Here is a 274,219-nt window from a genome sequence, read left to right as displayed (position 1 = left end):
CACCCAGCCCCTCTACCATCCCCCTGCCCACCTTTGGGAAGGTCAGCCCATCTAAGTTGCGCCTCATCCCCTCCGGCCCCGTGGGGGGTTCCGAGGTATACAGCTTACTGTAAAAGTCCCTGAATACCCTGTTCAGTCCTGCCGGGTCTCCCACCCGGTTCCCTGCCCTGTCCACTACCGTCCCTATCCCCCTGGCCGCCTCCCTCTTCCTAAGTTGCTGTGCAAGCATTCTGCTGGCTTTCTCCTCATACTCATACACCGCGCCCCTTGGCCTTTCTGAGCTGCTCTACGGCCTTCGGATAGTGCTCCCAGCTCCGCTTGCAGTCTCCGTCGTTCCCTAAGTAGCTCTGCCCTCGGGGACTCCGCATATTCCCTATCCGTCCATGTCATCTCCTGCACCAGTCTGTCCCATCACTGCCCTATCCGTTCTGTCCCTATGGGCTCAGATTGAGATCAGTTCCCCTCTCACCACCGCCTTCAGCGCCTCCCAGAGCACCGCTGCCCCAAAGCACCGCTGCTGAGACTTCCCCTGTATCGTTGACCTGCAGGCAGTCCTGCATGCATTTCCCCACTCTCTCTCACACACCCTCTCCTCTGCCAACAATCCCACCTCTAACCTCCATTGTTGGCGCTGGTAACTTTCTTTGCAGACCAGCAGATCGACCCAATGTGGGGCATGGTCCGAAATAGTGATCGCCGAGTATTCAGTATCCCTCATCCCCTCCAAAAAGTCCCTACTCATAATAAAGAAGTCAATACGAGAATAAACCTTGTGAACATGTGAATAGAACGAGAACTCCTTCCCCGTCGGCCGGCTGACTCTCCAGGGGTCTCCCCCCCCCCCCCCCCCCCCCCCCCCCCCCCACCACCACCTCGCTCCCGTTGACTAGCTCAAAGCAGCTAACCTGGTGGCTCTCAACTCCGGCGCCACCATGTCTCACACCTATTGTCCCCCCCCCTCACCACCATCAACACCACCTCCGCAGAACAGCCCTGTTCGAGCAATCGCTCTGGGACCAAGACATAGAGAAAACAAACAAAGAATAAAGCAACATTCCCAGAAAGAAAAAAAGGCAAAGAGAACCTGAACAGCCCCCCAGCACCCAACAACTTAAACTTTAACTATCACTTTGGCTTTAACTTTAAAACTTTCAAACAGGCAAACACAAACACAAGAACACCCCCAATTTTAAGTAAAAGAGTATACCGAACGACATCGCTAACACGAAGGGCAATCTGTGAACAAATGCAAACATCCCTTAGTAAACTCTAACCTGAGTCCATGGGTCCTCAGTTCGGCACCAGTCCATGCCCCTTAGCGAAGTCCATCACTTCCGCCGGGTCGTCAAAATAATGTTGCTGTTCCCGGTATGTGACCCAAAGCCACACCGGGGAAAATAGCCCAAACTTGACCTTTTTAAACAGAATCTCTTTAATTTGTCTGTAGGCTGCCGTCCTTCTGGCCACCTCCTGGCTCAGATCCTGGTAGATGCGCAGGACACTGTTGTTCCATGAGCAGCTCCTTGTGCTCTTGGCCCACTGTAGAACTCGCTCCTTGTCCACGAACCTATGGAACCTGACCAGCATCGCCCCCCCCCCCCCCCCCCCCCCCCCCCCTTCGTGGCTGCCTCGCCTGCACTCTGTGTGCCCTGTCCAGCTCCAATGGACGTGGGAAGAAATCATCCCCCACCAGCTTCTGCAGCATGTCTGCCACAAACGCCGTGGCATCCACTCCCTCGGCCCCCTCCGGGAGCCCAATGATTTTCAGATTCTGCCGGCGAGACCTGTTTTCCAGGTCCTCCAGCTTGTCCATCAGCCTTGCTTGCTGCTCCTTCAACTTACTAATTTCCACATCCGCTACCATTTGGAAATCCGCCTGCTCTTCCACTGTCTTCTCCAGTGCCTGGACCTTCTTATCCTGAGCATCCAGCCTCTGGTCAAGTCGCTCCACCGCTTTCTGGAACAGTTCCAAATTATCCCGCTTCAGTGCTGCGAAGCTCTCTTTCATGACCTGCAGCATGTTGTCCAGTGCTGCCTGGACCACCCTTTCCGTGGTCTGTTCATCGGCCATCTTTCCTCCCACTTGAGCTTCCACACCACCTTTGTTCAGCCCCTTCTTCGCCTGTTTTCGCTCCCTTATACTCCTTAAGTCCATAGAACTCTGTATGGATTCAGATCTAGAGTGCTATTGCTTTTCACTCCAGCGCTCAAAAGTTCAAAAAAGACAGGGAAAAAGGTCTTAAAGTCAGACCGGAGCGAGAGCCATCAAATGTGCGACTTACTCCCTCATAGCCGCCACCGGAAGTCCCGGCTCTGTCTATTTCTGGCCAGTTGGGGAAGCTGTCCCTTCCTACCAGGTTTCCCAGTATCTGGGCCACATAGTCCGTGGGATTTCTGCCTTCGCTCCCTTCTGGCAGGCCCACTATTCTTAAGTTTGGCGCCATGACTGGTTCTCCTGGTCCAGTATTTTCCCTTCAGACTTCCCTGTGTCATGACCAACCTCGCTGTTTCTGTCTCTAGCGCGGTAACCCGGTCGCTCTGATCTGTCGAGGCTTTTTCTAATTCTTCAGTTGCCTTTCTGCCTTGTCCAGGGCGCCTGCATAGTTGCCAGGGCTTCCGTGACCACCAGCTTGACCACAGCTTTAATATCGGTCTTTATCTCTTTCTTGTGCTCCGCTAGTTTCTTGGAGAAGAATTTCCTCCATTTGCCCTCCAATGAGGGGGTGCCCTGTGTGCGGTTTGCCAGTCCTTCTCGTTTCGGTGCCACTGGCACTTCGTCGCCTCGTGTGTCTGCCGTCTCGACCGCATGTCTCTCCCGGTTTCTGCCGCTGTTTGTCTTTTTACGGCTTCTGGAGTTACTGTTGCTCAGCATCTTCTCTTGTGCTTGTGCACCTGTATTAGGCGATGTAAGGTAGGACCTGTACTACAGGCTCGCCGGTCTGGCTCCGCCCACAAGGAGCTGTATAAATATGCGTGTCCTCCTCTGACCTGCCATTTCGCCAGCTGCAGTAGGAGGCCATGCATCTGACTGCAATAAAGCCACAGTTGTACCAATCTGAGTCTTTTGTGCAATTGATCGTTCATCAATTTATTGCAGTCAGATACGTGGCCTCCTACTGCAGGTGGCGAAATTGAGGCCCAAGCTATCGTTGAAGCTGTGCGGCATTGGAGGCATTACCTGGCCGGCAGGAGATTCACTCTCTTCACTGACCAACGCTTGGTAGCCTTCATGTTCAACAACACACAACGGGGCAAGATCAAAAATGATAAAATCTTGCAGTGGAGAATCGAGCTCTCCACATATAATTACGTGATTTTGTATCGCCCCGGCAAGCTCAATGAACCCCCAGATCCCCTCTCCCGAGGTACATGTGACAGCGCACAAGTAGACTAACTCCGGGCCTGCACGACAGCCTTTGTCACCCGGGGGTCACACGACTACCACCTCGTAAAAGCTCGCAATCTGCCCTACTCTGTCGAGGAAGTACGGGCAGTCACCAGAGACTGCCAGGTCTGTGCGGTGTGCAAGCCGCACTTCTACCGGCCGGACCGCACGTGCCTGGTGAAAGCCTCCCGCCACTTTGAACGCCTCAGCGTGGATTTCAAAGGGCCCCTCCCTTCCACCGACCGAAACACGTATATTCTCAGTGTGGTCGACGAATACTCCAGAGTAAGTATCCACAGAAATAAATGTCCATTTTGATGGTCCGGTGCCCGTCAGAGGTTCAGTCGATCTGGTGCTTTGACGATTCGCTGGGAGCGACGTAACAACGTAACGCCATCCCATGCCACGATATGACGTCTGCCACCGTCATCAAGGCCCTCAACACAATCTTTGCTCTGTTCGGATTCCCCGCCTACATCCACAGTGACAGGGATTCCTCATTCATGAGTGATGAGCTGCGTCAGTTCCTGCTCAGCAGGGGTATCGCCTCCAGCAGAACGACCAGCTACAACCCCCGGGGAAACGGGCAGGTAGAGAGGGAGTTAGGGATGGTTTGGAGGGCCGTCCAACTGGCCCTACGGTCCAGGAACCTCCCAGCCTCTCGCTGGCAGGAGGTCCTCCCTGATGCACTCCACTCCATCCGGTCACTACTGTGCACCGCCACTAACAATACACCCCATGAACGTCTTTTTACCTACCCCGGGAAGTCCACATCCGGGGTGTCGCTCCCGACTTGGCTCGCAGCTCCAAGACCGGTCCTGCTCTGAAGGCACGCCCGACTCCACAAGGTGTACAGGGTACACTTGCTCCACGCCAACCCACAGTACGCCTACGTGGAGTTCCCCGGCGGCCGCCAAGATACTGTCTCCCTCAGGGACCTGGCTCCGTCAGGTTCCACTCCAACACACTTCCCCACCCATGCGCCACCCTCCCCTTCCCCGACGCTACCAACATTAACCCCACCAGGCCCATCCCTCCTTCCCCTACCCACGCAAGAGAACGAAGAAGATTTCAGCATGCTCCCGAGGTCATCCGACTACTGGCCAGCACCAGCACCGCCAGCACTGACATCGGTGACACCAGCACCGCCAGCACCGACATCGCCGCCACCGTTACGTCGCTCCCAGCGAACCGTCAAACCACCGGATCGACTGAAGATCTGACGGGCACCGGGACGTCAAAATGGACATTTTTTCCCCCTCCCCACTGTAAATAATTTGAAACACTGTATATAGTTCCACACCACCCCCGCCAGACTCATTTTTAACAGGGGGTGAATGTGGTGAACCACTGTGTGCACCTGTATTAGGGGATGTAAGGTAGGACCTGTATTACATGTTCGCAGGTAGCCCCTGCCAGATAGCTCCACCCACAAGGAGGCGTATAAATAGGCATGACTCCTCCTGATCAGCCATTCTGCCAGCTGCAGCAGGAGGCCACGCATCTGACTGTAATAAAGCCACAGTTGTACCAACCTGAGTCTTTTGTGCAATTGATCGTGCATCAGTGTTGTTGTTGGATAAGAGAGGGGATACTTTTTCCCAGTTTTAGCAGGCTATTTTGGGCAATAAAGCCTAATTTTGGGCTCTTAGGAGGAGAGCCACCTGACTTGCGGCTATTCGGTACATCCTCATAGATACATGGATACATAGAAGATAGGGGCAGGAGGAGGCCTTTTGGCCCTTCGAGCCTGCTCCACCATTCATCATGATCATGGCTAATCATCCAACTCAATAGCCTAATCCTGCTTTCTCCCCAAAGCCTTTGATCCCATTCTCCACAAGTGCTATATCCAGCCGCCTCTTGAATATATTCAAAGTTTTAGCATCAACTACTTCCTGTGGTAAGGAATTCCACAGGCTCACCACTCTTTGTGTGAAGAAATGTCTTCTTATCTCTGTCCGAAATGGTTTATCCTGAATCCTCAGGCTGTGACCCCTGGTTCTGGACACACCCATCATTGGTAACATCTTCCCTGCATCTACCCTGTCTAGTCCTGTTAGAATTTTATAAGTCTCCATGAGATCCCTCTTTATTCTTCTGAACTCCAGCGATAACAATCCCAACCTAGTCAATCTCTCCTCATATGACAGTCCCACCATCCCTTGAATCAGTCTGGTAAACCTTCTCTGCACTCCCTCGAGAGCAAGAACATCCTTCCTCAGAGAAGGAGACCAAAACTGCACACAATACTCCAAGTGTGGCCTCACCAAGGCCCTGTACAAGGCAGCAACACAACTCTGCTTCTATACTCATAACCTCTCACAATGAAGGCCGGCATACCATTAACCTTCTTTACCGCCTGCTGCACCTGAATGCTCACCTTCAGCAAATGGTGCACAAGGACACCCAAGTCCCGCTGCACACTCCCCGCTCCCAATTTACAACCATTCAGGTAGTAATCTCCCTTCCTGTTTTTGCTTCCAAAATGAATAACTTTACACTTATTCAAATTATACTGCATCTGCCATTGGTTTGCCCACTCACCCAACCTGTTCAGATCCTGCTGCAGAATCCCTGCATCCTCATCACAATTCACCCTCCCACCTAATTTGGTATCATCTACAAACTTTGAGATGTAACATTTTGTTCCCTCATCCAAATCATTAATATATATTGTGAATAGCTGGAGTCCCAGCACCGATCCCTGTGGCACCCACTGGTTACTGTGCTACCCACTGGTTACTGTGCTATCCACTGGTTACTGTGGTACCCACTGGTTACTGTGCTATCAACTGGTTACTGTGGTACCCACTGGTTACTGTGCTATCCACTGGTTACTGTGCTACCCACTGGTTACTGTGCTACCCACTGGTTACTGTGCTACCTACCTACTGGTTACTGTGCTATCCACTGGTTACTGTGGTACCCACTGGTTACTGTGCTACCCACTGGTTACTGTGCTACCCACTGGTTACTGTGCTACCTACCCACTGGTTACTGTGCTATCCACTGGTTACTGTGGTACCCACTGGTTACTGTGCTACCCACTGGTTACTGTGCTAGTTACTGTGCTATCCACTGGTTACTGTGCTATCCACTGGTTACTCTGCTATCCACTGGTTACTGTGCTACCCACTGATTACTGTGCTACCCACTAGTTACTGTGGTACCCACTAGTTACTGTGCTATCCACTGGTTACTGTGCTATCCACTGGTTACTCTGCTATCCACTGGTTACTGTGCTACCCACTGATTACTGTGCTACCCACTGGTTACTGTGCTAGTTACTGTGCTACCCACTGATTACTGTGCTACCCACTGGTTACTGTGCTACCCACTGGTTACTGTGCTAGTTACTGTGCTACCCACTGGTTACTGTGCTACCCACTAGTTACTGTGTTACCCACTAGTTACTGTGCTACCCACTGGTTACTGTGCTACCCACTGGTTACTGTGTTACCCACTAGTTACTGTGCTACCCACTGGTTACTATGCTATCCACTAGTTACTGTGCTACCCACTGGTTACTGTGCTACCCACTGGTTACTGTGGTACCCACTAGTTACTGTGGCACCAACTGGTTACTGTGCTACCCACTGGTTACTGTGCTATCCACTGGTTACTGTGCTACCCACTGGTTACTGTGCTAGTTACTGTGCTACCCACTGGTTACTGTGTTACCCACTAGTTACTGTGCTACCCACTGGCTACTGTGTTACCCACTGGTTACTGTGCTACCCACTGGTTACTGTGCTATCCACTAGTTACTGTGCTACCCACTGGTTACTGTGCTACCCACTAGTTACTGTGGCACCCACTGGTTACTGTGCTATCCACTGGTTACTGTGCTACCCACTGGTTACTGTGCTATCCACTGGTTACTGTGCTAGTTACTGTGCTACCCACTGGATACTGTGCTACCCACTAGTTACTGTGGTACCCACTGGTTACTGTGGCACCCACTGGTTATTGTGCTATCCACTGGTTACTGTGCTACCCACTAGTTACTGTGCTACCCACTGGTTACTGTGCTACCCACTAGTTACTGTGCTACCCACTGGTTACTGTGGTACCCACTGGTTACTGTGCTACCCACTAGTTACTGTGCTACCCACTGGTTACTGTGCTACCCACTGGTTACTGTGATATCCACTGGTTACTGTGCTAGTTACTGTGCTACCCAGTGGTTACTGTGCTACCCACTGGTTACTGTGTTACCCACTGGTTACTGTGCTATCCACTGGTTACTGTGCTAGTTACTGTGCTACCCACTGGTTACTGTGCTATCCACTGGTTACTGCGCTACCCACTGGTTACTGTGCTACCCACTGGTTACTGTGTCACCCACTGGTTACTGTGCTATCCACTGGTTACTGTGTTACCCACTGGTTACTGTGCTATCCACTAGTTACTGTGCTACCCGCTGGTTACTGTGCTACCCACTAGGTACTGTGCTATCCACTTGTTACTGTGATATCCACTAGTTACTGTGCTATCCACTGGTTACTGTGCTACCCACTGGTTACTCTGCTATCCACTGGTTACTGTGCTACCCACTGGTTACTGTGCTATCCACTGGTTACTGTGGTACCCACTAGTTACTGTGCTACCCACTGGTTACTGTGCTACCCACTGATTACTGTGCTATCCACTGGTTACTGTGCTAGTTACTGTGCTACCCACTAGTTACTGTGCTACCCACTGGTTACTGTGCTATCCACTCGTTACTGTGCTACCCACTGGTTACTGTGTTACCCACTGGTTACTGTGCTACCCACTGGTTACTGTGCTACCCACTGGTTACTGTGCTACCCACTAGTTACTGTGCTATCCACTAGTTACTGTGGTACCCACTGGTTACTGTGGCACCCACTGGTTACTGTGTTACCCACTGGTTACTGTGCTACCCACTGGTTACTGTGCTACCCACTGGTTACTGGTCCCCAATTTGAAAAGGACCCATTAATCCCTACTCTTTGTTTCCTCTCTGCCAACCAGTTTTCTATCCACCTCAATACATTTCCCCCAATCCCATGCGTTTTAATTTTGCCCAATAATCTCTTATGTGGGACTTTGTCAAACGCCTTCTGAAAGTCCATTACTGGATGTCTCTGGCTTCAGATACCTTTTCACGTTCCTTGTTCCATCCCTGCTATTTTTTTTTTTACAGTGTTTTCTGATACCTGTCCTTGCTTTCTCTGCCTATCACTTTGCTTATTCTCCCTGCTGTCTTTTTCTCTTGTTCTTGAATCCCTCTGCTCTGAATCCTTACATAGGTTCCCATCCCCCTGCCATATTACTTGAAACCGTCCACAGCCGCTCTAGCATGTAACCCCCTCAAGGACATGAGTCCCGGTCCTGCCCAGGTGTAACCCTTCCAGTTAGTACAGGTCCCACCTCCCCCAGAACCGGTTCCAATGTAGAGGAATCTGAAACTCTCCCCCTCACACCATCTCTTCAGCCACGTATTCATCTGATATATGATGTTATTTCTACTCTCTACTAGCATGTGACACTGGTAATAATCCTGAGATCCCTATCTTTGAGATCCAACTTCTCAACTTTATTCCTAACTCCCTATATTCTGCTTTTAGGACATCATCGCTTTTTTACCTATTTTGTTGATACCGATGTGTACCGTGACCACTGGCTGTTCACCCCACCCCCCTTCAGAATGTCCTGTAAATGTTCCGAGACATCCTTGATCCAAGCACCAGGGAGGCAACAGACCATCCTGAAGTCTCGTTTGCAGCTTCAGAAATGCTTATCCAATCTCCCTCCAATTGAAACCCCGATATCTATTGCATTCCCATAATTTTTACTCCTTCCCTTTGCAGCAGAACTAACCATGATGCAATGAATTTAGCCACTGCTGCTTTCCCCTGAGAGCTCATTTGTTTCAACAATATCCAAAGCGGTGTATCTGTTTTGCACGGAAATGGCCACAGGAGATTCCTGCATTGCCTGCCTAGCTCTCTTACTCTTCCTGTTGGTCACTCCTTCCCTGCCTGCCTGTGGAGTCTGAGCCTGAGGTGTGACCACCTCTCTTGTTATCTATGACACTCTCCGCCTCATGGATGCTCCACAGTATCCCCAGCTACCTCTCCAGCTCCGAAACCCGGCTTCCAGGAGCTGCAACTGCTGACACTTTCTGCATACATGCTGGTCTCGGGCACTAGAAATGCTCCCAGCTTCCCACATGGAGCAGGAAGTGCAAACCAAGACTTTGCTTTCTCCTATCAGACTTACCCCTTTAAATTAAAGCTTTGGAAGTGTCTTGGTATTAGATTATATCCAATTCTCTATGGCCTTTCTTGTCCTCACTACTACCAATTATAGCCCTTACAGATTATCAACTACAAAAAAGATTTTCAAACGACAACTGCTAAAAGTTGTAAAAGCTTACCAACCTTACCCACTACTTACCTATCAACTCGCTCCCTTGTGGCCTCAGCTGCAGCAGGAGATGACAACTCTCTGAAGATTTAAAATTTACAAAGCAAGCAAAAAAAGAATAAAACATCTTTTCTGAGGTTTATGTTGTACAGAATCTTGTTCACCCAGCAAAACTAGGAGGCAAGACCTTCAGTAAACGAATGAAAATCTTAGAGTGACGTTTTTCTCCTAATTCCTTATTGATTGCAGAAAGGTACCAAGTCCACTGCTGTAGTCAGGAAGAAGGTGCAACCATTTTGCAGTTGATAATGTCTTTAAGAAGATTAGCTAGATGTTGCGAATTTGGTACAACACTTGATGACACTCTTTGAAACAGGCTGGTTTGTGGGTTACGCAATGAAGTTATTCAGAGGAAGCTGCTTACTGTAAATGATTTAACTCGGAAAGCTGCTGTGGAAGTTACCGCATCTGTGGAATTTGATAGAGAGAGCCTTCACAGATAGGGACTGAAGCAAGTATTCATAAAATGGATATATCAAGGAATAAGGCTGCAAAGGTGCAACCATGTCACTGTTGTACACAGGTTCGACACTCAGCGGGGGAATGATGGAGCAAATCAAATACATGCAAGAACTGTGGAAAAAAAGGTCACATTGCCAAGGTGTGTTGGGCTCAGAAAACCTCTTCTACACCAAGAAAGTGGAAGAAGAACAATACAAGGAAACAATCTAGTCATGTCTGCAAATTAGTGGATGAAGCTCAAGATCACTCAAAAGGCAGCAAAACTGAGCTACAGCAAGAGCTAAAGCTGGTGTTTTGTCAGTGCAGAATTTGGAGGTCATGATATTAAAATAGAAGTGGATACGGCTGTAGTAGTATCGCTAATATCCAAGACAATTTATCATCAGAAGCTGAGGCATCTGCCTTTAAAAACCATCATATGCGATCCTAAGGATGTACATTGAAGAGGTTGTACCATTAAAAGGATGCATTATGGTGAAAGTAGAATCAAATGGGCATCGGCGAAGCTGCCTCTTCACGTTGTCTGTGGAAACTTTCCTGCTCTATTTTCAGAGCATGGTTGGCTAAGATTAGGCTTAACTGGGAAACAGTCAACCAATTAGTAGATTGAAAGAGCAATTTGTAACAACTTCTGAAGAAGTACAAGAAGGTATTCAAAGATACAATCAGTTTTTTGACTGGAGTTGAAGTACATCTAACAAGCAAGCCAGACAGCACAGCCAAATGTCTCAAAGCTAGAGCAATACCATACACCATAAAGCCTAAAGTTGAAGAAGAACTAGAAGGATCAGTAAAGACAGGAGTCTTTGAAATGATTGGGTGACACCAATCATTCCTGTATTAAAACAGGATGACTCAGTGAGAATTTGGGGAGATTTCAAAACTACGATTAACCCAGTTTTCTGTGCAGATTATTATTCACTGCTGCCAATTGAAGACTTATTTGTTGGACTCTCGGGAGAACAGAAATTCAGTAAAATTGATCCTTTACAGGCATACCTGCAGATGAATATGGCTGCTGGATCACAGCCACTACTCACCATAGTGATGCACAAAGGTCTGTTTCATTCCAAAGACTTCCTTTTGGAATAACATCTGCGTCTGCTCTTTTTTTAAAGACCCATGGGTTAAATTCTAAGTAGATAAAGGGAGTGCAATGTTATTTAGAAATGGTCCCAGAGCTATAACCTGAGAGTTAAGAAGGAAAAGTGTGACTTTTTCAAGCGATCCATCAATGACCTTGTTTAAATCATCGACAAAGCCGGTTGCACAAAGAACCAAAGAAAATGTCAGCAATCTTTGAAGTGCCACATCCTCAAAATGTGACACAATTAAGGTCATTTTTAGGATGAATCAATTATTATGATAAATTTGTGCTGAATTTAACAATACGATTGAAGCTTTACTCACTTTGCTATGTGTCACACACACCTGTCACTGGTCAGATGAATGCGAGAATGTGTACAATGAAATGAAAGAAACTTTACTGAAGTCAGAGCTGTCAGTTTATTATAATCCAAAAATGAAGTTGCAAATAGTTTGTGATCACTCACCCTATGGGATTGTTGCAGTTTTCTCGCATATTATGCTTTCAGAAGAGGAGCGACCAATAGCATTTTCTTCACTCACTCTTACTAGCGCAGAAATGAATTACATTCAGCCAGATAAAGAAGTTTTGAAGACCATTTTCAGTGTAAGATGGTTCCAGTATTACGTTTATGGGCCTCATTTTACTCTTTTGACAGATCATTGAGCCTTGACCACAATCTTTGGTGGTATAAAGGTCGACCTTCTTTGGCAGCTAGTAGATTGCAAGGAATGCCATTGATATTGTCGGCACACACTTACAATATCCAGTATCACAAGTCAGAGAAACATGAAAACATAGTAATTTTTGGTGGACAGGATTAGATGTTCAAGTTGAAGAGAGAGTTGGGTAATGACAATCTTGTGCAAAACTATGGAACTCTTCACCATTACATTCGTGGGAATGGCTAATTCAGCCATGGCAGAGAATACACATCAATTAAACTGATCCACTAGAGGGTCACATGTTCTTAATGATTGCAGACGCACACTCAAAATGGCCAGAAGTTGTGATAATGAAGTCAACAACAAACCAAAGTGTTTGCAAGATTCGGAACACCGGAGCCGATTGTCAGCAATAATGGTCTGCAGTTTGCTTCAAAGAGGTTTGAGGACAACTTGGAAGGGAACGGTATACATCGCATCAAGTCAGTATTATATCATCTAGCAACAAATGGATTGGCCAAACGTTTTGTGCCATCTTTAAGCATTCTATCAAAGCATTGAAGGACCAGAGAGTATTATCAAGACGTGTAGTCAAATTTATAATATCTTGGGTGCCGGAGTTGACTGGAGGGAGGGGGGGGGGGGGGGGGGGGGGGGGGAGTGGAGGTTTCAGCATCTGCAGGAGAGGGAGTATTTGTTCTTTCTTCCATATTGAAAGATAGACTCTTTTGTTATAGGAAAGGCACTGATAGCTGGTGTGAGGAAGGCAGAATATTCTGCAATTGTCATCTCGGATCATGCTCCACTTTGGGTGATGTGGTCCTGGAGAAGAGGCCAGCACAGAGGCCACCCTGGAGGCTGGACGTGAGATTGTTGGCTGACTCAAACTTTTGCACCAAAATGGGAAAGGTGACTGCGGACTATGTAGAGTTCAATAGGAATGGAGAGGTGCCGCCGTCAATGGTGTGGGAAGCGTTGAAAGCAGTGGTGAGGGGTGAGGTTATCTTGTTTAAGGCTCAGGTGGACAGGGAGGCAAGATGGAGTGATAGCAATTAGCAGAGGAATTTCTGGAGATGGATGGAAAGTGTGCGGAGGATCCGCCTCCAGATCTTCGGCGAGGAGGAAGGAACTGCAGGCGACATTTGACCTTCCGTGCACGGGAAAGGTGATTCAGCAATTAAGGCGGGTGAAGGGGGTTGTACACGAGTGTGGGGAGAAGGCTCACTGCTTGCTGGCAGGCCATCTCTTTCACCTGATGGTGAGCGAGATTGTTCGGGCCCGGGCCAGGAGAGGGAAGTCCGTGGTGGTGCCGGAGCAGGTGAATAAGGTGCTTGAAGAGTTTTATAAGAATCTGTATAAGTTAGAGCCTCTGGAAGATGAGTCAGACATGAGGGCGTTTCTGGGCCAATTGGAGTGTCCAGAGGTGGGAGAGGTGGAGAGGGCTTGTTGGAAGAGCCTGTGGAGTGGAGGAAGTGCAGGCGGCGATAGGGAAGATGCAGATGGGTAAGGCACTGGGACTGGATGGTTTCCGGTTAGAGTTTTATAAGACGTTTCTGGATGAGTTGGCACCGCTGCTGGTGGAGCTGTTTGAGGACCCGGTAGCTAAGGAGGTACTGCCGGAGTCGATGGGACTGAGATCCACTTCTCTGCTGCTGAAAAAGAAGACGGACCCAGTGGAGCGTGCATCATACAGGCCAATATCATTATTGAATGTGGATGCCAAGGTTCTGGCAAAGGTGTTGGCGCTTAGATTGGAGGATTGCTTCCCGAAGACGATGAGAAGGATCAGACGGGGTTTATGAAGGTTAGGCAGTTGTCTTCTAATGTGTGGCGTCTGTTGATTGTGGTGCTTTCTCCGGCAGGAGAGAAGGAGTTGGAAGTGGTGGCGGCGCTGGATGCAGAGAAGACATTCGAGGTGTTGGAGAGGTTTGGGATTGGATCTATATTTGTGGCTTGTATGAAACTGTTATATAAGAATCAGATGGTGTGTATGCACACAAATCAGATGAATTCAGGGTACTTTCTGTTGCATGAGAGTATCAGGCAGGGATGCCACATGTCCTCCCCTTCTGTTTGTGTATGATGATAGAGCCCTTGGTCATTTAAAAAAATAAATTTTGAGTACCCAATTATTATTTTTTCCTCAATTAAGGGCAATTTAGCGTGGCCAATCCACCTAACCTGCACATCTTTGGGTTGTGGTGGTGAAACCCACGCAGACACGGGGAGAATGTGCAAACTTCACACGAACAGTGACCCAGGGCTGGGATTCAAACCCGGGTCCTCGGCACCGTAGTCCCAGTGCCAACCACTGTGCCTTGTGCCACCCTGAGCCCTTTGTCATTGCGCTGAGGTGCTCGGATAAATGGAAGGGTATTGGGAGTGAGGTGGAGCATAGGGCGTCCCTGTATCTGATGTCTGCTGATGTAGATCTCAAATCTGGGCTTGTCAATGGGGGATATAATGGGACTGCTTAGCAGACCTGGGGCTTTTTGATGGTACAAGTTAAATTTAGGAAAAAGTGGGTGTTTTGTGGTATCTTCTTTGGGGGTGGGAAGGGGGGTTGCCATTTCGGGGGGGGGGGGGGGGGGCGGCAACAACACACTTTAGGTATCTGGGAGTGCAGGTGGCCCGAGACAGGGCTCGACTCCGGAAGTTGAACTACGTGAGTTTGGTGGGCAGGGTTAATGTGGATTTGCTGAGGTGGGATAGCCTTCCCCAATCTTTGGCAGGTCGGGTGCAGACGGCTAAGATGAACATTTTGCCATGGTTTTTATTCTTGATCCAGTGCCGGCTGGTCTTTTTGCCGAAAATGTTTTTTTATGGGGGTGCAGAGGCTGATTTTGTTGTTTGTGCGAGCAGGTAAAGGTAGCAAGGATTGAGAGGACGGTGCTCCAGAGAGAGCGAGAGTTGGGGGGCTTGGGCCTTCCAAACTTGTTCTACTATTACTGGTTGGCGAAAGCTGCGAAGGTGCATGAATGGAGTAGGGAGACAGAGGCTTGAAGGTGAAGATAGAAGCAGGTTTTGGGAAGGGGTCAGGAGTAGCGGTCAACGGCGATGATCTGGGGAGGCATCCAGGGAGTGCAGTGGCAGTGGCCGAGCTGAAAATATGGAGGCAGTTTCAGCATGGAATTTAAGTTGGGGGCAGGGTCAAAGTTGATGGCAATTCGGGGGAACCGTGGGTTTGAGCCTTCGCCTCATTGACCGTTCGCAGGCGGATCCTGTCTAGGTGGAGGTCAGCTTCTCCACCCTGAGCCTCGGCATGGCTTGGGGATTTAATGGAATTTTTGTATTTGGATAATGTGCTCTGAGGGGGATGAGTGAGGGGGTTGCACAAGAGATTGTGTTTGTTTGTATTGCATTTTGGGGAGCTGGTTGCCGCCAACTGCTAGTGTGGAGGGGTGAAAGTGGGGGGATTGGTTGGGAAGGTGTTGGGGGGTTGGTTTTGTTTTGGGTTGGTTTTATTTTGTACAAGTTATGTGATTTATATGTTTTGTTGTTAAATTTTGAAAATTTTGAAAAATACATATTTTTAAAATTTCTAATATTTTATCAGAATGCAAAGTTCACCAGCAATGCTGTTGTTCAAGAGAAATCTGCAAACGCCGGCTGATTTGTTAACTCTATCTGACACTTCAGAGATTGTCAAACGACAACAAGCACAATTTTTTGGGGGAGGAAAAATGTCTAAAAGACGAGTCTTCAACCATTGAGAGATAGTGTTAGCTCGGAGTTACACAACCAACGGGAAATAGGCACCAGTTATGATCCTGGCAAAAACAGGTCCAGTATCATACACTGCACAGACGGATGATGAAAGTGTTTGTGGCAATGTCTTGCTGATCGGCTACTTGCTATACCGAGTGAATTTCAGAAGTGCCTCAAGAGGTTCCATCCATGGAAGATCTGGAGAGCTATATCTTGGAACAGACAGTGATGAGTTCAGCTTCTGTTTCTGAGGACTTTTCAGTGCCTATAGTGACAGATACTGAAATAACTATTCAACGGGTACCATCTATGGAACGGAATGAGGACAGAGCCGAGGTCACAAGTAACCAAGTTCAAGAACGGCCAATTCTACCAAAAAGGAATAGAGGTCCACCACAGAGAGTGTCTTATTGAATTGTATATTTGTGTAGCAATAACATACCAGGGGATGTCTTGTATCAATGTTAATTACTGTCACTGCACTAATGAGGTAAAAAGGGAGGGGTGTTTGGTATCTGGAAATACATTCTTGCAGGTTCTGCATCACATGATGTGTAGTGATATCAGCAAAGTGTTTGCATGGGCTTTGGGCAGATCACTACCCAACTGTATGAGCAACACCCTGAGTAAACCTTGCATTGTGTTTTACAAGAATCCGGACTGTGGGCACCTCCACACCATTTCTCTTTGTGGCAACACCCAAGATCACCTGACTCTTGGTAGCCTCCTGAGCAGCCACTGTTTTAGTCTGTTAAAATTCAATGGTTTTCAGCCTGTAAATAGAAAGTCATTTTCAATACAATGCATTGCTTTGCAACAGCAAGTTTATTTGTTTTTGATCAAAATTGATATTGGACCAAGAGCGGTTAGTCCCACAGCACTCCTGAAAGGCACTGCCTTCTTTGTTCAGACATTTTATTAAAATGTTTCATCCATTTCCAAGTAGAGGTGTAACCCTGATGATCAGAGAGAGCCCTCTGATGCGAACGTTACCACAACTGGAGGCTGACGTAAAGGCTTGGTAAATCTGGGAAGATCACAGCCTGGTGGCAAACAGCCACAGTGGAAACTGAACAAATCATTTTTAAATCCTTGGATAAGGGAAAGTAACTTTGATTCCAGATGGCTGACATTAGCTATACATATGCCATTATTGCAAACTGGCTGGGGTTGGCTGAGCAAGTGCTGCTTAAGTGCTGCTCGGCCTTGTTAGCCGGGGGGGGGGGGGGGGGGGGGGGGGTGCGCAGTGAACGCGGTCCCAGTGAATCAGCTGACGAGCCATCATTTGCAATGTAACACCCTTGAGGCCTCGTTAAGTGAACCAATAAATGCTGAATTTTGTTGCCGGTCTCGCTGAATCAAACACCCGGATGCTCGCGGCAATTCCGCTCATTTTCACACTTAGGAATTGGATTTTGGATTCCTTCCTTCCTTCCTTCCCTTCTGTCCCTTCCTTCCTTATTTTCCATCCCTTCCTTCCCTTCCATCCCTTCCGTCCCTTCCCTTCCTTTCCTTCCTTCCCTTCCATCCCTTCCTTCCTTCCCTTTCGTCCCTTTCCTTCCATCCTTCCCTTCGTCCTTTCCTTTCTTCCATCCATTCCTTTCCTTCCTTCCCTTCCTTCATTCCCTTCCCTTCCTTCCGTCCCTTCCGTCCCTTCCTTCCCTTCCGTCCTTCCTTCCCTTCCGTCCCTTCCTTCCTTCCGCCCCTTCCCACCTTTCCAGAACGTTCTCTGGCTCCTGACCAATGAGGTCTCGGGAGGGGGTTCCAGCAGCCAATGGTCCAGTTGATGACCATTTGACAGACCGCCTGAGCCCGGCCCAAGTGTCCCATCTCTGGTGGTGTGGGCTGCACATGACCTGTTCCCATATAAGGTAACAGTAGATACTCTGGGTGATGGAACGTCTGGCTCGATCTGGGCTTCTAGCAATAGGCTGGTGCATTTCAATGGGGTACAATATTCTCCTGCTGGTCTCAATAGAGTGCGATGATCTTTGATGGGTGATTGAATGGGATGGTCCCAGACATGTCCTCGGAGCTTGTCTGTTGGTTGTGTATAATTTGACTTTGGTCAAGTCTGGATTCCAACAGCCTTCCTGAGGTTAGACTGCAGTGTGATTTTAAAATGCCCAATTCTTTAATTTAGGATATCCAAATTAATCAGCCTTAAAACTAGGTCCTGATTACATTACTGTGGTGAATGTATATTGCTTAATTCACACTGTATAGCATTGTGCCCTTGTGGGCTCTGTCTGTGAGCCGTTGCGCGGCTCTGCCCACAGGGGGAGATGAGGAGCTTGTACAGGCCTCCACCCATGGCTCCGCCCATGGCCCCTCCCACTACCAGAAGTATAAAGTGCTGCAGCCTTGTGAGTCTGCCCTCAGTTCTTCTGGTCGCAGGCAGGCTCAGTTGTAAGTCTATTAAAGCCACAGTTTACTTCCTCTCCTGTCTCGAGTGAATTGATGGTCACATCAATTTAATAGACTTAAGAAAACCATTATGGAATCAGCCCTCAAACCTGATAGACTAGAACTCGACCCGCAGGCTGCAGAAGTGAAGGAAATCTTTCTACACTGGGTTTGGTGCTTCAAGGCCTACCTGGCTGCGTTGACTACCTCCGCTACTACTGACGAGCAGAAACTCAGTCTACTGCACGCACGGGTGAGCCATCGCATCTCTACACAACTTAATAGTACCGACTCATACACCAAGGCCCTCGCTATGCTCAACCGACTATACGTGCGGCCTGTAAATGAAGTGTACGTGCGGCATATTTTCGCTACCCGCTGCCAGCACAGTCGCTAGAGGACTAACTGCGCGATCTAAAAGCCTTTGCACGGGAATGTAACTTTCAGGCTGTAACTGCCTCCCAGCAATGGAACTCGCTGTCCGTGATGTGTATGTTGCAGGGGTCCGGTCTAACTACGTGTGCCAGCGCCTCCTCAAAAAAGGGGCCCAGACCTTGGAGGACATGGTAGCGCTAGCAACCTCAATGGAGGTCGCATTTCAAAGTCTGAACTCATTCCCCACAGACCACGCGACCCCATCGTGGACCCCCAACCAGCGACTGCCCCAGGCCTGCACCGCGCGGCCACCCACACACTATGGAGCGCCGGCGTGCCATTTTTGCGGTCAGCCCCAACACCCACGGCAGCACTGCCCAGCCCGCAATGCGACCTGCAGCAGCTGCGGTCGAAAAGGACATTATGCTAAGGTATGCCTGTCTAAATCGAAACCCTCTAACTCTCCCGCTGTCCAGAGCAATCGCTCCCCCAACTCGCAGGCCTGCAGACCCTGTAATGTTGCAGCGTGTCTGCCGGCTCTGCCTCCGCCTGACATGTGCGACTCATGGGGGCCGCCATTTTGGCAATCCTCCCCCACGCGGTCGGCCATGTGCGAGTCATGGGGGCCGCCATCTTGGGCGCCATCTTCCTAGCCGCCCGCCACGTGCGATCCACGGGGGCGGCCATCTTGGATGCCATCTTCCTCATCGCCCGCCACTTGTGGTCAATGGGCACCGCCATCTTGGCCATCACCCGATGTTCATCTCAACGACTGCGACCTCCACGGACAGTCATCACGGGGCCACTCCAGCACTGCTGATCAAGCCACCCACTACCCGCAACTCAACGCAGTCACTTTGGACCAGTCACGGCCAAAGCACCTCAGGAGCTCGACGATGTCCGTTCAGGTCAACGGATACAAGACACCGTGCCTCTTCGACTCCGGGAGCACCGAGAGCTTCGTGCATCCAGATCTGGTAAGACGCCGTTCGCTCCCCGTTTTCCCTGCACGGCAAACTATCTCCCTCACCTCGGGTTCGCACTCGGTCCAAATACAAGGACGCACCTTTGCGACCCCAACGATACAGGGCACCAGCTACTCTAATTTCCAGCTGTACGTACTCCCAGACCTATGCGCCCCACTCTTACTCGGGCTCGATTTTCAATGCAATTTTAGAAGCCTCACACTCAGCTTCGGCGGACCCCTACCTCCTCTCACTATATGCATCTTAGCGACTCTAAAAATCGACCCCCCCTCCACTCTTTGCTAATCTCACGGCTAACTGCAAACCAGTAGCCACTCGCAGCAGGCGGTACAGCCTGCAGGATAGAGTATTCATTAGAGCCGAAGTCCAGCGCTCCTACGTGAGGGAGTCATAGAGGCCAGTAACAGCCCCTGGAGAGCTCAGGTGGTGGTCGTCAAGACCGGGGAAAAGTTGCGGATGGTGGTTGATTACAGCCAAACCATTAACCGGTTCACGCACCTCGATGCGTACCCCCTCCCCAGAATTGCAGATGTGGTCAACCAGATCGCCCAGTACCACATCTTCTCCATGGTGAATCTGAAGTCTGCATACCACCAGCTCCCAATCCGCCCGGAGGACCGCTATGTCGTGGAAAACGGAGTCCTGGGCCATCTTACAACTGCCTCTCGCTCATTGTTCCAGGGCCTTCACGAGGTGTCTTGGATTCTTCTCCTATTACGCCCAGTGGGTCCCCCAGTATGCGGACAAAGCCCACCCACTATTTAAGACCACACTCTTCCCACTGTCAGCTGAGGCCTGCCAGGCCTTCAACTGCATCAAGGAGGACATTGCCAAAGCTGCCATACGGGTGGTGGATGAATCCGTCCCCTTTCAGGTGGAGAGCGACCCCTCAGAAGTCGCTCTCGCCGCCACTCTGAACCAGGCTGGGAGACCAGTAGCTTTCTTCTCCTGAACCCAGTCCGCTTCGGAACTTCGACACTCCTCAGTCGAAAAAGAAGCTCAAGCCATTGTGGAAGCCGTACGGCACTGGAGGTACTACCTCGCAAGTAGGAGGCTTAACCTCATCACCAACCAGAGATCGGTTGCCTTCATGTTCGACAACTCGCAACGGGGCAAAATAAAAAACGATAAAATCTTGAGGTGGAGGATCGAACTCTCCACCTATAATTATGACATCATATATCGGCCGGGGAAGCTCAACAAGCCCCCAGATGCCCTGTCCCGCGGCACATGCACCAGCGCGTAAGACGACCGATTACAGGCTATCCACAATGACCTCTGCCACCCGGGGGTCACCCGGCTCGCCCACTACATCAAAGCCCGAAATCTGCCTATCTCCACCGAACGCCTGAGCATCAATTTCAAAGGGCCACTCCCCTCGACCAATCGAAATGTGTACTTCCTCAACGTCATAGACAAATTCTTCCATTTTCCGTTTGCTATCCCGTGCCCCGATATGACCTCCCACACAGTCATCAGAGCCCTGCACAGTGTCTTCACCCTGTTCGGCTTCCCCAGCTACGTACACAGCGACAGGGGTTCGTCCTTCATGAGTGACGAGCTGCGTCAGTACCTGCTCGACAAGGGCATCGCCTCGAGCAGGACTACCAGCTACAACCCCAGGGGGTACGGGCAGGTGGAGAGGGAGAACGTGACAGTCTGGAAGACCGTCCTACTGACCCTACGGTCCAGGAATCACCCGATCTCCCACTGGCAGGAGGTCCTCCCGACGCGCTCCATGCAATTAGGTCCCTCCTGTGCACGGCCACTAACCAGACCCCTCACGAGCGATTATTTGTTTTCCCTAAGAACACTACCACGGGGGCTTCGCTCCCATTTTGGTTGAGGACACCGGGCTCGGTTCTCCTCCGGAAGCACGTCCGGACACATAAAACGGACCCACTAGTAGAGAGGGTACTATTGCTACATTTGAACCCACACTACGCCTTTATTGAATACCCTGACAGCCGTCAGGACACCGTTTCCCTCCGGGACCTGCCGCCTGCAGGATCCACCACCACCACCACCACCGCCGAGGTACCCCTCACACTACACCCCACCCGACCACCCACGCCCTGTGCCCTCATGCCTACAGGGTTCCTGCGCCCCCTTCGCCCGTCGCACCGGTCAGGAACAAAGCTCTGAAAGAACCACCCCCAGAGTCCACCCTCAGATCCACACCGCGCATCATCACATAGCCACCCAAAGAGGCTGCAACCCCAGTGCTCCGCCGATCGCAACGGACGACTCGGCCACCGGACCGGCTCAATCTGTAGACCCGTCTCCCCGGCCGGACTTCATTTTTTTACAGGGGGTGAATGTGGTGAATGTATATTGCTTAATTCATACTGTATAGCATTGTGTCCTTGTGGGCTCTGTCTGTGAGCCATTGCGTGGTTCTGCCCACAGGGGAGATGAGGAGCTTGTACAGGGCTCCACCCTTGGCTCCGCCCATGGCTCCACCCATGGCCCCTCCCACTACCAGAAGTATAAAGTGCTGCTGCCTTGTGAGTCTGCCCTCAGTTCTTCTGATCGCAGGCAGGCTCAGTTGTAAGTCTATTAAGCCACAGTTTACTTCCTCTCTTGTCTCGAGTGAATTGATGGTCACATCAATTACCACAGCTGCATTCGCCTTCAATCTCATTATTGAGATTGAAATGAATGAAAATTAAGCTTAATTACCTCGTCATTTTTGGTTGAAATCTGGAACATCGGGAATGGGCCGAGGGAATCTCAAAATGGTCCGCATCGAATTTGGCCTTTCCTGTGATTCACTGAGTGCGCCTAAATCCACACTGGGTGGAACAAAGTGGCCGAATCGCACCCTAAGCATGGTATATTTCAGTGAGAATCTCTCCAAGTTCCAAAAAAAATGATTAAGTGTGGGTGAATACAGATCTGGATCACACCCAAACACCTGGTGGAAATCACCCCGCTATTCCTGCCCGAAATGATACTTTGTAATTTTTTCAGGAGAATCACGCCCCAAATGTCTTTCCCTTTAATTAGTATTGAGCTCAACCCTGCCATTTCATGTGGTAAAGTTTATTATGGCAATAATGTATATTGCGGCAAGTAGTATTTTTGAACAGTTGTCAGAAGTTTGTTTTGAAAAATAATTTCATTACAAAGTTAGGATATAAATTATATGTTCAATTTGTGCTGTGAAATGTAATATCATGGGTCTTATCTGGCACCTCCATGAAATTTGCACACAAGGCACATAGTTGAGACTTTGTACCAGTGATTCCATTTTATATGTACACTGTGATGTTATTGAATTAAGCAAAATCTTTTTCCCAATATGTTAAAATTCTTTCCATAATTATATGAAGTAATTGAGAAATTTAAACATCATACTCCTTAACATCTTCACACAGTCATTTGAAAAAAAGTGGAGCTTATTTAAGGAACACATTTCTCTGTGTTTGCCACAAATTTATGGCAAATTTTACAATAGGTTTCCACAGCCGACTTTTCAAATAGATAGTTGCAGTAAGCGATTGAAATATTTAAAACTAAAACTAAACAGCAATCAACCAAAGTTGCTAAATATTTAAAGAAGGTTTTTAACATAATATACACAACTGATAAGTAAACTCTCTAGCTGCTCGTCCAGCTGTCATTTTACATTTAAGTGAGTATATTAATCCTAACCCAGTGTGGGAGGGCACTCAGGATTATAGTTGTACAGTCATTATGGATGGAATTTTTCCATTCCTTGCAGGCAGGAGTGGAAAATTCAGAGTGAGGCAAAAGGGGAAAACAGGTAGGAATTTTCCCCTCAGCACTTTGATGAAGGGCTAATGGCAGGTCGATTTTCCCACTGATCCATGTCAGGAGCACCGCTTACTCATTAAAACACCAGTCAATGGAATCATGCTCTCCCTCCTATTTCTGTGCCCTGCCACTGAGACCGTTCTGAATCATGGCTGGATGGGAGTGCCATTCTGATGCCCGCCTTCATTTCACTTGTGACTTTGAGGCAACATTCAAAGCCAACCGGCATCAGTGCAGCTCAGGCGATGCCAATGCTGCTGTGCAAGGCGAGACTGATGGGGGTCTCAAACCTGCCTGCATTACTCCACCAACCAGCACAGGGGCAATGGCGGGGGTTGACTGATGCACGAGGGTGAGGGGAACAGGGGAGGGTTGTGGATGGGAAAAGATGGTAAGCAGAGGGATGATTGGCAGTGGGGGAGTTGGAGCCCAACATGGAAGGGGTGCACGCAGACATAGCAGGATTTGGGGGGGGGGGGGGGGGTGTTCGTTATACACTAGTGGGAGGGGGTGCAGACAGATTCAAGAACAGAGAATGAGGGGACTAGTGTCGCATAAGAGGGAAGGTTGCATGCACGCTCACATGACTGGGGGCTAAGGCGTGTACAAGAGGGATGGGTTACACAGATTCATGGAAGGGGAGGGAGAGGAACAGTGTTGTGTTAAGTCCTGAAAGAGACAGGGGTCTGAATGACATACAATCATAGTTCCTGTAGTCCAGGGACTGAAGTTAGAAAGTTAGTGTGAGTGATTAAAGGCCATCCTGGGGCTTTGCAGGCCATGCTACAGAGCTGTGCATGGCACACATGTTATAGTACCACTCCAGGAAGAACCAAGGCCTGGACTACAGGGGCTGGCGCAGAAGAAAGGAGGCCGCTAGCCAGAGAGGCCAGCCTGCTGATCGGTGGGCCCCGATTGCGGGCCAGGCCACATCGGAGGCCCCCCCCCCAGGGTCGGACCCCCCCTCCCCCAACCCAGCCGCCCCCTGACCCTTCCACACCGAGTTCCCATCGGCTGGGAGCAGGTGTGGATGGTGCCGGCGGACTTGGCGGTTTTCCGGCCCATCCCGTGCCGAGAATCGGAGGGCCAGCTGCGTAGAGCGGCCCCTGACCAGCACCGCGCCAACCACGCCGGTGCCAATGGCGTGATTCTCCGATCTGTAGAGAATCGCGTGCCGGAGTCGGGGCGGGGTGGTGGTGGTGCGATTCGCGCCGGTCGTGGGGATTCTCCGACCGGACCCTGAGCTGAGAGAATCCAGCCTAGGGTTAATCTCCAATTCAAAGCAGGCATCGCACGATTGCCTTTTGTGAGGGTCAATATGGCATGGCTCTTCTCCAGCCTCTTCCATCTTCTTATGGATTTGTGAGGTCATGTTACTGCAATGTCTTCTTTGGCACTTATGATCTGTGAGTGAGCGCCTGAGCTACAAGACTGTAACGGGGAAAGGCGAGTTGTGCACAGCACGAGGTATTAATAGTGGCTGTCCAGCTGAAAGTAGAGGTCTGTCATAGTTGGTCAATCTACAGTCAACTTTGCCCACAGGATTGCAGAATGGAGGTTGCGTTTAGTGCTGCCTTCTTGCGGCAGAGCTCAGATTGAGGAGGAGAAGAAGGGCCTGCAGCCATCCTGCACAACTTAGAGAGGAATCCTGGCCTGAGGTGTGTGGTCTAAGAGTGTCCCAGGAAGACTCAGAGGCTGAGGACGTCAAACCCACCTCATAGAGGTGACTGGTACGACCAAGTCTATACTGAAAATGTCTTTCCTATTTGGAGATGAATGAGGGACAGTGGCACGAACATGTACATTTGTCAAGAGATATGGTCGCTCATAGCGGCCACATTCTGCAGGATGATCTGATGTCACATGGATTGGGAAGAGATTCCTTGCTACTGCCTCTGGAGGTCACCGCCACACTCAATTTCTTTGCAAGCAGCTCATCCAAAGGATCCACAGGGGACTTATGCGACATCTCTATCCTCAACACGCAAATGTATGAAAGAAGTGAGAGATGCTCTCCACAATAAGGTTCATCATTATGCAAAGTTCACAAAGGAAGAAGCTAGCCAGGCCCCTAAATTTCTAGGATTAGTGGCAATCTCAGAATTCCCTGGAGTACAGGATATGATCGATTGCACATATGTCATTTTAAGAGCTCCATGGCAGGAAAAGGTGCCACCCACTCAATGTTCAGCAGGTGTGTGATCATCAGAAACAGATTATGCCAGGTACCCAGGGATTTCCCATGACACCTACATCCTGGGCCATTCCCAAGGATCACAGAGATTTGAAGGGCTGCTTCGCTTACAGGACTGGTTGCTAGGTGATAAGGGGTGCCCATTGAAGAGATGGCTCATGACATCTGTGCATTGTCCTTTGCCCCGGAGGTAAGATACAACTCAACGTACTCCGAGATACGATCCATAAATGAGAAAACCATTGGCATCCTGAAGATGCACTTCCGATGTTTGGACTATCCCAGGTTGGGGTTTGCAGTACTCTCCAGAGAGGGTGTCCAGCAACATGGTGGACTGTTGCGCCCTGCACAAGTTGGCACTTTCAACAGGGAGATTACTTGCTGCAGGGGGAGATGGAGGAGGCTGAGAACTCCTCGGATGAAGGAGACCTGGAAGGGGAGGTACCTGAAGAGGACACCGAAGGTTGACTTTCACGTGAGTATGCCCTCGTAGCGGCACGGCACAGAGACATGTCCATGACACAGATAGCCACAAGGTTCCAGGAGTAAGGTCCCTTGCTGGGGTCCCGAGTACCTTTCTCCTGTCCCTTAACCCCATGCCAGTGATCAGACGGTCCTCGACAAGCAATGACACAAGCAAGGTCAGTATTCGACCTTGGGCCTGCGACACTCAGGGATCACAAGGATGCTCGTTCTTTGGAAAGGGCAGCAGTCAAAATTGTAAATAGCCACCATAAGAAGTGAAAGGCAGCACTCCACCACAAACCCTGCATCAACTCCACACATCATTGCCACTGGAAGGGGACACCTTGTGCAGCCATAGAGATGCACACATAGTTGTTCAGACCATAATGGCTGCAGGTCATGGGCTTTCGCAAATACTATGACGACAGCTCAGTGTTGATGAAACATTACTTTTAACCCTCCAAGACAGTTAATCTATGGTGTGTTGCAAGCCTGAAGATCCCAAGTTCAATGAGCAGTCACTTTCAGGAAAGAGCTTGACACATCTCTTTGACATTACACAAGGACCAAGTAACGAACAAGAGTTTGTTCAACATCACGTGGACCTGAGGCTCACAAAGGGAGGAAATCACAGAGTGGGAGCTTGAGTCACCCTTGTGATGACACAATCAAACAATGAGACAATGAACAGGAATTGTATTTACAAAGGTGCATGATATATACCGGGAGTTAACACCTGTGCCAGAAGTGATCTCAGAATACATTTATCTTTCTGGTGCTGCTATGTCTGGGTACATCCCTGACTTCACAGCAAAGGTGGAGATAGCGTGCTGGCAGCCCTGTTGTCTGTGATGACTTTGGCGAGCAGTCTCTGGAAGGCCCAAGCCTGCTTTGGGTCTCTACCTGTGGGGCAGGTTCACTCTCCTCAGCCTGTGCAGCTGGGGCTGATGGGGTCACAGGCAGAGGTGGTTGCTATCACTCTCGGAGCGATCTGGGTAGATGGCCCTGGGGTATGCAACTGATGATCCTCCTCCTACTGAGTGCCCTTGACCCTCTCATTGAGGAAAAGGGGCACTGGAGTGAGGTAAGGGTGCCCCATTCTCCTCTCGCCTAACCTGTGATGGGTTCCCCCCCTATGCCTAGAGCTATGGAGTGCAGGTCTGTGTGCAAATCCGGCAGAACCTGTTGGACCAAGGTGGCCACCACCCGTCCCATGGTAACTCTGAGGCCCTCACATGTCGGATCCACCGACACCAAACATAACATGGATGGACTCCTCCATCCTTCAATCTAGTCTGTTGACTGCCTCTTGCAACTCTGCCTGATATCCCTCCACTGTGTGTCACCAGCACATGTGCTGCAGACATTTTCAGAATCTTATCATCTGACTTGAAGTCAGCAGGTGGCTGTTTTTCCATGGTATCCCGACAGTGCAGAAGGAGGCCATTCGGCTGATCGAGTCTGGATCGACCGTCTGAAAGAGCACTCTACCTTGGCCCACTCCCCCACCCTATTCCCCATAAACCCGCACATTGATCATGGCCAATCCATCTAACCTGTACATATTTGGAAACTAAGGGGCAATTTAGCACGGCCAACCCATCCAACCAGCACATCTTTGGAATGTGGGAGGAAACCCGGATTAAACCCAAGTAGACACGGGGAGAACGTGCAAAATCCACACATAAGTTACTTAAGGCTGGAATCTAACCTGGGTCCCTAGTGCTGTGAGGCAGCAGTGCTAACCACTGTGCCACTCCAACTGTCCTCTGAGTGCCAGAGGGCTGGTCTATCACTGCCTCTGACTGCTGTGGAGACACGTCTGTGAGGTGTTCTCCAGAATGTGACTCTGAGACTGATCTAGATCTGTGACCGCTGGGGCATGTGTCTCTGCACTGGTGGAGGGTGCAGGTGAATGCAGTGACAGGCCTTCCTCAGATGTATCCTCAGCATCCTCCTCTGAGGTGGCCTGGGGCTGATGGTTTGGCTGGGCCTCTGTTCAGGTCTTCTGGTATCTGATAGGTTTAATTCATGGGCAATCAGACTACAACATTGCATGTCACTCACTGTGAATGTCAGGGTCTGATCAACTTACGGAGGACTTATCCGTACTGGCTTACTGGGAGAAGCCACTTTCGTCTTCGGTGCAGGAGTGATCTGTGCCCTCCCCTGCCAACTCAGTGGCATTATCCTCAAATTTAGTTAGCTCCAGGAGATCAGCTGTCCCTTCCCTGGTCTGGGATCTCTCCCACCCCCCGTTATGTACAAGCTTGGCCTGCATGAAGACAAATGGATGGACCGTGATGAGAAGGGTGGAACAATGCTGAGGGGCGTGGATTCCTATACTGTGCGTGCTGAGCCCTCCCCAGTAAGAGCTGAAGATGCTGTTTGCAAATGATGGTAGATGGAATGCGGATAGTGTTTAAATGTCGGTTAGACATTCAGTGCTAATGTCTCCCCCGCTATTATTGTGTGAGATCGATGGGCAGTGTAACCGTTTGAGTGCTTGATGCCATTATGAGAGTGAGAGTTTAGAAGGAGCTGTTGGTTGACTTACCCTGGCGGTCCGGATGAGATCATTCATCCTCTTCCTGCACTGCAGGGCATTTTGTTGGTGTGTGTCCAATGCACAGACCTCCTCTACAACTGCCTTCCAGGCCAGCAAGGTGAGGTGGATGGACCTCCTGGGATAATCCCTTGGAAGAAGGTCATTCCAGTGTTGGACCGGCATCTCAGATCAGAGCCTCAGGGGAGTAGTGGCTGAACCAGAGGGCTACACTCTTATTTGTCCTGAGGGCTATCTCAGGATTACTCAAGAAACCAGCTGGGTTGTAAAGAGTGAATGTGTGCGTTTGGGTGGTGCTTAAATATGGCGCCAGGGCCTTCAAGCCCATTAGCTGACAGCAGACGGCCGCCATGTAATTCAATGAGCGGCTCATCGATGCATAATTAATGAGCTTCCAAATGTAAAAAACGGATACAATAATCCACCCCACCGTCCAGAGAGATACGCACTGCTTATCCTACCCGACACCATACTTAGGCCATAATTTTGCCATTTTTTGGCGAAGTGTCATCTTGGGTTTAAGAATGCCCCAATATAATGGAATGACATTTCAAACACCCCCACCCTTGGAACTTGGGCAGCACGGTAGCATTGTGGATAGCACAATGGCTTCACAGCTCCAGGGTCCCAGGTTCGATTCCGGCTTGGGTCACTGTCTGTGCGGAGTCTGCACATCCTCCCCGTGTGTGCGTGGGTTTCCTCCGGGTGCTCCGGTTTCCTCCCACAGTCCAAAGATGTGCAGGTTAGGTGGATTGGCCATGATAAATTGCCCTTGTGTTGGGTGGGGTTACTGGGTTATTGGGATAGGGTGGAGGTGTTGAACTTGGGTAGGGTGCTCTTTCCAAGAGCCGGTGCAGACTCGATGGGCCGAATGGCCTCCTTCTGCACTGTACATTTCTATTTTCTTTTTAAAACTCCATCCCCCATCCCACCATGCAACACACTGCCTGGGGGGAGGGGGGGGGGGGGGGCAGTGCCCAGGCTTGACCCTCTTTGATCTGCCACTCTAGGCTTGTCTGATAAGCCTTCCTGAACACTTCTTCTCATCTCTGCTGCACAAAATAAATTACAATTTCAAATCTAAAACGTTTGATGATACATTCATCTTACAGGTCATTCATGACCTCAAGGCATCTCAAAGTGCTTCACAGCCAATTTGAAGCTTTTGAAGTCTAGTCAATATTGTGTGGAACATGTCCATACACTAAGCTTCTATAAAAAGAAATTAGATCCATGAACAGCAAATCTATTACCGTAATGTTGGTTGAAAGTAAAATGCTAGCCAGAACATTGACTTGCTTTAAATTGTGCTTGGAACCTCTTATTCCCACTTAATAGAACTTCAGTTTAATGCCTGATCTGAAAGTTATAAACTTGGACAGTGCACACTTCCTTAATTTCTCAGCCGAGATTAAGTGTTTAAATTTATAGAATGGGGCTTGAAGCCACAATTTACTGACTCAGATGTGAAACGGAGGCAAGGTAATCCTTGGGTATGGCTGCAACTCTCATTTATATGTGGACGTAAGTAGGATCATAAAATGCTGATCTAAAGAGTAAGTTATCATTCTGTTTTTCTGCAATGGTCTTACACAATTTGCATTTCTCTATTCTCCGCTATGTTCTGTAATAGTGAGTGGGGGAAGGGGGGTGGGGGGGTAAAAGAGAACAAAAACTGACAATTCTTGTAATTCAGCATTCTAAATTCTCAGAATGAGCATCATCTGTCAGCAGACAATTGTTTCAGCATGCTCGATGTTGGCACCTAATTCTCCTCCTTTAATTCCAAGAGTATTTGTGTCTGATGTTTACAGAAAATATAAATATAAAGTGTGGAACAGACAAAATTTCTTTCAATTCAATTTTAGCAAAACTGAAACCATTCATTTTGATTCTTACCAGAAGCTTTATGTTCCCAGATCGAACACTATTCTCTCCACTTGTGTGGCTAAATTCAGAGAAATGCTATTTGACACATTGTTCAATCTCAAGGTGAACTTCTAGTGCGTTGTCATGATTGTTTCCTTCTGCTAGGACATTACACATTAATGTTCTTACATCTCAACATTACGTCTAATTATCCTGCTCAATGCCTTTGTTTCCTTGAGAATGAACTTCAGACCCCTTCCTTCTCCACAATCCTCTCCACAAACTTTAATTTATAACTCTGTAATTTTACAATCTACTCCATATTCTCAGGACACATGACTATGTCAAGCTCAGCCTCCCTCAAATCAATTTCAAACATCTAACTAATCTCTGAAGCCCTATATCATATCAACCACTTCCAGTTCCCTGGCACTACCCCCTCCTCTTACCCATGTGTGGTGATTGTAGATATGAGTAGATGCAATTCAACTGAGCAAGCACTAGAGGGAGCATGGGAGAGCTATAAATACACCGGACAGGAAGTGAGGACACACTTCACGGAAGGCAGAACTCGTAGCAGGACACAGACACAAGCAGGCAGCATTTGAGGTAGCCGTAAGTTAAGCTCTGAAGAGAGAACAAATTCACAATAAAGCATCTTCTCCACCTTTAAGACTACGAGCTTTATTAAGACACGAGGAACAACACACCATGGATGCCCAATCCCCACTTAGATGGTCTGAGGGGTCTCTGATTCTTCCTCGAACAAAGGCTTGACAAATGCCATCCAATGCCACTCTCCTCTGTCTGGTGGAACATGTCCTCTCACTGTACAATTTCCCCTTTAACTTGCCTCACTTCCTCCAAACCACAAGTGTGGCTATGGGTACCCATACGAGTCCCAGTTTTGCCTGTCTCTTTGTGGGATATGCGGAACATTCCTTGTTCCAGTCCTACTCCGACTCCCTCCCACAGCTCTCTATCAGTACATTAATGACTGTTTCAGTGTTGCTTCATGTTCCCATCTGGACCTGGAAAGATTGATCAATTTTGCTTCCAATTTCCACCCGTGTATGATCTTCACATGGTCCATCTCCGACACTTCCCTTCCGTGACCTTTCTACCTCAATTTCTGGGGATAGACTGTCCACTGGTCTCAATTACAAACCCACCGACTCGCACAGCTACCTCGACTTCAGCTCTTCACACCCCACATCCTGTAAGGACTCCATCCCACTCTTCTTCTGATTGGGCACATTAAAGCCTTCCGGCCTTAACATTGAGTTCAACAACTTCAGACTGTGACCTCTCTGCCACCTTCACCCCATTTCTATTTCTATCAATTTATTTTCATTTTTTCTATTGACTAATTTTTCCCTCACCATTGTTCCCCCTCCCCACCCAACTTTGGCCATCTCTTCCCTGTTCCGAGTTGCCCATTGACACACTTCTTACCTTTTGTTCTGCCATTAACACATTCAAATCTCTTAATCTGCCACCATCAGCTCCTTTCTTAGAGTTGATCACCCCCATTTACAATCCCGGTCTTTCTGACCACGACATCTTTGTCAATCTCCACCTATTGATGACCCTCTATCCAGTCCCATGCTCCATGTCCCCGCCACAAGTGTAAATCTGACCCTATTTCCAGTTCGCTCCAGCTTCGACAAAGAGTCATCCAGACTTGAAACGTTAGCTCCCTTCTCTCTCCACAGACGCTGTCAGACCTGCTGAGATTGTCCAGTATTTTTTGTTTTTAGTGCAGATTCCAGCATCCGCAGTAATTTGCTTTTACCTAACTGCCAGTTACTTTTCTCCCCCTACTTGAGGTGATATTTCTCAATTATAATTCTCTACAGAGACTTCTCTACTATTGGATTGATGCTGCATTCTTCACCATTTCATATATTACATTCTCACTTTCTACAAAATTCCCAAAATAACTTTGTAGAGCGATTCTGGAATGGAGTGGCATCTGAACAGAGTGACTTAATTGGGAATTTGGAGACAGTGGGAAGTTCGGCTAGGTACTGATCAGTGGAATCTGTAAACACTGAAGCCTAGTTTAGCAGCTTGACCGTAAACATAGAACTTTCGAAGTTCTGGTTAATAGAACTTGCCTGTCAGTGGAACTGTCAATCAGTTACATACATAGAGGAGGGCAGCACGGTAGCACAGTAGTTAGCACAGTTGCTTCAGAGCTCTTAGGTCTCAAGTTTGATTCCCGGCTTGGGTCACTGCCTGATTGGAGTCTGCACGTTCTCCCCGTGTGTGCGTGGGTTTCCTTCAGGTGCTCCGGTTTCCTCCCAGAGTCCAAAGATGGGCAGGTTAGGTGGATTGGCCATGCTAAATTGCCCTTCGTGTCCAAAAAGGTTAGGTGGGGTTACTGACTTACGGGATAAAGGGGATAGGGTGGAGGCATGGGGCTTGGGTAGGGTACTCTTTCCAAGGGCCAGTGCAGACTCGATGGGCTGAATGGCCTCCTTCTGCACTGTAAATTCTATGATACATAGAAGATAGGAGCAGGAGGAGTCCTTTTGGCCCTTCGAGCCTGCTCCATCATTCATCACGATCATAGCTGATCATCCAACTCCATAGCCTAATCCTGCCTACTCCCCATACCCTTTGAGCCCATTCTCCCCAAGTGCTATATCCAGTCGCCTCTTGAATATATTCAATGTTTTAGCATCAACTACTCCTGTGGTAATGAATTCCACAGGCTCACCACTCTTTGGGTGAAATGGTTTACCCTGAATCCTCAGACTGTGACTCCTGGTTCTGGACACACCCATCATTGGTAACATCTTCCCTGCATCTACCCTGTCTAGTCCCGTTAAAATGTTATAAGTCTCTATGAGATCCTCCCTCATTCTTCTGAACTCCAGCGATAACAATCCCAACGTAGTCAATCTCTCCTCATATGACAGTCCTTCCATCCCTGGAATCAGTCTGGTAAACCTTCTCTGCACTCCCTCGAGAGCAAGAACATCCTTCCTCAGAGAAGGAGACCAAAACTGCACACAATACTCCAGGTGTGGCCTCACCAAGGCCCTGAATAATTGCAGCAACACAATCCTGCTTCTATACTCATAACCTCTCACAATGAAGGCGAACACTCCATTAGCCTTCTTTACCGCCTGCTGCACCTGCATGCTCATCTTCAGCAAATGGTGCACAAGGACACCCAGGTCCTGCTGCACACTCCCCTCTCCCAATTTACAGTTGGAAGCATTTGTTTTTGTATAGGTGCAAATCACCAGGTGTAGGCCAGTTGAGACATCACTGGGAGCTTGGGGATAGTATAAAAGCAAGGGCGCCTCAGCAGAGTGGCATCTGAACAGAGTGGCTTAATTGGGGATTTGGAGCCAGTGGAAATTCAGAGAAGAGGGGGAAGGACCTAATATATCTTTATAAATGGCTGAGGAATATGGGTAGCAAAAGCACTCACAACACTCGACGAGGAGTACATGCCAATTTCTGAGATGTGAAGTCTGCATAAGGGAGAGGGAGCGGATTGCTCGTGAGTCAGTTGTTTTTCTCTTCTTTAAAGGTAAGAGTTCTAGCTTTTTATAAAAAAGACCTGAATAAATTTCTACTGGGCATTAATTTCAGATAAGATTCTTTTAACTAGAATTATGACAGGGGAGCTCAATCCTGTGTGTTGCACCGCCTACAGAATATGGGAATTCGTAGACGGCCTTTCAGTCTAGATGACCACATGTGCGGAAATGTCAACGGTTTGACCAACCTAAGCTCTGGGTTTCGGAGCTTGAGCATCGACTGGAAGCACCGAGACAGAGATGCTCGTGGCGAGCACGCCCAGATGAAATGTAACCCAGGCTAATGTCGGAGGCAAGGGAGGAGATTGCAGAGGCTCTGACGATAACTTTTCAATCTTCTCTGGCCACAGGAGAGATGCCAGAGGACGGGAGGACAGCTAATGTAGTACCATTGTTCAAGAAGGATGGTAGGGATAAACCAAGAAAGTACAGGCCAGTGTGTCTAACTTCAGTGGTAGGGAAACTATTGGAAAAAATTCTGAGGGGCAGAATTAATCTCCACTTGGGGAGGCAAGGATTAATCAAGGATAGTCAGCATGGCTTTGTCAATGGGAGATATGTCTTGCAAATTTTATGAGGAGGTGACTGTATGTGTGTAGATGAGGGTGGTGCAGTTACTGTAGTTTCCATGGACTTTAGTAAGGCTTTGACCTTGCATGGGAGACCAGTCAAGAAGTTAAAAGCCCATTGGATCCAGGGAAATTTGGCAAACTGGATCCAAAATTAGCTTAATGGCAGGAGGCAGAGGAGGATGGTCGAAGATTGTTTTTGTGACTGAAGGTCTGTGTTCAGTGGTGTTCTGCAGGGGTCGGTGCTGGATTCCTTGTTGTTTGTAGTGTACGTTAATGATCTGGAGGTGAATGTAGGAGGTATGATCAGTAAGTTCGCAGATGACATAAAAATTGGTGGCGTGGTAAATAGTGAGGAGGCCTTATAAGACAGGACGATATAGATGGGCAGAACAGTGGTTAATGGAATTTAACCATGGAAAGTGTGAGGTAAAACATTTTTGGGTGACTAACAAGGCAAGGGAATGCACAATGAATGGTAGGATCCTAGGAGGTATAGAGGATCAGAGGGACCTTGGTGTATTTTATAGATGCCTGAAGTCAGCAGGACAGGTAGATATGAAGGTTAAGAAGGGTTACTTGGATTACTTGCCTTTATCAGCCGAGATATTGAATACAAGACCAAGAAGGTTATGATGGAGCTGTGTGAAACAGTGTTTTGGCGACAGTTGGAGTAGTGTGTAGCTCTGGTAACCACACTATAGGAAGGAAATGGTTGCACTAGAGGGGGTGCAGAGGAGATTCACAAGGATGTTTCCTGAGCTGGAGCATTTTAGCTATCAGGAGAGACTGGATAGGCTGGAGATGTTTTCCATGGAGCAGAGAGAGTTGAGGGGAAACCTGGTTGAGGGGCAGCATGGTAACACAGTGGTTAGCAGAGTTGCTTCACAGCTCCAGGATCCCAGGTTCGATTCCCGGCTTGGGTCACTGTCTGTGCGGAGTCTGCATGTTCTCCCGTGCCTGCGTGGGTTTCCTCCGGGTGCTCCAGTTTCCTCCCACAGCCCAAAGATGGGCAGCTTTGATGGATTGACCATGCTAAATTGCCCTTAGTGTCCAAAAAGATTGGGTGGGGCTACAGGGATAGGGTGGACGTGTGGGCTTGGGTAGGGTGCTCATTCCAAGGGGTGGTGCAGACTCGATGGGCCGAATGGCCTCCTTTTGCACTGTAAATTCCATATGGTGTATAAAAGTATGAGGGGCATAGATACGGTGGATAGGATGGAACCTTTCCCCTCAGTTGAAGGGTCAGTAACCAGGGGGCATAAATTTAACATTAGGGACAGGAGGTTTAGAGGTGGTTTGAGGAAAAACTTATTCACTTGGAGTGTGGTTGGAATAACTCACTGCCTGTAAGGGTGGTAGAAGTGGGAACACTCACAACATTTAAGGAGTATTTAGGTGAACACTTGAAATGCCATAGCATACAAGGCTATGGGCCAAGTGCTGGATAATGGGATTAGATAGATGCTTGATGACCATGCTGTAAAACCTCTGTGACTCGATGATGACCTCTCCACCATTTAAAAATCTCTCTTTGGTTGTGCTTTTAGTTTATTCTCCCTTTTCCTGGATAGCGTTTCTGTTTCTCGTACAGAAACACTTTGTAAACAATGATGCTAATAAACCTGCGGTAATTTTATAAAATGCAGCACTTAATATAAAAAGGATTCAGGGGATTTTTAACTTTACTGATAATTTCCGGCACGCAATCACAAACTTTGGTGGTTCCGAAAGGATTTATATTTTATTCAGTATTCAAATGTTCGGGACAGGTTGGTTTATATTGGAATCAAAAGAACCTGAGCAATTTGAAGATGTGTGAATTCCAAGTGAAATGCTGTGTACTACACAAGCTTAAATGAACAGTGTGTAATATTTGGTACTTCATTCTTTATTGAGGCAAGTCTATCAATCAGTGTCAGATTTAAAACTGCGAGCATGTGTGAAATGATTGGTTTGCATGCCAGATGAGAAATTCCAAGGAGTCCAGTCAGAAAAGTCTGTCAGGAAATCCTGACAACATGACACTCAAAGCAAATCTAGAAATTGGTAACGTATTCTGGTGGTTTTAGGTTTTTTAAAAAACAATTTAAAAATAGAAACTGCGCAGTCGTAGAAACAGTTTGGCTAAGTTGATGGATCTTGTGCTTTTGATATGTTTATGAGCCTGGTAACACTAAACAACTGTTTACCCAAGGCAAGTTGGCAACAATGGAGACTGGAACAAGGGTTTGAAAAATAAATTAGAGGTTCTAAGGAGGATACGAGGTGCGAATTTCACAATTACGGTCTAACAGGTGGCCTCAGAAGATTAAAGTAATTAGAATGACTTCTGAGGAGGCCAGTTCAGATCAGGGTACATCAAAAGGGAAAACGGTACATCAGGAGCAATTTCAATTTATACAAGAGAGCCATTTTGAGAACTCAGCCCACAGCAAGATTAGCTGTGTGAACTACCAGAAAGCTGTGTATGTAAAAAAAAAAGGCCTGTTCGAACAACCAATTGTTCTGCTGTACATTGGAAGTAATCCTGAGACGTACAAGTGCCTAGTGTGGTAACTATTATAGGATGTTGTTTGGAGATCATTAGCTCTGAAGTTAGGGAGGAGGGAGGGGGGAGGGGGTTGGGGTTGATTAGGGGCCGACCGTGAGCTGGGCATGTTGAGCGGCTTTGCATCTATTTTTTGTTTTTTATAAATAATTTTTATTGAATTTTTCAAAATACAAACATTTTAACCCCCCCTACATTTACATTTAAATTATAACAAAACAAAGTCAAACCCCCCTACTTAACAAGAAAAAGAAAAAAAAGTCCCCCCCCCCCTACCCGCGCGTCCCCCCCCCCCGCCGGCGAACCGACAGTCAGACCAACTTATCATTTCTAGCAGCGTCCTCGGGCAGGCCTTGCCCGTGCCACCACCGCTACCGTACTTCCTTCGCCTTTGTCCCCCCTCCCCCCCCCCCCTCCTCCCCGCCCTCCCCTCCCCTCCCGGGTTGCTGCTGTCACGGCCTCAGTTTCTATCTCTGATCCAAGAGGTCTAGGAAGGGTTGCCATCGCCTGGAAAACCCCTGCACCGACCCTCTCAGGGCGAATTTGATCCTTTCCAATTGGATGAAGTTTGCCATGTCGTTTAACCAGGTGTTAACACTCGGAGGCCTTTCGTCCCTCCACTGAATCAGGATCCTCCTCCGAGCCACCAAGGACGCAAAGGCTAATATTCCAGCCTCCCTCGCCTCCTGTACCCCCGGTTCCACCCCATCCCCGAAGATCGCAAGTCCCCATCCTGGCTTGACCCTGGACCCCACCACTCTCGACACCGTCCCTGCCACCCCCTTCCAGAACTCCTCCAGTGCCGGACATGCCCAAAACATATGTGCATGATTCGCAGGGCTTCCCGAACATCTAATACACCTGTCTTCACCCCCGAAAAACCGACTCATCCTTGTCCCCGTCATGTGGGCTCTATGCAGTACCTTAAATTGAATGAGACTTAGTCTCGCACATGACGACGACGAGTTGACCCTCTCCAGGGCGTCTGCCCATGTTCCGTCCTCTATCTGTTCCCCCAGCTCTAACTCCCACTTATCTTTCAGCTCCTCTACTGGTACCTCCTCCACCTCCTGCATAATCTTATAGATGTCCGAGATCTTCCCCTCCCCGACCCAGACCCCTGATAGCACCCTATCACTCACCCCCCTGTCGGGGAGCGCGGGGAACCCCGCTACCTGTCGTCTGGCAAATGCCTTCACTTGGACGTACCTGAACGTGTTCCCCGGGGGGAGCCCAAATTTCTCCTCCAGCTCTCCCAGGCTCGCAAACCTCCCCTCTATAAACAAGTCCCTCAGTTGTCTAATACCCGCCCTCTGCCAGCTCTGGAATCCCCCTCCTGTGTTTCCCGGCGCAAATCTGTGGTTCCCTCTTAGTGGTGCCCCTATCAGACCTCCCACTTCCCCCCTGTGTCGCCTCCACTGCCCCCAGATCTTGAGGGTGGCCGCCACCACCGGGCTCGTGGTATACCTCGTGGGAGGGAGCGGCCATGGTGCCGTTACCAGTGCCCCTAAGCTTATGTTGCCTCAGGACGCCCTCTCCATGCGCTTCCAGGCTGCCCCCTCCCCTTCCATCATCCACTTTCGTACCATCGATGTATTTGCCGCCCAGTAATATCCTGAAAGGTTGGGTAACGCCAGCCCTCCACTATCCCTACTCCGCTCCAAAAAGACCCTTCTAACTCTCGGGGTGCCATGTGCCCACACATACCCCATGATACTACTCGTTACCTTCTTGAAAAAGGCCCTGGGGAGGAAGATGGACAGACACTGGAACAAAAACAAGAACCTCGGGAGGACCGTCATTTTAACTGACTGCACCCTCCCTGCCAGCGACAGCGGCACCATGTCCCACCTCTTAAACTCCTCCTCCATCTGTTCCACCAGTCTGGAAAAGTTCAACTTGTGGAGGGTCCCCCAGTTCTTTGCCACCTGCACCCCCAAATACCTAAAACTTTTAACTGCTCTTTTGAAGGGGAGCCTCCCAATTCCCTCCCCTTGGTCTCCCGGGTGTATTACAAAGACCTCACTTTTCCCCAGATTTAATTTATATCCCGAAAAGTCCCCGAACTCCGCTAGTATCCCCATTACCTCCGGCATTCCCCCCTCCGGGTCTGCCACATACAACAACAAATCATCCGCATAGAGCGAGACCCGATGTTCCTCCCCTCCTCTTGTCAGTCCTCTCCACCCCCCTGAACCCCTCAGTGCCATCGCCAACGGCTCAATCGCTAATGCAAAGAGTAAGGGAGATAGGGGACATCCCTGCCTAGTACCTCGATGGAGCCCAAAATATTCTGACCTCCTCCCGTTTGTTACCACACTTGCCATCGGAGCTGAATAGAGCAGTTTTACCCACTTGATAAATCCCTCCCCAAACCCAAACCTTTCCAACGTCTCCCACAAGTATTCCCACTCCACCCTGTCAAATGCCTTCTCCGCGTCCAGCGCTACCACTATCTCCGCCTCCCCTTCCACTGCTGGCATCATAATCACATTTAACAATCTCCGGACATTTGTGTTAAGTTGGCGTCCCTTCACGAACCCTGTCTGGTCTTCATGGACTACCCCTGGCACACAGTCCTCTATCCTGGTTGCCAGGACCTTTGCTAACAGCTTGGCGTCAACATTCAGGAGGGAGATGGGCCTGTAGGACCCGCACTGGACCGGGTCCTTGTCCCGCTTCAAAATCAAGGAGATCAGGGCCTGCGACATTGTTGGGGGCAGAACCCCCCCCTCGCGCGCCTCATTGAAGGCTCGCACCAGCACTGGACCCACCAAGTCCACAAATTTCCTGTAAAACTCCACCGGGAACCCATCCGGCCCGGGCGCCTTCCCCGCCTGCATCTGGCCTATCCCTTTAATTAGCTCCTGCAGCTCTATCGGCGCCCCCAACCCTTCCACCAGCTCCTCCTGTACCTTTGGGAACCCCAATTTGTCGAGAAAGTTCTTCATTCCCCCTCTCCTCTTCGGCGGTTCAGACCTATACAATTCCCTATAGAAGTCCCTAAAGACCCTATTCACCTCTTGCCCCTTCTGCACTACATCCCCACCCCTCTCTCTCACTCCCCCAATCTCTCTGGCTGCATCTCGCTTACAAAGCTGGTGTGCCAGCATCCTGCTCGCCTTTTCCCCGTACTCATACGCCGCACCCTGCGCCCTTCTCCACTGCATTTCCGCCTTCCTAGTGGTCAGTAGGTCGAACCTGGCCTGCAAGCTACGCCGCTCCCTTAATAGCCCCTCCTCTGGCGCCGCCGCATATTTCCTATCTACTTCTAGGAGCTCCCCCACCAGCCTCTCCCTTTCCTGCCTCTCCTTCCTCTCTCTGTGTGCCCTTATGGAGATCAGCTCTCCTCTAATCACTGCTTTCAAGGCCTCCCAGACCGTCCCCACCTGCACCTCACCTGTGTCATTCGTACCCAGATAGTTCTCAATGCCCGTTCTCACCCTTCTGCACACCTCTTCGTCCGCCAGCAGCCCTACATCCAGGCGCCACAACGGGCGTTGGTCCCGCGCCTCCCCCATGTCCACGTCCACCCAATGTGGTGCATGGTCCGATATCGCAATGGCCGAGTACTCCGTGTCCTGTACTCTCGGTATCAGCCCCCTGTTCAATACGAAAAAATCGATCCTAGAGTACACTCTGTGGACGTGGGAGAAAAAAGAATACTCCCTCGCCCTAGGCCTACCAAATCTCCATGGGTCTACCCCTCCCATCTGCTCCATGAACCCCCTTAACACCTCTGCCGCTGCCGGCCTCCTATTCGTCCTGGAACTCGATCTATCCAGCCCAGGGTCTAACACCGTATTAAAGTCCCCTCCCATGATCAGGCCCCCTGCCTCCAGTCCCGGGATGAGGCCCAGCAGGCGCCTCATAAAACCCGCGTCGTCCCAGTTCGGGGCATACACATTTACCAGTACCACATTCTCTCCCTGCAGCCTACCCCTCACCATCACGTACCTGCCCTCCTTGTCTGCCACCACCTCTGCCGCCACAAACGACACCCTCTTTCCCACCAAAATCGCCACCCCCCGGTTCTTGATATCCAAGCCTGAGTGGAACACCTGTCCCACCCACCCCCTTCTCAGGCGGACCTGATCTGCTACCCTCAAATGAGTCTCCTGCAGCATTGCTACATCAGCCTTCAGTCCCTTCAGGTGTGAGAAGACCCTTGATCTTTTGACCGGCCCATTCAGCCCCCTTACGTTCCACGTGATCAATCGGGTCGCAGAGCGACCCGTCCCTACTCCCTGTCGATTAGCCATGTCTTGTCCCTTGCTCGCCCCGGGTCATCCCTTCTTTTCTGACCCGCTTCCCATAGCGATGGCCCCCCCCCCCCACCCCCCCGGCTCTCCCCTTCTCGTCCCTGGTCTTTCCAGCAGCAATCCGGTGTCCCCCCCCAGCCCCCCCCCCCCCCCCCCCCCCCCCCCCCCCCCGGCTAGGACCCCTCCTAGCCGCGATGTACCCCACATCGTACTCCCGAGAGTCAGCTGGTCTCCGCTGACCCGGCTGCTCCTGCCACATTCCGACTCCTCCCGGTTCACCCATCTGCGCCCGTGAAAGATCCCCTTAAAACCCCCGAGAAAGACCCGCATAATCAACCCGCTCCCCCCGTCCCGTCTCCCCAACTTAACGATATAAATACAAATACCCAATGGCAACTAAATACATAAATACTTAACTACATACTTAAATAACAAAATAATTAACTAACTATCAACTAACAGTGTGCCCAACCATCACCCTCCATCAAACAGTATAAATAACCGCAGATAACCATAACCCGAAAAGAAAAAAAAGAACAAAAAACCCCCCCAAGCACCCAAAGAAAAAGGGTAAGAGGGGTAAATAACCAAGGGAAATTGGAAACGGGAAAAAACACCCCATAAGAAGCCAACGACCCACAATAGAGATTTCAACAGTACAAATATACAGAAACACCCAACAACTCGAAACCTTCAAAATATTCAGAAAAGTCAACCGTTCGAGAAAAAAAAACACCCCAAACAATCCACGAAACTGTTACCCAGTTCCGACCTGGCCTGAAAAAGAAGAGGGCCACTTGCTCAATCAAGAGTCCCCCGGCGGCTACGACAACGGTGCTCCCAGGTTTTAGTTCGTGTCCAACTTTTCCTCTTGTACAAAGGTCCAGGCCTCCTCTGGGGACTCGAAATAATGATGTTGGTCCTTGTAGGTGACCCACAAGCGCGCCGGTTGCAGCATTCCAAATTTGATCTTTTTCGCGTGTAGCACCGCCTTTGTCCGGTTGTACCGGGCCCGCCGCTTTGCCACCTCCGCACTCCAGTCCTGGTACACCCTTACCGTCGAGTTCTGCCACTTGCTGCTTTTCTCCCTTTTAGCCCACCTCAGGACTTTCTCTCGATCACTTAGCCGCTGGAACCGCACCAGCACCGCCCTCGGGGGCTCGTTTGCCCTAGGCCTCCTGGCCATGACCCGGTATGCCTCTTCCAATTCCAGGGGCGCCGGACCGGCCCCTTCCCCCATCAGGGAGCTCAACATCTCCGCCACATACCCCGGGAGATCCGACCCCTCCAGGCCTTCTTCCAGGCCCAGGATCCTCAAATTTCTCCTCCTCATCCGAGTGTCCAGCTCCTCGAAGCGGCTCTGCCACTTCATGTGGAGTGCCTCGTGCACCTCCACCTTTGCCCCGATGACTGTGGCCTCCTCCTCCCTCGCGGTCATCTCCTGCTGCAGATCTTTAATCGGCGCCTCTTGGATCGCCTGGGCTCCCACCAACCTGGTGGCCGTCGCGTTCATGGACTCTAAGAGTTCCACTTTCATCTCCGTGAAAAAACGGAGGAGAGCGGCCTGCTGCTCCTCCGCCCATTTCTTCCACTCCTCCGATGCACCGCCGGCCGCCATTTTGATTTTCTTCCCCCGCTTTTTTTGGGGAGCTGCTGCCGTTTTTCTTGCCGCTCCACTCCGGGTACCGACCATAAAATCGGTCTAGTTCTCCTTAGGGGACCTTCCCCCACCGGGATTCGTTTTTTCAGCGCCGTTGGGGCCCTCCAATTGGCCCAAAAACACCTTTGTTGCAGGAGCTTCCAAATGTGCGGCTTAGCTAGTCATAGCCGCAACCGGAAGTCGGCTTTGCATCTATGAGGTCATTAAGCAATCTTAAAAATTTGTAAAAACTCAAAAGCGGGGCAACCACAGCTGCAGTCCGTCTGTCCGACCAACACTTCCAGGGCACAGCCCTGCAGCAGTGTCTCTCACAAAAGTCAACTTCACCCCCTTTGACAGTGAGCAGCCTCTAGCTTCACAGCTGAAGGTTATTCCAAATGAGGAATTAGCACTTCATGCTTCTGAATTCTCAAGTGCCTCCTCAAAGGAACATGTGCCATGTCTGAGAGAATGATTAGTGGACTGGATGTCCTGCAATCATGCCTGAATAGTGTGCCTGAACTCAAGGAGCATCAGCACCATCGAGGCAGCTGTCAACAATCAAACACTAAAGGGGCTTCACCACTGAGGATCTTCTAGCGGCCAAAGGGTAAATGTGTGGATGAGCGGAGGACAGCTGAGCATGGTCTCCCCAATATTGCTGGCAGAGATCTGGGCCAGGATTGCTGGCCATTTCCGTGCCAGCACATGCGCGTGGTGGCCGTTTCCACACCGGCGCATGTGCGTAGTGGCCGGCACTGCACAACATGGCTTGGCGACACAGCGGGCCCGTGCAGAAGGAGGTAGGCCTCCTCCAGATTGTGCGCACCCCGATCGCGGGCCTGGTCGATGTGCAGGCCCCTCCCGGAGCCTGATCCGTTGAAAACGGCCAGACTGGTGCCGCGTTGACCGCGCGTGACTGGAGAACCGTGGTTGCTGGAGAATCGTGTCCCGGCGTAGTGGGAATTTCCAGCGCCATCACCGATTCTCCGACCCGGCGCGGGCTTGGAGAATCCCGACCCCGGGGTATAGGGGTTCCTGATCTGGCTGAGAGTGATGCGTGCAGAGCAAGCTTTTCCAGCACAGCTCGCTCGCTGGATGGCAGTCTGAGAGAAGGCAGGACAGTCATGGTAATAGTGGGGGAGGCTTGGGGGATTCGAAGGTACCTGGATTGAAACCCTAACTGATTGTTGGTCTCTCTCCTTCTCCAATTAATTCCAGAAACAAAGCTGTTTGCTGATGTAGATCCCACTGACCCTGCCCTCGCTGTGCTTACAGCAACTAAGGTGGGCAGATGCTGAAGACGGCAGCAAGGCCATTGCAGGCTGGAGGCTGCACCACATGTGCAGGGGGCCACCACACACCATGAAGACCCAGCCGCCCATCAGACTGAGGAGGGAGCCAGAAGGGGAGACATGACACCCCATGGAGGAGGAGGATGAAGGCTCCCAGTTGCCATGAAGGTCACTGCAGCACAAAACTTTTAAACCATTTGCTCATGCCAGGGCTTGAGCAGGGGCCTGTGTGGCATATTGCAATCTTCAGCCCAGAGGTGCATCTGGGAGGTGATGGATGCTCTGTATGCCTGGGCATCAGATTATACCACCACAATGCCCGGGCTGAGGGATACGCCGCCATTGCAGTGATGCCTCAGGTCCAGGGGGCAATTGATGGCACGCATGTTTCCCTGGGAGCACTGGGGCATCAAGGAGTGCCCTATATTAACAGAAAGGGGTTCTACTCCCTGAATGTTCAGATCATGTGTGACCACTGCCTCAGGATCATGCCCTTTCCCCCTCTACTCTGGGAGCGTGCATCACAGCTACAGCGTAGGTCACTTAGATCACTGGTGTCTTCAAGGGCCACTCCAGGATGACAGGTTGGCTCATGGGGGATAAGGGATACCCATTGAGGTTATAGCTGATAATGAGTGAGTGGAGGCCTGAGACTGAGGCAGAGACACCACCTGTGCTGTCATTGAGCGGTGCATCGGGTTGCTGAAAATGCGGTTCCAATGCCTGGACCACTCTGTCAGGGCTCTACAGTACACCCCTCAGAAGGCCTATCTCTTTGTGCTGGTCTGCTGGGCCCTCCACAATCTGGCACAGCAAAGGGTCGACATGCTGGACAAGGAGGAGGCAGAGGGACCTGTGGCCTCGTCTGGAGGTGGACCAGGAGGGGCTGGAGGACGAGCCTGAGGAGCTGGGGTATGGAGGACAGGCCTCAACAAGGGTCCGACATGCCAGGACCAGGAAGGCCCTCATCATCTCCAGATTCTCCTAAGCCGAGGCTGTGTCCATCAGCTGAACACCCCCCCCCCCCCCCTTTCCAACGGTCTGTGTAACATCACTCCAGGGTGATGGACCTGTGTTAGCACTGTCAGCGGATTACTATACAGGACAGGAGAATGATAACTACCCGCTGTGAGGAAAGCTCTGGTGCTCCTCAGGATCTGATTCAGTCCGACTCATTTCTTTCTGCTGACAGCAAGCTCACACCCATCCTCATTATGGAGTCTGCATCGGGGCTTCTAATCTTGGAGCACTGGGGGTAGGAAGCTGGCTTTGAAGATGAAAGTGGCAGAGGCTTCATATGTACCAGGTGTGAAATGTATTAATGGTGAATTTCTAATTTGATAGATTGCCATTCCTCCGAACTATGGATAGTGACCTCACCAGTACCCACTCGGTGCGCCTCACCCTTCTTGAAATTCCATGGTCTAGTGCTATGTCTTAGAACATAGAACAGTACAGCACAGAACAGGCCCTTCGGCCCTCGATGTTGTGCCGAGCAATGATCACCCTACTCAAACCCACATATCCACCCTATACCCGTAACCCCCCCTTAACCTTACTTTTTTTTAGGACACTACGGGCAATTTAGCATGGCCAATCCACTTAACCCACACATCTTGATGCATATAAGTGGAGGTGAGTGGCACGTAGCACAGCGGTTAGCACTGCTGCCTCACAGTGCCAGGGACACGGGTTCAATTCTGACCTTGGGTAACTGTGTGGAGTTTGCACGTTCTCCCAGCGTCTGTGTGGGTTTCCTCCGGGTGCTCCGATTTACTTGCAGTCCAAATATGTGCAGGTTAGGTTGGCCTGATAAATTGCCCCTCAGTGTCCAAAGAAAATGTATAGGTTAGGTTGAAGGGTTAATGGGACAGGGCAGGAGAGTGGACTTGGTTGGAGTGCTCTTTCAGGGGTTCAGTGCTCAATGGGCTCTTTCTGCACTCGAGGGATTCTATGGAATTTAACCCTGAAAAGTATAAAGTGATGAATTTTGGGAGGACTAACAAGGCAAGGGAATGTACAATGAGTGGTATGACCCTAGAAAGCACAGAGGATCAGAGTGTGCATGACCATAGATCACGGAAGACAGGACAGGTGGTTAGGAAAGCATATTGGATAGTTGCCTTTATTAGCAGAGGCATAGTGTACATGGGCAATAGGGTATGACGGAGCTGTATAAAATGCTGGTTAATCCACAGCTGGAGGACTGTGTGCAGTTCTGGTTGCCACACTACATGAAGGAAGTGATTACACTAGAGAGGGTGCAGAGGAGATTCACCAGGATGTTGCCTGGGCGGGAGCGTTTCAGCTACGAAGAAACTGAATAAACTGAGATTATTTTCCTTGGAGCAGAGAAGGCTGAGCCGGGGTGGGGGGGTTACTTGATTGAAGTGTATAAAACTATGAGGGGCATAGACAGGGCAGATAGGAAGGAACTTTTTTGCTTAGCGGAGGGGTCAATAACAAAGCGGCATAGATTTAAGGTAAGGGACATGAGGTTTGGGATGGGGGAGCGGATGTGTGGAAAAGCTTTTTTACCCAGAATGTGGTTGCCTGAAAGGGTGGTAGAAGCTGAAACCCTCACAAAATTTCAGTAGTATTTAGAAAAGCACTTGAAATACCATAGCATGTAAGGCTGAAATACCATAGCATATAAGGCGATGGGCCAAATGCTGGAAAATGGGATTTGAGTACAGAAAATATAAATATAATCTTTATTATTGTCACTAGTAGGCTTACATTAACACTGCAATGAAGTTACTGTGAAAATGCCCCAGTCGCCACGCTCCGGTGCCTGTTTGGATGCACTGAGGGAGAATTCAGAATGTCCAAATTACCTAACAGCACGTCTTTCGGGACTTTGGGAGGACACCGGAGCACCCGGAGGAAACCCAATCAGACACAGGAGAACAAGCACACTCCGTACAGACAGTGACCCAGCCGGGAATCGAACCTGGGACCCTGGCAATGTGAAGCAACAGTGCTAACCATTGTGCTACCGTAGGAAGAATGATAGCAGTTGAGGGTATTCTACTCATTGTATTGAGCAGCATTGTTTAAGGGGTAATTGTAATTTATTGTGTGATGTTAAAGATATTTTAATACTGTATTAGTAATAAAGTTTGTTTTAATATACCTAATCCTTATTTCTTTATGAAATCACTCCTGGAACGAGGTATTCTTTCCTCACAGCCATACAAAATTCAAATAAAATATTGGGGTTTTTGTCCATTATCCTAGACACTGTTGGGTTCTGGTTTGGGATCGTAATGGTGGAGTATAATTACCAACCCGGTTCCGTGGTGGTACACTCGAGCTACTCCAGGTGATGGACTTTGAAGTCTCCCACCCAGAGTACATTGTGCCCTTGCGACCCTCAAAGCTTCTGGGTCTGGAGTCACATATAGGCCAGACCAGGAAAGCATAGCAGGTTTCCTTCCATACTTTTAATCCCTATTTGGTGTTTTTCTGTGATCAAGCTATCTTGCTATTCATTCTCCTACTTGTCCCCTGACTCCACGTTTTGATTCATATGTTTACAGTGCGGCATCCTATTGAAGCTTTTTGGGAATCCAAATAAATTACCCTTTATTTATTATGTCTAACACTTCCTCAAAGGATTCAATAAGGTTGGTGAAGCGTGATCTTCCTTTTTGAAATCCATGTTGACTATTATAGTTGCCAGATGGTTATCTAGGTATCGTTGCTAGATTTCCAAAATGTCACTGTAGGGCTTTAAAGGAAAATCAAGTGTGTTTAATTGCATCCCTCAGGGAATGTAATTAAATAGTGCATAAGACCAGTGCTTGATGGCTGGCATGATGGCTGAAGGGCTTCTAAATGTGCTGTAAAAATCAATGACTCCATAAGAAGCATGAAAAATCTCTCAATTGTCAAATTATCAAAAGCATTGGAGGTAATTATAGGAAAGGTTCACTAAATTGGTCCCTGGTATCACGAGATTGTTGTCTGAGAGGCTAAGAAGACTGGGCTGGTTTAGCTCAGTTGGCTGGACAGTTGGTTTGTGATGCAGAGCAAGGCCAACAGCATGAATTCAATTTCAGTACATGCTCAGGTTATTCATGAAAGCCCCGCCTTCTCAGGCTTGTCCCTCGCCTGAGGTATGATGATCCTCAGGTTAAATTTCCCCCCTCAAAGGGGAAAGCAGCCTATGGTCATCTGGGACTGGTGACTTTATTTACTTTTAGACTGGCCCTATATTTTCTGCTGTTTGAAAGAATGAGACACAATTGTATTGAAACTTACAAGATTCTCTTGGGGCTTCCCACAACAGACACTCAGAGATTGTTTTCAGTGGTCAGGAAATTTCAATCAGGAGGGACACAATTTCAGGCTCCCTGAACAGGTGCCGGAATGTGGCAACTAGGGGCTTTTCACAGTAATTTCATTGAAGCCTACTTGTGACAATAAGCGATTATTATTATTAATCCATCCAATTATAGGCACAAGTTCTATTACAAAAACAAAATATAGCAAATGCTAACAATCTAGAGCAACATCATGCTGGAAACATTCAGCAACTCAGGCTGCTTAATGGATATAAATAGAGCTAATGTTAAGGTGGATAACCTTTTGTCATAAAGGAGGTCTAAAACGTCATCGATACAGCAGGTTCTGTATTTAGGCAGATATCTTGGGCATGGCTCATCCGCTTTTAAACTTTAGCTGTGCTTGTTTCCTTTTCTATCAGTGATGATTCAACCCAGAACTTTGAACTACAAATAAAATCTGTTTTTTAAACATAGTTTTCATCTGTTAAAATTAATTAAGGGAAAAAAAGATTAGGTAACAAATCTGTGAACTAGCAACCTTAAGATCACTGCAATCAAACAAAATTTAATGTTTTAAAAAAAGCATAATGGAAAAATGGGAATTTATGTTTGATCATATTTCAGCAACTTACAAAGGTTGGTACATTCCGAAAGAGATTGGAGTCTGTAGATCAGGCATTGTCAAACTCGGGGGCGCGACCCGCAGGTGGGTCGCGGGCGGGTGTCAGGAGGGTCGCGGAGCCGTCCGTCGCGGCGTTCCCGATGGCGCAAATCTGCGCTCAACAGCTGCAGCAGACGGCTGTCAAGAACGCTGGCTGCAAGCGGCCTTCAAAATGGACACAAAATGTAAAAAAAAATGCGGCCGCACTGCGCATGCGTACCAGATGTGCGCCGATGATCAGGGACGCATGCGCAGTGCTACCGCTTTTTTTATTTAAACGGTCACAGCTTTTCATTTCACAAGCTCGGGGGGGATTTATTTGTTTTATTCATTTATTTTATTCATTTAAATTTTTTTACATTTATATTATTCATTTTATTTTTTTTACAAGTTCGGGGGGGTTTATTTGACAAACCTTTACAGGACAAAAATGCAGAACTTTGGACAGTTGGAGACACCATACTTTCCGACACCGGAAGGCTTCACCTTCATCCAACAGGGTCCATTGGAGGAGCCTGTACGAGGGCCAAAGGGACCCATTTACTCCATTTTTGTCAGCAGCAAACAAGGCAAGAGAAAATGGTGGGTCACGCAGGTCGACCGGCGTGGGTCGCAAAGATCGGCCGGCGTGGGTCCCGAAGGTTGGCCTGTTGGTAAAAATGGGTCCCCGGAAACAAAGTTTGAAGATCATTGCTGTAGATAGCCCTGCATTTCACCCTGTACAACTTCTCTTTTCTAATAGTAGTTTCTTTGTATTTAAAAGGAACATTTGCGATTGTACCTCTTCCCGAAAGTCAAGTCCTAAATTTTGCAGAACTGACTATTCATTATTTTTAACCTCTTTGCAATCTTCATTTGTACTTATTTCTGAATTTCAAAGATTACCATATGGTATAAGCGTGAAGTGAACATGCTGTAGATACATCTGGCAGCTAGGGATGAGGTGGAAAGGAGAGAATCCTGGTCCTTCTACCTTCAAGGAAATGAAGATTTCCTGTCACTTGGTCATCGAAATTGACCTTGACCAGAGCTTTCTCAGTTCTCCCTCTCCATGTCACAGCTGAAACATTATTTTTTTTTTTGGAGGGGAAAAGGCTAAATGAGAAATACCACTCATCATCTTTATCTGCAAAAAAAGACAAATTGCTTTATTTTAATTGCTTGTTACTTTATGATCAAAGCAGTTGCATCTGTTTTTAGCAGTTCCCCAACAGCTTTTGCCACAAAAATAATCCTTCAACATTGTCCTCCCAGCTCCAACTGCAGGTGATGCGTCAGATGAAAGACAACCCAGTATAGTTATCGTTTTTCAATGATGAGAGATAGGGCACTCAAAAGTTTTACTGAAAATAAAATACATATACGTCCACCAAGTTTCCAATAGAGCTGCCAAGCACTGATGATGCAGACATCATCTTGTCTGGACCATATTTCAAACCCTCCTGGAGTATTAGATTAATAGTTATGTTTCACCGTAGGACTTGGGGTTACAATAGTGGGCGCAATTCTCCCAAAATATTTTGAAGTGTGGGCTCTGTCGGGAAACAAGTTCAGATTCCCGCCAGGTGGATTGGCGTGATCCAGATTGCAATCCACCCACACTTAGAAATTCTTTGCAGCTCCAGTGAATCGTGCCGAAGGACCCGAAGACGTCAGCAAGGTCGGATCAAGATCGGGGAGCCCTCTCAGATAACCCGACAGCCTACCCTTCCTCCGTCCTGCCGGAACCCCCCCCCTTTATCGCTAGGAAAGACCCCGCCCCAAGTGTGCAACACTATGCCATGAGGTGATCAGAGGCCCTTTCAGGCCCCACTTATTGGTAATGCCAATCTGGATTTTTTGTTCTGAACTGCTTCCTAGAAATAACAGGTGCTCTGTCTGAGAGCTTTGTTTCTCTGTTTGTTTTTATAGTGGGTTATTTTAAAAACTGAAGTGCTTCCTCGAAAGAGCAGGTGTCTGTAGTCCCAAGGTGGCACTGCCAGGTTGGCACTTCCAGGGAGCCAGGGCCCAGCCATGTCCCTGATCACTCAGGAGCTACAAAAACTTCAGAGCCCCCCTTGTGATCATCATGTCTATCCAGTGAATTCAACAGTGGCTGTAAGAAGGTCCTCATTGAAGAACCCTTGCACTTCAATGTTTGAGTGCAGACAGCTGCTTCCATTGTGGAAAAATAGGGTCAGACAGGACACCTGATCAAAATAGGAAGCACTTCAGAGTTAATGGAATGGGTGTGAAATTCAATATAAACAACCAAGCACAAAGGAATAAAAGGCATACTGCAACATTGAAACTTCAAGTGGTGGGAAATGGAATGCAAATAACCAAGCAAAAGGGATTAAGGAAGGCATGCTGCAACATTAAAACCACAGAGCCTATTGAAATTCCAAGGGGAACGAAATAGAATGTAAACAAGTAGCATCATGGCTCTTTCCTGAAAGTATTTTAGGAATGAGAGGCTGCAGCTGTGCATTGCCCTGTTATGGGGTGTCAACAAAAAGAAAGCAGGCTTCAAGACTTCACAGACCCAAAATGTTCCCCATCCAAGTGGAGACCGCCCCCTTCCAGCCCAGCCCGAACCTCCAACCCCCAGATTCCTTGAAGAACTCCCCCACGGCATCTGCTATGCCCTTGTTCTCCTTGGGAGTTAAGTGGAGAGGGATACTCATCTCCTTGCACCCCCTCGGAGTCCATAGCGCGTGGCCCCCTGCTCTTAAGGACCAGTAGTGATTTGTGTCTGGGTGACGAGCTCCTGGGGGCAGGAGAATACTGGGAGCCCTTTTTGGGCAGGATCCTGATGATACCAGCTGGAGCAGACCAAGAGCATCAGAAACTATTTTGCTCCGGGTGCAAATTCCATTCCGGGCCTCTCCTGTAATTTTCCTAACATTTCGGGATTTGCGCTGGGCGCATCGCAGCTGGAGAATCACCCCCCAGTGTAAATGACCATGCTCCACCGATGCAATGAAAAAGACAATAGGACACACGACTAATTCATTTTTCTGAATTGGTTTGCACTCAACTGCTTTATCCAAGATTATAAACCTATCATATGGCTTGTGAATTTTAAAATTACGTGATACCAGAACTCAAAACACATGACCAATGCCACTTGGCTAACAAGAAACGGTTTTGATATGGAAACAAAGTCAGGTTTGAGAAACCTTATACAGTGCTTTATTGAGAAAAATAACATTTTGTTTGACTTTGAATATGGTAAACAAAAGCACATTATGGTAAAGGAAAAGCTCCAAACTAGTAGAATAATTTAACAGCTGACAATAGTTTTGCACAAATGTTCAATCGAACATATAGCAGCTCCTTTTCTTGTGCAATTACAAGCTTACTGTGGCTGCATGAGGCTGCAGTACATTTATTAAAAAATGTGGTCCACAAATTGATGGTCCAAATTGTTTTCAGTAATACTACAAGAAAAGCCATATAGTGTTTTTTATTCTGGACAACATGGAAAATAATAAATATCAAAATAAATACTTTTTTTTTGCCAATTACACAATCACAAGCCTTGGGAGATACAGCGAGACAGTTAGGATCCCACTATTTTCATAATTAGTGTCTACTGTGAAAAACACTGTTAAAAGCTATCCAAACAGTCAAAACCTACCATGTATCTTAAAATCCATATTCTGCAAAGCAGTGGATGTAGTGTCGGAGACAGCACATGTTGTGTCCTTATATATAATAGTATATGGCTGTATTACAATTGAGCTGCCACAGCAGCTCATTTCAATTAATGTATTCTTAACTGACCATAAAAAGCAGTGCAAAGCTCAATACTGATTCTCCAGGCATGGATTCCAAACCCAAAATCCAAGCTTATTCTAGGGTAAGACTAGTGTACTTTTCACAAAATCTTTCTTCTGCGTTTCCATCTGTAACAAATGTTACATCTTATTAGTGTTTGCATATACTGCAGATACATGTGCTGAAACAGCATTTAATGCCTTACGAGCACTGGGCTTGGATGATGAGCCATGGGAATCTTTGTCTGAATGATTGACCAACAAAAGGAGTGCTTATTAGCACACAAGTGTTTGGAATGTCTTCTGCGGTCAGGTTTCCACCACATACGTCTTCAGAAGGGAGTCATGTTCAAGAGTAAATTGTGATGACTTCACAACCACCACCTCGTACCAGCAGTACCCTCTCCAGACCTTCCGTAAGTACCTCCAGAAATTCCATATCTGTAAACAATGTGTCAAGGATAATTGATAACAGTCCATTGGAAATCACTGTCCATTATATTAATGTATTTTGGCAGTGTGCTTTAACGTGCAGATAATTTGGCATTTTTGTATTTCTAGACAACCTCATGTAAGAAGGTAGGAAGGATATTAGCATTCATGATCTAAAGAGGATGACTCTTAGTGTAACTTGCCTATCTTGTGCACTCAGGAGATTCCTGCAGGAGTTCCTCATGACAGTATTCCAGGCACAACCATTGTCAGATCTTTCATCAACGACCTCTTCTGCATCATAGGGTCAAACATGTTCGCTGATGATTATGCAGCGCTTAATTCTATTTGCAACTCCTCAGATAATGAAGGAGTCAACACCCACATGACCAAGACCTGGACAAAGTTCAGGCTTGGACTGATAAGGTGTAAGTAACATTGTGTTACATAAGTGCCAGGCAAAGCCCATCTCCAACAACAGAGTCTATAAACTCCCCCTTGCATTCAATAACATTACTCACACTGTATCCCTCACGATCGACATTCTGGGGGAGGGATCTTCACCATTGACCAGAAATTTACCAGGAACAGCCATATAAATACGACAGTCACAAGAGGAGGTCATAAGATGTTAATTCTGTGGTTAGTGGCTCATCGCCTAATTCTTCAAAACCTTTCTATCTGCGACAAGGCAGGCCTGTGATAGAATACTCTCCATTCACCTGGATGACTGCACATCTGAAACCCCCAATCTCCACAGCCTGGATTGACAAGGGCAGGAATTACATGGGAACACTACTACATCTACTTTCCCTCTCCAAATATATTGTTGTTCCTTCAATGTCAGGGAGTCAAAACCCTGGATCTAAGTGACAACAGTGTTGAGAAGTTGGTTCAGCACCACCTTCTGAAGGGGGATTAGGGATGGGCAATAATGTAATACTGTTCTTTCAGTGAAGTCTGTATCCCATGAAATAATGGAAAAAAAGTACTGGGGAGAATTGGGACGATAAACCAGAGACATGGAAAGAGAATTTGGTGGAAATGGGGAATTGTAGGCCTGAAGGAGATTTTAGAAACAGGAAGTGGAGAGAATATGAATAGATTTAAATAAAAGGAAGTGTGTTTTAAATTCAAGGTGTTAGGGAACTGAATGCCATTGGGAGTCAGCGAGCCAAGGGCCAATAGGCAAGTGGGACTTGGAGCAGAGTAGATTACTGGCAGGAAATGCTTGGTGAGATTAATTTCCATAGTATGAAGGATGGGAGACCAGCAAGGAAAACACTGGAATAGTCAAATCTGCATGTTGGTTTCAGGTGCAGGTGAAGGGAGATAACGATGGATGAGGTTGAAGGAGGAGGCCATCTTTGCACAGAGAGATTATTGGCTTTTTCAGCTCAGAGTCAAATTGCAACTGAATCAGGACCAAGACAACAGAGCTTGCAATGGAAGCCAAAGATGATTGTTTTGATCTGCTCCATATTCAACTTAATCAAACTGGGTTTAATCTAAGACTGGATATTATGTAACTGTCCAACATCACATTAGCCAGATTGACAGAGATACGGCTGATCTCTGTCAGCGTTCATGTAGATGCTGACTCGTGTAAGGACCAAGGATAGATCCTCAGTGGACCCTACTGTAATGTATATGTGTTTTGAGTGGGGAGTGGTGGTGGAGGAAGAGAGAGAGAAGTTGTTTCTGGAAATGTTCTGGCCACTGAAATAGGCATTGGAACATACTGATTTAGTTGACTAGAGAGAAGTTAGGGCTAGTGGGGAAGGATTATGTATCACAGTCAATGATTATGTAAGGTATCACTTTGACCAGGTTGAAGAGATTTAAACAGAGTTGCAGGAAAGATGTGACTGTAAAGCAAAACATGTGAAAAATAATTGCCGGAACACAGGCAAAGAGAAGAGGAATGGGACCAATTGGATAGCACAAAGAATTGCACAGAAAAGATGGTTCACATGGCACGCATGAATGGCCAATACATAGTGATGGCTAAGATTATGTCCTAGATGTAAACAGTGGGCACTCCTTACTGCATTGAATGGATTACTATATGAAATAGATCAGCAGAATAGGGGCACAATGTAATACAGTAAAGCAATTAAGTCAGGAGGAATACAGCTATTTTAAGTTTCAAAGGAGTAAGGCAAAGTTGGATGGCTTCTACTTTAATGCCATGGCTATTACAGGTAAAACGGATACATTAAGGGTGAGGATGGACATGTGAAATTATGATATAGTAGCCATCATGGAGTGGTTGAGGGAGGGGCAGGATTGGTAGCTCAACATCCCAGGATACAGAATCTTCAGGCGAAACAGAGAAGGGGGTACTGCCGTGCCTATCGGGCCCCCAGATGCCCCAAACGGGCATCTGGCGCCCGTTTCACGGCGGCAGCGAGCAGGTGTGTTTGCTGCCGTGTTGAAACGGGCGTGAAGGCCCGGCCGCTCAGCCCATCGGCCTCGGAGAATCGCCGCTTGCCGTAAAAAATGGCGAGCGGCGATTCGTGGCGTGGGTCGGGTGGGAGAATAGAGGGAGGGCGTGAAAAATGTCGAGAGGCCCTCCCGCAATTCTCCCACCCGGCGTGGGGGGGCGGAGAATCGCGCCCAAAGTATTCCCACTATTTAAGAAGTGTTGTAGAGTTAGCCAGGGAACTGCAGACCAGTGAGTCTCACGTCAATGGAAGAGAAACTATTGGAGAAAATTCTGAAGGAGAGAATCTGGGCGGGCTTCTCCCTTTTGGGGACTAAGCCCCACCCCCGCCCAAAAAAGGGCGGGAAATCACTCCGGACTTTTTCCTCGAAAGTCCGGAGTGATTCTCCCGTTTTCCAGGGGGCTAGCAGGGCCTCGGCATGCGTCCCGCAGCTCTGGCTGCTGGCGGGGCCCTGCTGTCCAGACTGCGCGGCCGCGCATGCGCACGGCGGCTGTGAGCAGCTCTTGGAAAGAGCACCATACCCAAGGTCCACATCTCCACGCATGTGCGTGGCGGCCCCCCTCGGTGTGGGCGCCGCAGACATGGCGGAGGCACACAGTGGGTCCACATAGAGTAAGGTAGATCCCTCCCAGATCGCGATAGCCCGCTGATCGGTGGCCCCTAATCGGTGGCCTGGCCATCGCTGAGGCTCCCTCTGGAGTCAGATTCCCTGCTACCCCCACCAGTGCCGCCAAAGCGGCCTCGGGTCCGAGCTCCTGCCGGGTGGTACCAGATGTAAACCACGCCGGCGGGAGTTCGGCCGGTCGACCGCGGAGAATCACCGTGGGGGCCTGTTCCAATGGCCCCCGACCGGCGCTGTGTTGACCACGCGTGGCGAGTCCATGGAGAATTGCGGAAGGGCCGGATTTCCGGTGTGAACTGCTATTCTCTGCCCCCGCGCCTGGCGTGATTCTGGCGCGGAGGGTCGGAGAATCCTGCCCTCTATCTCCACTTGGGGAGACAAGGTTTGATCAGGGATAGTCAACATGGCTTTTCAGGAGGGAGTTCATGCCCAACAAATTTGACTAAATGTAGAGGTGACCAGGTACGTTAGAAGAGGCTCATGTAGTTGCTGTAGTTTATATGGATTTTAGCAAAGCCTTTGGCAAGGTCCCACATGGGAGACTTATAAAGTAGGAAGATGCACATGAGATACAGGGTAACTTGATAAGGTGGATTCAAAGAACATTACAGCACAGGAACAGGCCCCTCGGCCCACCAAGCCTACGCTGATCCTGATTTCTTATTTAGACCTATTATTTATTGCCCAAATAATCTGTATCCCTCCAGTCCCTGCCCATTCATGTGTCTGTCAAGATACATCATAAACGTTACTATCGTGCCTGCCTCCACCACCTCCACGGGCAATGCGTTCCTGGCACCCACCACCCTCTGCGTGATAAACTTTCTCCGCATATCTTCCCCAAACTTTTCCCCTCTCACCTTCAACCTGTTCAGCCTTGGAATCGAGTCTTCCACCCTGGGAAAAAGCTTCTGACTATTCACCCTGTCTATATCTCTCGTAATTTTGTAGATCTCAATCAGGTCTCCCCTCAGTCTCTGTCTTTCCAACAAAAACAATCCGAGTTTATTCAACCTCTCCTCATAGCGAACATCCTCCAGACCAGGCAACATCAAGGTAAACCTTCTAGCATTCACATCCTTCTGGTAGTGTAGTGACCAGAACTGCGTGCAATATTCCAAATGTGGCCTAATGAAAGTTTTATACAACTGTAACATGACCTGCCAACTCTTGTACTCAATGCTCTGGCCAATGAAGACGAGCATGCAGTATGCCTTCTTGACCACCTTATTCACCTGCCTTGCCACTTTTATGGAACTATGGACCTGAACGCCCAGATCCCTCTGTTCTGCCATTTACTATATTCACACCTGAATTTGATCTTCCAAAATGCAATACCTCACATTTGTCCGGATTGAACTCCATCTGCCTATTTCTGCCCAACTCTCCAATCTATCTATATTCTGCTGTATTCTCTAACAGTTCCTTCACTGTCTGCAACTCCACCTATCTTAGTATCATCTGCAAACTTGCTAATCAGACCATCTACATTTTCCTCCAGATGACTTATATATATTACAAACAACAATGGTCCCAGCAATAATTCCTGTGGAACACCATTAGTTATAGATCTCTATTCTGAAAAACTCCCTTCCACTGTTACTCTCTGTCCCTGTTTGCCAGCCAGTTCTTTATCCACCTAGCTAGTACAGGGGTTTTCAAATTCAGGGTTGGGCCGCACGGGTGGGTTGCGGGCAGGTTTCGGGAGGGTCCCGGCACTCGGTCGCGGCGTTCCTGATCGCAGGAGGAACGGTAACTGCTACGACTGGCTTTTTAAAATGCTGGTGGCGATGGACTTTTGGGATTGCCGGCCATCCCGTGCATGTGTGCCGCATCAAGCAATGCGCAGGCCGAGAGCCCGGGGGGGTGGAACATCTCCTCCTGACGTCAGTGCGCTGACCAGGGTCAGTTTTTTTCCAGCAATCAAGGGAGCCCTCCCGCAGGAAGCGGCGACAGAGTGCAGGTCATATGCCCTGTACGCTGACGTCATTTGTTCTGGGCGCGAAAGAGATTCCTGCATTTTACAGCTGCCAGCAGTGCTGGTGTAAACTCCTGGGAGTCTAATGAACAATGCATGAAGGAGCTGAAAACAGGAAGAAAGCAGCATAAAAATGATTACTTGAGTTATGGGTTATTAATTGTTTCTATTAGGATTAGGATTCAGAGTTCATCTGTGTTCTATGCAGTGATGTACTGGCAAATGAAAGTTTAAAACCCTCAAAACTTCAAAGACAGCTGAAGACTAAACATGACGGGTATGAGGACAAACATCTCAATTTTTTTGAACCAATGCAGTGAGATCTTAAATCATAAGTGGAAGTCATTATCAGAAACGTACATTGAATAACAAAGCAAGTAAGATCATGAGGACCAAGCATGCTCATCTGTCACATTAAAGGTAAGTGAAAATAATGGGTCGCAAAGGTCAGCCGGTGTAGGTCGCATAGGTCAGCCAGCACGGGTCACAACGGTCAGCCAGGGTGGGTCCCGAAGGATGGTCGGTTGGCAAAAACGGGTCCCGGGCAAAAACGTTTGAAAAAACACTGATCTAGCACACCCGAATCCCATACAACTTTAGGTTTTGTACCAGTCTGCCATGAGGGATCTTGTCAAATGCCTTATGTCAAATGTCCATGTAGACGACATCCACAGTCTTTCTCTCATCAATTAATTTTGTCACCTCAGTTAAGGCCCCAGCTATTTCCTCTCTTGCCTCCCACAGTAACCTGGGATATATCCCATCCGGCCCAAGGGACTTGTCCACCTTAATGCATTTTAAGATATTCAACATTTCCTCCTTCATTATGTTCGCATGTCCTAGAGTATTTACACACTCACCCCTAATCTCAACATCCCTCTCCCAGGTGAATACTGATGCAAAGTACTCATTAAGGATCTCTCCTACTTCCTCTGACTCAACGTATAACTTCTCTCCTTTGTCCTTGATGAGGCCTACTCTTTCCCTAGCTACCCTCTTGTTTCTTATGGATAAAAGGCCTTGGGATTTTCTTTGCTGCCATTGACATTTCATGGCCTCTTTTAGCCCTCCTAACTTCCCATTTGAGTTTGTTCATATTTTCCCTATATTCTTCAAAAGCTTGTCTGTTTTTAGTTGCCTCGCCTTATGTATGCTTTCTTTTTGACTAGTTTCACAATTTCTGTCATCAATGGTTCCCTAATTCAAAATTGTCTTAGTTGTAGGAGACAGAGGGTGATGACAGACGGCTGTTTTAGTGACTGGGAGCCAATGTCCAGTGGTGTACCACCGGAATCTGTGTTAACTATTATTCGTCATTTATATAAACATAGATTTTAAAACGATGGATCTCCGCATCAAGCCTGATCGCCTGCAGCTGCACACTCAAGCAGACAACGCCAAGTCGGCCTTCGCACATTGGCTAGCTTGCTTCGAGGCATACATCGGATCTGCGACTGAACCACCCTCAGAGGCACAGAAGCTCCAGATCCTTTACACGCGGCTGAGCTCAGACATCTTTCCCCTCATCCGGGACGCGCCGACCTACGCTGAGGCCATGGCGCTACTGAAGGAGAACTACGGTCAGCAGACCAACAAAATCTACGCCAGGCACCTCCTCTCCACACAGTATCAACTCCCCGGTTAGTCTGTGGAAGATTTCTGGAGTGCCCTGCAACTCCTAGTGAGAGACTGCGATTGTCAGGCCGTTTCGGCCTCTGAACATTCTGACCTGCTACTTAGAGACGCGATTGTTACAGGCATAGGGTCGGCCTATATCCACCAGCGACTCTTTGGAAGGGGCTACCCTTGACCTCGCGGCGACCAAGAAACTAGCGCTCTCGCTCACAGTCGCGTCACGCAATATACAGGCGTATGCCCCCGACCGCACGGCCCAGCCCTCCTGGGTATCGTGGATCCCGCCACCGTGCACCCCACCAGCGACCTCTCCCAGCCAACCCCAGGCTAGCGCCGCGCGGCAGCCAAATAACCCCGGGGCAGCCAAACAACCCCGGGGGACCCAAGTGCTACTTCTGCGGACAGTCAAAACACGCCCGACAACGCTGCCCGGCACAGAGCGCGCTCTGCAAGGCCTGCGGTAAGAAAGGACATTTTGCTGCTGCGTGCCAGGCCCGCTCAGTTGCCGCTGTTGCCCCGACACCCCCCATGTGCGACCCACGGGCGCCGCCATCTTCCTCGTCTCAGACCTCGTGCAGCCCGTGGGTGCTGCCATCTTCCTCGCTCAGACCACGTGCGGCCCGTGGGCGCCGCTATCTTGCTCCCCTCACAACACGTACGGCCCATGGGCGCCGCCATCTTGCTCGCCTCACATGTGTAGCCCGTCGGCGCTGCCATCTTGCCTACCTCAGGACCCCTGCTCGTCAGGTACCTCATTGGGCCGCTCATCGCCTGCAACCACTGCCGACCAGCCACGTCTGGCTTCCGTCACAATCGACCAGTCCCGACCACGCAACTTCGCGATTGCGTCGACGACAGAGAAGGTCGATGGTTTCAAGACATCCTGCCTTCTGGACTCCGGGAGCACTGAGAGCTTCATCGACCCTGATACGGTAAGGCGCTGCTCCCTCGCGGTACACCCCACCAACCACAGAATCTCCCTGGCCTCCGGATCCCACTCCGTGGCGATCTGGGGTACTGCACCGCCACCCTCACCATCCAGGGCATAGAATTCAGCGGGTTCCGGCTCTACGACCTCCCCAACCTCTGCGCTGCCTTGCTACTCGGCCTGGACTTCCAGTGCAACCTCCAGAGCCTACCCTGAAATTTGGCGGGCCCCTGCCACCCCTTACTGTATAGTGCCCAGGACAGGAACTTCATCAGGTCTGAGGTCCAGCGGCTGCTGCGGGAAGGTATTATCGAGGCCAGCAACAGCCCCTGGAGAGCCCAAGTGGTAGCGGTGAAAACTAAGGAGAAAAACAGGATGGTCGTTGAGTACAGTCAGACCATCAACCGGTACACGCAGCTCGACAAGTACCTCCTCCCCTCCTTCGCATATCTGATATGGTCAATCAGATTGCACAGTACCAGGTCCGCACACTCATTCAATCCACCGTTTTCCCACTGATGGCCGAGCTCACCAGGCCTTCAACCGTATCAAGGCCGACATCGCCAAGGCCGCGATGCACGCGGTTAACGAGACGCTTCCCTTCCAAGTCAAGAGCGATGCATCAGACGCCGCTCCGGCCGCCACCATGAACCAGGCAGGCAGGCCCATGGCATTCTTTTCCCGCACCCTCCACGGCTCCAAAATTCGGCACACCTCTGTTGAAAAGGAGGCCCAAGCTATCGTTGAAGCTGTGCGGCATTGGAGGCCGGCAGGAGATTCACTCTCCTCACTGACCAACGGTCGGTTTCCGTCATGTTTAACAACACGCAGCGGGGTAAGATCAAAAATGATAAGACCTTGAGGTGGAGGATCGAGCTCTCCACCTACAATTACGAGATTTTGTATCGCCCCGGTAAGCTCAATGAGCCCCCCGATGCCCTATCCCGAGGTACATGTGCCAGCACACAAGTGGACCGACTCCACACCCTGCACGATGATCTGTCACCCAGGGGTCATTCGCTTTTATCACTTCATAAAGGCCCGCAATCTGCCCTACTCCATCGAGGAAGTCAGGGCTATCACCAGAGACTGCCAGGTCTGCGCAGAGTGTAAACCGCACTTCTACCGGCCAGACCGTGCGCGCCAGGTGAAGGCCTCCCGCCTCTTTGAACGCCTCAGCGTGGACTTCAAAGGGCCCCTCCCCTCCACCGACCGCAACACGTACTTTCTCAATGTGGTCGACGAGTACTCAAGATTCCCCTTCGCCACCTCATGCCCCGACATGACATCTGCCACCGTCATCAAAGCCCTCAACACCATCGTCGCTCTGTTCGGTTTCCCAGCCTACGTCCACAGCGACCGGGGATCCTCATTTATGAGCGATGAGCTGCGTCAGTACCTGCTCAACAGGGGCATTGCCTCGAGCAGAACGACCAGCTACAATCCCCGGGGAAACGGGCAGGTGGACGGGAGAATGGGACGGTCTGGAATGCCGTCCAGCTGGCCCTACGGTCCAGAAATCTCCCGGCTTCCCGCTGGCAGGAGGTCCTCCCCGACACTCTTCACTCCATTCGGTCGCTCTGTGCACTGCGACTAACGAAACTCCCCATGAATGTCTCTTTGCCTTCCCTAGGAAGTCTACAGCCGGGGTTTCGCTCCCAACATGGCTAGCAGCACCAGGACCCGTTTTCCTCTGCAAGCACGTGCGGCTCCACAAGGCAGACCCGTTTGTTGAGCGGGTACAGCTTCTCCACGCAAACCCGCAGTAGGCCTACGTAGTGTGCCCCAACGGCTGCCAAGACACAGTCTCCCTCAGGGACCTGGCACCAGCAGGGTCACCCCCCCCCCCCCCCCCCCATCTCTGCCCTGGCGCCACCCTCCCTCCCCCCAGCGCACTCCAACACAGCCCCGCTCCAGGACGATCCGCCCTCCCCTTGGTCCTACCCATGGATGAAGATGAGGTCGACGCGCTCCCGGAGTCACCGACGACCGAACCGACGCCTGAATCGCCACCACAACTGCGGCGCTCGCAACGCCGGATCAAGGCGCCTGTCTAAATTTGTAACCTCTTTCTTAAGTTTAAGCAACCTGTATATAAATAGTTTCCACCACTCCGCTGGACTCTTTTTTTTAAACAGCGGATGAATGTGGTAGTCACCACTGTTGTATTGTGTATATTGCACACGAGGGTATTACGGTAGGGCCCCTGTACTACAGGTAGATCCCTGCCTGCTGGCTCCGTCCTGTAGGCGGAGTATAAGTGTGTGGGCTCTCCGAGCTGCAGCCATTTCGGCAGCAGCTGCGGGAGGCTCCACAACTCTGCGTAATAAAGCCTAGATTACTCTCTACTCTTGTCTCGTCATAATTGATAGTGCATCAATTTATTACGCAGAGATGTGGAGCCTCCCGCAGCTGCTGCCGAAATGGCTGCAGCTCAGAGAGCCAACACATTTATATTCTGCCTACTGGATGGAGCTAGTACAGGGGCCTTTCCGTAATACCCTCGTATGCAGTATACATAATACAACAGCGGTGACTACCACAATTATGTGATAGGATCAGTAAGTCTGCAGATGACACAAAGATTAGTTGGGTGGTTAACAGTGACGTTGAGTATCTTAGGTTACAGATATAGAGGGGATGAATGGGCAGATAAGTGCAGATGGAATTTAACCTTGAATTTAACCTTGAAAAGTGTGAGCTGATCAAGGAGAAATTGGGAAAGAATGCATTCAATGAATGGCAAGATACTGGGAAGTTCCGAGGAACAATGGGACCTTGACATATTTGTCCATAGATCTCTGATGACTGGAGGGCAGATTAATAGGGTGGTGAAAAAGGCATACGGGACACTTGCTTATTTCAATCGAGACACAGATTACAAAAGCAAGGAGGTCTTATTTGGAGTTGTATGGAACTTGTACTCCAGCCACAGCTGGAGTAGTAGGTGCAGTTCTGGTCACCACATTATAGGAAGGATGCGATTGCACTATCGGGAGTGCAGAGGATATTCACCAGGAAGTTGCCTGGAATGGAACTTTTAAGATACGAAGAGAGGTTGTATAGGCTTGGGTTATTTTCATTGGAGCAGAGAAGACTGAGGGGTGACCTGATTGAGGTGTACGGGCAAAATCAGAGGCTGGGTAGGGAGCAGTTGTTCCCCTTGTTGAAGGGTCAGTCACAAGGAGACACAAGTTTAAGGTGAGCGGTAGGAGGTTTGGGGGGATGTGAGGAAAAACCTTTTTTTACCCAGAGTGTGGTAGAGGCGGGTTGCATCACATCCTTTAAAAAGTTTCTGGATGATACTCGGCAAGTCATAACATTCAAGGCTATGGGCCAAGTGTTGGTAAATGGGATTAGGTAGGTTAGGGGCAGCAGGGTAGCATGGTGGTTAGCATAAATGCTTCACAGCTCCAGGGTCCCAGGTTCGATTCCCGGCTGGGTCACTGTCTGTGTGGAGTCTGCACGTCCTCCCCCTGTGTGCGTGGGTTTCCTCCGGGTGCTCCGGTTTCCTCCCACAGTCCAAAGATGTGCGGGTTAGGTGGATTGGCCATGCTAAAATTGCCCGTAGTGTCCTAATAAAAGTAAGGTTAAGGGGGGGGGGGGGGTTGTTGGGTTACGGGTATGGGGTGGATACGTGGGTTTGAGTAGGGTGATCATGGCTCGGCACAACATTGAGGGCCGAAGGGCCTGTTCTGTGCTGTACTGTTCTATGTTCTATGTTCTATCTGTTGGTATAGACTCAATGGGCCTCTTCTGCACTGTATTTTCTGTGATTCTGTGAAAACTGTTACACATGCACCATCTAATTTACCAACTGTCAGCCACCGATGCAAAACTTCACTGGATCAACAACCCCACCAAACAAAGCATTCCACAATGAAAGATCCATAAACCCAAGAGAAGTTGTCATTTATGTTGTGACTCTTCTGGAGCTTCCAACACTAATCCCTGGTTTATTTTGCTTCCTTAATTGAACTTCAAAGCACACATTTGCTGTTTGAAAAAAAAAGCAAAGCTTCAATGAAGCTACTCCACGAGAAATATTGGGAGAGTTCAAGGTGAAAATACTAAAACAACAGACAGATGTTTTCAACAGGTAGAAGCTCTGAAACCATAGCACACAATTTCAGAGATTTTACTTGAGACACTGAAAGATGTAGTGGACTAACGTTGCTTTGACAACTGGTATTTAGATTTAAGGCAAATTAAAAGGATGAAAGTATCCTTTTGTGAAAAACATTGCATGGAATGAATATTGGCATCCTAACTCAATGTTCATACCAAAACACTGCCACAGATCAACGCAAGTTGACACGTAAAAGTGAACCTGTGCTGTTGACACAATGGTATATGTGGACTGCAATGTGCAATTGGTAGACAGTTTATCATGCAGACTACATCGGATTGATCTTAGCAATGAAGGTACCCAAATACTGATATAGGAAGAGAGCAGCAGGAAATTTCATTTTCCTCACAGGAGCAAAACTATTCCGTAGAAATTTTAAAATTTCCCCAGGTACCCTAATATGATTTTACATCCAGAGTTATACTACAACCAATGTGAATAATGTGCTCTGTGATAATAACCATCTGGTCTCACAGTTTGGAAATTCACTACCCCATAGTGCGGTGGATGCTGGGACAGTGAGTAAACTTAAGAAGGCGTTAGACAGACTTTTAATTGGAAATGGGGTGAAGGGTTATGGAGAACGGACAGGACAATGGAGTTGAGGTCACTATGGGATCAGCCATGATCACATTGAAGGTGTTTAGGCTTGGGAGGCTAAATTGCCTACTCCTGGCTCCTAGCTCATATGTTCTACGGAGGAGTTGCTCTGGCTGATTTCGCCATCCAGCTCTTGGTCTGTAGCATTGTAGGTAACAGATGAGGAACATTTCAGCCATGATCGAATGACAGGGCAGCCCGATGGGCCGGATGGCCTAATTCTGCTCCTATATCTTATGAACACCACTTGCCTTGAGTTATGTCAAGATATCACTCCTGAATTAAAGTACAATTTTAAAGATCGCATCTAAATCTACTTTAAATAAACCCATGGATAGAAGTATAAATGGCATGGTCAGGAACTGAAAAGATAGCTGTGTAATCAGTAAAATTGTTTTAACTAGTAGCAGTGTATGATGTCCTACTGAAGTTGATCTGATTACAGGTTGTTGAATTGAGTACAAGAAGTTTCACTTTTGATTTCTTGAGTTGAGAAAAGTGAATAAAAGTGGACACTGAATGCTCGGAGTTAGATTCCCTGGCACCGACATCAGCAGTTCTGATGAGCATAAATTTTAGTTAAACTAAAAACAAACATTCTTGAAAACAAGTTTGGCATACTTTATCTGGATGAGCAGCCAGAATGGAACAAAGGTTAAATATCTAGTGCCTATTTCGATGTCCTGAATTTAAAATTGTGGACCTAGCTTCGTGAGGGGGAGAGAAAATGTGAAAAGGTCAATTCAAGCTGGAAAAACATGTCAATATAATTTTTTAGAAAATCTTCTGACATCTAAATAAGTACTAAAAATTATTCTGATTTTATAAGTTACAAGTATGGGGTAAGCTTTGATTGTCATTAAAAGTTATTGTCGTGCACTTTACTGGAATATTGTCATTCTTCCTCTTTTGACTAACTATTCTAGCAAGGCTATTTGCAGAAAAAGCGTTTGGTAAAGGATACAGTTTTCATCTCCATCTTGGTTTTTTGGTGGTCCAGGCATGTTTAGCAAAACCAGTTTAGCATCATGGGACCTATTTACAATAACTTCGTTCAGCTTTACTGCTGTGTGCATTCTCCTTACATTGGACTGGTCTCTGAAAAAGGTAACCAACACATTACAAATAGTGGGCAAAGGCACAATATCAAGTTAAGATAAAGTTAAGAAATTATTTCAGATAAGAGCAACAATAGTTCTGAAGGGTGCAGTGAAAGCTTACTTTCTGACAGCTACCATGCCTTGTAGATGTCCCAAACCATTTCACGGGGGCATCATAAAGCAAAGTATAATACAAAGCCCCATAAGCAAGTCTTATACAGGGCACCAAGGTAGCACAGTGGTTAGCACTGCTGCTTCACAGCACCAGGGAGCCGGGTTCGATTCCTGGCTTGGGTCACTATCTGTGCAGAGTCTGCACGTTCTCCCCATGTCTGTGTGAGTTTCTTCCGGGTGCTCCTGTTTCCTCCCACAAGTCCTGAAAGACCTGCTTGTTAGGTGAATTGGATATTCTGAATTCCCCCTCAGTGAGCCATAACAGGTGCCTGAGTGTGGTGACTAGGGGATTTTCACAGTAACTTCATTGAAGTGTTAATGTAAGCCTACATGTGACAATAATAAAGATTATTATTAGTTATTCGGTTAGATGACCATAAAGGCAGGTTTTAAGGCATGTCTTAAAGGAGAAAGGGGGGGTAGAGAGGCAGTAAGGTGGATGTGATTTCAAGAGTTAGGGAGGGACGAGGACATGGAAGGGTTTGAAAATGAGAATGAGCACTTTTAAAATCAAGACGTTGCTCCACAGGAGCCAATGTCGGTCAGCGAGTGCATGGATGTGAGGGGAACTGTACTTGGTGAGAGAAAATACATAGGCAGCAGAATTTTGGAAGATCTCAAGTTTACGGACTAGAGAATGAAGGAGACCAACTAGGAGCATATTGGAATAGTCAAGTCTCGAGGTAACAAATTAATGCACATGAGCTGAGATGAAGGTGAAGTCAGATTATGGAGTTTAGATAGGTGCACTTGGTGATAACGTGAATATGAGATCAGAGACTCAGTCTGTTCACACCAAGGTTGTGGACAGACTGGATGAAACTCCGGCTATTGCTAGGGAGAGGGGTGGAGTCAGCAGGTAGGGAACAGAGTTTGGAGCAGTGCCCAAAATCAATGGCTTCAGTCTTCCAAATATTTAATTGGACGCAATTCCTGTCTATCCAGTACAAGATGTCAGATAAGCAATCTAATAATTTAGAAACAGTGGAGGAGTCATGAGAGGAGGCGGTGAGGTGATAATAATAATCTTTATTATTGTCACAAGTAGGCTTACATTAACACTGCAATGAAGTTACTGTGAAAATCCCCTAGTTGCCACTCTGGCGCTTGATCGGGTACACCAAGGGAGAATTCAGAATGTCCAATTCACCTAAACAAGCATGTTTTTCGGGACTTGCGAGAGGAAACCGGCACACCCGGAAGAGACCCACACAAACACGGGGAGAATGTGTAGACTCCACACAGGCAGTGACGCAAGTGGGAATCAAACCTGGGAGTTGGCACTGTGAAGCAACAGAGTTAACCACTGTGTTACTGTGCTGCCCAAGTGGCATTAGCATACATATGAAAACCACCCTGTGCCTTCAGGCTTCTAATTAATAATGATGGAACGGAAAGTTGAATGATTACATTGAATTCTTTATTTGGGTGGGGTAAATTTTGCATGTAAGGAAATAGTTAACATAACAAAAGACTGTGGAACAGATGAGCTCTTTTGCATAATTAAGTTACCATCAGTCATCAAGAAATAAAAGAAAAACACAAGAGGCACAAGGGCATTAAATTAAAGCAATGTGTCGAGAAGCTCAGCGAACCACCCTACTTTGTAAGAGGCAGTAAAAAGAGTTCAATGGAGTTGTCTAATGACCTTTATAAAAACTAAATTGTTTCATTGCTATTCAGAAACTAAGTACAATTATGCCAATTTCCATCTAGAGGCAACGGGAGGAAACCAGAGCACCCGGAGAAAGCCCACGCAGACCCAGAGAAAATGTGTAGACTCTGCACACAGTAACCCAAGCGGGAATCGAACCTGGGACCCTGGTGCTGTGAACCAACAGTGCTAAACCCTGTGCTACCGTGCCGTTGATCAGCAGATGATAAATAGAAACCACAAATTGAAAGATTCAAACAATAAATTAGAGGAGATTATAGATGACCTCTTTAGACATTATGACTGTTGTAAATGCAATTTACAGATTAAAAAAAAGAGTTGTTGAAATGGAGTTCAGAAATATTATTTGCCAAGAGATTTTGATAATTGATTATAAATGGGATTGGATGAACTGACTCATATGGAAAAAAGGCAATCCCAGACTTGATAAACTGGATGGCCTGCCTCTGTGCTATTTAACTATCTCCTATGATTGTATCTCCCAGCGAAAAAATTACCTGATGAGAATCTGTTCCTATGTTGCTCAGCTTTGCAATTTCACAAGCTGACCAAACACCACTCACTAAAACAGGGCCCTGGTCTAGAACTTTATATTCAATAATTGAAAGATCAATTCAATGAAGAAAATGTTTAAAATCAAAGTGTTGCATCATGGCGAATGTGACATAATTCCTCAATCTCCATCTGCCCCACTTTAGCAATTACCGATAATTTATAACTGACCTACGAGTCAAAATGACTATTAAGAAATATACTTGTAAGTTTTAAGGAGCATAATTTGACACACTTCTTCCCCCCCCCCTTACTTTTATGGTCAAATGCAATTACGCTGAACTATAGTAACCAAACCTAATACAACAATTAGTCTATGAAATTTGGTCTCACTGTTGAATAATATGCCTATTTTGTTAATAACTTTTAGCCTACTGAAAGTTAACATGTATAATGGTGGGGGGATTTTGTTTCTCTCAATTCTAAAACTGTCAGAAAAAAGTAATTTGCTAATAACAGTAAGCAATGGTTAAATAATACAGCAGGAGGAAACATAACATTTATTATTCGCAGAATGTGGTCCCTCAATAGAGAGGGCTGGCACTTACGGTTTAATACTGATTAATTCTCTGAAACTGTTCGGGGTGGTGGCTCTATTGCGGTGTCTTTCAGATTCACATTTTTCTTTTGTCCACGTCATCTGTATTTTGTCAGGGTAAACATGTACCTCTTCCTCTTCATCAGAGTACACATTTCCTTGATGAATTATTGAATTCCTGTCTTTTACTAACTGAGCCTGGAAGAAAGCAAACGGGATTTCTGAGTAACTGACCAGAAAGTTGGCATATATTGCCTATTCCTAAATGCCTTTGAGAAGGTGGTGGTGAGCTGCCTCTTGAACTGCCGTCGATACACCCACAGTGCCATTTGGGAGGAAGCATCAAGTTCTTGAACCAGCGACAGTGAAAGATCAATGATACAGTAGACTCAGGATGGTATGTGGCTTGGAGGCACATTTGTAGGTGGTAGTATTCCTATGTGCCTGCTTACCTTGTTACTTTAGGTGATAGATTCCATGGGTTTTGGAAAAACTCTTGAAGAAGCTTTGGTGATATGCTCAGTCAGCTTGTAGATGCACGTACTGCAGCCACAGGAGTTAACATTTTAAAAATTTAACAGTGTTGTAAAAAACTATTATGTTCTTTACAGGTGAGGTGCCAATCAAGCATGTTAATTTTGTATTAATTGGATGTTTCATTATATTCAGTTGGTGAGCATTAACTGGGGATTCACTTGTGCTCCTATATATGCAGCAACATAAAACTGTGGTTGCTGGGTTAAGAGGTGTATATTTGCAATGCTGTTGTCTGTAAATAAAAGTCTGTCGAGTGTGTAAAGATTAGGTTCTAGTTTTATCTTTCACTGCCTGTCTTTCTGGAATAGAACATGGAAAGCTTCTTTGTGCTGGATGCTGCCAAACATCTTCAGTGTCATCCAGACATGTGGAGAATGTGCCATCACTCCTGACCTGTGGCTTGTAGATGGTGGAAAGTCCTCAGGGAGTCAGGAGCTGAATCACATGCTGCAGAATTCCCAACCTCTGACATATTCTTGTCGCCATGTATTTTGGTCAATGGAGACTCCCGAAATGGTGATGCCATTGAGTGTTAAGGTGAGATGGCGATACTCTCTCTTACTGGGAATGGTCATTGCTTGGCAATTGTGGAACTTGAACGTTAGTTGCCACTTATCAGTCCAACCCTGAAATTTGCTAAGTGTCTTGTTGCATGTTGGCACAAATAGCTGCAGTCAAGGGAAGGTCACTGATGAAGCAGATGAGTATAGTTGGACATTGCTGCAGTTGTTCCTCGGGGCAATGTCCTGGGCAGAGATGATTGGTCTCCAACAAGTACAACCATTTTTGTGCTGTGAATGATTTTAACCAGTGGATGCCTTCCAGCCTTCCATCACATTGTCGATGGGATGGTAATTAGCTGGATGAGACTTGTCTTGCTTTTTATGGACTAGATATAACTGGACAATTTTTCATTTTGTAGATCTCAAGTGTTTCAGCTATACTGGAAAGGTTAATCTAAAGTGCGCCCAGTTTACCAGCACAAATCACAAGCTGAGAAATTGCTGGAGCCCATAACCGTTGCTGTATCTAGAGAGTGCAGCCGTTCCTCGATATAATTTGGAATGAACTGAATCGGTTGAAGACTGGCATCTATGATGCTGCAGTTCTCAGGAAGAGGTCACAATTCTGCCTGAAGCACTGTGAACTGCAAGGAAGATAGAGTGACATAGGCAAGTTGGGAGAATAGGCGGACAGGTGGAAGATGAAGTTCAATGTGGAGAAATGTGATATGATTCACTTTGGCAGAAAGAACATGGAGACAGCAGAAAACAATGGGTACAATTCTATAGGGGACGAAGGAGCAGAGGGACCTGGATGTATATGAGCATAATTCTGAAGGTAGCAGGGCAACTAGAGAGAATGGCTAATAAAGCATACAGTATCCTCGGGTTTATTAATAGGGGTATACAAGAATGTAATATTGAACTTCTATAACTCACAATTTCTCAGCTGGAGTGTTGCATCCAGTTCTGGGGTCTACACTTTGGAAGGATGTGAAGCCATTGGAAAGAGTGCAGAAAATATACAGGAGAATGGTTCTAGGGATTGGGATCTTCCATTATGAAATTAGATTGGAAAAGTTAGGACTGCTTTCCTTAGAGAAAATAAGTCTGAGAGGAGATACGATAGAGGTATTCAAAACAATAGAACATACAGTGCAGAAGGAGGTCATTCGGCCCATCGAGTCTGCACCGACCCACTTAAGCCCTCACTTCCATCCTATCCTCATAACCCAATAACTTCTCCTAACCTTTTTGGTCACTAAGAGCAAATTATCATGGCCAATCCATCTAACCTGCACGTCTTTGGACTGTGGGAGGAAACCGGAGCACCCGGAGAAAACCCACGTTCAGACAGGGAGAACGTGCAGACTCCGCACAGGCAGTGACCCTGCGGGGTACCGAACCTGGGACTCCGGTGCTATGAAGCCACAGTGCTAGCCATTTGTGCTACCATGCTGCCCCAAAATAATACAAACAGAATTCCTTTATCCCAATTCTCTGGATAATCCTGACCCTCAACATTTAATTCCAGATTTTTATTAGATTCCAGTTTCACCATCTGCCGTACAGGGATGAGGGGTCTGGACAGAGTAAATAAGGAGAAACTGTTCGCCTTTTGTGAAAGGATCAAGGATGTGAGGGAACAGATTTAAAGTAATAACTATAAGAAGCAATAGTGATAAGAGGAAAAACCTTTTCACACACGTGAGCGGTTAGGGTGTGGAATGCTCTGCCTCAGTGTGTGGTGGAGGCAGGTTCAATTCAAGTAGGGAATTGGACTCTTATCTGAAAGGGAAGAATGTGTAGGGTTCCAGGGAGGTGGCAGGAGAATGGTACTAGGTGAGTTGCTCATTCGGAAAGCCGGTGCACACACGATGGGCCAAATGGCCTTGTTTAGCATCGTACAAATTCTGTAATTGTGAATGTGGTTGAAACCAGTTGGGCAGAGTCACAGAGGGCGTGTGTAGCGGGGTGTTTCTTGGCACTGCTATGCAGAGAACAACCCCGCTATCTAAAGGGACTCTGACTTTTTGTTGCCTCGCAAGTAACACCCTGTCAAGGCCACAATTACCTCATGTACTGCATTGACAAGCTTAGCTAGCCAGTGTAGGAAGAGCATTTGTGGATTGGGGGCCATTTTTAAACAGCACCCCGATCTTTTGATTCCCCTCTGCTCCCCCACCGTGGCTTTCAGATCCACAACTGCCCCAACATACTAGTTAGGGGGTCTTTGAGCTTCCCCCCTCACCCCACCTCAAGGCAGAGTACCCCTTGGCCCGATCCCTGACATGGGCAACCTGGCACCTGGGCATTGTCAGCCTCAGTGTCACAAGGGGAAAATGGCACGGCCAGGGTGGCATTTCCAGGTTATTTGGGCAGCAGTGCCAAGGTGCCAGGCTGGCAGTGCCCAGAGTCCGAACACCCGGGGGCCTCCAAAGCCTGGGCGACTCCCCCAAGTGCCATTACGCCTGGTCACATTTGTGTGGACCAGTGCTAATTGACGGCATGATGATGTTTCCCAGGTGAGGCAGTTAGTTCCCGGGCCTCGGGAGAATACGGCACCGACATATTAAATGAGCTTAATGGCTCACTTAGATATGTTAATCTGGATATCGCCCAGCGATGGCTAGATCCAGATCGTGACATCTCCCGAGATTTCATTAAACCTCACGAGGCATGCAGAGTTCCATGAATCTTGCGAGAAGCCTTACATGAGATTAACTGGCCTCGCCGCATCACCAAGTCTGGCGCACTAGTTCAATAAATTGTGCCTCTTGTCTTTTATACACATATGTTGGGCTCCTTCACCATTGAGGATGAGAACTGTCATGAAGCTGTCCCCCCCCGCACCCTTTACATATTTAATTGTCCACCACCATTCACGACTGAATTGGCAGGGCTGCAGCGCTTTGATCTGACCCCATGGTTGTGGGATTGCTGAGCTCTCTCTACAGCAGGTTGCTTCTGCTGTTGGTCATGCACTTAGTCCTGTTGTAGTTCACCAGGTTGGCACCTCATTTTCAGGACTGTCTGGCACTGCTTTTGATGTGCTTTTCCACATTCCATCAACCAAGGTTAGTGCCCTGGGTTGGGCATAATGGTAGAATGTGAGATATACCTGGCCATGAGGTTACAGATTTTGATAGATTAAAATTATGCCGATGATGTCTGTGCAATCATTAATCCTAACAATATTGTTATGGGCATATGCATTATGCAGATTGATGATACGGATATCAAGAAGCTGGTTCCTTCGCCACCTGCCTCAGGCCCAGTGTGGCAGCTATGTACCTCAGGTCAGTTGTGGTGTTACCAATTTACTCTTGGTGATGAACATTGAAGTCCCTCACCCAGAGTACATCCTGGTTTCTTGCTATCCTCAGTGCTTCTTGAATGGAAGTTTCAAGATACTTTTTTAAAAGTTTTTTTAAAAAGCTGGTTTGAAAACCTGACTCGTGGAACAAAACGGTATTTAATAAACACAGTTTGAGAATACTTATTTCTAATTTAGGTTAGTCTGCTGGAACAACTAATTTGATGATCATAAAATCTGTGGAGATTTAGCGTGATTAATAAAGTTATTGCAGCTCACCTCTCTCTCTCTCTCAGTCTTGGATAGTCTCATTTGTCTTAACATCTGTGACCGTTGCTCCATCATGAGAGTCCTTTCATATGTATAGGCTGAAATATCACTGCCATGCTGAGGACAGAATTTGATGCTTTTATTGTAAGAAAGTATTTAAAAAAAAATGAAAACCATGTGTGTTGCTCCAAACCTATCCTACTAAGCTCACTTCTCACCATTTCAACGACTTCAACTTCTGCTTCAATGCGCAGGTGATAAAGAAAAGTTGCAAGATCCTTTTTCATTTGAATACTGTTGTCATCCATTTGGGCTACAGTAAAAATGCGCATCTTGCATTTTTTCCAGACCTGTACAGAATTTCAATCAAGATAGCTTTTATTTTTGTGTTGCTATTGAAACAAAAATCCAGTATAAAATAAGACATCACGGACACTACGTCCATCAACTGGCCTAAATTCTGACAGAAAGGAGGACACAAATTTCATTTCCCATCAATCCAGCACCCTATGTATCAACCATTCCTGACCTTTGCAACTGTACAATTAAATTAAACATCAATTCCTTATATCATAAATACATATCTGATATAATTTTAAAAATAAAGTAACGATGATTGGTTGTCTTGTTATAGAGTCTGGATTTTGTTTATTGTCACGTGTCCCAAGGTACAGTGAAAAGTTTTTTTCTGCGAGCAGCTCAACAGATCATTAAGTACTTGAAAAGAAAAGGAAACAAAAGAAAATAAATAATAGGGCAACACAAGGTCGAACGATTGTAAGATAAGTAAAAAGGGGATCTGTTAGGGAGAGCTCGCAGAGAGTCGCCATGTTCCGGCGCCATCTTGTAATCTGTATGCAAGTCTGTTGCAATGTGCCCTAATTTCAATATTTTTCTTCATGAAACAACTTCATGTTGTTTTATAAACCTCAGATTTACTGTGTTTACGCTAGGAGGGAAGAAATAAAAAATGAGGCACTATATATTCCAAATTGGCATGCATATTATTACATTTCTCAGAGAAAGTGGCAGCTTTCTGAATCAGTGAATTACAACTTGGACACCATCAGAAGCTAGGAAAAGTTCATAATTGCAGATTTTATATAATCTATTGGGTCTTTTTCTAGCTGTAGTCTTTTATATTTCCTTTATCTGTATATGCACTACAAGATCTTTATATTTCATGGATGTGGTTCATACCTTGTGTTGCCGAAGAAGAAATGGAAGCAGCATCAACATGCCGCCATCATGCACAATCCACCAAACATCAATGTGGCCTTCAGTGAAGCGTTCGTGGTTACTTGGGTAGAAAGAAACATTTTTTGGCACCAATAGAGCGAGGTGACCAGCTGTGGTGACTCTCACAGTATCTGCAAAGTAAACATCAGTGTTACTAATGTTGAGATTGCTTAGGTTACCGAACAAACCTGAGGGCTGAATTAGCGATAGAAATCTATTGAGTTACATAGGCACTCCTATATCAGATGTCTGGAATATACAGTCATACTAAAATATGCTTGTAATCCAAAAAAAAAAATCTCACAGAACATTATGAGATCAGCTGACTTGGATTAGCAACACAGGAAATCCTTAAAATATGAATTTGTTTTGGTGAATAATCTTTTAACTACCATATTCTTTCTATTTAACTGCGAAGGGGACAATAGCCATACTTAGTTGGCCATGCAGTGGTTATAGATAGAAAGCAGACTGTGGTTGTCATCAATTGGCTAGCACAAATACACTGTATACATCACAGCCATTTCTGTGATACATAATTCATATTTTCCATTAACTTGATATTGTACACAACCCAATCTTTCAACGACATTTGTGATCCTCCCTTCTCCAGTTGATACACTTACTGAAAATTGCTTGTTGACAAATGTTGCGTGGAATGATCTCGTCTAGAAATGAATCAACGGAACTGCTGATGACTTAGCCAGAACTAGGATTTATTAATGTACACATGGTAAGGTAACGCTCAAATACAGACCAAGTTATCATAGAGTTACACTAGACTCTCCTGGAACTACCCTTATGCACAACTGTTTTCACATGCACCTTAAACCTTCTGGCAGTAGCTAGGTGTCCTCCGACTTCGGGACTGGTTTAGCATAGTGGGCTAAATAGCTGGCTTGTAATACAGAGCAATGACAGCAGTGCGGGTTCAATTCCCGTACCAGCCTCCCCGAGCAGGTGCCGGAATGTGGCGACTAGCTTTTCACAGTAACTTCATTGAAGCCAACTTGTGACAATAAGCAATTATTATTATATCTGATGCCACCTGCTGGTGGGGGGTCACACTGCTGAGTATATGGCCACCTGCTGGTGGGAGGTCACACTGCTGAGTACATGTAATATCTATAGGCATACCACCACAACAAAGATCAAGACAATTGCTGTTGGCCTATATGAGGAAAGGCTTTTAGATATTTTAAAGGTTGCTTCATATTTCTAAGTGTAGTTACAGACAAAATGATCCTTCCCTCTCACTGACTGCATGTCCGCCTCCTCCTCATACGAGGTCGCATGTCCCCCCCACTGCTGTGCCAGGTTGTGGGACGGCACACCAGACCATCACAAAGCACGATATCCTATGGGGGGTGCATTTCAGTGCACTACCAGAGGGTCCAGGCATCGGAATCACATTTTGAGCAGACCAATGCATCACTCAATGACAGCATTGATGGCAATATGGGCCTCGTTATATCGGGTCTCCGCCTTGGTCTCCGGCATCCGTGCTGGCGCCATCAGCCAGGACCACAGCAGGTACCTTTTATTCCCCAAGAGCCAACCCGTCAGCCTCGGATGGACCATGAAGACGGCGTTCAGAGTGTTCCAGGATTTAGCTATCATGCATGCTTCCTGGGAAATGTGCACACATGTGAATGATCCCGATGCGGTGGTCACACACGAGATGAACATTCAGGGAGTGGAACTCTTCCTGTTAATGAAGGGCACTCCATGATGCCTCAGTGCGCGAAGGGCAACATCCGTGCCACCAATTACCTCCCGGACCTGGGGCATCCCAGCAGTGTCAGACAAGCCTGCAGCCCGCCCATCTTTGTGAGCTTGGTCCAGCTCAAAGTTGATCTAGTCAGCTGCCCAGTTTACAGGGAATCCATGACCTCATGGATGCACTTGTGGGCTGTTGCTTGTGATACAAATCCTTCCTTGAGCCCTGGAAAGAACAGGTGCCATATAACTTCAAGGCTGCGGTGACCTTCACAGCCACCGACAGCGGGTGTCCTCTTCCTCCACGGAGTGCCAAGTCTGCGAGGCATGGCACAGGCGCCACATTGTCTTTTTGTGGAGACAGAATCCCCTGCGACACATGCTGTCTGACATCTCCTCAAAAGATCAACGACGCCTGTGCGCCTTGGCCCATTGCAGGCAACTCGTCTGGGTTCCTGCATGGCCTGATGGGCGGCTGGATCTTCAGGGTGTGCGACGGACCCTTGCACATGGGGTGCTGCCTGCAGCCTGCATTGACGCTGCTGCCTTATCCAGCTTCTGGACCTGGGCTGCCACCATCACCGCGAAGGGCATCCTCTGCGGGATTGAAACCACTATCCATTTTGGTATCTGTAAAGAATAAGAGGAGTAAAACCGACAATCATTTAGGGCTTCCATCCCAGGACCCAAAAATTACCCAAGCCTCCCCCACCCTGGAGTGTCCCGCCTTCTTTCAGCGTGCCATCCACCAAGCCAGTTGTGCTGGAAAATCTCATTCGCCCCTGGCCACAGCAGGAGTCCCTAGACAGAAGACCCCTGCCAGGAACATTAGGGCTCAGGCGCCCTCCCCTGACCCACATATTTACCCCTATGGTCACGGGGATATCCCCAGTGCTGAAGCCCAGCTCTTGAGTGTTTGACTGCTGGTTGATGCCTCTATGGTGCTGACGCTTCTAAAAGTTAGACAAATTGTTCAGGGTTCAAAGTTTGATTGAAATGCGATGCAATAATCATCGTGAGAGACATGGCACTTGTACCCATGAGGGTGCACTTGAGAGCTGTGAAGTGCTCTCACAACTAACAAGGCCAACTGTTTATTAGCAATATCCTTCAGCTGTGAAGTTAGAGGCTGCTCTCAGCCAAGGGATGACCTTTAGCATAAACTAAGAACAGGGCCCTGTCCAGGAAGTGTTTGGTAGGATAGACAGGCAGTAGCTGTAGTTACCCGTTATGGGTAGCCACAATATTTAAAGAGGGCTTGAAGGCATCACAAACAATACCCCCCCCCCCCCCCCCCCCCCCACGGGTAACCGCCGATTTTGAACACTTCAGCCCAACCCCGAGGGGTCCCTTGAGCTGCATGCCGGAAAATGGAAATGACTACTCACCTCCTCAGTTCCCCTCAGCAGCCACTGCGCCAGCTTCATGTTTTTAAAAAGGAATACTAAATGATGCCAGCGAGATTTCTTGCTGGGGAGCCAGTTAATTCCTGGGAAGCTGTTACATTCGATTCCAGTCTTGCGAATGAGATGGAAATTGTTGCTAATGGTGGCCAATGATATGCACACCATGGGCGGGATTCTCCGTTGCCCGTCGTAACGCGGGTTTCCAGCAAGAAAAATCAGTGTTAATCAATCTCCATTCCCAGAGGGGCCAGCAGCTGACTGACGCGATACGCGTCAGTTTCACCAGCTGCGGAAGTGGTGAGACCCAGCGTATTTTGGAGGAGGAGGAGGAGAGAGACAGACCCGGCATTGGGGGGGGGGGGGGGGGGGGGGGGCGACGACAGACCCGGCATTGGGGCGGGGGGGGGGGACAGACCCGGCATTGGGGGGGGGGGGGGGGAACAGGACAGACCCAGCATTGGGGGGGGGGGCAGACCCGGCATTGGGGGGGGGGGGGGGGGGGGACAGACGGGGGGGGGGACGGACAGACCCGGCATTTGGGGGGGAGGGGGGGACAGACCCGGCATTGGGGGGGGGGGGGGGACAGACCCGGCATTGGGGGGGGGGGGACAGATCCGGCATTGGGGGGGGGGGACAGACCCGGCATTGGGGGGACGGGGGACAGACCCGGCATTGGGGGGGGGGGGGGACAGACCCGGCATTGGGGGGGGGGGACAGACCCGGCATTGTGGGGGGGGGGACAGACCCGGCATTGGGGGGGGGACAGACCCGGCATTGGGGGGGGGGGGACAGACCCGGCATTGGGGGGGGGGGGGGACACAGACCCGGCATTGGGGGGGGGGACACAGACCCGGCATTGGGGGGGGGGGACCAGACCCGGCATTGGGGGGGGGGGGACAGACCCGGCATTGGGGGGGGGGGGACAGACCCGGCATTGGGGGGGGGGGGACGACAGACCCGGCATTGCGGGGGGACAGACCCGGCATTGGAGGGGGGGGAAGACAGACCCGGCATTGGGGGGGGGGGGGGGACAGACCCGGCATTGGGGGGGGGGGGGGGGGGGGACAGACCAGCATTGGGGGGGGGGGGAACAGACCCGGCATTGGGGGGGGGGGGGGGACAGACCCGGCATTGGGGGGGCGGGGGGGGACAGACCCGGCATTGGGGGGGGGGGGGGGGACAGACCGGCATTTGGGGGGGGGGGCAGACCCGCATTTGGGGGGGGGGGAGGGGAACAGACCCGGCATTTGGGGGGGGGGGGGAGCAGACCCGGCATGGGGGGGGGGGGAACAGACCCGGCATTGGGGGAGGCGGGGGGACAGACCCGGCATTGGGGGGGGGGGGCAGCCGCATCCCCCCCCACCTCAACGGCGGGTCTCCCCCCCCCTCAACGCCGGGTCTCCCCCCCCCTCAACGCCGGGTCTCCCCCCCCCCCCTCAACGCCGGGTCTCCCCCCCCCCTCAACGCCGGTCTCCCCCCCCCCCCCTCAACGCCGGGTCTCCCCCCCCCCCCTCAACGCTGGGTCTCCCCCCCCCCCAACGCCGGGTCTCTCCCCCCCCCTCAACGCCGGGTCTCTCCCCCCCCCCTCCTCAACGCCGGGTCCCCCCCCCTCAACGCCGGGTCCCCCCCCCCTCAACGCCGGGTCCCCCCCCCCCTCAACGCCGGGTCCCCCCCCCCACCGCCGGGTCCCCCCCCCCTCAACGCCGGGTCTCCCCCCCCCCCCCCTCAACGCCGGTACCCACACCCCGTCCCCCTCCCTCTGAAGGCCGGTACCCACACACCCCCCCCCCTCTCCTCCTCCCCCCCCTCTCCTCCTCCTCCCCCCCTTCCTTCCTCCCCCCCTTCCTTCCTCCCCCCCTTCCTTCCTCCCCCCCCTTCCTGCCTCCCCCCCCCTTCCTTCCTTCCCCCCTTCCTTCCTCCGTTAGTGGGGGGGGGGGGGTGCGGCGTTGGAGGGGGGTAGGGGTGGTGAAGGGGGTAGGGGTGGTGAGGGGGGGTTGGGGTAGGGGCAGCGGCGTGCAGAGAGGGGGGCGACTGATGCCCGGGGCCAACGCACCGTCGCCCCCCCTCTGCACGCAGCTGCCCCTACCCCAACCCCCTCCCCTCACCACCCCTACCCCCTTCACCACCCCTACCCCCCTCCAACGCCGCACCCCCCCCACCCACGCCGCACCCCCCCACCCCCCACTAACGCCGCACCCCCCCCCCACTAACGGAGGAAGGAAGGGGGGGGGGGACGGAGGAAGGAAGGGGGGGGGAACGGAGGAAGGAAGGGGGGGGACGGAGGAAGGAAGGGGGGGGACGGAGGAAGGAAGGGGGGGAGGAAGGAAGGGGGGGAGGAAGGAAGGGGGGGAGGAAGGAAGGGGGGGACGGAGGAAGGAAGGGGGGGGGACGGAGGAAGGAAGGGGGGGGGGACGGAGGAAGGAAGGGGGGGAGGAAGGAAGGGGGGGGACGGAGGAAGGAAGGGGGGGGACGGAGGAAGGAAGGGGGGGACGGAGGAAGGAAGGGGGGGAGGAGGAAGGAAGGGGGGGGAGGAGGAGAGGGGGGGGGGTTGTGGGTACCGGCCTTCAGAGGGAGGGGGACGGGGTGTGGGTACCGGCGTTGAGGGGGGGGGGAGGAAGCCCGGCGTTGAGGGGGGGGGGGGGGGACCGGCGTTGAGGGGGGGGGGGGGGGAGACCCGGCATTGAGGGGGGGGGAGACCCGGCGTTGAGGGGGGGGGGGACCCGGCGTTGAGGGGGGGGGGACCCGGCGTTAAGGGGGGGGGTTGCGGCGTTGCGAGAGATGGGGGGCGGCGTTGGAGGGGGGTAGGGGTGGTGGGGAGGGGGGTAGGGGTGGTGGGGAGGGGGGGTAGGGGTGGTGGGGAGGGGGGTAGGGGTGGTGGGGAGGGGGGTAGGGGTGGTGGGGAGGGGGTGGTTGGGGTAGGGGGCAGCGGCGTACAGAGGGGGGGGCGACGGTGCGTTGGCCCCGGGCATCCGTAGCCCCCCCTCTCTGCACGCCGCTGCCCCCAAACCCCCCCCCCGATGCCGCAACCCCCCGATGGCCGCAACCCCCCCGATGGCCGCACCCCACCCCCCCGATGGCCGCACCCCACCCCCCCGATGGCCGCACCCCACCCCCCCGATGGCCGCACCCCACCCCCCCGATGGCCGCAACCCCCCGATGGCCGCACCCCACCCCCCCGATGGCCGCAACCCCCCGATGGCCGCACCCCACCCCCCCGATGGCCGCACCCCACCCCCCCGATTGCCGCAACCCCCCGATGGCCGCAACCCACCCCCCCGATGGCCGCAACCCACCCCCCCGATGGGCGCAACCCACCCCCCCGATGGGCGCAACCCCCCGATGGCCGCAACCCACCCCCCCGATGGCCGCAACCCCCCGATGGCCGCAACCCCCCCGATGGCCGCAACCCACCCCCCCGATGCCGCAACCCACCCCCCCGATGGCCGCAACCCCCCGATGGCCGCAACCCGATGGCCGCAACCCACCCCCCCGATGCCGCAACACACCCCCCCATGCCGCAACCCACCCCCCCCGATGCCGCAACCCACCCCCCCGATGCCGCAACCCACCCCCCCCCATGTCGCAACCCCCCCCCCCCCATGCCGCAACCCACCCCCCGACACTGAACGGCGTCAACCATCATCAATGGTTGACGCCGTATTAAAGCAACTGTGATTCACGTCGGCGGGACTTCGGCCCATCCGGGCCGGAGATTTGTGGACTCTAAAAATATAATGAAATCCCGCCGGCGCCAGCTGTTTTCAGAGGCTGCCGGCGGGATTTGCACAACGTCGGTTTTTGGCCGGTGGGAGATTTAAAAACCCTGCGGGAGCGGGATTAACGCCGCTGCCCGCCGATTCTCCGACCCTGCGTGGGGTCGGAGAATCCCGCCCCATATTTGGGTGTGATCCAGAAATCGCCATCGAGAGTGGGCCAGTTAGATAGCAAATGGATTCTCGCCCGGCGTGATTCTCAATTTTGCCCATTCCCACTATTTATCCAGCGAGCCCGGATCTGCGCCGGGCGTAACGCGGTGGTTAAAGTGCGCCTCATATTTAAGAGGGTGGACATTTACCCGTAGCCAGTTCTCTCCGGTTTTGGGGCAAATTCATCCTCAAATTTATACCTGCCTTCTCCCTCGGGGAAGTCTTTCATATTTATTTCATAACATTGCTCTCCTCCAAAACCAACAAATTTTGGGAATTCTCTGTACTGGGTTATAGCTGTTGGAGAAAACACTCTCTGCACCATAGAATTATAGAATTTCTATAGTGTGGAAGGAGGCCATCGGACCAATCGAGTCTGTACCAACCCGCCAAAAGAGCACCCCACCCGAGGCCCACTCCACCGCCCCATCCCCACAATCCCACCTCACCTTTGGACACCTTTGGGCAATTGAGCATGGCCAATCCACCTAACCTGTACATCTTTGGACCATCTGACAACAAGTTCAAGGGGATAACTTGACATGTTTGGCAATAGGACAAAGTGGAAATTTGGGCATGTGCGATTTCATTTTTGTGGTAAGAATTGAAGAGTGAAAAACAGGCACACTTTCCAACTAGTGCTGCAAAATGATATTCAACAGTTACAAATTATTTTTTAGCATCCATTACATTTTATTATCAAGTTTCATAAGGATATTTCTTTCACTTTTCGGTCACCATGTCCTAATAGTAGCCATAAAATATGGATTACTAGTTACCCAGTAAGTGGCCGAGGTCCCAATTTAGGGATTATTAGGAATCTGAGTGTAGATTCCAATAGTTTTATTGTTCAAGTTTCTATTTGAACTAATTTGCATAAACATTCAAAATTTAGCAGGATCCAATACAAATGTGCAGTGCTTTTGAAAATATTTTTTATTTTAATATTGCTAGGTATACACAAGGATGGTAACCCGGTGCAGGTTTAAAAAAAAAAGAAATAAGGAAACAACTTTGAGAAACGATAAAGAACCTAGTTTAAGAATATTAAAAATCGGAGAAGGCCAGTCAGCCCCTCGAGCCTGCACTGCCATTCAATAAGATTGTGGGTGATCTGATCAAGGCTGCGACTTCACTTTCCTACCTGTTTCCCACAAAACCTCAAGATGAAAAACTGTCAAAATCAGCCTTGAACATATTTAATGATCCAGCCTCCATTGCCTTCTAAGATAGAGAATTCCATAGACTAGTGACCTGCAGAGATTATAGAACAAAGTGATCTAGGGGAACAGGTTCATAGCTCCTTGAAAGTAGAGTCACAGATGGACAGGGTCGTGAAGAAGGCATTTGACATGCTTGGTTTCTTTGGTCAGAACACTGAATACAGGAGTTTGGACGTCTTGCTGAAGTTGTACAAGACATTGATAAGGCAACACTTGGAATACCGTGTACAGTTCTGATCACCTACTATAGAAAGGATATTGTTAAACTAGAGAGAGTGCAGAAGAGATTTACGAGGATGCTACCAGGACTTGATAGTATAGTTATAAGGAGAGGCTGGATAGACTGGGACTTTTCCCCCCGGAGCTTAGGAGGCTTAGGGGTGATCTTATAGAAATCTATAAAATAATGAGGAGCATAGATAAGGTAGATAGTTAACATCTTTTCCCAAAGGTCGGGGAGTCTAAAATTAGAGGGCATAGGTTTAAGTTGAGAGGGGAGAGACACAAAAGGATCCAGGGGGCAATTGTTTCACACAAGAGGGTGGTGAGTGTCTGGAACAAGCTGCCAGAGGCAATAGTAGAGGCAGGTACTATTTTTGTTTTCAAAAAGCATTTAGACAGTTATATGGGAAAGATGGGCATAGAGGGATATGGGCACGATGCGGGCAATTGGGATTAACTTAGTAGTGAAAACTGGACGGCACGGACAACTTGGGCGTAGGGCCTGTTTTCACGCTGTAAACCTCTATGACTCTATAATAAATTCCTACTGCATCTCAATGGGAGGTCCCTTATCTGAAACTACGTGACCTAGTTCTCGATTCTCCCACATAGGGAAACGTCCTTTTAGCATTTATCCTGTCAAGTTCCCCAAGAATCTTGTGTTTGAATTATTTGACTTTTTTAGCAAATCAAATACTTTTAAATATTTAAACTTTTAGAAGATAAATTTCCTTGCACTTAAAAAACGAAATTTTTGCAGCCTCTTCGCAGAGCTGCAAAGGGGTGCAGTAAGCAGAAACTTGCCATGCTAATTCATTCTATTTTTGTGGGAAGTGTCAGCTTCCCCACAAAATGTTTGTACTCCGGAGCATAAGATGGCAGAAATGGAATCTGGGAAATATATAATTTCCATTTTGAAATCTCTCCATCCTTTGAACGGAGTTGAAACTCTACCCTTTTCTGTCAAAGAATGCAGAATATTCAAATAGGTGAAATTATTATTACAAATCAAAGGGAAAATTCTATAATTTGGATGATATTTAAATATATTGCATCAAGAAAATTAAGAGGCTACTAATCTTACCTATGAATGTTTTCCAAGCCCTGGGATCTTCACTCTGTCTCCAGCCATAAGGCCAACCCATAACAACCGAGTTATGCTTCATTCCACCAAGTCCACATGATTGAATTAAATGTGCAATGCCCTCTCGCACCTTTGAAGAAACTACAATCTGGCAAAATCCTTTGACCTTTTCAATTGCCATCATATTTTTGATTGTCTAGATTGAGAAGTGAATGATAATTGAGAAGGATAATTGATTTCAATGGTCAAATAATTCATATAAACCTCGTTATAAATGTTAATTGTTGCTTCGATATTCTATTGAGCTCTGAATGAACTTTGTTACGACACCCTGGGCTAGCGCACGGTCAATTCCAGTCCCACTTGACCCGGATCGCATCACAATTGAAATTAATTAACTCTTAGAAAATACCCAAAGTCTTTGGTCTCTGACTGCCCAATAATTACAGTCACTAGGTTTGTAAATTTAAACACGATTATTTTTTATTAATAACAATAACTGTGAGTAAAAAGGCAGCAAATACAACTACTATCTAGTTTCTAAACCCCCTCTTTAACTCGCCCTACCCTCTATACATGCACACACACACACAAGACTAACATACAGAGGGGAAAGAGGGGTGTAAAGAAAAATAATAATAAAGAAAAATAATACTCTGCAACAGGAGAGCCTAATCAACTTTCCATGGCATTCAACGGCATTAATATCACCAAATTGCTCATCCATCAGCATCCTGGGAATTACCACTGACCAGCCAAATAAACACTGTGGCTACGAGAACAGGTCAGAGGATAGGCACTCTGCAGCAATTGATCCTTGTTGCCCCAAAGCCTATCATCTACGAGGCACAAGTAACTTATTTTTAAAAAAGTTATGTTCCAAAGCATCTTGTTCTATGAAAATTCAAATTCTGTTGAAAGCCTAAAACATTTTTATTCTTTTCACTAATTGTCTTTGCAATTGTGATATGAGATCTCTGTGACACCATTATTCATTTTGCCATTTAATGCAACATGCAATTTATCTTAGCTTCAGCACATGATCAAATAAATGTTTGAAGATGACACTGAGTGCCAACAACGAAAAGCCTTCAATTTTCCAGTGTAAAAACTTTTCTCTTTAATCAGCACAGAAAGTTAAGCAAAAACACAAAAACCAGAAAACTTTCAGTCATACCTGCTCAGCAGCCTGTGCTTCACCATAATTTTCCAGGAAGTTCCCTTGGATAACAGAACCAACAATAGTAAGACCTTTTCCAGCTTTTAACTGAGAGGCAAATGTTAGCAATCTGGGAAGCTTCACATGTAGATCTTCATCTAGTTTCAGCATTACTAATAATTGAGGCCTAGTAAAGAAAGCATTGTATAATTACCGGAATAATTCAATATAACTTTAGCTTATACCAATGCTGTGCATTATCAGGGCTAAAACAGGCAAAGCTGAGGAAGAACAGAACAATATTGGCAAAGAAGAATAAAAGTGCATTTCAATCTTCAATAAAGGGCTTGAACCAAACTGAACAATAAAATAGCAGACTTTAGTTAGTTGGCAATTAATAACCAAAGGACATAACAAACTGCGTTCCCAAAATTATCGAAACAAATGTGGCCCAATAGGAATTTCTGCAGTTAATAAATTAAACAAAGCTCAGCACACTGGTAGGCAATCCTAGAATGAATTAAATAAACATCAATGTTAATCATGCCAAAGAAAGCCAAAGCAAGAGGGAAGGAAGAAAGAAGCTAAGTGCATTGGGCTAGTAGGCATGCCCAAATGTGATTAGATCAATGAAATTGAAACCAAATAGCCCAGTGTAAATTTATGTTTGAATCTTTTTTTCAAAATAATCCCAACTTTTGAAGCTAAATAAGTATTTATTTTTTAATTCTGACAACTTCAGACGGCAGTGGATGGAGGTGAGAGCAGTAGTTTTGAGGTTCCATGCACACCTAGTATGGGAGGCTTGCAAGCCAAATACAGAAAGCAACCGTCTGTTTAAAACTATTTTCTAGGCCTCACAGCGCCAGGGACCTGGGTTCAATTCCGGCCTTGGATGACTGCATGGAGTTTGTACTTTCTCCCCGTGTCTGTGCAGGTTTCCTCCGGGTGCTCCAGTTTCCTCCCACAGCCCAAAGACGTAAAGATTAGGTGGATTGACCATGCTAAATTGCTCCTTCGTGTGCAAAAGGATAGGTTTGGCTACTGGGTATGGGGATAGGGTGGGGGTGTGGGTCTAGGTAGGGTGCTCTTTCAGAGGGTTGATGCAGACCTGATCAGCTGAATGGCCTCCTTCTGCACTCTAGGGATTCTATTCTATGATTCTACTATTTGGGCAAGTTTATAATGTGACATGGAAAGAAAGTGTGACAAGATGAACAGGTTACAGATCAAATACTTACAACATTTTTTTTAAAAGCTAATAAGGGCGGCACGGTGGTGCAGTGGTTAGCACTCCTGCCTCACGGTGCCGAGGACCCGGGTTCGATCCCGGCCCCTGGTCACTGTCTGTGTCGAGTTTGCACATTTTCCCCGTGTCTGTGTGGGTCTCACCCCCACAACCCAAAAACGTGCAGGGTAGGTGAATTGGCCATGCTAAAATTTCTCCTTAATTGGAAAAAAAAGTATTGGGTATTCTAAATTTAAAAAAGCCAATAAGTCCATTAAAGATGATCTAAATTTAAACAAAGAAAACAGGGTAAGTTATTGAGTGGCCCCCTCCCTTCAACTTCTCTCCCTCAGTTTGTTCCACTATTCAATGAGATCATGGATAATATGTGACCTAAATCCACATACCCATTTTTGCCCAATATCCCACAAAATGTTTGTTAACCAATAAGTTTACAACGCCCTTCCACAGATGATGTCAGATTTATAATTAGCAATTTATCTAACATCAATTTCCATTTGTGGAATAGATTTCTAAACTTCTACCACCCTTTGTGTGTAGCAGAGTTTCCTACTTATACTCCTGAATAGGCTGGCTCTATTTTTTTTAATAGCATGTCTAAGTAAGAAATTGACAAAATGTAAAAAGACCACTGGCTCATTTACTAAAAGTATGAATAGTCTTAAGTAGTAGGTCAGAATAACTATAACTTTGTCTTAACTTACTAAGTAATTAGAATTACTAAGAAGTGGTTAAGCAGCTACGTATTTATTTTGAATATAGCAGAATACGTGAGAAATAGAGAATGACATGAAATGTACCAAGAGCTTAAAGGCATGCACAATTATTACAATTTAAAATTGATTTGCCCATGCAGCACGGCGGCACAGTGGTTAGCACTGCTGTCTCTCAGTGCCAGGGACACGGGTTCAATTCCAGCCTCAAGTGACTGTGTGGAGTTTGCATTTTCTCTGCGTGTCTGCATGGGTTTCCACCGGGTGCTCCGGTTTCCTCCCGCAGTGCAAAAATGTGCAGGCTAGGTGGATTGGCCATGATAAATTGTCCCTTAGTGTCCAGGGTCTACATGTTAAATTGCCGGATTATGGGTATAGGGTGGGGCGGATTGGTTCAGACTCGATGGGCCAAATGGTCTCCTTCTGCACTGCAGAGATTCTATGTTTATATAATGCTATTATACAATCAAGCTTCATACCATCCTATTAGTTCCTCTGTGGTTGCATAATGCAAGGTTGAAATTAACTGCATTATTTTACCTCCAGTTCTTTGTGTGAGGAGGACCTTCTTCCAATCTCAGCAATGCATAACGAGCTGCGCTTAGGGACAGACCTCGAATACCATCACCCCATTCCTTCTCTGCACTGTAAAAAAAATACATGATTAATCTGGTTTGTCATACTATCTAATATCATTGAAATACCCAAACAAAGATGCACACAGCAAAATATCTGCCACCAGCAGAACTTGAATCTAGCTGTGACCATTATACTCTGGTTGCTGGTCTAAGCAAAGGCATTGAGGCAGTCTCAAATTTGTTTCTCATGGTGCAGGTTTTGTGGGAAGAAGTTGACTTTAATTCAGCTGGTAATCTCTTTTTTTTTAATATAAATTTAGAGTACACAATTCATTTTTTTCCAATTAAGGGGCAATTTAGCGTGGCCAATCCACCTACGCTGCACATCTTTGGGTTGTGGGGGCGAAACCCACGCAAACACAGGGAGAATGCAAACTCCACACGGACAGTGACCCAGAGCCAGTATTGAACCTGGGACCTCGGCGCCATGAGGCTACAGGGCTAACCCACTGAGCCACCGTGCTGCCCCTTCAGCTGGTACTCTCATGGATACAGCTCCAGAAAAGGTCCACTTAAAACATTTGGTTTTCCAACTGAGAAACCAGCTATATGTTAATGGGGCAGGACCAGAATGTTATGGTCACTTTAGCCACAGGAAGTGACAACTAGCAAAATCTATTTCTCTCCTTCAGGTCGTCAACTCCTTGACACCATATTCCAGCCTCGAATGACTGTCTTGGCACCATAAATAGGTAAATAGCCTCATCCAGGGAAACAAATGCAGTCAATTTAGAGCGACTGACAATAAAATCATTGACTCATATGGAGGAGCTTGGAGCCTCCAGTGTATGTACTCTTGGGGCAGGTGAAGTTCTGTTCAGCTCCAGATCTCTCTTAAAATGTTTCGTCTCGGGGCAGCACAGTGGCGCAGTGGTTAGCATTGCTGCCTCACGCGCCGAGGACCCGGGTTCGATCCCGGGTCACTGTTCGTGTGGAGTATGCGCATTCTCCCTGTGTCTGCGTGGGTCTCACCCTCATAAGGTGTGCAGGGTTGGCAGATTGGCCATGCTAAATTGCCCCTTCATTGGAAAAAAAAATTGGGTACTCTAAATTTAAAAAAAAAATGTTTCTTCTAGAAGTTGAGATATTCTCGGTTGACCTTATATTTAAGAAGCATTTGCTGCCATGACTTGCACAGTTCTACCGATTCACTCCAAGCCCTGATTAGGAACAACAGAGATCAGGGGCGGGATTATCTGACCCGTCGCACCAGTTTTCTGGTGCAGCACACCTCCTGCTGGCAGCGGGATCCTCCGTCCAAGCAGCTGGCCAATGTGGCTTCCCATTGTAGGCACTCCCATGCGGTCGGGAAATCCGTGGGCATGAATGCGCTGCTGGCGGAGGATCCCACCGACGGAGAATCCAGCCCCTGAACGCGACACATTTCCCCAACCTCAGTGTGATACTTATCGTCTCCATTTAGTTTCCCATTTGTTTTAGAATTTTGGCATCAGTAAGGGCTATTTTATTCAGAACAGAATACAATACCTATTCTCATCTCAATAATTTCCTTTAGCTTTTCCAATGACATGCACCCATTTCAAACAAACAAGCATGTACACAGAGCTAAAATGCAATTCAGCAGATTTACATGTTACAGTTTCTGAAGCTCCTGAAACACCTGGACACAGCCACAAAGATTAAAAATGGATCGGGAAATTGGGCAAAGCCCTCTCCCCCACACAAGCACCAGGGCAACCCCCACACAAGCAGGGAGTTGAACTGCACCCCCCCCCCCGCCCCCCACCACCACATACAAGGGGAACAACCCCCGGCAATGCTCCCAGGTTGGCACTGCCCTGGGCACGACCCTCTTGCCCCAGGGGCTATGCATACCTTTGAGCCCCCGGCGGGTTCCCCTTGACAGCTTCCCATTTTTCGACAGCTGTTGTAAACTTTGCCAAAACTGAGCTCTTCAGTGCAGGAAATGAATCTACGTGCGGCCTCAGCGGGGCAAAAAACAAGTCTCATTTAATGATAGCAGGGTCGTTCTTGCCGACAAACATACCGCTATTCGCTCCCAAAATGAGACCATGTTTTCCCCCGTCAAATCGCGCCCATTGTCCTCAAATTACCAGTAGGTTATGGTAGCATAGAGGATAGGTTTCTGCACTGTAATCCAGAGGCCTGAACTAATAATCACATGTGTTTATTGGATTGAATTGGGTTTTGTTTATTACGTTTACTAACCAAAGTTTTATACAATTCCAGCATAACCTTCTTGCTCTTAAACTCTTATGCCTCGGCTAATAAAGGCAAGTATACCATGGGTGTGATTATTAGGCCAGGGGGGAGTGCGAATCCCGCCAAGCTGCTCCAACGCCGGGCCGCCGATTCTCCGCCGATGGTGCCAGCGCGGTCGCTGCCGGTCGGATCCGCTAAACATGCCATCCCGGCGATCCTCCGCCCTCGACAGGCCAGTTGCCCGCTGAGTCCCGTCAGCGCGCTCGCGTGTGGTCCTACCCGCTGGGACCTCGGGGTTCTGGCTGCGGGGGCCGTCCTGGTGGGTGGGTGGGGGGGGGGGGGAGGGGGGGGGAGGGAGGTCCGATTCTGGGGGTGGCCTCCAAGGTGGCCAGGCCTGCGATCGGGGTCTACCGATCGGCCGGCAGGTTAATTCCGGGGGTGGGAGGGCTATGTTCCTACAGGGGTCAGCGCGGAGACGGCAACCCATGCGCATGCGCAGACCTGCACCTGCCGTGCTGGGGCCCGTATCAGCAGCTGAAGCTGCGGTAAGTGCTCCAGTGCCGTGCTGGCTCCCCTGTGGGTTGGGGGATCGCTGCTCCTAGTGGCCACATGACGCCATCGTAAAACGATCTACCGTTTACGACGGCGTCAACACTCTGCCGCTAAAACGGAGAATCCCGCCCCATGTGCCTCAACCTGCTGAGATTGTTCAGTGTATTCCGTTTGTGTTTCAGATTCCAGCATCCGCAGGAATTTGATTTTCTACCATTTGCCGCCTTTTCTTTGGGCTTTATTAAATTTGAAAGTGCCCAATTCTTTTTTATCCCAAATAAGGGACAAATTTAGCATGACCAATCCACCTACCCAGCACATCTTTAACGTTCGGGGGGGGGACCCACGCAGACACGGGGAGAATGTGCAAACTACACACAGACAGTGACCCAGGGCCGGGATTGAACTACGGTCCTCAGCGCCGTGAGGCACCACTGCACCACAGTGCCGCCCTACCATACGCCTTCTTAACCACTGTATCCACCTGCTCTGCGACCTTAAGTGACTGGTGTCCCTCTGATCCTCGGTGCTTCCCAAGATCCTGCTTTATTGTCATGTATTCCCTTGCCATGTTTGCCCTGCCCAAGTGCATCACCTCACACTTATCTGGATTGAAGTCTATTTGCCATTGATCAGCCCATCTATATCCCCCTGTAATCCAAGGCTATCCTCCTCAATATTTACCACGCCACCAATATTCAGATCATCTACAAACTTACTTTCTTTTTAAAAAGGTATTTTATTCCAAACATGTTCGACATCGTTAACTTTCAACAAACTAAAATAATAATCTTTATTATTGTCACAAGTAGGCTTACATTAATACTTCAATGAGGTTACTGTGAAAATTCCCTGTTCTGGTACACAAAGGGAGAATTCAGAATGTCCAATTCACCTAACAAGCAAGTCTTTCACGACTTAGGGAGGAAACCGGAGCACCTGGAGAACGTGCAGACTCCGCACAGACAGTGACGCAAGCGGGAAGTGAACCCAGGACCCTGGTGCTGCAAAGCAACAGTGCTAACCACCATGTTACCATGCCGTCCATACAGTTTGTACATTTTCCATATTTATTACCTCCCCCCCATGACAAACAGCTCCTCAAATATAGTCAGAAACGGCCTCCATCATACCTCAAAGCCCTCCTCTGACCCCCTTCGGGCAGATTTGATTTTCTCCAACCTGAGAAACTCATACAAGTCTCTCAGCCATGCTGCAACCCCCAGTGGCGTAGCCGACGTCCAATTCAAAAGTATCCATTGTCGGGCAATCAGAGAGGCGAAGATCTCGACATTGGCCCCCTTTCCCTCCAGCAGCTCAGGCACCTCTGACATCCCAACGATCGCACCATAGGGTTCGGGCTTCATCTCAAACCTTACAATCCTAGATAAGTTCCTAAACACTGCCTCCCAAAAGGTATCCAACTCCACACCCCGCCAGAATATACGGGGATGATTTGCTGGCTCCGTCCCACACCTCTTGCATCCACCCTGGAAAACCTACTCATCCGGGTCAAAGTCACATGGACCCTTTGCACCCCCTTAAACTTTATAAAACTCATCCTTGCGCAGGAGGAGGACGAGTTCATTCGGTGCATTACTTTGCACAAAAGCAAATTCTATCTCCCTCCCCAACTCCTCCTCCCACTTCCGGTTGATCCTTTTCACTAAGGTTGTGCCCTGCTCTCCCAACCACCCATACATGTCCTGAATTCTACCAAATCACCTTTATCCAGGAGCAATATTTTCTCCAAAAGCGTATTCTGGTACTTGAGGGAATGAGGGCAGCACCTTGCACGCAAAGTCCCGCACCTGCCAGTATCTGAACTCACTCCCCCACGGTAATTTGAACTTCTCCCGCAGTTCCTCTAGCCCAGCAAATTTGCCATCCACAAACATGTCCCTGACCTGCACGAGCCCTTCCTCCCACCATCTTCTGTACATCCAATCCTCTGACCAAGGCGCTGTGAAGCAACAGTGCTAATCACTGTGCTACCTTAACCAGCCTGTTTAGCCCGCAGAAATTCCATATTACGACTCTCACCAGAGGCTTTCACCTGCCCTCCCCACTGCAGTTCGCCATCATCGCCCTTGGGCTTCACCCCCCCACCCCATCCCCTCTCTGAATTGGGCCTCCGCAAGATGGCGCCCTCATCCTGTCTTTGCCCAAACATACCCTACAAGTCGCCCGCTTTGCCTCCACTCCCCCCTCCCCCCCCCCCCCCCCCCCTCTCCCCTCTCCCTACCCCCTCCCAAGCTAACCACCGCAGCCGCCCCATTTTACTTCTGTTCACTAGCATTTCTTGCTAGCGTGGCAACTCTCACCTGAAGGCCCTAATCCAAAGACCCACCTTCACCACCCCTCTACCCATCGCACCTCTCTTGGGCACTGCTCTGCTGCTGCTCTCCAACACAAGAGCAGCATGGTAGCATGGTGGTTCGCATAAATGCTTCACAGTTCCAGGGTCCCAGGTTCGATTCCCGGCTGGGTCACTGTCTGTGCGGAGTCTGCACGTCCTCCCCGTGTGTGCGTGGGTTTCCTCCGGGTGCTCAGGATTCCTCTCACAGTCCAAAGATGTGCGGGTTAGGTGGATTGGCCAGGCTAAATTGCCCTTAGTGTCCTAAAAAATAAGGTTAATGGGGGTTGTTGGGTTACTGGTATAGGGTGGATATGTGGGCTTGAGTAGGGTGATCATTGCTCGGCACAACATCGAGGGCCGAAGGGCCTGTTCTGTGCTGTACTGTTCTATGTAACAATGCAAGAAACACCACCCCAAAATGGACCCCAAACAGAACATTCTTAAATAACAAGCAGGGTGCAATACAATTATACATTATATTCCCAGCAAAGAAGGATCTCCCTCTGAAAAAAGCAGCAATTTAACTTTAATACAAAAAAAGGGGATGCAACCCCCCCCCCTCATAACAACCTTTTTCAATCGGCAAACAAAAACATGTTAAAATTTAACAGAGACAGAACTTCCACCCACATTCCCCCAGCTTATATTCCTTAATAAAGTTATTTGCATTCCTGGCCCAAAGTTTGGCTGGGTAGAGCACCCCAAATTGAATCTGGCGCCGGTAGAACACTGCCTTGGCTTTCTTGAACTCTGCCGGTCTCTTCGCCAGCCAAGCACCAATGTCCTGATAAATCCGTATTCGGATTCTTTCCCAATCGCGATCCCCCTGCACTCTGGCTCACTTCAGTATCTTTTCTTTGTCCTGGAAAGTGTGCATACACACAATCAATGTCCACGGCGACTCCCCCTCTCTTGACCTCTGCCTCATGGACCCAAAGGCCCGATCCACCCCAGGGGCCTTGTCCAGTACCTTCTTGTTCACCAACCTGGCCAGCATCCTTTTTTTTAATAAACAATTTTATTGAGGTATTTTTGGCATGTAAAACAATGACATTGTACTGTACCGTACAAAAGGAAAAGCAAATAACGCATAGTGCAAACCACAACTCCATTCGCGCAAGGACCTGCCTAAACCCTAAACCACCCCCGACTCTACACTATTCTAGCACCCCCCCGCTAACGATTAATTCTCCGCAAAGAAGTCAATGGATATAGCTGCCACCTCCGGGCGAACCCCAATGCTGAACCTCTCAAGGCGAACTTAACCTTTTCTACACCAAGAAAGCTCGCCATGTCCGATAGCCATACTTCGGTCTTCGGGGGCTTTGAGTCCCTCCATGCCAACACTATTCATCGCCGGGCTACCAGGGAAGCAAAGGCCAAGACATCGGCCTCCTTCTCCTCCTGGACGCCCGGGTCTGCCGATACCCCAAAGATTGCCACCTCAGGACTCATTACCACCCCAGTTTTCAAAACCCGGGACATGATGTCCGCGAAACCCTGCCAGTACCCCAAGTCGAGGGCACACCCAGAACATGTGCACGTGATTAGCCGTCCCACCGGCGTATCTGGCACACTTGTCCTCCAGCCCGAACAATTTACTCATCCGGGCCACCGTCATGTGGGCCCGGTGCACGACCTTAAAACTGGATCAGACTGAGCCTGGCCCACGTTGCGGTCGTGTTTACTCTGCCCCGAGCTTCTGCCCAAATACCGTCCTCCATCTCCCCCCCGAGCTCCTCTTCCCACTTAAGCTTCTGGTCATCATTCTGTGTATCCTCTGCTCCCATTAGTTCTTTGTAAATATCTGAGACTCTACCCTCACCTACCTGTCCCTTCGATATCACCCTGTCCTGCCTCCCCTTTGGCGGGAGGCGTGGGAACGAAGGCGCCAGTCTGCGCACGAAATCCCGCACCTGTATCTCACAATCCCCGCCCTCCGCCACAGTCGATACCCACCGTCCATGTTCCCCGGGACAAATCGGTGATTGCCGCAGATTGGGGTCCATTGAGGTTCGGCAATGCTAGCCCCCTTTCCCCTCAGTTCCTTTCGAGCATCACCTTGCTCACCCGCGGGGACTTTCCCGCCCAGACAAATCCCAGGATAATTTTATTCAGCCTTGTAAAAAAGGACCTCGGGATGAAAATGGGGAGACACTGAAATATGAACAAGAATCTCTGGAGAATCATCATCCCGCTAGTGAGAGCGGGAGCGCATCCCAACTCCAAACCTCTTCCCTCAATCGTTCCACCAGTCGGGACAGAATGAGCTTATGCAACCTGCCCCAATCCTGCGCCACCTGTATCCCCAAGTAGCTAAAGCTTTCTCCTGCCAGCCTGAAAGGCAACCCCTTCAGTCTACTCTCCTGCCCCCTCGCCTGAATTACGAACAACTCGCTCTTAGCCATGTTCAGTTTATATCCTGAAAACTGGCCAAATTCCCTCAGGATTTCCATGATGCCGTCCTTCCCCGCCATTGGGTCCACTACATATAGCAACAGGTTATCCGCGTATTACGAGACTTTATGTTCCCCCCCCCCCCCCCCCCCCCCCCCCTCACCAGCCCTTTCCAGTCCTTTGAAGCTCTCAGAGCAACTGCCAGCGGCTCTATGGCCAGCGCGAACAGCAGTGGGCAGGGAGGGCAGTCCTGTCTTGTCCCGCGGTGTACTCACCAGCATCCTTGCGACATAGCCCGCTGCACTCGTTCCCTCCACTCCCTCTGGTAGGCTCACGGTCCGAAGAGTTTGCTGCTTGGACATATTCTCCTGGTCCTCCACCTTTGCTCACAATATCTTGTACATGTTCCCCCGGATCACCACCTCCACTTCCGGCGACACAATCCTGTCGCTCTGGTCGGTTATCACCTTCTCCACCTTTTGGACATTGCCCCCTGCGCCTCCAGGCACTTCTCCACCCGATCCAAAGTCCCGTGGAGAGGTGCTACTGCCCCCTCAATCCTTCAATCAGTATCCGCGCACTTACTGATCAACCCTCCTGCATTCACGTCTAAATGATTTATAGAAATCACAAAAAGGGCCTCAACACTGATCTCTGCATGGCCTCAGTGGACACAGGCGTCTAGTCAGAAAAATACCTCTCGACCATCACACTCTGCTTCCTGCCACTCAGCCAATTCTGGATCCAATTTGACAAATTTCCTAGGACCCCATGGGCTCTTATCTTCGCTATCAGTCTCCCATGTGCGACCTTATCAAAGTCCAAGTGGAATATGCCAAACGCATTTCTCTCATCTACACAGCGGGTCATCTCTTCGAAAAATTCAATCAAGGGGTCCTCGATTAATCCCTGCCTCTCCAAACGCAGATTAATCCTGTCTCTCAGAATTGCTTCCAATAGTTTCTCCACCACTTGCCTGTAGTTTATCCCTTTCCCCACTTCTTGAAAAATGGTTATGATGTGGAGATGCTGGCGTTGGACTGGGTGGGCACAGTAAGAAGTCTTACACCAGGTTAAAATCTAATAAGTTTATTTGGAGTTACAAGCTTTCTGATTCACCAGATGAAGAAGCTGCGCTCCGAAAGCTAGTGACTCCAAACAAATCTGTTGGACTTTAACCTGGTATTGTAAGAACTTCTTATTGAATAATGGTACCACACTGACTATCCTCTAGTTTGCCGCCACTTCTCCTGTAGCCAGAGAGGATTTTAAAATTCTTGCCAGCACACCTTCTATTTCCTCTCTTGCCTCACTCAACAGCCTGGGATACATTTCATCTGGCCCTGGAGATTTGTCTACTTTTAAGCCTGCCAGACAATTCAGAATTTTTCTCTGCTTATATTAATTTCTTTAATTCTAATCATAAAGTGCAATTTCATGATGTTTCAAGGATTATCCTATTTTCCTCGATTTAGTGCGAGAAATAAATACAAACAATTGTATTAGCATTACATTTAGCCTCGAGGCATATCAGTTCTGTTTTGTTCAAACTGATCAAGATTATGTAGAATTTAGATAGTAACGGTATTAAAATTCTTAAAAACAATGTTGCCTCTTCAAATCACATTTCTGTTATTATTCACATATACTCAGTCCGCCGCCTGCAATAATCTGATTGGCAGTGGTGATTTCTGTGGATTTACTTCAGCAGATCTGATCTTGCATCAATTTTAATGGAGGCTGAGCCTTAGCTCAGAAATGTTATGGTTAGAATCAAAACTAATTCAGCAAAGGAAAAGGAGCAACTCAAAATTATCAAGACATTTTGGTGTGGCATTGGAATGGTTCTCATTAGCAATGTCACACACCATAGTTTCCTGGAAATAGATACAGCAGGCGTTCTTTGTGAAGCATTAAAATGGTGCCAATCTAAAGAGTAAAAGCTCCTGAATTAAATTGTTTCCTCCTTAAAGTTACCCGTCTCTTTAACTCTACAATTATTCAAAAATAAGACCAGTGAAATTAAACATGAGGAATTTAGAAAGTTGCAAGCAACATGTGGTCAAGAAAAACCTGTAAACATTATAGTACTTACCCTTGGTATTCAATATATTTGTATATCATTCCTGCAATTACCATAGCCACAAGAGCATAATACCACGAAGAAATGAACATTAGTGCGATGCACATGCTCATACCTAAAAATGACAAAGCCCTGCAAGAAAGAACAGCAAATTAGAATTTACCTTTATAAAATTGTGCATTTTACATGACTTAGGTTTAACAGTTGATCCTAAGCAGGAGGAATTAATGATCCAAGGAGAATTTTAAAATTACTTCTATTAAGCGTCCATGTGCTGTGATCAATTGATGAAAATAAATCAAACCCATTTGCATCCATGTGCATTCATACCCAACTGCATCAAACTGTCTCGATTCCTATCTGTATGTACCTGAACGGTGTATTACTTCACAGCTACCACAAATCATTATGATCTGAAACCCAGAGGTTAACAAATTCAAAGGATATTGATTGAAGGGTAAAAGATAATAAAATGCTCTAATAAAATGCTCATCTGGCTTCATATTTTGAAAAACAATGTCAACATGTATGGCAAGAGTTTCCTTCCCCCACACCCCCGCGGCATATTTTCCGGCGGTGGCTAACATGTGCCGACAGTGGGACTGGAAGATCGTCGGCAGGAAGGGCCAGAAAATTCCCCTGTAGAGTAAAAGATCGTAGTCTGTTCTTACCAATGGTAGTATTTAAATCTCGGACGCCAGTTGGGAGTTTGAAGAAGTGTTTGCACCGCACAGGCCAAGTTAACAAACAAATAGCACATTAAGAAAAACCTGAAAAGTATGAATAGGAACATGGTTTGTACAATTATAAGATCAAGCACAAAGCCAGATACTGTGACCGTGGTCACCTCCTTCAGCATGAAAACTTTTTCCCATTTAACAATGAACAATTTTATAAAAATGACCAGAAAAATGTGATACATAAATGTTGTTAACTTAGAATCATAGAAATGGCTACAGCATTGAAAGAAGGCACATGGCCTGTTTGAGTTTCTGCTGCCGGGTATCTGCAAGAGCAACTCAGCTTGTCCCACTCACCTGCCCTTTCCCTGCAAATTTCTTCTTTAGGATAATTATCCAATTCTCTTTGAAAGGCACAACTGAATCTGCCTCCACCACATTCTCAGGCAGCACATTCCAGATTATAACTACTTGCTGCATAAGGAAAGTTTTCTTCATGTTGCCTTTGGTTCTTTAGTTATTCAGCTTAACTCGGCATCTTCTGAATTGCAACCCTCCGTCAATGGAAACAGTTTCTTGCAACCTGGTCCCTCATAATTCTGAGTACCTCCATCAAATTTCCTTCCAACTATCACTTCTCCAAGGAGAACAGCCCCAGCCTCTCCAATCAATCCAAGTCCCTTATCCCTGGAATGACTTCTAAAACTTGATGCCCAGAATTAGACTTAATACTCCAGATGAGGTTGAAGCAGAGTTTTCTAAAGTTTCATCATAACGTCCTTGCTTTTGTACGCTACGCCGGTTTAAAACTCCCAGGATCCTGTATGTCTTATTAACCACTTTATCAACCTATCTTGCCTCCTTTAATGATTCGTGGATATATATACCCAGGTCCCTCTGCTCCTGCAATCCCTTTAGATCTGTATTTTATATTTCATATTGCCTCTCCTCATTCTTCCTACCAACTCATGTCACTTTAAACTGCTCTGCTTTAATTTTAATCTGTCGTCCCATTCTACCAGTCTGTCAACATCCTTTTGAAGTCCATCAGCAACCTCCTCAAAGTCCACAAAACATCCATGTTTTTTTTAATAAACATTTTTTATTGGGTTTTTGAACAAAGTATATTTACAGTTATGTACACAAAATAATATATATAAATATATAATAGAAGAGAAGAAAACTAAAAAAAAAACCTGGTAGGATATTGTGCACTAGCTCAACAACAGCAACTCTGTAGTTAGCAATATTATTTTTAACACACAAGTAGGAACCTGTTTGTGGGGGGGGGGGGAAGAAACTGGGGAGGAACATATACATTTGGGTGCCAGAGAAACAACTATATTAGTTATGTCCAATACAGAGAGGGCAATATGAGAATGGATCTGGTGTTGGTGTTGTTCCTTGCTTCTCCCGGACAGTTTTCGCTGCCGTTGTCGTCTCGCGTTCAACTCCGCTTCGGCCGTTCGTCCCGTCTTTCGCCTGCATTTTCCTTGCTCTCTGTTCCTCTGTTTGCCAAGTTTGTTATCATTTCCCATGCTCTCCTTCCGGCTATCATTCCCTTGCCTCCCGCCACCCCTCTCTGGTTTCCCTCTATTGTTCCCTAACTCTTCACTTTTTCCTCCCCACCCCCTCCCCCATCCCCTTCTCCTATGGTTCGCCTTTCTTTTCTCTTAGGTTTAGGTCCACCCCCCCCCCCCCCTCCCCCCCCGGGCCCGGTTTATTCCCTCCCTCTCACACCTTGGCTATTTTCCCCTGATTCTTGGCTACCTGGCTATTCTTCTGCTTGTTCGTTGGCCACAAACAGGTCCTGGAACAATTGCATGAATGGCTCCCGTGTTCTGTGGAAGCCGTCGTCTGACCCTCGGATGGTGAATTTGATTTTCTCCATTTGGAGAGATTCTGAGAGGTCGGACAGCCAGTCTGCAGCTTTGGGTGGTGCTGCTGACCACTAACCGAACAGGATTCTACGGCAGACGATCAGGGAGGCAAAGGCATGGTGTCCGCCCTCCTCCCCAGGAATAGGTCTGGCTGGTCTGATATCCTGAAGACCGCCACTTCCGGGCATGGCTCCACCCTCATCCCCACCACTTTGGACATTGCCTCAAAGAAGGCTGTCCAGTACCCCGCAAGTCTGGGGCAAGACTAGAACATGTGGGCCTCCTTGGCACCGTTCACATCTATCCTCCACCTCTGGGAAGAACCTACTCATTCAGGTTCTTGTTAAGTGGGCTCTGTGTACCACTTTTAGTTGCGTCAGGTTGGGTCTTGTGCACATGGAGGTGGAATTGCCATCCATATATAGGTCCCTAACTGTCAGTGTCCTTCCGTCCTGTCCCCACTTTTTGAAGGTGGCGTCAGTCAGCGCTGGTGTGAACCTATCGTTGTTGTAGATGGGAGCTTTGTCCGACATTTCGGTCAGGCCAAATTTCTGCCGTAGTTGGTTCCAGGACTGGAGGGTGGCTATCACCACCGGGCTGCTGGAGTGTATTTTGGATGGGGATGGGAGTGTCGCCGTGGCGAGGGTTCAGAGGAGTTCTCCTTGCAGGAGGCCTCCTCCGTGCGCACCCACTCGGCTTCTGGCTCTTTGATCCATCCCCTTATTTCCTTGGTGTCGCCGCCCAGTGGTAGAATTGTAGATTTGGGAGGGCTAGCCCCACCCTGGATTTTGTTTTTTGTAGGACCTTCTTTGAGATCCTAGCATTCTTCTCCCCCCCCGCCCCAATACGCACACATGATTAGATTGTCTAGTGCTTTGAAAAAGGCCTTGGGGTTGTAGATTATGATAGATCTAAGTCGGAAGAAGTACCTGGGCAGTACATTCATTTTGATCGCCTGGACTCTCCCCGCGAGGGAGAGTGGGAGTGTGTTCCATCTTTTTTTTTTAAAATTTAGATTACCCAATTATTTTTTCCAATTAAGGGGCAATTTAGCGTGGCCAATCCACCTACTCTGCACATTTTTGGGTTGTGGGGGCAAAACCCACGCAGACACGGGGAGAATGTGCAAACTCCACACAGACAGTGACCCAGAGCCGGGATCGAACCTGGGACCTCAGCGCCGTGAGGCGGTTGTGCTAACCACTTGGCCACCGTGCTGCCCTGTGTGTTCCATCTTTGCAGGTCCTTTTTTACTTCCACTGTCAGACTGGTGAGGTTCCATTTGTGGATTCCTTTCCAGTCATGGGTTATTTGGATCCCCAGTTAGCGGAATTTGTGTCGGGCTTGTTTAAACGGCAGTTCCATTAGTGCTGCCCCCCCTACTTGTGGGTGTACAGGGAAGATCTCGCTTTTGCTCATGTTGAGTTTGTAGCCCGAGAAGGCGCCAAACACTTTCAGGAACGCGATGATTCCGTCCATGCTGCTTGGTGGGTCCGAAATGTGGAGGAGCAGGTCATCTACATAGAGTGAAACTCTGTGCTCTTTGCCGCCCCTTCCGATCCCCCTCCAGCTTTTTGCTGCTCTGAGAGCAATTGCTAATGGCTAGACTGAACAGCAGCGGGGACAGTGGGCAACAATACATCCAAGTTGAATGTCATCTGCAAACCTCTTAGTTGCTCAAGCTGTACCTTACAAGCTATAATTGTTAGTTTAAAATTGCTTCAATTTGAATATGTTTTAATTATCCAGCCTTGGCGCTCGATTGCTTTTCCATACATTTATTCTGTATAAATGATTCAATCGTCACTTTCTTCACAGCCATTGTCCTATCAATTCAGAAGTTGTAATTTTTAAATTTTTTTTGTACCATATGATTTTTTTAAAGCACAAACACCATCCAAAAATTGTCCATAGCATCAGGAACAAAAAGAGAAGTTAATATACAAAAAAACCCAGCTGAAACCACTGCTCAAAGAACATAGCCCAAGCACAATAGGTCATTCAGAGAGTTTCTCAAGCCCAGAGACCTTCAAACATAAAACTTAAGTGAAAAGAACACGATAAAGAGATTGTGACGGAGTAGTGAGGATAAAGTAGCCATTAGAAGGACAATGTATAGTCTTCTGTGAAGTGCAATGCACAAATGCGCGATATAGGGGCTAAATTTGTACTGCATGTTTTTGTCTCCCAAGCTTCACCATTAAACTATTTTGCCATTCATTCATGTTAGCCTGAAGGGTGTAAAAAAAAAAGTCCATGTTTGCAATCTGAATTCCCAGTATATTGCAGGGGATGCCAGAAAATAAATGTTTTAATCTAAGTAAAGTTGGACTTTTTCCCTTCTAATAGGGATTTAACAGTCTAGCACTCTTAGTATTGGGCTCCGTTTCCATGAAGCTCCATTCACTTTCGCCGTTTTGGTCACTTATTCAGATCAACAAAAATAATTATTTAATTTCACTTCTTTCCTGCATTTCTCTGCTTGCTCAATTCTATAGTTTCATTTTGTAGCTTAACTTCAATTCTATACTCGTCTGGTTTTTGACAAGAAATGTCCAAGGAAGAAATCGCCCACAAAGCGAGAGCTGAAGTAAAGGAATTCAAAGCTGAGAATATTGAAATCACTCCCAAAACAGAATCAAAATCTACGAAACAATTTTTAAATATACAGTTAAACTTGGTGTGAACTTGTAAGTTGACTGATTGCAGAAAGATCCGAGTGCAATAACACTAAAGCGATTACAGTTGTAAGATTAGTTACAATGCATCGATCCTGTCACTCAACTTAATTTGATGCGGATCAAAAATTGTAATATTACATGGGAACATAGGAACAGGTGTGGGCCATTTGGCCCATCGAGCCTGCTCGGCAATTCAATTATATCATGGCTGATCATCTACCTCAATGCCACTTTCCTACATTATCGTCATATCCCTTGCCATTGGTCTCCAGAAACCTATCGGTTACTGTCTTGAAATGCTCAATGATTGAGCTTTCACACCCCTCTGGGGTAGAAAATTCAATACATTCAACCTCAGTGAAGGAATTCCTCATCTCAATTTTAAACTGCCAAAGTCTAAATATCTAAAGCACAGAATGGAAAACTGAAAGAGTTTCTCCTGTTATCATTTGTGTATCTATTGAGTACTCAGACCAAATTGACCAAGAGAAAAAATGTGAACAAGCAAACCTTACACTGGAGAAACGTATATGCAGCCTTTTATTTACTCACATAATGGCCCGTAACTTCCTCAGAATGCCAATCTCCGTTGGGGGCAGGAGCAAGGGTGTGTCCCACCTGATGCTGGATCTGGGTTTTTAAATAGTTACTCTGAGGACGACACGGTGGCAAGCGCTGCTGCCTCAGGCGCTGAGGACCTGGGTTTGATCCTGGGTCACTGACTGTGTGGAGTTTTCACATTCTCCCTGTGACTGTGTGGATCTCGCCCCCACAACCCAAAAATGTGCAGGGTAGGTGGATTGGCCACTCTAAATTGCCCCTTAATTGGGAAAAAAAATTGGGTATTTTAAATTTATAAGAAAAAAAGTTACTCTGGAGCTAGAATTAATTTTTTGCTCTATCTCTTCCAGAGCAACTAGCAGAGTTGCTAGTTGTAAAACTGTAAAACTGGCAGAACCTTTCGTAGTTGGCGATTTAAGTCGCTTCTGTCAATGGTTACCAGCATAGCGCAATTGTCCAGAGTAAGTTAGCACTTTTGGATAATTGCTGGGTAAATCCATATGTGGGAAAATCCTGGAGCGATTCTCCAGTACATCATTGAGGTACCCTTTAAATGCGACGCTAGGGAACCAGGAAGTTATGGACCAATGATGTACATGTTCTGCCTAGTGCTCAAGGCTAGGGTTTGGATATCTCACAATTAAACTTGAAATTGCGAGATACTTTATTAAATTAAAATCTGAAAAAATAGTGGGAAGGGAAGTAAAATATTTCTAATAATGGATGTGGTGAGATGCAGAAGACAGTGAAGCTGAAGACTTTTGAGAAATTCAAATTGAAAACAGTGATCAATTCAAATGGTAGCAAAATCTTGTATAAGAAATTTTACTTACATTGAGAGAATGGGAGCCACCATATCAAGAGATGCTATTAGAATTCCAAGTTCAGCTATAATAGCTGTTAAAAGAAGGGCCCAGGTCGGTTCACCATTGACTTTTCCATTGCCAAACACCTGCAATATTAGAGATACCAACAAACTCTTTAAAATTCAAAATCATGAATGTAAAGTCATGTTAATATTTCTGATTCATTTCAAAATCTTATTAAAAAAAGTTCTGAATTCAGAAGCAGGGGAACTGACACTGTGGATAAAAGAAATTGTTACCAAAATAGTAGATGTAAAATATTTTGAGGTATTGAGATGTGAAAATCATTAGTTAAATGCATCTGATTTCTTTACTGAAGCTATATATTCTGAGATCCACTTTCTGTAGTGCAAACAGGGTATTAAAGAGAGATACTGTTGTGTTTTGAAAATTCTTTGACGAGATACTATAAATCTCTAATATCCTGCAGAGAAACAAAAACGACAGTGAGGAGGAGAAATACTTTTAAAATAGCATTCAAAGGAATGCTCTGCTTGGAACTGCTCTGCATCAAGGTTTGTTTTTACCAGTATGGAGATACCTGCTGAGCCAAACCCATTATTGACAGTGGTTCATTCCTTTGATAAAGTTAAATAAAAATGGGAAATTAGTTCTGAAGTAGGGAAGCTGAAACTTGCGAGATTGACTTATTACTATAATGATGCCTGATCTGCTGAGCATTTTCTGCTATATCTAAATTCTAAAAAAATTAGACCATGAGGCTTAAATTTCGACCGTCACAAATTATAGCGAAAGAGCAGCTGCGAGTTGAAACATTATGATATACTGCTTTTCACATGGCATGTATTCTTATTAAATTGTGATGCCAGTTAATGAGCACTCTCTACTCCTACTCAGTCATCAGTTATACAGACAAGGACCAACAATTAACAGTGGGAAATAGAGCTGGCTATCTTTCTCTATTTAATTTTATTGGGAATGAGTCAAAGGTTTACTTTTATTTGGTTTTTTAATTTTTTTTATTTAAAAAACTGGGTTTTTTTTTGTAATGATCAATCCTTCAATTGTTTGAACTTGTGGAATAAAGTGTAAATGTCCCATTGCTTGAAGATCTGCCAGGAAGAGGCAGCTGAAAAAGATATTCCCCACAATTTACAGAAACTTCAAAATACTTTAATTATTAAAAAGATATTTGGAAGTTGCTACTCAGCACAAACAACTGCAAAATCATTTGCACAAACATGGACTTAAAAGTATACATTCCACAAATTGTTGCTGTATGAAGACTTAGTCAAACAAGTATATAGCTATACTAACCCGGAGGAAAGGAATGATATTGTCTTTAGCTATGGCTTGCAACAACCGTGGAGCTCCAGTTAAGCTTTGCAAACCAGCTCCGCAAGTAGAGAAAAAGGAACCTATCACAATAACCCAAGGAGAGGGCCAGGCCAGCGTACCAACAACAAGATTATTATTCACTGCATCACCATACCTGGAGAAGAAAAAGAATTACAAAACATAATTATATATATATATACTGAAAATTTTTAATAACAGAAAAAGAAAATATTCTTGAGAGCTGAGAGCAAGTAAGTGAACGTGAGGTCAAGAGTGAGTGAGTGCACGAGAGCTTATAACAGGGGGAGAGATACAAGTTGGGTCGGTCGGGCCGGGCAAAGCGCGAGCGGCCATTGGATAGCGAGTGAACGGCCGGCCCGGGGAGATCGAGCAGGCAGTTGGGAGAGCGCGGGTGGGACGTTGGGGGAGAGAAGGCAGTTGGGGAGGGACAGAAAGGGAGTGGGCAGAAGGGGGAAATAGGGAAAGCAGACAGGCAGCGGAGAGGGGGAGAGTGGCTGGGCGGGGCGGAGACTGAGAGAAAGAGAGAGAGAGAGTATGAGTGCACAAGGGAGAAAGAGAGAAAATAAACTTGTGCAAGTGGGCGAGTGGGTGGCCCGGAGGGAGCGAGCAGGCAGCGCAGAGGAAGCGAGGAGACGGAGGGAGAGAGTGGGCGATCCGGAAAAGGGAAGGGCAGCATGGTAGCATGGTGGTTAGCATCAATGCTTCACAGCTCCAGGGTCCCAGGTTCGATTCCTGGCTGGGTCACTGTCTGTGTGGAGTCTGCACGTCCTCCACCTGTGTGCGTGGGTTTCCTCCGGGTGCTCCGGTTTCCTCCCACAGTCCAAAAGATGTGCGGGTTAGGTGGATTGGCCATGCTAAATTGCCCATAGTGTCCTAATAGCAAGGTTAAGGGGGGGAGTTGTTGGGTTACGGGTAAAGGGTGGATACGTGGATTTGAGTCGGGTGATCATTGCTCGGCACAACATCGAGGGCCGAAGGGCCTGTTCTGTGCTGTACTGTTCTATGTTCTATGTTCTATGAGTGGGCGATCTGGAAAAGGGAAGGAGTGGGCTATCTGGAAAAGGGAAAGGGGCGGGCGATCCGGAGAAGGGAAGGAGCAGGCGATCCGGAGAAGGGAAGGAGCGCGGGCGATCCGGAGAAGGGAAGGAGCGGGCGATCTGGAGAAGGGAAGGAGCGGGCGATCTGGAGAAGGGAAGGAGCGGTAGATCCGGAAAAGGGGAGTGGGCGATCCGTAGAAGGGAAGGAATGGGCGATCCGGGGAAGGGAATGAGCAGCCAATCCAGAGAAGAGAAGAAGCAGGCAATCCAGAGAAGGGAATGAGCGAGCTATCCAGAGAAGGAGCGGATGATCCAGAGAAGAGAAGGTTTGTGCGATCTGGAGAGAGAGAGAGAGAGAGAGAGAGAGAGAGAGACAGAGCGAGCAAGCAAACCGGAGAGAGCGAACAGGCAGCAGGGAGCCCGGGAGTATCAGCGGTCCAGAGTTAGCCAGTGGTTGCCAGTGGTCCAGAGGGAGCCCACGGTCCAGAGAGCCTGAAACTTGTTTTTCCATTTTGAAAATATTCAACAACTAATACCAAGTATTTAGGTTCCATTCTGGCAATAATTATTTTTCAGTGTCAGGGTGGTGTATTGGCAATAATTAAAGTTTCAGAAAATTGTTAAACAGACTCTGACATCAAACCAGGTTTAATTGGATCAAAAAAAGATCTCTGCAACATCAGTGCATCATTTTGAGGAGATTTTAGTTTAATTTACTATCCCGAAAGGGAAGAATATCTGCCATCTTTACCCAGTCTGGCCTAAATATGAGTCCAGGCCCACTGCAATGTTGTTGACTCTTACCTGCTCTCTGAAATGGCTGAGCAAGCAACTCAGTTCAAGGATAATTATGGATGGGCAACAAATGCTAGTCTTGTCAGCAACACCCCACATTCCCTGAGAGAATTTAAAATCCTGTCTATCCTTTTAATGTCCCTATTCCGATCACAACATTCCGGTTTTAAAATTGGTTTACTTGCAAAATATTTTAAAAATATTTGTTTTGCATTCCTTGACTGTGGGACCAGGCAACCAATGAGAACGCACAGAGGTTTTTGAAGTTCTGAAACAGTTATTAATTACTTTAAAAGATACTTAAAGGGGGAAGGCTGCTAAATAACCATGAATACTTTATTGGATGATCTAAAGAGATGCAATAAAATTATCTAAACCAAATACATTTTCATCAAGAGATTTTAATTATTTTCAAAATGATTTAGTACTTACTTATCTCTAAGTACAACACCTTCAATGCAGGCTCCAAATAACACCACACTACTCAAGTCTGAATTTTAGTCAAGTGAAACGGACGTCAATTCAATTGAACTTATAGACTGCTGAAAGTATAATTCATTAACAACAGAATCAGTTTTACAAGTAACCACTGGATTTGTGACAACCTTATGATGTGTTATTTTGTCAAAATGCTGTAAATTAGAAATAAACATACAACTTTTTCATAAGCAGTTCCCCTCGCTCTCCAGTTAATTTATGCACAGTTTTCACATGACAAAACTTTCCTTTTCAGCGAAGAAAATAGATGAGGCAGAATAAGGGCATAGCCCAGGATCAATAGTGATTTTAGTTCAGATGTTTTGGTTTTGAACTTTAACAAACGGCATTCTAAAACAAAGAAGTAGGTGGAAAAACATTTTTACAATGTCTAAACACCAGATCCAAAACCGACTGACGGGAACTCTAACAGAGTTCTCCACCAATGCGGCTCTGTAACCAATAGAAAATTAACATGTTAAGAAAACCCATCTCCTCTTGAAGTTAGAGTATTCTACTGGGAAATCAAACTAATATCCAGTTTAAGGCATTAGAGTTCCAATAAATGAATAAACTGCCTCGGCACATTTCCCCTGAAGATAACATTTAAAATTCTTGAGAGAATAAATAAATTAAACCCAATAGAATCTTGAAAACTACAAACTCAAATTTGAGCATGTGTCCTCCGATTTAAAAAGGCAACAAGCAATCATGGCCTAGATCTTCCAATGAGCATTAGAGAGGGCATGCCGACCACTGACTGCAGTTTAGTCTACCCACTCACCATTTTAAGTTGGAGCTTTTGCACCTTCCAGTCCAGCTCCAGCGGGGAGGAATAGGGTCAGGAGACGAAGTGGCAATTCCAGTGAATCCACGCCGTCTTTCTGCATCATGAGCTGAAGACTCACCCACTAACGTCTGACCTCAGTTGATTGACTTGCAGTTTTAAATGGAGTGTCATCCTTAACACTGTATGGACTCCCCTCACTGACTGCATTTAACCCCTCCCTTCACCACCAGATAATGCTACCCTCCTCTTGCCTGCCAATTATGCTCAAGCCCTCAAGCCCCTCCCTCGCCCCACAAAAATACTCAATCTTTTTTTTGCCCCCTTCCCCCACTGCCAAAAATGCTCAAGCCCTTTCCCCTCAACCCCCTGAGGTGCATCATCAACTTAAGTCGAATCATTTGCCATTCCCCATATTGGAAGCTTTGGGCCAAAGAAAATAATGACTTGCATTATGACCTCCAGCTATCCCAACGTGATTTACAGCCAATGAAGTAGTTTTCAAATGTAGGCACTGTTATGTTGTAGAAAACACCAATTTGCATGAAGATCAATCCCACAAACTGCAATGTGAAATCACCAGTTAATCTGTTTTAGTTACATTGGTTGAGGAATAGATACTGGCCAGGATATTAAAGTGATTCCCTGCTATTCTTCAGAATAATGTCACCTGACAAGGCAGAATGATTGCAGAATTCCCTCAACATTGCATTTGAGTCAGCCTACAAGTTTCAAGTTTCTTCCAAACCTGCTACAATCTGAGTGATAATTGGCAAAACCTGAGAAAGACACACACATTACACCTAAAACGCCTGACAGGCATCCCAACAGGGAACCACAGGAATTTATTACACTGCCATCTACTTCGATCTTCAGCTTAGTATGTTTTGTACTTATCATCATTTGCAATGAAATAAAAAGGATACAAATTATTGAGGTTGTAGCAATAGCCAAGATTGTGCCAATCGGAATTGATTTTTGTGCATCCTTCAGGTCTCCTGATCTATTAGAACCAGCCATGATACCTAACAGAAAAAAACAGAAATTATATTACATGTAAAGTTATCTAACTTGTTTATTTTAACTGACATAATTATTACTCTCATTTTTCTACTATATTATGTGAAGCACAATGCTGAATATGGCATTAAATTTATTTTGTAATATATAATGGTTTCAGACGACTAATAAAAGTTTAAAATTTATTTTGTGAGATATATATATATATATATATATATACACACACACAAGATATATATAAAATGATGTAAGGAAGTGTTGGTTTAACAGGTCTCTCATATCACTCCACATAGAATTAGCAAGCATATGACTGGCAAGTGAAACTTCCTACTCTGTTTTTGGGAACCAATTTTCAGCAGCTTAGCAGAGGCCTAGGTAAAGGCCTTTCAGCAGTTTCACAAGGTTTATGATTGTTTTCCCTTGTCTGCTCTAAATAGGTTAGATCACAAAAGGGAAGGGGTGATACAATTCTGAGCATGAAGAAAATCAGTAGATGGAATGGACCAACGACATTCTGCAACAAGCACAGAAGAGGCAAAACCATTGTGTTTTTTTCTAATCCATCAAAGATCTTCCTTGAAAATATCAGCCTACGGCTGCTGAAGACAGAAAGCATTGAAACAATGGGCCTGGAAGACGAACCGTTAACTGGAGGTTCCAGACTCCATCTGGACGTAAAGCGGAGGTCTGACTTTTGTCTGCCAACAATTTCCATGAGGCTCAATCACCTGAAAAGCTATGCAGTAAATCCTGCTGCAGATTTGGCTCAGCAGTAGAACAGGATCAAATGAGTATCAAATTGTTTGTGCACGACATCCATTTTTCAGGCACTATTCAGTTGCTGAACCCAGGAAGAAACTATGCTTTTGGTCACCATGCTGAAACTTTTCAATACTATAAAACGGAACACTTTGTGCATTTTGTATCAGCATCAAACACTCTGTTCCAACATATCTCAACTCTAGCCTCAGAAAGGCATTCTCTCTTATCCAAATTAAAATTTTCATTAACCACTTCTGCAAATTATAGGTGCGATTTAATGGCCACATTGCGCTTAAATGAGAGCATGATGAGGTCATTAGATTGTGGGAGAGGCCAAGAACGAGAACCGCTCCAAGCACCAATCAGTTTACGAACTAACTGGCCCGCTTCCGTTGGCGGAATCAGGAACCCGCCGTAGCGTGGCAAGAAACCAACAATCACCACTTAGACAATTTCCATAGAATTAACAGCGGCGACCCCTATCTAACAGACTCTTGTGATCTAACCGCCTCCCCAGCAAGTGGCCAAACGGGCGCCAATAAGTACACCATTTTAAAAGCGTGAAGCTGGCAGAATGGCTGCTATGGGGATCAGAGGAGGTGAGCAGCCATCATTGTTCCCTGGCAAAGAGCCCAGGGACCATGGCATTGCTGACCCGGTCCTCAGAGGGTGAGGCGGCGAGCCCCCGGGGAACCAGTCTCAGTCAGGGTGGCCCACCATCTGTAGTTTGGGGAGTGGGGGCGCCCATGGCCTGGGGATGGGCGGGGGGGGGGGATGGGTGGCTCAACACTCATTGGCCCGCCATACCACCCTAGATCATGTGTTCCCATTCAGGGGCAGCCCCAGCCCCTGCCTGTCTGCCCCACCAACCACCCACACTCCCACTGACCGCGGAGGCCTCTGGCTCCGTGGCTGAAGGCTATTGCTAATTGGGAATTGGCAATCGTACTTAAATGAGCACTTCAGAGCTCCCAAGTGGATTCCTGTGGGCAGGCGTGCTATGTAGCATGTGGGAGTTATTGCCTAGCATTCCAATCAGACCGTGATGCCTGGACACTGTGGGAGGCAACACCATCGATGTGACAGTTGACATCCGAACACCCAGGAGCTGGGCCCCAGCACCGGGGACTTCCACAACCTGAGGGTTGGTGTGTGCACTAGGGAGGGGATTAGTGACCGTTCCAGGCAACATTGTGTGGGGTTCAGGGTGTGGTGTTTGGTGCAGGGGCCCCTGCCATGGCGGGGGTGCATGGTCAGGGCGTGTTGGACGGCAGGGGATGTGGATAGGGGTGGTGGTGAGCACAAAGGGGAATTGGAGGTCCCAGGGTGGAAGACACCGCTGGTCATCAGTCTCACACCCGTTGAAACTCCTTACAGACATTACACAGAATGGATGATATCTTAAATCCCGTGGAAGCTGCCCTCGTGGTTTCAGCAGCAGCGGCGCTGGAAGGTTCTCGAGGCAGCAGCCCATGCGCAGGGCCCCGCTGCACACCCGAAAGACCTGGCAGGCTATCAGGCCAGGATGAGACCCAGAGGAGGCAGCTGCGATGGCTCAAGGTGTACAGGCGTCGCTGGTCTTGCGAACAGATGACGGCCAGCATGTGCCGCAGGCGGCTCCGCTTCAACAAGGAAACAATGCGGCACCTGTGCCATGTCCTCATAGACCATGCACCATGTGGAGGAGGAGGATACCGGCTATCAGTGGCTGTCAAGGTCCTGGCAGCCCTTAACCTCTTCACCTCAGGATCATTCCAGGGCTCGAGTGGGCACTTGTGTGACATCTCACAAGCTACAAGTCACAAATGCTCTGTTTACCCGTGCAGCCAACTGTATAAACTTTGACATGGACCAGGCCCAATAAGACGTCCAGGCAGAAGAATTCTCCGTCACCTCCTGGATGCCTCAGTTCCGGGGGTAATGGATGGCATGCATGTAGCCTTGCACTCACCAGGCTGTCAGGAGTGCGCTACATCAACAGGAAGGGGTTCCACTCTCTGAATGTCCAACTCATGTGTGACCACCACATGAAGATCATGCAAGCTTCCCAGGAGCTACATCCTGGGGCAGTCGGACATCCCCGGACTCTTCAAATACCACCCCAGGATGGCCGGTTGGCCTTGGGAGATAAGAGGTACCTGCTGAGGACTTGGCTAATGACCCAGTACAGAGGACGGTGATCGATGCAGAGACCCGATACAACGAGCCCCATGTGGCCACCCAGGCTGTCATTGAGTGGTGCAACAAACTCCTCAAAATGCGGTTCCGATGCTTCGACTGCTCTGCTGGTACACTACATTACAAACCCCAGAGGGGCCCCCACTTTGTGATGGTATACTGTGCCCTCCACAACCTGGCACAGCAGCAGAGCGACATGCTGGAGGTAGAAGAACATGCTGCCACCTCAGAGGAAGAGGAGGATGAGGAGGCGCCAGACCAGGAAGGGCTGGAGGACAAGCCCAGGAAGGACTCACAGGACCAGTCGGAGAACAGAGGACAGGCAGCAGAGGCGAGGATCTGGCAAGCCCGGACGGCCAGGGAATCCCTCATGCTCACTCGCTTCATGTAGAATGTAACCTCATCTGTCATTCTGCCCTCCCCACTCCTTTTCCCCCATCCCTCAGCCTCCCCCCCCCTCCCTTCCCCAAGTGTTCCATCCTCCAAGGGTCTGTGTAACATCACTCTTGGACGATGGGACTGTGTCGGCGCTGTCAGTGGGTCTGAGGGCAGGGAGTGATAAGCCGCTGGGAGCTGAGAGCTGGTCCTCCTTAATCCAAGACAATGTCTGACTCCTGCCTGCCCGCCGGGTGCTCTCTCACACACATCGCCTGCACATGGTGCCGGAGAGGGGGGACCCTCATAGCGTTCTACCCCCCCTAACCCAACCCCTCTCTCTCCCATGCCTTCTCAGTGATCCTCGACCTTCCGTGCTCTAGGTGTATCCCTAGGATGCACATCAGAGGTGGAGGCAGCCTGCTGCCTATCCCGTCCCGTAGCCTTTGATGTCCCAGCGGACATCCACTGGAGCCACTGGGACCCACATGCCGGCTGCACATGCCTCGCTGTGCCACCCTGCTCCTGGTATTGATTTTGAGATGCATCGTTGTCAGAGGGTTGGGTTTCAGGGGGCCTGGTGGCCGCCGTCGGATAGCTCCATAGGATAGCTCTGGGTTGGCACACAGTCGGTGCCATAAGGTCCCTGGGCTTCACCTCGGCACGGAGGGGAACTGGATCAAGCCCTGGCTGCCCCTGCATCATCTGCCTCCTCAGTGACTGGGATATGCACTGGAGCACCCCAGCAATGCCCACCTGTGACCGGGACAAGTCGAAGAGCTCGCCCATGGCCGTCACCGCCCAAGCCACTCCTTGGACACCGCCACTCTTGCTGCCGACGTCATGCACTAGGTTCGCCACTGTGATCACCACCCTGGCATTGTTGGCCTCGGTATCATGCCTTGCTGGCGCATCTCCTGCACCCGTAGCCTCTGGGACTCCTCCAACTGGCTATGGACTTGCTGGAATGTCGCTGACATTCCTCTCTTAATTATACAGTCACACCCTAGCGTCTGTACCAGCTCTGGATAAACCTGGCCCAGAGGTTCAGCATCTGACTGGGATCCAGCTGGGTCCTGAGATCCAGCAAACCTCCCACAGCTGTCTTGCCTGGATGTTACTGCTACTGCCTGGAGTGCATCTGCAAATGTGTGGTTTGTCGACTATTGTCGCCCACCGATGTGTGCACCTCTGCGCTGGTGGAGCATAGGGGTTACCACCCCGGAAGGGTCAGCACTGTCAGATGAGGATCCTGTGGTAAATGGATATGTGGTCCATGGGAGGGATTGGTCATTATCAACTCATTTGTGACAGGTCATCTGGGTGGGGGTTGGTGGAACGTCACCTCTGCGCCATAAGCCAACCACTGCACCGTACCCCACCTCTGCATCGGTGACAAATCTGTCTTCTGCCACCCCCAGAACCTCCAGGGCACTTTCCTGGTAGGGGACGAGGACTCTGATGTCTGGCACCCCGTTGCATATCTGGGCCCTCTGTTGTGGGCCAACTTTCCCTGCGGGACACAGGTGGGCATTTTGAGCTGCATGCATCGTACATCATAGCGTGGGCGGCACTGCACACATCGTGCTAAACGGTGCTGGGCAGGGGCAGTGCCAGGCGCATGCTGCCAGGGTGTGGGGTTGTCGATAGGGAGATGCCGGTAACAACCCACCCATGCGGCCCGGTGGAGGTCGTTGACCTTCTTACAGCATTGGGTTCCAGACATCTTGCTGACGCTCCCCAAGCTGACAGCAGCTGCCACTTCCTGCCTGGCGGAACTGGCTACACCATGGCTGATCCTTCGAGACCCTCAAGCAAACAAGACATCCTGTCTGATTTTGACCGTGTCCAACAGTCTGCCAGGTTGACATCCCCGAATTATGGGGCTTGTCTCCTCAGTGGCATGGCTGCGAGCTGTGTGGGGTAAACTGTGCAGTAGTGGTTTATGTGCTGCTCTTGTTAGTAGGGGGCTGGCGAGCTTAAATCAATTAACATTGTGACGGCCTCGCCAGGCCGAGCATTGGGGAGCTCGCGGCAGTTCCTGCTCGCTACTACACTCGTATCCTATATTTAAAATTTTGTGGCAAACCATGTTGTTTTTGTTGTAGTGCTATGCTGTTTAGAAACTGAGCTTTGCCAATCTAATCTAGTTTCCCCACAGAGCTTTATAGTCAGCAGGGGAGCAAAATCTTCATCTCGTCAGTCTCAACAGGATTTACTTCTCGATATGAAACTGTATTGTGTGTTGTGCTGTATTGTGTCCACACATTGTCTGTGTGGAGTCTGCACGTCCTCCCAGTGTGTGCGTGGGTTTCCTCTGGGTGCTCAGGATTCCTCCCACAGTCCAAAGATGTGCGGGTTAGGTAGATTGGCCATGCTAAATTGCCCGTAATGTCCTTAAAAGTAAGGTTAATGGGGGGGTTGTTGGGTTACGGGTATAGGGTGGATACGTGGGTTTGAGTAGGGTGATCATTGCTCGGCACAACATCGAGGGCCGAAGGGCCTGTTCTGTGCTGTGCTGTTCTATATGTATTAATTCACTCTTCTATATCAGTTTTTTCAAGCACATCATTGTAAGTTCTTTATTGTAATAATTCAAGTTTCCTCACCAGTTACTGAAGGGAAGAAGATGCCAACCAACAACGTAAAGGTAGTAGTAATGTCTGCAAACACATAGACTGGCAGATTTCGTTTTGATCCAGAGGCTTCAACTGATGATAAAGCATGCTTTTGGAGCATTTCCCCTTTGGTCATGTAGCTGCTCCATAGATTTTCTACATGAAAATTGAACAAGATTAAATTGTGAAATCTCAACTGCAGTAGATTGAAAGGAAGTAAAACCACCATGTGCAACACCTAAAAATTAAACTTTGCCCAACATATTAGTAAAAGGTTAAGATTTAAACAAATGAAAGTCTGTGCAATTCAGGATATTTGAATGGTAATTTTATACAAAAAGCACATTGAATATTGCTGGGTTAAATGTTCAAATCTAGATTTAAAGATTCAAATCTAGATTTTTAGAATTTCTTTTAGTAATTAATACAATATTTAGCACTCCCTGCAAAAAGTACAGTTGCTATATTAAATATGCACAAAGTGGGACTTGTAAAGAAATTATACAGTATGATGCATTGTACGTAAACATTATTTATGACAACTACAATGCATCAATAAATTATCCAAAGTACAGTATTTGAGAGTTACTTATGTCTGACAATTATTTCCAGACACATTAAGCAAGAACAGAAACAATATGAAACCAGATCTGCAACCCGCTATGCCCACCCAAAACAGAGTTCGGGACTCTTTTTTTTCTGGCCTTGGTCGGGAACGCCCTGGCGAGGATGCACTTACTGCATGTGCATAATCACAGAAGTTACATTTTTCATCAACCAACTAGTTACAATAGAACATATAATTATTTCTTTTAAAAAATAGACCTTGCTTTATTAAAGAATGCTAACATGATGTGCTTTTATAATCACAAAAAGGCACTTTAAGCATTTCTTGTTACTTGACTTTAAATCACTGAAAATGAAATTTAAAAACACTACAAAAAACATTTATGAGTCTCATTTGTGTGCACTATTCAGTTTCATGCCAATTTGAAGAGTCTCCTTGAAAGGTCACAAACAGGCATAATGTCGACATGCTCATTATTTTGAACGGAGGCGTAATCAGTTTCGCGGGTGGGGTCAATTTCCAGAATGACGCTTTTTAATCCAGTTTTAAGATTCTGGAATTATGCACGCTGCGACATACATTCAATCTTTCGCAATCTTATGTGTTGATTTGGCTGCTATCAGATGAATTGTGCAGCAGCAGTGCCAACTAGCAGGTAGTCAAGGCTGTGGAGTGAATTACATCTAGGTTTCAAGTATTACCATATCAGAAACACTAAATGTACAAAATTATTTTAGATAATTTCATGTTAATTATTTAAACTTCAAAATTGCCTGGTATAATAAATTCAATGTGTCATAATTTGCTGCACTAGTAAATCTAATTATGCCATTAGTTAGACTTGGCTTTACCTGTTTAATCTTCATTATAACTTGCATCAAAAATGGATGAGTGTGAGAACTAAAAAATAACTGGTCAATGGAGTCCAGGACCAGGCAAGTGTGGAGGTTTGAATGAAATTAAATGAAACTTCCTTATTGTCACGAGTAGGCTTCAAATGAAGTTACTGTGAAAAGCCCCTAGTCGCCACATTCCGGCGCCTGTTCGGGCAGGCTGTTACGGGAATCGAACCGTGCTGCTGGCCTGCGTGGTCTGCTTTCAAAGCCAGCGATTTAGCCCTATGCTAAACAGCCCCTGGGTCCCACTGTGAAATTTCACAGAGGTCAGGTTGGGTGAGAGCCCATTGGGAAGGGCATCCAGGGAGTATTATGGCCTCCCTCCAGGGAGTATTATGGCCTCCCCAAGTCCATTGGCAGGCAATGTAAAATTTTGTCCCTGGAACCAGAGTGATCAAGGCATGCCAATCAGATTGTGAAATCAACAGCTCAAGGACTGAGAAAGAAGTGTAAATTAAAGTGAATGAATTCAGCAGCAAATCAGATACAGAAAGGGAAGCAATGAGACAAAGAAGGATTGGACTGAAAGGTGAGAGACAGAAAAGGAATGGTAACCTTTTTCACATTTTTAAAATATTCAATAATCAGACATTAAGGAAGAGACTACATAGAACATTACAGCGCAGTACAGGCCCTTCGACCCTCAATGTTGTGCCGACCTGTGAAATCACTCTAAAGCCCATCTACACTATTTCCTTATTATCCAATGGCCATTTAAATGTCCTTAATGTTGGCAAGTCCATGACTGTTACAGGCAGGGTAAAGAACCTACCTCTGACATCTGTCATATATCTATCTCCCCTCAATTTAAAGCTATGTCCCCTTGTGCTAGACATCACCATCCGAGGAAAAAGGCTCTCACTGTCCATCCTATCTAATCCTCTGATCATCTTGTTTGCCTCAATTAAGTCACCTCTTAACCTTCTTCTCTCTAACGAAAACAGCCTCAAGTCCCTCAGCCTTTCCTCATAGGATCTTCCCTCCATACCAAGCAATATCCTGGTAAATCTCCTCTGCACCCCTTTCCAAAGCTTCCACATCCTTCCTATAATGCGGCGACCAGAACTGCACGCAATACTCCATGTGGCCGCACCAGAGTTTTGTATAGCTGCAACATGGCCTCATGGCTCCGAAACTCAATCCCTCTACCAATAATAGCTAACACACCGTACACCTTCTTAACAACCCTATCAACCTGGGTGGCAACTTTCAGGGATCTATGTACATGGACACCGAGAACTCTCTGCTCATCCACACTACCAAGAATCTTACCATTAGCCCAGTACTCTGTCTTCCTGTTATTCCTACCAAAATGAATCACCTCACACTTTTCTGCATTAAACTCCATTTGCCACCTCTCATCCCAGCTCTACAGCTTATCTATGCCCCTCTGTAACCTGCAACATCCTTCCGCACTGTCCACAACTCCACTGACTTTAGTGCCATCTGCAAATTTACTCACCCATCCTTCTACGCCCTCCTCCAGGTCATTTATAAAAATGACAAACAGCAGTGGCTCCAAAACAGATCCTTGTGGTACACCATTAGTAACTGAACTCCAGGCTGAACATTTCCCATCAACCACCACCCTTTGTCTTCTTCCAGCTAGCCAATTTCTGATCCAAACTGCTAAATCACCCTGAATCCCATGCCTCTGTATTTTCTGCAATAGCCTACCATGGGGAACCTTATCAAATGCTTTACTGAAATCCATATACACCACATCAACTGCTTTACCCTCGTCCACCTGTTTGGTCACCTTCTCAACGAACTCAATAAAGTTTGTGAGGCACGACCTACCCTTCACAAAACCGTGTTGACTATCGCTAATCAAATTATTCCTTTTCAGATGATTATAAATCCTATCTCTTATAAACCTTTCCAAGGCTTTTCCCACAACAGAAGTAAGGCTCACTGGTCTATAGTTACCGGGTTTGTCTCTACTCCCCTTCTTGAACAAGGGGACAACATTTGCTATCCTCCAGTCTTCTGGCACTATTCCTGTAGACAATGATGACATAAAGATCAAAGCCAAAGGCTTAGCAATCTCTTCGCTAGCTTCCCAGAAAATCCTAGGATAAATCCCATCTGGCCCAGGCGACTTATCTATTTTCACACTTTCCAGAATTACTAACACCTCCTCCTTATGAACCTCAAGCCCTTCTAATCTAGTAGCCTGGATCTCAGTATTCTCCTCGACAACATTGTATTTTTCCTGTGTGAATACTTAAGAAAAATATTCACTTTGCACCTCTCCTATCTCCTCGGACTCCACGCACAACTTCCCACTACTGTCCATGAGTGGCCCTACTCTTACCCTAGTCATTCTTTTATTCCTGACATACCTATAGAAAGATTTAGGGTTATCCTTAATCCTACCTGCCAAAGACTTCTCATGTCCCCTCCTGTCTCTTCTTAGCTCTCTCTTTAGGTCCTTCCTAGTTAACTTGTAACTCTCGAGCGCCCTAACTGAACCTTCACGTCTCATCTTACAAATGCCTCCTTCTTCTTCTTGACAAGTGATTTAACTACTTTAGTAAACCACGGTTCCCTCGCTCGACCACTTCCTTGCTGCCTGACAGGTACATACTTATCAAGGACACACAGTAGCTGTTCCTTGAACAAGCTCTACATTTCAATTGTACCCATCCCCTGCAGTTTCCCTCCCCATACTATGCATCCCAAGTCTTGCCTCATCGCATCATAATTGCCTTTCCCCCAGCTATAACTCTTGCTATGCGGTATATACCTATCCCTTTCCATCGCTAATGTAAATGCAACCGAAATGTAACCGGTCACTATCACGAAAGTGCTCACCTACCTCCAAATCTAACACCTGTCCTGGTTCATTACCCAGTACCAAATCCAATGCGGCCTCGCCTCTCGTTGGCCTACCTACATACTGTGTCAGGAAACCCTCCTGCACACATTGGACAAAAACGGACCCATCTAAAGTACTCAAACTATAGCGTTTCCTGTCAATATTTGGAAAGTTAAAGTCCCCCATAACAACTACCCTGCTACTTTCGCTCCTATCCAGAATCACCGTTGCAATCCTTTCCTCTACATCTCTGGAACTTTTCAGAGGCCTATAGAAAGCTCCCAACAGGGTGACCTCTCTTTCCTGTTTCTAACCTCATACCATACTACCTCTGTAGACGAGTCCTCATCAAACGTCATTTCTGCCACCGTAATACTGTCCTTGACTAACAATGCCACCCCTCCCCTTCTTTTACCACCTTCCCTGAGCTTACTGAAATATCTAAACACCGGAACCTGCAACAACCATTCCTGTCCCTGCTCTATCCATGTCTCCGAAATGGCCACAACATTGAAGTCCCTGGTACCAACCCATGCCGCAAGTTCACCCACCTTATTCCGGATGCTCCTGGCGTTGAAGTAGACACACTTTAAACCACCTTCCTGCCTGCCGGTACACTCCTGTAACCTTGAAACCTTACTCATGACCTCACTACTCTCAACCTCCTGTGTACTGGAGCTACAATTCAGGTTCCCAACCCCTTGCTGAATTAGTTTAAACCCTCCCGAAGAGCATGAGCAAATCCCCCCCCCCCCCCCCCCCCCCCCCCCCCCCCCCCCCCCCCCCCCCCCCCCCCCGCCAAGATATTGGTACCCCTCTGGTCCAGGTGTAGACCATCCCATTTGTAGAGGTCCCACCTACCCCAGAATGAGCCCCAATTATCCAGGTATCTGAAACCCTCCCTCCTGCACCATCCCTGTAGCCACATGTTCAACTGCTCTCTCTCCCTATTCCTCATCTCGCTATCACGTGGCATGGGTAACAACCCAGAGATAATAACTCTGTTCTAGATCTAAAGTTCCACTTTAGCTCCCTGAATTCCTGTCTAACATCCCTATCCCTTTTCCTACCTATGTCGTTGGTGCTTATGTGGACCACGACTGGGGCTGCTCCCCCTTAAGGATCTCGAAAACACGATCTGAGACATCGAGGACCCTGGCACCTGGGAGGCAACACACCAACCGCGAGTCTCTCTCGTTCCCACAGAATCTCCTATCTATCCCCCTAACTATGGAGTCTCCAATGACTAATGCTCTACTCCTCTCCCTCCTTCCCTTCTGAGCAACAGGGACAGACTCTGTGCCAGAGACCTGTACCCCATGGCTTACCCCTGGTAACTCGTCCCCCCCACCAGTATCCAAAGCGGTATACTTGTTACTAAGGGGAACAACCACAGGGGATCCCTGTACTGACTGCTTCCTCCCAGCCCCTCTCGCCGTCACCCAGCTAGCTTCATCTCAGGAGTAACTACACCCCTCTACACCCCTGAAGCTTCAATCTATGACCACCTCTGCCTCCCGAATGATCTGAAGTTCATCAAACTCCAGCTCCAGTTCCCTAACACGGTTTCTGAAGAGCTGGAGATGGGTACACTTCCCACAGGTGAAATCAGCGAGAGTCCCTCACCTCAAACATTCTGCAGGAGGAACATTGCCCTGCCTTCCCTGCCATCCCGTCTAGATAAAACAAGAAAAAGAAAGGAAGAGCTTACCTGATATTCACTCAACCCCTTAGGTTACAGGAGGTGGAAGGGTGGGGGACACTACAAGTCTGGTGTCTCGGGTTTAGCAACCGCCCAACTTATATACAGGTACTAACAAGGCCGCTTCTCCTGCAAGTTAAGTTTTTAAATAGGGAAACGTACCTTCCCGACAGACCCCTGGCCACTGCTCCCGCCGAAAATCTGAAGGCCGCTTCCCGTGCAAGGTAAGTTTTAAACAGGGAAACTTACCTTCCCGACAGACCCCTGGCCACTGCTCCGGCCGAAAATCCAATAGTTCATACTTGGTGCAATAGAGTTCGTTGGCACGAACTAATACTTAACACAATATTAAACGAATGCCAGAAGGCCATACATGGCTCCAAAACAGGCTCCATACGTCACTTCAGACCAACCCCATACCTTCTAAACCACAGTTTAAATTACAGAAATTACAGAACCTGGAAGCCAATCCTCAAGATGCTATTTTTGCAAACAGTAGAGTGTCCTAGAACAATAATTTTCAAACCCAGGGTTGCGACCCATGGATGGGTCGTGAGCGGGTGTTGGGAGGGTTGCGGATCGATTGGTCGCAGCTTTCCCAATCGCGGGAAGAAGTGCCCAATGGCTGCAACTGGCTTTTAAAAATGCCGGCCGCGACCGGCTTTCAAGAATGTCGGCTGTGATGTGCACGCGTGCCCCGTCAGCCGGATGGAGCAGATTTATTTTTTAAATATCAAAGTCTGCCTGCCAAAAGTGGCGGCAGAAAGCCGGTCACGCGGCTGGTGCACTGATATCATGTACTACGCAGCTGGTACGCTGATATCACTTACTACACGGCCGGTACACTGATATCACGCACTAAGCGGCGAGTACACTGCTATCACGTACTCTGGGCGCCAAATTAGTGAGGCAGCTTCCTCTGTTTTGCAGCTGCCAGCAAGCAACCAAAGAACTGTACGAAGAACTGAAGATAGATCTTTTTGGACTAAGGAAGAGTGGGCCAGATACACAAAGAAGCCAGGATCTGTTTGAATTTGCTGGGGAGAGCTTCACAGGAGAGTCCACGGCATGACAAAGCAGTGCTGGTGAGAGCTCCAGGACCTCTGATGAACAACCCATACAGAAATGTACAGTCTGCACTGTAAATTATATATATATGATTGTGAGGACCAAGCAAGCTCACCAGTTGCATTAAAGGTAAGCAAAAATGGTGGGTCACAAAGGTCAACTGGCCGGTAAAAATGGGTCTCTGGAAAAAAAGTTTTAAAATCCACTGTCCTAGACAACAGCTTTTAGATGTAATCGTGCATCTGCCTTGGCCTGAATTTCCTACAGCTTTTGTGCATAAATAACAATCAATCAGTGCTATTAACCTAGCCATTATTCTGACAATGGATGATGGGCAATTGTGGCAATTTTAAAAAACACAGAATTATCCAAATAGTAGCTCAAATTTGGTACAGGATTAGTGTGTAAATAAAAACAGAAAATTGAAAAACTCAGCAGGTTTGGCAGCATCTGCGGAGAGAGAAACAGAGTTAACTTTTTGAGTCGGGACTTCCAGGTGACGTCATTTAAGGCTGGATGCACTTAAAGTAGCTCCCGGCAAGGTCTCGCATTTGATCTCTTTTTACCCGTTTTAAAAAAAATGTTTTTGGTGCCCAAACCAGATGAGGTAAGTAAATTCCTTCTGACAGGAATATAAAATCGTCAACACAAAAGCCCAATACCTAAAAGGCTCAGGAGGAAAGCCCGAAGGAAGGTGAAGGAGGGAAGATGGACACTGCTGCACCCAACACATTAGGCATGTTGTGCGCCGTAATGGTGCGCGAGTTTGAAAAGTTCGGCAAGCAAATAGATAGGCAGTTTGAATGACAGGGCCAGGAAATTAAACAATCTTTCAGAGCCACGATTGAAGAAGCTTTGGCTCCGATCCGTGTAAAATTGGTGCGAATGTCGGACGCAGTGCACAAGACAAGACGCTAAAGGGGTAGAGGAGGTCTTGTCAAGACACGAGGATTGGTTTGCCTTGACGGAGGCAGAATTATTTATGGTGGCGGAAAACAAGAAAAGTCAGAGACCTAAAGTGGAGGAGCTCGAAAACAGGTCACGGCAGCTAAACCTCAGGTTGGTGGGACTGCCAGAGGGAGCAGATGGTTCGAAGTCAACCCAGTAGGGTAAAGAGGACTCGGAACATCGACTGGGATAGGTATGCGATCTGAATATACCAGGATACTGGAGCTGAGTTGGCGAGGAGATGAGTTGCCTTCAACAGGGTACGAGGGGCGCGATTCTCCGATCACACACGGCATCGGGAAAGCCGTCGTGAACTCGGCCGAGTTTCACGACGGCGTCGGAGGCCCTCCTCGCACCCTATTCTCCCCCCCCCCATGGGGCTAGGAGCGGCGTTGCGAGAAACTCGGCTGCCGGGCCTTGACGCTTGCGTCAAAGCGGCGCGCCGAGAGTGACGCGACGGCGGCGCCTAAGTGACGTCAGCCGCGCACGCACAGGTTGGCCGGCTCCAACCCGTGCATGCGCGGTTGCCGTCTTCCCCTCCGCTGCCCCGCAAGACATGGCGGCTTGATCTTGCGGGGCGGCGGAGGGGAAAGAGTGCGTCTCTTAGAGACGCCGGCCCGACGATCGGTGGGCACCGATCGCGGGCCAGTCACCTCCTGAGCACACCCATGGTGCTCGATCCTCCCTCCGCGCCCCCACAGGCTCCACACTTACCTGTCGCGCGATGTTCACGCCGGCAGCGACCAGGTGTGGTTGGCGCTGGCGTGAACCGGTTGGGTTCGCCAGGCCGCTTGGCCCATCCGGGCTGGAGAATCGGCGGTCGCCGTGAAAATCGGCGAGCGGCGATTCCGCGACACGCCATTTTTGGCGGGGTGGGAGAAACGCGGGGGGTGTTAGGGCGGCGTGTCGTGATTTGTCTGGCCCTCCCCTCCCAGTGGGGAGCGGAGAATCGCGCCAGAGGTTTGGAGTGGTGTACCCGAAATGTTTACAGGTTATAATTAACTCGAAGGACTACTTTTCTGACAAACCGGAGCAAGCAGACGCCTTTATCCAAGAGAGGAAGTTGGGACCGCTGTGACAAGGTCTATTTTTGGACTCTGTGTATGAAGGGGGATGTTTGTATGCTGTAGATATGTTCCTGTTATTTACCGCTGTTTCACATTTGCTCTGTTGGGGGAAGGGGTCGATTGTAAAAAGTGGATTGGTACCGGTTGCTTGTTTTGTTTTCTTGAAGGGGAGAGGAGAGTTTTGTTGGTCTTGTTAGGGCGTGAATATGGTTGGGGGGAAAGTGGATATATTGGTTGATGTTAGAGTGGATTTGTTAAAGGGACCCTGTTTGGGAGCTGCTTTGTCAGCTATGAGGAGAGGGGAAGCTAGGAGTGGTTTGGGGAGAGCGGCTGCCGCCTGTTGGGCCAGGTTGGAGAGGATTATTTGTAGTTTTGTGTCGGTGCGGTAGCTGGTGGGGGATATGGCACCAGGCAGTCTGTGGGCCTGGAGAGGGGAGCAATAGAGTGGGGGTGAACTAACAGTGACCAGAGACTCCTACTTATCTCACCCTGTGGGTAAGGCTGGATGCCATCTTAGATGGGCCTGGAACCCAGGAGTTTGGGTAGGAGCACAGTGCAAATAGCTGACTCGAGGGGGAGGGTAGGGAGAGACCCACAACAAGACTGATCACCTGGAACGGCGGGGCTGAGGGTGCCTGTGAAGACAGCAAGATTTTTTTTCCCGCTTAAAAGGATTGGATGCTGATGTGCTGTTCCTACAAGAAAATCATCTGTGGGTGTGGGACCAGTTCAGGTTGCAGAAGGTCTGGGAGAGCCAACTTTTTCTCTCAAAGTTTGACAGTAGGGCACAGGGGTTGGAGTTTCTGATTAGCAGGAGTGTTCGTTTTCAGGCAGGAACGATGATAGTTGACATGGGGGGGCCGACATTTGATGGTCACAGGTACGTTGAAGAGGAGGGCTGTGGTGATGGTGAATGTACATGTCTGAATTGGGATGTCAATTTTATGAAGCGGCTGTTGACTGCCATTCCAGAGCTGGAGACACGGCAGTTCATTTTAGGGGGGGATTTCAATTGTGATTTGAATCCAAGGTGGAACGCTCCAGGCCCAGATCACTGGTCCTTCAAGTGTGGCAAAGGTGCCAACAGCATTTATGGAAGAGACAGGAGGGGCAGATCAGTGACGGTTTATGCACCCAGGGAATAATGAGTTTTCATTTTCTTCGTCAGTACACAAGGTGCATTCATGTATCGATTTTCCCATTATGGGTAAGACCTTGTTAACTGGTGTGAAGAGCGCAGAGTATTCGGCAGTGGTAATTTCTGACCATTTGCCACATTTGGTGGATTTAAAGTTGGAGGGGGCCCAAACTTAACGCGCATGTTGGAGGCTGGTCATGGGTCTGTTATCGGATACAAAGTTCTGTTTGAATATTTCAAGGGCCATTAAGAACTGTATTGAATGGAATGGGAACGGGATGGTCTCATCGTCTACAGTGTGGGTGGCATTAAAAGCTGTGATTAAGGGGGAGATCATCTCTTTTAACTCACTTATGGACAGGGTGTACAGGCGGAAGTGTCATGAGGTTGTGGATGAAATTCTAGGGGTGGATAGGGAGTATGTGAGTGACCTAAAGCCAGATCATTTATCGCGTAGGAAGAAGCTGCAAATACAGTTTGACCTACTGTCCACGCGTTGGGCGGTGTGACAGTGCGGCACTTAAAGGTGACTGTCTATGAGTATGGGGAAAAGGCCAACTGACTCTTTGTTCATTAGCTCAAGCAGCAAGAGACTGCCAGAGAGATTGCTCAGATATGGGATTTGGAGGGTGGGTTGCTCTTTACCCTGCACAAAATTAATAGGATGTTTTGTTCCCTTTACGAGGGGCTTTACAGGTCAGAGACGCCAGAGGTTGAGCAGGAGGTGAGCCTGGAGTTTCCTCAGGTGAGGTAGGAGTTGCAGAAGACACTGGAGGTGCCGTTGGGGCTGGAGGAGGTCTATAGGGCTTTGCGTAAGATGCAGGCAGGGAAGATACCGGGGTCTGATGGGTTCCTGGTAGAATTTTACAAGAAGTTCGTGGACCAGCTGACCCCATTGGTTCTGTGGATGTTCAATGACTCAATGTCGCAAGGTTCCCTTCTAGAGATCTTGAGGCTTTCATCTCCTTCCTTCTGACGCCACAGAGTGTGGGTTGTACTGCCTAATCTCTCTGCTTAACATATGCAAAGCTATTGGCTAAATTCCTAGTGCTGAGGCTGGAGCCCTGCTTTTCGGAGGTAGTGGGGAAAGATCAGATGGAGTTTGTAAGGGGTAGAAAACTGTCTTCTAATGCGAGACATCTACTTGATGTGGTTCTTACGAGGGCGGAGGGACGAGAATCACAGATTATTGTGTGTCTAGGCACTGAAAAGGCTTTTGATACAGTCGAATGGAGCTACTTGTTACCGGTTAGTGGCCCTGGAGAAGTTTGTGATTGGCCCCGGGGTTTCATCGTGGGTCCAGCTACTAGAAGAAGCGCAGGCTGCTGGTGTTCGAACAAAGAGTTCAGGCTACACTGGGGGATGAGACAGGGATGCCCCGTTCCCTGCTGTTGTCCGCGTTGGCAATTAAAACATAGCTTTGAGGGCCTCGGAGAAGTGGAAGGGAATTGTGAGGGATTCAGTAGAGCACAAGGTGTCCTTAAAAGCAGATGACCTACTATTGTATGCTAGAAATCCAGAGCCAGGTTTGGGAGAGATAATGCAATATTGCAGTGTTTTGGTTCCTTTTGAGGATACAAGTCAAATGGGAACAGTGAATATTTTGTGGTCAGCTCTCTTGAGGGGAGGTGAGGCCTTGAGGGGAGTCTCATTTCGTCTGGCAGAGGCCAGTTTTCGCTATTTAGGGGTTCAGATGGCCCAGGATTGGAACTGATTCTGCAAACTGAATTTCACAAGCCTGGTGAGCAGAGTCAGAGCGGACTTACAGAGATGGGACAGCCTTCCACTGTGGCTGGTGGGTCGAGTTCAATCTATTAAAATGAACATTTTGTCATGGTTTGTATTCTTATTTCAATGCCTCCCAGTTTTTCTGGCAAAGTCGTTTTTCTGGGAAGTGTCTCATAATGGGCTTCCTATGGGGGTAGAAAACACCTCTGTTTGGAGAGGAGTCCTACAGAGAGAGGGGGGAGGGGTGGGCGGCAGTGTCAAATTTGTTACATTATTACTGGGCAGCCAATGCAGAGCCAGTGCTGGGGGGTGGGGGTGTTTTGGAATGAGCAAGCTAGATGGGTACAGATGGGAGTTTGGGTCATGTAGAGGGGACCGGATCTGGAAGCCCTGGTGACGGTTTATATGCCTTTTTCGCCTGCAAAATATTCTGTGAATCTGGTCGCGTTAAAAATGTGGCAGTAACTACGTCAGCATTTCAAGCTGAGGGCGATGTCAAGTTGGGCCCCAATCTGTAGGAGTCACTTATTTGAGCTGGCGAGGTTGGATGCTGCATTCAGGGGGTAGAAAGATAAGCGACTGGAGAGGTGGAGGGATTTTTCTTTTTGGAGAGGCAGTTTGCGAGTAGGGAGGAGTTGAAGAAGCAAGCAGACTTGGGAGATTGGATAGGTTCATATATTTTCAGGTGCGGGACTTTGTTAGGCGAGCATTTCCGACAATCCCAGAGCCGCCACCGTCCACCTTGCTGGAAAGGATGCTCTTGTGGGTGGGGTCGGAGGAGGGAGCACATCTGGGATTTATCAGCAGATTATGGAAGAAAAGCGTGTTTTGGAGGATGAGCTGAAGGCCAGGTGGGAGTAGAAGCTAGGACCCATTTTGGAGGAGGGGGTATGGAGTGCGACCCACTGCAGGGTTAAATGCAATATCATTCTGTCTGAGGCTGAGCTTAATACAACTAAAGGTTGTGTTTAGGACACACTTGACCAGGGCAGGATGAGTCGATTTTGTGAGGGAGTTGAGGATAAGTGTGAGCGATGCTCAAAAGGGCCTGCTCCCCATACACACACGTTTGGGTCCTAACCCAAATTGGTGGGCTATTGGAGGTCCTTTTCCCACGGCATTTCGGCAATCCAGAATACTGGCTTAGAGCCCTGCCCATTAGTCGCTATATTTGGACTGTTGGACCAACCAGAGCTGAGGATGTGGGTGGATGCTCTGGCATTTGCATCGCTGGTGGCATGGTGATGAATACTGCCGAGCTGGAGGCAGGCAAAACCACCCAGTGCCAAAGCATGGCTGGGTGATTTAATGGAATTCTTGTACTGCAAGAAGGTCGTGTTCCCGGTAAGGGGGTCGATTGACAGGTTCTATCCTAGATGGCAGCCATTCAATTTTCATTTTAAAGAGCTGGTGGTTTTTTGGGCGGCGGCGGGGGGGGGGGGGGGGGGGGGGGGGGGGGGAAGAGAGGAGAGGGAGATCAGTGAGTTGAGTGATTATTCTGGGTACTATTATGGTTGTTGGGGTTCAAGTTGTTGGTTGTTTTTACTGATAAATGAAATGAAATGAAAAATGAATATGTGTTGGTATTGTTGTGCTGTGTAATTTTTTCTCGTTTGATATATGTTACAAGTTCAATAAAAATATTGTTTTAAAAAAACTTGAGTCCGTATGACTCTTCTTCAGAGCTTTTATTTTAACATGTAAATGTTTGGTTCACATTTGCCTCATCTGAATTTGGACATAGCTCAGAACAATAGTTGTTTCCTTCATTCGAACGGTAAAATGTGTTGATGTTTTGCACGCATGTCCACCAGACTGCTCACAGTTAATTTAAAACAAGTATTTAATTAGGTAATTTGCCCAATGAAGAGTGGGTGTGCTCGTGCATGAGTTGCAAAAAGTTGGTTTACAGGTGAAACAGGTGATTAAGAAAGCGAATGGAATTTTGTCCTTCATTGCCAGAGGGATGGAATTTAAGACTAGGGAGGTTATGCTGCAATTGTATAATAGTGAGGCCACACCTGGAGTATTGTGTTCAGTTTTGGTCTCCTTACCTGAGAAAGGACATACTGGCACTGGAGGGTGTGCAGAGGAGATTCACTAGGTTAATCCCAGAGCTGAAGGGGTTGGATTACGAGGAGAGGTTGAGTAGACTGGGACTGTACTCGTTGGAATTTAGAAGGATGAGGGGGGGGGATCTTATAGAAACATATAGAATTATGAAGGGAATAGATAGGGTAGATGTGGGCAGGTTGTTTCCACTGGCGGGTGAAAGCAGAACTAGGGGGCACAGCCTCAAAATAAGGGCAAGTAGATTTAGGACTGAGTTCAGGAGGAACTTCTTCACCCAAAGGGTTGTGAATCTATGGAATTCCTTGCCCAGTGAAGCAGTTGAGGCTCCTTCATTAAATGTTTTAAGATAAAGATAGATAGGTTTTTGAAGAATAAAGGGATTAAGGGTTATGGTGTTCGGGCCGGAAAGTGGAGCTGAGTCCACAAAAGATCAGCCATGATCTAATGAATGGCGGACAGGCTCGAGGGGCCATATGGCCTACTCCTGCTCCTAGTTCTTATAAAAGTGGACGATACTATAATTGCCATCTGATGAGATTTATGCATCAAACGTCCTCCCCCTGTGTGCGTGGGTTTCCTCCGGGTGCTCCGGTTTCCTCCCACAGTCCAAAGATGTGCGGGTTAGGTGGATTGGCCATGCTAAATTGCCCATAGTGTCCTAATAAAAGTAAGGTTAGGGGGGGGGGGGGGTTGTTGGGTTATGGGTATAGGGTGGATACGTGGGTTTGAGTAGGGTGATCATGGCTCGGCACAACATTGAGGGCCGAAGGGCCTGTTCTGTGCTGTACTGTTCTATGTTCTAAGTAAAGTTTTCAAGGTAAAAGAGGGCCCTCTAGTGGATCAAGTTAAAATAAACAAGGCAACTATTGTGCAAGCAATTGTTCTTCCTACTGCAAGAATTTAACTTTGAAAATAAAACATTCTTCAGCATTTCATGCTTACATAAATCATTTCCATCAGTCATAAAAATGCTACATGAGCAGCATTATTAATATAACCAGTTTTATACAAACCTTTTATTATGCCACTTGCTACACCTGGAATTCCTTGGATTTCAGTGACATTATTTTGAATGAAGTACTCATCGCAAGTTTGTGTTTGATTTTTAGAGTTGCAGAATAGGTCCCACAATTTAGTTGTCACTGTCAAATTGTTTTCAACTGTGGTTTTGGCACAAACATCAAACAGATTTCTGGAAAGAGTTCGATTTCCCAACATGCATATCCTAAAAAACAAGATAACATTTTCTCATGTTACAATACAATTATCATAACATTTTCACAATGTTGCAATTTTCATTAAAATTTCTCTTACAGGTAAATAGTATCAAGAACTATGTTGCAACAAAATCACGCCCACAAATATTTCTACAAATTCAAAGCTCATTGTTCTTCTATCAAATACAAATATTATTTATTTTCTTTAAACTGGTTTCAATAAGGGAATCATAACGCAGCACCTAAAGGAGGCTATCTGGCTTATCATGCTTCTTCAAACTAGCTGTCCAATGTTTCCACACTGCCTTACACCTCCGCATAGCCCTGTCATCTTTGTTCTCATCAATATGTATCCAATTCCTTTTTGATAGCTAATACTCAATATCTGCTTCCACCATCCTTGCAGACAGTGCATTCCAGATCATAAGTCACTTGTGTAAATCTCTTCCCCCACCTTTATGCTGCCTCTTTTCCTTATAGCCTGCAGTTACAGGTCTCCTCTTACTGACTGTTCTGCCACTGGAAACGGCTTCTTATTCCTGCTTATCCAAATGGATCAGGATTTTGAACGCCTCTAACAAATCTATCTCGACTCCAAGGAGAAAGGCTTCTCAATTCAACCACGTAATTAATCCTTTATCTTTGGAACTATTCTGGTAAATGGCTGGATGAGTGCAGAAGAAGGTAGCCTGCTTGATTGGAACGGCAAACTGGCTACTACCTTGAATATTCACTCCTTCCACGATCGCTGCACTATGGCTATGGTGCGGGGGTTGGGCCCAGGTAGAGTGCTCTTTTGGAGGATCGGTGCAGAATCGATGGGCCAAATGGCCTCCTGCATTGTAGGGATTCTGTGATAATAAATGGTGCAATTTTAAATGGGATACAAGAACAGACATGGGGGTGTTTGTGCACAAATATTTGAAGGCACCATTACAAGATGCAGTACAGCAACTGATCAAGACTTCAACAGCACCTTCAAAACCTGCACCTCCACTGTTTACAAGAACAAGAACAGCAGACAAAGAGATCACCACCTGCAAAGTTCTTTTCCAGTCACATAAAATCCAGACTTGGAAACTGTGAGGCAGCAGTGCTAACCACTGTGCCATCAAGCTGCCCTTTTTCACATTGCTATGCATTGTTTCTCTTATTGCTTCCGACCAAAATATATCACCTCACACCTTGTTGCATTGATTTCATTTACTTGTGTTCACTTACTCCATCAGCTCACCTATGTCCTCTAAAAGGTCTATTACTACCTTCTCCATTGTTTATTACATTTCCAAGGTTCAAGTGAACTGCAAATTTGTATCCTAAACCAGCAATGATCCTGGTACAGAAGCGTGAGGAACTCCACTACACCTCCCTTCAGTCCAGAACAGTTATTCACCACAACTCTGTCTTCTATCCCATAGGCAATTATCCAGGTTTCCTCTGCCCCTCTTATCGTGTGCTTCAGTTTTGCAAACAAGCCTAAGATATGGCACTTTATCAACTTTTAAAAAAAAGTCCATATAAACAATAACTTTAAAAATATCCATTCTATGGGATATGAGCACCGCCAGCAAGGCCAAGATTAATGTCCATCCCTAATTGACTCTGAGAATGTAATGGCAGGGTGCCTTCTTGACAACCCAATAGCTTGCTAGGCCATTCCAGCAAGGAATTTAGAATCCACATATAGCTATGGATCAACAGTCACGTGCAGGTCAGACCAAGACAGAGATAGGAAAATTCCTTCCCTAAAGGACATCAGTGAACCAGCTAGGTTTTTTACTATTGTCCGTTAGTCTGAATTTATTTAACGAACGATAAACACCCCAGCTATTGTGGTAGGATTTGAACTCATGCTTCCAGGTCATTAGTCCCACCTTCTGCATTCTACTCCAGTAACATAATGATTATCCTACTGTTTCTAATTCCATTGCCTTCATCTAGCTTGTCATTTCATCAAAGTTAGTCAAACATTTGCCTTTAATAAATCTGTTGCAATTTTTGTTTAAAAATTCATTAAAAAATGCATAATTTTTCCAAAACAAAACCTGTGTACACAGAGAATAGCATAAAGCAAATATTCTGCGATAAATTTAGTTTCACAATCCAAGGATTATTAAAGTGACTGAGGTAAATCAAGTCACATCTGTAATTGGTTCCTAATACAGTAGTAATATATTAAGAAATCTGTCATACATACACAATTAGTTTGAAATAGGTAAAGAAATGGATTAGTGTTTAAAGTTAATTTTTACTGTTTCACCAGGCTAGAGAAATCATATTTAGGGCAGCACAGTAGTTAATACAGGTGCTTCACAACTCCAGGATCCCAGGTTCGCTTCCAGGCTTGGGTCACTGTCTGTGCGGAGTCTGCATGTTCTCCCCATGCCTGCGTGGGTTTCCTCCGGGTGCTCCGGTTTCCTCCCTCAGTCCAAAAATGTGCAGGTTAGGTGGATTGGCCATGAAATATTGCTCTTAGTGTCCAAAAAGATTAGGTGGGGTGACAGGGATAGGGTGGAGGCGTGGGCTGAAGTAGGATGCTGTTCTGAAGAGCCGTTGCAGACTCGATGGGCCGAATGGCCTCCTTCTGCACTGTAATTCTGTGATATTCTTAGATAAAGTTGGCTGGTTTGAATAAAGAGCCATAGTTGGAAGAGATAACAAGTGATATGAAGACGTGAACTTTTCATTTAATCTAGCTTGCTAAAGCACAAATATTCAGTAGTGTGTGGGAACATTAAACTGACTGCAGTGAACTGTACCAGGCTGGTGAACCAGGCTAAGAACAATTGCACTGAAAGGCCATTGAGAATGCTTGTTAGCAGGTCCCATAAACAGTCTTAGTCACTTATAATTGATATTGTCATGATTGAAACCTTTTGGGGAGTTAGTGTGGTACTGGAGATGGAATGTTATGAGAGGATAGAACCAGTCTGGGAAAGACAGCTTGAGGGCTGATAAAGAGCTGAGGTAAGAATGACCAGATAAGGTCAGAATGCGTATGAAAGGTCTAAGGGACTAATGGAGAGTAGTCCGACAAAGTTTAACCCGAAGTTTAGATAAAGAGCCCAATGCTGGATAGGATATTTTGAAATAAAGTAAATCTTTATCGGACCAAAAGGCTGTGTCAATTCTTGCATGCATTCCTCCTGGAAAAAGGGTTTAAAGCCAGACACTTTGAGAAGGTTCATTGCAGTGGAGAAACACTCTGAAAGGAAGACTCCAGTCAGACATTCCTGAAGGCTCCAGAAGCTGAGAAGACCAGCGCACTGAGAAAAAAAGAGGAGGAAGAAAGGAAGAGCTGTTGGTGCATGTCAGCCATCTTGCTACCTGTCAGGGCCGTATGTTTTTGTTGTATAGTTTAGAAATGTTCTATCTAATCTTAAATGCTCAATAGAGGCCATGGCAACAGAAATAAAAACAGAAAATGTTGGAAAAACTCAGCAGGTCTGACAGCATCTGTAAAGGGGAAGAGATAGTTAACGCGTTTTGACTCTTATGTCAATATATATGTCAGTACATAGGTTGTACTCAAATTGAGTGGATAGTGATTGGATAGTGATAACTCTCAAGTTGAAATCAGAGGGCACGAATGGGGACGCGTGAGATCAGCCGGGTGTTTCCCTGCGCTCCGAGCAACAGCCCGCTATCTAACGTCCATCTGGGTAAATCAGGGGCTGCCTGACGAGGCCACACTTAGCCTTGTTTTCTGCACTGAGGAGCTCCGCTCGCAGAAACTCCTCAGTGTAGCCAGCCGCATACATCCTATAATTGGCATCTCCCAGCATCTACTGGTCGTGTTGCGCCATGCTGCTTTTCGGACACATCCCACCCAGACTATCTTTCAAAGATTAAATCTTTCATAATATACAATATCAAACTACTGCTTTGAACTTGATTGATCTATTTATACTTTCAAAAAAAATGCAACCATGCTTGACAATGTTTGTTAACAAAAGACATTGTGATAGGGCTTTGATTGGTTTCCATCGATCTTAAATACCATAATATTTGAAGGGACATGATAGTTTAGAAACATCGTTGCTTTGTCAGTAATCAAAACTGAAGCATTTACTGCAGTTTTTCTTTTACATCTGGTACTTGGAAAACTCCATTTATCCTTACAATAATCTTGCTTGAATTATTAAAAATCTGCACCAGATGGAATTATGTAACTCTAGTACAAGTTGGGGCTTGGGGGTGGTTCAGGAGTCGTGTGGGGGCCCCGAGAGATAGGGACGCGATTTGAAAATGGCGTCCCAATCTCTCGCTACACTGAGGAGTTTTGGTGAGTGAGGCTAAGTGTGGCCCCGTCAGGCAGCCCCTGATCTACCCAGATGGGCGTTAGATAGCGGGGTGTTTCTCGGCACTTGGAGCGCCTCGAAACACCCGGCTAATCTCGCGCTACAGGATTCTGTCCCCATTCATGCCCTCTGCAAGTTTCTGTTATGTTTTCATGCTTTCATTTCACTAGTACATATATGGATATTAAATAATACTTCACATACTGTTATAAATTACATCTCACGATCCAAGGATGATAATTAAAGTGAATTAGGTAATTCAAGTCACGCCTGTAACTGGTTCCTAATAGTGCGGATGAATAGTTAAGAAATTAGTTACGTTCCTTGCGTATGCACATAATATATGTGGATAATATGTAATGCCTCCCATATATTATGACATTATGCATTTTATATATATATAATATATAAATAATGGCTGTCAGCAATGTTAATACTTACTTGAATTCTGGAGGAAGAACGGCTGATTTGATAACCCCCACATAAATGGACAAGATGGATAGTATCACACAGACCAAAAATAAAGAGGCAAACTTATTAACATATTTGACGCCAATGAAAACAACCAGACACATCAAAGTAAGGAAAATTGTCCCATAGATTCTCATGCTGTTGAGCATAGCACTGGTTTCTTCGTGTGGTTCAGCTGGCGTAAATATAGCTGCTGAAGGAAAAATGTAGGCCTGAAAAACAAAGTGAACCAGTAGAAGAGCTTGGAGACAATAGAATAAAACAAATAAACTAAAACATACACAAACTAAAAAATAAATATACTTTATTTGATAAACATATAATTGATAGGTTAAGATGGAAAACTGGACTTGCATTTACACCTGGCAAAGACCGGGTTCAATCACAGAAAAAAGCCTCAGGAAATTAATGGGCAGAATAGGGCTAACGGAGATGTTAGCCCTATTCACCGTTATCTGCTTCTTTGCTATCACAGAATGTAGATTCTCGATGCATGTCGAGGAGCAAAATCTACCCTCACAGGTACTTCCCAAGAATCTGCAGCTACTCATTTAAAAAAAAAGAATCGCCTGGCGCAGATGGGAATAACATTGGTTATGCCAACTTCCAGTTTCATGTTTGCAGAAACAGAAAGGAACAGACAGCAATACTACAGCATTTACACTGTAGATTCCAGGGCACTGTGACCTCTGAACAGATCAACAAAATTAACTCAATATATCCAAGTAAAATTCAATACAAATGGATCAACGAGACCAATTCTAAGTCAAAACTTCAATATAATGAAATTTGACATATAAAACTATATTGTTAACATCCCTGGGGATAATGGTTCTCTACCCTTAGGTAGAGAAATGGAGGTTTTATTTTACAGGTGTCTATTCCTTTTCCCTTTTCGCAGACAGCAAATTCTCCAGACAGAAAGAGGGAGAATGTTACCCACGGATGTTGCCCATGCTTTTAAACGTGGTTTTAAAAATACCAGATAGGAATAGCAACTGAACCCATCTCCAACCGCTGACACCCTCCACCTCACCACCCAGCCAATGTTGCATTTATCTCAGCTGAGTTTGATCTGAAATGAAAGTAGTCATTCTTAAAGTACAAGCTTAGACAGTGAATGTTCTCAGCTGTCCAACCAAGGACATCAAAGCTGTGCTCAATCTTATTATTATCCAAAAAGCACTCACGGACGCACAATTCCAACAGGAGTATTGGGAAGATCCTACCCCACCTTGAGGCCAGCTGCAGTATCCATAAGGTCTGAGCTTAGCCATTGGTTTCATAATACGTGATATCCCTCCTGAGAAGCAATGTTTCAGGAATTGTCTGTTATTCGCTATGCACCTAATAGAAATGCGCTAATGAGATCTGCTGAGAAAGTTCACCGTCAATGAAGCATAGGGGCATTTTTAAAAGCACAAATAAGCAATTGTCTTAATGCAAATCTTATTTTAACTGAGGTCACTGAAAAGTTGTAGCTTAAAGGGTTGCACACAACCACTGGACATGTCAAAAATATATTGATCACTGTAAAAGTAACTTCAACAACATTTCAGCATTAAATGTTCGGAAAAATCCAATCATGGGAGTACTGAAGTAAATAAATCATTATCAACTTCAACTTGACATTAAGACTTAAACTTATTAACCTCAAATGTGACTAGGGGGTGTGATCTACCGGCAGCCAGTATGCCTCGCGTGATCTATCCAAATCTTACAAGGTATTGAGATCAGGATCCTGCCCACGATGGGCATGATCAAGACATGCTGGCTCAAGTAGGTTTTAAACCTACTTAGGCAAGTTCACCCAGGATCTAACGGCCTCCCGGGATCTATTGGATTCCCCAGAGAGGCCCCCGCTAGGTGCTGTTCGGTACTAGTCCCAGGCAGAATGAAGGTGGGGGAGGGGGGGAAAACGACGACGACGACAATGCAGAGTGGCTCCCTGGCACTCCCCTGGAACATGAGCACCTTGGCACTGCCACCCTGACACTGCCAAGATGCCCAGGTGGCACTGCAAAACCAGCAGTAACACTGCCAAAGTGGCAGTGCCAAGGTGCCCAGGTGTTGGGGTGGCAGTGCCAAGGGTCAGGGCCTGAGGGGGGCCATGAAAGGAGGGTGGGGGGTGCAGGGAAGGTGTGAAGGGGTGACTGGGAGGTTTGGGAGGTTGAAGGGTGGAGATGGAGGCGGGAGAAAGTGACCATGGGCTGGGAGAGAGATGGGTGTCTCAGCGCCCACGGATCCACCATGCCAGCCCCTGGATCGTTTGGTCCTGTTCTGGTGGCAACCCCCAGCTCCTGCCCACCTGTCCCACTGACCACCCATTACACCCACTGACTGCGCGGCTGAAGGCTGTTGCTAATAGAAATTGACAATCGTGAGCACTTCACACCTCCCAAGTGGATCCCTGTGGGTAGGCGTTGCATGTAGTATGTGGAGGTTATTGCCTAGGAATCAGGCAGTGATGCCAGAACACTGCGGGAGGCAACACCAAGGACACAGTGGCCAACATCCGAGGCATCCAGGATCTCTGTGTCCGGGGAGATGGTGCATAGGATTGGTGCTCAGCCCGGATTGCGGAAGAAAGGCCAGAGGCGTCAAATTGGTCGAGGTCAACAATTTTAATTATTTAACAAATGTGTCCCCAACATTGGGACACACTGTTGCGGCATCCACCCATGGCCATCACTGACTGAGCCACGACTTGGACACCTCCACTCATGCTGCCGGTGTTGTGCACCAGGCTCTCCACTCTAGGACTCCTCCAATTAGCTACGGACTTGACATCCGCTTCTGAATCTCATGGCCGCACCCTAGCATCAGTTCCAGGTAAACCTGGTCCAGAGGCTCTGCATCTGACTGGGGTCCAGCTGGGTCCTGTGATCCAGCAGGCCTCCGAATACTATCTCATCTGGGTGTTCCTGCCTCCACCTGATGTGCATCAGTAACTGTGCTCACCAGAAAGTGCCCCAGAAGTCTGACTACTACCGTTGCCCACTGAGGTGTGTCTCTCTGCGCTGGTGGAGGGTGCGGGTGATAGTTGTGATGCTTCGACAGTGGTCTCGCCTGAGGTTCTCTCATGGGATGTGGAGAGGGGTGGGGGCCACCACGGATGGGCTGGCACTGTCTAATGGAGATCCTGCGGGAGGATGAATTTGTGATCAGTGGGGAGGATGGGGCAGTCAGTGTGGCATTAACAACTCATGTGTGACAGGTCATCTGGGTGGGGGTAGCTGGAACTTCACCTCTGTGCTGTATGCTGACCTCTACGTTGGTTACTGATCTATCCTTGGCCACCTCCGTGACCTCCAGGGTCCGTTCCTAGTACGGGGTGAGGACGCTGATGTCCGGCACCCCGCCTCCCACCTGGGCCCTCTCCTGCTGGTTTTGGGACAACTTCTCCTGCAGAGGCACAGAGGAGCAACGTTCGCCACCTGTGTTGATCATTGCGGGGGTGGGGGAAGGGTCGAGGGGAGGGGGTTCAATGGGGTTGGGGGTCCAGAGCCAACTCAGCCATGTGCACATTGGAGGTCATTGATCTTCTTGCGGTACTGGGTGCCGATCCTCCTGGATACACTTCCCGAGCTGATGACTGCTGCCACTTCCTCCCAGGTGGCACTGACTGCCCTGTCACTGACCCTCCGAGACCCTCAGGGGAACAGGGTATCCTGTACTGCATCGTAGTCTGCCCAGGCCGGCATCACCTAATCGGGGCTGGTCCTCTCGGTGGCATGGCTGCGAGCTGTGTGCGGTTAACTGTGCAGGATCAGTTTAAGAGCTGGTCTCCCTTGTGAGTGGTGGCTGGCGAGCATGGGCCCAGCGAATCAGCTGGCAGGACCATCATTTGCTGTGTGAAGCCCTTGGGGCCTTGTTAAATGGATCCATTAATGTTTTATAGCGGTGACTGCCTCCCCAGGCCGAGTGTTGGAAGCTTGTGGCAAGTTGGGAAGCAGTTCCTGCTCGCTACCACATTTAGAAACTCTTTGGTTAAATCGCGCCCTAAGTGTGGTTAGACTGCGGTGGGGAACTCACAGCAGAGCCAGTGGGAAACCCCCAGCAAAACCCAGCACAAATGACACTTAGGATCCTTTCTATTAGATCGCACGCAAGAGCTGGGCTTTTCCATTTTCATAGAACTGCACCTTTAGGTTTCTTAGCATGGTAATTAAAACAAAGAGAAACTTCAGAGGATTGTCAAAACTACAGTTTACAGTCTACTAACCAGCAGAATTTCAATGGCACCGAGTATATACATGGCTCCAGCAAAGGTCGTTCCAAGATAGAAACACAGGCCAACAGCACCCCCAAATTCTGGACCAAGGGACCTTGAGATCATGAAGTAAGAGCCTCCAGCTGCAAAATAGATGCACAAAGAGGGAGAAAAAAAAACATTATTACAGGGATCAGGTGAAGCTGAAGAATTCTCAAAAGTGGATCCACGATTGGATGAAACAACAAGTTGTACAGTCAAATATTATCCCGGTCTTTCGGTGGAATTCTCCTAAGCCAATGCTGGCGGGTTTGATGACAGACTTGGGGGAAGAATATGGTGAGAGTCCCAGAAATTACTTTCGGAGGCGTGCATTTACAATAGGATCTAATGCTGGTGCCTGCCATGGTGTAGCCATCTAAGATGGACACTGGGCTACAAAATGGAGAACTGCTAAGGCTGCAGGGAAAAACAGTCTTAGTGAGGATAAACAGCTTGCAGAAGACTGTTTTGCATTTTGCACGTACAGAAACCAGTTTCTAGCCAGGTGCCGAGTTTCAGCCAAAGGTGCAAATGGGAAACAGATCTGCATAGTAATGAGGTGATCCAGATCCAGACCCCGGACAATAGAAACATTTAAGTATCGATGGATACTTTTCCATAGAGGCCCAGACAGAATTGCGCCAAAGCAACCAACACAGAGCCGTAGGGACCGCCCCACCCATCGAGGAACGACCCTAGGATTGGGGAGTTCGAAAGATATCGATTGGGAAAGACCCAATCGATACCTAGCAGGTGAAAGAACCCGCTCCAAGGGGCACGGACTTCTAGGACCTATAAGAGTAGGTCCCGCACATGGTTCGGTCTGTTGTTTGCTCCGGCCCAGGTCTGTTGTTTTGCTCCGGCCCAGACCTGTTACATCGCATCCTGACTCCAGTTTCATCACCGGCCGTTGAGCCTCAGCCATCGAACTGTAAGTGCCAACACAACGATCGCTACGTGATCCAGACCTTGCTAGCCCTTGACAACTTTGCGAATCAGAAAGTTACAGACCAAGAACAGGACGAAGGCCTTGCTCCCTGACCTTGCCTGTTCCTGTCTAGATAAGTATTTAGTTGTTTAGTATTAGAAGTAAGTTAGTCTCTTTAGCGTATGCATGTGTATTTATTATATTTGTTATAATAAACACCAATCGTTTGGACTTACTAATCGGTGTATGGATTTACTACTTTAAACCTGACCTTGATATATTTGTGACGGTGTCTCAATACGGCACCTGGCGACTCCGAGCATAATTACACATACAGAGCCATAGTAGTGTTAAGCACACGGCCTTTAAACGGAGGCGTGTTAATCACACTCCAGTAAAACGAGCAACAATGGTGAGTTGGAAAACCCGTTGCATTCTGTCAATGGGATGTCGATGAAAGCCCAAGCCACCTCCTCCCCACATCATATTCACTGCGATGCCAGAAGGAAAACATGCTAGCATTAAACACGTTTGCAACAATGTGGCATGCAGACATCGGGACTCAGCTGAACAATGCCTGGCACTGCCTCCAGAGTTCAGGATGGAATCCACCCACAACCCTGGATCCTCACGTCATCGCTCGGGGCTGTATCTGCAGGTGGACCTCCCAGATTCAGTGTTCTGCAGCAGGTCCACCTTCCAGCCTCAGAATGTTCCTAGAGATCCAGCTGCATTCTCAGGATGTCTATCTTCTGGTCTTAGAATGCTCTCAAAGATCTACCTTCGTTTTCAGTAGGTCCACAATCTTTCTTCAACAGTGGGTCAGTGCTGTTGGATGCCTTCTCAATATAGCACCCTTACACGATATGGCAGGCCATGCGCTATCTGCCACCGACTATGATGTAAAACACCCAGGTGCATGATTAATGAGGTCGATGAGAAAGATTTGGCATACTTTCCCTCCAGCCGCTGTAATGGCAAACATTACACATTCTCGACCCCGTCATGGCATTTAGTCTCACCATGGGAGAATTCCACCCTTTATGTCCACACAAAGCTCCAACTAAAATAGTTTCAGATAGAAACTACACTCAAGGAGATAGAACTAAATGCTGCTCGTTTTAAAAATATTCATTTTCATTAAAATAAGGAGAAACATATCAAAGTGGATGGTACATGCATAGCTAAATTAAATTATAATCTCTCTCTACAGAACATGCTTGAAAAGTAACTACTTCAAAAATGAAAACCATGCACCGAAAGTGTAGACCATTTATTTTTGCCAATAGACTTTTCAAAACAAGTTCATTACCTGGTACAACTCCATTTGTTGCTATCGCACTCATTGATATGGCTGTTAACATTGTCTGAAAAACATAAATTCTAAATTTTGAAACATGTATTTTCAAGCAATCCACTCTGAACTCTTGGCCTAAAAAAAAGTTCATCCACAATTTTTTATTTTTATTGGATGTTGTTTTAGCTATGTGTACAATGCTAAAATAACCTTAGAGAAATAAGTAATTCCCTACTTTACCAGCTGGGGGCACCAAATAATCCTTCCTGCGAAGTTTAAAATCCCAATTTTCTCCCTTACAAATGTTAATGATTTAATGATAGTAGTCTAGGATTCAACTGCTCTGTCACTGATTTCAAACATCTGGGACGGTCAAGCCTATTAAGATGTTAGATGGAGTTATTGAACACAGTGCTGGGTCTGGTATTCTCTGCAACTTCAGATCACCAAACTAAAAATCTACCTTTGTCTGCAGTCAGGTCAAAAAAGGAAATCCTACGTCAAACAGGGAAACATTCCAGCATCACAAACTACGGAATACACAGTCACTAGCTTGTATCACATCCAACACCAGCTGGTATTGTGTATTCAAATGTTGGCACTTTAAAGGCAGTGTAGGAGTCCTTGCATGTGTGCTGAGGGTAGTTACTGTAACTCGGTCAAGTAAAAGCCATTATTTATAGAACAGTACAGCACAGAACAGGCCCTTCGGCCCTCGATGTTGTGCCGAGCAATGATCACCCCACTCAAACCCACGTATCCACCCTATACCCAACAACCTTAACCTTACTTTTTAGGACACTACGGGCAACTTAGCATGGCCAATCCACCTAACCCGCACATCTTTGGACTGTGGGAGGAAACCGGAGCACCCGGAGGAAACCCACGCACACACGGGGAGGACGTGCAGACTCCGCACAGACAGTGTCCCAGCCGGGAACCGAACCTGGGACCCTGGAGCTGTGAAGCATTTATGCTAACCACCATGCTACCGTGTTTTGTCTAGTGCTGATTAACCATCCTCTGCTATTTATGTTCTTGGGTGTCAGTCATTATTCAGTTGGTCGCACTTTAACCCCAGAAGGTTGTGGCTTCAAGTTCCACTCGAGGTTTGAGTACAAAAAAATCTAAGCTGACACTCCAGTGCAGTGCTTTTTAAAAAAATTTAGAGTACCCAATTGTTTTTCCAATTAAGGGGCAATTTAGCATGGCCAATCCACATACCCTGCACATCTTTGGGTTGTGGGGGTGAAACCCACGGAGACACGGGGAGAATGTGCAAACTCCACATGGACAGTGACCCAGGGCTGGGATTCGAACCCGGGTCCTCAGCGCCGTAGGCAGCATCCAATGCAGTACTAAAGGTGTGCTGCACCATTGGAGGTGCCCTCTTTCAGAAGACACATTAATCCAAGGTTGCATCTGCTTTCTCAGGTGGAAGTAAAAGATCCCATGGCACTACTTCAAAGAAAAAAAGGAAGGTTAATGCCGAGTGCCCTGGTCAATATTTATCCCCCAAATCAACATCACAAAAACACTGATCACATTTCATATCACATTGCTGTTTATGGGAACTGACTGTGCACAAGCTGGACGCTACGTTTCCTAGGTGGATTACAAAAGTAATCTAATAGGCTTCATACTTATTAGCTGCAAAGTGCTTGGAGATGTCCCATGGTCATGAAAGATAGCTTATAAATGCAAGTCTTACTTTTTAAACAGCACAGTGGAAAAGTGAACCAGAATTCATGGTGCAAAAGAAGTGAGCTGATACAACTGAATGTATATCCCACAAATCAAGCTCGAGTACATGAGCAGTTAAAATAGATTAAAAGGTACATGTATATTGAGACAGAAAAGGTGGTGTAATTGGTGAGGTTCACAGTGACATTTGAGTGAGAAGATGGTGAAATAGTTTGTCTACTTGGAACAGGTACTATTGAGGCAAATTATAAGACCATAAGATATCATATAATAATCTTTATTGTCACAAGTAGGCTTACATTAGCACTGCAATGAAGTTACTGTGAAAAGCCCCGAGTCGCCACATTATGGCGTCTGTTGGGCACACAGAGGGAGAATTCAGAATAAGCAAATTACCTAATAGCATGTCTTTCGGGACTTGTGGGAGGAAATCGGAGCACCCGGAGGAAACTCACGCAGACACAGGGAGAACGTGCACACTCCGCACAAACAGTGACCCAAGCCGGGAATCGAACCTGGGACCCTGGTGCTGTGAAGCGACAGTGGTAACCACTGTGCTACCACGCAGCCCAGATGTAGGAGCAGAAGTAAGCATTTCAGCCCATTGACTCTGCTCCGCCATTCAATGAGATGTGATAACCTTCAACTCCACTTTCCTGCCTTATCCCCATAGCTCTGGATTCCCTTGCCGATTAAAAATCTGTCTATCTCAGCCTTAAACATACTTAATTACCCAGCCTTTACAGCCCTCTGTGGTAATGAATTGAACAGATTCACTAACCTCAGAGAAGAAATTCCTTCTCATCTCTGTCTTAAATTTTTATGATGTGGAGATGCCGGCGTTGGACTGGGGTGAGCACAGTAAGAAGTCTTACAACACCAGGTTAAAGTCCAACAGGTTTGTGACAAACCTGTTGGACTTTAACCTGGTGTTGTAAGACTTCTTATTAAATTTTTATGAGTGAAGGACCAGTTTTAAAAACCTTTGCATGAAAATGGCAGGCATTAAACCAGACTCGTAGAAGAATTAGGATTCTAGAAAAGTTTACATTCAACCAAGAGATGTACTTAGGTGAGCTCCACTGCACTTGTTAAGTGTGCTCTTTTATGCTCATTCCTTTTTTTCTGCTGAGGAAATGTTGCTACAGTTATTCTCGATTGGACACTGAAGTAGAAGGGCATTTCATGTTGGATAATAGAGAACTGAAATTGTATGAAGGAACCAGAAATATTAAAAATGCAGTTTTATGTTGGTGCGATCAAGAGTGGTGCCCTTGTACAAACCCCTTGGATTTCAATTGTTGATACATTTTGCTGATTATAATTCTGCTGCAATATGAGGAAACTGGGTTTTAGCAAACACAGGAAACCAACACAATGATACCAAGCACCCATACAGAATTATGCACTCTGGCTACTACAGATATTCCCAGGACTGCTTCTATTAGCTATTACATCAACATCTGCCACACAAAGAATCATGATAAAATGAAGGTTGGTTAATTATTTTAGATGGCGCAGTGGCACTTTGATTACACACGTGACTTTTGAATTGTCATCAAAAGCTACATATATATTTTGACCATAGAACACCCAATTCATTTTTTCCAATTGAGGGGCAATTTAGCGTGTTCAATCCACCTACCTTGCACATCTTTGAGTTGTGGGGGGGTGAAACCCAGGCAATCACAGGGAGAATGTGCAAACTCCACACGGACAGTGACCCAGAGCCGGGATCGAACCTGGGACCTCAGCACCGTGAGACTGCAGTGCTACCACTGTGCCACCGTGCTGCCCCTTACATGTTAAGGAATGTTCAAGGAAAGGAGACTCTCGAGTGTTCTTGGCAACAATGGTAAAATAAGTGAACAATTCAAATTTTGAGAAAAAAATCACAAGAAATTACTTAAGGTTGCTGTACAATCACAGGAAACTGTGTTCACATTTTATCCCCCGTTCTTTAGCCTGGAAATTCAGGCACTGCCTCTCCATTGGTATCCCAAGAGATCAGGGAATAAAGCGCAGATTTAACCCAATCTTGAGAACAGCCTTGGCTGTATAATTTTGTACTAAAACAGGTGGCACACAAATAAATATTTAAAGGCAATCAAACAACTTTGTAATTTGTGAATCAAGCCAGTAAATAGAACTAAAAGCATGAACAAAGTCATTCTCAAAGTTTTCTAGCACAAAAGTTATGGATATTTTTATGGTTTTAACATAATAAAATAGCACTAAAATATATAGAAAACCATTCAGAATGATTAACACCGCATGCATCCCAATTGAATTGGGATCATACTATCATATGTTGTACCCTAAAATATTTTGGAAATTAGCTAGGAATAATTACAGCTCCTGTTAAATTATTATGTATCTCCCTCTGCAAATACCAGCTTGCTGGCATATGCAGAGGAAGGTACATAATAATGTACTTTAATGTTCCACAGAAATGAGGAATTTAAGGTAATTCAGTTTTAATAACGTTCAGTTTAGTCTTGGACAAGCCACTCTAATGAAGTATGAACAGCTGGAACTTACACAGCAGCAACACATGAAGACAATACAGAAGGACTGCAAGACCCCTGCAATTCCAACAAGCCACGTCAAACGTAGGAAAAGAATCACTCCAAAGATATTCTGTAGGCAGGGTAAGTAAACTCCCATCAGGGTTCCCATACTGGGTGACTAAGGAGAGAGAAAAAAAAATTACAGTTCAAAATGGTTTGAAATCACAAACTGTATATTTTAATAATTGTTTACTTATTAATTTTGAAGACTTTCATAAATCTTATTGAACGATTAAAAAATACTTGTATAATGCCTTTCACAACTTCAGGACATCCTAAAGGTGCTTGAGAACTAACAAAATATTTTTGGAATTGTTATAACCTGCCTGCTTACCACTGGCTGGGGACTAATGACAATCCCACAATCCTGTGGGAGTATGAGCTTCCCCAATGAGGTGAGGGGGGGGAGACGGAGAAATCATTAGCAAATTCCCTGCATAAATAAAGCTGACCAGTTTGGAACCGGCTAGAGGAGAGTGAGCAGCAAGGGAAGTTGCTGCTGCTGTATATATATTTTGTTGTAAATAAATGTTATTTCTTTGTATCCTTAAAACTCGTGCTGGATTCTTCGCGGCCCTCACAAAACTGGCGACGAGGATTAAAGTGAATATCTGTCTACACTGCTGAAGCCACCTCCCTGAATTTTGTTGGATACAGGTTGGAAGTTGTTTTCTATTTCACCATGCCTCTGTATGGACGTTTGGATGTTTTTAATGCTGCGCTGGAAAGCTGGAACCAGTACGCACAACGGATGCGTTACTATTTACGGGCAAACAACATCACCGAAAATGAGTGGCAGGTGGTCATATTGCTCACCGCCTGCGGCCCACATACGTTTGGGGTGATTAGGAGCCTTACGTACCCAGCTGCGCCGGACACCAAAACATTTGATTAACTTGTGAACTTAGTGGGGCAACATTTTAACCCAACCCCATCCACGATAGTCCAAACCAACGTTACCGGTTTAATACCTCTGAGAGGACCCCAGGAGAATCCCTTGCCGACTTTCTATCCAGGCTACGCAGGATTGCGGAGTACTGTGACTATGGTGAGACCGTGTCAGAAATGTTACGCGACCGTTTGGTTTGCGGTATTAACAATGCGGCCACCCAGAGAAAGTTGTTAGCCGAGCCAACATTGACTTCTCAACAGGCCATTCAAATAGTATTGTCACGAGAGAGCGCAGAACGAGGAGTGCAGGAGCTGCAGGGAAAGGAGGTGCATGCCTTGGGGCGCAACCCCTTCCATCCGAAAGCGTCCCCCTGCGGTACCTTAGGCGAGGCGACGTCCGGATCCGCACCAGTGGCCGTCGGACATTCCTCCCCGAAGGGAGCCTTCTCCAGAACCAATGGATGAGGAGCCATGTCCGTGTCAGACTTATAGGCGCCGACCCTGTCGCGGACGCCGGTCCTGGGGGGCACCAGAGGCGCTGTTGTTCCGACCGAAACTGGGGCCAGCCCAGGGGCTGTACCTTCTATTTGGATGAACCTGCGGTGACTACTCCCGAGGACGTGGAGACGGAGGACGACTGCCTGCAGCTCCATTGTGTGGCAGCTCCCCATGTGGCCCCCATCAAGGTGACAGTACGGGTCAATGGTCACCTTCTTGAGATGGAATTGGACACTGGCGCAGCGGTCTCCGTGATCTCCCAGAGGCCATTCGACTGCATCAAACAGAGTATACAGACCCTTACATTAACTGACACACAGGCCAGGTTGGCTCCCTACATGGGGGAACCATTGGACATTGCAATGGATTTTGTTGGATACAGGTTGGAAGTTTTTTCTATTTAACCATGCCTCTGTATGAACGTTTGGATGTTTTTGATGATGATTTCAGGAATGTCCAGGAACTATGATGACCCCTGGTGTTTATGGACGCCAGGAGGGGCGTTTCCCACTTATCATGGTGCGCGGCCATGGGCCCAGCCTGTTGGGTCGGGACTGGTTGCGCCATTTGCGGCTGCAGTGGCAGTACATCCTCCAAACAGTTTCTGGAGGATTGACTGAGGTGCTAGGGCGATACCCAGATGTATTCCAGACCGGTCTGGGGAAAATAAAAGGGGTTGTAGCCCGTATCCAAGTCGAACCAGGAGCCACGCCACACTATTTCCAGGCACGCCCGGTGCCTTATGCCTTGCTCAAGAAGGTAGAAGGGGAGCTCACTCGTTTGGAGACTTTGGGTATTATCAGGCCCGTCCGTTTCGCTGACTGGGCAGCACCAATTGTACCTGTAATGAAGCCAGATGCCACAGTTCTCTAGTGCGGCGACTATAAACTTAGTGAATACGGCTTCCCGACTCGACCGATACCCAATGCCTCGCATGGAGGATCTCTACGCGAAGCTTGCAGGCGGACTCTCATTCACAAAATTAGATACGAGTCACGCCTACCTACAGTTGGAGCTGGACCCTGCCTCCCAGCCATATGTAACGATTAATACACACCAGGGCCTGTATGAATATACACGTTTGCCCTTTGGGGTATCCTCTGCCTGCGCTATTTTTCAACGCATTGTGGAGGGCATTTTGAGAGGTTTACCGTGTGTTGCTGTCTACTTAGATGACGTTTTGATCACAGTGACGTCGGAGCAGGAACATTTGGAAAATTTGGAGGCTGTCCTTAGACGCTTTTCGGAGGCTGGAGTCCGTTTACGTCGCACAAAGTGCGTCTTTCAGGTGAAGGAAGTAGTCTACCTGGGTTATCGGGTGGACCGCGAAGGTTTGCACCCCGTCGCAGAGACGGTGCGCGCGATTCAACAGGCCCCGCCCCGACTGACATTTCGCATCTTTGTTCGTTTCTCGGCCTCGTAAACTATTACGGGAAGTTCCTCCCCAATCTGGCAACTACACTGGCCCAGTTGCACCTTCTGCTAAAGAAGAATCACACCTGGGTTTGGGGTCAGCCGCAAGAAACCGCTTTCCGGCGGGTTAAACAACAATTGTCGTCGTCTGGGTTACTAACCCACTATGATCCTGGAAAGCCTTCGCTTGTCACATGTGATGCATCCCCGTATGGTATTGGGGCCGTCCTGTCCCACAAGATGGAAAACGGGGACGAGCGGCCGATAGCTTTCGCCTCCCGCACATTGACTGCAGCGGAAAAAAAGTACGCGCAGATCGAGAAGGCTGGCCTGGCAGTGGTCTTTGCAGTGAAACGTTTCCACCAGTACGTGTATGGCCACCACTTCACTATAGTGACTGATCATAAGCCTCTCCTGGGACTTTTCAGAGAGGATAAGCCAATACCGCCCATTGCTTCCGCACGGATCCAGCGCTGGGCTTTGTTGTTCGCTGCATACGAGTATTCTCTGGAGCACAAACCAGGAACCCAGATAGGGAATGCCGACGCATTGAGGCGATTGCCTTTATCGACTGGCCCCATGTTGACTCCCATGACCGGTGAGGTGGTTGCAACCCTAAATTTTATGGACACCTTGCCTGTCACGGCATCACAGATCCGTGAGTGGACCCAGACGGAGCCAGTCCTGTCAAAGGTTCGGCACATAGTCCTGTACGGTGGGCAGCATAGACATCTCCCAGGCGATTTGCGGGCATTTTCTCCAAGCTGTCAGAATTCAGCGTGGAAGATGGCATCCTCTTGTGGGATTGTCCCGGAAAGAGGACAGGAGCTTATACTGAGAGACTTGCACAATGGGCATCCAGGTGTGACCAAAATGAAAATATTGGCCCGGAGTTATGTCTGGTGGCCAGGCCTTGACACCGACATTGAGAAGGCGGCCCAAAACTGCTCCATTTGCCAGGAGCATCAGAAGCTTCCACCAGCCGCGCCCCTACATCACTGGGAATGGCCAGGGCGGCCTTGGGCACGCTTGCATATGGATTCCGCTGGCCCTTTTCAAGGATCCATGTTCCTTCTATTAATCGACGCCCAGTCTAAATGGCTAGAGGTGCATAAGATGGTAGGCACAACGTCCTGCGCAACAATCGAGAGATGCGTTTGTCTTTCAGTACGCTTGGCCTCCCCGAGGTGCTGGTCACGGACAACGGCGCTCCGTTCACAAGTGAGGAGTTTGCGAGGTTCAAAAAGATGAACGGCATACGCCATATCTGCACTGCCCCTTACCACCCGGCTTGAAAGGGTTGGCGGAGCGTGCAGTGCAGACATTCAAACGAGGCCGAAAGAAGCAGTCTTCCGAGTCGATGGATACAAGACTGGCTCGTTTTTTGTTTTCATATAGGACCACCCCCCATGTGGTGACTGGGACAGCTCCCGCAGAACTCCTAATGGGTCGGAGATTCGCACTCACCTTAGCATGGTTTTCCCGGACATTGGCGCAAAAGTACGCTGCACACAAGAACGGCAGGAACATGTTTTTTCTCGGCATCGCCCGGTGACCCAGTGTTCTTTCGGAATTTTGCTGGTGGTGCCCAGTGGGTCCCTGGCGTAATCTTTCGCCAAACGGGCCCTATCTCTTACCAGGTGCAAGCCCAGGGTCGTCTCCAGCGCAAATATGTAGACCACATTCGGTCCAGAAGACTATCCCTTCCAAAGATTCCCCGCCCCCGGAGCTCATTTCTACAGCCACAGAGACCAGACACAATGGAAAGTATTCCTCAAAATCTTCCTCTGGTGCCTCACTCAAAACCTGCGCAGGTCATGACAGAACCGCGTGGAGATAGAGACGCCAAGATGACGGAGGCAGCAGACTCCGGCTGCGAGATGGAGACACAGGACGCCTCAGAGCGGGAATCCTCGGGCCCACGGGCCGTGGATGTACAACCGTTATGCCGTTCATCACAGAAGCGCCGGTCTCCGTCTCGTTACACGCCGCCCGTTCCAGCGCCTTGTGCAAAATGAGTCTGACGACCTCCTTCCCCACGGTCTTCGGTGGTTTCCTTCAACATTGGGGGGGGGGGGGGGGGGGGGGGGGTGTTATAACCTGCCTGCTTACCACTTGCTGGGGTCTAATGACAATCTCACAATCCTGTGGGAGTATGAGGTTCCCCAATGAGGGGGGCGGAGAAATCATTAGCAGACTCTCTGCATAAATAGAGCTGCCCAGTTTGGAACCAGCAGAGAGAGGAGTGAGCAGCTAGGGAAGTTGCTGCGGCTGTTGTGTATATATATATATATATATATATATATGTTATTGTAAATAAATGTTATTTCTTTGTATCCTTAAAAGTCGTGCTGGATTCTCCGTGGCCCTCACAAAAGGAATGTAGTCACTATTGTCTTGATTTGTTAGTGAATTGAAACAAAAGCAAGTGTGTGCACCTGGATATATTTTATGCGTTCTCTTTGAACAGTTCAGCAGGCTGGAGTTCCACATTAATTCTTGCTGTGCTATAATTGAACTTGGCTGAGTTAATGCATAACTGTGGATTGACCAAGCATAGGAGGAGGATATGAAGGAGAAATAGAAAAGAAACAATTATCACCAATGTATGCAACAGCTTTGTTTAAAATTGCCTGCTTATCTTTTATTTATTGTGTTAACATTATTCTGGACATATCAGAGGAAGTCTGAGTTACTCCACACAAGGTGGAAAAGGAAATTTTTTAAATGACTAATGTTGCTACCGTGAACAGAAGCTGCTCTCCCTGCTTCTTACAGTTGTCACTCTGGTGCTGTCCTTCACTCCGCATACAATCTTAAGCATATTTTTCTTCATGTTTCACTTATTTCTGAAATATGACGTATCAAATATCTTGTAGTTTTCACCAAAGCTTCTGACAATGCCAAATCTGATCAGTTAATGGCCAGTTTACTTATCTTCAGATACACCAAAACACCTCCACTTCAGGTTATGTTGAAGATGTTTAGCCTTTCCCATGTCTACTGAATATGCAATTATTTTGGCAGCAATTGGTCCAGAAACCATGCCTTGATCACTTTTGTAGCTTTACCCAGCCTGGGCTTTCTGTGTAGTAGTTAGCTCCTTTAAGGGGGCAGGCATTGGAAGGGTCACGGAATATGAGCGCAGGGATCTAGGTGCAGAGCGCTTGCCTTTCCAGCCAGTTCGGATCCCAGTGCGTTTTTTAATAAATGTTTTTTATTGGGTTTTTGAACAAAGTATATTTACTGTTATGTACACAGAATAAAATATAAATTATATATAAATAAAGGGAACACGCACAAAAAAGAAAACAAAAAAATTAGAATAAAATAACTGGTAGGGTATTATGCGCTAGCTCAACAACAGCAACTCTGTACAATTGGCAATATGATTTTTAACACAAGGGGCAGCACGGTGGCCTAGTGGTTAGCACAACCGCCTCACGGCGCTGAGGTCCCAGGTTCGAATCCCGGCCCTGGGTCACTGTCCGTGTGGAGTTTGCACATTCTCCCCGTGTCTGCGTGGGTTTCGCCCCCACAACCCAAAAAATGTGCAGAGTAGGTGGATTGGCCATGCTAAATTGCCCCTTAATTGGAAAAAATAATTGGGTAATCTAAATTTAAAAAAAAAAAAAATGATTTTTAACACATAAGTAGGCTTTTGTGGGGTGGGGGGAACTGGGGAGGGACATATACATTTGGGTGCTGGAGAAACAATTACAGAACAATTATAGAGGGAAACACGCAAATGGATCTGGTGTTGGAGTTGTCATTGGCGTCTCGCGTTCACCTCCGCTTCAGCTGTTCGTCCCGTCTTTCGCCTGTATTTTCCTTGCTCTCTGCTCCTGTAGATGCCAAGTTTGTTATCGTTTCCTGTACCCTCCTTCCGACTGTCAGTCCCTTGCCTCCCCTCACCTCTCTGGTTCTCCTCTATTGTTCCCTGTCTCCTCCCACTTTCCCCACCCCCTGTCCTGCCCCCTTCCCCTTCTCCTGTGGTTCACCTTTCTTTTCTCTTAGTTTTAGCTGCCCCCCCCCCCCCCCCCCCCCCCCCCCCCCCCCCCGCGCACTATCTCTCCCTCTCCTGCCTCGGCTACTTTCCCTTGATTCTTGGCTATCTGGCTATTCTTCTGCTTGTTCATTGGCCACGCACAGGTCCCGGAATTGGGTGAATGGCTCCCACGTTCTGTGGAAGCCGTTGTCTGACCCTCGGATGGTCAATTTGATTTTCTCCATTTGGAGAGATTCTGAGAGGTCGGACAGCCAGTCTGCAGCTCTAGGTAGTGCTGCTGATTGCCAGCCAAACAGGATTCTACAGCCGATCAGGGAGGCAAAGGCAAGGGCGTCCGCCCTCCTCCCCAGGAGTAGATCTGGCTGGTCTGATACCCCAAAGATCGCCATTTTTGGGCATGGCTCCACCCTCATCCCCACCACTTTGGACATTGCCTTGAAGAAGGCTGTCCAGTACCCTGCAAGTCTGGGGCAAACCAGAACATGTGGGCGTGGTTGGCCGGGTCTCCTTGGCACCGTTCACATCTATCCTCCACCTCCGGAAAGAACCTACTCATACGAGTTCTTGTTAAGTGGGCTCTATGTACCGCTTTTAGTTGCGTCAGGCTGAGCCTTATGCAGTTGTTGGTGGAGTTGACCCTATGCAGTGCTTTGCTCCAGATTCCCCACCCTATTTCAATCTCCAGGTCTTCCTCCCATTTATTTCTTGTTGCGCCCCGTACGGTGTCGGCCCTTTCTACCAGTCGCTCATACATGTCGCTCAGGTTCCCTTTATCTAGGATGCTTGCGTCCAGTAACTCTTCCAGTTATGTCTGTCATGGCGGTTGTGGGTGAGTCCTTGTCTCCTTTCATAGGAAGTTTTTGTGTTGCAGGTACCTTAACTCAGTCCTCCTGGCTAGCTGGAATTTCTCTGTCAGTTCGTCCAGTGTTGCGATCCTGCCGCCCGTATATAGGTCCCGGACTGGCAGCGTCCCTCCATCCTGTCCCCACTTTTTAAAAAGGTGGCGTCAGTCAGCGCTGGTGTCAACCTATGGTTGTTGTAGATGGGAGCTTTGTCCGACATTTTGGTTAGGCCAAATTGCTGCTGTAGTTGGTTCAAGGACTGGAGGGTGGCTATCACCAACGGGCTGCTAGAGTGTTTTTTGGGTGGGAATGGGAGTGTCGCCGTGGAGAAGGCCCAGAAAGAGGTCCCCTTGTAGGAGGCTATTCTGCACGCACCCACTCGGCTTCTGGCTCCTTGATCCATCCCCTTATTCGCTCGGCTATCGCCGCCCAGTGGTAGAATTGTAGGGTTGGGATGGCTAGCCCCCCAGCCCCCCTTGGATTTTGTTCTTTGTAGGACTTTCTAAGGATCCTGGCATTCTCCACACACCCCCTCCCCCCCTCCAGACGAATGCCAAGATTAATTTGTCTAGTGCTTTGAAAAATGTCTTGGGGATGTAGATCGGGATAGATCTAAGTAGGAAGAGGTTCGTAGGCAGTGCGTTCATTTTGATTGTCTGGACACTCCCCTCGAGGGAGAGTGGGAGTGTGTTCCATCTTTGCAGGTCCTTTTTTACTTCCTCTGTCAGACTGGTGAGGTTCCATTTGTGATCTCTTTCCAGTCATGGGCTATTTGGATCCCCAGGTAGCGGAATTTGTATCAGGCCTGTTTAAACAGGAGTCCCATTAGTGATGCCCCCCCCCCCCCCCCCCCCCCCCCCCCCGCCTCCTTGTGGGTGTACCGGGAAGATCTCGCTTTTGCTCATGTTGAGTTTGTAGCCCGAGAAGACGCCAAACTCTCAGGAGCGCGATGATTCCGTCCATGCTGCTTTGTGGGTCCGAAATGTAGAGCAGCAGCTCATCTGCATAGAGTGAGACTCTGTGCTCTCTGCTGCCCCTTTGGATCCCCTCCAGCATTTTGCTGCTCTGAGAGCAATTGCTAATGGCTCGATTGCTAGAGCGAACAGCAGCAGGGACAGTGGGCATCCATGTCTGGTGCCCCTGTGCAGCTGGAAGTATCGGGAGTTGGTGTTGTTGGTCCGTAAGCTCGCCATGGCAGCGTTGTACAGGAGTTTTACCCAGGAGGTGAACCCTGTTCCAAGCCCAAACCGCTCCAGTGCCTCTATGAGGTATTTCCATTCGACCCTGTCAAAGGCCTTTTCTGCATCAAGGGAGACGATCACCTCTGGCGTTCTTTCCCCAGATGGGGTTATTATCACTTTCAGCAGGCGCCTGATGTTCGAGGTTAGCTGCCTACCTTTGACAAAGCCCGTCTGGTCCTCTGCGACCACCTGTGATACATCGTCTTCTAGCCTTTTGGCTAGGATTTTGGCCAGTATTTTTACATCTGCATTCATCAGTGAGATAACAGTGTGATCCAGGGGCCCACTGCTCCCATCTGTTCCATAAAGTGACCGTGTTCCCTTGCCATGCTAGAGGTTTCTCCCGTTTTGGGGCTTGATCTGTCAGTCGTTGGATCCTGTACACAGTTGAATTCCCCCCCGCCCTCCTACCCCCCCATTATTAGTCGGTGCGTCACTATGTCGGGGATTTCTGCCATGGTCTTTTTGATGAAGCTTGTGTCGTCCCAGTTGGGCGCGTACATGTCAACTAGTATGACCCACATTCAGTTGGGTCTTTGTCTTCTTTAGGTATCAGTGAGATTGAGGCCTGTGCCAGCGTGGGTGGCAGTGTGCCCCTAGCTAGCGAGTCTGTGAACATCTCACACAGGTGCAGGGCCAGTGCTGTCGCAAGTTTTGTGTAGAAGTCCGCCGGCAACTCATCTGGTCCCATCATGGAGCGAATGCTGTCCATGGGGGCTCTGAGGTGTACAACCCTTGGTAAAAGGCCTTGAAGGTTTTGTTGATCTTTTCTGGTTCTGTTTCTAATGTGCCTCTGGTATCCCTGATTTGTGCAATTTCTCTGGTGGCTGCCTGCTTTCTCAGCAGGTGTGCCAACAGGCGGCTGGCTTTGTCTCTGTGTTTGTATAGCGTCCCAAGTGCCTGGTGGAGTTGGTGCTCTGCTTTCCTGGTGGAGAGCAAATCAAAGTTCCTTTGTAGCTCTTTCCTCTCTGCCAGAAGCTCTACGGTCGGGGCCTCGGAGTATTTACGGTCTACCTCCAGTATGGAGTCGACCAGCTGCTGCCTAGCCGCCCTTTCCTCTCTATCTCTTCGTGCTTTGAAAGCGATAATTTCCCCTCTTACTACCGCCTTTAGCGCTTCCCAGAACGTAGAGGGTGAGACCTCCCTGTTATGGTTGTTCTTCGTGTACTCTGCTATGGCCTACAATACCTTTTCGTTGAAAGCCTTGTCTGCTAGTCGGGCAATGTGCAACCGCCATGTGGGGTGTTTGGCCCTGCCCATCTCCAGCCTCACGTCCATGTAGTGTGGAGCGTGGTCGGATATCACAATTGTGGAGTATTCTATATTCTACTTTGTCTATCCCTGGAAGCACCGTTTTCTCCACCACAAAGTGCACTGGGGAGAAAAAGGAGAACCCCTTCTCTCCTGGGTGGGTGAACCTCCAGGGTGAACTGCTCCCATCTGTTCCATAAAGTGACCGTGTTCCCTTGCCATGCTTGAGGTTTCTCCCGTTTTGGGGCTTGATCTGTCAGTCATTGGATCCTGTACACAGTTGAATCCCCTCCCCCCCATGATTAGTCGGTGCGTCACTATGTCGGGGATTTCTGCCATGGTCTTTTTGATGAAGCTTGTGCCGTCTCAGTTGGGTACATACACGTTAACTAGTACTACCGGTGCCCCATCCAGGGCCCCGCTGACCATGACGTACCATCCCCCTGGGTCCGTAACCATCTTTGTTGCCCTAAACATAATCTTTTTGCTGATCAGTATTGCCACCCCCGGATCCTCGTCCCACAGCAGGAATGGTATACCAGTCTGCCCCACCCAGCCCTTTCTTACCCGCAGTCAGTCCTGCTCTCTCAGGTGTGTCTCTTGGAGTAAGACTATGTTGGCTTTCATATTTCTTTGGTGGGTGAGGACTCTGGATCTTTTCATTGGGCCGTTGAGTCCCCTTACATTCCAGATGACTGTCCTGGTGGGGAGGCTTCTGTCACCCCGCTCCTGTGGGATTAACCATACTTACCTGATGGACGTGCCCCTGCCATCCGGGGTTTCCCTTTGTTAGGGGGCCGTCCAGGATGGCCGCTGTCACTGCTCTCTCCATGCAGTCAGGTCCCTGCGCTCCATGGTTTCCCTTTGTTCAGGGGGCACCTGATATGGCCGCTCACTGTGCATCCGCCACATAGGTAGTTCCCTGCACTCTGGAATCTCCCTTCGCCCAGGGACCGTACTGGGTGGATGCTTGCTGCGATTCCTTGTCCCAAGCCCTTGGTCATGACACTTTGTAGCCCTATTGTTATTCTCTTTCTAGCCTTGTTTGTCCTTCCTTTCCTGTGCCCCCCCCCCCACCCCCCCGTCCTTCCCTTTCCTGTACACCTCTCTCTTGTCCCTCTTTTCCCTGTTCCTATCCCCGTTTGCTCTCCTACCTCTGTTGAATAGTCCCATCCTGCCTGGAGCCGTTCCCCTGCTTTGTTGCATTTTGTTGCATGCCTCCAGCGCTAGCTGTCCTGCTAGTGCGGTGGCCCCCCTCTTGGGGGTTACTGTCTCGTTTCTCCCTCACCCTACCTCTGCGGTTTTCTGCCCGCTCTTTCCCCATCCTACCCTGCACTCCTCTTGCTTGCTCTCCCTTCTCAGCTACGCTCGTTCCCTCGTGCTGGGGCCTGGTCTCCCATCTGAAGTGGTCCCTCGGGTAGTGGTTTGCTTTTTGTTCAGTGTGTGCTTGTCGGGGGGGGAGAATGATCCTAGTGCTGAGAATGAGGACATTGATTATTGTGCTTGGTATATAGTCCTTATTTATAATAAAACTGTTGTTATTAGCCAACTGGTGGTTGCCAATCATTACATTTACTACATTGGCGGCAAGGAAAAACAACAGTGACTCAGATCGCACTGAAGAAAGAACTTGAAGGCAAGTTCGGTTGCAAGAGTTGCAGAACAAGTCCAATCGAGTCCAGCCTGCAAGTCAGTATAAAGTAGTTATGCCTCTCTTTGGATAATCAGAAGCTTCTGACACTGCTACAGAAGACTGGGGACAGTATATAGAGCATTTGGAATATATTTTCTGGGATAATGAAATAGAGGGAGGATAGGAAGAAAAGTTATATTGCTGACTGCATGTGGGACCTAGATACATAACTTGATCTGAAGTTTAACATCCCCGATGCTCCCGACACAAAGACATTTGCAGAGCTCTGAGCTAGTAAACGGGCATTACCACCCCAAGTCCTCAGTAATATTACAACGGTACAAATTTAACTCCATGGGAAGTAGTCCAAGGGAGACCATCGTGGGTTTTGTAGCAAGGCGAAGACAAATCGCAGAGCATTGCGATTTTAGTTCAGTGTTGAATGATAGGTTAAGAGACCGATTGGTATGTGGTGTAAACAATGCAGAAATACAGAGAACATTGTTCGCTGAATCAGAGTTAACTTTTAAAAAGGCGTCCGAAATGGGGTTAGCAATAGAGAGCGCCGAGAATGGTGCCAGGAGCTGCAAAGTGCACAAGTCGATGAAGTCCACCAATTAGGGCAGAAAGCTGAGCAGCAATGGAGCCAGGAGTGGAGATGCTGGTTTTGAAGTCAAGAGAACAACTCAGAAGCTGGAAGAGCTACAAAGTATCGAAGATTTAAACAACAGCCAAGGAATATTAGAGTGCGATTGGTACAGGTGAAGTCACTTCCAGAAATGTGTAGCTTTAGAGAAGCAGAATTCTTGGTGTATGGAAGAAAAGGATACTTGAGACACAGATGTAAAACCAAGCAAGGCCTGCCCAGTACCAGCAGAGTAAATAATCCAGCCCCTGTGCATAGTACGGAGGATGGGTGAACGGAGAGTTTTGTCGCTTAATAATATGAAAATGGGCATGGTAGCCCCATCACAATGGTGTTGTTAGTGAACAGCCAGCCACCGAAGATGGAAGTGGACATGGGGGCAGCAGCTACTGTTGTGAACGAACAGTCCTACTGGTATCTTCAAGAAGTGGTTCAAGCCCAGAAGTTTAAGAATACTGCAGCTAGACTGGTTACATATACCAGAGAATCCATAAAAATAGTAGAGGTGACCAGGACTCTGGTGAGTTATAGACAGCAGTCTGAACAGCTACAAATGATAGTATCCAGCTGGTGTCCAGCTAAGGACTGTGTTGAATGGGGCATGACTGGCTCCAGTAGAATGAGTTGAACTGACTGGAACTTTAAACCGAAAGAGGGGGGCCTGCACAAAGTCATAAAAAGAAAACCAAGATGCGTTCCAGGAGGAATTGGGAAAAGATAGAAGGGTTGCAGCCAAAAATCCATGCAGATTCAGAAGCCACCCAGAGATTTTTTTTCGTGCAAAACCTGTGGCCTACGTATTAGTATAACAGGTAGAGACAGAACTAAAATAACTGGAAAACTTGGACATCCTCAGGCCCATACAATTCACCAAGTGGGCAGCACCCATTGTATTGGTAGTCAAACCAGACAAGACCATCTGTATCAGCGGAGATTACAAGTTGACGGTAAATCAGGCTGCAAAACTAGATGCTTCCTCCCACAAGTCCTGAAACACGTGCTGTTAGGTGAATTGGACAATCTGAATTCTCTGTGTGTACCCGAACAGGTGCCGGAATGTGACGACGAGGAGATTTTATCAGTAACTTCATTGCAGTGTAATGTAAGCCTACTTGTGACAATAATAAAGATTATTATTATTATTAGATTGGTACCCATCCCAAAATAGAGAATCTATATGTTAAGTTGGCTATGGGTTTGACATATACCAGGTTGGATATGAGCCACACTTACAAACAGTTAGAACTGGATGATGTCATCCGAAATACTTATTTAAAAAAAATAAATTTAGAGTACCTAATTAATTTCTTCCAATTAAGGGGCAATTTAGTGTGGCCAATCCACGTAGCCTGCACATCTTTGGGTTGTGGGGCGAAACCCACGCAAACACGGGGAGAATCTGCAAACTCCACACAGACAGTGACCCAGAGGCGGGATCGAACCTGGGACCTCAGCGCCATAAGGCAGCAGGGCTAACCCACTGCGCCACCGTGCTGCCCATCCTAAATACTTTTAAGGGGTTATACCAATACACACGTCTACCGTTTTGGGGTTTTGCTGGCTTGCCACGAACCATGGAGAGTATGCTGCAGAGTTTGCCAAAGGTTGTTGTTTATTTGGACGATGTTTGAATAACAGGTTCCACTGGGGAGGAACATCTGGCCAATTTGGACAACGTTTTGAAGAGATTTTAAGAGACGGCAGTGCATTTAAAAAGAGAGAAGTGCACGTTCCAAGCATTAAGGTGGTTTTTATTTGTTATCGGTGGATGCTCAGGGTCACAGCACCCAATGGCAGACAAAGCAAGAGAAATTAAAGGGGCACCGGCCCCTAGGAACACTTCAGAACTCAGGTCTTTCCTGGGGTTGGTCAGCTATTATGGGCGATTCCTCCCAAATCTTCAGCATTGTTAGCACCATTGTATGTGTTGTTAAAGAAGCGTCAGAGATGGCATTGGAAAGCACCACAGGAAGAGGCTTTTACCCAAGTTCAGCAAGTACTCCAGTCTTCATGCTTATTAGTACATTTCGCCCCTCGAGTAGATAGTACTTACATGCGATGCTTCACCATATGGGTAATGGTTGTGTTATTCCATACAATGGAGGATAAGTCGGAGACCCCATTGGGTATGTATCAAGAACCCTAACAGACATGGAAAGAGGATGCTTCCAAATAAAAAAAGTCTTGGCTATTATACATGCATCACGAAGTTTCATCAATACACCTATAGGAAGCATGGTACTATCACCAGGGGCTGGTTTAGCTCACTCGGCAAAATCGCTGGCTTTTAAAGCAGGCCAGCAGCGCGGTTCGATTCCCGTACCAGCCTCCCCGGACAGGCGCGGAATGTGGCGACTAGGGGCTTTTCACAGTAACTTAATTGAAGCCTACTCGTGACAATAAGCGATTTTCATTTCAGTTCATCTCAGACCACAAGCCACTTTTAGGGCTCTTCAAAAAAGACAAAGTGATTCCAGCAATTGATTCTGCTAGGATACATTGGGTGCTGTTCTTATTGGTTTTCGGATATACCTTTGAACACTGGCCAGGGTCTCACACAAACAATGCAGACCCCTTAAATTGTCTGCAATTGCCAGAAAGCACACCACTTTCTCTAGTACCACAAGAGATGGTTTCAAACTTTCTGCACTCAGTATCTATGACAATGCAGCAAATTAAGTACTGGACTAATAGAGACTTTTTGTCATCGAAGGTTAAACACAGAATACTGCATGGATGGAAGAATGAGAAAGTTTTGGAGGAAATGAAGCCTCATCAGCTGAGGAAAGATGAGCTTAGCTGCAAGGATGCTGCCATTCTTTGAGGAAACAAGAGTGTTTGTCCGCATACTAGGAAGAGAACCACTGCTTGAAGAATTGCACTGTGCCCATTCGGGCATGTGCCCAAGGTGAAAATGCTAGTAAGTAGCTAAGTTTGGTGACTCATAGACTTATCATAGAATTTACAGTGCAGAAGGAGGCCATTCGGCCCATCGAGTCTGCACCGGCTCTTGGAAAGAGCACCCGAAGGTCAACACCTCCACCATATCTCCATAACCCAGTAACCCCATCCAACACTAAGGGCAATTTATCATGGCCAATCCACCTAACCTGCACGTCTTTGGACTGTGAGAGGAAATCGGAGCACCCGGAGGAAACCCACGCACACACGGGGAGAATGTGCAGACTCCGCACAGACAGTGACCCAAGCCGGAATCGAACCTGGGACCCTGGAGCTGTGAAGCAATTGTGCTATCCACAATGCTACCGAGCTGACTCACATTGATACGGATAGATAAAGGGTTGTGAAACAATATCACCAATGCCAATTCTACCAGAAGTTGCCAGCTGCAGCTCCTTGGCACCCTGGGAATGGCCAGGTTGACCATGGGTGTAGGTTCACATAGATTATGTTGCCATATTTATGGAAGTTATGTTCAGAATGGATAGAGGCTTTTGAAATGAAGTTTATAACATCAGACGCCACAGTGGAGAAGAAAATGCACCAATATTCTTCCACCCACGACAAGCTACAGGTATTTATCTCAGACAAGGGAACAATGTTCATAAGTGCGGAATTCCAGAAGCTCATGACATTTAATGGAATAAACTATATTCGAACCGGACCATATCATCCCTCGTTAAATGGATTGGCTGAACACGTAGTTCAGGCGTTCAAGACTGGTCTCAAGCAGCAACCACCTGCGTCACTAGGAAACAGGTTAGCGCAGTTCCTGTAGCCTACCGAACCACCCCGCAAAACACTACTAGCATAGCTCTAGCTGGGCTGCTGATGGGTCAACGCATGAGAATCAGGTTGAGCCTGGTAGTTTCAAATTTGGCTGGGAAAGTAGAGACAAGGCAGAGTTGCCAGAGAAAGAACCATAATTCGGCAAACGTGGAAAGGGCATTTGAGATAGACGAAGCAGGTTTTGTAAAGAATTTTGGAAGTGGACCAAGTTGGATACGACGAGTTGTTGTGGACAAGATGGGGCCACTGTCCTATTAAGTGAAAGTGTAGGACAAATTTTTGAAGAAACATCTGCGGAGACAGGAGCCCTACCAAGGGCCAGTGATACCGCATGATCCCATCGTGCCAGCAAGTAGTCTTGTTATTTGTCCAAGGAGTGAAGCCACTGATCAGCCAGTGGCAGGCTGAAGTGCTGCGAAATAGTGGAAAGTGATGTACTGCTACGAAGAGGGAGTTCCAATGAAGCACATCAATTAAGCTACCTCTCCAGGAGACCCTCAACCAGTTGAGCTATCTCTCCATCCATTAATTTCTAGGTGGGAATTCTTTCTTTCAAGGAATGCAGGCTTCACAGTCTATCCTGAATTGCCTCTTTGAACCACTGCAGTCCATGTGCTGTAAATATACCCACAGCGTTATTAGGGAAAGAGTTCCAGGATTTTGACACACGACTGTGAAGAACTGTGTGTGGCTTGGAGGGGAACTTCCAGGTGGTGGTGTCCTTGTCCTAGATGGTAGCGGTCGTGGGTTTGGAAGATGCTATCTAAGGAGCTTTGGTGAGTTCTGGCAGAGAATTGAGCAGGGATCACATCGTGACCTCTTCACCTTTGTTATGTCTGCCTGATTTCTTACCATCAACAATGAATATGCCCACCTATATATGGATAGACGTTTTCACGTCAATTTCAGATTACCATGGCACATTATAGATTTTCTGTCATTTCACCAATAGCAACAGTCATTTCACCAATAGCAACAGTGAGCGCGGTTCTCCCAAAAGGGAACAAAGTCCTCAAGTGAGCACGTTTGCCATGTGTTTCTAGACACTCGCAGTGCAGAGAAACACATGGCTATTCAACACGACTTGCGTTGTATATGGGGCCTGAATAGGGAACACGTATCCAAGGTCGCACATTATCCCGCTTTGTACTGCAGGGAGCTCTGCTCGCCGGAACTCCCCAGTTTAATAAGAGGTCGGAACGCCATTTTTAAAGGCGCGTCGAGCCAGGTAGATCCCGAGAGTGGGGTCTCCTGGCTTTTATGGGCCACGCTTTGCTGCGGTGAACTGCTTTCCCGATGCAGCATGGCCACTGGATCGTGCCCAGTGGATGAAAAGAACAATTGACCATCCATGGCATCAAACATTTTTATAGTATTGAGGGAAGGAGGGTTGATTTCTTTTTAAATATAGAAACCCTGCAGAGCCGAAGCACCAGAATTTAGAAACAATTTTGAGATTCAGTTTCCCTAGTAAGATGAGACTGTTCTTAATGCTATCCTGTGGCAGGTTACAAAGGCTTACTGCACCACATATTGTTGATGGACTTGACAGAATAAAATACATAAATAACTCTAAACTTTGTGATGGGCACGTGTTTCACTGAAAAAGGTATGCCTAATTCTGAAACTGAGAGATCCAAAATAAATTAATATATCCACACATCAGCAAAGAGCAGCACAATTAACATTCCTTATTTATAATAGTGTGAAATATGAATATTGTTGGCAATATCTGTAATGCTGAACATTAAAAAAATTACATTTGTGTTTTGTGAAGTAACACTATGAAACATGTTAACCATTCAGCTCATTCTTAGCATACTATGGCAGAAGTCTCAAAATCAAAGATTGGCTACAATATTCATATTTATATTACTTCAGTAAGAATGTTTCAAGTCAACGAAATAACATTAATGGAGGCATCATTCCTTACCTTTGGTCGTCTTTTCTTGGAAACTTCTGCACTTTCCGCTTCCTCATGTTCCTTTGCTCCCTGAGTGATATTTGTGTAATTAGCCAATCTGCTAAGGAGCGATGATACCTTTGGTCGAATGTCCAGTTCCTCCTGCAGAAGATTTAGACCATGGGTGTTTATACCACAATAAAATCCAGGGGATAAGTTGCACCGTCTCAATTACATTTCTAAACAACCTAAAGAACTGTGGAGGGGGCAGTGGTGGGGGATAATTTTCGGCATTAGTACAAGTGATGCATTGTCATTGCCTTTCTAGGCCTGATTTTTAGGTTAGTGCTGTTGATGTTCATTACAATTTTGCCCCATATTTTCTGGTGATTCCTTGACAATAGATAAACTACACTGGTGTGAAATGAGCTTAAATCTTTCTCGTACCAGCCTCCCCGAACAGGTGCTTGTGACGACTAGGGGCTTTTCACAATAACTTCATTGAAGCCTACTTGTGACAATAAGTGATTATTATTTACACTCAAAATCAAACACCAGAAATGAAATCAAAATTTCTCACATTATGTAATCAGATTCAACTATCTCCATTTCTATTAAAAAAAAGTGCTTCTTTATGGGAAAATGGGAAATGATTCTCCCGCTCTCTGAGTTGTTTGCTGGCCAACATTTCAATGACTGTAATCATAAAGAGAGTAGTCAGAACACCAACTTTGGTTCATTGGAAAAGATTTATAGGATGCTATTAGAATAATAACCAAAGAAATGATCAGCTGTTCCCTTGCTATTGAACATCAGGGAAAAGTTTGATAATTATGGATAGTGGCTCAAATCTGATAACTTTGGTAGCATACACTTATTGCAATAGAGTCATTTCATATTACTACTGAATAATGCTTGGATGTTACGAAAAAATACAGCTTCTCAGGACAATATGGACTCACCCAAAGCTTTTCTTAAGTCTCTGAGAATTAGAGTAAAAAGAAATCCATATTCTAAAGAACGGGCAGTGATCTCAGGGTGCACGTTCATAGACCTTTGAAGGTGGCATGATATCGAGAGTATGATTAACAAAGCATATCGGATCATGGGTTTCACATGTGGAGGTATTGAAGGCAAAGGCAAGGAAGTTTTACTGAAGCTCTGGTTAGACCACAACTAACATACAGAATCACAATTGTTACAGCACAGGCTATTTGGCATGTTGCGTAGACTTGGGTTCTGCACTCCGTTCTGGTCACCATATTTTAGGAAGGATGTGAAGGCCCTTGAGAGGGTGAAGAGAGAACATACCATAATGGTTCCAGGAATGAGGGGATTCAGTTACAAGGATGGGTTGAAATAGCTAGGATTGGTCTCTGCGGAACAGAGGTTGGGGGTAGACTTCATCGAGTTGTATGATACTATGACAGATTCAGATAAGATAGACAAAGAAAAGCTGTTGTCATTAGCTGATAGTACAAGGCCTAGGAGTTCAGATGAAGATCTTGGCCAAATATTTTACGCATTAAGTGGTAATGGCCTAGAACTCACTGCCTATGAAGATGGATGGTGGAAGTGGACATTATCAATTATCTCAAAAGGAACTTGGATAGGCACTGGAGAGAAATAAACCTGGCAGGGCTACAGTGATAGAGCAGAGAAAGGTGATGAGCTGGATTATTCCACAGAGTTTGGACTCGATGGGGTAAATGGCCTCCTTCTGTGCTGTAGTATTGCTATAACTCTATGTGTAAATATCAGACTAAAATACAGCATTTTAAATATTAAGCAAAATTCCCCATTCAAAATCATTACCTCAAATAAGGCCAAATTTCTGTCATAATATTCATTTCCTTTTAAAGTGTCAGTTTTGTTTAGGAAAGGACTGTCTTCTTTGTGATATCCATGACCTGGGGAAAAAAAGCACTTTGTTATGCTCATCATGGAAGGAAAGTTAAAATGTAGATTGACCATGTTAAAAATGCTCCATGTGGTAAAATTTTAATGTACAGCAATCAAATATTTCACAAACAAAATGTTATTTATAACAGGCCTTGAACCTATTTTGATTGCAGTTTTTTTGTCTTCAACATGTGGGAAAGGAAGGGAAAGTGAATAATAAAGATAAACCAAGTAGGAGCACACCTCATTTGGCTGTAACACTGAAAGATGCACAGTAAAGTACTTGTTGTTCTGCCCAACACATAAGCTATAGATGTCAGGGTTCTGACATGCATGACATCCATTTGAGCTCATAGTGCACATTTCAAACTTACTGGATATACCCATATGAAAGTTGAGATTCATTTTTACAATAAAGCATTATAGGATCAATTTTTAAAGAGAGAATTTTTGAAGGGATTACTTTCAACTAAAACACAACCACCCAGCACACCCATAATTGCTCTCAAAAAAATCCACAATGTACTGACGGAAGTGGTGCCCACACCAGTCATTTATTGTCTCTCTCCCAGTTGGTATTTTTAATTCAGGAACCCCCATCCCAGGGAGGGTCAGACAGGCATTGGTTGTGCCTACATTTTCAATGATGTTCTGGGTCCGGGAGTAAGGAAGGAAAGGGAAATGCCACGCCTTTAGAAAACATTACACTGTTAGACCCAGCCCTTGACTTAAGTCTTGATGCACAGACCAGGGCCCGATTAGCAAGGACTGAGCCTCCACTTAAAAGGAAGACTGAAGATGATGGTTCAAGACAAGGTCTGGACCTTCAATTCTTTAATATTTGCTCTGGAAGTTTGCACCTGCATACCATTTCAATGTGCGCTGCTTATTTCTTCTCAGATCAGTCAGGTTCTCCTCCATAAAAGTCAAAAATCGATCCATATCTTTCCTATTTTAATTGACAAGTAGAAACTGGAGGAAATGCAACTAGTATTTTTTTAAAATATATTTTGTTAGAGTGTCGGCTCAGATGAAAACCCGGGATGTGGCTCTCCAGCTGTGCAGCTGAGTTTTTAGTCTAGATTTTGAACCTCTCTGAAAATAAGATTCAGGCGGCATGGTTTACTACACCGTATGGCATTGTGGCAGGGCGGGGTCTAATAGAAGCAGAGAGGCCGGAGTTGCATGCCACAATCAGCACAGAAATTAAACCCAGCAAACATCCCCCACCATAAGATTCGGGGACTTTCCCTCTACCAACATCAGCATTGGGCTCTCACCCTGCCCACCACCATCAGCAGCATTGGGCTCTCACCCCCCACCACCACCATCATCAGCATTGGGCTCTCCCCCCCCCCCCCCCCCGCCCGCACCATCATCAGCATTGGGCTCTCACCCTCCCCACCACCATCATCAGCAGCATTGGGCTCTCCCCCCGCCCGCACCATCATCAGCATTCGGCTCTCACCCTCCCCACCACCATCATCAGCATTGGGCTCTCATCCTCCCCACCACCATCATCAGCAGCATTGGGCTCTCACCCCCCCCCCCCCCCCCCCCCCGCCCGCACCATCATCAGCATTCGGCTCTCACCCCCCCGCCCGCACCATCATCAGCATTCGGCTCTCACCCTCCCCACCACCATCATCAGCATTGGGCTCTCACCCTCCCCACCACCATCATCAGCATTGGGCTCTCACCCTGCCCACCACCATCATCAGCATTGAGCTCTCACCCTCCCCACCACCATCATCAGCATTGGGCTCTCACCCTCCCCACCACCATCATCAGCATTGGGCTCTCACCCTCCCCATCACCATCATTGGGCTCTCACCCTCCCCACCACCATCATCAGCATTGGGCTCTCACCCCCCCATCACCACCATCATCAGCATTGGGCTCTCACCCTGCCCACCACCATCATCAGCATTGGGCTCTCACCCTCCCCACCACCATCATCAGCATTGGGGCACTCACCCCCCACCACCACCATCACCATCAGCATTGGGCTCTCACCCCCCCCCACCACCATCATCAGCATTGGGCTCTCACCCTGCCCACCACCATCACCAGCATTGGGCTCTCACCCTCCCCACCACCATCATTGGGCTCTCACCCCCCCGCCCCCCACCACCATCATCAGCATTGGGCTCTCACCCTCCCCACCACCATCATCAGCATTGGGGCACTCAACCAGCCCCCCAACAAATATCAGCATCAGGGGCTCCTCCCTACTCCCTAAACAAACATTTTCCCACCCACCCCGCTAACAAACATAACCCGAAATATGCCACCTGTGGGTCTCACCAGAGAGTCTGCCTCTGGCAATGCCCCAGCACGGTACTGCCAGGTTGGTACTGTCAACCCGATAGTGCCAACCTGTGCCAGAGCACTGCTGTCCCTCTCCCCCAGGGGCTATACTTACTTTTGCGCCCCCGGGGAGGGGAATCCCCTCAACTGATGAACTTTTTTCAGAACCTATTCTAAACCTTGCCGATGTGACATCACGTCGACGAGTTATCAATATTCAGTGAAGGAAAGATCATGTGGCGGGGGAGGGGCTGCACTTCGCTAAGTATAGTAAAATATATTTAAATGAGGTTACCGCCCTTACTGGGCTGAACCCACAATGACACTACCATTTTCGGATTCTCACGGGATTTTCCACCACATCGTCGTTCTCGCTGACAGCTAACTTGGGTTGAAAATCACCCGCATCACTTTAGTTCTCACATTTTTGGGGTTTCCTCCCTTAAAAGCTAGGGTCCCCTTTTATACAAAGTATATGAAAAATTTCAGGTCACAAATCATGTGGTCAACTTTCACACAAGATCAACGTTTACAGGCGTATCTATACTAATTGCAACTCTGGAGAGTTATGTACTGTGCAAGCACCCTTAGTAGTACTGAATTGAAAATGGACAAACTGGTTTCACATAGGATGCCAAAGCCAGCAGATCAGAATTTTGCTGCCAGTTTGCAGTGGATTAGGATCCAGATCAAAGGCGATCAAGCCAAACACCTCAATTCTTTAAAAAATTTGTAAAGTCAAAACATGCATCATCTTTTCTGCATTTGTGTTGTCCTCAAGTCTTTTTAATGTGCGAGTACAGTGTACAAAATTGATGAATGTGAAATTGAACATTTGTTTAAACAAGAATCGATAGAAAAATGTTTAGTATGAGTAATTATATGAAGAAAATATATTCATGCTGATATTAACTTGGTTCCGAATGGTATGATTGATTGATAGTGAGGCCCAACTAGTTCAACAATCAATCTTCATTTAAATTGATGCATATTGACATCGAGGCCAGTGGACAACTGCAGAAAATGGAGTGGCAACAAGCCTCTTCTGGGACTCAAAAAAGGTCCCCGATAAAGTAAATGAGATGGGGTCTAACACAATCGCAATTGGTGGAGGAGACGCTGGGGCAAGATGAGGCCCAAGGTTTCCTTGAGGGGTAGGATAGTTGATGGTATGGCTAACCATGGTGGTGTGATCGACCATGTAGGATGTTATAGAGGAGGCAAACGGACCAAGTGGAAGGTTGGAGTGAATGTTTGGTATGGTGGTATGGTAGCAAAGGGGGAAAGGTGGTTGGGGGGGGGGGGTTTGCATAAAGGTAGCTGACACAACTGAATAGATGGACCTCATCATGGATGCAGAAAAATCAACTGTTGTAAGCGATGTCCTTGTGATATTCAAAGACAAAATTAATAAAAACACGTTATTGGAGAATCTGTGCATTTTACATCACTCATTAGATTTTAATTCTTGGTAAAGATGGGCAATCTTGTTGGTTTCTACTAGATTAGATCCCCTCTTGACGGGTTATGGGGTGAAGGTAAATGATCCCAGTAAGCATGAAAGCAACAGATCACAAATCACCAGGACCAGACTGCCCAGGATTCTAAGAGATGCATTAAATGCACAGATTATGATTTTCCAAAATTCCCATGATCCTAGAACAGTCCCAAGTGGTTTGGAAGTTAGCAAATGTAATTATGCTATTTGAGAAAGAAGGGGAAGAAAAAAACAGGGAACTACAGGCCAGTTGGCCTGATAGTCATTGGTAAAGCTCTGGAATATATTATTCAGGAAATCTTAACAATGAATCTAGAAAAGTATACTGTAGTATGATCAGACAACGTCAACATGACAAATTTAGAGTTTTTTTGAGGATGTGATCAGTAGGGTAGATTAAGGAGAATCAGTAAGCATAGTATATTCAGATTTCAAAAAACCATTTCTAAGGCGCCACACTTATTCGCAATGAATAGAGAATTGGTTGATGGACAGGAAGCAGTTAGTTGGCATACACGAGGCATTTTCAAGTTGACAGGGACTTAGGTACTTGTTCAAGGAACACAGTTAGCATGCAAACACAGGAAGCAATTAGGAATACAAATGGCATACTTGTCTTCATTGCAAGAGGATTGGAGAACAGGAATGCTGTATATTCATAGTTTTTTTTTAAAGTGTTTCCTCACAGGCAGCCTCATTGGCGAACAGGGGCACTTTAAGAGAACGATTGTGTGACGATCAACCATTTGTGCAGGCAAACGGGCTGTCTAACATCGCAGCCTGTAGTATTAACATCTTCTAAATAAAGCTCTACATTTTGGTTGAATCTCCAAGGCCTGCAGACTCAATCTTGAATCCACCACATAAAAACTGGCAACGAGTTAGGTGAACAGCGTTTGTAGGGATCAGAAGAAATAATTAATAATTCAAATGATCGCTACATGAAAGCTGGCACTGGGGGAGCCAAACAACCGTTGCAAGCACCAAAGGAATGGAAAAATTACAGAAAAATCCGATGAAAACAACTTTGGGAAGAGGTCTGCCACATGCTCCGCCCAAACCACACTCGGTAGCTGTAAGTACCAAGAACCCTGCAACAATAAATTTAGAGCTGGGGGTGTTGCAAAACACAAAGGGGAAAAAGGCTGAGCTCGGGTTGTGCCTTGTTTTGGGGAGAAAGGAAGCAAGGTAGTGCTAAACATTCATGGCATATTGTGTACACGTAGGTCCTTCCGTGGAATTGTTTGGTGAGATTATAGAGCGATGGAGCTCATACACAGAACGATTTAACCATTTTGTCCTAGCTAACAAGATAGCAACAGATATAAAAGTCCCAAGATTCCAGAGCATAATGGAGGGAAAACGTTGAACCTTCTTAGGAGTGTGGTACAGCCGGAAAAGCCAGGCACAAAAACATACAAAGAAATAGTGGAAATTTTGCAGGGCCACTATTCACCAAAGTATTTAGTCATCACAGAAAGGTTGAGGTTTCATAAGCGCAACCAAGAAGGTGGTGAATTGATTGCAGAAGTTTGTAGCTACCCTGACTGGCTGAACACTGCAAATTCGGGTATGCCAAACACTTTGAATGTATTAAATGATACCAGCAGAAATCAATTAGTCTGTGGTTTAAGGAGCGAAGCCATTCAAAAGCAGTTGTTAAGCGAAAACAACCTGACCTTAAAGAAAGCTTTGGAAGCTGCTGTATCGATGGAATTAGCAGCCAACAAAGCTCAATAGATGAGGACAAGCGCAAGAATTCACAAGATGTTAGCTAAAACGCGAACATAAACACAGACATAGGTGTGCAAAAATTGGGCACTCAGCAGCAGATTGTTGGTGCAAAGATATCATGCGTAGAAATTGTGGCAGAAAGGGCCACATTGCACATGCTTTTTGGAAAAAGAAATAAGCTTCAGGTAAAGTTGCAAGAAGCAGGAGCATAATAAAATAAAAGGCAAGCTGAATAAAGGAAAAAGTGTCCACGTGGCACAAAAGGCAAGTGAGAAAGAATTCATTTCACGGCCTGAAGATGAACTTTGTCATTCAAGGTACTGGCTATTACTGGTGCAACAAACCTCTATTAGGTCACTCCATTACTGGTTGGCCAGCCGGTGAAGGGGGCGGACATTGGGGCAGCCATCTCTGTGGTGCCAGAGACACTTGATCAAGAAAAGCTCTGATGAATTGCTCGGCAACCGTCAAAGATAGTGTTAAAAACCTACACTGGAGAAGTGGATCCAAGAGGGGCCATATTGATGTAACAGTGCAATTAAATGGACAGATGGCAGGTTTGTCCTTGCACATAGTCAAAGTAAATGATCCGGCACTAATTGGAAAAACTTGGTTGGAAAAGATCAGGTTAAATTGGGCAGGTAATCTCATGACAGATTCCGAATCAGGCCTACCCAAAATATTGAAGAAACATGCCATTGTCTTCAAAGGTGAGCTGAGCAGCACAAAGGATATCTTAGTAAAGCTGAAAATCAAGGGAGAAAGACAAGCAAGATGCTTAAAGGCTAGATCAGTGCCGTACGCAATCAGACTTGAGGTAGAGGCAGAATTCAAATGGCTGGTCAGAATGGGAGTCCTGGAACCTGTTAACGTGAATGATTGTGCTGTGCCGATCATAACACTGATGAGAAAAAGAGGGTTCTGTACGTATTTATGGTGATTTTAAAGTCACTATTAATCCTGCACTGTGTGCAGAGCAGTACCCTCCAGCCCTATTGACAACCTATTTGCTGGGTATCTGGAGGCCAACACTTCAGTAAAATCGATCTCAGTCAAGCATATCTCAAATGAACATGGATCAGGATTCACAACAGTTATTGACGATTGTGACACAAAGGATTATTTCTATAAATAAGATGACCATTTGGCATCACTTCAGCTCCAGCGTTGCTCCAAGGAGCTTTGGACCAAACCTTAAGAGGATTAGACAGAATCCATCCAGTGTTACCTGGATGACATCTTGATTACTGGGAAGAATGAGGAAGAACATCTCGGAATCTAGATGCCACATTCCAGAGATCTGAAGATTGTGAATGAAGAGGCAGAAAAGACAAAACACAAATTTTTCCAATCTTAAATCAAATATCTTGGTCATGTCATCGACGCCAAGGGACTGCATATGTCACCTTAGAATGTCAAAGCCATTACCAAGGCACCCACAACTTCGATCTTTCTTCGGCTTACTAAATTATTGCAGAAGATTTGTCCCTAATCTGGTGACTATTCAAAAACACTTGCACATTCTACTGTGTCAAAATAAAATGTGGAAATGGGGGGAAATCAATGTGAGAGAGCATTCATGCAAGCCAAAGAGGTATTACTCAAGTCTGAAGTCCTGACACATTTTGATCCAAATTTACCCTTGCAACTGGCATCACCTTATGAGGTTGGGGCAGTGGTTTCCCACATAATGCCCACAGATGAAGAGAAGGCGATAGCCTTCATATCAAAAACCTTGAATAAAGCCGTAAGCAATTATGCGCTGATAGAGAAAGAAGCCCGAGGAATCATTTTTGGAATAAAACAGTTCTACCAGTTCTTGTATTGGAGGAAATTCATTTTATTGATGGACCCTCATCTACTAAAAACAATTTTCGGATCTCACCGGGATTTCATCGTTGGTAGCAAGCAGAAAGCAGAGGTAGGTATTGCTCTTGTCAGCACACACATGCATAATCAAGTATCGTCTGTCAAGCCTTTATTTCATGGCAACACAGATGGACTCTCCCGACTATCCTTGCCAAATACTTCATTGATAAGGAGCTTATGTGGAAAAATTTTCTACTTTGAGCGAATAGATAACACTCCTGTAAATGCAAGACAAGTGAAGAAGCATACCAGAAGTGATCCAGCATGGTCGGAGGTTATGGACATGGTGCTTAGAGTCAAGACTTCAGCAGCAAAACTCAGAGTTAAAGCTATATTCCACCCAAAGACTTGAGTTATTCGTACAGGCAGATTGTCTCCTCTGGAGAATGGGAGTCTTCATTCCACCATTATTAAGAAAACATATATTAAACCGATTACAAGAAGGCCATGGTGGTATTGTACGGTTGAAGGAGATAGCCAGCAGCTATTTTTAGTGGCCAAGGCTAGATGCTGAAATAGAGGAGAATGCGGGAATGTGTTTGTCTTGCGCAAATGTGCGGAACCTGCTGCCATTAGTCTGTTGCACCCGTGGAATAAAGAACAAAGAAAATTACAGCACAGGAACAGGCCCTTCGGCCCTCCCAGCCTGCACCAATCCAGATCCTTTATCTAAACCTGTCTCCTATTTTCCAAGGTCTACTTCCCTCTGTTCCCGCCCATTCATATACCTGTCTAGATGCTTCTTAAATGATGCTATCGTGCCCGCCTCTACCACCTCCGCTGGTAAAGCGTTCCAGGCACCCACCACCCTCTGCGTAAAAAACTTTCCACGCACATCTCCCTTAAACTTTCCCCCTCTCACCTTGAAATCGTGACCCCTTGTAACTGACACCCCCACTCTTGGGAAAAGCTTGTTGCTATCCACCCTGTCCATACCTCTCATAATTTTGTAGACCTCAATCAGGTCCCCCCTCAACCTCCGTCTTTCCAACAAAAACAATCCTAATCTACTCAACCTTTCTTCATAGCTAGCACCCTCCATACCAGGCAACATCCTGGTGAACCTCCTCTGCACCCTCGCCAAGGCATCCACATCCTTCTGGTAATGTGGCGACCAGAACTGCACGCAGTATTCCAAATGTGGCCGAACCAAAGTCCTATACAACCGTAACATGACCTGCCAACTCTTGTACTCAATACCCCGTCCGATGAAGGCAAGCATGCTGTATGCCTTCTTGACCACTCTATCAACCTGCGTTGCCACCTTCAGGGTACAATGGACCTGAACTCCCAGATCTCTCTGCACATCAATTTTCCCCAAGACCCTTCCATTGACCATATAGTCCGCTCTTGAATTTGATCTTTCAAAATGCATCACCTCACATTGCCTGGATTGAACTCCATCTGTCATTTCTCCGCCCAACTCTCCAATCTATCTATATTTTGTTGTATTCTCTGACAGTCCTCCTCGCTATCTGCAACTCCACCAATCTTAGTATCATCTGCAAACGTGCTAACCAGACCACCTATACCTTCCTCCAGGTCATTTATGTAGATCACAAACATCAGTGGTCCGAGCATGGATCCCTGTGGAACACCACTAGTCACCCTTCTCCATTTTGAGACACTCCCTTCCACCACTACTCTCTGTCTCCTGTTGCCCAGCCAGTTCTTTATCCATCTAGCTAGTACACCCTGAACCCCATACGACTTCACTTTTTCCATCAACCTGCCATGGGAAACCTTATCAAATGCCTTACTAAAGTCCATGTATACGACATCTACAGCCCTTCCCTCATCAATTAACTTTGTCACTTCCTCAAAGAATTCTATTAGGTTTGTAAGACATGACCTTCCCTGACAAAACCATGCTGCCTATCACTGATAAGTCTATTTTCTTCCAGATGTGAATAGATCCTATCCCTCAGTATCTTCTCTAACAGTTTGCCTACCACTGATGTCAAGCTCACAGGTCTATAATTCCCTGGATTATCCCTGCTACCCTTCTTAAACAAAGGGACAACATTAGCAATTCTCCAGTCCTCCGGGACCTCACCCATGCTCAAGGATGCTGCAAAGATATATGTTAAGGCCCCAGCTATTTCGACCCTCACTTCCCTCAGTAACCTGGGATAGATCCCATCCGGTCCTGGGGACTTGTCCACCTTAACATCTTCTAGAATACCCAAAACTTCCCCCTTCCGTATGACAACTTGACCGAAAGTATTTAAACATCCATCCCTAGCCTCAACATCCGTCTTGTCCCTCTCCTTTGTGAATACCGATGCAAAGTACTCATTAAGAATCTCACCCATTTCCTCTGAGTCCACGCATAAATTTCCTCTTTTGTCTTTAAGTGGGCCAATCCTTTCTCTAGTTACCCTCTTGCTCCTTACATACGAATAAAATGCTTTGGGATTTTCCTTAACCCTGTTAGCCAAAGATATTTCATGACCCCTTTTAGCCCTCTTCATTGCGCGTTTGAGATTCGTCCTACTTTCCCGATATTCCTCCAAAGCTTCATCAGTTTTGAGTTGCCTCGATCCTATGTATGCTTCCTTTTTCATCTTAGCTAGTCTTACAATTTCACCCGTCATCCATGGTTCCCTAATCTTGCCATTTCTATCTTTCATTTTCATAGGAACATGTCTGTCCTGCACTCTAATCAACCTTTCCTTAAAAGACTTCCACATTTCAAATGTGGATTTACCCTTAAACAGCTACTCCCAATCCACATTCCCTAGCTCCTGCCGAATTTTGTTATACTCTGCCTTTCCCCAATTTAGTGCTCTTCCTTTCAGACCCCTCTTGTCCTTGTCCATGAGTATTCTAAAACTTATGGAATTGTGATCGCTAAATCCAAAGTAATCACCGACTGATGTTTCATGGGGGGGGCTGTTGGGTTACTTACTGGTATAGGGTGGATACGTTGACTTGAGTAGGGTGATCATTGCTCGGCACAACGTCGAGGGTCGAAGGGCCTGTTCTGTGCTGTACTGCTCTATGTTCTATATGAGGCGCCCAGAATCATAACCGGGTGAAGTAATTATTTTACTTAATATACTATGCGGCCCTTTAAAATTGTGAATTTCTGAATGTGGGCCTTGCATGGAAAAGTTTGCCCACCCCTGATTTACATACTGCTCTAAAAAAAACTCTCCTGGATGCTCCTTACAAACTCTGCTCCATCTACGCCTCCAACACTACACGAATCCCATTCAATGTTGGGGAAGTTAAAATCTCCCATCACAACCACCCTATTGCTCCTACATTTTTCTATAATCTGTCTGCATATTTGTACCTCTACTTTATGCTCGCTTTTGGGAGGCCTATAGTAAAGTCCCAACAATGTTACTGCACCCTTCCTATTTCTCAGCTCCACCCATATTGCCTCAGTGCTCAAATCCTCCATTGTGCCCTCCTTAATCCGAGCTGTAATATCATCTCTGACGAGTAATGCAACTCCTCCACCCCTTCTACCTCCCTCTCAGAAGAGGCCTAGTAATGGGTACATGTTGATTATGCCAAACCATTGGAAGGGCGCATGTTTCACATTCTAGTCTATGTTCACTCAGAATGGCCTGAAGTTGCCATCATGAAGTCAATGTCATCGGAGGAAGCAATTGAGACATCAGGTGAAACCTTCAGCAGATTTGGTTACCCTGAACAACTGGTGAACGATAATGGGCCACAGTTCATATCTCAAGAATTCATAAACTACTTGAAGGAGAATGAAATTCAACACATCCGGTCTGTCCTGATCACCCTGCCACAAATAGGCTGGCAGAACATTTTGTACAGGCAGTGAAATATTTGTTAAAGGTAACCAGAGAACAAGGTTCATTGTCTAACCGTTTGAGTCTATTCCTGCTCACGTACAGGAATACTGTGCACTCAACAACCCAAGTTTCTCTGGCATTGCTAATGATTAAAAGTCAAATACGTGCAACATTTGATTTTTGAAAACCACTCAAGACAAAAGAAATTGTTGAAAAAAAACATCAGGTTCAGATCATATGGTGGGAGGACAAGGTGAACCATTGTGTTTTCTGCCATCGTCAAGATGTTCTGGCAAGAAATTATACCACAAGTGAATAGTGGATTCCTGCCACCATATCAGCAGACAGAACCGGTCTCCTACACCGTACAAACATGAGAGGATGTAATATGGTGAAGGTATGCAGATCAACTTTTGGCGACAAGAATCAATCCGCCAGAGGCAGAACCGATAGGATTCAAATCCAGCTGTGCCAAGGGACGACCTGGACCTTCAAGAGAACTTGACACTAATCGAACCAATTGGGGAAACAGCACCTCAATTGCGAATCAAACACCGAGTCAACCTCAGATCACTACGTTGACTCTGGTTAAAATAACCACTGATGACACTCAACCAAGCCAAAGACACCAGAGGCTGCAGCAAATACTAAAAAGCAGAAGCCTGAGGTTCGCTGACAACCATACAGAGAATGCCGACCTCCGGAACATCCAATGTATTGACTGCTGTTGTTGATTGATTGTTCATGTTGCTAATTGATGTTAACGTTATACTATTTATGGTGTCAGGCCTTTGATTTAAAGAGGGAGGAAATGTTGTGTATTCATAGTGTTTCCTCACAAGCAGCCTTGAGCAGGGCACTTTAGGATGATTGCGTGACATCATCGGAGCTGACGTCACGACCGTTTGAACGGGCAAACAGGCAGTCTAACATTGCAGCCTGTATGTTAACATCTTCTAAATAAAGCTCTTAAGTTTTGGTTGATTGTCCTAAGTCTGCAGACTCAATCCTGAATCCACCACAAGGAATAAAAAGGCAAGCTGCAAATGTGCAAGGCTTTGGTGAGACCACACCTGGAGTGCTGTGTGCTGTACTGGGCGCCATATTTAAGGAATGATATACATGCCTTGGAGACAGTAGAGCAAAGGTTCACAAGATTGATATCTGGGATCAAAGGTTATGCCAGGTAAATGACAGGTAAATTAAGTCTATATTCTCCGGAGTCTAATAAAATTAGAAGTCGGCACAATGAAACATACAAAATTCTGAAGGGGCTTGAAAGGATAGAGGTTGTGAGAGAAACATCTTCAAGGTAAGGAGCCAATGATTTAGGGCCGAGATTAGGAGAACATATTCAAAGGCATGGTAGCAGAATGGTTAGCACTGCTGCCTTAAAACCCCCGGGGTCAATTATGGCCTCGGGTGACTGTCTGTTTGGAGTTACACTTTCTCCCCGTGTCTGCGTTTGTTTCCTCCGGGTGCTCCGGTTTCCTCCCACAGTCCAAAGATGTGCAGGTTAGGCGGATTGGCTATGCTTAATTGCCCCTTAGTGTGCAAAAGGTAAGATGGAGTTACTGGGTTACGGAGATGGAGGCGTGGGCTTAAGTATGATGCTCTTTCCAAGGGCCGGTGCACACTCGATAGGCTGAATGGCCTCTTCTGCACTGTAAATTCTTTGATCTATGATATTTAAGGCTGAGATCAGTCAGGTTTTTGGTCCCTCAAGAAACCAAGGGAATGGAAGCCAAAGATCAGATGTGATTGTATTGAATGCAGAACAGGCTCGGTGGGCTGTATCATCTATTTCTGCTCCTCTTTCTTGTTCTATGTTAACGCAGTTTCAGAGATTAGACCAAATCCATGCTTTTGTCCCCCCAATTCTCCTGCGAGAAAGTAGTGAAGATTTATGACAGATTCCCAACTCATTTTATGTACACAAAAATGCTGTACATAAACAATATATTATGTGTGCATGTATATGTAAATAAATCTATACATATTCCAATTAAATATTAGCAGCTACTGGACCTTGTTGTCTAAAGCCTAAATAAAAGGATGGCAATTTGGATGAATAAAAACTTATTTTTGCTGAAGCTATTTCTGCTGCCTGTGAAAAATATTTGCTGCTAGCTGGAAAAAGAAGTGACCAGGCTTCCATAGCCATAATTTCTTTCACATTGGCTCACAAAAATAAAGAGGTGTTGGGGATGATCGCAGGCCAAAAATTAACAGACATATGTCTAGTTACAGGAGATTTGTTCAGCTATCATTGGAGGTTAGGAATGTTCCTAAATAGCTATAGCTTGAACTAGGGATAATGACAGGAACTATATTAAGATCAAATACATGCACGACATTGCAAGTTATTAACATACACTATGCTGTGTTACTGCATGCTGGCACATCTAACATTGCTGAAATAAGCAACTACTTTAAGCCAGCATCTAGCTGATTAACATTGGCTACATTATTCAAATAATGTCTTTGGTCCTCTCTCTGTTGTATTATTCTTTAATAGAAGCTGACTTACATGAAACAGAGTGCATATCTATGGCTTGTGTTCCCTTCAGCATTTTTTCCACATTTAGCAAAGTGGAGGATTTCAGTGTTGTGGGACGGATTACTTTAGTTTTGCCACATCTATGCACCAGTGCTAAATCTCACATTCCCGAAGTCAACCGTATCAATGACATTAAAATTGCTGTTGAATTTTGAGCCTTTTTAAGCCATTGCACCAGCAAGAACTAGGTGGGGTAATTCATTGCCCGCATGCCTGTCATGGCATCTTTGGTCTTTCCCTGTTTCTCAAGTAATGCACCTCATATTCTTGAGAGTATAGACGAATGATGAGTCAGGAGGGTTGTTTGCCGAATATTAATTCCGCATCCCTTTCGCTGTAGGGTGAAGTGTTCATCTTTGCAATGAGTATGTATATTCAGCTCAATTATGCCGCTCACCCGTTGGCTGATGATCAGCACTGCAGAGTTAGTTAATCTTTTCCTAGTGTAAACGTGGTTTTCGAATGGTGCTCTTTGCGGTCTGGGGTCTTCACCAATGTCTTGACAATATGAATGGTGATCAAGTACAGGTTCTTGCATGCTGGCAGGCCTGCGATCACTGTATTTGTGGTGTAGACAAACATAACATATCAGGGCGGCATGTGGGGCAGTGGTTAGCACTGGGACTGCAGTGCTGAGGACCCGGGTTTGAATCCCGGCCCTGGGTCACTGTGGCGCAGTGGTTAGCACTGGCACTGCAGCACTGAGGACCCGGGTTTGAATCCCGGCCCTGAATCACTGTGTGGCGCAGTGGTTAGCACTAGGACTGCGGTGCTGAGGATCCGGGTTTGAATCCCGGCCCTGGGTCACTGTCCGCGTGGAGTTTGCACAATCTCCCCATGTCTGCGTGGGTTTCACCCACATAACCCAAAGATGTGCAGGTTGGGCTGGTTTAGCACAGTGGGCTAAACAGCTAGCGTGTAATGCCGAACAATGCCAGCAGCGCTGGTTCAATTCCCATACCAGCCTCCCCGAACAGGCGCCGGAATATGGTGACGAGGGGCTTTTCAGTAACTTCATTGAAGCCTACTTGTGACAATAAGCGATTATTATTATTATTAGGTTGTTTGGCCACGCTAAATTGCCCCTTAATGGGAAAAGAAAAATAATTGGGTACTCTAAATTTATAATAAAAAACATAACACATCTAGGGTCACCAAGGTATCTTTTTGTAGCAACACTTGTGTAATGGATCACAGGGATTGAGTCGACTCATCACTTGCCTCATCTGTGGGTACATACATTTCAGTGTGCAAAGTAGAAGAATGTTTGCACCGGCCTACAGTTTTCCGTATACGTTATGACGAACCTGCATCTGTGGGCATATAATCTGGACAGATTTATTATTTGATGTTCACTGTGCAGAATGTCAACTCACTTTGTATGTCAATGATCCGGTCCTCCTCATGATCTGATTGTGAAGCTTTTTGGTATGCACTCTTGTTTGGTTATAATGCTGTTCATGTCTGGCCCTTAAGTTGTAGCTTCTCATGATGTTGAACAACTTGTTCTGATCTTCGCTTTCTGCATTGGCACCTCTGGTGTTACATGCTTTGCATACATGGTTAAATGCTGAGCAATGTCTGGGTGCATGCATGAAGCCGCAACATCTGCAGTGCTTATTCGGCTTACCTGCACTGGCTATCGTGCCAATGATGAATGAGTTACACATTGCCTGTAAACGATCTATCTTGAAGCATCGTGTTGTACTTGCATCTGCCAAGTAGTAGTGCTTCTATGATGTAACCTTTGGATTGGTCAAAGAGTCCTTTTTGGAACACTAGTACCAAAGTAAATGCTTATGAATTGTTCAATGGTCTCTGTTGGTTGTCTGAAAGAAATGGAGATGGATTTTCCATTCTGGAGAACACGTGCTCCCACCAGAGGAGAATCACTCCTGGTCTCTGCTGATGGCAGAAGCAGCATACAGGAGTGATTTCCTCTCCTTCTCCAAGGTAAATTTATGCATGGAAGGGAGGTCGCAGGATTCTGTCCGAATCCCGGATTGGGCCTCCTTTTTGAGCAGAAAACTCAATAGTGAGGTCGGGCTGCTAGTCCCACACCCCGAACAATGCAAATCCTGCCCCTCCTTCCGCTGACAAGTAGGGGCACCTCCCCCCCACCCCCCAAACCGGAATTAAAAGGTCACCCTCCCCCTCCACAGCATGCATGCATGGCGGAGACCCGACTCAGCCCCCCAGTGCTCTCCATCCCCAACAGAGTCCCCCATCAAACCCTCCCCACTAAGTCTCAAAGGAAGCTTTTAGGAAAGCTTCTCACACTTGTAACAGATGCTGCCGTGCCTAGACAGATCTTCAGCTTTCAGGCAGGGGTCTCTGTTGTTGGCTTGGGGGGGGGGGGGGTCTGGATGCGGGTGTTCTGATGGGGGAGGGCAGGACCAGTGCACAGTGATGGAGCCTTCCGATGGACTTTGTGAGGGCACCCAAGTTGTACACTTACCCTTTTCACCCACCGTGGGGTGCACTGATTCAGGATCACACTTGAAAATACCTGTACCGATCGATGCCTGCGTGAATCCTGGCTGAGAGGCCTGGAGCATCACGGGGGCCTGGAGAATCAAAGAATCCCTGCAGTGCAGAAGAAGGCTATTCAGCCCATTGGGTCTGCATCGGCCCTCTGAAAGAGCACTCCACCCAAGCCCACTTCACTGCCCTATCTCAATAACCCCTCAAACTAACCTGCACATCTTTGGACTCTGGGAGGAAACCGCAGCACATGAAGGACACCCTCGCAGACAGAGGAGAAATGTGCAAACTCCATACAGGCAGTCACCCAAGACCGGTATTGAACCCGTTCCCTGGCGCTTTGAGGCAGCAGTGCTAACCACCTGCACCACCATGCCCCGGGCTTCTAGCCTGTTAATCAGATGCAGGTGGGTGCAAATGACCCATTTGCATCCTCCTTCTGGCTCAGGGAATGTAGGTCGCTGCCACCGCCATCGGGGGACCGGAGAATCAGAATGGGTTCAGCGTCCGGCGTCAATCCTGTTTTTAACCTGATGCTCGATCCTCCGCCGGATCAGGAACCCTGCGACCGGCGCGGAGAATCCATCCCCATGAATTCGGGACAGTGTATTGGAAGGTGAGTTTTACTCGTAATTGATCTTCCAGTGTTTACAATATTTTATCTGGATTTTTATGATTGCCATCAGACAGACCAGACGCATTCAGCCTGTGGCAGTCTTCATTGTCTATAGTAAGTTTGCTTGTCTATCTGGCTCAGAAATATCGCAGTCCAGAAAGCACAGATTTTGCATGTTTATGGCTCAGAGTAAACTTAAAAAGGAAGCCAGCTGCTTTCCAATTGAGTGTTGCAAATCTGTGGCCATCCTTTAGCCTATTGCAGGGTTATTAATGCTATCTGGACTATTGACAGATATTCAGGCTGTTACAGTAGATTGTACATGGTTTCTGAAAGGAAAAAACACAATAGGTCAAGTGGACTTTGTGCTCTTGAAAAACAACTGGTTTACAACTTTTTCCCAATCTGATTGCTGTTATGTTCCATAGGATCATTCTACAAAGGACTATGAACAAATCAACACTAAAATATGGCTGATATAAAAAAAACTGATGCAATTTAAAAAGATGTGTTCAGACAGAGCAGCACATTTATGACAGAGGCAATATAAGCCTGTAAAAATTCAGCTGTTGTGATGCAACATTTCTTTCTATGGTATCGTGATACTGAAACAATATGGCAAGAGTCAGGTTGGCAGGGCTGTGTCACATGACATAAATTCTTTGCTAAAGTACAAACTCGTGCATAACCATACAAGTTTCCTCAAGATTAAAACAATTAGCGCAATACATATAAATCTATTCAAGCGGGCATCAAACAGCAACGGTCATGGTTCATCCGGTTTCACGTCGGGCAATAAACAAAGAATTTGTTCAGGATTCAAGCCAGGATGGGTTCAGATATGCAACTCTTCCACTGTTCTCTCTAACATTGTGTTAAGAGGCTGGAGTGCTATTTCAATAGATCAGAAAATGGCAGGAAATGGGGAAGTGAGGAATAAAGTATTGCAGCTGGAGGGATGTGTCATCATGTTGCTAGCATAGGAGAAAATTGGTTACAACCTCGGGGAGGAAAATCGTAAGGATGGAATCTAACAAGTGCTTAAGACAAATAATAGTTAAACAAGTGGTATCTTTATACCTCACCATGGCTTTTAAGCTTAATTACAGCAGGAATGTCTAACTGAACAGCTTTATTTCCCTGCCATAAACCCTTTCACCCCTTTATCTTCCTCTCTTAATTTAATACCAAAACTGAGCTTTTAATTAAATTTTAGGTCACCCATCCATCTCCTTCTATCTATTATTTCCGTTTATTGCCACAGTGCAGCATTTTACTGTTAGTTTTTGTACTGGAATTTAATCAATTTCCTCCTCTGGTAGGGACATGACTGCTTACACCTCCAGTTCCAATATTTTATTTCTCTTTTCCTTCCATTTTCTATTCCTTTCTAGCATTTTAGGGGCATGCTTTATTGAGGTGATGCGTACAAAGCCTTTCTCTACCTCATGATTATTACAGAACCATTGACAATACCATTCCAGATGAGGCCATTCTGTCCATCTTAACTCTCTCCATCCAGAGGCATCCCATAGTTCACCAGTACAGCATCCAATCATCTCTAATAATTCCAGGGTACCACCTCCAGCACTATATCAGGAAGCCCATTCCACGTGTGGATCACATTGAAGAATTCTCGGATGCCAGCTTTAAATTTGCCTTTTCCTGGTTTGAACCTGCATCTTCCTTGTCCAGCATACATTTTATCTTCACTACACCTATAACTTCAACCTTAAGAATCAGGTTATCCAGCCTTAATGACTCAATGAGAAACAATGCAGAGATTTGTTAGTTTTTATAAAAATTGGATCCATAAATACTGAACCTCATTTTGAAATCTGACAAAATTTATTAGTTTACATACCAAGCTAGTTAAAAATAGTTAAAATAACTAACTGGGTAGCACAGTAGCACTGTGGTTAGCACAGTTGCTTCACAGTTCCAGGGTCCCAGGTTCGACTCCCGGCTTGGGTCACTGGCTGTGTGGAGTCTGCACGTTCTTCCAGTGTCTGCGTGGGTTTCCTTCGGGTGCTCCGGTTTCCTCCCACAGTCCAAAGATGTGCAGGTTAGGCAGATTGGCCATGATAAATTGCCCTCGTGTCCAAATAAAAGGTTAGGTGGGGTTACTAGATTACGGGGACAGAGTGGAGGCGTGGTCTTAAGTAGGGTGCTCTTTCAAACAGCCGGTGCAGACTCGAAGAGCTGAACGGCCTCCTTATGCACTGTAAATTCTAAGATTCTAAGAAATATATTACTCATGTATTTTTACACTCCAATTTCCATGTTTTAAATTAGCATTGAGAAGACTAGACAATTTGCAGTCTATGGGTGTAAATGTACCCTTTATAAATTTTGCTATCTAATTTGCGATTTGATGTCCATTGTGCTTATATTTAAATAAGCAATCTGATTTTCACATCCTTTTGCATTATGTATTGTTTTCCAGACAAAATGTATCAGTAATCCAGTATACATGACTGGCTTCTACTTGGCCTTTCCACAAGGGACTGGTCATGAAAAGACATTAATCTTGGAAGTCTTGTAGAACATTAATAAAACTTGCACTCTCGGTAAAATGAACAGCAATAAATAACGGCAAGGAATTGGCACAGCAAGAAATTCGAAGCAATGGTGTAAGTGGTATTGTCACTGAACCAGTAATCCAGAGTAAAACAAACATAGTTAATTGCAAGAGTCCTGCTCCCAAACTCCAGAACCACCTTTCCACATGGGCAACTCAAGCCCCCATGACTTTTAAAACCCACTTCACAATGCTCTCCGAGAAGTTAAAGTTAGCCACATAGAGTGGTAATGAAGTTTATGGATCTACTGTTCCTGTACTACTACAATTAGGTGAAGGGAAGAGTAATGAATTCCCTCTTTCCACTCTGCGTTTGATCATAGCAGGTTTTTAAAAAGGTGGGCTTGCCAATTCGGTAAGTTTTTAACTGGTTTAAGTGTTGTGTCTCCAAATGACACACAAAGAACAGAGAAAAGTCCAGCACAGGAACAGGCCCTTCAGCCCTCCAAGCCTGCGTCGACCATGCTGCTCATCTAAACTAAAATCTTGTACACTTCTGGGGTCCGTATCCCTCTATTCCCATCCTATTCATGTATTTGTCAAGATGCCCCTTAAACGTCACTATTGTCTCTGCTTCCACCATCTCCTCCGGCAGCGAGTTCCAGGCACCCACCACCCTCTAAACCTTGCCCCTCGCACCATAAGGTGCGAGTTTCAGGTCGGTTATTCAAGTCTTTTTTTTTTAAACAAAATTATTTTTATTGTACTGTCTCATTAAAATAATAAATATGCTCCCACATTCATGCACAGGGGCTGGTTTAGCACAGTGGGCTAAAAAGCTGGCTTGTAATGCAGAATTCCCGCACCGGCCTTCCCGAACAGGCGCCGAATATGGCGACTAGGGGCTTTTCACAGTAACTTCATTGAAGCCTACTTGTGACAATAAGCTATTATTATTACATATGCACAGATTTGTGCAAGAAAAATTACCGAGAGGACAGATTAAATGATACCTTAAAGTTCAATGAAGATCAAAAGTTATACTGTTCTCATGGGTTGATAACTTGGGTGGCCCAGGTGGTCATTCTGGTTTCAGGGTCAAGACGGTTTAAAGGTGTGGATGGACAATTTACCAGTTCTTCTCGAGACAACAGTTGCTGGGTTGAGTTCTAGACTGGCTTGTTTCTCTCTGGTTCTTGGAGTAAATAAGATGTTATTTGAAGTCAGTTTCGATCAGATGACCCAGATGACCAAATGACCAATTCTTTGACCAAATTATTGTCCCCATCAATGATTTGAAGTACGAAACTATTGCAAACAATTGGGGAATGTGTGGTCACTGTTCACACCTTCTTATAATGGGCCAGTTTTTCTACAACTCTCTAAGCATCAGGCTCAGAGAGTGAAACTCTGCGAGTCTATTGATTTTGAGTTATGGTACGCACACACACATACACACACACACACACACACACACGGACAACAGAAGATGCAAATTCCACAAATGGCTTCATCTCAGCATGTCCATTCAAGGGAAGGCACCATCCTAAATCTTTCAGTGCATAGATAAATTCCCCCAGAAAAAGAAAAAACATGTAATTAGCATAAGAGTGTTCCCTCAATAGCCCTAAAAGTGAACCAGCATGACCCAACAATTTTACAACTTTGTAGCATGAACCGTGTTATAAACCACAGCACATCAACAAAAGAATACTACATGGTGTAACTGAATGCTATCGCAGTTAGACTATCTGCTGAAAGCAGGAGCACCGCTCAAAAATATCCTTTAGAAAAAGGATGATTCAGTAGAAGAAGTGAACAAATATTTTAAGAACTGTTCACCATGAAATGTACCTATTCCATGACATGTACCTATTCCAAGAACCCTTCTTTGTAACTACATGGCCAGAAATCTGCTGTTCAGGGCGGGCAACCAGGCTGGATACATACCATGCATCTGTTTTAACCAAGTAAAATACTTATCTCCTCTACTGCACAGCCAAATGACCTTACTACTCCAGAATTGCCCTGGAGAGCAATGGAATCCTTAATTCCTTTCTCCACTCTGAGCTCTTTTCCATAGCTCCATCATCCTCAAATTTGACACCAAGACTTGATTTTTCCTGTGAGCTTCAAGACTCAGATGTTAGGACTAAGTGGGAGTCCTAAGCCGGGTCTTTTTTATTCTTCCATTTGTTTAAGCATTGCTGGCAAGGTCAGTATTTATTGCTCATCTCTAATTGCCCTGGAGAGGGCACGTGTGCCACCATTGTGAATCTCTGCGGTCCATCTTGTGCAGGACACAAATAGTGCTGTTAGGAAAGGAGTTCCTGGATTTTGACTCTGTGACTGTGAAGGAACAGCAATATAATTCCAAGTCAGGATGGTATATGGCTTGCAGGTAGACTTTCCATGCTTTTGCTAACCTTGTCCTTCCAGGTGCTGGAGGTTGCAGGTTTGGAAGGTTCTGTCCAAGGAGCCTTGGCAAGTTGCTCCAATTAATCTCGAGTAGGTAACATCTTGCTGTCACAATAGATCAGTGATGGAAGGAGTGAATGTTTAAGGTGATAGATGTGATGCCGTTTAAGTCAGCTGCTTTGGCCAGAATGGTGCCAAGTTGTGTGCGTGTGTGTTGTTGAAGTTGCACTCATCCAGGTGAGCGAAGAGTATTCCATCGCACTCCGACCTCGTGCTTTGTAGATGTACTGTATGCAAAGTATTTCACAGTGATTGCTGGACACCGGTCTCCTGTAAGGTCTTCTGGTGCCGCAGTGTTGAAATGGTCAGACATCATCTTGTGTTTTCCTTGGGTATTATTTTCTTTGCTCTGGTGTCTCCTTACCCTTCTGTTGCTTTATGAGCTGGATTGTGGAGTTACTCTGTACCACCATTTAACACAAAATAGTTTTTTTCTGGCAGACTTCCGATTGTCATTTGGATGGCTTTTTCCAAAGTCAGATCATCTTTAAATTGGAGAATATGCAAAAGTGTATCATTGACCACTACCACTACTATACACTCTTACAAGCACCAAGTATAGCGCCAACATAGCCACAGCCTTCAGCCAATCTGGATAACTAAGTACAAAAGTGTTTTCAGGTTCCTCGGGCTTTTGGACTACCTTGCCAAACTTTGCTCACTCCATAATTGTACTGCTTCTTAGCCTTCTTATGTTAAAGTAGGTGTCAAATTACTTCATTGCCTCCAAGTTATTTGAAGATTAACTTATTCTTTGTCTGGAAGTTGTCCTTAGCTATAAAAGCTACTGAATATAATCATGCATTCACTTGTTCAGCTTGTTTCCTTATTTAAGCCTGATGCCATCATATTTCTTAAAAATCTTCTCCACCGAGCGGCACAGTGGTTAGCATTGCTGCCTCATGGTGCTTAGGACCCAGGTTCGACCCTGGCCCCAGGGTCACTGGCCATGTGGGGTTTTCAGATTCTCCCCTTGTCTGCTTGGGTCTCACCTACACAACCCAAAGATGTGCAGGATAGGTGGATTAACCACACTAAATTGCCCCTTCATTGGAAAAAAATATATTTTTGAAAATCTTCTCCATAACACCCAATTTTACATTTGGTCTGGCCCTTTCCTCTGCCATAATTGGCGTGGTTGATTTTCTATCCCTGGTTGTTTTCAGCACAGGGGCGAACAGCTTTAACATATTTTTTTTCTTCCTGCTAAAAATAAAAGCTCATGGTGTAGGGGGCAACATATTAGTATGAATAGAAGATTGGCTGGCTTGCAGAAGACTGAGTTTGCATAAATAATTGCTGATTGACAGGATGTGACAAGTAGAATCTCACAGGGTTCTGTGCTTGGGCCTCAATATTTTACAATTGATATCGATAACTTATTTTTCGATTCCACTTTACCCAACTCATTCTTCATACCCTTCCATGCCTTATACACTAGCTTCTGATGCAAATTTCGTATCCTCAAACTGAATGTAAAATTCTAGCATGTTATGATCACTGTTACTTAGAGCATCCTTTATGTGGAGAGCAAAGTAGCCCAGTGGTTAGCACTGTTGATTCACATGTCCAGGGTCCCAGTTCGATTCCCGGCTTGGGTCACTGTCTGTGTGGGGTCTGTAGGTTCTCCCCATGTGTTCCCTCCGGGTGCTCCGGTTTCCTCACACAATTCCCAAAAAACGTGCAGTTAGGTGAATTCGATATTCTAAATTTTCCCTCTGTGTACCCTAACAGGCACCAGAATGTGGCGACTAAAGGCGTTTCACAGTAACTTAATTACAGTGTTAATGTAAGCCTACTTGTGACAATAAAGATTATTATTATTACAAGGTCATTTATTAATTCGTTCTCATCATAAATTACCGGGTCTAAAATAGACTGGCTGGTTCTGGAACATATATATTGTAAGAAAATGTCCCATATACACTACGAACCTAGCTTCCAGACTACCATTGCCAAATTGATTCATCCAATCTATAAGAAGATTAAAATCTCCGATGATTATTGCGGTATCTTCTTGATTTATATTCTGTCCTACAGAATAGCAACTGTGTGGGAGCCTATAAACCACTCCCCCTTCCCCCCAGTGATTTATTGGGTCCAACTAGGTCTGGCAATGAATGACTAAATTAATTAGGTGCCTGAGATGTTTAAATTTGCACCACTTGGACTAAAAGGGAGCAAAGCTGGTGGCCTTATTGCAAACTTAACTTCTCCAAAATAGTTCCTGAATAAAAATTGAGCCTCTAGTATGCCTTTCATTACTTTCCTCAAATCTGGCATAACCTCTGTAAGAAGTGCACAATGTTTCCTACCATTTAGCTAGTTTCTTATACAATCCTTAGATTGATCCCGAATTCCCAGAACATTGAGTTTAATTCCTTTTAATTTTATAAGCTTCAGAAGCAATCCAGTCATTATTAAAATATGTTGGTGTGTTCAAAGACTCACCAAGAAACTTATGTTCTTCCCTTTACTTATCTATAGAAGACTAACAAATTGGGTATTGTGGAAAGTTGTTTACTTTAGTTGCAGTAAACCATGGCGTCAATGATTCTGCTGTTTTCCAGTTACAGCTGCATGATCGCATCCCATTTTGGACGTGCACACAGTTAAAAAGAGTGATGAGTGTTAGAAAACCAGATAGCAAAAACAAAAGTAATATAATAAAACTAAAAATATAAAAGAACTGTTCATTGTTTTGAAAATGAATTGCAGTGGCCTCTCAAAACTAACATTAAAAGCTCATGGCTCTCATCATTTTTGAAAGGAAGTTAACGCCCGATGACTAGTTTTCAAAGTTTCTACAACTATATAAGTTTGTAGAACTTGAAGTTTTACTACTAAAATGAAAATTGTAGTGTAAGGGCCCTTCCTGTTGACTCCCTTATTTCCCCTTTCTTTATTTTTTGCTGTTATCATTTTTGATCTATGGATGCTTAAAGACCTAAATCTTTAAGTCAAGCAGCAGAGAGAATGAGAAATTCAAGAAGTTGCAACATAGTATATGGTGCTATCTTTGGACAACTAAAACCAGTTGTGGCACCCGAGAGATGGGGTGAGACTCAGTTTGATTGATTGGATGGTGGCCAATGAATTGTCCAAAAGGCCGTACCCTGCCCGGCAACAAATGGTGATTGGATCCGACTCGAGTGGAATGATTTTCAGAGACCCAAGGTAAGCAGATTCAAGACCTGGACACACAGGGACAATGACCTTCTCCCTCTCTTCTCTCGCTCCAGAATGGCTTTGAGTTGATGTATTTCTGAACCTACAGAGAACCTGAATGAATCTACAGTGAAACCATTACAGGCTTTTAAAAAATTTGTTCATGAGATGTGGGCGATTCAAACTATACCAGCATTTATTGCCCATCCCCAATTGCTCGAGGGGGCAGTTAAGAGTCAACCACATTGCTCTGGATCTGGAGTCACATGTAGGCCAGACCAGGTTAGACCACAAGACCATAAGACATAGGGGCAGAATTAGGCCACTTGGCCCATCGAGTCTGCTCCGCCATTCAATCATGGCTGATATTTTTCTCATCTCCATTCTTCCGCCTTCTCCCCATACCCCCTGATCCCCTAACTGATCAAGAACCTATCTATCACTGTCTTAAGACACTCAGTGATTTGGCCTCCACAGCCAACTGCGGCAAAAAGTTCTACAGATTCACCACCCCCTGGCCGAAGAAATTCCACCTCATCCCTTTTTAAAGGATCGTCCCTTAAGTCTGAGATTGTGTCCTCTGCTACTAGTTTTCCCTACAAGTGGAAACATCCTCTCCACGACCACTCTATCCAGGCCTTGCAGTATCCTGTAAGTTTCAATCAGATCCCCCCGTCATCCTTCTAAATTCCAACGAGTACAGACCCAGAGTCCTCAACCATTCCTCATACAACAAGTTCTTCATTCCAGGGATCATTCTTGTGAACCTCTGGACTCTTTCCAAGGCCAGCACATCCTTCCTTAGTTACCGAGCCCAAAACTTCTCAAAATATTCCAAATGGGGTCTGAACAGAGCCTTATCTAGCCTCAGAGGTACATCCCTGTTCTTGTATTCTAGCCCTCTCGACATGAATGCTAACATTGTATTTGCCTTCCTAACTGCTGACTGAACCTGCACGGTAACCTTAAGAGAATCGTGAACAAGGACTCCCAAGACCCTTTGTGCTTCTGATTTCCTAAGCATCTTCCCATTTAGAAAATAGTCTATGCCTCCATTTCTCCTTCCAAAGTGCATAACCTCACACTTTTCCACATTGTATTCCATCTGCCACTTATTTGCCAACTCTCCTCGCCTGTCCAAGTCCTTCTGCAGCCCGCCTGCTTCCTCAATACTACTTGCCCCACTATAGATCTTTGTACTATCTGCAAACTTAGCAACATGCCTTCCGTTCCTTCTTCCAGATCATTGATGTATATTGTGAAAAGTGGTCCCAGCACCAACCCCTGAGGCACACCACTAGTGACAGGCTGCCATCCTGAAAAAGACTCCTTTATCCCCACTCTCTGCTTTCTGCCAGTCAGCCAATCCTCTATCCATGCCAGCAGGATGACAGATTTCCTTCCCTGAAGGATATTAGTGAACCAGATGGATTTTTACGACAATCGACAATGGTTTCATGGTCATCATTAGACTTTTAATTCCAGATTTTTAGTAAATTCAAATTTCACCAGCTGTAGTGGCGGGATTTGAACCTGGATTCCCAGAACATTAGTCTGGGTCTCCAGCTTACTAGTCCAGTGACAATACCATAATGCCATCATCTCCTGCCTCCCCTTAGGCTGCAAAAAGAGACAGAGAGCGGGAGAGGGAGAGATAGAGAGCGATAGAGAGTGCGAGGGAGCGAGCGAGAGAGAGAGCGCGAGAGAGCGGTGTTTAACTGTGTTTAAACTTACAAACCTGGTGACTGTAATTATTTACCAGCCAAGGGCCAAAGACTTTGGGTATTTTTCGAAGAATTATTGGTTACTTCAATTGTGTTGCGACTCCGGGTCAAGGGGGTCTGGAATTGACTGCGCCCTAGCCCAGTGTTTTGTAACAGTGTCCAAGTTGGTATTAAATAAATGTAAATACATCACAGAATAAATCCAATTACTCGATAAAAGCAAATTACTGCGGATGCTGGAATGACAGCATCTGTAGGGAGAGAAATGAGCTAACGTTTCGAGTCCGATGACTCTTTGTCAAATCAAAAATCCAGCTACTCCTTGGTTACAAATCTACCAGACTTTTAAAATATTAAACCATTACCTCCATTACAAGGACACTTGCAAATGAGAATGAAGATGGCTGGACATTGACATAGACAACTGGGAGATTGATGCAGACTGCCAGGACCTCTGGAGGCTGATATAGTCTGTGGAAGGATTGGAAGAGATAAGGAGAAACATACTTCAGTTGGTTGAAAAGAGGACTTGGGCAAGCAGAAGCCAGCAAATCCTGCCCCTTCCAAGGCCATTACCTTCACTTGCAGCAAGTGCAACTTGGATGATAATACCAGAGTGGGGCTCCTGAGCTGCACTAGGAAATCTTCAGCAGAGTTGACCACCAAGGCGCAAACCATTGTTTCACGAGGTGGAAGTCTGCCAACAAACTCTCCAGACAAAAATTTATTTTAATTTACTTTTCTTTCCTTCTAGCAATGTTAAAATGTGAGAACAAAATACTCTAAGGAAGCGAATATTTCTGCAGACATTTGCGCTCAATTATTAAAAGTAATTACAGTATAGGTTAGTCTGCAGAAAGAGGTTTTGCCTCAACTTCAACATCATTTCTCCAGTCAGTACACATTGCTGCAGTTTTGTGCCTCTAATTCTAAACCCATGAAAGGTCAATTCATTCACAAACCAATCTCCCAAGTCAGAATACATCAAATTCAGTGGTAATCAGGTTTCCTTGAAAGAATAGAAGAAAAGCTTGGTTGACAACAGACAAAGACTTGTGAGCCCCACATTCAGAACATGTATATTCCACAGAGCTCTGAATTTACATATGACTTGTAACTAAGCAAGTGCTGTAAAACGCACAATGTCTTTATAATTACTACTGGCTACATATCAAGCATGTTTTGTATTCAGATCTAAAAATGAAACAAAACAAAAAATCTGTACTTTAAAAAAAAAGCACAGAAAAGAAAACTCATTCTACAGCGCAAATGAACCATTTGTTCCTTTAAAGGGGTAGTAAACTTAAGTATTGGTGAGACCAAAACCGTTTAGCACTCATTTGACACAGGGAATCAGGAAAGCTAGGCAATTCGATTGTGTAAGTTACAAAAACTAGCAGGGAATATTAGAGACACTTTGAGCAACATAAAACACATGGAAGGCAATATATAGAAGGCTTTTCTAAAGGCACATTCATAGGAAGACATGGTTGAGGAAGAACCCCTAAGAAATGACGGAGGCAAGCTCCTAGTTGAGGGCGAGGGAACTGCAGAGACTTAATATTAATTACCTTTTTTGCTTCAGTTTGCATGGATATTTGTTTGGAAAATGGGTTAATTACTAATATAATAATGGGATTTCACAAAAATGATCCAAATGTAGGTCATTACAAGGAAGTAATATATTTTGGAATTAATAATGAAGAAAAGGATACACACATTAATGTAACATTTTAAGTGAGGTCAAGGAGCAAAGGGACTTTATGTTAAAAACGTGTCAGAACAATAAAGAAAAACTGATTCCTTAGTTTTGTGTAGACCAGCATATAACACAAACGTAAGGCGGTAATGTTCATCTTGTGCAGGATATGAAGTAGGCCACAACTGCAGTAGTGTATGCAGTCAACTGAGCTAGACAGCTCGTTCGTGATGCAGAGCGAGGCCAGCAGCGCGGGTTCAATTCCTGTACCGGCTGAGGTTATTCATGCCTTAGAAATTCGACATGTCTCCAATGACTCTCTCAAACTTCTACAGATGTGCCATGGAGAGCATCCTACCTAGCTGCATCACAGCTTGGTATGGCAACTGCTCGGCCCAAGTTTGCAATAAACTGCAGACTGTGGTGAACTCAGCCCAACACATCACACATTGGAGCAGAACATCGCACCCTACTGAAAAGGGAAAACGGGGAAGTATATAGCATTGACCCCTTTCAAACCATTAACTTAGCTTTACCCCCATTGCCCATCAAATCATGACGGTCCGACGGAGATGCACAATTTCCTAAAGTGCTCTTCTTCATTGTGCTGGGTGCACACTATTGCCCCTAAAAAACACTAATTTCCATAAAACAAAAAAAGAAAACACTCAACTGATGTTGATATGAACACTTTTATCTCTATCAGTGGAATTAGGGCTGCTTCTGATATGGGGAATTTATCCGAAAAGAAAGCATAAATTCCTTCCATCCCTGAAAAATATGCTTTAGGAATTCTATCTGCAGTTTCTCTTAAACTCTTATCAACAGGAAGAGAGGGGCGCACCCTTAAACTGTGTACAGATTACAAACTGGAAAATGTTGCTTACTGCCCAACTTTTTAAAAATCATTGACAGGATGTGGGCAAGACCAGCATTTATTGTCATACTGTAAATTGCTCGAGATGGTGATGGGCTAACAGCCTTCATGAAACATTGCAGTCCTTGTTGTAAAGTTATTCCCACAGCTTCACCAGGATTTGACCCAGTGGCAATGTAGCAACAGCGATACACTTTCAATTCAGGTTGCTGTGTGACTTAGAGAGAAACTTGCAGGTGGGAGTTAGCACCTGCTGTCGTGCTCCTCTGGGTAGTAGACCACTGACTGAGGAGATGCTGTCAAGGAAGCCCTGGTGATTTGCTGCAGTGCATCTTGTAACTATTGCAAACTGCAACCATGCAGTGCCAGTGGTTAAAGTGAGTGAATGTTTAATGCTGCAGATGGGGTGTCATTCAAAGGATTGTTGCAATTTGGATAGTATCGGGTTTTGAGTCTTGTTAGAGCTTCATCCAGGAAAATGGTGAATATCTCTCACAGTCCTGGCTATGGATTGTAGATGGTGAGTAGGCTTTAGAGGTTGAGGCAAATTACTCACTGTAGAATATTCAGTCTCTGACCTGCTGTTATAGCCACAGTATTTGTGTGGTTGGTTCAGTTTCTGATCAATGATAACACACCCCCAACCCCAAGTGTTGATACAGTAAACTCCTGCCGTTCTCAGGGGTTCCATTCCATGCAATGTGTGAAATCACAAACGGTGAACTTGTGCATCTGCAGAGTCAGCACACACACGCACCGTCCGCTCTTTCTCCGTGACAATGGCATGGGAAATGTGAGAATTCACCATTTAAAATCGTGGATAAGCGAACCGTGATTACATGCCTAACTATATCTGCACGGGTAAACAAATTCACAATAGATGGGTCTCAAACGATGGGTATTGACTATGTTGGGAAATTTGACAATGGTAATGTGGTTCACTGTCGTGCAGGTATGGACGGAAATGGTCATTGCCTGGAATTTGTATGACAATTGTACTTGCCACTCTCCTTCGCAAGCTTGGAAGTTGACCAGGTCTTGCTGCATGCAGGTACAGAATGCCTCATTATCAAAAGAGTTGTGAATACTGCAACTATCAGCAAGCATCCCAGTTTCTGTCATTCTGAAGGAGGGAAGGCCATGGATGAAGCAGCTGAAGATATCTGAGCTCAGCACACTACCTTGAGGAACTCTTGCAGGAATGCCCGGGTGCTGAAATGATTGGCCTGCAACAACACAACCATCTTCCTTTGTGCTAGGTACGACTGCAACCAGTGGATAGTTTTCCCTAATTCCTATTCATTCCAGCTTTTTTAGAGTTCTTTGTTACCACACTGTCAAAGGCTACCTTGAAGTCAGGATAACTCGTGTCTCGAATTCAGTTCTTTCGACCATGATTGGACTAAGGCTGTAAGGAGGTCTGCAGTCAAGTGTTTTTGGCGGAACTCAAATGGAGTATTGCTGATAGGAGATCGGTGAATGCATGCTGCTGATAACAGTAGGCTGATAGGGTGGCATTCGTCCCATCTTTTGTGCACATCACATCGCTGGGCAATATTCCATTTTGTTGAGCTGAAGCAAGTACAGTGTTGCTGTACTGAAAGGTTTGGCGGGATTGTATCCTCAATTTGAAGACAAGACTTTATCTCAACAAGGACTCTGTGAAGGTCACTCTTACCGTTACTGTCCAATATATATTCATCTCCAACAGGTAGATTGGTGAGGACAAGGCCAAGTCAGATTTTACCTCATGATGGTCCTCTCGCCACCTGCCACTGACCCAGTTTTCTATCTATTTCTTTTAGGACTCAGCGAGCTTTATTATTAGTGGTGCTACTCTTAGGTGATTGACATTGAATGTTTTCTGCTCTTCTACAGCCAGTGTTTAAGTGTTTTCCAACGTAGAAGGGTATAGATTTATCAGGAAGGGCAGGTGGTGGTTATCAGCAGGTTTTCTTGCCCATATTTGACCTGATGTACAAGACCTCATAGGGTCTGGAGTCAATATTAAGAACTCCCTGAGCCATGCCCTTATGAGGAGTTGGGATGTTGCCTGACGCATATCATTCCGTCGGTATTACGGTGAAGCCTGTTGCTCGACTAGATGGTGACATTTCTCCCACTTTTGGCACAAGTTCCCAGATGCTGCTGAGGAGGACTTTGCAAGGTTGATTGAGTTGGGTGTGTCTTTGTCTTGTCAAGTGCCACTTCAGAGGGCAGCTAAGATTCAACTGTGGGTCATTTGTGGGTCAGACCAGATAAAGACAGTACACTTTAATTCCCAAAACATTAGCAAATCAGATAGGTTCTTAATAACAGTGTGTGTGTCTCTGGATTACTCACCCAGTAACATAATCACCATGCTACTGCACTCCATAACTCAAAGCTCTCTCAACTGTGGCAGGATAAAACTATTCAGGACAAGTCCTGGCTTTGAGATAGACTGAGGTGTTCAAGTAAAGATTTTAATTTAATAAGACTTTAAAAAGCACAACAGCAAACTCAAGGAATGTCAGTGTCTCTGAGAAACATGCAATGTCTGAATTGTTAACTTTGTTCAGGCCTTAATTTGAATATCCATTCTATTGGATAAAAAGATTGAAGCTGAAAATAAATTTCCCAAAGAATTCTGAGTGCACATTTGACCGGCAGCTTTAATCTCAGGACAATATACCTTAGATGCCGAGTAAAACACAATGAAACACCTTTAATGCTGAAGATACCTATGACAGCTCTACCTTCAAGATTAACAGATTTTTAGTCCACCACATACAAATTTAATATACAACAGAAAGAGTTCAACTCTCAGCTAAGACCATTAAACTAAAAGGTTCATGTGCTTCAGTAAAAAATATTCAAAGAATCAACTGTTTTGTGTCATGTACTTCAACTTCAAATATTGATGAAAAGTTGACACATAGTTGACTCCTTTTACCACATTGTGCTATAAATATAACTTATTTGAATAAGTGTTCTCTCCTTGTGCTGTAGTTCACTTCTACTTGGGATAAATTGTACCATTGAAAATTCAGCCACCTAACAGTTTGTCTTGTTGCATAATTATGGATCTCACGGGGCTGGGGCATGGAGAAGAGATGTACTTATTCACACATTTTTGATTGTTAAAATACCTCAGTTTGTGACATGTGATACTGCAAGAAAAATAGAAAAGACAATAAAATTAAGTCATATTGCCACAACGTATTGAATAGGAGTAGAATTGTGCCATACAACTGTGACTTAACTAACTTCAAATACAATTTTAAACCAGCAGCTGCACAAACCACACAACTCTGTTTAAATGCAAAGTCTCACAGTTGTTAAAGGAACACCATGGGGCTGGATTCTCCCTTACCCGGCGGGGTGGGAGGTCCCGGCGTAGCGGAGTGGCGCCAACCACTCCGGCGTCGGGCCTCCCCAAAGGTGTGGAATTCTCCGCACCTTTAGGGGCCAAGCCCTCACATTGAGGGGCTAGGCCCACGCCGGAGTGGTTGACACCACGCCGACTGGCACCAAAACCAGCCCCCAAGGCCTTTGACGCCCGCCGCCCGGGCTGGCTGAAAGGCGTTCGCCGGTTCGCGCTTGCCGCTGAAGTCACCACCGGCGCATGCGCGCTGGGGGATTCTCTTCCGCCTCCGCCATGGTGGAGGCCGTGGCGTCGGCGGAAGAAAAAGAGTGCCCCCCACAGCACTGGCCTACCCGCCGATCGGTGGGCCCAGATCGCGGGCCTGATCACCGTGGGGGCACCCCCCGGGGGCCTGCTCACGCCGCCGTTCCCGCCGCCACCAGAGGTGGTTCAAACCGCGGCGGCGGGAGAGGCCCCTCAGCGGCGGGACTTCGGCCCATCGCGGGCCGGAGAATCGCCGCAGGGGGTTCACCGATCGGCGCGGAGGGCACGCCGATCGGCGGGGCGTGATTCCCACCCCCGCCAATTCCCAGGTGGCGGAGAATTTCTGCCACGGCGGGGGCGGGAGTTCCGCCGGCCCCGGGCGATTCTCCGTCCCTCCGGGGGGTCGGAGAATTTCGCCCATGTTTTTTGATAGCATGGTATAAAATATAATAAAATGAACTTTTCAGACAAACTTAGCATGAGTTTGTAAAAGGCAAGTTATATTTAATGAACTTCGATGAATAAGATAACCAAGGTGGGGTAACCACATTTCTCCTGCTGAACACAGGACATATTTAAACAAAAACAACAGTCAGAACTCTGATGTACAAATATTCAAATTAACATCAAGTTCACTGACCCCGCTAAATATAATATATTGCCTTATTTTTTACTTATCTTTACTTATCAATGTTACAGTGCGAGGTGAGAATGACAGCCTTTGACACCAAGGCAGCATATGGCTGAGTATGGCATCAAGGACTCCTAGCAAAACTGGAAACAATGTGAATCAGGGGGAAACTCTCCGCTGGTTGGAATCATACCTGGCACAAAGGAAGTTGGTTGTCGTGGTTGGAGGTCAATCACCTGATCTCGAGGACAACACTGCAGGAATTCCTCAGGGGAGTATACTAGGCCCAACTATCTTCACCTCCTTAATCAATGACCTCCCTTCCATCATCAGGTCAGAGTGGGGATGTTTGCGGATGACTGCAGAATGTTCAGCGCCATTCACGGCTCCTCAGATAACGAAGCAGTCCATGGCCGAATGGAAAGACCTGGACAATATCCTGCCTTGGGCTGACAAGTGGCAACTTACATTTGTGTCACACAAGTGCCAGGCAATGACCATCTCCTACAAGAGAGAATCTAACCATCGTCCCTTGACATTCATATGGCATTACTGAATCCCCCACCATCAAGATCCTGAGGGTTACTATTGATCAGGAACTGAACTGGACTAGCCATATTAATACTGTGGCTACCAGAGCAAGTCAAAGGCTAGGAATCCTACGATGAGCATGTCTGAGGGTTCAAGTCAGGCTACCCTGACCTATACAAGAAATCCAGGTACGACTTCCGCAAAGCCATCCTAGATGCCAAGAGAGAATACCAGACCAAGCTAGAGTCACAGACTAGCATTAGAGACTCTCGCCGGTTGTGGCAAGGCCTAAACAACATAACGGGCTACAAAGCGAAGCCGAGCAGTATCTCCAGCAGCAGCGCACCCCTCCCTGATGAACTCGATGCATTCTATGCTCGGTTCGAGCAGGAAACCAATGATTCGCTGTCATTACCCCAGCAGCCCTAACACACCATTACAGCTTCTGAAGTCAGATCGGCTTTCCTGAAAGTGAACCTTTGGAAGGCGACGGGTCCGGCGAGATCCCTGGTCGTGTACTAAGAGCCTACACGGACCAGCTGGCAGATAGTGTTTGAGGATATCTTTAACCTGTCCCTATTCCGCTCCGAGGTCCCCACCTGCTTCAAGAAGACCACCATCATACCGATGCCAAAGGAAAAACAGGCAACGTGATCAATGACTACCGTCCAGTGGCCCTGACTTCAGTCGTAATGAAGTGCTTCGAGAGGTTGGTCATGAAGCGCATCACCTCCATACTCCCAGAACGCCTTGATCCACTGCAATTCGCATACCGCCGCAACCGGTCCCTAGCAAACGCCATCTCCCTGGTCCCCCACTCATCCCTAGAGCATCTCGACAACAAGAATACCTACATCAGACTCCTATTTATTGACTACAGCTCCGCCTTCAACACCATAATCCCAAACTGATATCAAAGCTCCAAAATCTAGGACTTGGCTCCTCACTCTGCAACTGGATCCTCGACTTTCTAACCCACAGATGACAATCAGTAAGAATAAACAACAACACCTCCTCCACAATAGTACTCAATACCGGGACCTGCAAGGCTGCGTACTTAGCCCCCTACTACACTCCCTGTACACACATGACTGCGTGGCAAAATCTGGTTCCAACTCCATCTACAAGTTTGCTGACAATACGACCATAGTGGGCCGGATCTTGAATAACGACGAGTCAGAATACATGAGGGAGATAGAGAATGTAGTAGAGTGGTGCAGTGATAACAATCTATCCTTCAATTACCAACAGCTGGTCATTGACTTCAGAAAGCAAAGTACTGTACACACTCCTGTCAGCATCCACCGGGCCGAGGTGGAGATGGTTAGCAGTTTCAAATTCCTAGGGGTACACATCTCCAAAAATCTGTCCTGGTCCACCCACGTCGACGCTACCACCAAGAAAGCAGAACAGCGCCTATACTTCCTCAGGAAATTAAAGAAATTTGGCATGTCCACATTAACTCTTACCAACTTTTACAGATGCACATAGAAAGCATCCTATTTGACTGCATCACAGCCTGGTATGGCAACTGCTCAGCCCAAGACCGCAAGAAACTTCAGAGAGTCGTGGGCATAGCCCAGTCCATCACACAAACTTGCCTTTCATCCATTGACTCCATCTACACCTCCCACTGCCTGGGGAAAGCATAATCAAAGACCCCTCCCACCCGGCTTACTCACTCTTCCATCTTCCTCTATCGGGCAGGAGCTACAGAAGTCTGAGAACATGCACGAACAGACTCAAAAGCAGCTTCTTCCCCCCGTTACCAGACTCCTAAACGGCCCTTTTATGGACTGACCTCATTAACACACCCCTGTATGCTTCACCCAATGCAGGTGTTATCTATTTACATTGTGTTCTTTGTGTTGCCCTATTATGTATTTTATTTTATTTCCTTTTCTTTTCATGTACCCAATGATCTGTTGAGCTTCTCGCAGAAAAATACTTTTCACTGTTCCTTGGTACGCGTGACAGTAAACAAATCCAATGCATGTAGCTCAACTCCTGACACCCCCCCCAAAGTCTGTCCCATCTGCAAGGCACAAGTTAGGAGTGTAATGAAATACTTTGAACTTGCCTGGATGATTGCAGCTCCAACAACACTCAAGAAGCTCGACACAATCCAGGACAAAGCAGCTAGCTACCCCTTCCACAAACATTCAATTGCTCCGTCACCGATGAACAGTGGCAGCTATGTGCACCATTCATGGATGCACTGTTGGAACTTGCCAAGGTTCCTTAGGCAGCACCTTCCAAACTCACGGCCACTACCAGAGATGGATAAGGGCAGCAGTTACCTTGCAACCCTCCAACCTGGAGGTTTCCCTCCATGTCACTCAACACTGCGACTTGGAAATATGTCGCCGTTCCTTCATTGTCACTGGGTCAAAATCCTGAAATTCACTCCCTAACAGCACCATGGATGTACCTACACCTCAGAGATTGCAGCAGTTCAAGAAGGTAACCCACCACCACCTTTTGAAGGGCAACTAGGGATGAGCAATGAATGCTGATCTAACCAGTGACGCACACATCCCGTAAATGGATAAACAAATAAATAAATTAGTGAAAAGAAAGTGAAAGTCGCCATCATCACTTGAGGACCATAGGCTGCTCTTTCCTTTTCAGAGAGAGCTGACTGGTGGTGATTTATTCTGAGAGTCACCACACCTCAGGCAAGGGGCAAGGTTGAGAAGACAGGCCCTTCGGAATAACCTCAGCCTATAGGGGATGTAAGCCGTGCTGTTGGTGTCGTCCCGCATAACGAACTAGCTGTCTAGCCAACTGAGCTCACTAAACCCCAATATATTAAGCATATACTGACAATTGAGTGGTTGCTGTTCTCTAGGAATGACTGCCATGTCCTCATCTTGCAGTATTGTGAACTTTATTTCTTCGCTTGAAACACATTTTTCAGTTGTAAAATGTAGTACAGTCCAAGTCAAAATTCACTCAAACAAAACAACCTTCAGGTATAAACACGTGGAGGGGGGTCAAACAGTCTTCATTACTGAAAAGACACAATCAACAGGGGGTGTGGTGCAAAACCAGAGTGCCTTGAAAGACAATAGATATCATTAGGAAGAAAAAGGTTGGCCACCTACTGTAGACTTAACTACAGGACTTTCCCTTTAAAAACAGGCAGCGTCTAGGATGCTATTTATATGGACTCCGTGACGACATTCAACCAAGTTTCACAAAAGACTAACAATAAAAAATGAGTGCTTGAAATTGGAGACAACCCATTTGCTCGTAGGAAACAGACAGTTGGGATATTGAGTATGTACATAATTTGGTAGGATGTGACTAGTGATGTTTCTTAGGGATCTGTAGAATATTGATTTTCACTATACTAATAAAAGACTTGGCTCAAGTAATAGAGAGCCCTACATCCATGTTTGCTCACAATAACAAATTATGTGACATTATAAATAGTGTAGATGGGAGCAAAAGGACATCACTGGATTAAGGGAGTGGGCAAATTGTGGCAGATGTTCAATGTGGAATCTGGATCTAAAATAAATAGGTTGGAGTATTTTCTAAATAATGAAAAGCTAGGGACTGTGAAGCAATCTAAGGGTCCAAGTAAAGAAATCATCAAAATGTTTGTGGGCAGGCATAACAAATATTTAAAGCTGCAAATGGAATGTTGGCCTTTATTACGAGGCAGCTGAAATCTAACATGACAGACATTATGTTACAGCTGTACAGAGCTCTGCTTAAACTTCGCCTGAAATAATGCACAGCAAAAGGAAATACTGGCCATGGAGGCAGTACAATACAGATTCACCAGAATGTAACCAGAGCTAAATTTTGAGGATAATTGTATACATCAGCCTTGTAATCACTTGAATATAGAACAGTAAGGGGCAATGTTTAAGACATGGGAGGGATTTTATAGGGTTGTATAATAACTCGAAGCGACTCAATGTGGCAAGTAATGAACTAAAGGATATATTGACTGAGAAGAACTATGGACACCAACGGTTTTAACAGCACAAATATACAAGTCTACTGCTAACACCCTGGCTCCAACTGCCACCCTCCAGCCCCGGGTTGGCACACTTGTGCTCTAACGTCACCAGCCCGGCCATGTGGCCACGAAGAATTGCCCAAAGGGGCCATGCCACTACACTTCCCCCCCCCCCCTCCCCCTCCCCTCCCCCCCCCAGTCCCTCTCCTGAGACCACCTCTAACCTATAATTAAAGAAAAATAATTGCAAACAGCAATATTACAGAAGGGACACCAGGGATAAACAATTCTTATCAACCTGTCTGGAAACATTCGGACCCTTGTGGAACCCTGAATCTCTGTTTGGGTTTCTTCAGCAGCCGACGACACAGGTTCCCTTAATGCAGCTCACCTGCTGACCACCTCTGGAGCTAGACCTTTGACGGCCCCATCTTCTACCAATGCCACTGAAGCCAGCAGCTGCCTTGGCTCCACCGAGGGTATAGAAATCTCTCTTTCAGGATCTGGTAAGTAAGAGCTTGCTATGTGACATGTTTGCTTGTCTCCCAGAGTTGGCTCTAGTCTCTTGTATAAGTGGTCGACATGCTTCTTTATTCGACAGGCTCGTGTCTCCACCACATACGAGACTGGCCTGTCTGCTCCAAATCTCCCTCGCACCCAGGCAGGTGCGCCACTAAAAGTTCTTTGCAAAACGAGGTTGTCAACATTAAACAATCTGTCCCTTTTATGAGACTCATGATACACTTTCTGAGAGGCTTGCCTAGCCTCCACCCATTCCAACAAACTTTCCAATCACAATGGTAATGCCCTATGGGCTTGCTTCTTCATGGAAACCTTGAAGGTCTGCACAGCTTGCTCCGCCAACCCAAAGGTGGAAGGCAGGCACGAATGCCATGAGGCTTGACAAAAGTCTGAAATCCGTGAGTCGTGAATGCCATTACTTTCTTGGATAGTAACACTTCGGGAAAACCAGGGATCGCAAAGATCTGCCTCAGTTTGTCACTAGTAGATGTAGCTGTGGTGGATCGCATGAGCAGAACATCGAGCCATTTGGGATGGGCATCTACTATGATGAGGAACGTGTCCCAAAAAAGGCCCAGCAGAATCTATGTGAAGCCATGACCATAGATGGCCCGGCCACTTCCAAGGGTGCATGTTCACTGTTGGTGGCAATGCCTACTGGGTTTAATACTTCTCACTCTCCCCAACCATTTGTTCAATTTCTCTATCAATGCCAGGCCACCAGACATGGGCCGGGATTCTCCGAGCCTGCGACAGGTCGGAGAATCGGCAGGGAGCACGGGAAATTCCCGCTACGCCGCTCCAACGCTGGGCTGCCAATTCTCTGGGGTCGGGGGTCGCTGAAATAGGCCCCGCAGCAATTCTCCGCGGGCGATGGGCCGAACTCTGGCCGAGTCCCACTGCCGTGATTCAAACCTGGTACCACCAGGCGGGAGCTCGGACCCACGGCTGCTGTGGACGTCCTGGTGGGGTGGGAATCTGACTCCGGGGGGGGAAAGAGGGTCTCCACAGGGTCCAGGCCCGCGATCGGGGGCTTCCAATCCAGAGGCGGTCGCGATCTGGAGGGGGCCTACCTTCTTCCGCACAGGCCCGCTGTTAGGTCCCCAACATGTTGCTCCGTGATGGCGCGGAGACAGCAACCACGCGTGCGCCGGCCATGGCTCGCATGCGCGGACCCACGCCGGCTGTGTAGGGCCGCCTTTCGCCGCTGGAACAGCCACAGCACTCCACTGCCGTGCTAGCCCCTAAAAACTGGAGAATTGTTGGGCCAGGAGGCCCATTGACGCTGGCGTACACCACTCCGGTGTTTATGCCTGCGTCAACACTTGGCCGGGATTTCGGAGAATCCCGGCCATGGTTTCTGGCCACATTTTATCTTGCTCTGGCTAGGATGGGCATCATGCAACTCTTGGAGCAGTGGCTATTTCCCCGGGTGTTGTGTGGTATGATGATATGGGCCCTTCACAAAAACATCCCATCTTCATATCGTTCTGTCATATTTTGAATGATTGAACTTTTACCATACAAGGTAACTGGAGTAAGAATTACTTTCAAAGCAATGTATATTTTCATAAATTTAAAATGGCGACACCAGACAAGATATGCTCATCAATTTCTTCACTAAGTTACTAACACAATTTGCAATTCATTAGCTCTTCAGGATTTTCTATGTAATTAGAGGGTACTGTACCACATTAGCCAGGTTACTGGATTAATAGTTCAGAGGCCTGGACTAATGATCTGAAGACAAAGTTCAAATCCCACCATGGCAAACATACGAGCACTAGTAGGTTATTTGGCCGCACATGCATGCTCAGTCATTCAATAAGATTATGGCTCATCTGATTTTGGATTTAACTCCACTTTCCTGCCTGGCCCCATAACTCTAAACCCCATTGCAGGTCAAAAATCTGATAAACTCAGCCTCGAATATGTTCAATGACCCAGCCTCCAGTGTTCTCTGGGCTAAAGAATTCCAAAGAATAAAGACTCTGAAGAAATTCTTCCTTATCTCCATCTTAAATGAGATATTCCATATTTTAAAGATTTCCTTCATGAAGGGAAACATCCTTTTACTATCTAGCCTGCCAAATCCCCTCAGAATCCTAAATGTTTCAATAAGATCACCTTTCATTCTTTTAAATTCAGTTGAGAATAGGCATGGCCGACTCAACGATTCCTCCTCCTAAGGCAAACTTTCACCCCAGGAATCTATCGAGGGGAATTTAAATTTAATTAAATAAAGGTGGAAAAAAGGTAGTTTTAGCAATGGTGACCGTGAAACTATTGAATTTCTGTAAAAATCTGTCTGGCGTACTAATGTCCTTCAGGGAAGAAAACCTGACATCCCTATCTGATCTGTACATGTGACTTCAGACCCAAATAATGTGGTTGACTCTTAACTGTCTTCTGAAGTGGCCGAGCAAACCAGTCAATTATTTTCAAGAAAGTGGCTACTATCACCTTTAAGGGAAATTAAGGATGAGCAAGAAATGCTAGGCTTGCCAGTGATAGCCTCATTCTATGAATGAATTTTTTAAAAGTCTGTGAAAGTGGCTGACTTTATGACAGAGTGGGAATTTTTTTTCCAAGAACAGAGACCAAGAAAGACTGCAAGACTTTTGGAGGAAGTCAGATAGACACCAAAAAAGAGAATGAAAGCGACTGGATCTTCCCTGGGGTGAATGACACAATACAAATCATACAAATCATTCTGCTTCAAAGTAAGTAAACCAACCCATTGAAATAGTCTTCTTTTTCATTATCTAAATACAAGTTATACCAGAGGGTCTTTCCCCCCACGTTTTTGCCCACTTACCTAACCTGTCTATGTCTCTCTGTAGACTCTTTGTGTCGTCAGCACCACTTGCCTTCCCGCCTATATTTGTTATCATCTGCAAACTTGGAAATAGTCCATTCACTTCCCTCGTTCATGTCATTAATATACATTGTAAATAATTATGGCCCCAGCATGGATTCCTGTGGGACCCCACTAGTTATTGGTTGCCATCCTGAAAATGCTCCTCTGATCCCAACTTTCTAGCCAATCAGTTAGCCAATCCTCTATCGATGCTAAACTCCAACCCCAACATGATAGGCTCTTATCTTATTAATCAGCCTTTTGTGTGGTACCTTATTGCATCAATTGGTCCCCCTCCATCTAGCCTGCTTATTACCACCTTAAAATAATTCTAATATATTTGTCTGGTATGATTTATCCTTCATGAAGCCATGCTGACTCTGCTCGATCATATTATGCATTTCTAAACGCTCTGCTATTACATTCTTTATGATGGACTCTAACATTTTCCCAATGACAGAAGTTCAGCTAACTGGCCTATAGCTACCTGTTTTTTGTCTCCCTCCCTTTTGGAATAAGGGTGTTACATTGGCAGCTTTCTAATTTTCTGGGACTTTGCCAGAATTTAAGGATGCTTGGAACATTACTACCAGTGCATCCACCATATCTGTAGCTACTTTCTTTAGTATCCTGGGATGCAACCCATCAGGTCCAGGGTACTTATCTGCATTTAGCCCAATTAGTCTCCCTGGTACTTTTTCTCTAGTGATAGCTATTGTATTTATTTCCTCCCCCACTTCTGCCCCTTGATTTTTGGAATGTTATTTGTGTTGTATACCGTGATGACTGACACAAAATAGTTGTTTAACTCCTCTGCCATTTCCTGGTTCCCGATTATTATTTCCCCAGTCTTTACGGGGCCTATGCTCACTTTGGCCTCTCTCTTCCTTTCTATATATTTAAAGAATCTCTTGTTTGTTCTTATATTGCTATTTAGCCTCATAGTTTATCTTCTCCTACTCCATTATATTTTTGATCATCCTTTGTTGGTTTCTAAAACTTTCCCAATCCTCTGGTTTACTACATTATACGTTTTTTATTTCAGTTTAAGATTATTCTTCACTTTCTTGGTTAACCATAATTTATTTATCCTCTTCCTAGAATCCTTCTCCCCCCACTGGGATATACTTTTGCTGTGAGTCATGAACTATTTTCATAAACGTTTGCCATTGCTGATTAACCATCTTTCCTGCTAAAACTTTCCCAGTCCGCTCCCGTCAACTCGGTCCTCTTTCCTTTATAATTACCCTTATTTAAATGTAGCAGTTGTTTCTAACCCAGGTATCTCATACAAACTGATTGCTAAATTCCATCATGTTATGGTCACTGCTTCCAAGGAAACCTTTGACTGAGATTGTTTATTAAATCTGCCCCATTACACATTAACAGATGTAAAATAGCCTGATTCTTGGTTGGATCCACAACACATTGTTCTTGGAAACTGTCCTGAATACACCATGAATTCTTCACGGCTACCTCTGCCAATTTGGTTTTCCCAATGCACATGAAAATTAAAGTCATGTTTTTTTACATACTCTTATTATCTCCTGATATATTCTTCATCCGACAGTACAGCTACTGTTAGGGGGCCTAAAGACTACTCACTCCAACCAGTGTTGTCTTGTCCTTGTTATTTTTTTTTAAACCTCCACCCATATGGATTCTACAATCTCTGATCCAATATTCCATATTATACGAACAAAGCTACCCCACCACCCTTTCCTTCCTGTTTGTCCTTCCAAAAAAAATCTCATACCCCTAAATATTTAGCTCCCAGTTGTGATCTCTTTGTAATCACATTTCTGTATTGGCTATAAGATCAAACCCATTAACCTCAATTTGTGCTGTTAATTCATTTATTTTGTGCCGTATATTTAAGTAAAGAGCCATTCATTTAGCATTGTTACCATTTTTTCCCTTTTTGACCCTTTTTGTTGCTATTTAAAAAATGTTTTTACATTCTGTCCCTTCCTGTGACACTCTGGTATCATTACTTAAGTAGCTGCCTTGTAATGCTGCCATAGCCTTTTGCTTTGTAAGCCTACATATCCTCTCTCTAGAACCATCCCCTTCCCCCCACCCCATTTAGTTTAAAACTCTCTACTTTCCTAGTGCAGTTTGCAAGAACACTGGCCCCAGCATGGTTCCAATGTAGATCATTCCAATGGCAGTGTTCCCACTTTTCCCAGGGCTGATGTCAGTGCATCACAAGCCAAAACAATTCCTCTCACACCAGTCTCTAAGCCATGTATTTATCTCTCTAGTTTTATGTACCCTGTGCCAATTTGCACACGGCTGAGGTAATAATCCAGAGACTATAGCCTTGGAGCTTCTGTTGTTTAATTTAGTGCCTAGTTCCTCAAACTCTCTATGCAAAACCTCTTTTCTTGTTCTACCCGTGTTGCTGGTGCCTACATGGATCACAGCAACAGAATCCCTCACCCCCCCCACCCTCCATTGCAAATCATTTTCCTCCCCTGTGGTAGTATGACTAGAGGTACTACGGTACCTGGGAATGTGAGCTACTATTGGTGGAGAAGGCTCGCTGCTCATTGGCCCAAGTGTTGCTTTTTCATTGGTCAAGACGAAGGTAGCTCCGCCCAATGAGGTGGGGTATAAGAACCCGTGTTTCCCAGCAGCCATCGTTCTTTCTGTACTCAAGCTGCTGGGGAAACATCTTGTAGATTAAAACCTTCAATTCGGACTACTCCTTCGTTTCAGTGGTTATTGATCGCGCATCATCCCCCTCCCACTGCAAATTGTTTTCCAGCCTGGAGAAGACGTCCCTGGCACTGGGCAAATGACACAGCCGCCTGGACTCACTCCTTGCTACAGAGAACAGTGACAATCCCCCCTCACTATACTGTCCCCTACTATCACTACCTTCTTATGTGTTCTCCCCACTTGAATGGCTTCCTGCAGCTGAATGCCATGGTCAGTCAGCTCATCCACCTTGCAGCCCCCACTCTCATCCAAGCAAGCTGAAAGCACCTCAACCTGTTGGGCAATTGCAGTGGCCGGCACTCCTGCCCTCAGATTCTCCTTACCTACCTCAGGGACAGGAGGGTGTGACTGTAACTGAGTAAAAGGGCGCTGTGTGCACATGAGAGTGAGAGGGCGGCATGTGTGTGCATGCGCACGCGAGTGAGAGATGGCGATGTGTGGGTGTGTGTGAGAGAGAGTTGGGGTGAGGTGTTTGTGGCTGTGTGAGAGAGAGTGCGTGAGTGTGTGAGAGAGAATGAGTGAGAGTGAGAGACAGAGATCGAGTGCACGAAAGAGTGTGAGAGAGTGACTGTGAGAGAGTGTGAGAGTGCAACGTGTGATTGCGTGTGAGAGTGAGAAGTGAGAGTGATGGCAACGTGTGAGTGTGTGAGCGAGAGGGTGTGTGTGAGAGGGTGTGAGTGAGCGTGAGAGTGTGACTGAGTGACAATGACCTATGTGCAAGAGTGAGCGTGAGAAAGAGTGAGAGAGCGAGAGAGAAATGTCTGTGAGCGTGTGTACGAGTGTGAGAGTGAATGGGCGACGTGTGTGTGTGTGTGTGTGTGTGTGTGTGTATGTGAAACGCACCCACCTTTCTCGCCTTCACATGCACACATCTCTCCCCCTCCTGAGTGAGAGCGATGTATGTATGCGACTGAGTGCATATGTGTGCGAGTGTAATGAGAGAAAGGGCAACGTGTGTGTGTGTCAGAGAGAGAGACAGGGTAACATGTATGTGTGTGAGAGAGGGGGGACGGCGTGCGGCTGAGAGAGAGAGAGAGAGAGAGAGAGAGAGAGTGGACACGACGTGTGTGTGTGTGTGAGGGGGCAACGTGCGTGTGTCAGAGATGTGCGACAATTGTGTGCGCGCGCGAGAGGGGGGGGCGACGTGTGTGTTGGTGTGAGAGAGGGGACAACGTGCATGTGTGAGAGATGTGCGACAATTGTGTGTGCGAGAGAGGGGGCAACGTATGTGTGCGCGAGAGGGCCAACATGTGGGTGTGAGAGAGGAAGACGAGTGTCAGAGCGATGGAATGATTGCATGCATGTAAGGAGAGGGAGGCGTGTGCGTGTGACGTAGAGAGGGAGATGTGCGTGCGGTCAGGAGGGGGAAGACGTGTGTGCATGTGAAAGCGAGAAAGGTGGGTGTGTCCGACATGTTTAGCAGCTTTCCAGGATTGCCTTTTCCATTAAAAATTACAAAAAGAGGAGACTTAAAAATATTTTTTCATAAGAAAATCTTTTGGATTACCCACCCTTAAAATGGGTGCTACCTCCAGCGCTCAATGTTAAATAGCCATGGGAGGGTGGCTTAGCCAGGGGTTAACGTAGCTTGTGAATATATTTATGTCTGTGTGCATCTTCCAAATTCCTAATATACGTATAGATATAACTGGGATACACTTTTTTGCAACCCCTTCCCCCGGCAGGTTTTCCGCTTTCAAAGTCAATGGACTTTTGCACGGCCCCTCGCATTTTACACCCCGACCCCTGCCATGAGTGGGCTGGAAAATTCCACCCCAAAAATCTGTCTATCCCAACCTTAAACATATTCAACAATGGAGAATCACAACCCTGTGGGATAGAGAATTCCAAAGATTCACAACAGTGAAGAAATTTCTCCTCATCTCAGTTCTAAATGATTGGCCCCTTATCCTGAGACTGTGCCTCTTATTTTAGATTTCCAATGCAGCAGAAACAACCCTTAAATGTCCACGCCATCAAGCCCATTCAGAATTTGTAGGTTTCAATGAGATTGCCTCTCGTATGAGCCTAATTTATTCAGCCTTTTATTATAGGGCAAACCAGTCATCCAGGGATCACTTTCCTGCCATATCTCGTAACCCTTAGTTCCCCTACTGATTAAAAATCTCAGCCTTTAAAATATTCAAGCTTCCTGAGGTAAAGAATTCCAAAGATTCACCACTTCTTAAGAGAAGTAATTCTTCCCCAATGAGCACCCCTTATTCTGCAACTATTCCCTCTGGTCCTACACTCACCCACAGTGGAAACAGTCTCCCAATGTTTACCTTGTCTAACCCCAAAGAATCTTGTATGTTTCAATCATGAGATCTCTCATTCTTCTGAACTTCAATGAGTACAGACCCAACTGGATTAATCTTTCCTCAAATAGAAGTCCCTCCGTACTCGGGATCATCCTGGTAAACCTCCTCCGTACTGACTCCAATAATAATATATAAATAAGGAGACTAAAACTGTACACAGTATTCTAAATGTGGCACAACTAATATCTTGTACAGTTGCAGCAACACCTCTTTACCTATATACACCAACCCTCTTGAAATAAAAGCTGGCATTCTGTTGGCAGCACAGTGGTTAGCACTGCTGCCTCACAGCACCTGGGACCCAGGTTCAATTCTCAGCATTGGCTGACTGTCTGTGTGGTAATTGCATGTTCTCCCTGTGTCTGTATGGGTTTCCTCTGGGTGCTCCGGTTTCCTCCCACAGTCCAAAGTTGTGGTTAGGTGGCTTGGCCATGCTAAATTTTCCCTTAGTGTCTAAAAGGTTAGGTTAAGGGGTTGTTGGGATAGGGCGGGGGAGTGGGCATGCGCGGTGTGCTCTTCCAGAGGATTGGTGCAGAGTCATTGTGCCAATTGGCCTCCTTCTGCACTATAGGGATTCTGTGATTCCATTTGCCTCCCCTATTACTTCATGCACCTGTATGCCAGCTTTCTGGGTTTCATAAACACAGTCCCTTTGTGCTCCAGCTTTCTGCAGTGTCTCTCCATTTAAATAATAATCCACCATCTCATTATTTCTTCCAAATTAACAAATCTTACATTTTCCTATATTGAACTCCATTTGCCAATTTTTAGATCACTCACTTAACTTGTCAATATCTCTATAAACTATTTATATCCTCCTTCCATCCCACCTTTATATCAGAAAATTTAGCTAGAGTACACTGTTCCTTCCTCCAAATCATTACTATATGTTGCAAAGAGTTACAGTCCCAGCACCGAACCCTTTGGCACTCTACTGGTTACTGACCTCGAAAGACCCCCTTATCGCTACTCGTTGCTTCATGTTAGTCAATCCTCTATCCATGCCAAAATAGTACCTCCAACACTAAGTGCTCTGATCTTGCATCTTATCAAAGGCCTTTTGAAAATCCAAACATACATTGACTGGTTCTCTTCTATCTACTCTTGCTGATACCTCCTCAAAGTACTCTAGTAAATTTGACAGATATGATTTCCCTTTCATGAAACATGCAGACTTTTCTTGATCCGATTAAGACTTTCCAAATGCAATGCAATTCTCTACAATAATACATTCTAATATTTTTCCAATAATTGAAGACAGAATAACTTGCCTGTAGTTCCCTGCATTTTGTCTCCATCCCTCTCTGCACTAGTGTACCACATTGGCAGGTTTCCAATCCTTTGCACAGTTCCAGAATCCAAGGATTTTTGGAAAATGACTACCAATGTATCCATGATCTCTGTACCTACCACATTTAAGTTCCTGGGTTCAAAAAATCAGCTCCAGGTGTGACGACTTGAAGAATATTGAGTTCCAAGTATTGGACAATTTAAGGGTTAAAAGCCTGGGGTTAGCATGTGTTTGACTGCAATGGTCATGCTTTTTTTAAGAATTCGGTTTTGCAGGCCTGGGTATTTTTAGCAGACATAACCTGAAATTGACAAAGGAATGTGTTTTTCAGTCTCGGGTAATGGACTGTGGTTTGACTGGGAAAGTCTCTGGGGAGTTAAAGTGCTTTGCAGCCTGACAGATCATTTACTTTTCAACTTGGGGAGATGTGGTAATTGATGGGTGGAACCAAGAAAGGCAGAGAGGTACAAATGGAGGAGGCATCCTGTAAAGTTACAAACCTCCGAGCCCTGGCGACAGCAGCTCTCCCATCTTCCTCAACAAGGTAAACAACGAGTCCAGTGTTAACGGCCACGCTGAGAACATGGATCCAGTTGAGACAGCACGTCAGGATAACCAAAATGTCCTCCATGGCCCCGATCTGCAGCAATCACAGATTCCCCCCAGCCATGCCAGATACCACCTTCAAAAGATGGAGGCGGGACGGGGGCACACTGACAGTCGGGGACTTCTACGAAGAGCATAGACTGGCGACATTGGACGAACTGACGAGGAAGTGGAAATTAGCAAAAGGACAGGAATTGAGACACCTCGAAATAAAGCACTTCCGCCGCAAAGAGACAGTAGGGTACCTCAGGGCCCCAGAAAGCATACTATTAGATGACCGGATAGGCACAGGCAGCGAGTGGGGAGGGGGGGGGGGGGGGGGGGGGCTATGTGCGAAAATATACAAACAGCTACTGGACAGAGCTCGAACACCACTGGATGGGACCAGACAAAAATGGGAGGATGAACTGGGGACAGAGGTAGGATGGGGACTCTGGAGCGAAGCACTGAGCAGGGTGAACACCCTCTCTTCCTGCGCAAGGCTAAGCCTAATGCAGCTCAAGGTGATGCACAGAGCACACCTGATCAGAACCCGAATGAGCAGGTTCATCCCGGAAGTGGAGGACAAATGTGAGCACTGCCAGAGGGCCCCGGCCAACCACACCCACATGTTTTGGGCTTGCCCCAAGTTTGCTGGGTTCTGGACAGCCTTCTCCGAGAAAATGTCCATGGTTATGGGGTGAGGGAGGAAAATGGGGAAACCACAAGAGAAGAGGAAGGGTGCTGAACCCAATGGGGGGGTGGGGGGGACGAAGGGGGATATCATAGACTGATACAGAGGGTAACAAAATGTGCATACAGTTAGTTGAATGAAGGACAAACCAAATCTCTCTGTAAAATAAAGCAAAGTAGCGTGGGCAAGAAAAAAGTAATGTATATAAGCATCAACTGTTTATAAATATGAGAAAAGCCAACAAAAATATTTTCAAAAAAAAAGTAAGGCAGAGACACATTTTGAGAAGCTGTGCAGAGAAGCAATTTTTGGAGAAAGCTGTGGAGAGAGGCAGTTTTTGAAGAAAGTTGTGGAGAGGGGCAGATGTTTTTGGAGAAAGCCTTGGAGAGAGGAGTTGAATTTTGATCTGCCTGATGCTGAGTCCACAATTCTCCCACAGTAAGATAGATTAAGATCTGTTATGTTTCTTATCTTGCTGTTTAATGGGAAATGGAGTAGTAGTGTTTAAGGTGTAGATTGTAAGATGTTCTTTTCGGGTGTGAGGTTAACAAAGTTTAATATTGTATTCATAATAAAGTTTTGTTTTAAAAATAACCAAGCTCTATTTCTTCATGCAATCACCCTCGAGCGAATCATTCTTTCTGAAGTCTTTCAAATAAACTAAAATATTGCGGTTTCGGACCAGTATCCTAGCCACTGTTGAGGTCTGGTCCGAAATTGTAATATAGGGCACAAGCCAGATTTTAACCCCATTAGTTTGCCTAAAATTAATTCTTGTGTGATGATGACTGTATTTAATTCCTTCCCATTTTTGTTTTACTATTTCTGGGATGCTTGTAGTATCCTCTACAGTGAAGACGGATGCAAAATATCTATTCAACTCCTGTGCGATTTCCTTCTTCTTCCCCAGTAACTATCCAGGTAAGTAAGTCAGAACTATCCAAAGTTGCCAACTCTAACACAGTGACCAGGGGAATTGCCCAAAACGTTCTGGCCAATTCTCATGGAGTCATTGCAATGGGAATTCCGAGGGGTCCTGTAGTGCATCTTGGGGATCTCCAACTAATCAGACTGATTATGATTAAGATCTGGGTATGATGCCTAGCTTGAGTCACAAGGGGATTATATAATGACTCTACCGGATCTCTCTAGTAAACAAGTAGATATTGGGTCAATATTAGTCTGCTCAAGATACAAGAATGAGTAACGTCACTAGAATAAGAGGATGCATTGTTACAAACCCAGCTGATGTCATGGACGGGAAAACTCCAGAATGGAACTCTGGCTCAAAGGACCATAATGTTTGCTTTTTTTTTAATGAACCGTGGAGGAACAGAGTCACAGGACCGCTAATTTGTTTTAAACAAGAAGAAGCATTAAACATGGTCAAATGGGATTATAATACAATACTCCTTTACTCCCCCTTCGCTTAAAAATTAGACACAGATTTTAAGATTAACATGAATTACAAAGTACATCTTAAGATACAATGATCTCATTAACATAAAGTCCCTTTTAAACACACAAGATGATTGTGGTCAATACACGCACTCCAGTCTGAATCCAAGTTAGTATCTGTGGATTTCTTCTCAGAATACCCCAGATGATTGTCACATAAGTTTCAAACTTCCACTTGCAAAAACACGCTTTAAAATCTTTGTTCACAAGAAAACCTTGCATTTCAAAATCAAGTCTAGGTTTTACAAAGCTTCTGCTTGACTTTTAACAGCGAATCCAATCCAGGTTTTACAACAACCCTTTTAGGATTTCTTTGTCTTGACAGTTGTACAAACATTTTACAATTCCTCTGACTCTCAATTCCCAGACTCTAGTAAACCATTGGCATCAAACCATTTGATGTACCTCTGAAGTCTATGCCACTTTAAATCTAGGCGCTGTGATTGTCTTGTTAACTCAGAAGACTTTGTTTACTCTTCCTTGAATTCTTCTGAACAATACCTTAGTTCTCTTTATCTTATGACATTCTTTCTGTCCCAATTCCGTGGTTATCTGGGCAGTAACTTGTTCCTGAGGAAGCCTGCACCTTTGTAACTCCCTTGACCTGTCCAGCTTCTCCTGGCAGAGTTGAGAGATGTGCACATCCCCAATTGTAATATATGCAGCTAAAACAAGCTTTTTACCTTACAAAGCCTCCAGTTGCTAAGCAAACACTGATACTACTATTTATCCATCACAGAGTAACCCTCATTAAGCATAATAGAATCACAGTTAGAAATGAAATTAACTCCCACACACCTAAAAACACCTCTGTCCAGCATGAATCTAACTTTAGATTTTACCCTTCCAGGCACAGAAACCACTTTATTTCAAATGTTTACCAATACAAATATAAATGCATTCAAACAACCTTTGCTTTCCTAACAGTATCTACAGCAAACAAGAATTTGTAATTTTTCACATCTGCCCACGTATTTCAATTTCTGATGTATTAGCATTACATGAAAACAGATATCACTATCAAATTTGCAAATGCAACAAGCACTTGTATAACCAAAAGTAGTCTTTCAGTACATAAACCAAAGATAAAGCTTACATCTCTTCACAGTGAAAATATTTAAGCTCAGCCACAAATGTTTTTTTTAAATAAACATTCATTATAGTTACTGTATATAGACTAAAGACATGTAGTTCACAAGAAATAAACCTCGCATCGTAACGGATCTCAACCCAATCTGCTTAATTTATATACAGCAACAATGCTTTTCCTGTAAACCAATTGCACCCATTGTGCACATGATTTGCCTGGCTAAAATACTGTGTACTTTTGTCATAAGGAGGGAATAGAGTTTTAACCAACATCCATACGCCATTAGTTTCTGAACAAAAAATAATTTATTCTGCTTCATGTTTGAAGAATGTGAGTAACCTTTTCTCTATGTATAACACCATAAACTTGTTTGTACTGTTTGCATATAAAGCTTAACCCACACAAGGGACATATTGTACAAAACAAATCACTACTTGATTAACTTAAAGACTGATTCTAGCTCATATTATTGTTTCACATTCCACTTACATTAGAAAGAAGCTAGTCATGATCTCCCTTGAATTAACCCTTGCATCATTCCCACAGTTAGCACAGACTGCATAAAAGAAGATTGTTGAATACTGTGAAATTACATTCAGCACACTTCCAAAATTATAGGTAACAAAGAAACAACCATGAAAGAAGAAAGAAGGTATGCAACTCTGGATATCTATTTTGTTAATTTATCAAAACGCAGCTTGTAGACAGTCTGGGAGACTTGTGGGATGGGGAGGGGACGGCAAGACAAGTTGGCAGAACAGAGAAGCAGCTGAAAAGAGATTCAAGTTTTCACAATTTACCGTCGGAGCTCACTGTATCATTTGGGTCTCCTGAACAATGTCCAGCTTCTCTGTAATCAACCAAGGTCACTCCTTCCAAGCTATCATAATCCGATTTGTTCTGGTCTTTTACTGGGACTACAGTAAACTGATGCATTTTTCACAGCCTAGTCTGGCTCTGCTCTTTTTACCGAGCTGAACAGAAAGAACTCCGTTGCTCAGATTGCATACCAACACTGTGTGGTCACTTCCTCTGGAAGGAAATTACTCTAATCTGAACTCCTCCCAAAGCCTGAGCTGCAAACCTCAGTGAATTGCCTGAAATTCTGGTAAATGACTCTTAGACTTTGTCCTTAGTTGCCAATGACTTCTGGAAGTATACAGAATAGGTACGGTGAAAGGAACAAGAATTCCAGCATTGTTCTTTTGGAAATTAAATATTTGACACTGAGATCTAACTACTTTCCTAAAAACTAAACAAGCCCAGATTTGAAACAAAGAAACTTTCTAAAGCAGCTTATGCTTCCAAACTAAAATAAATGTAACATTCTGTGCACCAAATGATTTTGCTAAAAAGACAAGTGCATTTTAAAATTATGGTTTACAGGAAATATGATCATTTTCTTTGCAACCTCGTTTGCAATAGCAGTTTGCTATCAACCAAATTCCTCAATTGAGTAGAAACTCTTAATGTAAAACTCTGGTGTACAAGTACAGCTTCCATATACCATTCTGACACCCAAGTACGTTGGTGACATGCACAAAATGTTCTTCACATGTTCATGCAATTTCATCATTGTAGCTGAGATGCAATCGCCAGCTTGCCAAAACAGAATTCCAAATAGTGACATATAGCAGAGGCAGTCTTTACTCTGAAAGCTGCAACTGTAATCGCATAAAAACCTGATGGTTTGACAAACGCAGATTGCAACAGGCTTCTTCTGTGTTAAATGGCACTAGCCAAGACTTAAGTTCAGAGATACCTGGCAGTCCAATTTCTGAAAAATCGCTCTGTGTACAGAGGGCAGCAGGTTTCAGCCAGTATCAGTGTCAAATTATTTTGTTATTGATAATACTGACAGAATAATGTGCTCTTGTCCTTATGGACCAAATCTTCAACAATAAACAGAGATTGTTGTCCAGACCAGCAGCTCCTGTACGCCTGTCGACTTTAGGCCAAAAAAGAATAGAGAAGAGTACTTACTAAATGGAAAAAGGTTAAGTCCAGTGAATGTCCAAAGAGATTTGGGGATTCAGGTGCATAGATCCTTAAAATGCCACGAACAAATGCAGAAAATAATCAAAAAGGCTATGGAATGCTATCATTTATATCTAGGAGGTTTGGAGTATAAAGACACAGAAGTTATGCTGCAGCTATACAAAACCTGGTTAGACCCCAGGAATACTGTGATCAGTTATGGTCAACACACCTTAGGAAGGATATTTTGACCTTGGAGGCTATGCAATTTAGGTCTACTAAAATGATACCTGGACTACAGGAATTAAGTTATGAGTGGAGATTACACAAATTAGGCCTGTTTTCGCTCGAATTTAGAAGGTTAAGGGGGTGATCTGATCGAAGTATTCAAGATATTAAGGTATTAACAGGAAAGATCAACAGTGTAGATAAAGATCAGGTTGGAGATTCTAAAACTAGGAGACGGAGTGTGGCGACGAGGGGATTTTCACATTAACTTCATTGCAGTGTTACTTGTGGCAATAATAAAGATTATTATTAGTCTAAAAATTAGGGCTAGACTGTTCAGGAGAGATGTTAGAAAACACTTCTTCACGCAAAGGATGGTTGAGGTTTGGAACTCTCACAATCAGCTAGATCAGTTGTTAATTTTAAATCTGAGATAGAAGCATAGATATCAAGAGGTACGGGCCCAAGGGCACAGATCAGCCATGATCTCATTAAATGGCGAGGCAGGCTTGAGGGGCTGAACGGCCTATTCCTGTTCCTATGTTGTGCTCTTATTATGTACCTCTGTGATCTGTAATACTGCGCTTCAAATGGTATGTATGTTGGCCTGCTGGATTAAATTATTTATTCAATACCACCTCCTACAGAACGTTCCTCTGCACCTCAAGTCATCTAGCAATAGGGTGAAATCCAGCAACAATTTTCTTGCATTATGCCTCTGTGTATATTATTAAACTGTTCAGAGTGATCTCATCTACATCTAATATGAAATCTGGTCCTATATAAACTCCTCAACTCCACATTGGCAGGCATCCCCTGTGACCTTACCATCGCATCTGGTCTCGCTCTTGTCTCAATTAGATAAAGCCAGCTCTGATCACTTCCCTGCATTACTCTACACCCACATATCCTTTCTTGTCCCAATCCCTCACTTGGCCAGGACATTGATAAACTCACCTTTCTCTGGGATGAAGATGAGACAAAGATCGATTGTCTCATTGTAGGAAAAGGATTTTGACATGCTTGTTCGGTAGACATGGTGTGTAAATCCAACTGAGCATAATTTCCACTGTACATAAAGTGCACTTTGTACTGTCCTGCCTAGAAGGCCCATAACTTAATACACTGAAAGTAGAATCAAGGCATCCTGAACTTTCTGAAATGATGTGGGCAAAGGCTGATGCCGGGCATGAAAAGCAACGTTAAGGCCGCCGATGGCAATGGTGTTTTTTCTGCCATATAGTATGGGATGCAGAACAAAAAATTGCAGTCATGTGTTCCACAAAGTATTGCTGGCGGGTGGCCTGTGATTCGTCCGCCAAGCTATTAAATCAGTGACTCAATGGTCTGAGCGGTATTATAAAAGGCCATCCGAATGCACAGCTAGAAACTCAAGAAACAATCTTCACCCAGGTGCACCCCCCCCCGCATCAGGGTGGCACAACCCTCTCCCCCAAGCGCTGCATTCACTTCCGAGCTCCCCTGGGAGTAGTACTTGCCAGGTGCAGAATTTCCGAGACCAGTTGTGCTTCACGCCATTCTGACATTACACTGCCGTGGATGGAATTTGTGACATGGGGGTATGATTCCAGCATATAGGCCCGATTATTATGCGTTAATTTATTAAAATGAGGAACCTTTTTAGGACTGGGACCTTCTTGTGATATTTTCCACTATCATCGCTGAACCATCCCAACATAAATGGGAGCAAAAAATCCTGGTTTCATAGAAAATTTGTAGAATTTACAGTGCGGAAGGAGGCCATTCAGCCCATCAAGTCCACACCGGCCCTTCGAAAGAGCACCCTACTTAAACCCTCATCTCCACCCTATCCCCGTAACCCTACCCAACATTGTTGGACACCAAGGGCAATTTATCATGGCCAATCCACCTAACCTGTACAACTTTGGACTGTGGGAGGAAACCGGAGCACCCGGAGGAAACCCACGCAGACACAGGGAGAACGTGCAGACTCCACAGACAGTGACCCAAGGCAGGAATCGAACATGGGACCCTGGAGCTGTGAAGCAACAGTGCTAATCACTGTGCTACTGTGCCGGCCTTGATGTGGGTCTAGCTTTTGTGGTGGCCCTGTACATGCTTAAGATTCTCTTATGCATGTTTGACCAACATAGATCAGCCCGTACTAAATATACAATAAATGACATTTCTGTTCTTGTCACTGCTCTTCGGTTACCATGTATCTCAGATTACAAACTGGAAATTCAGCCTCTGGACAGTAATGGAAATGGTCAGAATCCTGCAGATGCTTGGGGGCACTTCCCTGCGAGCAAACATAAACTGCAAAGTTTTAGTACTGTCCTAGGAACCAGGGGGGGGGGGGATCAAAATAATAGATTTTCAGTGACTCCTTTTTCTTTTTTTATTATTCATTCATGGGACATCAGCTGGCGAGGTCAGCATTTATTGTCCATCCTTAATTTCCCTTGAACCACTGTAGTCCATGTAGTGTAGGTTCATCCACAGTGCTGTTAGGGAGGAAGTTCCAGGATTTTGGCTCAGAAACAGTGAAGAACTGCGATATATTTCCAAGACTGGATGGTGTGGGGTTTGGAAATGACCTTCCAGCTGGTGGAATACCCACGGGTCTACTGCCTTTGTCCTTCTAGATGGCAGTGCTCGTGGGTTTGAAAGATTGTGTCGAAGGAGCCTTGATGAGTTCCTGCAGTGCATATTTTAGATGGTACACACTGTTGCTACTGTATGTCAGTGGTAGAGTGAGTGAATGTTTGTGGATGATGTGCCGATCAAGAGGACTGCTTTGGCCTGGATAGCGTTGAACTTCTTCAGTGCGACTGAAGCTGAATGCATCTAGGAAAGTGGAGCGTATTTCATCACACTCCTGACTTGTGCCTTGTAGATGGTCGACAGGCTTTGAGGAGTCAGGAGATGATTTATTCTCCGCAGGACTTCTAGCCTCTGACTTTCTCTTATAGCGACAGTATTTATATGGCTAGTTTAGTTCAATGGCAACCCACAGGATGTTGATTGTGGGGGACTTAGCAATGGTCATGCCATTGAATGTAAAGGGGCAATGATTGAGATTCTCTCTTGTTGGAGTCAGTCATTGCCAGCATTTGTGCGACACAAATGTCACTTGGCACTTGTCAGCCCAAGCCTGGATAGTGCTCAGGTTTTTGTGGTATTTTAACATGGACTACTCATGTATCCAAGGATTCAGGAAAGGTGCTGAATCATCAGTGAACACCCCACTTCTGATGCGGGGGGAGGGGTTATTGATGAAGAAGTTGCAAAAGGTTGGGCTTGGGCCACTACTCTCAGGAGCACTGGCAGTGATGGCTCACGGATTGAGATGATTGACCTCTAACAATCACACCCATCTTCCTTTGTGCTAGGTATGCCTTCAACCATTGACTCCAGTTTTGCCAGGGATCCATGTTGCCACACTCGGTTAAATGCTGCCTTGATATCAAGGGCAGTCACTCTCACCTCACCACTGGAGTTCAGCTCATTTGTCCATGTTTGAGCCAAGGCTGTAATGAGTCAGGAGCCGAGTGATCCCGGTGGAACTCAAACTGAGTGTCAGAGATAATTCCCATTACTCCTTTATTAAAAGATGTAGTCACGTAGTAATATTAATCTTCTGTATTTGTGTGGACATAAAGACCCCAATATTGTCTCCAGATCATTAAAGACCTACATGGGAATTGGCCAGGAGATTTCAACTTCCGGTGTGCAATTCCCCTACTCCTGGGTCCCACCACGACTGTCTCAGACTCTCAGCTAGAGTCCAAGACTTCGGACAGTTCCAATGCGCTTAGGCGAATAGTTACCCAGGAGAATTTAGCCAGACTAAAACCTAGTCTAACTCTTGGGTAGCGACAGAATTGACACCCCTAATCACTCACACTGACCAACTCCCCCACTAACCCTTGCCCCAATTTCCCACTGCACCCTCCCCCCCTTCTCCGACGACTAACTCCCCAAACCTGAACAATCCAACCAAACCCAACCAGACTGTCACCTTACCAGCTACCTCACTCTCCCTACCCACTATATCTATTCACTCATTCATCCACTCGCCCATTCACAAATCTCAAACTAAACCTTTGAACTTACCATATGGCAGCTAATGCTGTGAACAGGGAATGTTGTCCTTCCTTTCCCCGACTCTACCAGGCTTGGAAGTTCCCAGAAGAAATGTGGAGCAGTGCTGGGGAATATTCATACAGAATGACATTCCAATGTTTTCTGTTCCTCAGAAAATCTGGGCCATGGAGTGTTTGGCGTTGCACAGAATCAGAGTTAGAAGTATTATCGATATTCTCAATAATCAATTGCTCCTTCATTAGTCTTAAAGCCACTATACCCAAAGCAATTTCCTAGACACCACAGTTTTATAATTAGTAAAACGAAACAACAGGCAAAAGCTTTTGTGAAAGTGAACCACACTTAAACACACAAAAAGCAATCACCATAGACATGCCTTCTGCGGACTGGTAATGTCACGCTAATGCGCTTTCATCACAAATGTACACCAAGCTGGAGGATCTTAACCAGTCTGTTACTCCCTTTTTTTTTACTGCATCTTCTATCTCAGTCTCAGATTTAAACTTAACAACTGATCTAGCATTGATATTGACCTGGCATCAAATGCTGTTAGTGGAAAAGAGCTCCAAACCTCTACCACCCTTCTGTGTGTAATGGCTTTTCTTAATTTCACTCTGGAAAGATCAGGGCCGGGATTCTCCCCTACCCGGCGGGGCGGGTGGTCTCGGTGGGATGGAGTGGCGTGAACCACTTCGGCATCGGGCCGCAAAGGTGTGGAATTCTCCTCACCTTTAGGGGCCAAGCCATAACCTTAAGGGGCGAGGCCTGCGCCGGAGTGGTTGGCGCCCCGCCGGCCGGAACGGCCTATGACGCCATGCCAGCCGGGGCCGAAGGGACTTCACTGGCCGGCGGAAGTCCACGCATGCGCCGGAGCGCCAGCGGCTGCTGACGTCATCCCCACGCATGCGCAGGGGAGGGGGTCACTTCCACGTCCGCCATCGTGAAGACTATGGCGAACGCGGAAGGAAAAGAGTGCCCCCACGGCACAGGCCCGCCTGCCAATCGGTGGGCTCCGATCGCTGACCACCCCCCCCCCCCAGGACCCCGGAGCCCGCCCGCGCCTCCTGGTCCCGCCGGTAAGGTAGGTGGTTTGATTCCCGCTGGCGGGACCGGCATGACTTCGGCCCATTGCGGGCCGGAGAATCGCCGGGGGGGGGGGCGACAGGCGCGACGCGATTCCTGCCCCCACCGAATCTCTGGTGCCAGAGACTTCGGGAGACGGCGGGGGTGGGATTCACGCCGGCCCCCGGCGATTCTTCGACTCGATGGGGGGGGGGGGTCGGAGAATCCCGCCCCAGGTTCTAATTTTTAGATGATGCTCCCTGGTCCTTGACTCCCCTAAAAATTCCTTAATTTCAATAGTGAATGCACTTCCAAGTATTTCATTGATTCTAAAGCACTTTGGGATGTCCTAAGCACCATAAAAATGCAAGTTATTCATTACGGTTTTGGATCTTAGTAAAGGTAAAGTCGCCATAGTCCCAGATGACCACAGGCTCCCCCCTTTTGAGGGGAGAGCTGACTAGTGGTGTTTTAATCTGAGGATCACCACACCTCAGGCGAGGGACCACGTTGATAAGGCAGGTAAAATGTTTTCATATTTGTCTCTAACACATTCAAGTAATTTATAGTATGTGAAATGCTTTGAAATGTGACAACACATAAACTTTTATGAACTAAAACTGTGCAGTATTAAATAATTGAATTAACAGTGTTTATCACAACAGCATCTGTTCAATTTCAAAACACACAACACACATCATGAGCTCCTGGATGATGCCGCCTGAAGCTGGAGACTGCACACGTTCATTTGCAAATAATTCATTAGCTCAGTGACTTCAAGTTTTCCTGGCTCCCAGTTAGCTGAGTAGTTCTTTGACAGGTTTTAAATTGCCTTGGAGATTAGTTATTGTGGAAATACTGTTGGCTCCTACCAGTTTCTTGTTCACTCACAGTTACTTGCTTTTTTCAGATATTTGTGCTGTTAGCCTTGTCAAAACAAAGATGGAAGAATCTGATTCTTTAGAATGGCTATTCTTTGGTTAGTTAAAAATAAAAGTTATTATAACTGGAAATAAAGCCTGGGCATATATGTTATTTAAATGGTTAAAAGAGCAAATACCCCATTTTCAGAACCAGTCCTTAGAGAAACGGGCAAGTGGCAGATTTTGGTATAGATTGTATTTCCTGACCCGTGTTGAAGATAACACTTCTCTGCTAAAGCAGCAGAAAGAGGAACTTTGATTTAATGCATTCCCCACCTGTATTATTGGAATTTCACACGCACGCATCAGTCGCTAAAGACTGACCACGACCTTTGACTTGGTGGCAGTGAGCAGAACTCAAATTTATCTGTTGTATGCTACTCATGATCTGTGCAGGAAAAGCACTTCTGACAGTTTGCGGGTCTCAAACGGAATAATTTTATTCGGAACCTTATGCTCTTGGGGGCACCCTACTCGAAAACGTTTGACCAGAGAGTAAAATTGGTTAAAGAACATTTCAACCCAAAGCCCTCTACTATCCTCCCAACATTATAATTTTAACTTTGCAGTGAGGGACCATGAAGAGTTTGTCCCAGCCTTCATAGCCAGACTTCACTAGCTTGCTGAGCACTGTGAATTCAGGACCATGCTTAGTGGCATGTAGTACAATCGGCTGGTTTGTAGAATCCATAACCTCAATATCCAAAAGAAACTCCTGGGAAGATTAACCAAGTTTGGGGCAATATGGTCATGAGGTCCGCGGTGGGATCAGCGCAGAACCAGTACTCAGGACCATGCCGGAACCCAAGGAGTGTGAAGACGTAAGGTGGCAAACAGAGTCCAAAGATTGACTGTTATTGTTGTAGGGGAGGCCATTCCCAAAAAACCTGTCACATTCAGGAATTTGCGTACTTCCCATGCAACCGTACATTCCAACACCAAAGCGCACCAATGCAAAAAAAATATGGAATGCTATCATTTATATCTAGGAGGTTTGGAGTATAAAGACACAGAAGTTATGCTGCAGCTATACAAAACCTGGTTAGACCCCAGGAATACTGTGATCAGTTATGGTCAACACACCTTAGGAAGGATATTTTGACCTTGGAGGCTATGCAATTTAGGTCTACTAAAATGATACCTGGACTACAGGAATTAAGTTATGAGTGGAGATTACACAAATTAGGCCTGTTTTCGCTCGAATTTAGAAGGTTAAGGGGGTGATCTGATCGAAGTATTCAAGATATTAAGGTATTAACAGGAAAGATCAACAGTGTAGATAAAGATCAGGTTGGAGATTCTAAAACTAGGAGACGGAGTGTGGCGACGAGGAGATTTTCACATTAACTTCATTGCAGTGTTACTTGTGGCAATAATAAAGATTATTATTAGTCTAAAAATTAGGGCTAGACTGTTCAGGAGAGATGTTAGAAAACACTTCTTCACGCAAAGGATGGTTGAGGTTTGGAACTCTCACAATCAGCTAGATCAGTTGTTAATTTTAAATCTGAGATAGAAGCATAGATATCAAGAGGTACGGGCCCAAGGGGAGGCCATTCCCAAAAAACCTGTCACATTCAGGAATTTGCGTACTTCCCATGCAACCGTACATTCCAACACCAAATCGCACCAATGCAAAAAAAATAAAAACAGCAGCACTGTCCACATCGCCACTAAATATAGTGAGGAGCAGTTGTGAAGGAGAGCATGCAATTTATCAGTTGAATACAATCCAACTGAATAAGATGGCTCCGATTGAAATTTTCTTAAGCTCCTTAAGAAAACCCCTTAAAGTGGAAATCAACACTGGGGCTTTGGTAACGTTAGTGAGTGAGCAGGCTTTCTAATATCTTTGTGCAGGAATGTTGTCATAAGGCCTGAAGAGTACTACAGCCAAGCTTTCAACATACACTGGAATTTTGAAGATCCTTGGAAGAACCAATATCCCAGTAGCCTATAAAGGGCAGGACGCCAATCTGCCTTTGGTTGTGACAGAAGGACATAGTCCTAGTTTGTTGGGAAGAGACTAGTTACAGAAGATTAGGCTCAACTGCCCGTAAATCTTCAAAATATCCAATGGCTTCCTCCATAATGTCTTAAGGAGGTACAAAGGCTTTTTCCACAAGAAACTTGGCTGAATTAAGGGCATAAAAGCCAAGATGCATATCAATCCTGATTTGACACCCAAGTTCTTAAGAGCCAGACCAGTGCCAAACTGCATCAGAAGGTTTAAGCAGAGCTAGAGACTGGAAGAGCGGAATATAATCAAGCGTGTCCAGTTTTCAGAATGGGCAGCGCTGCTGGTCTTTGTCCATAAACCGGATTGTTCGACAAGGATTTGTGGGGACTTTAAGCTGACCATAATTCAGGCGGCCAAGTCGGTAGGTATCCAATGTCCCGAATCCAGGACTTCTACGGCAAGCTGGCAGGGGGCCTCACCTATTCAAAACTGGACTGCAGGCATGCCTACATGCAACTAGAGGTGGATGCGGAGTTTCAGAAGTTTGCTACAATAAATACCCATAAAAGCCTCTTCCAGTACACCAGGCTGCTGTTCAGCATTGCGGGCTGAAACACTATCGTTCAGCAGACAATGGAAAATCATTTCCAAGGAATTCCCACGGTGATGGTTTACCTTAATGATGTGTTAGTTTGTGATGCAAGGGTCCACCTAAAATGCAGAAAATGTACTTTTCAGGCCCCAGCAAATTATTACCTAGGATTTTGTGTTGATGCGATATCTACTTGAAATTGGTATGGGTGGATTGAAATGATTTGATATTACTCTATTGGTATGATTAATTGATTAGGTAGGACATAGGTGAGGGATGGCACAATGGTTGACACTGCTGCCTCACAGTGCCAGGGACCCAGGTTCAATGGGTGGCTGTCTATGTGGAGTTTTCACGTTCTCCCAGTGTCTGCTCAGAGTGCTCCTGTTTCCTCCCACACTCCAGAAGATATGCAGGTTTGGTGGATTGGCCATGCTAAATTACCGCTCAGTATCCAGTTGTGTGGGTTAGGTGGGGTTCTGGAGTTGCAGGGATAGGGCGAGAGGCTGGTTGGGGTGCCCTTGCACTCCTTCTGCACTGTAGGGATTCTATAAAGTAAGCAGCTTCATCAGACAAAACCTCTTCTACAAACCCTACCAACTCAAGTGAATAGAAGGGCATCAATAACTGCAGCCACAGATGAAAGAGCTACCACATATGGATATCTGGACATCATTTACAATGGTTAATCACTACCATTTTCCTGACCAACTTCTGTTAGGGCAAGCGACCACTCTTTTGAAAGGTCTGTTAATAACGGGTAGGGGTCACAGTGGAGTTTTCTGATCTGATTTAGTCATACATGGTTACTAGTTATACAGTCTATAAAACTCAGCTATGCCCTTGGAAACTAGCGTAATGCAATTTGTTTGATGCACATTTTATCCCCTAACATTCTGCTGGAAAAATTTCATAGGCTACCTTAATTATCATTGTAGTATACTTGTTCAGGACCTTTCTCAAACCCACCCACCCTTCAACAAATTTGAATTTATGCGAGACCTCAAAGTTCAACATCACAACTATTTGTTGAATTTATACATGTAAATTTTTTTAAATTAATAAATTCAAATGATTACTATTTAAATCTGTTCTTCGTTTTTGTTTCCCAGCAATTTTTTCAAAAATGTGATGTTCTCAAGTAATGTTGTACCATTAAACATGAAAGGAATTCAAACCAGTTATAACTCGTACACCAAAGAAAAGATTGACTGGAATTTTGCAAGTTTGAACAATACCAATTGGTACATCAAGTCTCGAAGAGAACAAAAACAAGTTTTAAAAAAAAGAAATCTCTAAGAAAAGAAGATCAAACATTGATGGACTGTCAACAATTCAAATGTGAAATGTGAACAATTACAGCAGCCTTGGAAATTGTGTTTTACTAAAACAAAATGCATCATTCAAGGTTTACAATTTTTGGAAGAATTTATATTTCCAAAAGGCATGGCAACTTTGCCCATTAGCAAACTATTCCAGACAGAAGTCATACGTTTAGGTAGCAAATTTCCCGTTACGTATTCCCTCCACCCATCAAATTACTTGTGCACTGAATATCATTCTGACAGTTGCAATATGACAATAAATGGTTCTCAATAAATGACAATGATAAAATGTAAACGAGCTAATAAACGTCACCATTATATAGCGCATCATATTACTCAAATTATTTTAGGGCTGTAACTTTCGAGCTCCAGGGCAGTATAACTGAGGGGTACCCCAAAGAGGTGTTTGGGAATACCCCCCAGAAGTTCTCAGGCAATTGCCTGGGAAGTGCAAACTTCAAACAGGTCATTTCCCTGCACTGGGAACCATCCAAATACTGAGATTTAAAATTGCACACTTGTGATTGTTCCGACTGTGTTACATCGATAGTTACTCAAGAAATGCAAGAATAATTAAAATCACAGTGTAAGGGTGCTTATTGTACAGAGCCATACCAACCCCTCTCACAGAACTTCCCACCCAATAACGACTACCCCACCCTCATCCTTCTCCCCCCCCCCCCCCCCCCCCCCCCCCCGCTGCAACTTCCCCAATCCCCGTGACATCCCCCTGGCAGGCCCAGCTCCCCATCCACCCATAACTGGCCAACAGCAACCCCCCTCTTCCTCCCCACCGTCAACTGGCCGATACCCCTCCTCCCCCACCCTGCCCCTCCCCCCCCAAACTGGTCGAACCCCTAACACCCACCCCATTCTCAACTGGCTGACGTTCCCTTCCCATACACCCCACTGCCAGTCCCACCCTTCCCGGTTCCCCAACTGGCCTACAGACCCCGTCCACCTTTTGTCCAATTCAGCAGAACTTGACCGTAAACTTCAAGAGCGAGCTGCCCTGTACAGTCTCACTGGCCGGAGTCAGAAGTTCGGGCAAGACAGGCTCTAAAGAGTTTCAAGGCAAAGAGGTAGGAGTGGAGTGGCAATCTGTACTGTAAACTCAGTAATCATGAATCTGACTTAATTGATTAATCAGAATTAGATTAAAATGAGAGAACATGATGAGATCATATTTTACAAATCTGAACTTAGTTTTAAAATTAAATTTTGCAAAAGAACTTTTGCATAGGGCCGCTTTTCCTTGAATACATTAGGTGCTATAAAAGCTTCCAATATGCCCAAGATAGGATCTTATGCAAAATTAGTGATTCAGCTCAAGTTTAGCACAAGTCACCACCAAATGATTGCACTTGGAAAGACCACCCAGAGGATCATTAAGCAGTTGACTGCTAGTGCTCTTTAAGGGAGGTTGAACAGCATTTTGGTGCTAATGCTGAAGCCAACAACCTCCTGATACAAAAACCACTGGATTTGGAGTAAACTACTCATTGCAGAGGAGCAGTATCACTCAAAAAGTTACAATATTTTACTGTCCATTTGTTGTTGCATGTTTGAAGAGGATTTTTGAAACACATTTTGAGGCGCTGTGGGACTTGTCAAGACTTCACCAAAATTCTAACAGTGGTTTGGGAAATTCTCTGAGATTTCACCTATGATGTGCTACACCATTTTATAGAAGTTGCCTAGAGATAGGGAGCGATTGGCATCTTGCTATAGGTCCTTCTTGATCTGCAGGAGGAATGTAAGGGGGTAATGAGGCCAGGCAGACAAACACTAACAGCTGCAGGAGAGAGGGACAGGTGGGCAAAGTGGACTTCCTATTGGACATTCCCCACCTCTGGAACTCCTTCGCTGCATTGCAGAGCCTGTGCTCCTCTCACTTGGTCCTGGAACCATTGAAATGTAATGTGTATAACAGTGCATTCCACACCGACAGTGCTCTATATGAACTTACTATGGATGAATGCATCAGCATCCTGTCCTTGATGGAAACCTGGCTGGAATGGATGACATTCTCCCCCTAAATGAAGTTTCCCCATTTGGCGACCACTTGCTTTGCTAAGACTATCACAGTGTGGCTGTTATCACTTTTCTCCCTATTCTCAAGAGTATTTTCTCCTTTGAACATCTCACCTTGTTCCATCTCTCTTGCCTCTCACATTACATCTAACGCCCACCCAAATATCATTTTTTTTTTTCCTCACAAAAATATTTTTCCTGTTTCCTCCCTTACCCTCTGCAGCAAGCAACTTCTCATTCTTGGTGATTCCAACCACCATCTTAATTTATCATGCTCTTACTGCAGAGCTCAAGGCCCTTTTAGCCTCATTTAATCTCTCCCTTTCTGTAAACTCCCCATCCTGTATCCATGCTCACCTTGCCATCTCACCTGTTCTTGCGACTATATGGCCACCATCCTTGTATTGGATTTGCATCTAGGTCCACCTTCCTCATGTCAACCCTACTCCCTGTGACCATCTGTAGAATAAAACTATGCCCAAATGCAGTTACAACTGCACTTTCAAAATCCCAACTGTCTAGCCTCTGGCACCTCAGTCACCCCAACATTTATTTTTAAAAAGCTAACGATTAGCTCAATCCCTCCCTCACCTGCACTTTTGATGCCATATTCCCCAATAAAACCATTAGTCCCTCTCATCTTCTGGACTCCTTTGTATGGCCCTAATCCCCGCTTCCTAAAATCCAAGAGATACAAGGTGCGATTTAATAGCCGCTTTGCACTTGAGCAAGAGTGCAACAAGGCCGTTAGATTGTGGGAGAGGGCAAAATCAACAACCACACCGGGCGGCAATTGGTTTGTGATCTAACCGGCCCACTCTCGTTGGCGAAATCAGCATCCCGCCGTGGCGTGGCAAGAAAGCAATAATCACCACTTAAGGCCAATCTGCCATTCTGCTTTCTTTCACCTGGAATGAGGCATGGGGTGATTTCGGCTGGCCTACTACCAGGCTGAAGATGGAGGAGGGTTTGCTCTTTCAGTTTGTTGATATCTTCACTGGAATATTTTGTTTATTGACTTTTAATAGTTTATTGACTTATGTCTGGAACGGTGTGTTACTTGTTAACGAGACCAGATGCCGAGACAGAAGAAGAGGAGGGACGGCGGCCCAGTGTGACTGTGCAACTCACAGGTTGTGTCAGGATTGCTTTAAGACCTACTGGTGACTTTTTATGTTGATGACTATCTGCTGCTGCTCTGTTTGGGAGCCGTGCAGGTTGCTTGTGGTTTTCGTTTTCCTTTTGTATTCTTGTTGGTGTTTGTTTAACGGGTGGGAATTATATGCTTGATATCATACTGTTGTTGTTTATTGTTTTTCGCCTAGCAGCTTTGCGCCCGCCATGTGTAGCTCCCCCTGCTTTTGTGGCCCGGGGTTTCGGAGTTTACCGTGCAGGTGAAGAGGAGGAGTTCCTGCAGAACTCACTGTCCGTCATCTATTCAAAAGACTAGAGATGCCCGTACACCTTGCGGAAGAGATGCGGGCCTCCTCCTCTGGGTCCCTCCCTGGTCTGATAGGCAGCCGTGTCCTTGGGAGTGTGGGGTGGGGCCCATGGGCTGCTGCCTCGTGCCTCTGTTGATGCTGCTGCTGCCGCCGCCCTCTCTGACGTCTGCCCGCCAGGCCTGTCAGCAGCACCGCAAGGACAGCCTCCGCGGGGTCCAAGATATCGTCCATCCCGTGTAATATCGATAAGGAATTGGCGAGGGCAAGAGGCTGGTGACCAGCGGTGTCTTCCACCCCAGGATGCTTCATTCCACCATTACTCCCCCTCTTTTGGCCCCCCACATCCCCTGCGACCCGACATGCCCAGACCATGCACCCCTGGTCACCCGACCCCACACTCTGTACCCCAGACATCTGAGCGTAACATTATCAGGACCGGGCACTGGTTCCACTGGTCCGTCCCCCCCACCCCACCCCCCAAGTGCACACACCCACCCTTCGGTCGCAGAGATGTCCCCAGTGCTGGGGCCCAGCCCATGGGTGTTCAGATGTTTGCTGTTGCGTCTGTGATGACTTCCTGCAGTATTCGGGCAGCATCACGGTCTGATCGGAATGCTAGGCAATAACTCCCACATGTACATGGCATGCCTCACCACGGGAATCCACTTGGATATATTTTTGTTTAATAATAGTACCATGGTACAAAACTATAACAAATTACAGAGCAAACAGCGAGACACTGAATTACCCAGTATACATAACAGACAAAAAAGAATCAATAACCAATCAACAAGAAACAAACCCATCAGCATCTAAGCCAGGGTGCATAGTGGAAGGGAGAGGGAAAACACCCCTCCCCTCCCAAGAGGGGGCACACTTCAGTCCAAGAATAGGTTCATTGTACATAAATCAAGGATTCACCAGAGGAAGGAGCAGTGCTCTGAAAGCTAGTGATTTGAAACAAACCTGTGGACTTTAAACCTGGTGTTGTAAGACTTCTTACTGTGCTCACCCCAGTCCAACGCCGGCATCTCCACATCATAAATCAAGGGAATATACATGGCAAACACAGAAACCACAAAACAGGCAATAGTACAATGAAAATACCAACTTTGCACCATAAACAAAACTGATAAATGATCAATAAGAAAACAAAGCCACCAGCACCCCCTCCCTCCCCGGCCCCAGCAGCAGTCCAACTGCAGTGGAAAGGTGTCCAAAGGTGACACTTAGCAACTCTGCGAGCGCCGGGAAACGGAAGGCTAAGTAATAATAATCTTTGTCACAAGTAGGCTTACATTAACACTGCAATGAAGTGACTGTGAATGCGCCCGCTATGGGACTTTCTTCCCATTTAGGTAAATCGCGCCCCTAGAAACTTTTCCATTAAATCATGCCCATAGGTTTGAACAGATAGCTGGTTGAGTGATTGATCAGTTTTGGCTGGATCATATCAAACACTTTGGAGTTCTTCTCCTATGTGCTGAACTGTTTATTATTCAAGGACAATCCACAAGTTTTGCTTTATAAAGCTCCTATGAAGTTTTATTATGTTCAAGGCACCAGATAAATACAAGTTATTATTGAGTACAACCCACTAATCAGCACTTGCATACTACAGATCTATCTATTTTGGCGCCTTCAAGCAATTTATGGTAATCAGTAATCAGGATCAAAATTACATACCCAAACCTGACTTTCAAAACAGACGTGTCTTATTAGCACAGCCTCCACATAACAGCCATTTTACTCTTGCAGCCAAATAGCCCTTGGTGATTTTTGCTCCCAATTTAAGCTTCCCCTACATTCCCTCTACATACGTGAATTATTTTCAGAGAAAGAAACTAGCATTCAAGCTTCATCCAAGGAATAAGACAATTCATGCTATTATTTTTGGTCATTTGGAAATGGGCAAAATTGCGGCACAGTACCTCAGTTTTTACTGGTGATAAAATCTTGCGGGTAGAAATTCATCCCCGGTGGGATCGGATCATTTCTCCATTATATGCATGCCTGTTATGCATTTCCATTACATAGACCAGGCGGCAGATCCAGTACTGCCCAAGATGAATTTCCAGCCCCTGGATCCCTATTCCGCACCTTCCCCTAAACAATCCTCAAATTAGACATTCACTGCATGCATGATCAATGGAACAAACTGATTGTGGTACATGCTGAGGCTTTATGAACAGTGAGATAAACATTTCTATAACTGAATTGATTGAACCTTTTGTTGTATTTTGCTTCTAATTTCAAATCACTGATACAGAATTAATTTACATTTGAAAGACCTTTAATTCACAGACCTCAAGAAAAGACCTCAAAATTGGATTCAAGTTCAACATTTTTCAGTGTACTCTGCCTAATTATCTCACACCAAAAAGAAACAACTTTTTGCAATTTAAATTAACATAACTATGATGTGTCACTGTCCATCCCAATCACGACCAAGAAACAAAGAAGGCAAAGATGGAAAAGAAATGAATACAACTTAATGAGAATTTAAATGGGACCAAGAAGCAGGAAAGTACAATGGCAGCAGATGTGAAACAGCGTTGGTGGAAATCAACCTAGACATTCAAAAGATTGAGAATTAACTGGTGACTTTAGAGAGAACCTGTGAGTTTCTGTGAGAACAGAGAAAAGGTGGTTGCATAGAGGATATGCGCTGGCTTAGATGCTGGTGGGTTCGTTTCTTGTTGATTGGTTATTGATTTGTTTTTTGTCTGTGGCGTATACTGGGTTATTCAGTATCTCTGTTGAAGCAGGCAGAACAATATTGAAGCTCTCCCAGGAACAGGTCTCGGGTGCAGAAGGAAAAATAGCAGAATTAGAGCAATGCAGCAAACTGCAGCCATTTTGGCAGCAGCTGCGGGAGGCTCCACATCTCTGCATAATAAAGCCTCGATTACTCCGTACTCTCGTCTCATCGTAATTGATAGTGCATCAATTTATTACGCAGAGATTTTAAAACGATGGATCTCCGCATCGAGCCTGATCGCCTGCAGCTGCACCCTCATGCAGACAACGCCAAGTCGGCCTTCGCACATTGGCTAGCTTGCTTCGAGGCATACATAGGATCTGCGACTGAATCACCCTCAGAGGCACAGAAGCTCCAGAACCTTTACACGCAGCTGAGCTCAGACATCTTCCCCCTCATCTGGGACGTGCCGACATACGCTGAGGCCAGGACGCTACCGAAGGAGAACTACGCTCAGCAGACCAACAAGATCTACGCCAGGCACCTCCTCTCCACGCGGCATCAACTCCCCGGTGAGTCTGTGGAAGATTTCTGGCGTGCCCTGCAACTCCGAGTGAGAGACTGCGATTGCCAGGCCGTTTCAGCTGCTGAACATTCTGACCTGCTACTTAGGGACGCGTTCATTACAGGCATAGGGTCGGCCTACATCCGGCAACGACTCTTAGAAGGGGCTACCTCGACCTCGTGGCACCAAGAAACTAGCGCTCTCGCTCACAGTTGCCTCACGCAATATCCAGGCGTATGCCCCCGACCGCGCGGCCCACCCCTCCTGGACATCATGGACCCCACCAGCGAACACCCTACAGTGCACACCACCAGCGTCCTCCCCCAGCCAACCCCAGGCCTGCGCCGCATGCAGACACAACCCCAGGGGACCCAAGTGCTACTTCTGCGGACAGTCAAAACACCCCCGACAATGCTGCCCGGCACAGGGCGCGCTCTGCAAGGCCTGCGGTAAGAAAGGACATGTTGCTGCTGTATGCCAGTCCCGTTTGGTCGCTGCTGTTGCCCCGGCACCCCAACCATGTGCGATCCGCGGGCGCCGCCATCTTCCTCGCCTCACAACACGTGCAGCCCGTGGGCGCCACCATCTTGCTCGCCTCACACGTGCAGCCCATGGGCACCGCCATCTTCCCCACCTCAGGATCCCTGCTCATCGGACACCTCATCAGGCTGCTCATCGCCTGCAACCGCCGCCGACCTGCTACGTCTGGCCTCCGTCACGATCGACCAGACACGACTGCGCAACCTTGCGACCTCTCCAATCTTTTCATCTGTTCACTCATATTGCCGAATCCAGAAAACCTCATACCTTACAATTAGCAGTTACAATTGAAAATGGAGGTCGACGGGCACAAGGTTTCCTGCTTTCTGGACTCCGGGAGCACAGAGCTTCATCCACCTCGATCGGGTAAGGCGCTGCTCCCTCACGGTCCACCCCACTAACCAGAGAATCTCCTTGGCCTCCGGATCCCACTCCGTGGCGATACGGGGGTACTGCACCGCCACCCTCACCATCCAGGGCTGTAGAGTTCAGTGGCTTCCGGCTCTACGTCCTCCCCAAACTCTGCGCTGCCTTGCAACTCGGCCTGGACTTCCAGTGCCACCTCCAGAGCCTAACCCTGAAATTTGGCGGGCCCTTACCACCAACCCCAGGCCTGCGCCGCATGCGAACGCCGTTCCGAAGGGACGGGCGATGGCCTCCGTTGCCCTCAGCCAATAAGACAAAAAAAGAGTGGCTAAGGTAAATATTGGTCCTTTAGAGGATGAGAAGGGAGTTTTAATAATGGGAAATGAGGAAATGGCTGAGGAACTGAAAAGTTTTTTTGGGTCGGTCTTCACAGTGGAAGACACAAATAACATGCCAGCGACTGATAGAAATGAGGCTATGACAGGTGAGGACCTTGAGAGGATTGTTATCACTAAGGAGGGAGTGATGGGCAAGCTAATGGGGCTAAAGGTAGACAAGTCTCCTGGCCCTGATGGAATGCATCCCAGAGTGCTAAAAGAGATGGCTAGGGAAATTGCAGATGCACTAGTGATAATTTACCGAAATTCACTACACTCTGGGGTGGTCCCGGTGGATTGGAAATTAGCAAACGTGACGCCACTGTTTAAAAAAGGAGGTAGGCAGAAAGCAGGAAATTATAGGCCAGTGAGCTTAACTTCGGTAGTCGGGAAGATGCTGGAATCTATCATCAAGGAAGAAAGTGCGAGGCATCTGGATAGAAATTGTCCCATTGGGCAGACGCAGCATGGGTTCGTAAAGGGCAGGTCATGCCTAACTAATTTAGTGGAATTTTTTGAGGACATTACCAGTGCAATAGATAACGGGGAGCCGATGGATGTGGTATATCTGGATTTCCAGAAAGCCTTTGACAAGGTGCCACACAAAAGGTTGCTGCATAAGATAAAGATGCATGGCATTAAGGGTAAAGTAGTAGCATGGATAGAGGATTGGTTAATTAATAGAAAGCAAAGAGTTGGGATAAATGGGTGTTTCTCTGGTTGGCAATCAGTAGCTAGTGGTGTCCCTCAGGGATCCGTGTTGGGCCCACAATTTACATAGATGATTTGGAGTTGGGGACCAAGGGCAATGTGTCCAAGTTTGCAGATGACACTAAGATGAGTGGTAAAGCGAAAAGTGCAGAGGATACTGGAAGTCTGCAGAGGGATTTGGATAGGTTAAGTGAATGGGGTAGGGTCTGGCAGATGGAATACGATGTTGACAAATGTGAGGTTATCCATTTTGGTAGGAATAACAGCAAACGGGATTATTATTTAAACGATAAAATATTAAAGCATGCCGCTGTTCAGAGAGACTTGGGTGTGCTAGTGCATGAGTCACAGAAGGTTGGTTTACAAGTGCAACAAGTGATTAGGAAGGCAAATGGAATTTTGTCCTTCATTGCTAGAGGGATGGAGTTTAAGACTAGGGAGTTTATGTTGCAATTGTATAGTGCGGCCACACCTGGAGTATTGTGTTCAGTTTTGGTCTCCTTACTTGAGAAAGGACGTACTGGCGCTGGAGGGTGTGCAGAGGAGATTCACTAGGTTAATCCCAGAGCTGAAGGGGCTGGATTATGAGGAGAGGTTGAGTAGACTGGGACTGTACTCGTTGGAATTTAGAAGGATGAGGGGGGGATCTTATAGAAACATTTAAAATTATGAAGGGAATAGATAGGATAGATGCGGGCAGGTTGTTTCCACTGGCGGGTGACAGCAGAACTAGGGGACATAGCCTCAAAATAAGGGGAAGTAGATTTAGGACTGAGTTTAGGAGGAACTTCTTCACCCAAAGGGTTGTGAATCTATGGAATTCCTTGCCCAGTGAAGCAGTTGAGGCTCCTTCATTACATGTTTTTAAGGTAAAGATAGATAGTTTTTTGAAGAATAAAGGGATTAAGGGTTATGGTGTTCGGGCCGGAAAGTGGAGCCGAGTCCACAAAAGATCAGCCATGATCTAATTGAATGGTGGAGCAGGCTCGAGGGGCCAGATGGCCTACTCCTGCTCCTAATTCTTATGTTATGTCCTTTACTGTATGTGGCCTCACGACCCTCAAGGTCGACCTGCCTTCCCTGTTTGCGAACCTCACCCCGGATTGCAGACCCGTCGCCACCAGGAGCAAATGGTACAGTGCCCAGGACAGGACCTTCATCAGGTCTGAGGTCCGGCGGCTGCTGCGGGAAGGTTTTATCGAGGCCAGCAACAGCCCCTGGAGAGCCCAAGTGGCAGTGGTGAAAACTGTGAAGAAAAACAGGATGGTCGTTGACTACAGTCAGACCATCAATCGGTACACGCAGCTCGACGCGTACTCCTTCGCACGCATGTCTGATATGGTCAATCAGATTGCACAGTACCGGGTCTTCGCGACAGTGGACCTGAAATCTGCCTACCACCAGCTTCCCATTCGCAAGGCGGACCGCCAGTACACCACGTTTGAAGCGGACGGACGCCTTTACCATTTCTTTAGGGTTCCCTTCGGCATCACTAACGGGGTCTCGGTGTTCCAACGGAAGATGGACCGAACGTTGACCGGTACGGACTGCGTGCCACTTTCCCGTACCTGGATAATGTCACCATCTGCGGCCACAACCAGCAGGACCACGACGCTAACCTTTCTTTCCAAATTCCTCCACACCGCCAAACTCCTCAACCTAACCTACAACAAGAAGAAGTGTGTGGTCAGCACGGACCGATTAGCCATCTTTGACTATGTGGTCTAGAATGGAGTGCTAGGGCCCGACCCCGATCGCATGCGCCCCTCATGGAACTCCCCCTCCCCCACTGCCCTAAGGCCCTCAAACGATGCCTGGGGTTCTTCTCGTACTACGCTCAGTGGGTCCCTAACTATGCGGACAAGGCCCGCCCACTCATTTACTCCACCGTTTTCCCACTGACGGCCGAGGCTCACCAGGCCTTCAACTGTATCAAGGCCATCATCGCCAAGGCCGCGATGCACGCGACCGACGAGATGCTCCCCTTCCAAGTCGAGAGCGATGCATCAGACGTCGCTCTGGCCGTCACCCTCAACCAGGAAGGCAGGCCCATGGCATTCTTTTCCAGCACCCTCCATGCCTCTGAAATTCAACACTTCTCCATCGAGAAGGAGGCCCAAGCCATTGTAGAAGTTGTGTGGCACTGGAGGCATTGCTTGGCCGGCAGGAGATTCACTCTCCTCACTGACACTGCGGGGTAAGATCAAAAATGATAAAATCTTGAGGTGGAGGATCAAGCTCTCAACCTACAATTATGAGATTTTGTATCGCCCCGGTGAGCTCAACAAGCCCCCCAGATGCCCTATCCCGAGGTACACGTGCCAGCACACAAGTGGACCAACTCCGCACCCTGCACGACGAACTCTGTCACCCAAGAGTCACCCTCTTTTATCACCTCATAAAAGGCCCGCAATCTGCCCTACTCCATCGAGTAAGTCAGGGCTATCACCAGAGACTCCCAGGTCTGCGCGGAGTGTAAACCGCTGTGGTAATCCACCACCGTATAAATATGTATGAGTTCTCCTGAGCTGCCATTCTACCAGCTGCAGTCGAAGGATAAACATCTCATGTAATAAAGCCTCTCTTGTACCGATTCGAGTCTTTAAGTGCAATTGATAGCGAATCAATTTATTACCGTGAGATTTTCCGCATCATGGACATCAGGATAAAACCCGATCGCTTGCAGCTGGATCCGCAATCACCAAACGCCAGAAAGGACTGTAATCACTGGCTGGCTTGCTTCGAGGCCTACATCACCTCAGCGGACCCCGCACCGTCGGAGGCTCAGAAAATTCAACTCCTCTACTCAAGGTTGAGCTCCAGCGTGTTCCCGCTGATACAGGACGCGCCGAACTACGCATGCGCCATGGAACTTCTCAAAGAAAATTACGTCCAGTCGATGAACACTCTGTTTGCGAGGCATGTACTCGCCACTCGCGTCCAACTACCGGGTGAGTCGATTGAGGACTTCTGGCGGGCCCTTATCCCACTAGTACGGGACTGCGAGTGCCAAGCTGTCACGGCCACGGAAAATTCCAATCTTCTCATGTGGGATGCATTTGTGACGGGGATTGCATCGGACCCCATCCAGCAATTACTGCTGGAGGGGGCTGCGCTCGGTCTAGCGGCGACAAAGACTTTAGCGCTCTCCATGACGGTCGCCTCCCGTAACATGCAGTCCTACCCCACCCGCCGCACGGCCCACCCATCCTACCCCGACTGGGGTCGCTTCCATGCAATATGCCTGCGCTGCTCGCCACACCGTGCACTCTGGGGGTCCCCGCTGCTACTTCTGCGGCCAACAGAAACACCCCCGCTAGCTCGGCCCGCGCCGCGACCTGTAAATCCTGTGGCAAGAAAGGCCACTTTGCAGCGCTGTGTCAGGCCCGCGCTGTTGCCGCTATCGCGCCCGACCTCTCCCCCTTTCCTCAGCCGATCGCGCAAAGGGCGCCGCCGTCCTCTGCTCCCGGGGCCAGGTGCGACCAGTGGGCGCCGCCATCTTCTCCCCCCAGGTCAACGTGCGGCCCGTGGGCGCCGCCATCGTGCACCGCCCCCGCAATGTGCGCACCATGGGTGCCGCCATCTCCCCCCCCAGGTCCACGTGCAGCCAGTGGACTCCGCCATCTTGTCCCGCCCTCACAACGTGCACTCCATAGTCGCCGCCATCTTGCGCCATCCCCGCAATATGCACTGCATGGGCGCCGCCATCTTCTCCCCCACAGGTACTTCGGACACCGCCATTTTGTCCTCCTCTCGGGACTGGACCACAGGACCCGGGGCACTGCTGCTCCTCGTCTGACTCCTCGGACGATCGCCTGCTACTCACCTCCATGACGCTCGACCAATCCCGTCCTCACAACCTGGCTACCGCTTCAACGACGGTGCTCATCAACGGCCACGCGACCTACTGCCTACTTGACTCCTGGAGCACCGATAGCTTCATCCATCCGGACACGGTAAGGCACTGCTCCCTTGCGGTCCATCCCGCCAACCAGCGGATCTCCCTGGCCTCCGGATCCTACTCTGTACCGATCCGGGGTGTACAAGGCGTTGAATTCAGCGGGTTCCGCCTGTACGTTCTCCCCAACCTCTGTGCAACACTTTTCCTGGGCCTGGATTTCCAATGTAACCTCCAGAGCCTCACCCTCAAATTCGGCGGACACCTACCCCCACTCACCGTTTGCGGCCTCACGACCCTCAAGGTTGACCCTCCCTCCCTCTTTGCCAATCTGACTGCAGATTGCAAGCCCGTCGCCACCAGGAGCAGACGGTACAGCACCCAGGACAAGATCTTCATCAGGTCCGAAGTCCAGCGGCTGCTTCGGGAGGGTATTATCGAGGCCAGCAACAGCCCCTGGAGAGCCCAAGTGGTGGTGGTTAAAACTGGGGATAAACACAGGATGGTCGTGGACTACAGTCAGACCATCAATCGGTACACGCAGCTCGACGCGTACTCCCTCGCATGCATGTCTGATATGGTCAATCAGATTGCACAGTACCGGGTCTTCGCGACAGTGGACCTGAAATCTGCATACCACCAGCTTCCCATTCGCAAGGCGGACCACCAGTACACCACGTTTGAAGCGGACGGACGCCTTTACCATTTCTTTAGGGTTCCCTTCGGCATCACTAACGGGGTCTCGGTATTTCAAAGAGAAATGGACCGAATAGTTGACCGGTACGGACTGCGGGCCACCTTTCTGTACTTAGACAATGTCACCATCTGCGGCCACAACCAGCAGGGCCATGACGCCAACCTTGCCAAATTTCACCACACCGCATCTCTCCTCAACCTCACTTATAACAAGGAGAAGTGCGTATTCAGCACAGACCGCTTAGCCATCCTCGGCTACTTAGTCCAAAACGGACTCCTGGGGCCCGATCCCGACCGCATGCACCCCCTCATGGAGCTCCCCCTCCCCCACTGCCCCAAGGCTCTCAAAGAATGCCTGGGGTTCTTTTCTTACTACGCCCAGTGGGTCCCACAATACGCGGACAAGGCCCGCCCGCTGATCCAGACCACGCAATTTCCCCTCACGGCCGAGGCACAACAGGCCTTCGCCCGTATTCGCTCAGACATAGCCAAGGCCAGGATACACGCAGTAGACGAGACATTGCCCTTCCAAGTAGAGAGCGACGCTTCAGATGTCGCCCTTGCCGCCACTCTAAACCAGGCAGGCAGACCCGTGGCATTCCTTTCCCGCACCCTCCATGCCTCCGAAATTCGACATTCGTCTGTTGAAAAGGAGGCCCAGGCAATCGTTGAGGCGGTGCGGCACTGGAACCATTACATGGCCGGCAGGAGGTTCACTCTCCTCACTGACCAACGGTCGGTAGCCTTCATGTTTAACACACAGCGGAGCAAGATCAAAAACGATAAAATCTTGCGGTGGAGAATAGAGCTTTCCACCTATAATTACGGCAAGCTCAATGAGCCCCCAGACACCCTCTCCCAAGGTACATGTGCCAGCGCACAAGTGAACCAGCTCCGTACCCTGCACGATAGTCTTTGCCATCCGGGGGTCACTCGGTTGAACCACCTAGTCAAAGCCCGCAATCTGCCCTACTCCGTCGAGTAAGTACGGACAGTCACCAGAGACTGCCAGGTCTGTGCTGAGTGCAAGCCGCACTTCTACCGGCCAGACCGTGCGCGCCTGGTGAAAGCAACCCACCCTTTTGAACGCCTCAGCGTGGATTTCAAAGGGCCCCTCCCCTCCACCGACCACAACACCTATATCCTTAGTGTGGTCAATAAATTCTCTAGGTTCCCCATCGCCATCCCATGTCCGGATATGACGTCTGCCACCGTCATCAAGGCCCTCGATTCCATATTCGCTCTGCTCGGTTTCCCCGACTACATCCACAGGGACAGGGGATCCTCATTCATGAGCGATGAGCTGCGTCAGTTCCTGCTCAGCAGGGGTATCGCCTCCAGCAGGACGACCAGCTACAACCCCCGGGGGAAACGGGCAGGTAGAGAGGGAGAACGGGACGGTTTGGAGGGCCATCCAGCTGGCCCTATGGTCCAGGAACCTCCCAGTCACTCGCTGGCAGCAGGTCCTCCCGGATGCACTCCACTCCATTCGGTCACTGCTGTGCACCGCTACTAACAACACACCCCATGAACGTGTTTTTACCTTCTCTAGGAGGTCTACATCTGGGGTGTCGCTCCCGACTTGGCTCGCAGCTCCAGGGCCGGTCCTACTGCGTAGGCATGTCAGACTCCACAAGGCGGACCCTCTGGTGGACAGGGCAAGCCTGCTCCACGCAAACCCCCAGTATGCCTACGTGGAGTTCCCTGACGGCCGCCAGGACACAGTCTCGCTCAGGGACCTGGCTCCCTCGGGTGCCGATCCCACTCCCACACACCTCCCCACCCACGTGCCACCCTCCCCTCCCCCGGCGCTCCCAGCATCAGCCCCACCAGGTCCATCCCTCGTTCCCCTGCCCACACTAGAGGACATGGAAGATTTTGGCACGCTCCCGGAGTCGTCCAACCACTGGCCAGCACCAACACCGCCAGCGCCGATGCCGTCGTCACCGACACAGCCTATACAGACGTCGCCACCACTGCTGCGTCGCTCTCAACGAACCGTCAGACCACCGGTCAGACTCAACCTCTGACGGGCACCGGGTTGCAAGATGGACACTTAAATTTTTTTTCCCTCCCCTCTGTATATAATTCACGGATCATGTATATAGTTCCACGTCACGCCCGCCGGACTTATTTTTAACAGGGGGTGAATGTGGTAATCCACCACTGTGTAAATATATGTGTGCCTGTATTAGGGGATGTACAGCATTACCTGTATTACAGGTTTGTCGGTAGCCCCTGCCGACTAGCTCCGCCCACAGGGAGCAGTATAAATATTCATGAGTTCTCCTGAGCTGCCATTCTACCAGCTGCAGTCGAAGGATAAACATCTCACGGTAATAAAGCCTCTCTTGTACCGATCTGAGTCTTTATGTGCAATTTATAGCGTATCAACCACACTTCTACCGGCCAGACCGTGCACGCCTGGTGAAGGCCTCCCGCCCCTTTGAACACTTCAGCGGGGACTTCAAAAGGCCCCTCCCCTACACCGACCGCAACACGTATTTTCTCAATGTGGTCGACGAGTACTCGAGATTCCCCTTCGCCGTCCCATGCCCCGATATGACGTCTGCCACCGTCATCAAAGCCCTCAACACCATCTTTGCTCTGTTCGGTTTCCCCACCTGCGTCCACAGCGACCGGGATCCTCATTTATGAGTGATGAGCTGCGCCAGTAGCTGCTCAACAGGGGCATCGCCTCGAGCAGGACGACCACTACAACCCCCGGGGAAACGGGCAGGTTGAGCGGGAGAATGGGACGAAGGCCGCCCAGCTGGCCCTACGGTCCAGAAATCTCCCGGCCTCCCGCTGGCAGGGGGTCCTCCCCAACGCCCTTCACTCCATTCGGTCACTCCTGTGCACTGCGACTAACGAAGCCCCCCATAAAAGTCTCTTTGCCTTCCCCACGAAGTCCACCTCCGGGGTTTCGCTCCCAACATGGCTGGCAACTCCAGGACCCGTTCTCCTCCACAAGCACGTGCGCCTCCACAAGGCGGACCTGTTGGTTGTGAGGGTACAGCTACTCCACACGAACCCACAGTACGCCTACCCGACACAGTCTCCCTCCAGGACCTGGCACCAGCTGAGTCCCCCCCCCCCCCCCCCCCCCCCCGCCCCAGCACCACCCTCCCTCCCCCCGGCGCACCCCACCACAGCCCCCACTCCAGGACGATCCGTCCTCCCCTTGGTCCCACCCATGGATGAAGATGAGGGCGACACGCTCACGGAGTCCCCGACGACCGAACCGACGCCGGAATCAACACCACAACTTTGTCGCCCGCAAAGACGGATCAAGGCGCCCGACTGTCTAAATTTGTAATCTCTTTCTTAAAATTTAAACAACCTGTATTTTTTAAACAACCTGTATGTAAATAGTTTCCACCACCCTATTGGACTCTTTTATAACAGTGGGTGCTTTAAACTGACCAACAAATTCGAGATTTCTAACTCAGGCCAGCAGCACGGTTCAATTCCCGTACCAGCCGCCCCAGACAGGCGACGGAATGTGGCGACTAGGGGCTTTTCACAGTAACTTCATTGAAGCCTACTCGTGACAATAAGCAATTTTCATTTCATTTCATTACGTCTTTCAATCATGGCTGATGTGTTTCTGATCCCCATTCTCCTGTAATCTACCAATTACCCCTGATCCCCTTATTAATCAAGAACCTATCTATCTCTTTCTTAAAAGACACTCAGGGATTTGACCTCCACAGCCTTCTGGTAATCAGCAGGAGGTTTCCTTGCCCATGTTTAACCTGTAGCCATAAGACTTCATGGGGTCCAGAGTTGATGTTGAGGATTCCATGGTTCCGATTCTTGCAGGACGAGGCTGGTAAATCGCACCTATAATCTGGATAGTTCAACCCAAGTTCTTTTAATCACATTACTGCACCAAACAAAATCTATATATTAAAGATTTCTACATTAACCACAGTTATAATGTAAAAAGAATATTCCATGCAGCATGGGCATTAAAAATATGAACAAGTACGTCTTTTTTTTAAAGCTGCTTCTACTGGAAGCACAGTGGCACAGAGGCACAGTGGTTGGCATTGCCATTTTACAGCTCCAGGGACCTGGGTTCAATTCCAGCCACGGGTGACTGTGTGGAGTTTGCACTTTCTCTCAGTGTCTACATGGGTTTTCTCCCACAGTGTAAAGATGTGCAGGATAGATGGATTAGCCATGCGAAATTGCCCCTCAAGTGTCCAATATATTAGGTGGGACTACTGGGTTACGGGGATAGGGTGGAGGAGCAGGCTTAAGTAGGGTGCTCTTTTCAAGGGCCAGTGCAGATTCGATGGGTCAAATGGCCTCCTTCTGCACTGTAGGGATTCTATGATTCAAGGCTAATGATGCTCTGAATTCACTCCAGTTGTTTTATACAATGGATTTAAAGCAGTGGAGCAACACTGAAACAACTTCAAAACCTATGTGCACTGTTGTTCAAAGTTCAAATGATATTTAAGATCCCCATGGTGATAGGGACATCTATACAATGCAGCATAACTTTGTAGATTATAAAATATACATGATATCACAGCTCATTCATCTAATCTTCACTTTAGCAGCCTTGGCCCCAAGCTCTGGAATTTAATCCACAGAGTGCTCGTCTCTTTATCCTGCTTTAAACTGACCAACAAATTCGAGATTTCTAACTCATGTCTTTTAAAAAAAAACTCCTGAACTTGTTAGTAAGGTGTGCATTAATAACTTTATGTTTCCATCGAACGGGTTAGAATGTGCTGCAGCAGGCCATCTGACAGCATCTGCTGATTGTTAGACTTGCCCCTGCACCTCCCAGTTCAAAATATTTTTGCCCACAAAACCGCTGAAAGTACAAGCTGATAACAGCAATGAGGGCAAGCGAGCAATATGGATGTGAGTGAATAGAGTATTTCCTTAACTAATGAGATTTATGGGTTGGAAAATAGAAATAGGGTGGATTGAAGGTGAGAAAATTTAAGGATGCAAAAATCAGGTGCAAAAAGAGAAATCAAGAGGGAAGAAAGGTTGAATTAAGAGCGAGAGAAAAAGACAAAAGTAAGTAAATTAGATCGAATCATATTTAAAATCTGAAGGATGACATTTCATATTTGCAAAGTTAATTTTCAGTGCCAGAGAAACGGTTTGGTAATAATTAAGATTTATCACACTGCTAAAATTTCACTTATACTTCAACAGGCAAGCCCCAACTTTTCCTGACAAGTTTAGTGGGCATATATCATGCAAGTACCTGCAATTTACCCTGTGTTTCAATGCAGAGTCTCTGTGTAAGGTACATGTGCACAAGTCATCAGAGGTTGCTGTTCAATTTGCTCTAATAATGTTGAGTGCTGTGAGTTTCACCAGTTTTTAAATTTAGCCCTAGAGCCCTCTACTGTTAATTCAGTAAATTTCACAAAGTTTACTTCAGTTAACAATCCTATACAGAGGGGACTTCCGGTGAGGGCGGGCAGGAGGCAGCACACTGGAGGGCTCCTGCTCAGGAATAGAAATTTTGGGGTTTAAACGCCCGGTCCCAGGGGCAACGGAGGCTGAAAAAACTGCAAGAAGGCACAGGGAGAAATGTCTAAGCTTGGGAAAAAAACGGCTGTGAAAAAGGGGGTTAATGAAAGTCCGCCAGTGAGTGGAAAAGTCAGCGCAGGAGCTGTAAGGAAAGCGGAGGCTGGAGCACCAGGGGAGGCCGCATCCCTCACAGCAGAATAAATTACCAAGTGATGGTTGTGGAACTTGAAAAACAGTTCACAAAGCACATGGAAGCAATGAAGAAGTAGATGGTGGCAGTATTGAAAGGGGGAAGGTGATTGCCTCAGTGAGGGCAGCGGTATCAAGCGCAGCGGCGGAGGTGCGGGAACAAGGTGAGACACTAAAGGAAGTGGAAGAGGTATTATCGCAGCACAGTGATCAACTTGCCTTGATGGGGAAGGAGTTGCGGAAGGTGACAGAGACCAACAAGGGTCTGCGAGCCATAACTGAAGACCTGGAAAACAGATCCAGGCGGCAGAATCGGAGGATCGTGGGTCTGCCCGAAGGGGTGGAAGGCCCGAGGCCGGAGTGTTTTGCCACGGTGTTGACGGAGCTATTGGGGGAGGGGGATGATCCCTCTCGATACGAACTGGATTGGGCTCATCGGTCGTGGAGGCCTATACCAAAGGCGAGTGAGCCGCCAAGAGTAGTAACTGTGTTTCCGTACGTACAGCGAGCAGGAGAAAGTCCTGTGCTGGACAAAGCAGAAGAGGGTGGTGCAATGGGCTGGAGCTGGTATACACATATACCAGGACTTTATGGTGGAGCTGGCGAGGAGGCAGGCTGCCTTTAACCAGGTGAAGAAGGCACTGTACATCAGCAAGGTGCAGCGCGGCATAGCACATCCAGCTAAGTTGAGGGTGACCTACAAATTCAAGGACTTTTATTTTGGGACTGCGGAGAGAGCAGCATGGTGGCGTAGTGGGTTAGCCCTGCTGCCTCATGACGCCGAGGTCCCAGGTTCGATCCCGGCTCTGGGTCACTGCCCGTGTGGAGTTTGCTCTTTCGCCCCGTGTTTGCGTGGGTTTCATCCCCACAACCCAAAGATGTGCAGGGTAGGTGGATTGGCCACGGTAAATTGCCCCCTAATTGGAAAAAAGGAATTGGGTACTCTAAATTTATAAAAAATAATAAAAATTTTGGGACTGCGGAAGCGGTGGAAGAGTTTGCGAAGACAGAAGGACTGTGGCAGAATTGAGAAATGGAACTGAACTGAAGGCAGGTCGTGTACCGATGTAGCCTCATGTAACTTTATTTTTTCACTGCGTGTTGGTGTATGTACTAAATGAGTCGACGCTGTACATTTGGACAAGAGAAGAGTTGGGACTTTCATTTGCAATGATGGTTCTTTGGGGCTTGGGTGTGTATGCTGGGGTTGTGTGCTAAAGGGGATTTCTTGGTTTTCCTGGGACCGGGCAAGAAGGAAGGAGACCCAGGCGGGGGCCTCCACGCTGGCCGGTTCAAGCTGGCCAGTGAACGTGAGTGAGGTGGGGCGAGGGGCTGTGGCCATCAGAGCCTGGTAGAACAGGTTTCGGTGAGTCTAGATGGGGTGAAAAGTTGGGGGAAGGAACAGAGGTTGGGAGGAGGAGTTTACAAGAGGAAGTGGAGGAGGAGGAGTCTGGGAGGGGTGTGGGGGGGGGGGGGTGTCTACAATTCATGGGTGCCATTCAGAGTACTCTTTTGGGGATTGGATGACATTGAATATTAGGGAGGGGGAGTGGTCTATATGTGTCAACAGTGACCAGGGGTGATTCCTTTTTCTTTTTTCCTCCTTAGGAGGTTTAGTTTTATTTGATGCTTATATTGTCAGGTGGGCCGTTATTTGGGTGGTGGTGGGAGGATGGGATCGTTGTTGGTAGGGGGATTGACACTGTATTCGTTACTGTTTACTGTTTGTTGGTGGGGGTAAATTCTGAAGAAAATGTGAAAATGGAGAATAAAAATATTTTTCAAAAAAACAATCCTATACAGACTCCGACATGGTTTCTTCAATTTGGTCAATCATTTCAGCCTATCTGGTCTGTACCAACTCTCTGAAAGAGTACCCTACTAAGCCCCACTCCCCCGCCCTATCCACATATCTGTACATAACCTGCACATCCCTGGACACTAAGGGGTAATTTTATCATTGCTAGTCCACCAAACCTGCACATCTTTGGATTGTGGGAGGAACTTGGAACATTGGGACACCAAGGCCAGATTTGAACCCAGGTCTCTGGCGCTGTGAGGCAACAGTACTAACCATTGTGCCACCATGCAACCCCAATTGTATTAAATGAGCAAACATCAGCTGAAAGTATATAATGGTCACTGAGTACATCAAACTTGAGTTCTGGACTGAAATTACATTCCTTATGAAAGAAAGCAATTATAAAATAACTTCTTTGTCAAAAATGTTAATATTTCATCAAGTCAAATATTTTTTTCTATCATGATCACAAGTTTTAAAGCTGCTTGCTGCACACACATACACTGAATTATCCCTGTCCAATTACGTTTGGAAGTTAGCTATGGACAAAATTACAGAATTGAGATAGCACAGAAGGAAGCCATCATGTCTGCACCAGCTCTCCAAATGGGCAATTCACCCAGAACCATTCCTCACCTTCTCCTTGTAACCCTGCACATTCTTCCTTTTCAGATAAGTCCAATTCCCTTTTGAATGCTTCAATTGAACCTGCCTCCATCACAACCTCAGGCCGTGCATTCCAGACCCAAACCACTTGGATGAGAGAATGATTTTCCTCACATGCCGACTACTTTAAATCTGTGCCCTCTCGTTTCTGATCCTTTAACGAATGGGAACAGTTTCTCCCCATCTACTCTGTCCAGAAACCTCATGATTTTAAATACCTTCATCAAATCTCCTCTCAGCCTTCTCTTCAAGGAAACCAATCCCAACTTCTCCAATCTATCTTCACAGATGAAGTTCCTCTTCCCTGGAAGCATTCCGATGAATCCTTTCTGCACTCTCTCTAATGACTGCACACCTTGCCCGAAGCGTGGCCCCAAGAACTGGATGTAATATTCCAGCTGAGGTTGACCAGTATCTTATACAAATTCAACCTAGCCTCCTTGTTCTTGTACTCCATGTGCAAAATCTAACAGCCTCACTGCGCCCGATTCTGGACATGACACGCGAGAGACCTCGTGTGAGATTTACCCGGCTCACTACGCCTCGCAAGATCTAACTAGATCTCACGAGACGTCACAATCTGGATCCCACCTACTGTTTCAACTAATAGTAGTTTAAATGATCAACATCCTATGAGCTACTGATCTCTGGCTTTCAAAGTAAAACAGGTGCCCCCTTTATACAAGGATTATCTCTGACATCTCCTTGAATAAGGTATTTGACTGGATGCCTATAATTCAAAATACCCCAATCAGGAATTCAAACTGTTTCTTCCATTGCTACTTGGTGCAAGGTCTGCCACCTTAGATTAGGTCACCACCATCAATAGTTTGTGACATTAGCGGCATGTTACCTTGCCCACATTAGCAGGAGTGGTCCCAGATGATTCACCAAGTAAATGTGACTTTGTATTAACCGTCCATATCTACAGGAGACAATTTACACTGTAGTCACCAGTCTGACAAATTGTGAAAGTCTGTTTACATTGTTTGGATGGAACTTTAACTAGCCTGATTAGGGCAGCAATCAAAGCACCTAGATCTCCAAACTCAACAATTAGAAATACAAAAATTAAAGAACAAGGTAAGGAGGAACCCTGTTCTCTCCAAATATTTAATCGCTCAAACAGAGCCCAAACCGCACAAACAGATTTGACTAAAATGAAAGAATATTATCTCAATGGAGACTCTCTTGCCACTATAGACTCAGGTTGAGTCACAATTCAAGAATTTTACCCAAGTTTAAAAATGCTTGCATTTATACAACCCATTCCACAAACTCTAGATCATCCAAAAATTTACATCCAATAGAGTACTTTTGAGGTATATGGCAAAGTCAAAAACAGCTGCACCGACTCAGGATGCGCTGCAGCTGGTAAATCTCACGCGAGGTGCTAGGCTAGTAATGCCAAGGTGCCCATTCTGCCCATGCTGGGGATTAGGTCCAGGGATGCCCTGCCCTTACAAGGTGGAGTGCAGGGGCACGATGACCCCCTTACAAGCGAATTGGGGGAGGGGTCCAGAGGCCACAGTGGGGGGAGGGGGGGGGGGGGGGGGGGGGGGGGGGGAAGATCAGGATCGAGCTGAGCTAGTTAGTGGAGGAGCACATTAGTGGAGGTGGGGCATTCCTTGCCGAGGCCCAGAAATGAAGAGGAGTCCTGTTCGATAGCTGGGTTTTTCTTGGCGCTGCCCGTGCTGGAAAACACCCGACGTGCACAACACGGGACTCTGTTTCAGTTGAAATGTATCCTTGGGAGTCTCCCAACAGCTACACATGTGTAATGTTCTAACTGGTGCCAAATTTGTCAAAATTTAAACAGGATTTAAACAACCTGCTTACTTACTGAATTGCTTCATTAATATAAAATTAACAGCAAACCACTACTGTCTAGCTCAAGCAATTGATCACCTGGGACCAAAGATGATCAGAAATCCAGCTTCTGTCAGAGTGCATAACTATCAGTCATAAAGGCACCTCACGTGAGTCATGTCAATAAAGATACTGAAATTTGGCTTGTTCACTGGTCAGGCACAATGACTTCTCCAGATAAGTTCACCAAGTCACCTCATGAGCACTGAATCCCGGCTCCTGTTTAAAATTAAAACAAGAAACTGTATCTTCCTTCAGTGAAATGGAGTGCACCTCCATGCAACATAGCTTTTGTGAAAGTTCACCTTGGTGCAAAACAGAACAGACTGATGAAACTGAACCAAGATATTGCTATTCAGTTGCTTCTTTTTCCTTGAAGTTTTACAAGTCTGTCGACACAGCAAGGGCTGAACACAGGCAAGATCCTCAGCATTCACATCAGCACATGATAATGATTGATGTAAAAGCTTACAGCACAAATAAAAAAGGAAAGAGAAGCAAGAGATATGTAGCCCATCGCTGCATACACAAAGACATGAAACATCAAACCAAATGAAAGCAAAATTCTTGTTCTTGTTTTTTTAATGGTAGCCATGATGTGGAGATGCCGGCGTTGGACTGGGGTGAGCACAGTAAGAAGTCTTACAACACCAGGTTAAAGTCCAACAGGTTTGTTTCAAACACGAGCTTTCGGAGCACGGCTCCTTCTTCAGGTGAATTCAGAGTGCATAACTATCAGTTGTGAAGACATTCACCTGAAGAAGGAGCCGTGCTCCGAAAGCTCGTGTTTGAAACAAACCTGTTGGACTTTAACCTGGTGTTGTAAGACTTCTTATTGTTTTTTTAAGGCACAGGAGAAAGGGAGAAAAATAAATTTTGTACAACTGACAGAAACTTCACTTTGATGATAAAAAATGATCCATGTGAAAGATGCTACACTGTTCTGCATGAAGGAAATGAGAAAAAATGGATGAGTACAAAGAGACGGTGAAATGTCATCCCATGACCTCAGTGCCCATTGTATGAAACCTTTTAGACAAGTACCTCAATGCTTTGCGTCTACTATTCTGCATGGTACATTAGAAAAAATAATTCTCAATCTTTGCTTTCTTCCCAATCGATGAAGTGATACGTTTTGGTAGCAAGAACGAGTTGATGCAATATAAAATAAAGGGTAAAATTCTAAAGAGGGTATAGGAACAGAGAGAGCAGAGAGTATACGTGTACAAATCATTGAAAAATGCAAGGAACGTTGAGAAAGTGGTTAAACAGCCATATAGGATCCTGGACTTTATAAATAGGAGCATAGTTTATAAAATTAAGGAAGATACGATGAACCTTTATAAAACACTGGTGTTGCTTCAACAGGAGTATGGTGCATAATTTTAGACCCCATACGTAGGAAGATGTGAATGAAGGCTTTAGAGATGGTCCAAAAACGGTTTGAGAATCAATCAAGGGGTAAGGGACTTCAGTTATGTGGATGGATTGGAGAAGTTGGAGTTGTTCTCCTGAGTGCAGAAAAAAGGTTGAGAGGAAATTTGACAGAGGTGTTCAGAATTATGAAAGACCTGGACAGAGTAGATGGGGACAAATTGTTCTCATTGGCAGAAGGGTTGAGAATCAGAAGACAGAAATTTCAAATGATTTTCAAAAGGTAACACGAGGAAAATCCTATTTTTATGCACCCTTGGATCTGGAACACGTGATCCAAGAATGTGGTGGAGGCAGGTTCAATTGTGGAAAAGAGAATTGGATAAGATCCTGGGCGATGGAAGAATGGGTCTAGGTGAGGTGCTCTTGCAAAGAACCAACATGGACACCATAAACCAAATGGTCCCCTTCTGTGCTGCAACCCTTCAATGATTTTGTGATCTGTTTTAAATATATTTCATGCAAGTCACAAAAACAAGGCAGTAAGAGAAAAAAAGTGATATTTCAACAAAAAAAATGATCACAAGATAATTATTTGAACAGTTTGAGTTTGAAATGAAATAGATGGCTGGATGTTCTTCTAAGGAACAATGTGTGAAATACCATTTATGAAAGATGATTTCTGAAACGAAATGCCATTCATATCTGGAGAAAGAAATTAAGCATTTCCTCTTCATAATTGGAGAAAGGTTTTAGAATTAAGTTGCTTACATTATTCAGTTTGTAAACTTAGAGATATATAAACAATAGACATTCAGTGGTGACTAGAATTTCTGGGGAGGTAAAATTACATCTATAAAATCGCAAGATAATTTACAACAATCTAAACTCCAAAATGAAGAAATATTCAGTTTCTATAAAATAGAGCAGTGTTGTTTTTATTTCCTTACCGGCATAGACACATGACAGAGAAAGCAGAGTGAACACAGGATGATATCCATAATAAAGAGATTCCAAAGTGGCCAAGCATATTGTGAGTACAAAAAATGACCATTACTGGCTTTTACAATGGATTTCAATAAAAGAGAAATAAGTAAAATGAAAGATTTGTATTGCATCTTGCATAATCTCAGCACGTCCCAAAATGCTTTACAGCTAATGAAATACTTTCAAATGCAGTCACCCTTGTAATATAGGGGAATGCAGCAGGCAATTTGCACACAGCAAGCTGCTACAAACAGCAATGAGATAATGAGCAGATAATGGCCCAGATTTTGTCACAAGTGACACTGTTCATTAGACTTTGTACTTACCTGGAGTGTTTCTCTGGCATTTTGCACAGCAAACTACAATCCATCTGAAGTAGGACATTTTTTAAGGCTATATTGGATTCGTATTAATATTATTTACATCATCAAAGCATTCTTCATTTATTGGACTGATTGGCACCATTTATGGTGTAAAGGGATGGGCATTCATTTGAATCTCATTTTTGCACAGCTGAGAAACCTTTTTCGAACAAAATGGAGAAACTATAATCTGCCGAGCAACAGCACGAAGCTGCATCTTAAAACGGCATCATGGCCAGAAGATTGGGATATCTGCAATTCAAGACCCTGACAGTGGGGCAAATATATATATATATTTTGATTAAAACTAAGACATAAAATGAAATGTTATAAAATGAAATGTTGTAAAACCAAAATGACCCAGGCAGGCAAAAGAAACCTAAGGATTAAATATATTGATTAGATTAGTTTTACACACAGACACAAATCCTATCAAACAGGAGGCTGACACAATAGATTCCCAGGTTAACCCAGGAACCACACTCAACACCTAATCAAAGTACAGCATAGAGATAATGGGAACCCATTGTAAGTCAAGGGAACACCTATTAAAACCAAGCAGATAACGAGACATTGACGTCAGAGTCAGGAAGCCTGGGAAATCAAGTATCTGTAATATTTATCTGTACTATTCAAATGTAAAACGGCAAAAGCCCGCCAAAATCTTGCAAATGCTTGTACTCTCTATAAATATTGAACCTCGTCTGCATATCGGAGAGATCACCGTGGTCAAGCCATTGTTAGGAGCTGGCTGCGTGGGTCTCCCTGAAGGACTTCAGAACTTGTACAATACAGTAAAAACGCTTTGAACCTTGCCTTGAGACTCAACCTCTTGAATGCACTGGCACAAGGGATTTTTCCCTACAATAAATGGCGCTGCGAGCAGGGTTCGATATCTGACTTCTTGACTGGTGGCCACGGTCTGGAAGCCGGGATCAAATTTAAACGAATCTGATAAAAATCCAGTGCAGCCAAGAACAGGTACAAGTCTCCGTTCAAAGTGAAGTACCTTTACAGGGTTAGGGTTTGTCTGTTTTAAATATTGTCCTGGAGAATTGTATAATCTTGCCTAAGTTTTTTTGAAATAGTACAGAGAATGTTTTGAGTAAAAGAGGACGCCGGACAGAGATACCGTGCGCTAAAGAGGTGTAGGTCAAAGACGACCGCGTGGAAAAAGGTAAGTAAAACCTTAAGTGAAACTTTTAATAGGAGAAATAGAGAACCAGAGGTAAAGATAACAGTTTTTAGGGTATTTGATAACGGGAAATATAAGGATAAGAACCGCATGCAGAACTAATTGATGTGACTAACCCAGGATTGTAAATGAAACCGCTGTCTGTGCCAAAGCTATAGGACATGGGACTTCTTGACTCGAGGTGCCCTACCTTAAATCTGACGTTAAGAGGAGGAATCTCCCACGCTAGGGTTAGGTGTTGAAACGGGCACTGAGAGATACAGGCACTCAGGGAGCAAGGCACGGACAGTGTATAATCGGGTAGCAACACCAACTCTGTAGAGGCGAACAACGCAGAGTCGACACAGTTACTAATTTTAACAGGGGCTTTGATAACAAATACGCATGTGTAAGTGTTGAGGAAAAGGGGACCCGATCCATCCTGACCAAGAGACACGACGACGGAGAGTCCATTAGGGGCGCGGGCAGAGTTTGATAACCTTGTTCGTCTGTAGGGAACACCACAGCCATAGCAGGGTGCCAGGGAGCTGAGACTCCCTCTTTGGGGTGATGGATCAGCCTTGCTAGTGGGGGTGGTGGCCAAGCGGGAGGCGTTGTACTTAAAGGGGCTGGGAACAGGGGCCGACAAACCCACTAAAGACCAGCACACATCCCAATAAGACAACATAAAATAGACCAAGCGTGAGGTGTCAGGAATAGTTGGGGAAGCACAGGGGCAAGAGGCTCACTGGGGCCCCACTACGAGACCCTATAGCAATACAGACGGTGCTGGAGCAGTATCAGTGAAAAGGAGATAAGGGAGAGAACGTTGGAGCACTTTTACTGTTAGAACCAGCATATGGGGGTTGCAGGACTGTAGACAGCAAAATGGCAGACCACGTTGATAAGGGAGAAACTGCAGTAGCTCTCATTTTTAAGTATTTGTTAGCCAGAGAAGCGATTGTTGAAAAGATGAAATGGAACGGGTGGAATGCATCACAAACTTTGGAAGATCAAAGAAAATGGGTAGATAGAGTAAAACGGGATAAAACAAAGGTAATGGGAGTAATATTGGTGACCCAGTTAACTGGACTAATTGAGAAGGTAAATGCCTCTATGGAGGAGACACACAAACAAACAGGACATATTAAGGTATTGCAGGAGGGAGTGAGAGAGTTAGAACACAGAAACTACATTGCAGAGATAGAGCAGAGATCAGAGGAAACGGACCCTCTGCCCTCATACGAGTCAGTGCAGAGTGAAGCAACAGCTCCCATATTAAAGGGAGACATAAAAAATTATAATCTAGCGCCAGTCACCAGAGGAGGGACGGCAGCACAACCGAAAGCGACCTATAAGCCTTTTACCCCAGGGGAAAGACAGCAGATTATGGCCTCACTGGGGAAGTTAAAACCCAGAAGCACAATTTTGGGGCGAACTAGATACACTCTGGGTAGGGCACCAATTACATTTGAGGGACATACACCAGCTGGTCAGGGCAGCGTGCCCAGCGGATAAATGGAGGCTAGTGGCAGGAGGGCCAGTGGCCCAAGCAGCACAGGACTCTAATGGAGGAAGGTGGACACATGCTGTTCCTGCAACTGCTGAGATAGACGCCCAGCAGGCACCCTTCACAGCATTCAAGACAGAAGTCCAACGGGTCTTAGGGACCTCCCTCACTAATTGGAGCAGGATCACGAATACCAGACAAGGACGGGGGGAAAGTGCATCGGAGTTTGGAGAAAGATTATTCCAAGTATATAGGGAGTGTTCAGGACAGGTCAATGTGGATAGGAGAGACAGGGCTTTTATCCAAGCATTTAAGGACGGGCTATCGGAGGCACACCAGGAAGTCCTTAGGATGGGGGTGATAGCATCCCAGGACTATGACGAGCTAGTCGAGTGGGCTAGCGGGATAAGAGAAAAGAAGGGTGCCCAGACAAAGCCCAGACCAGAGAGGACCGGGACCCCCCATAACGGAGGTGAGGGGAGAACCGGGTTCAGCTGCTACACATGTGGCCAGCCAGGGCATATGGCTAGATTCTGCAGGGAGCGCCATTCAGGGAGAAACCCGAGGATGGCGGACTCCGCTGTGACCACTGCCACAGAGCAGGGCATACCGAGGCAACATGTTGGGGGAAACATGGGAGACCCCAAGACCACTACAGACCAACCCCGGGGGCATCACATCCCCAGAATTCACAGGGGTGACTACAAGGGACCCAAAACCAGGGAGTTGTGAGACAGGAGAGGATTAGTGTAGCCACGCCCACAGAAGACAGTGAATCCCGACAGAAGCAGGTGTCCGTCCACACCACGCATCGACCAACACAGGTCGAAATCTCCCAACCCGTAGCTCCCGTTCACAGCAGGAAAGAGGAGGATAGACTATATGTGGAAGCCTTGGTGGGGGGTAGGGAATGCCACATGTTAGTAGATACAGGAGCAGCAATATCAATTATAAACCTACCCTTGCCACTAACCAACAAAAGGATATACGTAACCGGGGTAGGGGGATAGAGAATGCCCGCCTATCTTAGCGAGACCACATTAGTAGAAATTAACCACAAGTACATTCCAATGCAATTTTACATGTGTCAGAATAATGAGGGCACAATCATGGAAACGACCTAATGAAGGAATACCAGGTGCTGATAGATTGTGGGAGAGGGAAACTAATTTGGCCACAACCGGACGGTAGGAAGACCGAAATAGGGACATTAGCAAGCCACCTGGGGACAATCGGGGTAGCCACCATTGTGGTCCGAGATTGGGATGAGGAGAGAAAAGGGTTTGGAGCCATCTGTGCTTCCATTCCCGAAGCCTGAGCCAGGATGAAATTAGACACCGGACTAACTGACACAGAGCCGATAAAAGTCCCAGGACCGGAACACAAGCCCCACTGACAATACCCTATCAAGCAAGCAGCGCAAGAGGCAGTGGTAGGGATAGTTAAGGGACTGATAGAAAAAGGGAATCCTCAGAGAAACCACCAGCACCACTAATTCCCCCACATGGCCAATTATAAAACCTGATGGGAGCTACTGACTCACCATCGATTACACAAGTTTGAACAAAGTGACACCTAAATTACACCCCATTGTGGCAAACCCCTCGACTATTTTAAACGGATTGGCACAAGACCACAAAATTTTCAGGGTATTGGACATAGCAAATGGGTTCTGGTCCCTTCCACTGGACACAGAATCCCAAGATAAATTCGCTTTCACTGTGGGAGAAAAACAGTATACATGGACTCGCCTCCCACATATTTCACAGAACAATGAGCGATATCCTGAGTAGGGTGAAATTGCATGAGGACAATATGGTCCTCCAGCATGTGGACGATGTGTTAATAGCGTCCAAAACAGAAGAAGGGCACAAAGCAACCCTGTATTCTGTATTAAAAGGATTGGCGGATGCCGGGCTGAGAGTCAGCCCACATAAGGCACAAATTGCAAAACCTCAGGTCCTGTACTTAGGACACCTAATTTCCCAGGGAATTAAAGAAATGCCCGCAGATCGCAAAATCACAATTAAAGAGATGCCGCGAACAGTTACAGTAAGAGGGGTCCGGAAAGTTTTAGGATTATTCAATTATAGTAGGAGTTTTATCCCTGACGTCGCAAAGATCGCGGAACTAATCCAGAGACTAGTGAAGGGAGGGAAGCCAGCCTTAGAACGTATAGAGTGGGGACAGGAGCAAGAGGCAGCATATACAGAATTGAAAGCTAGGTTAGTTTCAGCCCCAGGGCTAGGACTGCCAGATGGAAGTAAGGAGTTCCACATATTTTGTGATAACCAGGACGGCTTCTATTCTGCCGTAGTGGCACAGACACATGGGGATAGGAAGAGACCCATAGGGTATTTTTCAACGGCTGAGGGACCAGTAGTCACCGGGATGCCCAGGTGCATAGCCGCCCTAGATTATGCAGCATGGGCTGTGAGGGTAAGCGAGCCCATTGTCATGACAGGAGAGATTGTGTTACACACAAGAAACACAATGGTAGAAATGCTAAACACGGGCAAACTTAAAACAGTCTCAAATATTAGAAGGGCAAGGTGGGAGGCCACACTCCTACCACCTAACAAGTCAGTCACCATCATTAGGGACACGGGAGAAAACCGCGCGGCAGGGATTTTAAATATTGGGGAAGCGCACAGCTGCGGAGAAATTGACAACAATAGCGAGGGAGGGAAGATTAGGGACGAACCCCTTCCAACAGCAGATGAGACCCTCTATGTGGATGGGTCCCGCAAATATGTATCCGGAGCACCAAGGACAGGGTGGGCAGTAGTAGACCAGAACCTGAAAACCCTAGAATCGGGACGGATCGACGGGGGTCAGTCCGCTCAGGTAGCAGAATTAGTTGCCCTCACCCAAGCCTCGAGGTTAGCAGCAGGGAAAACCGTAAACGTATACACGGACAGCCAATACGCGTTCGGGGTGGTCCATGACTACATGTCAGCATGGGGGAGAAGGGGGTTCATTACCACAGAAGGTACCCCCATTAAACATCAGCAGCGAATAAGGGCTCTGCTAGCAGCTAGTGAACAGCCTAAAGAGGCTGCAGTAATCAAAATAAAAGCCCACCAGCGGGAACCAGGGAAGGACACCCCGGGGTGGATTCATTTCAAAGGAAACCAAGCCGCAGACACAACGGCACAACAAGCATTGGAGAATAGCGATATTAAAAGCCTGCCCCTTGCAGCGATAGTGGTAGAACAGGAGGAAATTGACATACAGAAATTACACAGGGACATTCCCCAACAAGAACGAGATAGATGGGAGGAGTTGGGCGCAGTTAAAGGGACAGATGGGGTTTGGAGAAAAGATAACTGGGTATTGGCACCAGGATGCATCCAGACCACATTATTAGAACTACGCCACGGACTCTCGCACACAGGCAGGGATGCAATGATACATAGCCTGGGGAGAGAGTGGTGGTGGAGAGGACTAGGACGAGCTGTGGCTACATACTGCCACAGATGCACTATATGTGCATAGCACAACCCAAGGAAACCCATAAAAGTAAAGATGGGATATCAACCTAGACCAAAGGGACCCTGGGAACAGATACAAATGGACTTTATAGGACCATTGCCTCCCTCTCACGGAAAAACATACTGCCTAGTAATAGTTGACCAATTCACCAGGTGGGTGGAAGCATTCCCCACAACCAATTGTACAGCTCCAACGGTAGCCAGGATCTTGGCAACCAAAATTATTCCCCGATGGGGTATGCCAACTCAGGTTGATTCGGACCAGGGAACACATTTTACAGGAAACATTATGAAGAATATTTGCCAATTATTGGGAATAAAACAGAAATTTCACATCCCCTACCACCAACAAAGTTCCGGGATGGTGGAGAGGATGAATCGGTATCTAAAAGTAACTGTAGCAAAAGCAATGCAATCCTCAGGTAGAAATTGGACAGAAGTCCTACCTGCTGTTCTGATGAGGCTCAGAGCGACCACAAATCGAACTACCGGCTTCACTCCATACGAGCTGATGACCGGGCGAGCAATGCACTTACCCGAAAACATTATCACAGGTGGGACAGACGTGGGTCCGATAAAAGATTGGATCCACCGGTACATCCGAGACCTCAGCACCCAATTAAAGGGGATGCGCCGGTCCATAATTTCAAATCAGGCACAGGTTGACACACAGGATGACTCAGAAACATTACCAGAGGTCCCAAAAGCCGGGAGCTGGGTCTTAACAAAAATGCTTCCTGCAAAACCAGGATTTGCCCCGAGATGGCACGGACCTTATGAGGTCATTATTAGCAGAGACACCTGTGCCTGCATAGATATAAGGGGACAGGGGATCTGGAAACACTGGACCCAATTGAAGCTGTATAAAGACAAGTAAACTAAAGGTACTGTTTTCATTGTTCAAATCTCATAGGGACCAGGACCAGACCTACGATCAAGACATCAAAACCAATAACCTTTAATTTAATCACCTGTTTGTTTATTTTCTGTATATATCGTAACTATTGTAAAAAGAAAAAAACCAAGATGGGAGTAGAGATACATTTAATGATAGCCATGACCATTGTAAATACGCTCCAACACATGAGGTTTAGGGGAGCAGAACCACCAATTGTGGAAGAAAACCTATTCCCGAGGACACACCGGCAGATCTATGGGAATAGGACCGCTTGTTACCCTTCAGCGCGATCGGTAAACTCTCTATTTATCGCAACACCAGGGTGGCTCCCACAAGACCGGTTTACTATTGACACATCGGGGGCGCCCTGCAAGGAACATTTTGGACATTTCAAACAAGGGATACAAGGGAGATGTGTAGAGCTCACTGAGCCGGGAATTTCAGGGGGGATGGGACCCCAACGGGTAGAGACACATGGGGACTACGCACAATGTTTCAAGGGAAAGGGATGGGGATGCGTGCATGCCTTTGTCCCTAAAAATGACTCGTGCGCTGAGGCCCATTGTGCCCTCCAGGAGTGCTGGGTCCGGGAAGGACACTTCACTTGTGACTGCAAACAACAAAAATGCATTGCAGTCACCGCGGGTAGGCAGCTCATGTGTGGCAAGTGCAACGGCACCCACGTAAGCTCAGCCTCGTGGACATACCCATTTGATTCTCACCAAGAGGTACAATCGAGTGGGCAGTCCCGGGGGAAGAAAGGTTCCACAACATGGAACCATGGGGTCAGACGACCCAGGGGTAATGCATGTTATCGGGTTAAAGAGGGTTATGTGTTTTTGTTTAAAAATGTATATATGACGGCCACAGACAGGCCTCCAAGGTTCTTTGCCGTGGGGACAATCAAACCCCTCACGGTTCCATGCCCAAGCGAAGGGCATGTCCAAAAACGCATAGTGACATGGGGCCATCAGTGCAGAATTCTGAGCCGACTGGCAGACCCCTGTCGCATTGGGATCCTCATTGAGATATGGATTCCTGGGGACACTATCCCTAGGGGGCACAGCAGGGGTGGTCAGCGCCAAGAATAGGAATTTCTTTATATGTGGCCTGACCATCCTAGGAAACAGCACCCTACAAACACTAAGGGCAATTGACCAAGAACTCGTGGAACTCAGACTATACACACAACAAACAAGATATGCGGTAGACTATCAGTTAGCCAGACAAGGAGGGGTATGCACCATCATCAAAGAAAAATGCATCACATATGTACACGACGAGACACTAAACATAACAGCAGCCATGTCCAGGATACAAAAACAATTGGATAGTTTTAAACAGGGACTCACAGGGACTGATGGGTGGTTAGGGTGGTTGTTTAACGCAGTTTGGGGAGCATACATCATGAAAGGCATAATTTTAGTAATAGCCATCCTGTTCACACTCTGCCTGGGACTAACTTGTATTAAAGTCATATGTGCAAATATTGTATCAAGAACGCTACCCACTGCCAGTATCCAGATGCAAGAACTGTACCACACCATGGGGGAAAGAGGAACAACAGCAAGGACGACATCTATACAGGTCCCTTTACCTCTGAAGATCGTCCATGGGGGGTCATCCATGAATGGGACCCCCGGACGAGAGGAGGGACTGAAGTAGGACATTTTTTAAGGTTATATTGGATTCGTATTAATATTTACATCATCAAAGCATTCTTCATTTATTGGACTGATTGGCACCATTTATGATGAATCCCATTTTTGCACAGCTGAGGAACCTTTTTCGAATAAAATGGAGAATCTATAATCTGCCTAGCAACAGCACGAAGCTGCATCTTAAAACGGCACCATGGCCAGAAGATCGGGATATCTGCGATTCAAGACCCTGACAGTGGGGCAAATATATATATATATTTTGATTAAAACTAAGACATAAAATGAAATGTTATAAAATGAAATGTTGTAAAACCAAAATGACCCAGGCAGGCAAAAGAAACCTAAGGATTAAATATATTGATTAGATTAGTTTTACACACAGACACAAATCCTATCAAACAGGAGGCTGACACAATAGATTCCCAGGTTAACCCAGGAACCACACTCAACACCTAATCAAAGTACAGCATAGAGATAATGGGAACCCATTGTAAGTCAAGGGAACACCTATTAAAACCAAGCAGATAACGAGACATTGACGTCAGAGTCAGGAAGCCTGGGAAATCATGTATCTGTAATATTTATCTGTACTATTCAAATGTAAAATGACAAAAGCCCGCAAAAATCTTGCAAATGCTTGTACTCTCTATACATATTGAACCTCGTCTGCATATCGGAGAGATCACCGTGGTCAAGCCATTGTTAGGAGCTGGCTGCGTGGGTCTCCCTGAAGGACTTCAGAACTTGTACAATACAGTAAAAACGCTTTGAACCTTGCCTCGAGACTCGACCTCTTGAATGCACTGGCACAAGGGATTTTTCCCTACAACATATCAAATATCTAAATGACACAGCACCCTCACAGAAAACGAAGCAAGGATAGGGAAAACAACAAAGGAAAAGGAATGTATTTTTAAATCTCCAAAATTAAAATCTGATGAAATGGGATTGAACATTTACAAATGATAATTTTCAGTACAAGAGATGTTGTTGAGCAGTAAGTAAGACCTACTACACTGTTAAAAACTTACTTAGACTGGAATGGATAGGCCCAAAGATTTTTGCCAAGTTTATCCTATATTTGAAGAAAACACTGGAACACCACACCAGTCTATACTTTAGAATGGTGAGTTGCCATTTTTGGAAAGCTCAAGGAGGAAAAGGTCAAACCTTGGACAGCAACTTCCTGATTACCCCATGTTGCTCCATGTGATGACTGGAGGTTGGTCCGATATTCACATAAATAAGGTGAACACTGGCAGCCGAACTGTTATTCTCACAGCAAAATCTAGTCCATTCTGTTTTAGTATTATGGCTTGATAGATAAATATTTTGCAGGATACCAAAGACAACTGTTCTCTTTTCAATTGGCACTATGGAATCATTACTCCACGTGAGAAGGAAGTCAGGGCCTCTGGTTCAAGTCTCATCTCAAAAAACACCACCTCAGATAACGCAGCATACCCTCAATCATGCACAGAGGGGTCAACTTAGATTATAAAGAAAGACTTGTTTTTATAGAACATCTTCCACAACCCCAGGCATCCAAAAAGTCTTTACGGCAATGGATTACTTCTGAAGTGTGATCACTGTTGTAACATAGGAAACAAGGCAGCTAATTTGCAAATAAATTCCCACAAACACCAATAATCACCTTTTTGTGATGTTGATTGAGGAATAAACATTGGCCAGTGCACCCTGCTGTCCTACATCTTCAACAAAAAAAAAAGTGCCACAGAAATGTTTTATCCCCACTCAAAGGGCAGGCAGGGCTTCAGTTTAACATCTCATCATACTGCCAATGTAGCACCCCCTCAGTCCTGCACTGGGGTGTCAGTTTTGATTTTTGTGCTCAAGTCTCTGGATTGTGAATGTGAACCCACAACCCGGAGTCCCATTTCATCAGATTTTAATTATTGTTGGAGAATTAAAAATACAGTATTTCTTTGTTGCTTTCCTTGGTCTTGTTTTGCTTTCTATACCTGATCTGGTACCAAGTTCACTATTTTAGCTTGCACCTCCTGGTTCACAGTCTTTGCACTACTCAACACTGCTGCCTCACAGCGCCAAGGACTCAGATTCGATTCTGGCGTTGAGTGACTGTCTAGGTGGAGTTTGCACTTTCTCCCAGTGTCTGCATGGACTTCCTCCCGGTGCCCCAGTTTCCTCCCACAGTTGAAAGATGCTGGTTAGGTGGGTTGGCTATGCTAATTTGCCCCAAGGCGTCCAAGGATTAGGTGGTATCACAGGTTTGCGGGGAAGTGGGCCTAGGTAAGATGTTCTTTCAGAGGGTCGGTTCAGAGTCAATGGCCTCCTTCTGCACTGTAGGAATTCTATGATTCTCCAGTCTGGTTCAGGAAATATACAGTAGCTTGCCCTAAACCTAAATACCGCAGAGCCAAAATTGGCACTGAAAGGTGAGAATAGCTACCATTGCTGCATGCACCTAAGGAGCAGTGCTCCGAAAGCTAGTGTTGAAACAAACATGTTGGACTTTAAGCTGGTGTTGTAAGACTTCTTACATTGCTGACAGAGACACCTGAAAGCAGTCCCACCTGTTCCACTGGAGGTCATTCCTAACACCGACGTAGAAGTCTCGCCTCTTCTAACTTCCTCCCCGAAGTCACAGGAGACCTGTTTCTGTTCTTCGTGGGCGCCATCCTCCTTCCCTCGCTTGTTTTTGCCTTTAATGAAGGTTATGATGAACCTGCCCCTCGACATGCCTGACCTGGAGCTCCAGCCGGAGCCGCTCCTCAAACACGAAGGAGGCTCAAAGTAAACTTTTCAACCTCACGACAACACGCTTTACTTTCTTCCATTATCATCCTGATTCCGGCGGTAATTCTATTCCATTCCCTCCCAGGCCCCTCACTCACTCCCTCTCCGTCACCATTGGCAACGACATCAGGGACCCGAGACACCACCAGCCTCCTCCACCTGGAGCCGCCCCCATGTATCTGTGGCTCCTCGTCCGGGCGCATGCGCGGCCGGCCGCAGTGAAGCCTGGGGGTTGTAGTCCAGCCCCTCGCCTCGTCCACGCGGCAGCGGCGGCCCCTGACTGCAACTCCCAGAAGGCCGCGCGCCTGCGCCCATTGGTTGCGCCACTTCAGGGGGGAAATGTAAAGTGTGAACCGACATATGCTGGCTGCAGCTTCAGTGTTGGTAACTCCTGCTGCTCATTCACAGCCTGGCTGTGTGGGGTAATCACTCCGCAGATCACCGTCACAATAGAAAAACATTATTGGTTCAACAGTCAACAATTTTAGAGTACCAAAATATGTATTTAGACAAAAGCAAATTACTGCCGATGCTGGAATCTGAAGCAAAAGAGAAAATGCTGGAAAATCTCAGCCAGTCTGGCAGCATCTGCAGGGAGAGAAAAGAGCTAACGTTTCGAGTCCAATGACTCTTTGTCAAAGTGTATTTAGACATCCACTTAACACTGTTTTAAACTCAAAACCAAGCCAGTCAACCTTTAAATCTCTGTGCTGGTTTCCTAACTAAGAAATACATAAATGAGTTACTATTCACCGTTCCTTCATATACTCATAATTCATTTCCCAGGGACAGCATGGTAGCATAGTGGTTAGCACCGTTTCTTCACAGCACCAGGGTCCCAGGCTTGGGTCACTGTGTGTGCAGAGACTGCACGTTCTCTCCGTATCTGCGTGGGTTTCCTCCGGGTGCTCTGGTTTCCTCCCACAAGTCCTGAAAGATGTGCTATTAGGTCATTTGGACTTTCTGAATTCTCCCTCTGTACCCAAACAGGCGCCGGAGTGTGGTGACTAGGGGCGTTTCACAGTAACGTCATTGCAGTGTTAATGTAAGCCTACTGGTGACAAAGATTATTATTATTATTACCTTGAATTTCTGTGTTAGCAGCTACCAGCTTTATAAAGGGTGGGGGGTGGGGGTGGGGCTTGGGGGGGAGGAGAGGAGAGGAGATATTGCTGTGTCTTGTTTTCCTTACTACGTCCACAGTTCAGTGGGGGCAGGAGCAGACCAAGGCTGGAGAGATGGCGGATAAGCTGCAGCAGTCCTACAGCATCAGGTGAACACTGTGTGGTGTCACAGGTAAGTGATTGGTAGGTGAGCATTTCTCTCTTCTACCTTTTCTGACTTGTTTTAAAATTGAAAGTTATTTTGAAAAAATTATAGAGTGAAAACTAAAGATCAGTCGTAAAATTAAATACAAATTGATAATCTACTTAAAGCAATTCAGGACCAGGCGATGTGTTGTAGCTGCAACATGTGGGAGCTGGTGGACCCCATTGTGGTTCCGTGACTACGTCTGTAGCAAGTGTCAGTAGCTGGAAATCTGCAGCTCAGAGTTAATGAGTTAGAGTCCGAGCTTGAAACATTACGACACATCAGGAAGGTGGGGTGGGGGCGGGATTACTTGGATGCTGTGTTTCAGGAGACAGTCACATCCCTTAGATTAACTACCAGTAGAATTTGGCCAGTAGTCACGGACAGGAAGGTATGACTATGAGTGAGGCAGGTAGAGGGATCCAAAAGGTAGCACTGCAGGAGCTTCAGCCCCTACCCTTGTCCAACAGGTTTGTGATTCTTGCTAATCATCTAGGTAATCATCTAATAATAATAATAATCTTCATTATTGTCACAAGTAGGCTTACATTAACACTGCAATGAAGTTATTGTGAAAATCCCCTAGTTGCCACACTCCGGCGCCTGTTCGGGTACACAGAGGGAGATATCAGAATGCCCAATTCACCTAACAAGCACGTCTTTCGCGACTTGTGGGAGGAAACCAGAGCACCCGGAGGAAACCCACTCAAACACATGAAGAACATGCAGACTGCGCACAGGCAGTGACCCAAATGCAAATCAAACCTGGGACCCTACCGCTGCGAAGCAACAGTGCTACCATGCGAGCCACGAGCTAATTGATCAATAAGATGAAAGAGATAAATGTGTGGCCCAAATGTTGGTTGGGAGAAATGGATTTGAGTTCAATGGACATTGGCAGCAGTACTGAGGAAAGTGGAAGCTGTTCCGTTGGGATTGGTTCCACTTGAATCATGCTGGAACCAATGTCCTGGCAAATCAAATAACTAGGGTTGCAGATAGGGCTTTAAACTAAATACTGGAGGAGGGGTTGGGGGGGATTCAGTTGCATGGAAATTTAAACATCAAAGTGTAAGGAGAAGGTACGAATACAGGTAAATTATGAGGCTAATCATTACCAGATAATGAAAGGAAGGTATGATAATATGCACCCTTGCACATCATGAGGTAAAAGCAGACAGTGACAGACACCCAGGTGAGACAATCAATGTGCAGAACAGAACATGACCAATCATAAGACAGGACACCAGAGGGGACTGACACACATAAAACACACAAGGCATGAGCACTTGGCCTCTTTCCACTGGTGATAGCTATAGTGTTAGTCAGGGTGTACAAATCATTCAACACCTCCGGCACATGGATCAGAGCTAGCCTGGTCTAGATAGTTAGCTTTAGTTTATTTAGGGTAGTAGAGAGTCAACCCACAGGCAGCTGTGTGTTCTGTTGCTCGAGTTCAATAAATCACTTATTGAACCAACGCCTTCCTTTGGTGTATACTTGATCAGTTAATTGCATTGTGTACAATCCGTGTTGCCCCAGGGTTAACAACACGACAGAAGGGACAGAGCACGTGAATATCATCTTACATCAGTGAATCGTACAAGAATAGGGAAAATTTATAATTGGACAAACTGAAAGGCATTGTGTCTGAATATGCGTAGGGTATGGAATAATAATGAGTTAACAGTGCACATGGAAGCAACGGGGTATGATTTGATGGCGATTACTGAGGCATGGTTACAAGGAGACCAGGGATTTGAATATCCAAGGGTATTTTGTGTTTTGGAAGGATAGCCAGAAAGTAAAAGGAGGTGGCATAGCTTTGTTAATAAATGAAGGGAGCAATCCTCTAGTGAGAAATTATATAGGCACTGGAGATTAAGATGTCAAATCAGTCGAAATAGGAAATAGTGGGGGAAAAAAGTCCCTGGTGGAAGCAATCGAGACGCCCCCCAACAATGGTTTATAGTAGGACACCATGAAACCCCAAATACTGGGGGCCAGTAAGAAAGGTATAACAATAATCATGGTGGATCTTTATGTGCATACACACTGGATTAATGAAATTGGCAAGGTAGCCTTGAGGGAGAGTTCATAGAGTGTGTTTGAAATTGTTCCCTGGAACAGTGGGCGGGATTCTCTGATCCTGAGGCTAAGTGTTGACGCCATCGTAAACGCCGTTGCGTTTCTCGACGGCGTCAACATGCCCTCAGGAGCAGCGATTCTGGCCCCTACAGGGGGCCAGCACGGGACAGGAGCGACCCACGCTGCTCCAGCTGCCGATACCAGCATCAGATGGGCGCCGTGGGTCTGCGCATGAGCAGTGGGACCGGCGTGAGTGCGCGGTGGCTCCCTTCTCCGCGCCGGCCCCCACACAAGGCATAGGGCTACATGGGCCGGCGCAGAGCAAAAGAGGCCCCCAGCCAGAGAGGCCGGCCCGCCGATCGGTAGGCCCCGATCGCGGACCAGGCCACAGCGGAGGCCTCCCTTGGGTCGGACCCCCCTCCCCCAACCAGGCCACCCCTGGATGCATGCATGCCGAGGTCCCGGCAGGTAACAGCACATGTGGATGGCGCTGGCGGGACTCGGCCCATCCCGGGCGGAGAATCGGCGGGGTGGGCCTGTTGAGCGGCCCCCGACTGGCGCCGCGCCGGCGCCAATGGCGCCGATTCTCCGCTCTCCAGAGAATTGGCGGACCGGCGTCAGGACGATGTCGCACAATTCGCGCACAGCCCGGCGATTCTCCGGCCCTGCCTGAGCTGAGAGAATCCCGCCCAATATGTTGTTGAACCAAGCAGGGAGCAGGCTGTTTTAGATTTAGTATTATGTATCAGATTGAATTAAATAATGATCTTGTTGTGAATGATCCTCTAAGGAAGAGCTATCATGGCATGATTGAATATCAAATTCAGTTTGAGGGCAATAAACTTAGTCCCACACGAGTGTTCTGCTTAAACTAAAGTAATTACATAGGGTGACCTGAGTGGACTGGGCAGGAAGGCTAAAAATTAAGAGAAATGATGAACAGTGGTAGATATTTAAGGAGATATTCAATTCCTACCTATACTAAAATAGATTCCAAAGGAAGAAAGATTGCAAGAGGGGAAAATATATCTATGGCTAAACAAGGAGGTTAAAGATAACATAAAGACAAAAACTAACAATTACCGTATGAAATGAAAATCGCTTATTGTCACAAGTAGGCTTCAATGAAATTACTGTGAAAAGCACCTAGTCGCCACATTTAGGCACCTGTTCGGGGAGGCTGGTACGGGAATTGAACCTGCGCTGCTGGCCTGCCTTGGTCTGCTTTAAAAGCCAGCTATTTATGAAAGAAATCAAGCGCAAAATATACAATTGGATAGCAAAATGGATAAATCTATAAAAAGGAAGAGAGTAGCTAAAGTAGTGTTGGTCCCCTAGAGAATGAGGCTGAGAAGTTAATAATGGGGAACACAGAAATGGCAGTGACACTAAATCAGTATTTTGCCTCAGTTTTCACAGTGGAGAACACTAGAACCATCCCAATAGTAACAGATAATGCAGAGGTTGTTACAAAGGAGGAACTTTAATTGCCTACACAAGGGAAAAAATACTGAGCAAGCTATTGAGGTTAAAGGTAGACAGTAATAATAATAGTCTTTATTAGTGTCACAAGTAGGCTTACATTAGCCCTGCAAGGAAGTTACTGTGAAAATCCCCGAATTGCCACACTCCAGTGCCTGTTCGGGTACACTGAGGGAGAATTCGGAATTTCCAATTCACCTAACAAGCACGTCTTTCGGGACTTGTGGGAGGAAACCAGAACACCCGGAGGAAGCCCACACAGACATTGGGAGAACATGCAGACTCCGCACAGACAGTGACCCAAGCTGGGAATTGAACCCGGTACCCTGGCGCAGTGAGGGAACACTGCTAACCACTATGCTACCGTGCCACCCAAGTCCCCAGGGTCTGATTTCCTACATGTTAGGTTCTTAAAGGGAGTGCCACAGAGATAGTGGAGGCATTAGTTATAATATTCCCAAATTCTGTGGATTCGGGAAAGATTACAGTGGATTGGCGAAAGGCTAATGAAACACCGCTGTTCAAAAAGGCAGAAAGTAGGAAACTATAGTCTTGTTAGTTTAATGGTTTTTGGGAACCTTTCTGAATCCATTGTTAAGCAAGTTGTAACT

At 46.7% G+C, this 274,219-nt stretch overlaps 1 protein-coding gene across 3 annotated transcripts; it reads right to left on the bottom strand.

The window, feature by feature from the left end:
- Nucleotides 1-52,387: 52,387 nt before the first annotated feature.
- On the bottom strand, nt 52,388-268,891 carry slc12a4 (solute carrier family 12 member 4). 3 transcript variants are annotated; one of them, XM_038806748.1, is made up of 24 exons: nt 194,461-194,683; nt 167,268-167,362; nt 165,483-165,614; nt 147,347-147,493; nt 143,117-143,171; nt 140,847-140,977; nt 136,592-136,833; nt 131,646-131,857; nt 116,615-116,779; nt 110,597-110,695; nt 108,839-108,896; nt 106,533-106,707; nt 105,222-105,340; nt 99,258-99,356; nt 98,599-98,718; nt 88,914-89,018; nt 86,430-86,598; nt 85,253-85,448; nt 75,634-75,803; nt 74,652-74,783; nt 74,443-74,550; nt 69,818-70,005; nt 66,733-66,866; nt 52,388-53,438 (listed from the first exon to the last, which is right to left on the bottom strand). In XM_038806748.1, the coding sequence occupies exons 1-24, from the start codon at nt 194,666-194,668 to the stop codon at nt 53,347-53,349; spliced, it is 3,351 nt and encodes a 1,116-aa protein (XP_038662676.1). In that variant the 5' UTR covers nt 194,669-194,683; the 3' UTR covers nt 52,388-53,346. The 3 variants fall into 3 exon arrangements, with proteins under 3 accessions (XP_038662676.1, XP_038662677.1, XP_038662678.1); XM_038806749.1 differs by lacking the exon at nt 194,461-194,683 and adding an exon at nt 268,505-268,891 and having other exon boundaries at nt 53,347-53,438; XM_038806750.1 differs by lacking the exon at nt 194,461-194,683 and adding an exon at nt 219,765-219,967 and having other exon boundaries at nt 53,347-53,438.
- Nucleotides 268,892-274,219: the final 5,328 nt, after the last annotated feature.

The sequence above is a fragment of the Scyliorhinus canicula genome, chromosome 9 (genome assembly GCF_902713615.1).
Source record: "Scyliorhinus canicula chromosome 9, sScyCan1.1, whole genome shotgun sequence".
NCBI classification, from domain to species: domain Eukaryota; kingdom Metazoa; phylum Chordata; class Chondrichthyes; order Carcharhiniformes; family Scyliorhinidae; genus Scyliorhinus; species Scyliorhinus canicula.
The sequence above is the reverse complement of the archived record's forward strand: the minus strand, read 5'-3'. Positions and strand labels throughout refer to the sequence as shown.

Coding starts and splice junctions, on each gene's coding strand:
- slc12a4 (XM_038806748.1), bottom strand. CDS start 194,668: ATGGCCTTGGAAGGGGCAGGATTTGCTGGCTTCTGCTTGCCCAAGTCC. Junction 116,780..131,645: donor AGCAAGTGGCATAATAAAAG/GTTTGTATAAAA, acceptor ATTTTCATGTAG/AAAATCTATGGAGCAGCTAC. Junction 70,006..74,442: donor AGACTGAGAGAGAGAGAGAG/GTGAGCTGCAAT, acceptor GCTTTCTTCCAG/GCTCAGTTAGTAAAAGACAG.